Here is a 287,839-nt window from a genome sequence, read left to right on the forward strand (position 1 = left end):
AATGAGTGATTATGAAAATTCCGATTCAGATGATAGGTATCTAATTGTTAAGATAAAAAGACGTGATTTCAATCTATATTTTCTAGTTTTTTTTTTTTTTAATTTTATAGTAGATGTCTCCTTCACTAAATGTTCCACAAGTGACCCTGTTTATTTTAGTAGGTATTATACTACCTATTGCACATACTAGTCATACATATATTAATTTAAATAAGTTCATTGCTGGTATAAATTATAGGTTATGACTTATGAGGGTGCTAATTTCCGAATTGGGAGTGCTAAGATAAGGCATAGACTCAATTTTCAGAGAAATTGTGCCCATACGTAGTTATTGCCTAATGTCGCTATATATCTATATACCTACTACAGCAACACGATGCTTTTTAAACTATTATACTAAGTATAAAAAAGTATTTGCTCATACTTACAAAAATAATTACCTGGATATTTATTAGATATAATAACAGCCAAGAGTCAATGGTTAGTACAATAAAGTATTAAAGTATAAGTAATAGGTAGTATCTAACCTATAGGTAATAAAAGTGAATTATTTTTTAATCTCAACTATTTCACAAAATCATAACTTATTCAAAATTATTAAAATCGCTGAAATTTTAATTCAGTCTATTGTTTTAGTAATTTAACTAATTATAAATATTGCTTACATATTAATATATTATATTTTACATAATAATGTTAAACAGTTATTGTAGTTATATAAAAAAAATATACAAATAGCCAAAATAATTTTAAACAAAAACAATAACTATAGTCTATAATATAATATAATTTGAAATACATATATCCGATATAATATGTAATTTTATTGTTTACGTAATTTTATTTAACTATAGAACAATGATAAATAGACTACTAAATGTATTTTAATACATTGTATATTTGTATGGGCGAATTTACCTAAAATATGGTATATTCGGGCGAATAAATATATACCGTTTCACGTTTGGTCAAGGGTTTTTCAACTAAAAATACCGTTTGGGTGGTATGAAAATGCTTATGATAAACACTCAACAATTAATTATTTAAATTTTCGATAATCATCAAGTGCTATTACTGAATAGCTCATTCACTCAAGCCAACCTTGACCTATTATATATACATCCTTCCAACCTTCCATTTATTGTTCTTATTGTAAATATATTTTAAACAGATTGTACAAAAAAAAATAAATATGACTAAAAAAAAAAAATTCGATAATAGTGATTAATAATGATTAGCAATAATATCATTCGTATGTCACCAGGTTTTTACCTCGCATAGGTAAAAATAATTTCACTCGCCCAAACGGTACAAATAATAGTCGACCTAACAGACTATTATTTTTTTAGTCAAAATATATTATTACCTTCGCCCAAATGACCACCGCCTGTATGAAGAAGTACTATCTATATGCTATATCATTCAGTGACGGCGTGAACTTTTTTTCGTATGAAGCAACTATACCCACTACCCGAGATTGGTAAATTGGGTCCCGGAAAAAATGGTAGTAGGTAAGTTGAGTCTCGGAAAACAAAACATATTTAGTTTTTATAGTATTATATTCTAAATAAATAATATATGGTATAAATATTGTATAAATAATATAAATCAAAATATAATATGTGGTTTTTAAAATAGCATGTTCTAAATAGATAATATAAATAATAATGTTGTAAATAATTTAAAAATTGAGTCCTGTAAACAAATATTAGTACGCATAAATATCATCTTTTAGGTAAAAACGTAAATGATAAACATTTAAACAATTAAACAATTATAAACAATTTATAATCGAGTTATTATATTATTAGTATACCTATTTCGTCATTTGTTTCCTTAAGTGTTTTTCTTTCCTGAGCGTAATTTTATGTTTTTGTATTGTACTTAGTAATTTAATATGTGTCTTAGATTGTAAGTGTAATAGTTCCCCAACAAAACAAAATTATTCAAAAGTAAATTTTATAAATACTAAATAATAAAGTTTTTAATATTTTAGACCTAGTCACATATTTTTTCGAGGGGGGGGGGCTGATCTATTTCTGTAAAATACAATTTAAGATTTTTGTAACAATTTTCATAGACCATTAAAAATTAAAATAATTTTTAAATTTTCTTAATATTTTGGGGGTGGGACCCCTGCAGATGCAGACCCCTCAATCCTCCCCTGACTATGCCATTGAGCCAGGATTCAACTTCCTGAACTTCCATCTACCTCTTACGACTGTTTTATACTCGGAACTCGGTTTCTACCACTTTCAAAATGAACACAAATTATTGCGGATTCAATTTTTTCTCCCATTTTAAACAATTTCTCAATAATATAACGAAGCATACCTAATATTTACTTAGGTATAATAGATATGTCGTTAGGTGTAACTATGGGAGTGTAAAATATAAATTATAGAATAGTCTAGCCGTTTAGATTCTGGATATTGGAGTCACTGCCAAACCCAACTCCGTTTTTGCACGAGATGGCCGCCTTATAAAATAGCTATTCACGCAGCCACTAATATAGTAATATTATAAGGTTAACATTTGTCCATCTTCATCGCCTAAATGAAAAAAATAAATTATGTTAGTATATTACAGGCTGTAAAATAATTAATTTATATTTATCAAAATTAAATTATCAGGAACAGGTATAGCCGTATAGGTATAACAGAAACAAATTAAAATCGTGATCAAAACCACTTACTAATTAGTAATTACTACCTATTTAATCTTAAGTAACCGGGTACCTACTAGTTATTTACATTTACTATTTCGTATTTATCACGTTTGGTTCAATGGGCGTTAACATAGTTTCAAATGTAGTTATTAGTTAAGATAATAATATAGTACCAACTACCAATGTATTATAAAAATATAAATGTACACACCATATAAAAGTAATAAATCCATTAGCCCCTCAGTATTCAGTACTTATCCACCTGTGAAGTAAATCAGTGGTCGTAGTAATCCTATTAAAATGACGATTATCGAACAATTAAGTGATGTACGAACATATTTGTTAAAATTATTTGATAGAATTGCTTAGGTAATAAATATTTTAAAAAAACATTGGTGTTTTCTCTTATCCACGCGTTATACTATACTAATTTAGTTTACCAGAACCAATTTTAAATTTTTAGATTTAATATAAGAGTGAATTCACTTATTTTTTTATCAAACTTTAGGTTAAGATCTTTATATTTTTATATGTCGATTAATGGTATTTTTTTACAATATTTCAATTTTTCTGGGATAATATGATGTATAAAACCACTTTAAAATTGTAAAATTTTACCATAATACCTATACTCGTTACCTATCTCAGAACTTACATTAAAATTGAATATCGTATAAAAGCCAATTAACACAGATATGTTGTTGAATTTAAGTTTGATTATATGTCAATTCACTTTAACACACTAGGTAACATAGTAAGACTAAATCTAACTGTTTACATCACAAGGTCCTACTGATTTACACAATATTAAATTATTTTAGATTCGGAAGCAATTTATATCATTTGAATCTATTCCGGAACTATGGAAAAATCAGCCGACATACTTATTAGTCCAAATGTTATTTATTATGGGTGGAGCAGTAACACTTTTACACGGTAAGATTTTAAGTATTTCAGTGCTATTAAGTAGCATACTAGCATCACAACATTATATTTGTGTAAGATGTGTCGATGTCCTGTCATACTTAGTAAGTTGAATATTAAATGCCTCATGTAAGTTTTAATAAAACTAATATAAAAATTAATATAATTTAGAAGATAGCTATTTAATTACAATTATTATAACATTTTATATAAAAACATAATTTATAAAATTATTTATGAAAACTAAAACATTGTATCATTACCATTTTAGCACTTACTAACGGAGGAAGACGTCCTTTACTTTGGTTATGCATAATTTGTCATGGTTTGGTTGTTGAGTGTATATGTTATTTCATGGATGAAATAGACAATTTTTGGCACAGTCGTGCACCAATTATGTTTTTCCGACATAGGCTTCCGTTGTATGTTATAATCTTATGTAAGTATTGAATTTCTAGGAACCAATGTAAAGTTGTATGTTTTAGACATTTTTTTTAATTTTACAGATTCAGTTTTTTATTACACAGCAATTGAAATAGCTTATAGGACAAACAAAACAAAAATAGGTTTCATAGTTACAGTAGGATTAAATGTATTGTTAATTGATTTACCATATGATATTATGGGTATCAAATTTGTCCATTGGACCTGGCACGATACTGATCCAAACATAGGGGACCGAATGTATTGGGTACCATTGACTTCTTATTATTTTCATATGGTGTTTTCTGCAAGTTTTAGTTTTTGGTTTTTCATTAAAGGTGTTGATCTTGATCAAACGTATACATCTAGAACAGAGATTTCGACTTCTCTAAAAGCAATATTCCTTAGTACACCCTGCGGAATATTATGCTTTTCTGTACTCTATCATCCATTACATGATCTGTACAACGTTCCAACACAAATAATAATTATGTTTTTAATAGCATTATACATCATGTTGTCTATTTTAAAACGCAAACCTAGACAAATGTTTAACCGTCCATTAACTATAATTTTGTACCTTATCGTGTACTATGCAACATTTTTATGTTTTGCAATATGGGGAAAACCGGAAAATGAAATTTCAATTGGACCTCATGAAGAAATCGGTCCGTGTAATATTACAGTATCATCTTTTGGAACAGTAAGTATTTATCAAGATTTAGAACTATATACAAAAAATACCTGAACTAAAAGTATCAAAAGCAGTATAAAATATTTTCTTGTCATACAGTTTTTATGATGGTTATTTCTATTCGTGCTATATGAGTAATCCATTCCATTTTTCATGAAACTTATTATAAATAATTTTAATTAAAAAAACTACAGTTCATTTATTTATGAAAACCATAAAATTTAACACATTTTTAAAATCATTAAATTATTAGTATATCATGATAGAGTTGATATAATAGTATTAAAAGGATGTTATACCCACATGAAGTGTCATCTGTCATAGCATGATGGATATTATGCAGAATAAACCATTTTACTGTCATATTCAAAATTAGAATGAATCATTCTGCTATAAAATTTAAATGTAAAAATATTATTCAGATGATAAGGTACTATGAAAGCATTTTTTATTATAATTTCAAAGCAGGTTATAAGCATTTTAAATTTTATAATAATGAACTATTATTAAATACTCATAACTTGCTTCAAATAAAGATGAAAAATCTATGTAGTCTTCTAGATAAGTTTTATCATACAATTTGATAGTAGATAAATATACTCTCATAAAACAGAAAAACATGAATAGGTATAACATCCATTTAATAAAAGAACAAATATTAAATATTAATACCCCAAGTTTTTCAAAGCCTTAGCGTTAAAATATTTTAATTTTTTTAATAATATTTTAGGAATTAAAAAAACGTAAATATTTATGTATTGAAGACTATAATGAAGATTTTGATTTCCACTGTGTAAAAGATGTACCTGCTCAACATAGCCAAATTTATACAATATGTGGAACACCTTTTAATAATCGGATTGAATATATTATTTTAATAATCACAATAATTATAATAGCATTTACACATTTTAATGAATCATTTAAAATAATAAAACAAATTAAAAAATCTCATTGATTATATCAAAAGTTTATTAAGCTAGAGAAATATGAAAATAATAATAGTATGAATAAATTTGTTTACAAATAGTTTCACAGTAAATATTTTATCTATGTTCTATACACATCAAATTTATCTGTTTATTGTAGTTAATTCTTGAAATCATTTTAGTTGATTATAAATTTGTATTATTCATAACATTTTTGTTTTAATCTGGCCAGCTTTAGTGGAAAATAGAAAATATTTGGTATAGCGGTTTCAAAAACTAATGATATACATGAAAAGTGATTTATAAATAAAATATAAACTTATACATAAAATAATAAGTAGTTAATAGTAGTTAAAATAAAAGCAACCACCAGTCTGCTGTTGGTAGACTTCAATGGTATCGCCTTCTTCCATTTCAAGAGAAGAAGGAGTATCGGCTTCACTAATTGCTTGTCCGTCAAATCGAAATCTTACTGTTGCCATAGCTAAACCCTAAAATATTACAATTTTGAATGAATTAGATTAAAAATGTTAAACTAGCACATAGGTTTAGTTAATACTATAGCTGTATAGGTGTATAAAATATTTATAATAACATTTAAAATGTATATATATTTTTAAAACAATGATTCATCATTAACATCTTGCAGTTTTTACTGTTTTTGTACACCATACTTATATTGTTTGTCTTTATCTCATAAATATATCACTTAGCAAATGTATATTAAGCAATTCACATAAAAATTATTTAGTTTTAATATTAGTTAATTAATAAACTTAACTTTGATATATTAATTTTAAAGCAAGTTACAAGAGTATACAATATTAAAATAAATTTAAAATAATTAAAATTTGCATCAATTTTAAATTATAAAAAAAAAGAACTTCATTCAGACTTCAGAATGTTGTTACCTTCAATAATATATGATTCAACACTAATATTAAAAGTAAACCATATTCAACTTAAAATTGATGTGATTGCTTCACACCTGAATGTTGTTTCAGTTTTACTAATATATAGCATATTAAAAAATGTTTCAATTTTCACACTGAATGAAAACTGTATAATATAGTTTTATGTTGTTGCTTAGTAAATATTCTTTTTTAGTATGAAAATTTTGTTGCTAACTTGGATTACAACTGCCTAGTAGTGCATTCAATTTTGTAATAATGATACTTTTTTTCTGAAATAATGAGTAATCTATACAGTTTGAAATAAAAGTTTAGTGTTGTTTAATTAAAGACAAAACTAGAAAATCGACCTAAATAGTATTGTTTTAACTTAGTTATGATAAAAATAGTAGGGTTTCTATTTCTAGAATCTAGACAATATGGTAATTAAAATTTGTTATTTTTGAGTTAATAAAACATTACATTCATACAAGTATGATATTAAAAAAAACATGAAACTAAGTTGATTTTAATTGTTTTACAGCAAATCAATTAAGTAAATCTTATTTGTATAAAATGGATACAAAAATATTCTATAAAATAAGACTAATTGAATATAACCTAAAATATACAAGTATAATTTAAAAACTATATGTATATTTTATTTACCTCCACAATGTAAGACATACAAAAATAGTGTTAGCTAAATATTTAAATTAAACGAGTCAATATTATGAATTATTTATTATAATATATATATATTACATAATATTGAGTAAAATTATTATTTGGGGTGATTTATCTAAAACCTAACTATGTAATAAATTTAATAACACCAAGTTATATTTTTTAATATATACAAAAGTAAATGGTAGACACTAATGATGAAAATTACAAAGAAATTGAGTAAAATTCAGGTAATATAACATGGTTATCATTTGTCTTATCAATGTGATAGTAAATAACTACTAATATTGATTTTCGGTAATAATTTAAAATTATGCTAACCATCAAAAATGTAATCGGAAGAAATTTACCCAACTTATGTTTGTATAACTATACACAAATAAAATGATGACCGTAAGACTTTCCACTACTTATCAGTGTAATTTTACTTTTAAATAATTGATATGGTTAGTAAAATTCAAGTAAGCAACTACAGTTGCTAAACAACCATGGTTTTGTTCACTGACAATCAGTGAGTAAATTAGCACAATTAAAATCAATACTTAAACATATTCTTGATTGAATATATTCTAATTAAATAAAAATGCCTTATTAAGTCTAAAATTTAGTTACTATTACTAATTGCAATAAATTACTTCTTAATAGCTTATACTTACAGTTCTTTCACAATAAGCATTCATGAGCTTTTTTAAAGGAGTATGTTTCTTGATCTTGAATTGAACCACAGCATTATCTTGGCCAAGAACCTTAAGATTAATGTGTTCAGGGGCGTCCTAAAATACAATTTATTTTTTAACAATGATTAATGTTTAAAAACTAACAACATTAAAATTTGTAACTGACGTTAAAATCTCATAACATAATAATTCAATAACAAGCTAATATTATTGTATCAAATACTTTTAACACACAATGTAAAATTTATTTTTAATAACCACACAATTATGAACTTATAGTCAGAAGTCGACTTATCGTGCTAAATATAATCAATGTTAACGATAATAATTGTCAACAGTAATTGAGGTAAGTAAATGATGGTGGTAAATTACAGGTTCGAGGTAAATAAATTAACTTATAAATGATACATTTTATGGTACCGCCACTTCTGGGACTATCCACATAACGACCTTCAATATGACAAAATGGCATGGTTGATCAGTACACACTATGCAGCACTGTTGAAATGTTGATTTTTAGAAAATCTTGATTATTTAACGAGACGCGTATGAAACAAACAAGCGTGTGCGAGAATGAAACGTTAACAAACCGGATTGGGAACCAACGCTAAAAATACTATACATGTTAAGATAGAAAATGCGCGGGCACGACGCTGACTTGAGCACGAGGTGTCAACACGTCCGACGCGCACAAGCATACATCAAATCAAATGGGCAACAGACGCGATAGACCGTCGATTTTTTCGTCATCCGACGCCATTACAGAACACCAACTCGTGTGTTTTTATTTTGCGCGCGCTACGCGAACTTGTTAATACTTACTCCTTTGTCTACGGCCATTTTTGATGTGTGTAAATAAATTGATTAATAGACGAACGGTGTTGAAAAAACGCGTTTGCACTGTGGTAGTGAAAATGACTGAGATACAATTTTTCGATTAAAAAAAGCCGTCAACAATTTATATTCGAAACGAATAAGGTTCGTTGGTTTGGGTATACCGGCAAGATTGATGAACAGTGTTACTCACACGCCAGACACAGACGCCAGTCGCCACAGGCAAACAACAGACAACAATAAACAAAATACAAATGGAAGCGAAATGCGAATCACTGAATGCGGCGGTTAACCGTGGTAGTTATATGGTCAATAATCATTGTTGCCGCTCGATGTATCTTTTGTTAAGTTGGTACCACCGTCGATCTGCATTACGAATACTAATGGCTTAGGGTTGCAGTGTCTACCTCGAACATTAAAACTTAAATGTTACGACGTTCAACTACACCGAATTTATATTATAATGTAGTTACTCCGAAAGGCAGTTACTAGTTGCTACAAAGTATAGATAAAGAAATTTCACAAAAAAATTAATGTTAGGTACTTCGAATTAATAAAATAATTAAATTTAGGAACTATTACAGTATTACTTATTAGTTATTACCATGATACGTTAATACCACTATATAATTTTACTGCGTTTTTATTTCATAATTTCATAACCAATAAGACAAGTAATGACCATTTTCATTAAAAAGAAAAAGTGCATATTATTATAGTTGAAGACTTGAAGTATTAACTATTTAAAACCTCTATTTTATATTTTATAATACCCAAATCTACCCGTGTATACGTTTTATCTTAAGTTATTAAAATGTTTGTAGGTACTACAGATAATAGTCCTCAAAAATGGTTTTAAAAAACAAAATAGACGTAATTTTTGAACTATTAAGAAAACGTTTTAACAAATCATTAATGTTTATAGATTAATATTAATAACTAATAACTAAATATCTTTAAAACACCATATGTGCAGCCCCCAAATTATTATAAATCCATTGCCTTGGACCCGTAGGGCAAAAAGTTAAATAAATTAAAATTTTGATTCTGAAACGTTAATTTTTTCAGAAAAATTATCCACTGAATAATTTACAGCTTATTACAGAAAAAAATACTGTCTGAGCGAATAAATAAGAATAGTAGATTCATAGATAATTAATTTATATATTGTAATATTGTATAGACCAGCCATACTCAACCTTTTTTTTATTTGGGCCACATAAAATATTTTAAAATATTATGCGGGCCGCAAATCGAAATAAATGGTACAGAAATTAAAAAAATAAAATAAAAATAAATTTATATATTGTGTATATTGTATAACATTTGAAAGTAAATTATAAAAAAATTAAATTAAATATTTATTCTAAATTAGTGTGAATTTTCATATTGAGATAGTTATCCTTAAATCCATAATCATCCTTATCGCAAGTGCGTGCGACATACTTTGATTGTTTTGTTATATTTTATATTTATAATAATATTAGTTTTGAAATTTATATTTTTTTATCAATTCAATGAGTTCGGTTCGGGCCACATATAAATCGTAGGAGGGCCGTATGCGGCCCGCGGGCTGTAGGTTGAGTATCGCCGCTGGTATAGACATATAATGATTACTGATCAGTGTTTTATACTGTGAATTGAAAAAAAAACCACATAAATAATAAGTTATCAATAATTAACTCTTAACTTTAAAAATATATTTGTATGGTTATATTATAATATAGGTAGGTACCGACAACGGCGAGAACATTAATATACATTTTGTAATTAATAAAACAAATATTCATATACTATATGTATATATGCCATATATATTTTACATAATATATATAATTAATCATTAACCCCATTTTTAAAATCTACATTATTGTCACCAGGTTATTATTTTACACAGGTACAAATAATGTCACTCAACAAACTGACTATTAGTATTTTGGTAAAAATAATTAGTCTAGGGCAGAGGACTTGTAGCTCATAAAAAGCACTTGAGCACATAAAAAGTTAAAAACCCTACAATATGCATTTTTTTTAAATTTATTTATTTGATATTTACAATTTGTGTTTGACATCATAATAGGTAAGTTGGATAATTTATGTACATGTTTGACTTGAATAATATGAAGAGGCCAACCAGTGATGGAACCCAACGTGAATTTATTTTAGATTAACAAATCTCTCCAATATTTTCTTTTTAGCCTATGGATGGGATTTATGGGTTGAGTAGATAAGATTTGCGATACTAACTGGTTAGTATGGGAAGGTAGTTTGGAATAGAAAGATCTGTAATATTTGGTAGCTAATTGGTCAATTGACTTGATTTTTAGGTCAGAGTGTAGTGAAGAGTTGGAAACAAACCAAGGAGCAGACGTTATCATATGGAGGGTAATGGACTGGAATGCTTGTATTGTGCGAATTTGGGACGGCTTAGCACAGCCCAAATTTGAATTGCATATGCCCATATCGGACGCAAGAGAGATTTATACATAATAAGCTTGGTGTGCACTGGTAGTTTTGACTTTAAAATTTTTTTTGCACCGGCGCAAAAAATGTCTAAATGCACGATTTACCATTCTCACAACACGATTGAGCAAGGTTACGATCAAACGAATAACAATAGGAATCCCAAAAACCCCCCAAAACAACACGATTGAGCACGAAAATAGGCGCCACTTTGGTACTTTTTACCGTAGAATATAAAATACATTTTTATAAATAAACATTTTTTTTTTTTTTAGTTTGTAATAATATATTATTACATATTAAGACAGAGTTTACTGGATCATTTAGTTTAGTATATTATATTGCAATTTTTTTTTCATTTATTAAGTTTATTGTCTTAACAAAATCTTTGTTTTTATAAAAAATGTTAATACAATGTTATATTACAATCATTGGCGTAACTAGTGGAGGACCTAGTGCGAACTTAACCCCCTTGTATTTGTATTAAGCCCCCCTATAAGGTTTTACTTTTTAGTCTTAATTAACCTTCAAATTATTATTTTTAACATTGGTTTTCTAAGACTATATTTATAATTAAATTAGTGTATAAAATTAAATAATAAAAAGTTGAAAAATTAAAGTAAAAAAATAAATTTAGAGTACTCCTGATATAAGCCTTTTATTTTTTATTTGCCTTTATAGTGAAGCTAATTTTTTGATTTTTGATAATACTATTTTTTTTATTATGATTACTTGCTATAGATTGAATTTTTATACGATCAACCAGAATAAAATATGCAAATACATACAAATTCGCACTTTACCTATTAGTAATCTACACAACATACGTAGGTACTACTAAAAATTTGATAACGTTGTACAACTTGTTTGTATAAACTCAATATTTATATTTTTTTATCGTGCTCAATCGGGTAATATTGTTGTTATTAATACCACGGTTTTTCGTACCTTTTTTTATTTACAGTATAAAAGATAATTAACATATCGAAAATATGAAAAATATAAGTCGCGGGAGAATACGTGGACTGACAGATGTCAACTAAACCAGTATCAATTTTTTTTTTCGATCGAATTTATAAGTGAATAGTAACTAAAATAAGTGGTATAGTATACGCGTCATAGCCCATAGTCGTGTCTAGGCCTCATTCGCAGGTCGTTCACAACAGTGGCATATCCAAGAGGATGGGGTTACTGCACTAGAATTATAGTTATTATATACTAGATATTATAATTTTTATTTTTATAGTCGTATAAACAAGTCCACATGATGAAAATTAAAAAAAATGTATATGAAATCAGAAACTGAGAAAAAAATAAGATTATATTATACACCATAATTTATAATGTAAGTTAGATCAAATTTCGCAGGTCATGCTGCAGGACAGGGAAGACTCGTGATTTTGAGGGTCATCTAGAAAAAGCACGTGCTTGTAGGCAGTCAAAAACCATATTATATTAATATGTTATTATATAAGACAAACATTAAAAATAAATAAAGTTTGATCTAAACATATATTGTTTAAAATAAAAATGTCGATGACCGGTGTGGAAAATATCATAGTATTTTTTAAGGAGCAATATTTAGGCAGTTCATATTACATGCATATTTAAACGGTATCATTGTGTGAGTAGTGAATGTGTGTAATCCATTATCTGTATCATTATCGGGTTGTCGTACCATCAGCGACGGCGCCTACCTATCGGTTGCAATGGTATTCTATATCTATTATACTCAGAACTACGATGATAATATGTAATAATAAAAATAAATATATATTATTTTATCTCCGTGTATTTAATTTACATTTATTTACCCAACCGGTACATCGAACACTTATAATAAGTGGCTATAAATGATGTTTCAATATAATACTAATTATATATTTAAATATAAAAACACATCAGAAAAAAATAAGTATTTAAATGCACAGTACTAATTAATACGTCAATCACATTATTATTTCATAAAAAATATATCTCAAAATTATAAAATATATTAAATATTTAAATGGCATAATATACATATGTAAAATATGCCCTAAATCAAAAAGAACTCAAAATATACATTTAAATATAAAATTAAATTTCAAAACTATACCGTGAGTTCACATATTTAGGGAACACTGCATTTCTCAGCCGGATTATGATTGAATAAATCAAATTTTTAATCCTCTTGGTACGCGCTTGTGCAATACCTATAACTTATATTTTTTAAATGACAATTAATGTTTTTGATACTAAATTTGGATAGACTGTGATTTTATTAAGTCATTTTGACTTATTAACCATAGCACAAAAACCAAAATTGACCGAATAAGAGCCATTTTAATTTTAATAAATAGTACATTTTTACAATTCATTAAAATGCATAAAACCATTTAAAATTATTTATTATATTGGTTACTTTTTGAATATTTTTTACATATTTTGTTTTTAAAATATTAAAATATGAAATGAGTAATGACACTATGAACTTGTTTTTTTTTTAAATAACTTTTTTAATCTAGATTTTGAACAAACTACCATCTTACTTCATTGATCATTTTAAAGTAAATATAGCGATAATATTTAATTTTACATTTCATATTTCTTTAGGATTTGTATTTCTGTTAATTCATTTAAAGCTGAAATTGCCGTCGCTTAAAATTTTATAATACAAGTATAGTACCCACCGTTTTTTCTAAATCGTAATTCCCGAAAAAACTTTTTCTTGATTGGTATTTTATCCAAAAATCCAAAAACTTAAAACATTTTTCCCCGACGGTTATTACTTATTATTATACCGGAATAACATTTTTAAAATTTTGTTATAACTAGGAGCTATAGTGGCTAGGTGTGCATTATAATTTATCAATTTTAAAATGTTTAATGATAACACTATAACATTTATTATGTTATTGATTTTATAAACTAATTTTTATTTTTCATATACATTATAAATTATAATTTATCGTTTTTAATATCGATTCAGGAAAAAAGCGTTAGAGACAAAAGATTTCAGATTTTCGAATAAAATATACCGTTCGGGAAAAAGTTAATTAGGGAATTTTGATTTAAGAAAAATACCGGTAACCAATCCAAACGGCAAACATAACAGCAGATAACTTAAAGTTTTTTTTACATGAAAATGTTTAACCAAATTTGTTTCATTTTTATAAAATAGCTTTAGCATTACCAATTAGTTCCTTTACGTGGAGAGAATCTTCTCTGCTATGCGCCGGATAAAAACGTGGTTACAAACGTTTATGTCCCAAGATAAATTCAATAAAGTGTTTATCTTGTATATAGAAAAAAACGATACCAAAAATATTAATAAGGAGGCTAGGTATTCTTAAGAAATTTAAAAATTAATATAAATAATAAATACATTAATATAGAAAAAAATGTTATTAATACATAAATTAAAATATAGTTTTGTTAAATAAATAAATTTGAAGTATTTTTTATACATCTTCTAAAATAAATGTTACAATAAAATTATAAAATGTACATGTAGGGGGTACGGGGAGCGAAGCCCTCCGCGGGTCTGTTTTATGTTTATAATTTTAGCGCTCCCTTCTAACAAGCCAAATTTACACCTATGCCACGATTTAAAATATTTATATATTAAAACTTGATGAATCCAATTAACTATCAAGTTTTAAACTTAATGATATAAGCACAATTTATTGTCGCACGTAAATCTTAGAAACTAATACTAAGATTAAAGATTTAGGGCTGCATGTTACTTGCGTTCCAAATGTTCGGACGAAACTTACTTATCATATTTATTGACGGATTATTTGCGTTCCAAACGATAATTTCGTTTACAATATGATTGAGAACGTTAGAAATATAAAAATTAAGCGCAATAGTCAAAAATGTATCGGCGAATTTGACATCTATATAATTTAATAAATTAAGATAAATACCTTATACTACCTCCCATAGTGGAATGTATTTTAGAGATATACAAGTACACATAAATACGACTATATGAGTTTATTTATATACAGAGTGTTTCAAAAGTCTTCATCCGATTACAAATTTATATAGCTCGGCAATCGTTAGCCGCAAGTAAATTATCCATATATTAATCAAAAGATAACTTGAAATAAACTTAGTTATCTAATCTTTTCATAAGTATATGGGTCGTTTACTGGTGGCTAACGTTTGCCGAACTATATACATTTGTAATCGGATGAAGACTTTTGATACACTCTGTAGAGTTCTAAAATAGCGATTTTGTGAAATATTTCAAATTTTTTTTAATATAGGTAACAATTTACCATAGATAATAAAAGAATGGATAGGCCATCAGGCCTTATCGCACGGGCATGAATATTATTTTACTTTGAGGTTACAAGGGGTTTTATTGGGGTATCATTGTGAAATAAAATAGGTAAATGATAATACCCCTTACTATAGTGAGAGCACTATATAAAAGCAGGCTGTTTCTAGTGTCTCTCATCCACATTCCAGCACGCAAACCCCTATGTTGTTAATATAGGAATGGCCTATCCATTTTTTTATTATCTATGCAATTTATGTACCTATACCTATGTTTTTTTCTTATATAAGTATGCCAGATGCCTAACTGTAAAATTAAATCGTTACGAAATTATCATTCGAGATATGCGATTAACACATCAATAAATATAACAGTGAGAAAGAAACGCCACTGAGAATCGTTTATTCATATTCTCAATTATGCAATCTGATATAGAAAAATAAGCGTGAAATCTGAAACATTCGTTTCTTACAAAAACATGAAATATTTCGTAGAAAACACTTGATAATAAATAATAATGAAAAAATATACTTCAATTTAAGAAAATAATTATGGAATATTACCACGGATTTGTCAAATTAAAATTCGTTGAACAGTTTGATACGCACGCCCCACTTAGATATTTATTCAATTCATCTATATAATAATTTTCTATCTATTGGTTGCTACTAGATATATAAATTCAGTGCCGTAGACAGGAATTTTATATGAGGGGGGGTTTATTATAATAATAACATGCAATAGTAAATTAAGAAAAAATAACACATTATTTATATTTTTCTCTTTTTTTTGTTAGTTCGTCCAGTACTTCTTCCGGTGTTATTTCAATATGTCGACAGTAGCTCAAAAGCACTAATCCATTTAAACGATCCTATTTAGAGTAGTGTTTAATTAATAAAATAAAAATAAATATATATAATTATTCTAATTATATATTAATATAACATTATAACATTAATATAATTATATATTCTAATTTCTAATTATTCTTTCATGCTATTTCTGAGATAGGTCTTTACTTTTTTAAACTGGAAAAAGTTCTTTCTGGCGTGGCAGTAGATACTGGCAGTGTGCATAAAATTTTTAACAGTATAAATATATTTGGAAATATTACAGGATCACAATGCTTAATAGCATCTAATGTATTTGATTTAATCACTTCATCACTACCAACTGCTACACGCTTGCCTTTTGTTTCCAAATTTGTAGCTCACAGATTACCGTAGTCAAATCAATTTGTGGTAGATAAAAAGAAACTAGAGTCTCAAAATCTGTATGATCCGAATTAGTGTCATCAAACAAACACTGAAAACACGAAATATTGTTTTGATTGTTTAGAATTAAAATGTATAAGAAGTTAATCATTGATATAGTTTTCGATACTTATACCTTTGAAAATATTTTGGTGAGCTAAGAATCTTTCATTTAATTGATGTATAAAAGATTGAATGAAAGGGATACATATTCTGGATCATCACTTGATATTAAATAGTTAGAACGGTGTTTTCGACGGTTTATTAACCGTTTGACTGATATTTCAAAGTCTAACATCTCAGCCAATCTCTATTTCAAAATATAATTTTTAAAAAAATGTATAAAATATATTAGTAGTTTTAAATATTTGAAATAAATTTATATACTTTCTATGTTTTAAGGGGGGTTTGAACCCTCTAACCCCCTCGTGTTTACGGCCCTGTATACATTTACATCTTATTACAGGCATTTTCATGTATTTGTGGTAATGTAACTCCTACAGCATTAGGGCAGTTTTCTGTCACGCTGAATTGAACTAACTAAATAGGCAATAATTTGAATGCCTACTATTGATTAAACAATGTTACCCAATAGAGTAGGTATGTTAGACAGATGGCACACAATATTTACTGTTTAGTAGATATTTATTATTTACTAATAATAATTTGTCTTATCTTATGACACTAATTATAGGTACCTGGTATCTCATCTATCTCATTTTTGTAGATTTGTTAGTTAATAAGTCTATTAAATTAATTTACAGTTTACTGTGATATTATTTTAGTTTAATTTAATGATGGATAATAATAATTATAACTTTAAAAATATTGAAACATACTTTTACTGTAAAAGTTAAATTTTGTAATTTTCTTACACTATAATGAAAACCTAAATTGAATAATTAAAAAAAAAAAAAACCTAAAATGTTTGAATTAATATTGGTTTTATTGTTATATCGCTCAATATTAATTGTAGGAGCCATTAGTCACACAGTAATATTATAAATATATTATTATATTTACAATTCATGAAAAAATTAGTATTATTTTCATATAAAAAGTAGATATAAATATATTTAATTTTATTAGTAATTGTAGTCTTATCCTATACAATACCTTAATAAATATCACAATTTTTTATTTGTACCCTAAAATATTGACAAAATACAAATTAAATGAAGAAAAAAGTGAACACTTTACAACAAAATATTGTCTAGTAGCAACTAATTTATTTTTGGAACTATTATTGCGGAGTAAAAATAGTGAAATAAAAATATTGAAGAATTCAAATGTAAGCTAAAATAAAGTACAACTTACAAGTAGTTAATGGTTAACTAAACCTTTACTGAAAATAAAAACATTCAAAACTGTCCCCAAGCAATTAAAAAAACTCTATTAAATTGTATGTTGGGTTAATAGCCTTTAGTCTGCTTGAAAAATTTAAAAAATACAAATACACTTAACACAACTTAATATCTAAATAAAAAAACTAAAATATGTTATTAATTTGTATTTTTTAATTGTAGAATAAATTGTAATATTTAAGTCAAATTTTGTAGATAGAGATGTATTTATTATGTGATTACATATTTATTCCACCTCTTAATATCTTTACATCATCAACAGGTCTATCATTTTTATCAGTTTCCACCATACCCATTCTTTTGACAACATTCATACCAGAATGAACACGACCTAATAAAAAATACAAAAAAAAAAAATGATTGTATATTAATAAATATATAAATAATACTTAAAATGTGTTAGTGAATATTCCAAATATTGGATCATAAAGTTTTATCAATAAAAATAACTTTAGTATTGTGTAGAGATTACATTTTTACATCTCCTTTTAATTGTTTATGAGTATGTATTATGATCAAATGTCGAAGAGTATAATAGCGCTTATAAACAATTTACTACATCAAGTTGTAAGGAATCTATCTTTATACATTTGAAATAAGCTTTTATTATTTATAGTTTATTCTAAAGATTGACAATAAAGAATAATATGGTATAAAATATAAATGTATTTAAATATGAGGCATTAGTTCAAAAAGGAGTTACTGTACAAAAAACATCAGTTAATGCACAGATACTTTTGTATGGGATAGAACATAAATTATGTTAAGAATGTAAGAATATGTTTTAAAATTTATTATAGGAATATTAACTTAAACTGTTATTAGATGCATAATTTTTATGTATGATTAATATGTAACACTATAGCTCCATAATAACTATTTAGTTATTATTAAAAAGTAAATATATATATATATATTTTACAGTTTTTATTTAATTTAAAAATATTCTTTAATTATATTAGATTACATATTTACCAAATATTGTATGTTTTTTATCTAGCCACTGAGTTGGTGCTAATGTAATGAAAAATTGTGAACCATTTGTATTAGGTCCTGAATTAGCCATAGACAAAATACCTGCTCCTAAAATAGTATAATAATACATAAACATCAATACAACAATATAAAAATGTATAATAAACAACATTTTTTTAAATATAGAATAGAGTTTAAAAGATTTAACCTGTATGTCTAAGATCATCATGAATTTCATCGTCAAAATGAGTACCATAAATTGATGTACCTCCTCTACCAGTGCCAGTAGGATCACCACCTAAAATAAGCAAGTAATATTATAGTCGTATTTATACTCGGTTTAATAATTTAATATGAGAAAACCTCTTAGTAGAAATCAGTATTTATCAATGTTTATTAATTAGCTCTAAGTGGGATATCAATAACTAATAAATATAAATTTATATGCCATACTCAAAAGGTGGCCAACTGATTTACCAAAGTATAATAGGTTTTAATTGTTTGTTTACTATTATAGATATTTTCTTGAATTATTTGTTGAAATTATAAACTTTAATATATATATATATACTATAAATTATTAATTATTAAGCATATTATATTAGATCAGTAGTTTTCAACCTTTTTGAGTCCATGGTTTCTTTTGATTTTGAAATCAAATAAACAACTCCCAAACAAATAATGATAAAAAAATTTTTTTTACAATTTTGTTTTTAGTTTATACTACAGATAATAACCGACAATGACAAATATGAAATTTATAAATATTGTAGAATAAAAATGGATATTTAAATCTATATTATGCTATTTGCATACATTTATTTGACCTAATAAAGAGAAAAATATTAGAAAATAAACTGTCCTGTTCTATTTAAAATTTTAAAAGATATTTAACTCTTACCTTGAATCATAAAATTACGAATAATTCTATGAAATTTTGTATTATTATAATAACCACGTCTACAAAGTTCGGCAAAATTACGACAAGTCTCTGGAGCATGATCCCAGTATAGTTCAATTGTTATCTGACCCATTCTAAAGTTAACAATAGTAAGTAAAAGTTTATAAGTGTTTTTATCAATGAATTCTTACGAAGTTTCAATAATTCCAAATTGTGGTTTCCATGACTTGTCTGGGATTCCACCAGCTCCGTGGATCATAACTGAATCTTTCATTATATTATTATTACTTTAAATGTATATTAGTGAATAATTAATTTAATTTAGATTTATTCAATTATAATGTTTCTTGCTTGTCTGCTTAGTATACAGTTTTGAAGAGAAATTGTTTTTTCAGTTCCTACAAGAAAATTAAATATCTTATAAATATAGATAATAATTATTACTTTATTAGGTAACAAAGAAATAAGTGTAATAATTACTACGTTATAAGTTATCATAAAACAGTTTACATTTAAAACTATTTCACAACAGCTAGGATGAATATTATGATAATTAAAAAATAGTTATATACCTACCTATAATTTCTTTTGTATGCCTATTGCAGATTATAATAAATAATTATAAATCAACAAAAAACAATTTGCATCAATCTGTATTCTGTTTCTGCTGTCTGTACTTCTATATGTAATCTGTTATTATAAATTTATAATATATTGACTATTTATAATTTTATGTTTAGTCCAATGATAGATAGAATCATAGACTTTAAGACTTATAAGTTTTCTGGATGTCTAAGGATACTTACTGAATAATGGATAGAAAAAAAGAAAATGGAAATAATAGGATGGACTGGGAAGAAGATCCTCGTATCGTTTATGCTTTATCACTGTTTAGTGCCGCTTAGGAGTTACGGCAAATAATGTAGTATTTGGTTGTTGCATAGAATATCCGTGGTTATACGGCACGGAGGGAAAAATAGATCAAACAGTGACGCACGCCGTTCTCTTATCTTTTAATTACGATGTAGCTACAACTACGGTTTAAGTTAGAACTGTGACCACAACATAGAGCTATCATAATCACAGTATATTATAATCCTGCTTGCTCCGTGATTATCATAAATTGTGATAAATGATAATAGAATTGGATAAAATTTATTCGATGACCGATGAATAAATATTTAAAAATTAATTCATACTTCATAGTTCATAGCTTTAATTATTGATTTTGATTTGGTGTATCATGTCTATTAATTTTTACACAAATAACGTTTGTTTATTAGGCATTAAAAATATATTCAAGTTTCAATTACATTCAAAATGTATTCATAGGTCTGTTGTTGCTAGAAAAATCACACCTCAAGAAGTATTACTTTTTAATTTTAGAATACCTACTACTTATTACTTAAATTATTCATATAATTTTAGGTGACAGCGATTTTAAGCTCTAAAGAACATATTTATGAATTTGAACAGAATTTGGGATCTGTTAAAGCATATGAAACAAATCAACTGGAATCAAATGCTCCAATTGAAGATGCTCGTGCTGAAGCAAAATGTCTTTTAACATCTGGTTGGTGTGTTTGAATGTATTATTAATAAGTTTTGGTTATAGTTTTTCAAATCGGGTTTCAAGCTTTTGATTTTACAATTATTGTGTCAAAAACAAATTCTAGTGACTGGTTATAAATTATTTATGAACATTTTTAAAATCAGGTTTTAAGCTCTGAATTTATAACAACCAAATTATCTTATACTATCTTCTCATAAAATTATGATTATAATTTATATTAAGACTAATAGATAATGTCTATATTGGCGTTCATTATAGTTGATTTATATCTCATCAGAAATTTATAATTTATCAAAATTTTAAATTTAATTTAAAACTAATTTTTTATTGATTATACTGCAGTTGCACTTAGGTTATATCATGACTAAAATTATTTAGTCTTGGGTTATATATGAGCCAGGCGTGAATCCAGAATATATTTTTGGTGCGAGGGGATGACTGTTAAAAACTCTTCATTAAATGATAGTTTCTTTATCGTTTAAAAGCTTCTGCAAGAATTATAGTTTCTCTCTCTATCATGGTGGCCAAAAGTGTATATTTAGTAAAGATAGAAATACTATATCTATATGTTTAATGTCAAAGACTTAAATTATTATCTATTGTTTTCAATTTTTAGGTATGTTGTTTGGAGTTTTTGATGGACATGGTGGCGCAAGTTGTTCACATGTAATTACCAAACGTTTGTTTGATTACATTTGTGTAAGTCTGTTACCCAAGCCATTACTTTTAGAATATCTAGAATCTGGCAATCAGCTTGTTGAAATGCGTAATGAGACATTTGATTTAGTTGCTGAATTAAAAAGCTTATATGCCCAAAGTTTAAAATCATATGTACTTAAATTAATAAATGAACGCCAAGAACATCAGTTTAAAATGAAAGATGCATTAGAAAAAGCATTTTTGCAACTTGATGAAGATATTATGTCTGAAGCAAGATTAAATATCAATAGTGAAGTAGATAATTTAACATTAAATGTTGGATTGTCTGGATCTGTAGCATGTGTTGCTCATATTGACGGCCCTCATTTACATGTTGCTTCAACTGGAGATTGTTTGGCAGTAGTTGGAGTATATACTGACGATGATACATGGATAGCTAAGGTAGACTAATATTATTTATGCCCCACATTCCTTAGAATATAGTATATACTATAGTTGTGTGTTTACCTAGGTCATGGTTGAAGAACATAATACTGATAATTTAAACGAACTACATAGAGTGATTTCTGAACATCCTTCAAATGAAAAAGATACGGTTATAAAATATGAAAGGCTTCTTGGTCAGCTAGCGCCATTAAGAGCTTTTGGAGATTTAAGGTTGTTACATTTTAAGTAAATTATAAATGATATTATAAAATATCTTTCATTTTATATGTGAGTTGTATTATTATTTGTTTGATAATATTTAAAATATTAGATATAAATGGTCAAGAGAAATGTTATTAGAACACATTGTTCCTAAATTGGGTGAAAATGCAATACCACCTTTTTACTACACACCTCCGTATTTGACCGCTAAACCTCAAGTTGCTCATCATCATCTTCAACCTAGAGATAAATTTCTGATACTTGCTACAGATGGTTTATGGGATTTTATGTCTCCGTTACAAGTAATATAGAGTTTTGTTAATATCATTGTTTTACAATTTTTAGGATTACACCAAAAATAAGTTGTTCATTAAAATTTAAAAACTATTCAGTATTTGTTTTTTAAAAGTGAAAAGTGTAACTAAAGTAATAATTTAAAAATTTTAGGTTGTTCGTTTGGTCGGAGAACACATGAGTGGAAAAGTTACACTGACACCACTTAAGTTGCCAAGAAAAAATATGAAATTAAGTGAAATAAATAATTTACTTTTACAAAGACGAGACAGTTTAAAACGAAAACCAGTTGATGCAAATGCATGTACACATTTAATACGTAATGCATTAGGGGGTTCAGAGTATGGTGTTGAGCATGCTAAATTATCTCAATTACTAAATTTACCTAAAAATATTTCTAGATCATTTAGAGATGATATAACTATAACCATTGTTTATTTTAATACTGAATACTTAAGACATCCTCAAGCTTAAAATAGTTAATTTGTTTTCAAATTTAAAATGTATGTCTAATGATATAGTGTGATAAAAAAAAACTATCATTATCTATTACATTTAATTTCAGAAAAAAACTAAATAAATATTAAATGTGTAAAGAATTAAAAATGCTTATATTTATTTATTGTTAATTGTTGAATATAATTTAATCACAAACAAATGTAATTTTAAATAGTAGCATACACAAAATTTGTTTATGCTGAAAAAGGGAAGTAATATAAATATAATAAAAAAATTGCTCAGGTTATTCTTATTACATTAAATCTAGGCCCACAAGAGTATATCTAGACCTAATCATTGATTGTAACAAAAAGTACTGACAATTTTAATAGTTTCTAAGTTTAATCCTTTATATTTTGTGTGATAAAAAAATATTTTTAATGTTAGCAAAAATCATAACAATATATAAACAAAATAAATAGATTATATTAAACAGACTTAAAAAAAATAAATTATTTCATATTTATTTGAGATTATAAAACAAATGGAATTTTAACTATTAGTAAAATGAATATATAAATATATATATAATACATTTTATATTTTATTGTAAATTATAATATCCCCATTAACCATAATAAATTGTTAACAAACACATTATTTCCATTTATAACTAATTTATCAAATAAAATAAATTATCAAAATTAATTGCTACAATTTGCCTATTGCCTTGCAATTTTTAATACATAATGTATTAAAATAGTTTACGACAAAACAGTAATTATTTATTTATAAAGTAAAATTATTCAATGGGCACCATGTAATGACATATACAGTTAACATTGAAACAATTATAATATGAATGTTACAACATTTTAATTATACTAAACTATATCTCTAGGCTTAAATATTAATGATAATTTATTTTTTACTAAGTATTTCATAAGTTTTTTTGAGTACAAAGTAATAGATCATAGATGGCTGAGGCAAGTAAATACATACTTAATTAATTAGTATAAATAAAAAATCAGTATTAAAGAAATTTGTTTTAAATTATTGTCAGTTTTTGTTGTATGTCTCAACTAAAACTTTTGTAGTTAGGTTTATTATTTCTATTATACTGTTTGATATTTAGCATTTACCATACATTTTTATATACTTATCAGGTAAAGAGGAAAATTAAACCAGTTCATTTAATTGTTTAAAATTATACTTGATGTATCAATATTGAATTTATCTTTGAAATAGGGTTTAAGATCAGATAAACATTAAGTCAGGACAAATTTATTTAATTAATAAGCAAAAATTTTGGTTCGGATAATTTTCATGTTTATGTTTGAAAGATTTTTTAAAAATAATACCTCTATCCCTATTATTTATTAAAAATTATAAACTAAAGAGCTCTAGCCACCCACCTATTTAAAATTGCAGTCCTCATTGAGTCATCATTGTATCGTTATTGAATTTAGTGATGCAATGCAATTTCATAGCTTTTGTTAGGGAAAATAAAAATAATAATTTTTAGTATTGAACTAAATATTCAGTTCAGTGTTTTTAAGGTATTTAAATTTAAAAATATGAATTTTTACCATACAAAGTGAAGAGAATGGCAGAGAATTTGACAAAAAAAAAAAATACTTCTTTATAATTTTCCTTAGTAAATAAAATCTATTAATCATAAATATGTTTTTAAGAGGGAAAAACATTGAAGTATAAATAATTATTCTCACAGAGGATAATATATAAAGTAGTGTGCTGTTATTTTTGTTATGGAGTTATGTAATTGGTTAATTTTACAATTATTTTTTTAACAGTAATTTCTTGCAAGTAATCAAAATAACAAAAACATATGTAGCGTGTTGTGAAAATAAAACAATAAAGAATAAATTTATGTATAAAATGTCGCAAATACCATTTAATTTTCTTCTAAAAAGCAAACAATTTGCAACAAGTAAGTTTGTTGATAATGAAGTCACTTAATTATTAACTGACAATAATTTTAAAGGAAATATATTCTACTTTATTATGGATATTAGTTATATAAATACATAACATTATTAAGAAAATCTATTCATAAGAATTTCAATAAATATAATACCTTGTACTAGAAGTTCTCAAACTATGGGTCACCTAACCCATAAGTGGTTCTATTATTAGTGGGTGGCATTAAGCAGGGACGTTGCACCCGCATATAATTTCTCAGTCTTTTAAATGTAAAACAGCAAAAACTATTATGCGCGGGAAAAAAAAAGGAGGCTACCATTCATAACTAAGAAACAAAATGTTGACAACTTAAAAAGGAGAACTTAGGCTGAGAAATATAGTTTTTATTTTTTCAATATCAAAACGACAAAAAAAGTTATTTAAGTTCAAAAATAATGTATTTTGAAACAATAAAAATTGTTTTTAAGCCATATCAAAAAATAAAAATTATATTTCACAGAAAATGTTCTCAATTATTTTGTCTATATAGTAAGTGAATTTAGTCCTGACTAACTAATACAGCCTAAGTGGTTCTATTCCGCACAAAACTTACATATTTTGTAAGACGTAGATAACATATGTGGGTGTAGCATCCTCTTAAGTTTTAAAATATTTATACAATGTTTAATATTGGAATACCATAAAATATTTATATTATATATATAAAAATAAAAGATATATTTTATTGATAAATATGAATATATAATACAGTATTTTCCATGTAATAATATTGAAAAAATTGATGTTCAAATTTATCATTGATATTATGTATGACGATTACAAGTATATTATATACCAGTGATATATTACCATAACGCTACTAGATATATTATGTTGTGTGTTGACAAAATTAAAAATTTTTTAAAATGGGTTGTACCATGAAAGCATACTACATGCTTATTAAGCATGTTATAAAGAAATAGATTGATAAATTATTAAGTAGCTAAATTTTGTGGAAGACTAATAAAATATTTATGAAAATTGATTAAAAATTAAATGATTTATTATTATATAATATCTAGACAATATATGAAAAATAAAAGTATTATAAATAATATGTATAGTTGACGAGGATAACATAATAATTAGATACAAAGTTGGGGAAAATAATTTTATTTCTAAAAAAAAAAAAAATCATGTCTTGAACCACTGGAGAAACAGAACTGGTTAAAAATTGATTCATTTTCATCGCATTTATTTGAACATTTAGAGCTGACTCACCCTTCTTGACCAAAGTCCATAGTAAACTTATCCAATTTTTTCATATCATCATCATTCACTGTAGGTTTAGATGTAGCCAATGAACGTAACATATCACTCTATAAATAACAGTGTATGGTATAGTAGATATTTAAATAATTAAAAATATCAGTTATTTACCATAGAAACAGCAGGTTCAAGAAGTTTATCACTGGGGACATCCATAAATGACATTTCAATGGCACCAGGGCTACCTGGAGAACACGGTGTTAACAAATCATTCACAATTACATTTGGATCTGCTCGGCTAGGTCCAGATATTCGTTTAAAATGTGTAGCTGTTTGTACTTTACGTACTGGTTGCATTAATGCATCTCTTACAACTATACTGATATCTGCTCCTGAATAGCTAATTAAAATAATGCATTTTTTATTTTATAAATTTAATTTTATAAGAACATTTTAGTATAAATACCCTTCAGTTTTAGTTGCCAATGTCTTTAGGTCAGCTTCAGTTAGTAAATGATAAGTGTTGCCTAAATTTTGTTTTAACATTATTAACCGAGCATGTTCTTCTGGTAAAGGTATGTAAATACGCTTTTCAAAACGTCTACGTATAGCTGCATCAAGTACCCAAGGTATGTTTGTGGCTCCCAATACAAGAATACCTTCATTATCAGTACCAACACCTAAACAATAAAATATTTAATAATATGAAAACCAAACATAAACATAAAAAAATGTCATTATTACCTTGCATTTGAACTAAAAACTCAGTCTTTATTCGACGAGCTGATTCGGATTCATTATCTGAACGTGATGAACAAAGTGAATCTACCTCATCAATAAATATAATGCTGGGTTTATGTTGTCTAGCTAATTCAAAAAGATTTTTGACAAGTTTTTCAGATTCACCTAACCATTTAGATACAAGATCAGAAGATGAGACAGAAAAGAATGTAGAATTATTGGCTTCTGTTGCAACTGCTTTTGCTAGGTATGATTTACCAGTTCCTGGTGGCTAAGATAATAATTAAAATAAATTTTCATTTTTCATGAATGTAATCATTTTTGAAAATATTGAATATATATACCCCAAATAATAATATTCCTTTCCAAGGGATTCTTTTGCCAGTGAACAAGTGAGGGAATTTTATAGGAAGTATGACAGCTTCTTTAAGTGCTTCTTTTGCTCCTTCTAAGCCAGCAATGTCAGACCATTTTACACAAGGTTTCTCAACAACAATAGCCCCTTCTAATTTATTTTGTAGTTTTTTTGCTTCAGGGTCGTCTCCATCATCATCACTGTCATTTTTCTTGTCATCATTTCTTTAAATAATCATAATATGTCATTTTTATTTTCATATTCATATATTTTATAGAGAAACTTACTTAGAGTTTGACTCTCCAGCTTTAACTGGTTTCTTTTTATTTTTACCATTTTTCAAGTAATCTTTTAGTTTTTCAGCTCTTTCTAAATATTGTGTACAACGACCTCGTATGCTATCCTTAGCTTTTTCTCCTTGGGTTTCATCTGTATATTTGTAGAAAAAAACGCTTCAAAAAATATGTATTTATATTTTTATATATATTTATATTAAACTTACATTTTAGAGCATGTAAAAAATATTCAATCCCGCTTTCATATAATTTTAAAGCTTCTTCATAATTTTTATTACGGTCTTCTTCAGTTGCTTTGGTTACTAAATCAATTGCTTTCTAGTAAAAAATAATGTTAAAATAGATATAATTTTAATTTGGTTATAGGTAAATAATTTGTAGAAAATAAAAATGAAAATAAAGTGTTTAATTAAATTAAAAAATGTCTTGGTCAATTAAATTCTTTCTTAGATTTAAAATAATATAATTAGAACCACCTACCCCACTACCAAAGTTATAAATTTACAACTACAATATCCACTTAAGAATCAAACTTGTAGATTGTTGGATTTAAACTTTATATTCATCTTAATTTTGATAATTGCATATTATATAATATTATTAATTACCTGTAGAGTAGCAGATACGGCCATATTATAATTATAAACTAAATTAAGTATATGAATTATTAATATTTAGATATTCATTTAATTGATTAATAATTGTTCCAGTTGTTCGACTAAAAACTTTTATTTTTATGGAAAATAATAAATATCTAGAGAAAATCCACAATTGATAAGGATATGCGAGTGCAGTGTAACCAACGGCTATAACCTAGTGTGTCATCCGGACAACAGATGTCGTTATCCCGGGACAAACGCCGGAAAACGACAGCTATTGTCCTATCCAATTGTCTTGGAACAGTGTTTTTCCGTAAAATTCGCGTGAAAATTCATGCCGACCTTTGTCTCGAGCCCGGTAGCACCGGTGGACATCCGTGGTATTTTCAACGAAAACTGCTCATGTTGGATGACCTACTTTCTAAAAGAACCGTCGAGACGGCAAGCCTGCGTTCATCGTAAAGTGGACCTACGGTGTTATTATTATTTTTTTTTTTCATCCGCAAACCAAATTATTCATTTTCACTTTTTTTTATCTCTCCCCCTTGTGCGAAAAAAAAACAAAATAAGTAAATAAATCCGTCCGTCGCAACCCTTCGCGTTTCGCCGCCGTAGTCCGTTTCGTCGTCACGTCGTACAACAAGACATTAACGACGAAATCGTCATCCGCCGCCGACGTGTACGTAGATAATAGGTATTTGTAATATTTTATATTTTTCCGCCGCCGCCGTCGTCCCGGACGGTTGCCGTCCTGTGCTGTGTACCGTCGCGCCAGTGTTCATAACAATACCTATATTATTATACATATATCTATGCCAGACGACGTGAAAAACAAGTGCAAGTGAATGACGACGATGGCCTACCGACCTATATTGCCGCCGCGGTGGCCGTCCGTCGGAAGTATATCGGTACGAGCATGACGGCGCAACTGTCGGAGTACGCGACGTCGGGCCCGATGGCCGGCGACGAGAACGGCGGTGGCAGCAGCAGCAACGATAGCGGCGGCGGCGATGAATCCGCCGCCGAACGGCGGGTGGTGATGATAGCATTCAAAATGGAAAATGATTGCGATGGTGAAACGGCCGCTGGACCGTCGCAAGACGACTCGAACTCGGAACCGCACGCCATGATGCTGCAGCAGCAGCAGTCGCCGCCACCGTCGTTCTCGTCGGACGGCAATACAGCTGGTAAGACGGCGTACATATTTTTATCGTATTATAATGTTATGTATGTATATAATAACATGTTACGGTCCCGATCGAGGGAGTTTTCCTCTGTCGTGGAAAAACAACGTGTACGCGATGGACTCGGCGTCACCGGACGTCCGGGTCACGTATTTCCTGGACGGGGCGGGCGCGCGGAGCAACACTTTCTCTTTTCTATCTCCCTTTCCGCCGCCGCCGACGCTAGCTCGGTCCTCTCGCCCGCCATCGCCGCTGTCGCCCAGCGTCGTCCGTGTCGTATTCATTGTATGGTGCACCTTTCGGTGACGCTGTCGGCCGTCGTTTGAGTGGCGTGCGGAGTTAATAGATGCTTATCATCTCATTCGGCAGATAGATAACCGCTGCCGTTGCACTTCACCTGTTGTGGTTCGGGAGGGTGAGCGGGCGGGGTGACCTTTTACTGGTCAAGTTCATGCACGGGCACCGCGGAGCCTTGACTGTGGACACGGTGATTAGCTATTTTGGGTTCACGCGGTCGCCGGCAGTGCCTTGGTGGACGGTGTTGGAGGTGGTGGCGGTGGCCAGCTCGGTGGGAGTCCCGAAGACGTACACGTTTGCATAGAGCGTACCGTTTTCACCTGATGCGCAACACAATGGGTCAATGCGTAGACGTAACGGCGAAGGGTAGGCGCGCGTGCTGTGCCTGTGCAGTGGTTGTTTTTTCGTTACTCGTCCGACGTCCCGTGGTTGGCGGGAGGGCGTGCTCTGGCATTGTTATGCGACATCAGAGGCGTAACGCCGAAACACGTCTTTTGTCGGCGTTCGCCGGTAGCCGTTTTTCTTCCGATTTTTCCGTCCACGTTCTTCCGACTGTTTCAATCGAGGTGTAGGTCCTGCAATACGGTTTTAATCATGTTAAATTAATAAAAACGCGGACAACAGATAGGGGCTACTAGCCCTTTCTCATTCGCACGATTTACAATTATTAACTCGTTTTATTGTGAGAAGTACTATTGATCGTATTCGCATTTTGTAACTCGAAGTCACCGCCCGCTGGTCAGAAGCTATACCCATTGGGCATTATCTCATATCTTCTATGATCATTGATATGTAACATATTACGGATATGGAATTTCTGTCTTCACTAAATATACACTCTTAGGTTAACATAACAAAGAGAGAAACGATTACTCGAACAGAAACTTCTTAGTGATAAATAAATCAATAAATATTTAAACAAGAGAGAAAAGAGATGTAACGATGTTACAATGGTTTCAGTTGTGGTGTTGGCGTCCATACATCATTTACGAGTAATATCTATGTTTATTTTACCACACATAAACTGGTTTGAAATAACATTTTATTGCTAATAAACAATGATCATTGGGTGTTGTATATAGTTAGAAATTAGTAGTAGTCTGTAGACGATAGTGTTTTAGATGTAGTTAGGATCATAATGAATAAAATAATATATTTCGGACTATTTTAGAGGATACCAATTGCTGTTGAATACACTTGATTCTTTCTTCTTTATTGTCACTGATTTTGTCCGTTATTTTAAACAATCTTCTACGAAATAATTAATATCCATTCTTGCTTATGAGTTTTTATTAATTTATCGTAATAAATATAGTCGATGTTTAAGGATTTCACGGCTTTCTACAGTAACACGACTAATTTTGTTATTAAGGTTATTTTAAATGAAAAATACTTTTTGTTGATTATCAAATAAACGTCGAGATTGATTCAATACGTTCATTTAATGACATAGGTATTTAAAATTTTTAATAGGTAGATTTATTATTAAGTTACCATTGATACTAGGCAAATTCTACTAAGATTACTCATAGTCATTAACCCCATAGGCCATAATAAAAACTAAAAATATTTTTTTATACCTGGTTTAGTAATAAAAGCAAATTAAAATTAAAATTTTTAATAATACATTCTGCATATTTTTTTGATTTTAAATATATATACAATGCATTTCCGGTTATTACTACTTATCCATCTATATATTGTTAAATGAATCGTCATTATTTAAAAGGTAATGTACAATGATTCATGTTTAATAAACGTTCGTCAAATAGAAATTCTATTAACCGAATTAAAATATTAAAAACTAAACGAGTGTAGAATAATTGTTCTGACTCTTAATTAAATCGAATGTAGTAAGAAAAGTATGTTGATCAATGGTTTTTTTTTTAATAAAAGATTAAATTAAAAATATTTACAAAATAAATTAAATACTTATTTTTAACTTTTTAACTAGGTACCTACTCGTATATATTTGGTTATTTGGTAGGAATATTTAGTAATTGGTAGGTATTTAATATTTTAATGTTATCAATTATAAATAAATTTCAACAATCTGTACAGATATATCGTAAAGCCAAAAAACTAGGTATAGACAATATTTTGTGTTATAATATGTTTCAATATTGAATTCAAATAAAAACTTAATTTGTAAATTTAAAACACCTATTGAATTTTACTATACGATTATTTAAAATATTGAAAAATAAAAAAAAGTTATATTTTGATTCAATTTTAATCACTTCTTTTTATGTAGACGCGAGTTTAGACTTTTTAAGTATGTCTACGTTACAACGATAAAAACTAATTTATCGAACCTTTTCTGTAGCATATATGTCTTGAATTTGTGTGTTAATTTAATATAAGCTACTTATTTATTCAAAAAATTACTAACGTTTTTGAATTTATTTATTTTACATAATTTTAAGTCGTTACAAAAAACAGTTTAGGAAAAATTTTTTTTTTTTTATTATTTATTATTATTTTTTAAGTTTTCTATTCTTTTCAATGACTAATGACATACATTATCAATTTAATTTTCTAAGTTGAATATTATTTGAAGTAATGCGGTCTATAAAATTAAATATCATCAGACTAATAGTTTTATTAGTTAAAAGTATTTAAAGTTTAGATCAACGGAGTAGTGGACTATTTTTTATAACATATTCTTAGTGTAGTACTTCGGAGCAGTTCATCTGAATTTTAAATATTTAAAAATCATAAACGAATCCTCTAAAATTATATTTGTATACATCGAAGTTTAAAGAAAAAAAAATTCTGTTTTGAAAAACGTGACTTTCAACAACTTAAAATTAAGTAGGTAAAATAAAATATTTCCAAAAACGTTGTTAGGTTTTTGAAATAACGAATGTCTTACGTTATATTTATTGATCACCCGGTATACAAAAATAATAGTAGTTACTAGTTAGTCAGGTATGTTGTTTTATTTGTATAATTATGTTCTGTATGTTCTGATTACTTACATTATAAAGTACCTAATACTGTTCAATAATTACATTTTTGTAAATAAAGATTTCAATTTTAATCATGACATAGTGCCCAATGAATTATAATATAACGTTTGAATTGTTGACCCACAACAGTTAGTATGATTTCCCCTACTAATTCTATAGCAGGGAGGAAAGATTATTATTGGATGCATCCGGACTTAAATTGACCAAGTTATGCTTTGATATTAAAGGTTAAAATACATACTAATAGTTCATGGCCTAATCTTAACATATCCAATACTTCAGAATATATTAGTTGGTAAACTATATACGCACTAGTAAAATGTGTAAAAGCTAAATAAATATATCCTCATTTTTTTAATCGTCTGGTATGTAAATAAGGGTTTAGAATTGTTATTATAATAACATATTTTGAATTATAGCATTAGGAATCATATTTTTATTAAAATTAACGATTTTATCATTAAGTTTAAATTATTAAACACTGTAGACAGTTGTTACTGTTTCTAAATAATTAATGTATTTATTTATAATCATAAAAGTGATTATTTATTTTTTGTAATTTAAATTATAAAAACAATTAATATAATTGAAATAAAGTGGGCTTAGAAATGTTCAAATAAATATTTGATTACTTAAAAAATGTAATTTAGTTAAAAAAATATATTTGCAAGGCTTCGTTTTTAACATTTTTTTTGGTACCCACTGGTTGTTTGTTATTACTCTTCCAACGTTATTACTATTTTTATCTTACGACGTATCATTATATTAATATTTTAAATAATAGTCAATATTTGTATTTTTTTTTTTTTAACTAATTTGCTTGTATGACATACTAGTTGTATGAATTATTGTATTTTATTTAAATGTGTATTAATATCGACGCATTGAAGGTAAAACTGTACAAAAAGGTGTATACAAAATATTCAATGTTTTGGCTGTACATCTATTTATTGTTTATGAGTATTCTAGCGAATATTCTTTATAAGACATGCGCAATGCCGTGGGACATTTAAAATTATTCGCTAAAGCAAGCTTCCAACCAATTTAAATACTGTTTCACCTTCACTACAAGTCTGTCAACATTTTTCGTCAGCTTTTGTGGTTAAGTTGAACTTTTTTGTAGTGCGCGTCACGTGATTATTTTATTAAAGTTTTGCTTATCATTGTCGGACTAGACCATAGAAAAATGGTGACACGGAACAAAAGTGATAAGGCTCTCAAATTTTGTTTATTTGATTTATTTCCCGACTTCCCGTAAATATTTTTGATATAGATGATACGATGAGGTTTGTGAGTTGTGACTCTTGCGTATGCGCAATATTTTAAACTGTTCACATTGTAGTGCACCGTTCACTTATCTTGAATATTTGTGTGGTTTTTTTCTAAGTATAAAATTTTACTGTGAAATTATCGACAATGTTGAAATGTAATGGTCAAAATATTCTATATTATAGAGCTTAGTCATAATATCATATTAATACTCATTACATTATACTATAATATTAAAATTTTTTGATACAAAATCGGACTAAGTTATATTAGATTGTTAAGGTAATAGTAGAGGTTATAGTATATGTGCGACATTTTATTTCCATTACCTAGTTATTACAGCTGTTATTAAGTGTAATATTACATTGAGCTGATTGAAGTTAATTATGTTTTTAAGTGGACATTTTGCTGCATTATTAACATGTTAGTTATTATAATTTCATGATATAACTATATAATTTTCTAAATATGTTAGCAACTTATCAGTTATGCTGATTTGTTGGTGTCATTCGATTATTGATCTAAATTTATAATCAGAAGTCATAATAAATGATGTCTAATATAATATGTCTTAATAGCAATGTATAGAAATTTAATTTTAATTTTTTTTTTGTTTCAAGAAAATATGTCTAAAAGAAAAATTAAGATTTTATCAAAATATTTTAAAAAATTTTTAGTGGGCGGAAAGTATCTGTAGAATGATAATCGCAATGTACGTTCAAAGCGAGGTTCAAAGCAAGCAAAAATTAATTTAATTTACTTAGTGATTGACAAGAATAAACGACCAAAAATTTAAATGTTAAGTGGAAAAAATAAAAAGTTTAACATTAACCAATAAAAATCTATTTTATAAGATAAATTGTATGCAAAAAAAAAAAAAAAATTATAAATTTGTGTGCTTTAAAAATGAAAAATTATTTGTAAGAACAATCGATGACGCTAATGTCTCACTTATAAATGATGAAAATAGTTTTTAAAATTGTATTAATTAGATTGTTAATTTAATGAAGTACATTTTACTTTATATTTTATTTTATTTATTCGTTTTAAACATTCAAGCATTTCATAATACGTAGTATATATTATGCTCGCACTAACGTTTTTAAACTACGCAACTAATTATTTATGTTATTTCTCAGACTTTGTTTAATACAGAATATGATTATTTTACATTGTGCGGTAATATATTAAAATAAACGAACTATTTTTCATTAAAAATGATCAAAATATAATAGACATTTTAATGAAATAATTAAAAAAAAATTGTCATGACTTCATTTCTGTAATAAATTATTTCAAAATTACAACATATTAATAACTATTTTATAAAAATTAAAATTTAGAATGATGAAATAAATAGTTTGTTTAAAAGAAACTTGGGTACCTAGTATGTATTATGATTTATGAATAAATAGAAATATGATTTTATAAAAGCAGATATAGTAAAGGCAAGTGTAAATATTTCGAACAATTAACGTATACCTGTTGTACATGTCAGATTGCCATCAAATGATATATAGCAATTTTGGCTATCTTAAATAATATTTTATCAAATTGAAATAACTCAAACGGTGGATTGTGTATAATAAATGAATATATGAAAGTACCTAAATAGTATCGTAAATCGTGTACCTATGTGGTGTATAATATAAATAATACATAATTTATATATTGATACACGATTTTATAGTATTTTAGGATTTATACGGCACGTTTTTTAGAAGGAAATTTTCTCAATTATTTGTTAAAGCATAAAGATAAACAATAAAAACCATGATATTTTTGTAGAAGTTTTAATAAAATTGATACCTTCATAATATATAATTATGTCATTAAAAATGTAATAATATAAGAGACTCGGCTTCCTTTTTTAAAATGCGATGATTTATCATTAGATTCAAAATGTATAACTTTATAATTATAAGAAATAAATAATAATTAATAATATAATATTATTATCAATGTTTATCGTGTTCCGAAACATCCACGATTAGCCGAGTGATAAATACTAAAAGTACTAGTTTCTATATTTTATTCTGATTTTTCACTTAATTCTGACTCAATCTTAAATTTATTTTAAGTGAAAAATATTTTAAATATTATGTACACCTTATGCTTTTATAATACATTATCATTAAAACATAAAAACCAAATTAATGTTACGCCAAACATAATATTCTTATCTATTAATTTGGTATAAAATATATCTGTGGTATAAAATTAATTCTTATTATATTATTGACATGGAGCTAAATACGGAGCCTAGTAGTATTGGTTTATTAAAATATAAGATTGAATTTACGTAACTACCGTTATGATTACACTGATAGAAAAATAAATGTCGACTTCCTGATATATTAACAATAATAAGTTAATTAATAGACACCTAAACCTAAGTTTACATTTAACTTACAATATAATTTCATACATATAGAACACAGGTTTATACTCTGGGTGGTTAAAACTATTGCTATTATAGGCGTATAACTTGAATAAATACAAGTATCTACTACATTCTATGTTAGATTTGCGGTTCATTTGTGTGTACATATTTTGTATTATTATTATTATTATTATTATTAAAGTATGAATATGATTGTTGATGTTTTTAAGATTGTTGTTTCCTTATTATTGGAATAATGCAATGTTATTAAACGATAATATAGAAATTTTGTTAAAAATAAAAAGTTTTCACCAAAAAAGTAAATGTTTATTCTATATTGTAATTTAATTTACAGTTTATGAAATAATGAGTGGCAAAATGAGCGGATCATTTATTTACAATAATTTTAAAATATGAATATTATAACTAGCATAAATTATGACAAAAACAGGTAGATTTGCACGTTAATACGATGTTTCTCATTTTATTCACTTTTAAATTTATTAACAATTTCCACTTTTGATTTTCTTACAGCGGTAGTTTTTTTTATAATTTTACAGGATTTTTAATTTTAGGAGAAAGAGTTTTGCTGACTATATAGGGTGATTGACTAAGCATATTGCTTTCCCTCTTTTAAGTTTTTTCTTCATATAATACAGTTATTTAAAATCTTTTAGAATATTTAAATTTATCTAAAGACTAATTTTCAAATTGTTGAGATTTTTGTACTTTTTAAAAGTGTTCTGTGGAGAAAAAACTTCCGTTTTCCAGAGGAAAACTTCCCCTTTCTACTGTAAACTATTTGGTGGATAATTTTTTTTAAAAATTTTGAAGTAGGTACCAAAATCAAAATTTCAATGATTAGTTCTTGAGTTATTTTATTTTGTGTATCAAAATTAATTATAGGTTCAAGATATTGGTTTGGAAGATATGGGTTTTATGGTAGTTAATTTGAAAATGTTTGTAATTTTTATTTGTCTATCAATATTTATAATTTATAAAAATTGTCCAACCACTAATAAATACTAAATACGATATTGCATTATTTTATTTTTTGTAAAACTATTTTAAAGTTTATTATCCTTAATATAAATATTTTAATAATTAAAAAAATGTATATAAAAAAAATTAAAAAAAACATCATTGTAAAATCAAAACTATACGTTCAAATTATGAATTGATGCATCAGAATGTATAATAAAGTTGTCCACTACATATTTTATAGTTAATGGGAGTAGGGGGGTTCTTTTTTGAAAAACAGAAGTTTGTATTGCTGTAAGACACTATTTAAGTACTACTTAATAAGTTGGTAGTACAAACAATTTTAAGGATTAGAAAATAAAATCTTTAATAGTATATTTAAAAATTCTAAAATTTCAGAAATTAAAAAAATTCATTATTAAATGATAAAATGGGCGTGACTATCCTTGATAAATAACTGTATAATAATAACTAGTATATAATAATTTAGATTTTTAGATTTTGCTACTATTATATGTAGCATATAATGTCTTAACTAGATTTACATATATTATATAATAAAAGTGGATAAATATTTTTTTTCCAACAAAAAAATAACTTGTACAAAACAATCTTTATAGATCTTTATAGTTGTTATTTTATTAATAAAACAAAAAATTGACTATATTTTATATAATAATCAACGATTAATGATTATTAGTTAGGTTAGTACTTACATATTTTTCCCGTACCGATGACACAGAATCACATAAAATATGATCGGCACGGGACGAAATTGAAAATTAAATTCGCACAGGTCGACCTATTTTTTGTTCGCGAGGTCATGCGTTCCCGCCCACATTTTCACGCAATCGCATGCGTATCCTTTGGGACTCATTTCGCGTCCCGGGTTTTTCCTCCCTGGCTTACCACGGTCTCGGGGCGGCGGCCTAGTTTCGGTCTCATATTTTCATCCCTCTAACCGGGTCACTAGCAATAAAGGCCTTGTCGCAACTCTACTATCGTTACATTACATTATCTACACTAAGATTCAGGTATGTGTTAAATAGATTGTACATAATTACAATCATACATTATATAAAATGTGTTAAAGTATTTTAGTTTTTGACTCATGTTTAGAATATTAATAAATGATTTACAATTTGTAACTATTATAAATTTATAACTTAATTACCTAGCTCGTGAATTGTATAGTTAATTAAAAATTAGTTAAAATAGTTCAAATATATAGTTAATTATCGATTTATAAGAATATTTTGTATTTCTGTACAATTTGGTATAATACGTAGTGTAAAAAAATATATTTATATTATTTATGTTTTTGTGGAATAATATATTTTTTTAAAACTATAACAGTGTATATTTTATATTTAATTAATATTTAGAAATCATAATAAATGTATCTAACTAACATGAATTATACATGAATATTCTACATACCAAATAAAAAAAAAAAATTTACAGCTGAATGTAGATGAATGCATATTCATTAATCAATATCATTTTAGAAATTATATAATAATTTAGGTAATATAATATTAAACTGTAAATAATAAATTCTTTTTTTTTTATACAACTTTTAATATGCATTAAATAAATTAAATATGTACATATTTTTTTATTTGATGTTCAAATCTACTTAAAGCCATTGAAGTTCAATTTTTTAAAATTATATACCAAAGTTTATTCAAGAATTATTAATGAATAAAAAATATTTCATTAGCATTAAAATATTTCTTTAAGATAATGGTTAATTAAAAAATGATGTTAAGTAATAATTGTAATTACTAAATTTACCGTTAATATGATGATACATTTTTAGAAATTAAAAACAAGTTAAAATGTTTTTTAATTGTGTTAGGAATTGCTAAACAGTTAAAATAAATGAAAAAGTAGTAGGTATGCCAATAATAATTTATTAATTTTCTTGTTTCTTTGTATAATATTTAAGAAAATTTAAAAAAAATATTAAAAAAACGATCTCTTAAAGGCATCATACTAAATGTGATTTTTTATCTTAAAAGATAGTATTTTTTATCACCTAAAAAGTGTTTCTAAACTAATGTTATATTTTAAAATTATTCTAAATTCCTTATTTTGCTCATATTTTAATAATTTTTATAATTTTTTTGTTTTTAATTTAATACTTTTTAAATTGTTGGCATACATTTAATAATTTATCCTATTTTTATATATTTAACGATTAAACAGTATACATCTTTTTAATAATCTTAGAAAAAGTAATATTTTAAAACTTGGTAATTACTAATTAGGCTAATTTATTAACTGTCTTTGCAATGCTAATTATTTGATTTAAAATTAGGGTGTTATTAACAATACGCAGATTTTGAAAGTATTCCATCATTTCTAAAAGTAACTTAAATAAAATAATAATACTTATACAAAAAAATCATAATTTATTAATTGGTCTGTGTTTAAGTGCATAATATAGGAAAATGTGCGTATTGTATTGTAGATTTTACCTTGTCTGGTATTCCCTAGGTCATTACAACTTTCACACGCCCTTGATTATAGGGATAGGGTGAAAGTGTTTTTTAAGTCTATATTTAATGCAAATCTTCTTAAGTCAGATCATTTATATAAGTATATAATATGTATTCACATATTTTAAACGCAAATCGTTTAACATCATATATTGTTACAAAAGTTTAAACAATACTAAGAATGTTTTTTGTATAATATATTAATATACATAATATGATCAACACAATAGTATTTGGTATGGTGTGGTGTGACTCAATAGCCCGCAGTTTTTTCCTCTGCGTGCGCGCGTGAATAATAATGCGACGAAAATGAAAGTGAAATATATATATATATAAATATATACTTATATAGTATTATGTATGTATATATTTGTATCGCGTAATATTGTGTAGTGATCTTGTTAAGATTCGCGTTTGACCTACTGACATACATGGGGTATCTGACATTGGCCCACTTCTCGGACCGACATAATACTTATGTGAGCGTTTTTAAAAAAAATATATATAAATGTCTATTTATTTTCTATATTATCATTGATGTGGTGTATTATTCCGGCGTTATCTCATTGCTACCGACCTTGGAGGTAATCGTGAAGTCATTCCTGAATTGTGTTACCTTTCCCACCTATTTTTTATGACCCACTTAAATTGCAAATTGATCAAATTAACTTATTGCTATTTTGTGAATGATAGCCAATATTTGTTTTGTATAATATTTCTAGTCAATTTGCATTTAAGCAACATTGTTTTTACGATGAAAATAAATGTATTAATTGTAATACCTTCACCTCATACTTACAAGTTTAACCTTGGTAGATGTGTATTAAAGGACAAATCGTTATTATACTGAAAAAATTAGCACTGATTTTTGCGAAAAAACTAAATCTTTCTCCAGACTTCCGAAAGATTCTCTTTCAAGGTTAAAAGTATCAAATAATATAGTATTAATCAACAATTTGTTTTTAATATTTCATCATTCGCCTTGAATCAATGTTTATAATTACTTAACTGTTAATGTTAATAATATATAATACTATAACTATCAAATTAAGAATAATTAAGAATAAATTAGAAATTTCATTTTTAATATGTTAAATTTTAAATATAGCAATTTATGGATAAAAAGTAATGAAAAGCTGTTTTCGGGTCAAAAATCTATGTCTAAAAAAAATTAATGTTTTTTATTAGATTACGTAAAATTTTAAGTCGTGAACATATATAAGTCTTTAAATACCTATGATCGAGATCTGAGATCTTCTACCGTCTAAATTAACTCTTATGTCTTATAACTAAACTTCGGGTGTATCATAACGGTATAAATGTATAATACGTATAGACGTATAGTGGTTTCATTTCCATTTAAGTCACCAAGCGGCAAGCTATCATAAACGCAATCCATTATTATTATTATTAAATTGTATAGATTGTATAACTATAATAAACAATAAAAAAAATGAATTGAGTGAAATTATATTTTAATTTACAAATAAGATTTTTAATGGAAGGAATAATGTTGTATTCTTTTATAATAAAAAAATTGCTATTAATTTTGTTAATTAGTTTCTTTGAACATATTGTGACAATTTCATATTTTTTTCGTATACCTACCTTATATTAGATAAATATTTTATTTAAATTTTATAAATCCAATTTATAAATTCGTATGATTTTCTAAATTTTTTTTTATTAAAATAGGTAGGTACAGGTTTATTTATTATTTTATGTACTTTAAAAATATAATCGAATACCCCTTGAAAAATACCAATAATTTTAAATGCTTGTATTAAGCTATATTAGTTTATTTATGAAAAAATAAATGTTATGTACATCGTTTTAATTTGTGTTTTTTGATTTAATACAAAATACATATAAATAAATTATAAATTATAAATTATTTCTCTTATTTTAATTATTTTTAAGTATATCAAATACAATTTATAACTAATAGAACTTATATATTTTTTTCTCCGTAAATAAATTAATATGATGTGTAAAATAAGAATACATACCATTACATACCACCTGACTATAATGAACTAAGAAAGTAAGAACATTATTTAATTATTAAAGCCACAATAGTTACATAATATTGTGTACTTTTCTAGCACTATTAATAACATCAACATAGTTATTTTATACAATAAATGTTCTTACAATATTATAGACATAGGTTAAAAATAAATCCTCCAATAGTATCTCTAAGTCAATAATTTAATGAATGAGTATAGACAGGAAAAGGAGTTTTCTTATGAATTTAAATAAACATCTAGACTTTAAACTATGTCGATTATAATTTTTGACCCAAATCGTTGACCATTGACCCTTATCTTATCACACAGCCAGGCACTAATCTATTTATAAATTTGCTTAACAAAGTAATTGGAACAAAAAAAAAAAAAAAAAAAATTGGCAATTTAATATTGCGCACTTGGAGTACGTTCAAAAGAGTGTTGTGATATCGGAATTTTATAGACGGGCTTTGCAGCTGGTACCTAAAGCTATTCAAATATGTTTTTAACCACATGATTGATTTTTTTTTCTGGAAGCTATATTTGTATATCGAATATTAAACTGTACTTAAATATATATGTTTATAATGTATACCAGGTGATTATTTTTTGTTAAACAACTCATTATTTCTCGTAGAATTAATGTTTTTGAAAATATATTTTTTTACTTAATTGTAAATAATTTTTAAAATAATGTATGTTTATGTGTATAAATTTAATTTTGGACTATTGGTTTATAAACCAATGTAACTGTAAATATACTTCGCAAAATTTTGATCCACTACTCCACTCATGTAAGACTTATAAATTAGATACTCATCAGAAATTCGATTTATACATATAGATTGGTTTTTATAACACGATACTCATTTTATTGAAAACTAAATAATTTTGAAAATTTTGTTTTTTAGTTCATTAAAATTTTTATATTTTTTTTGTTATTTATTGGCAAATAAAATGGAGTGATATAGCAATGGTACTTCGCAAAATGTTGGTTCACTGCAGTTTATAAACATTTTAAATATTGATAAGTTATAACCAATTAGCTATATTTGTTTGAAATTCAATTTTTATGTACCGAAATGAATGCTATTATTAAAAAATTTAAAATTTAAAAATATTATAAAAATAAAAATTACATAAAAATATGTTTTCATAAAATGTTGTTTCAATAAACATTTCCCCCTTTTTTGTGAATAATAATATATGAAAATTAATTATTTTCTTAGTTAAAATTTAGTTGTTTTCTATAATTATTTTTGTTCGATTAGGTTACTATATTCATCATGATGTATTTCTACGTGTTATTAATTTTTTAATTATGACGATACTTATTTTTTTTTATAAAAAATAAATTTCTTTAACGTTTTAAAATTCTAATATTATCAATTGATTAAATGTATAGAAATATGTATTTTATATTAATTAATATGATTTTATGTTAATTGTGTGATTTCGTTGTATTCTTATATTATGTGTATTTCAATGTTCCATTACATTTTGAAAAATGTAAAGAATTTGTAATTTTTAATACTTAATTGGTATATATCTATATTATATCATTATATTTATATTTTTTAATTGACGATGCGTAAATTGAATATTTTCAGATCAAAAGTGCATGGAACTCAGTAATTTGAACGAAGATCAAACATTCATTGATGGTAATTTGCATATTTAATATAAATATATTTAATTAACAATTGTAATACAATGCGTTTTATTAGTTATTTTATTGTTACCGTTTTATTCGTTAAGCATTGCATAATTTTAATCGATTAAATCAATACTTTATAAAGATTATAAAGACAATTGGATGTAACAATTATATTTAACCGAGAATACAATTGTTAAAACAAAAACCATTACAGGTGCACTATCCTAAAAACAAAAACATAATTCTGACTATGACATTGACTTTAAACAATATGAGTTTATAATTTCTAGTTTCACTTTTTTTCAGATCCGAAGTGCATGGACTTGAGTCATTTGAGTGACGATGATCCCAATTTCATTGAAGGTAATAGTGTTGAAATAATTAATACAGTTTTAATTTAAACTTATATTTGTTATACCAAGAAATCATGTGTGCTGGGGCAGTTTGTATTTTCCCTTTGACCATACGTGTTTGAAATGATCGTAAATTATATTTGTTATGAAATCAGTTTTCGTTGTTTTAATTGATTGTTGTCCGTCTATTTATTATTATTCTAATCACAGACGGCGGATGAATGCGTGCAGTTATTAGCTCAAGGCTATAGCAGGGCCGCTAACATTGTGATTAGTGACCCACTTTTGAACGATTCGCCACGATGTGCTCAAGCAAGGACGGCAAGGGCCCTCTGCTCTCTCCTTCCCCCGCAAATATATAATAGTGTCACGGTCGCTCCGATTCACCTAATTCAGACCTATTTTTGGACAGCCCTAAGATACTTAAATTCTGGTATCATAATTTTAGAAACCACCAAAATAATTGCAAATATCGTGGGCAATAAAAATAAAATATCCACTATTACTGAATAATAAAAATAACAATGATACCTTTATAAATTATTGTACAAAATGTAATATAATGGTTAAGGGATTAAGTTGTTTTGTGATTATAATAACATCTATACATACTTCTATGGTAATTGTATTATTCATCTGACCGCTTTTATTGCTTGTTGAAATCTTCAATTTAAGTATTCTTTAGCACGTGCTACGAATACCTCTAAACCACTTGACGTAACAATAACAATTCAAATATTCGTTTTATAAATAGGTCTTTGGGTCAAACAGGGTCGTAAAAAGGGCCAAGCATTGTGTTCTGAAATTCGGCGTGTAATTCAGCTATAAATTATTTACATGTTAAAGGGTGAATAAAATCGAAATTTTTGGAACGACATACTCGGACAAGTTACGATTGGATAGAAAGCGAGCTAACCAAGGACGCCGCCTCAATAAAACAGTAAATCTTTACGCCCAGTTATTCGGACAACCGTAATAATGTCGTTAGGCGGCATCCCTTTAGTTGTGTTAGTTTTACAAAATGTTTTGTCAACAGTACCCTTGTAAATTTCTGGTTATCTTTTTGGGGATTTTTATGTTGACAAGTCTTGAACTAAATGGTCTTATTAAATGACAAGCGTTGGTAATAAATTGTGATGTGTATGTCAAACGATACTATGGTGAGGTGTACACAAATGGTATATTTCAAATAAAGCCATAACTTAGATTTATATTCTCAAAATATATAGCCTACAGCGTTTATAAAGTATATTTCAGTTTTATTTGGTTCATTTTCAGATAGTATAGATATATCTATATATTTTTTCATCTATAAAAATTCTCTATTATTGAAGTATTATTCAATCATAAAATTTAGTTTAATCCCAACGATTTTTAACATTTTATTAATTGTATCATTTACAATAAATAATATCTAATAGTTATTTTTATGTTGAATTTAATTGAAATAGGTAATTAATAATGTAATGGGTTACACATTTTTACACGTTTCTTTATTCAGTCTTCTTAATAAACATAATTTTGACTTAGGACAGTATAGTTTATTAGGTTTGTTTTAAAATTTTCATTTTTAAAACCACATTTGTTTAGGTATTGATTAAAAAAAAATTTTGATTTTGACTTTATTTGTTTTGAAACTTAATCGTATGTATTTTAATATAAAAATTATGTGTAATTATCATTTAAAAACTATCATAAAATAATTTATTTCTTAAAAGATGCATTATAAATTATAATGGTTATAAAATATTAATTAATTTTATCTAAATACATAAATGGGTTATACAAAACCCTTTAGCTAGATAACAAAATAATATGAGTACAAGTTTCACCTTAACTTAATAATAGTAGGTATAAATGTAAATTAATTTATATGTGTATAAATATGGTAATAAAAAATAATAGTATTGTATTCTCAAGTTGTTCAATAATATATTAGATTATTAGAAATATTATTTGTAAAGTAAATTATTGTTATAGTCCTTAATATTATAAAATATTATTGAAATTATGTACTAGTCTTTTTAATTTTGTTAGCCAGTATATAAATTAGTATTTAATTTATATTAAAGTAAATAGTCATAGCTAAGCTTTTACATCTTTAAGACATATTTAAATATTTTCATTGTTTTCTTTAAAATTCGTATACACTTTAAATGTTAAATTACTAGCGTTTTAAATATTTTTATATAAATACCTATTGATAGTATTATAACAAAAAAGAGCAGATTTTTAGGTGTTAGAATGTTTAAAATATTATTTTAATAATGTACTCTAAAAAAATCTTAAAATATTCTCCGAATAATCTTTAAAAAATATATGTTGAAAATCTACTTTATTTCTTCAAATAATTTAAAAATCTGTGTACAAGTTACAGTAAGAAACATCATTTAAAGTAATTGTTACACACCTTTTTTATAGTAAATTATTTAAATTCAGTCATATTTGAAACACTAATAAAATACAACTACAAAACAAAATAAATACAAAACAATAAATAATTATTGCACACCTTTCTTTGGTAAATTATAAACATTTAGTTGCATTTGAAATAATTGAACAATTTCTATCATTTTTTTTTATATCAATAAAAGATATGCCATCTTAAATATTTTAATTCGAAGTTATTTAAAATACCACTTAATGAACATAAACTTATTGTACATATATTTTTTTTATGATTTCTTAATATTCGAAAAATTAAATACTATTTACAGTAAATTAAGACTGCTCAGAATAGTTTATTGAATTTACTTATAATTTATAGTTTTAAAAAATAACAATATAACATTGGTTTATGTCATTGTAAGCAATGCGTGACGATCCACATTCAGTTACTGTTTTCTGACATCCTGTCCACATGATGGTTGTAAATAATATAAGTGATTATATCAGATAAATGTATACATATTTTAGATTCTGTGTGACGGATCGATGATTATATTATGGCATACAATGACTCAATTTTTTTTTTTTTAGTGTTTTTTAATAACTTTTTATATCATTAAAAAATGCATCCATTTTCCAACATTAAGGGTAGATACTAAATTAGATGTAATTGGTATTTTGAATAAAAAGACACAGTATATTTCAAAATAATCCGGGTAAATTGAAAAAAATTAAGAGAAACGGGAATAGATTCTATTTATTTGTTGTATATTATTAAAAACAATTTACATCTAATATCTATATGCTTATAATTTCCATAAAATATTAATTTAGTCATTTTTCAGATATTATATTATTTTCAAAATATTTTCTATCTATGTTTTTTTCTGTTAATAGACTTGAAATGTTTTTAGTATTTTTCGATAAACTAATAAAAATCCTTGAAAATTTAAGAAAAGCTTCCTTAAATTTGTTTTAATGTAAATTAAAAAAAAAGTTTATTATAAGCCACATTATTTTTTAAAAATTATTGAAAATCACATTTTGATAGCATTGCATATCAAAATTGCGTAAATTTGTCATCTTATTATTATTATAAAAATATTAACCGAAAAGAACTTGGAGCATTTCAATACTTAAATCATTTTTTTTTAAAGTCATTTTAAATTTAATAGTTTTCTCTCGATAATTGTTGATATAAAACATTATGCTATATTAAAAATCTTCTAAATATTAAACAAGATTTACTTTGTTTTACTAATTTTTATCGTTATAATCTAAGTTTTTCACTCTTTGAATGACAGTTTACATTTTTAATTCCATATTCCGAAGAATAATACTACTTGAAGTATTTCAATCTAGCAAGATTAAATTTTTGACTAGTAGTTTATTTTTATAACTGCAGTTATAAGTATTTAAAATTTAGTTAAACGGAGTAGTGGATCAACAATTTTGAGGGTACTCTTTATAACTATTTCGCTCTTCTGTAATCGTTCAAAATTCTTGGATAATATTTATAGATTGAGGTGCTTTAAAAAATATATCGCTTTGGAATGAGTAATTAAAAATGACAACAATAAAAAATAGTAAAAATATATTTAAAAATGTTAATAAATTTTAAAATAATGTGTGTATTACGTTAAATTAATCAATTGTTAAAAATAATATCAAAAATATATTTTTTTATACAAGTGTTTTGAAGTTGAGATGTTAACGAAATTTGTAAAACTCACAAAAATATGACAATATTTTATAGTTAAAAATGTATATTTTTAATATATTAAACAAGGCTTAAAAATTGAATGCATAGTTTCTCTAAAATTGATTTTACATAAACCTAAAAATCTCGTTACATATGGATGGTTTTTATACATTAATTTTAAGTGTACATTTTGATTTGCACTTCTGTTTTTATTATTTGTTATTTATTTTGTTGTATTTTAAAAATTATTATTTTTTTGGGCTTTAAACTTTTTACCATCATGTATACTATACACAATGTAATTGTTTCAAAATATTTAGATTAATTTTAAGCCATTTATACACACCGTTCTACGGTTGGTCTAAACGAATAGCAGCTAGAATAATTATAATTATAAATTATAATCATATATAATTTGGTTTTGGAAATATTAATTCATCCTACTCTATTACTAATTGATAATTGAATTAATAATATCATTATAAATATATAATAAAATATCCTTAAGAAGTATATGTTGACAATCTCTAATCAAATTATTTTTCATCGTGTACTATGATTTATTATGTATATCTAGTCAATGACGAGGTACGCTCTAAAAAAAACTTACTATACAACAAAGGGATTTCCAAAAAAAAAAAAGATTAAGTCAATTTATGTATATATTTTGCTGTTGTTCAAAATAAGACAGTATATTATAATTATACTTATATATAAGTGTTTTAATAGGTATTAAAATCTTAACGAAATCAATCAAATCTTGTATAGTTGTGTGGAACATGATAACTACTGATTTCAAATGATTTTATTATTCTATTATTTACTGACAAGTTTTGTTTTAAAATATTTTTTTATTTTTATTATCACTTTTTCCAATTTTGATGGTAAAAAAGGAGGCGTTGTTAAATCCAGTGTCATTAAACCTCATCTACAACCGCAGAGTCATTACTATTCCCAGTGGCAAGTCGACCATAATATTATAACGGCCGGTCGAATGGTGGATACACACGGATAATAATTACCCAAAGAATCCCCGGGGTTGGTTGACCCGTGTGAGAATGAAAGAAAGAAAGCACTTCGGCTTTCTGAGTGAACTCTAACAATGAAGACTGATGATGTCGACCGATAAAAGGGACACGAATAGAAGAGACGAAGGTAGGGAAAAAAGTACGTGTTCAATTTTTTCGGTCACGGGTAATAACCTTAGCCGTTGAAGACGATTGCTCCGGTTCAGGAATTCTATAAGTAGGGGTTCCCAAAAAATAAAAACAATAAGTATCTATATATAAAAGTAATAAAATCCATTAAAGAAGTAATCGTATTTAGAAGTCATTGGAATCCTATTAATATATACACTGGATTGTTTTAGACATTTTCTCATACATTTATTCTGTTTTAATTTTAATAAAATATCTTAATTGATGTTAATTTTATTGTTTTTTACTTATGTATTTGCGGTTAATATTTTGTATTTAATATAGATAAATAAGTAATTTGTTACTTTATTATCTAGTCAAATACGTTAATTTATGAAACTTTTTAATTTTATTATTTATAAAATGCGAATATATTAGTAAGAAAGTTTCCTTTTTACTTTTAATTAGTACTTGAATAGAACATATGTATTATTTTCAATCACTAATAGTGCTTTTGAATATTACGAAATTCATTTTTATGTACTTAGTGAATTAGCTAGCTATAGTAGTAGCTACACGTTAGCTACCTATTATATTGTCTTATAGGCGTTCCTCACGTCTACACTATGTAGGCTTACAACTATCATACTTTCACACGTGTACGTCCAAAAGGTTATTGCCTCCTAAACCAAAAAAAAAATCATAGACCGAAACTTTTCGACAGAGTTTGAATCTCATTGGCTGGTTCATGTTATATTTCTAGGTAAAATACTAATTGTCCAGGCAGCAATGTTCAGAATTCTTGTTCTTTGGTTCAACCAGATTCCATACTTATATATAATAGACTTTCACTTTTAAACAAGCTTCTTCTAGTTCATATTAATATATTTATTATGATTATTTTATTCACATTTATTTGATTACTTACAACTTATTGTGAACACTTTATAGCAATAAAGTAAAATAATTGCAATGTCTCCGGATAAAGGGGCAATGGTTATTTGCGAACTTGCTTCACGAATTGTAGTGCAAATTACTGTGCCTATACACAACGCCGTCTGTAAAAAATTAAAGTGTGGAACAACCATATTATACTATTCTCATTATATAATTATTGTATTTATTTCTCTAAAAATGTGTTATCATATTTATATTTTTATTAATATAATTAAGTCTTAAAATTTTAATGTGAATATTTTATAATAATTAGATATACCTACATACGTATTTTATAAATGCATAATTAAATATAACAGATTTTTGAATTGCATACAATGACGTTTAACACTGCAAGATTTAAAAAATTTTTCAATTTCATTATAAAATCGTAAATTATCATAAAAATTGGAAAATCGACATTTTAAATATCAGATTCAATAAAATTAATTTTATAAATTATCAAATTTACATTTATTATAATTATAATATAATTTTTTAAAAGGTGTTAAATATATAATTAATTTAAATCTATATTATGTATTTAGAGTTATCGATTAATATCATTTTTAAATACTATCAAATATACACATTTAAAAAAAGAAAAACTTAAAAATAGAAATTTAAAATAATACGTTTTATATAATTTGGACAGTATCATAATTGAATAATACAGCGAGGTACTTAAAAACGTCTGGGAGGTTTTTGTTTATACGTAATTAATATTATACGAGTAATGTTAAATATTGTGTGTATGATGAAAACCTACTGGTATCACTGGATACGCATAGAAGAGAGAGGGCTTGTATTTTTTTTTTAAAATCTATCCAACAGAACCGTGTCAAGGACAACTTAACGACACGGTCCATAGAGCTGTGATGAACCGGTTCCCCTCTACTGCAATGCAAACCATCGTTGATTCAAAATCTGATTGAAATCAAAAATTATTTTGTAAACGTATAGAATAAAACGTAGAAACTATAACACATCGGTCATATAACATCCATTAAGTGCCATTACTAATGTATATATTTTATAATATATGAATATATATACTGAAATATGTACATGTTCAGTAATAATATTGATTTCTCATATTTTATTTTAATTGTTTGTTCTAATTCATATATATTTTGTAAATATTTAGGTAAAATACTTTAATACATTAAAATTAAAACATAATTTAACATTATGAAACTCCAGTTGTATTTATTTATTAAAATGATTCACATTTTTATGCAAGTAATTAGTAGATCACAATAAAAAATGAAATGTAAAATATATTTATTATATTTAAAACGTTTTGACATCTTATATGATAACAAATAACCTGATATTGGCTACACTTTTAATCATATTTAAGCGTTAATAATTGTGAATTTCACCCTCTTTTGGAAACCTTGACCCAACTAACAAAAGAGCACGGTTGTTTCGAGAATCAACAGAAGATTCGTGTGGCTGTGTTTACATGTATATTATATATGTTATTATTACAATTCTTTGGGGATCACTATATGACCAAAAATAAAAACAAATTTGATACAATAGATATTTCACTATATACCTTCACCTATGGAACGTCCATAATGTCTCTGCAGGGATGTTGTTTTGTGTAAATACATTTTATAGCCAATTTCAAGCCCGTGAAAGGGAAAAATGACAAACAATTGAATTTAGGGTTTCAGCAAGGCCGTTGTCACACCCCCGACGGGCACTTATTGTTGCACGAAAAAGTGAAAATAACTTTCGGTTTTATTTATGTTTGTAATTTTTTTCTAGAATAAAATGCGTATGCCAATTCTTGAATAAATATTTGTATGTTTATTCGATATCGTTGTTCTACGCGAGATCTATATTGTAAAATTCATAGATAATCGGCAAAATAATTATCGTGTACTACAATCCGTGACGATTTTCTACGATTCTAGCATGTATAGAGCCATAGAGGGTGGGGAGTTATCTCAAGGACTACAACTTCTTGGCAGTTCTATTATTTTTCACTGAATTGAATGAAAACTTATTCAGCAATGTGTATGTGTGACCTAAAAAATAAAAATACAAAATAAACGTAGGTATAACAGCAATTTTATAAACTTTTAATTTAAATCAATTGACATCGATTATTATTATTAGTGATGAAAAAACCACATTAGAAAATAAAATCAATTAGATTTTCATAAGACAATCGATAAAACTCGTAAAATATTATGTCTTTAAGACTTAATTTGAGATATTGTGTAACAATATCTCTATACATATATACATATTACATGTCTATTACATAAATATGTATAGACTATAAAATCATTGTAATAATTAATTACTTTAAAAATAACAAAAGCTGAAAAGCCTATTTACATCTGAAATACATAATTTTTTAAACAACTACTATTTAGTTACTATAAGAACGTTATGATTTATTTGTTTTCATTTGTTTGGTCAATTTCTCTATGATATAAATAATATTCATAACCCTTATAAATTATCTACTGTATACGTTTTTAAATACGTAAACATTTAAGCTGATACAAAAAAACTAAATTTTATTTTATACAAATCACAATTAATGTAAATATTATTTTGCCTTCACTAAACCTTAAATATTATTTATTGTGAAATCATAATTTTGCAAATAATAAAAAAACGTGTGTCCGGGGTGCACTAAAATCGTAAATGATATTTCATAATAAATTTCTGAGTTATTTTTGTTCTCGGTATAATTTTCCGCTCAATGACTCGTAGCAAAACATAGGCGGGGACGTTATTTTGTCGGACTAAGTATTTCTCGCATTTGATAATGCGATAATACTGCAATATTATCTATATCTATAATTATAATTATCTCAGGAAAATGACTTATAGTAGCATACACTATATCATACTATTATCAATCGCACGGCATGGAAGTATTATTACAGTAGACAATAGTATAGGTGTTAATATATATAAATTATAATGTAATACGAGTAATACGACCACCAACAATATACCGGTCTCTTCGATATTTTCCATGTGCGACAATTGTTTTTTTTTTTTTTTTTACAAAACACATAGGTAATCCTTGAACCTACAGCGTGCGCGAGTTCTATTATGGTACCATAGGTATACTGTTTATTATTATTTACCATCGTTGTAAAATTATTGTTATTCCTATAGTACATACATATCAGAATAGGTGTATATTATATTTTATGCGATAGCGTTGTACTACGACGTCCGGAGACTTGAGAGTGACGCGTAATTTCTCATTGGGAATATTTTGGTATTAAAGTAAAGATATATATATAATCGTGTGTATATTATTCGTTTTCCCGATGTTTTTCTTTTTTTATCCACAACCGTTTTGTCCGGCGCATTTATTTATACGCGGGCGCGCTATTTATGTTCACGCGCGAAAATTTCGCGTTGAATGCGAGAGAAAATCCGCTACCGGGGGTGTCGGTGGGGCGGGGTGGGGTTGGCGGCTGCTGCTGTGGCGGCGGCGACGACGACGACGACGACGACGATGGTGGGATGGAGGTCGCCACTGACACAACCTGCCACCGTCACGGAGACGTAACTGGCTCAAGTGCAAGTGTTGCGATTACGTAAGTAGGTCGTATCGCGGTTTGGCGGCGGCGGCGCGCAGGCGCATCGCGCCGGTCGTTCCGTTCACGTGCCCAGCACAACTGCGTTAACGTTGCGGCCCATAACGTCTGCTATTATGTTTGTGTGTGTGTGTGTGTGTACATAATATTAATATTATGTACATAATAATGTACGAGCTTTATTACGATATACATCAATATTACTGTTGATTATCCCTGGCCAATATCTTGGGTTTTCGGCGGCGCCGGTCGGCGTATAGATTACGCGTATTATAATAAATACAATACACATCACTATTCACCAACACGCGTAATAAACGTACATGTCAGTGTGGTGCGTCTGTACATAATTATCCGCGCGTGTGTGTGTATGTGTACTAAATTATATTATGTGTGTACACTGTACAGCAGTAATATAATAATATAATATTATACAATGGGCTTAGGTCCCTCCGCCGCTCCACCCCGCTACGCACCACGCGCCGCACAAAGCCGCGTTCTGCCCAATCCCTTTGTCGTTCGCATACGTATTATGTAGAATCTATTATTGATATTATAATATTCTCGTACGAGTGTCTGTGTGTGTGTGTAATATACCTATACTCGCGACATGGTTATTATAATTTATTTGGGCCGGCGCGCGAGCGCACGACGCTATTTAAACATTTTAAACGCACAACAATTCAATTATTACGTTCAATTCCGAATTCGTTTGATTGTATGGTAATACGCGCCCGCGTGTCGTGTATACATATTGCATATTGTATATATTGTATATATATTATTATTATGTTTGACGCGATTTATAATTCCCTATTACCGCCCGAAATAGGCATATCTCTACTAATATAACATAATATTTCATATTTGCAGCAGAACACATTCGTTTATATATTATATGGCTCGAGTCTTATAGGTTTTTGAATAAAATTATCGAGTCTAATATAATATACTCTGAATATTAATCGATTACAAAGGTTTAGGGGTTTAAATGTCTCACGTGTAGTCAGTGCTATACGTCTAACGGATAGATCCCAATGCTATAACCATTGATATACTTAGATTGTATATAGACGCCTATATATTATTCTATATGTATATAGTATAAGTATACGGTATACCCTCTCGGGCCTCAGTCCTTACCCTCCTAACCAATTTACCGAATGGTCGCAGTGAGATACGAGAATGGAAAAAATTGTATTAAAATTTCGGTTGTACCCCGTAGACGCCTGCTACCGTGTAACTGCAGCTAATATAAATGTTGTTGCGTTGATGCCGGCTGGCCGATTTTTATATTTCGTATTTTATATTAAGGCCAAATCCCACGCGAACTTTGTTCTCTTCCAAACTTAAAATGCACTACGACGAATATGATATTGCGATCTAAAAAAAATATATATATATATAAATCTTGAAAACGGTACAATCGTACATTATATTATATTCCGTCTACACACGTAGTCGCGTATATTGTATAATAGTAATATATAATAGCTCGTATAATTTGTAGTATAATGTGTGCGAAACGCGTCTCAGAAACCTCAAATGTTATATTAAACGATTGCTGTGATCACTGTGTGTTAATGTTGTTGAGTGACCTTATGCGCTTGTACTATCTTATTAGGTTTCTATATCGATTATGACATTTGGTGGTTTATCATTTACGAAAAGAAACAACCCACGAGTGTTTCGTCGTTTATGTCAGCAAATAATAATTATTTAGAGACGTGACAAGTTCAAAAGTGTAGTAATTTTGTTTCATGATTTCGATTTGATTATGGTGTATATAATTTATATATATGTATAATATGTGTGTGTGTGTGTATACTTTATATATTTACTTAAATGTAATAATTATATACGATATTATTGTCAGTAACCTAGATACATAAATATGGTATTTTAAAGTATTCTGCAGTGTATGTGTTGAACTATGGACCTGCTTGTCCTAGCTCAAATAATAAAAAAAAGACGCGATAACAATCGATACGAGTGTCTGTTTTTACTTATATACGTTCTACTTTGACACATATGAATAATGAAATAGTATGCTTCGATTTGACATCAAATGCGAATTCATTTACACGATTTTTAAATATATAATAAACATATATTATTAACCTATCAATACACAATTCAATATGTTCAAATGTTTTTTGTGTTGAAAATAATTGTATTATTATACGTATAGAATAAGTAAAATATAAAAAAAAGTTTTAAAAACAATTTCCTTGTATCCATGTGTACTTTAAAAGTTAATTGTATTAAGAATTCATTTTGACGTCATAACATAAAATGCCGATTTCTTATCAACTATTTTATTGAATGTTTCAATATACAATAATATTATATTAGTCATCAATCATCATTATTAGCACCTATATAATAGGTACTGTTTTGGAGTGGTGAGATTATGAAATGCGTCTTGAGTTATTAAAAATTCAAATTTCAGACATTTTTAATGACAGTTTTAAATGAATGACACCATTATACCTAGTAACTAATAGAAGAAATTTTTTTTTATTTACATAAATTATTGTTGATTGACATTTTAATGGATTTAAATTTAATCACGCATTTATCACGCAGATAAATCGAGAACATAATATAGTTACATACACACATGAATTGTAAATAATAAATTTATTTGTTTTCATTATAACAATAATTAATTACTTCTGTGTTAAGCAATATGATATTATATTATCGACGTACGTTAACATACCTAAAAAATTATTATATCTAATAATGTTAGCTCATATTATAATATGTTTTGCCAATTATTCGTCATTTATTCGTTTAATTGATAACGTGTTCATAAAAAGGATTTTTATCGATTTTGTTCAAGTTGCGTGTGCGATAATATTTGTATGTATTTTGTTTTTCCCCTGACGACTGATAAGAAAACGAGAGCACACTCGATTATGTAGGTCAGTAGGACACCATATATACCATAATCCATATATCGTAAATATAATTGTACAGAAGCTGAATAGATCTACACTCGGCACTTGACATTTAGTTTTATATTTGTACAAAACGAAAACAATTGAACTTGCGTATTATGCGTGTAATTGTGTTTGCTCTTTATTTATGCTCGGTCGTCGTGTATACTCAACATACATAAATATAAATATATATTTGTATGAATATTTTTAGATTGGGTTCATACGGTTATTAAAAAACCCTAATTATAATATATTGGTTAGTTCTAAAGTTGTGTGGGAAATAGGTCACGTTTACATAATTATTTAAATATAAATTTTTTATTATTGTAAACCTTATGGTTGTTTAGGGAAAATGTTAAATATTGTTGAATAGATTTATTCTAATAACCCTTGCACCTGTCGACAGTATCAGGTGACTCCGCTGCGTGCGTTTATATATATATTTAGGGGCGTGTAAAAAATACTCGAAACGTTTATGAAAAGCAAAAAAAATCAGTAGGTATAATCTCCTGGTGTATAGAACAAATTAAAAAAATAAGGCGGACTTATTTTTTTGTATACATGCTGTATGTATAATCGTTAAGGGTCTGATGAGATGATTATATTTTCCCTTGGGAATTGGGTCAGTAGGGTGACAACGACAAGAAAAGCTTTAAAATATACGACGGAAGTGGGCATGACAATATTTTGATGATGTTTTAGTTACAATTAACACATTGAAATAATGATTAATAATATCACACCTGTTCCGTCTCGTTTTTTTTTATTTAATTGTATTTTGGTTATTATTAAATTAAATTTAATAATATGATTTGATATTTTCTATGTGTGTCGTTTAAAATATATCACTATAAATATTTTTTTATCCATTGATATTACTTGTATTTTAAGTATGTAATTTAATTTTCAAATATTTGTTATTACAATATTATTATTAATAATTATATTCTTATGACATAATAATATAGATTAAATTTACTTAACAAAAACGAGTTTTAAAATTATATCGACATGAAACGAATGTTATCAAAGTTTATAGGATAATCCTGTCTGTAATATTAATTAACCCTATTTTATTGAGTAACTTAATGATCGCACCTAGTTATTGTGTAGGTATTATATTTAGTGTGTACAGTGTATAATCTGCTTTCAATCTTTTTATTTCAATTTAGTATTTCAATCATAGGTTACCTATATTTTTATAACCAGTAAAATATAATTTGCTTATATAGACGCACCATTTAATGTTTTCACATTCTGGTCAATCAATTATATATAATAATTACAGTCTTCTAAAGTTTGAAGATACACTTGCCAAAATTATTATAATAATGAAACACGTTTCACGTCAGTTAAGTTTAACATAGAAAAGCTGTCCTCTTATAGGAAAATGATTCTCTGTAATATTCTAGTATACGCATAATTTGCATACAGTTTAATTAACAATTAAATTATTAGACAGTTGCCACATATTGGAATTTATATTGGCAAATTATGCATAATTTTTTATTATTAAACTAATACACTAAAATATTCGTATTTTATACGTACGTATGTACAAACCGATCAATAGATCAATAAAACATTTAAAGTTTAAAAACGTTTGAAACGATTGTGACGATGGAACAAAAAAAAAACACATTTTTCTTAAAACACCGTAATATATAGTCACCACTCACTATATTATAGTGTATAGTATACTATTATAGTATTAAAGTGTAGGTACTATGCTTATGAGGTTTAAACTGTTTAAAAAATTATACGATTTCAGTCTAACTTGAGGTTTTAACTGATCCAAGAATAATTTCGTATAGTTACACTGTATACCACCTATTATAATATGTAAAATTTGGGTATTAAATATATAATAAACCGCATGTTTATCAAAATCCTGCGATCGATACAATACGTATAAACATGACTAACTACCTACGATATTAAAATTTAAAAGTTATAAAATACCTAGAACTATTACGCGTGAATTACGGTTTTTTTTTATGATTATTACTTTAACTTAATATTTAACTCGTTTTTTTCCCTCCAAATATATAAATATATAATATAATAATATATTAGTTAATTATTTAAGCAACCTTGAGGAGAGACGCGCGCGTATCTTCGTTCACCACCCCTCTTGGCGCGCGTATTCCAACACACACACGCTCACATCACACACACTCACGCTCACATATACACGCGCACACAAACACACATACGCGCGCGCGCGCTAACCCGCCTTGCTCCGTGTATCGGACTCATTGTGGACACACACATACAGAATTGAAAGTAGGTCATTGAGATCCCCCCCATGCCGTCCCGCCTCCGACTATACGACCGCGCCGCCGCCGCCGCCGCCGCTACCATCGCCACCGCCGTCGCCGCCGCCACAGCCATTACGCGTTGCCCCCACCTCGGGCCGGCCCCGTCACTTTCACTTGTTTCAGCCGTTTCGTCGTGCCGTCCGTGTCAGTGTGTCTGTGTGTGTGGTATCCGATCTTACGGCCACGGCTAACCTGACTCTGCCGCGAAGTTTCGTACATGTGTTCGTCGAGCGCGCTTGATTCGTTGTAAAATAAAATACGTCCTCTCGCGGTACTTGTAAAAATTTTTTTTTTTCAAAAATCGTATCGTTTTATTTTATTCTTAAAATATTTTTTTATATTTATAAATCTCGAGTTAGTGTGTATATTATACGGATATAATATAATTCGGAAAAAAAAATCGTTTATTTAATTTTTATAATAATAATAATAAATAGCCGTTTATTTATTATTATAATAATTTTCGGAATTCGTGTTTGGTCACCGTTGTGTCGTCGCAGTCGTACAGTGTCCGCGCGCGCCAGTTGTGTGTCGGTCCCCCACCGGTCCCGGTGCGTGTAGCGTGTAGCGCGCGCTCGTGTGTTGTGTGTTCGTGTAGCGCGCGCGCGCCCGTGTGTGTGTGTGTGTGTGTGTGCGGCGAGCCGCGCAACGATTGCGTTTCGTCGTCGTCGTCGTCGTATAGTCGTCGTCGCCCGATTCAGTCTCAGTGACGAAATCGGGCCGGGCGCGTTGTTGTGCAAACGAGTCCCGCTAACCTGCAGTGCAATAGCCATAGACATGACGAAAGCCGACAGCTAGCCGCCCCCCGTGTCTTCACGCGGCCAGCAACTACAGCGACGACATTCCAGCGCAACGGCCGTCGTCATAACGTCAAACCCGTCACAGCGCTTTTTACGGGTGCTGTAGGGTCATTATCTCGCCCTACTACCCCTTACCGCCCCGCCAAAGAACCCAAATATATATATATATAGTACATTAGAAAAATATGCTCTCGAGCAGCCCTTATTCGTGACAAATAGTGCGATCCGCGTGTCTTGTGGGTGCCCCTCCGGGACGCCCCGTACGTACGTCATATGTTAGCAGCCGGCATGGATCACTCTGCCAGTTATCTGTCCCATTTCGGGCTCAGCCCGCCACAGGCGTCCGGCGACGATGGCGGTGACGATTCGCTGTACCAGCCGCCTGCCTCATCGCCGCCCCTGTACCAGTACATGCCGCCCCAGCACCAAACGCCCTCGTCCAGCGCGGCCGCCGCGTACTCGATGATGGGTGGCAGTAACCAGGGCTGTTATCAGCTGGGTAATGTGGATACAGCATATTTATTCGGTTCTGCAGGTGGAAACGGTGGCGGAGGAGGAGGTGGCGGTGTGTCCGGTTCCATGGACGGCCTCCAGCAGTACGTGGCCGTCGGCGGAAACGGCGGCGGTACGCCCGTGTCCGCGGCCGCGGCCGCCGTCAACCCGTCGGCCACCGGTTCCGAGCTTCCTGACACCAAGGAAGGCATCGAGGAACTGTGTCCCGTGTGCGGTGACAAGGTGTCCGGTTACCATTACGGTCTACTCACGTGCGAGTCGTGCAAAGGCTTTTTCAAACGGACCGTACAAAACAAAAAGGTGTACACGTGCGTGGCCGAGCGGTCGTGTCACATCGACAAAACCCAAAGGAAGCGGTGTCCGTTCTGCCGGTTCCAAAAATGTCTCGAAGTCGGCATGAAACTCGAAGGTTAGTGTCTTTTGATATTTATATTACTTTTTATTATTATCACTATATATATATATACCTATACTTCACCGGTCTGTTTTGAATGTTTCGAGTACCTCTATACATATATATATATAACTACATATACATGCGTTCGCGTAAAATCGTGCTTTTTAAAGTTGTTTACCAATATTTTAACGCCGAAAACTTATAAACGGCAGTCGCATAAATTCATATAGTAATTAAACTTCGAAAACATGTCATTTATCATGATTCGTTGGAAGCGCTTAATTATTATTATTTGGGTTGAAGTATTTTAATAAATTTTACGTTAGTACTAATAGACTAATATTATCAATAACCGCCACCACCTGCCGCCTGAAGCGATTAAAAATACGATCGAAAATCGCATTTGTCTGACATGTACACGTTAACGTACAAAAACAAAACGCCTCATGTTTAAATTCTCAAATTGCGCAGCGTGTATCACCTATTATTATGTAGTTGTAGTAATTTGTCGTGTATAGTCACCGGGCGATATGATATACGTAAAATAGCTCTAATAAATTTTACGAGGGATTTGTCCACGTTTGTCGAACGTATACAGCTAACAGCAGCGCAAGTGTACAATTTTGAATCATCCGCCCAATTATTTTAATTAAATGCTTCTCTCCCGAGTTCAAAAAACGTGTGTGTGTGTGACACAACACTCCTATGCTACTTTACTACCTTTATAATGTGTAGCGATAATAATATTGTTTGTAAAATACGATACCGTGTTCGCAATTTCTGTCCGATGAACTAGTTTGCGTTTGAGTATTGAATCGGAAAGCTTTTTTCTATTATCCCGGTGTGCAGATTAAATTAGAATTGATTAATTCGTTATTATTTCTATTTATTTTTTAAAAATGAATTAATTCAAGTATTTTCGTTTAATTATCGTGTTTTGAGGAAATGCGGGTCACGTAGTATTGTGAATTTCCAACCGCGCGTACAGGAAAAAAACAATCAAAAGTACAACTTTGATAACCCGTATTTTCGATTTTTTTGAACCCAGGTTATTGTATGTATTAATAATCATCAAAGTCAGTATTGCAATATATTATTAATAAGGTTCCAGAGAGTTTCGAGGTTGAACGTTTTGTTTTAATTTTCCAATGGGCCTACAATAAAATATACACACACAAATGAATTGTTATTTTATACAACTTTTGAGTCTTTGTTTATGCATGGTTATATTATTACCATAATAATATATTAGTGATATTGATTTTTATTGACGGTAACCCGTGGTGTTAACTTTGTCTACTATAAAAATCATTTTCCATTTATTGCGCAACAGGAGGGAACGATTCCCATCATACAGTTAGTATACACATATATTTTATGATATACACATAATGCGTAGAAATTGTAGAACTGTTGATCTTTTAGAAAAACATATATATTCTTATATACGATTTTCCGAAATAGTAATCACGCTGCAGTCGTCAAGTTTCTATTTAAATTTTCCTAGGTACGTTAAAAGTTCATTCCGATCTTTGGTCGCATAATACTGTCGTTATTTTAAAATTTCTAGTATCTTTACTATAGTCTCCGCATTTCACTTATTTACGTTATCCTAGTTCATCGCTTCAACGTAAACTTAAAATTATGTATTGCACGTTGGGAAAGAAATTTCAATTATAAAATATTTTCATCTGTGAGTCAATACACTAAAGTTAACGTATCGTGTATCATTTGTTGTGTAAAATAATTTGTATTTCAATAAACGATAACGGTAGTATAATAACTAGTGCAAGTAATAAGATGTATACATTATAATTGTCAGGAAACCGCATAATTTTGATATGATACCATGTTAGATAAATTCGGTAGTTTATAATTTTATATGATATAATGCATATTAAAAAGACAAATAAAATCGTGATATTCACATATGATAGGGTTAAGTAGTAATAACCTAACCTATGTACCTACATGCGCTGTAAGTGTTATAGGTTTGTAAATAATATTTAAAAAAAAACTTGCTCATAAGATTTTTGTAACAAGTTGTAAAAAACACATTTACTATTTTGTAACTCGTATTATGGGGAATATATACACATAGAGATAATAATGATAAAAAAAACTCGGGTTTTCTGTTCCACAGACCGAATCCGTGTCAAGATCGTCAAGATTTTCTCAGCGTCCCCCCTCCCACCATCTATATACATTGCTTTCCACCATTCTTCCATGACATCATACAGTTTATTATTATTACTATTATTATTATTTCTGCTATTCTATTACAAGGCGATTCGTCCCACCGGTAGAATATCAAATACATAATAGAAATACATATATAAAAACGACGATATATTGCATTTTGTATTTATAATCTATTCAGTCCTTCGGTTTTTTTAAGAATAAAAAAAAAGTTAAAATTGTATAACGTATTATGTTATTATTATTGTATATGTCCATATATATATAATATATTCGGTGTCCATGTATATGCTACGTATTAAAGTAATAATAATAATAATAATATTATTTAATTTTCGATGTCGTATAGGTACTACAGTATGTACTATACGTGTACCGGGCGGTTAAGTGGTGGAAGGGAGTAATGTGGGTTGACTATAGAATAATGATAAAAATTGTGGCGCATTTTTATGGTTTAGATATTATAAAATGATACACAACAGTTGTACATATATACGAGTAACTATATTTAATATATATAATATTATTATCAGTAATAATAATAATAATAATAATTGGTTTTGGCATGAAAATTAACCTAATTTCCCGCTATAGTGCACCAGAGTATAATATGTGTATATAGATAGACATCGAGGTGTATTCTGTACGACGTATGTTTGTGACGCTGTCGCGCGCTCGTGTGTGTGCGTTCAATCTGTTATTCTATTGAAATGTACACATCGAACTTCCGTTCTTTTAACCGCCGGGGCGCTATGTACTGCTGATAATCGCGTTCGGAAATCCTGTTCTGTGTGTAATGTGCATTGTCGATTGTTTTGTAGCGATTGTTGCGTGCAATCTGAAAATTGGCTCATCACAAATCGCATCGATTCGTACTAAACGCATTTCACGTTTTTTTTTTTTTTATTCCGTCGTCGTGGTACACGTAATAAAACACAATAAATATATATTATCACGCTGCGGCGGTGCAACATATACGGTCAAAAACATATCGGGCACGATGCTTGCGTATACGACATTTGCGTGCGTGCAGTGTGGGTGGTAAAATTCTCCCCAAAGACTATACCGTGTATAGGTAATAGCAATAACAATAAAACGATACGTATCGATTTCCCAACGATATTATGTTATTATAGGTACATAATATAATATAATAATATATCGTTCGTTTCGCGCGTGTCGCCTTTATATGCGTACCGTTTGTGTTTCGGACGGCGGCGATAAATTCTTCAGGTGTTGTACTATTATTGTGTTGAGTCGCATACACCCGATACACCGTACATTACATTGTTATGTCCCGCGGGGGTGTCGAGTGGCTGTGAGCATATAACACCGAAATAGGGCACGTATTTTATTTTTCGAGAGAAAAACGGTTACTGAAATACGCTCGCGCGGGCGGCCGGTGCGTTCGAGTTGTGCAAAAACCCCCCGCGCGCCGTAGACTCGTTAACGGACCATTAATAATCCGTCGTAACGTTACAGCGGCGGCGGTGGGAGAGAATATTTCAGTTACGGCGGCGGTTACCTAGTTTCTTGCGTTATCTGCCGCGCGAAAGCGAGTCTGGATATTATATTATATATATATATATTTACGAAAAACAAACGAATATTCAAACGAAAACGAAAATCGACTCGCGCGCTTGCACACACACACAGACACACACACACACCTGCAGGTACATGTGTGCGCGCGTAGGCTGTTGCACAATAGTTGTCATCATTCTTCTCACTCTCGACGGTGCGGTTTGATGTTTGCGTATGTGTGTGTGTGTGTTGTACGTGTGTGTGTGTTTGCGTTTTTTCTTTTGCTGTCGCGCGCGCACGCATACACAATACATTCAGAATGTAGATTAGCATATTATTATTCATTTACAGACGTGTGTGTATGTGTCTGCCTGGCGCGTACACGTGAACTACACACACACACACACACACACACACACACGCGTTTACACGCTTACCCGAGTATACTTGCGCATATATTCACACACACACACACACACACACATGAGCGCGGCGCGCGCGGCCTAGGCGTTTCGCAACGCGCTCCTTTAATTAGGGTCCCGGCGAGTAGGTCACACAATCTCCGCCCAACGTCACCCCCCCACCCCCGCTCGTCCCGTTGGCCCAGTTGCGCGCCGCGCCGCCGTCGCCCGCGTATATTATGCACACACACGCACGCACGCACGCTCACCGGGTGTACGCGGCGGCAAATTATTACGCGAGTTTTTTTCCCTCTCCGCCGCCTCAGCTGCACGCCGGCTGGCCCGCGCGGTGGCGTGCGATTTTCGAAACGTATTTTAAGACCGTTGGCCCGAGAGACGTTTGCCGCCTCCTTAAACGACACAGACGATTATTATTAATATTATAATGTTGAAAATTGCGCAATTTTCAATAATAACATTATGATTTTTTAAAATATGTCGTCTCGGGGGGGGGGGGAAGATGTCTCAGTGCGGACAAGACGCGTTAGTCCGTCGTCGAGAAAAGCTCTGATAGTACCTATATTTAGTGTCTGGCAAAAACGATAGTCAGTCGGTTTTTTTCCTCATACCATTTATTCATTTTCGTTACAATGCCCCCTATAAGTGCGCACCGGTGCGCCGCGTGCACGTCGTCGTCGCTTTTTATAATGAGACGCGCCTCCACCCCGCCGCCGCGGGGGGACCGGTTTTTCTGAGCGCGGCCGATCGGAATATTCTCTGTCGTTCGTGCGTGTGTATCGGTCATTGTACGGTGTAGACCGGTGTCGGCGATGGCGATGGTTACGCCGCCGCCGTCGCCGCCGCCGCCGCCACCGAATCGTCGTCGTTTTCTCTCTTACTCCGACCAGCTAGTTACATTATTGTAATATAATATTATCTTAACGATTATTATTAAATAATTTCTGTCCGTCGGGATAAATAGTAATAATAATACGAGAAATGAGAAGACCGCCCCAGAGACCCTGCGGATGCGCCGCCGTCGTTGTAGGTTTCTCTCGATGTGTATATACGACGAACGCGGTCGGCCAACACCCAACCGTCGCCGCCACCGCCGCATCCGCAGTCGTCACGTAACGACGATAAACGCGTTTTTTAATGCCTCTAACACTACATTATTATTTAATATTTATTTACAATAATAATGATAATATTATTATTATTAATTATCGCGATTTCGTTCTCTCGCGGTGTACACGGCGTCGTACGTATAAATCGATAATGATAAAATTAATCTAATTAAATTTTTCAACGTTCCCGAAAGCTTCGTTATAAGTTTGATTTGGCGCCGAAATGTGTGCGTGCTTCTCGTCGTTTTATCAGACAACCGTTTCGTTCGGTCGACTGACCTATTTTTTTTTTTTTTAATACTGTTTTTGTCTTTACACAACACCTACGTTTAGTTGCGTACAATGATAATATTTATATCATTGCACGTCTGTACCTAACACTGCTAGTTATCAGTGTTTACTGTTTCTGATGGTTTCACGTACAGCAAAATCCGTTGGAATTAAAATGCGCGGTGGCGATACATTAACGCGCGTCGTTGGTTTTTCGTGGTGTCCGTGTCGACACCAGTGAACGTGTGTGTTCTAACGGAAAAACGAATTTCGTGTTTTTAATTTTTAACAACCTGTAGGCCGGGCCGGGCCGCGGGGTAAAAATGCCTGTTGGTTCGCCATCCGTAAAACTATATATTGCTACCGTCGGTTATTTCAAAACGCCGGCCGAATCGAATCGATATTTTCCGTCCGTTTTCGCCCGCGTCTTGCGACATTCGTTTTGCTTTGCATCATAATAATTCTACCCAGGTGGCGGCCCCCGTCCGTATATGCTATTATTTTATATTAATAATATTATATCTGCGGCGATTTGAAAACTAAATGCAAATACTCGTACCTGTATTATATATCGTGTATTGTTATATGTCGTATGCGTGTAACCAGTACGCTCGCACGTACATTAATATTATCTCAATTCCCAGTAAAAAGTACGTTAACCGCGGTGTGTTTTGTGCGTGCATTTTTGCTTTCGAAAAAAACAGTACGGCAGACGTTTTCACTCGTATTTTTATTGCCTTTTTTTTTTGTCGTCTCGCTCCATACCGAAAAGATGTGGAAAAAATAACTTTGAATGACAATGTCCAGACAATTATTGTTGTATAGTTCGTACTTAATGTCGAAAGCGTCTGGGGTGCGGTTGCAACCGAAATATTATAATCTATGGTGTATATGTGTGTGTGAGTGTGTGTGTCCGGCTTTCACCGACGGAACGTCTGCTCGCAGAGAGCTAACACACGTGGGCGGTACGAAGCCGTGTCGTAAATGTCTCTACGCGTCGAGACCTATATTATGCATGTATTGTTTTTTTTATGCGCTCCGCGTCCGCTCGTGATGAAATTACGGACGGATGAACGCTGCAAAGAGCAATTGACTCTGTTGAGCCATGTTTTTATTAGTCGGATATTGTGCGCCGTACTGTTATATTATATTATTTCCATCCGCATATTAATATTATACATAACCCCAATACCAATGATTTATCGATTGAATGGACGACGTCGACTTAATAGTATTGTTATAGGATAGGAAATTAGGCAAAGGATAAAAAAGAAAAAATATGAAATATTGATTTCGTTATGAAACTATATTTAGTCGTCCCGTTTCACTGTCCGTCAGTTTTTCTGGACGTTTGATGATTGGTAATATCATAATGTCGAAATGGGCCACTGTCAATGTCTGCAGACGTGCCCGGAGCGAACGTTACGCAACGGTCGCCGTTCGGTTGCCTCAGCGCAGACGCGCGTCCCATATCTTTCTCGCCAACCCCTTCCACTTTCCCCTCTCCTGTGCCTACCACATAATGTATAATATATTATACCATACCATTATTATAATATATGTATAGTGTATACACATTATTGTACGCACGTTACATATCGTATTCTTCTTCTTCTTCTTCTTCTGTATAACATTATATATTATATTATAGATATGCGTGTACACGACATCGGGTTCACTTTCTCCAAACTCGGCCTCACCATTACGTACACAGCGCGCGCGTCCGCCCATCGTCTGTACCCACCACCTGTCGATGGTCACGTGCCCGAATTTTATTTAATTTTATTAGGTACAACCAGTTTCACAATCCGATACGACGACGACACACACACGCACACTGTTAAACAGTATAATATAATATTATTCAAACCGATCTTTGGTGAACTTAGTGGCGGTGGGCAACGACGGTAGCGGGACAAAGAGAAAACGGACGACGTTTTTTTTTGCCGCGCGGGACCGCCGCCTTGCCGCCGTGTTACGTAGAGTGTAGGCACTTTTGACGGCTTGTGATACGTCGATAATGATGATAATGAGTACTGGAGATGATTATGATTAACCGTCGGGTGCGGTTTGCACTTATTATCACGGCTGTGCCGTTTTCGGCCTTGAGAATATATAGCGCCACGCCAAGTTGTCAAGGTTAAGCACGATTCGCCGCCACCACTATTTAGATTTGATACTATGGGACAGCCCTCTTTAATTCTTACGTTTTCCTTTCCCCCAGGGTATAAATACATGCGACATGTATGTAATATATTCATATATATATATATATATAGAGAGAGAGAGAAGGGAAAAACAATTGCCATCAATGTGCCTTTATAAGGTTAGGTTCCTCCGTTGCGGCCGTCCGTTCGATCATGGTACAATATCGTATATTGTATTGTATTATATTATATATAGATTCGTGCTGCAGTTTTCTTCCCGAGGAAAAATAATAACGTTTCGATAATGACATATAGTCGCGCCATGGTGGCGGAATTGAAACTGTTGTACAAGTTTAAACAATAATATTAAACGAAACAATATTACGTGACCAAAATAAATATTTTTATTACGGTTTTTTTTTATATCAACGTATTTTGTTAGTCTACTCGTGTGTGCAGTAAAAATAATAAAATAAAATCTTATATATTATTATATCGAATTGTACACGTGATTTGACGTTTGAAAGCATTTTATCAAATCGTTTTTTTTTTTTGTAAAAATAAACAATCCTGATTTAAACCAACAGAATATTTTCCGATGCCACAAATTAAGTTTATTTAGTAAGATAATTTTTTTTCGTAACAGCTACTTGGATATGGCTTATTTATTAGCCGTTTAATGACAATTTTTCTTATTGAACTTTTAAGGCTTCGAATCATAATCTTCTTACAGCGTGTGTTGTAAAAAGTAGGACTTTCGTTCTCTATCAACGTATATAATATACAGTGACCCAAGGCGTTGGTTACTTAATTATGATTATTATTATTATTATTATCAATAACAATAAGAACAAAAATAATACCTAATCACAGCATAATAATAGACGCCTCAACAATATGCCCGTTGTAATGTAATGTAATATAATAATGTCATAATATAGATTAGTTTTAGAAAGTTATCGGTACGGTTTCGATTGAGCGCCCCTTGGGGTTGCCCCGTGAGGCTAATACGAACGAGGTGCAATATAATAGAGGAGGCAGGTAATATACGAGTAGCACACCTGTATAGCATAATGTACTGCAGGTGTATGTGAGTATACTGTGTACAGCAAAACAAAATCAAAATTGTTTTTTCCATTTCATTGCCTATTATCAGAGTTCCGAAACGTTTCTCCGTTAGGTACTTCAATGGTTTAATTTAACTTGATTTGTGTGCTTTTGTTTATAATAATTCAATTGGGCCTGCATTGTAGCGGTGTAGAGGTGGTGTATGTATTTCTCCTGTTGAAAATGGTATGCATTGTTGTGTCCATTCCGGGTTGTTGTTTACACCGCGGCGGCGTGTGGCGGTGTGATAATCAAGGTGAACCCGCCGTCGACGGCAGCGTCGCGGCGACGACAACTTCCTAGTAATATCTCTCCGTACAACCATTAGACCTTCAACTCCAGAGCATCTCTTCCTGGTGTTCAGACAAAAATAGATTCGCGAGAGAAAAAATAATCCGATAAATTTGTGTTTGTTTAGTAGAAGAAAAACGGAACAATTGATAATTTTCACGTGTAATATTCAAAAACTATGCGTTTCACTTGACAAGATGTACTATTATTGTGTATAACCTATTATACTGTACAATGAGTCGCATATATATACCTATATTTACAATATAAACGTGGGAATAGATAATTAATTAACTGACAACCAGGATTTATTCAAAAAATTAAACGTTTATACATAATATATGCACACTTAAATCATAAATGAAATTAATCGATTTTGATGAAAACGTGTACCGGTTATGGGTATTGAAACACAATGAGTTAGAATTCACCAACTTTAGAAACACGTAACTTTAAATAACGTAATATCTCTTCCAGTAACTCATCACTATTCATACAACGTCTTGGCTCTTTTTTATGTACACCTAGGAGATATATTATTTTAGGTAGGTGTCTATCTATAATATATGTATAATGCATTACCTATCTGTTACGTCTGTAATCACTTCACAACTCTCTCCTATACATCACCACCCATTCCTGTAGTTTTCTTATACTTCCTGTGGAATATCAATGATCTTTTTTTTATATATCATCTATTACTCACAGGTTTAACCCGTGAACTCAATTTTATTAATTCTCTTATTAGTTTAATATACCAATGTATATATTATACAACCGTGATATATAATACCGCGAGTATCCGACGCATAGCTCTGAGCAAAATTCAAAATTTGTCGTTTCATCAAATTACTATAATATATGTCGTTTTATCTTTGTCTACAGTTATCACGTTACACGAAACATTATTTGCAGTATAAATAACTCTACTGTTTTTCTCTAATGTTATCCTTCATGTTTACAGTGTATGTACAAAAACCAACACCGATTGTCGGCGTTGTTTCGTCTACCTACTGCATATCTGTAGGTACTGCGTTACTTATATATTATTTATTTACAATTTGTGCACCCTTTTCTCACAACATCATCTTATCTATATATCACGCAGACGTGCTCTTACTTGTCTTGTTATCTGGAATATACTCGCGGTAAAACATTTGTTCAGGCTGCATACCCTTATCGTATATGCGTTAAATCCTATACAGTTGTGTTCGAACGCGATTTAGTTGTTATAGGTATTTTTCACCGTGATATCAACCGTCAACCGCTGACCAAGTCACTATTACCGATGCGCGTATGATATCGCCGGTCGTAAACTCTCGAGTCTATATAGTCGCGGGAGTGCAGCTGCAAAGTTTTATTGACTGCAATTTCGTCGGATCCCGTTCACGGCGATGACGACGTATGCACTGGAGGAGAAGTGCATAAATTTTTCCCGATTACGACGATGCTATAATCCGGCAGCACGACCTTCGGTCTTCGGCAATATATCTATATTATGCGCGCGAAGAGCCGGCAAAACCGAAGAAAGTAAAAGCGGAACTCGGCGGCAGTTCTGCACGCGCTTTCTTTCGTATTATTATACAGCAGCTATTATATTATTATATATACATAACTCTCGCGGCGCACTCACTTTTCTCCGTCGCGACTGGGCCAAGGCGAATGGCCTTGACCGTAAATCGTGTGCATAATAATAATAATAATAATAATAAACTGCCGCCGCATTCGTATTCGCACTGGCGCGTACCCGCGGTCTTCGGCCACCACCGGCCACATCGTTGAGATCGCAAACGTACCAGCCTCTCTCTCTCTCTCTCTCTTCGAGTGGTAATCGATCAATCAGTGTTTGTATATATCGCAGCAGCTGTTATATATGCAACCATACAGAGTTGTCACTTTAAAATCAAATATCTCCACCCATATGATAATAATATATTTTAGTGTCGTACAATGTATACTACTAATAATAACATCATCATAATATACAAAATAATCGTCGGGTGATTTGAGGCGCGTTTTCACTCGGTTCCCTTCACCTCCATACTTCACCGTCCACTCGACTAATAACGCGCTACTGTTATTGTAATTTCGAGTTTTTTTCTTTTCTTTACGAATATATTCTCTCCTTGTACGTACATATCATTACACGTGACGGCGGCGGTGCGGCGTTCAAGTCTCCGAACACCGTGACCGGCCGGCGGCGGCGACGGCAACGGCAACGTCGCAACAACCGCGCGCTAGGCGAGTACATAATATGCACACAATCGTCGTCCGCCTCCCCGCTTAATGGAATAATATATTATTACATAGCCGCCGCGTCGCGCGCTTGCGCGTTGCCACAACGCTGCCGCTTAATTGCGTAAGCGGCGTGTATCTATCGTTCGTGGCGACTTCGGCGGTGGTGTTGTTCTCAAGGCCACACGCCTTCGAGATCGTGTTTGTGTATAATATACAACTGCAGCCGAGAAAATCGGTCACCTCCTTATCTCCCTCCATGTCTCGTCGCGCTCAACATCTGAGCGTACCGTCCATAACATTAAACTATTATGCTATATATATATATATATATGATAATATCGAATATTATAGAATAATATTGTGATATTCACAACGAGTTTGCAATAATTGTCTCATTCCGTCACCACACGCTCTTTACACACCTAAGCTCTTCGCCGCCAAAGACTCTGCTCATAGATATCGTATATACATATTATATATACTTGTGTCGTCTCGTGAATACGCTCGTAAACATTTCGAGGCGATCGGTTTTTAACGAGCTTCGCGATAACGTACGAGCGTGGAAATTCCGCAAAGAGCGCCGAGACACAATATGTTGACCGGCGGGACAATATCGACCGGTGTTGTAGTCGTAAGACGAGGAGGACGACGACGACGACGACAACTATAATATACGACGACGGGAGAATAATAATAATAACGATAACGATAACGATAACGGGTGCTCGGAGCGAATGGAAACGGAATCGAACGATATAGCACTACTGTAATTCCGGAACGGATTTCGATAGCGATCTGCAAAATAAAAGTCGAGTTTTAATCAAAATTTAAGACTTACTCGCAATCGGACGACGTCCGGACTTCACAATGTGTTGTATATACATAAATCCTTTGGCGACGATTCGTTTTCCTTTATGTAGTGTACGGCGTATATACCTTCGGTCCGCCGGTCAGGGTGTATAGAAAACGCTTTTTCCCCTAGTCAGTAATCGATTCCATCCGATTATGGATCGCGGCGGCGGCGGCGATGGTGGTGGTGACGACGACGACAACGTTATTTCGTAACTTACGCAATGCGCTTTGTAATTATTTTCGTTTTAACGCCCAATCTCGATATGTATCCACTAAAATTACGTTTTGAAATCGCGCGCATATCCTTACGCAATGGAGCCGTGGCGCAATGCTCACAAATTCACCACACGCACGGGCATGCGTATTATAACATTATTATTATTATTATTCGACGTGTGTATTATTGGCGGATCCGATCGGAAAAACGTTTTACTACGACTGACGTTATTATTATTATTATTGATTTCGATCCCACGGGAACAGAGTTGTGTTGGTTTTATATTTTCGTTTTGTAACCGTAAAACGTATTATTATATTATAATTATTGTTTGTTTTGATCAGCCGAACGAACTAATTCTATATATTTCCATGTTTACAATTATAATGAATGAAGTCGATTCTGCATGTAAAAAATATTAATATGAATATATTTAATCAATGATTTCGACGTTTCTTCTAAGTATATAATATATACGCTTCGGCGTGCTACAGATAAGCACAGATATTGGTCTCCGCCTTATCACGACCGTAATATAATCGACTGAGGACGACCATATGTTTTATTATCACTATCGGCGGTCGCGTATTATATATTAAATGATCCGCTGTATATATCTAATTTTTTTTTTGTTACTCATGCGTCATAACCTGCGCTATAACCGGTTTATGTTTACTAGCATTTGTTTTTTCTACCGAGATCTGTGCGACCGGTGCGTAATTATTAAATATACTATTATCATTATATTATTTTATATTAAAAAAAAAAAAAAAACGAAACGTATAGAGTATAATAGATATAGGTAGGTACACAATATAACAATAACAATATCAGCATCATCGTATATTATACTATAAAAATAATAATACAACGCGACGTGCGCTAGCTAGAATGCAATTTTATACCATCCGCAAAAATATTTATTTTTTCTTTCGTTCTTTTCTCGTTACGCAGCGTAATAATATTCGTCAACAACCAAAAGTCGTTTTAGTCCTCCCACCCTTTCCGTCAAAAATTTATGACTTGTACAGCACATTATGAATACGCACGAGCGCGTACACTACGAATTATTATTGTATATAGTATAAATTAATATATTGTAATATTTTAAAACCGAGTTCTGTTAGTGCATGTAAAACCGAAAAATATATATATCACGTCGTCACCGTCATCGTCGTCCAGCGGTGTCGGGTGGGTCCAGCGAGCGTGTGATATTATATAATTATTGTTTATTACTCATAAGGATCGCATGTACAACGGGATGTGTACAGACAGTTTATTTTCACTTATATTTGAAACCACTGACCAATTTTGATTTTGCGTCGTTAAGACGCTGTCGCGACGGTCAAATAACAGTCAACAACTATAATTTTATCAACCTATACTCTTATCACTTTATGAATTTTGTTTTTATTATTTTTATTTTTTTTTTCGAACCATTAATTGTAACAATAATGATAAATATTATTCAGTGTTCTTCGTACAAACGAGTGTGTATACGGTCAAAGTCTCAAAGCCATGGTACCTATACTCACACGACGACGACGATGATGATGATAATAACAATAATAATAATAATAAAATATTAAAAAATATATACCTATATAGTATAATATATAGGATGACTATGCAATACCGCCGCCGTCGCATTCGTCGTCGTTACGCCGTGCGGTGTCCCTCTTCTACGTCGTCGTCGTCGTCGTCGTATGTAACGTTCCGCGGTCGTCTCGCGTATAATAATAGTAATAATATAATATGTCGGTTTGGTAATAACTTTAATAATAGGAGGTATTTTTTTTTTCACTATCATTATTGTTCTCCTGTACTGACGTGGCGGGGAAACCTGTGCGATGAGAACCATTGTTGACTATAAACACACACTCGTAGGTACATGTACATGTATATACATATTATATTATAAAATATGTAGTCTACACACTTATCCTACTCGTACGTAAATTACCGAGTACGTATATTATTCGTATCGGCACGATCATTTTCTCGAATACTATGATCATGATCTTCGTTGGCGTATGATATTGTTCCCCATATTTTTTTTATTATTTTTGAGCTTTAGCGCCCAATTCAACAATTTTTTTCCCATTTAAATTTTATGCAACGCATAAACTATAATCCCCCTCGGATCAACAGTGATTTTAGTTTGAATTTCATATAATATAGTATATAATATTTAGTATTATTTATTAAATTTCGACTACGTAATTAACACACTTGGCCGGTTGCTGTTTTTTCACGGACGAGTTCGTAAATCTCCGGCACCGGCTGTCTGCCGGACAGGATTTCCGTCGTCCGTTTCACATTTGGCTCTATGCCGCCATCGTCGCCGCCGGTCGTGAGTGGCGTAATCGTGGTCCATTGTTTTTAGCGCTCTTACGACGTTGTGAAACAAATTATTTATTAATAATTATGATCGCACCTCGGAGACAACGATATAATATTATATATAGACAGCATCACAACAATGTGCATTTACCAATATTGAATATACAATATACCGCACTGCTATTACAATCGCTAAAAGCCTTCGCTACATTATATTATATAGATATAATGAAATTGGAGTGTTAAAACATTTTATGTTTAATAAATAATTTTATTTTGGGTCAAAGTAATAATATATTGATAAAATGTCAATGCAAATATTTTTAAAACGAGTAAATATAATTAACTGAAAATAAATTTTTCAATATAAGAATTCGAAATCCCATCCAAGATCAAATCAATTACTCGATGGTATATACATATATATAATGTATACATAGTGATAATATTAAATATCGTTTAGATCATGTTATTGTATAGATATAGTAGAACAATTTGACTAATTGTGTGTGGTTTTGTATTTTAGCCGTCCGAGCGGACAGGATGCGAGGAGGCCGGAACAAATTCGGACCTATGTATAAACGGGACAGGGCGAGAAAGTTGCAGATGATGCGTCAACGACAGATGGCCGTGCAGACGTTGCGCGGTGGCGTGGTCACGTCTGCCGGAGCCAACAGCCACCACCAATTCGCCATGTTGGCCGGCGACGCGGTCACGCTAGGCCAGTACCCCGGCTCCACCATCACGTCATCGGTGTCCAGTTTGCACATCAAACAAGAAATTCAAATTCCCCAGGTGAGACGTCGTTTGCCAGTTTTGTATTAAGAAAAAAATAACAAAAACAACAGCGGTGAATGTTTCTTGGGTGTCTCATATTTTAAATCACAACTAATCAACCATCAACCCCTACACAACGGGATACAAATTAAAATTGCAAATGAATTTGCGAAACTAAATTATATTTTTCACATGAAACTTACATTAAATATTATACCCTCTTAATTTAAACCATGTCTTCAGACTGTATCCCTGATGAGCCCAATCGAAGATTAGATAATATACTCTAAACTTGTGCGGGTTATTGCTTATAGTCACTTCCCATAAGTGTTTTGCGTTACGAATGTAATTTTATATCTTATTAATTTATTGTCGATGAGTGTATAGTTTTTCTTCTATTCAATAAAAAAATATCAATTTTTAAATGTACAGGAAGCGCTGCACATAATACGACGATACACACCGCCCCTATTTGAAATAACAACTGCTCGTTATTGATCAGTTTTATTTGTTTTATATCGTTTCCAATATTGCATCACTAGTCACCACGATCAATGTGCATCATTTCGTTATTCGACTTTTCCGTTTTAAAACCGTATCCGACAACGAGCTCATACAAAATAATTATATGTTATTGTCTCTGATTTTAATAATGGTGTGTGGTGAAGTGCATCGATATTATTTTTCTCATCGGACAAACGCACATCATCATATATCGATATTACATTGTACTTGCGTGGGTAACTTTTTGCGGTAATCAATTTCACATACAATAATAGTATAACGCGCTATCATCGTTGCAACGAACATGCTTGTGACGACCAATGTGGTGTGTCCTACGCGATCGCGTAGGCTCAGTAAAATGTGCGTAGTTGTTTAAACTGGTACGAAATGGATATTCCATACCCCTCCCACCCCAATTAACATTATCTTTAAACGTTTACCGTAAGCCCGTCTTGTAGGTTTCGATATTTCATCGACTTTCGCCGATAAGTGTCAGACGATTTTCGATAAAGAAAAATGTCATTGGCTTAATTTGTATTATTTATCTAACCTAAGCTTAACATAACAAATTTGCGTTCACTAGAATTGAGTCGTTATAAAACTTAATGTGTTCAGAACGTTATCTGTGTCTTACGGTGACATTTATGACGATATTTTAATTTTAAATCGATAAATGAGTATTTTTAAATTATGACATACTTTTAACTCGCGCAAAAAACAATAATAAGGTGTCATTATGCGACGCTAACGCGGAAAATTTTTGATCCAGTAATGCGGTATGTTATAATATGTCTGTTTGTTCTCGAACAGGTGTCTTCGTTGACGTCCTCACCCGACTCGTCACCCAGCCCGATCGCCGTGGCTCTGGGTCAGGCCGGACTTGGGTCTCTAGCCACGGGTGCAGGAGGCACCACGTGTGTGGTCAACCAACACTCGCAAATGACGCTGCAAATCGTGGCATCGGCCAACGGCAACAATAACAACAACACTAGCAGCAGCAACAACAACAACAACAGCACGGGCGTGACCAACATGACCGGTGCAAACAGCGGAGTGCCGCCGTCGCAACACCAGCAACATCACCAGCAGACACAGCAGCAACAACAACAACAACAACAACAACAGCAACAACAGCAACAGCAGTCGGCGGTCCCGGCCGCGTCCATGTTGTCCGTGAACAAAATGTGGTCGCCACCGTCGTCGCCCAAGAACTACCTGTTGTCCGCGCACCAGCAGCAACAGCAACAGCAGCAACACCACGTGCCGCAGCAGCAACAACAGCAGCAACAGCAACAGCAGATGGTGGACGGCGGCGGTAGCACGTCGACCGCTGCGGCTGCGACCGCCAACGGTGGCGGCGTCAAAGGCATGTCGCCCATGATCCGGGACTTTGTGCAGGGTCTGGACGACCGGGAGTGGCAGAGCTCGCTGTTCGGCCTGTTGCAGAACCAGACGTATAACCAGTGTGAGGTCGATCTGTTCGAACTCATGTGCAAGGTGCTCGACCAGAATCTATTCTCGCAGGTGGACTGGGCGCGGAATTCGGTGTTCTTCAAAGATTTGAAGGTAACGATGTTTTATATATTATTATATCGAGTACAATTGTAGTATACTTTACTGCTATTTATAACGGCAATGTGATATGAAAACGTTAGTCTATATATAGGTGATTTTTGTGGATTACGAGCCTACGGGCACAGTTTTTAAGTTTAAAAAAAAACCCGATTTTCCGCCAATTGATGGGTGAGCAGGCGATGCGTATACTCGCCACTGGTATGCGATGGGCGATACCCAAAACCTGTATGGATCGTTGTATTTTATTATATGATATAATATTATGTTAACATATTATGCGTATACGATCTCGTGCTTGTACTACGCGCGCGCGTGATCGGTCCATTATGAAAACAGCGGCAGACCGATCGTTTCGCGGTTCGGATTGGTTGCAAATATTGTTGCGAGTGGGTGGGGGGGGGAGAGTGGGTATATGAATAAAAAAATGAGGCCAAGTTCATCGCCGCCACACACGCGCAAGCATTCAGCAAGTCGTCGTTGTTGTGTACGCAACGCACTCGCACTCACAGTTTCGCGGCGCCAGCCCGCGCGGTTTTGCGCAACTCCGGCGCACAGAAAGCCCAACGGCTCGAAACCGATTGTGTGTGTGTGTGTGTGTGTGTGTGTGTGTGTGTGTGTGTGTGTGTGTGTGTGTGTGTGTGTGTGTGTGTGTGTGTGTGTGTGTGTGTGTGTGTGTGTGTGTAGAACAATGCCGTTGATGCCGTGCGTGCGATTTTTTTTGTATTTATTATTTAATTACGATCGAAATGATATATTATTATGGCCGCCGAAAAAAAAAAAAACGAGTTGGCCGCAGCAACGATTGTATTATTATTATTATTATCGTTATATCGTAAGAGGTGTATTATATTAATATCGCGTGGTGCGTGCGACGGGACAGCCCGCCCGGGAACACGCGCGACACGCGAAATCCCGTGGGATTTGCGTATTTGTCTGCTGTGAAATAATAATAGTAAAGAGTTACAGCAATCGGCATATGTATTTCAAGTACAATATAATATTTAAAAAAAAAAAAAAAACCGAAAAGAACAAACTGCAGCGCGTAGTATAGCGATAGAGTGTGTGCGATGTGCATCATAATAATAATATTTAATGTGATGTTATGCACACGCGTACCTATGCCATTTATCATAGCGTTCAACGACGTTCTTAATTGCGCGCGTCGTCGGTCGTTTAAAAATATACGAAAAAGAGGTATAAATACACAGTACGAGCACTGTGCAGCGAGTAAGCGCACGGCGCTCGGCTAGTCGGCTGCCGCTGGCCCGGCACAAAGACAACCGATGGTCGCGGCACCGGCCCCGTATCGTGTGGTAGTCGCGGCAATTGTCCCGGGGGCCCGATTTAGGGGGTCGGCGGCGCGGCGACGTCGTCCTCGACGGCGGTGGTGGTGGTGCTCGCCGTTCCCTCCTCTTCGCCGCCGTCGCCGCCTTTTGACGATGCTCATTATGTGTCGGCGTTGCCGTTCCGCTGACGTCGTCGTCGTTGATAAAATAATTTATTATTATTATTATTATTATTATTATTATATGTGTTCAATCGAGTAGGAACGACGATGTCGCCCTCCACCGTACTCGTATTATTATTATTTATTATGCACAATAATATACTGTGCAGGCGTGGGCGGGCGTATGACGGATGATGGTTATATGGGACTCGGCGGTGGACTATGAAAATCATTCGGCCCGGGAAAACCATTTTACCGGCCCTCAAATTAGTTTCGTCCTGGGTATATTTTTTGGGAATACGTCCTATCTTAAAGTTCTAATGAATATTGCTCTCAAATTAGTAATTACAAAATAAAATAACTTAAACGTTGTACTCCTCAGAATATAATAATAAATTAAAAACAATTTACATGGTGTTTTTTTTATCAAGTATTTATATCAATTTTAATTTTTAACTATGCCAATAATTTTTTTAACGTAAAATAATAATATTCAATATATTTTTATTTATAGCCATAAAACAAAAATGCTTCTAATTATTAATTATTAAAATAACAGCCGACCGCCCATTCCTAACCATCGAGAAAAGTCCCGAAACGATATACTTTACCTACGATTTTTACACATTTCTTAATATTGTTAACATTTTAAAATTTATATTTAAAATATTTAACCTCGTTTTACTCGCGGCACGACCGACAGTTGCAAATTTAGTTAAATATTTCATTTGTTCGTTGTCGGTATGTTTTATACTAATATCTCTTTAGTGTGTGTTTGTATTTTTTCTGGGTCATATTGATGGCGCGGTGGAAGTATTCGCGGGTAACGTATAGATGGCCGGAAAGGAGCGCCCCCGCACGAAAGTTCGACCGTTGGTATCACTCGATAAGCCCGCCAGTCCATTATTTCTCTAGTTTTTAAATATAGTTTTCATTTTTTTTATACTTTCGATTTCTATCACTACAATATGGGTTTCGATACTAACAATAGACTTCAGCCAAGTTCCGATTAAATATTAAAATATTTTCTCAAACTGCGTTATTTACACTAATATTTTTTGCGGTAGTACGAAGGAACACGATTTGATTACACGTTATACTTTATTGTCGAATAATTATGGAATGAACTTATTTTTTGCCGGTAATTTTCAATATGGTCTAGTTTAAAAAATATTAAGTCTAGATATTGTTGATTTGTTTTCAACAAATGGTTTTATCAAATACGACGTACTTATTAAAATAACTTATGATTACACAATATAGACATATTATGCATATTATGTACATAAATATCAATTAATTTTTATAAGAAAATTCTGAACGTTTTTAAAATAAATAAAATAATAATATAGCATTCAGCTCTATAGGTAATGTTCTTCAGAAAATATGTTTTCCGGGTACTTATTATTAATATTTCTAGTCTTGGTCTCTGCGTTTTATGCGTGGATTAAATAATAAACTTGAATAAACATAAAATGTGGACCGAACGGATACGTTATATACTCGCGTGTGCTCCGATATCATTGTACAACGGGCAACTCCCATTAGATATATGTATGTATTATAACATTACACGACTGTTGTACAGAGCACGTTAAACGACGAGGCGAAAAGTTTGCATTACGCCCGTGACACAAATATTTTGGAATATATTTATATTCATTGCTCGGTTTCAGTTTTTTTTTTTTGTTATATATAATACGCGCGTACGTACAAAATAAAACAATTTATATTATGCGCTTTGCGAAACGGTTAAAAATCCAAAACGTGTTTTAAGCACAATGTTTTATGCATAAACAATGTTTTATTTTAACTGAAAGAATGCCGAGAGAATAATATTATTGTTTACTTGACGGAAATTCATTTAGAATTTTGTTTTTGGAGAATTTCTAAAATAAAATAAAAATATATAAATGCATATTGTAAACAATGCCAGAACCAAGGTCAAGAGTCTTGCACATTGCGATTGAAAATTAAAAAACTTTCATTTCTGAAAATTTAAAATATGAATTTTAAACTGGTATTTTTACAACATATTAATATGAAATATATTGTAATATTATTATAGGAGCCTCGGAGGAATAATGTTTTTGAAACGAAATTAATTTACTGGTCAGATGATATTTCTTGTTTATATCTTACGTAACGGTTTATATAAATATACATATACGCAGTAAATTTTATGTAATTTTTATTTGGATGTCACACGTGTTAACAATAATATTTTTGTAACCACCGATAAAGTGTGACTGCATTTCTAAATCCATATAGTTTTTGATTTTTATAGATGTGCTGCAAACGTGATTTTAATTCTACACACTTATGTAAGAGTTTTTATATTTTTAGAAATCTCGACGGTATGGTTCAAATCATGTAGGTATAAAAAAGATAGTTTTTTAGTTTTATTTAGAGTATAGTCACTCATATTATACGTGTATAATACACGTCTTTAATATTTTAACCATGGTATAACAGTGATAATCGAGTATTATATTGCCGTGTCATTATGATATATATTATAATCGCGTTGTATATTAGAGTTGTATAATGAGTCGGTTATAAAACTTTTCCTGAATTTTTTCCAGCCAAAGGTCGGCTTTCCCTATTTGTGCATTGTATGTAGAAGGAGGGAGGGAGTAGCCGCCACTTGTCTCTAGGGAGTTTTCGCCATCAGAGCAGCAAAAATATAACACATTATGTACATAATATAAATATATATATATATATATATATATATATAGAACATCGAAATGTTCTACACGTATATAATATAATAATAACACGATGTCGTTTACGCTCTGCAGTCGAGGGGAGGAGGTCTAACATTATTAAGCTATCGCGTAGGCTACATCGGTGGGGTTAAACGTTCGTGGAGGGGTGCAGTTTGCAACTAGGTTAATTTGGTTGTGTACGGTAGGTCATGGTCAGGCCAGGGATCGATCTTCCTTGGGTGCGGGTTGGAAGGGATATACGTCATCGCGTATGTGCGCGTGCGCGAGTTCGCGAATGCGTGTGTCTGTGTCTGTAGGTCGCCCAAGACGCCTGTACTCCGCCATAATATCGTGTCCCATTTATTATGATACTATTATTATAAATGTTACGTTTTTTACTCGATAGGGTTTGTGTAATATTATTTGCCAGTTAGACACATTCCGGTCGATGAGTTTTTTATTTCCGTCGTTATAATATTATTGTTTTTTTTTTTTTTTTGTTTCGGTGAGAAAACCTTTAACCGTTTTGCTCCTCCTCTTCTTCTTTTTCTTCTCCTCCGTCTACGTGCTTATTTTTTCCGCAAAGGGCTTCGCTTATATTTGTCGTCGATTGTGTTTGTTAACGCGCCAAATGACGCGAAACGTATATAAATATAATATATATAATACGACACACCCCGCACACGCTATACCGATTATAACGCGAACAACGCCGCCGCCGCGTTGCTCCGATGACCTATTTTTTGGGGTTGCCAAAATAAAAACTAAAAACTTGACGGTCGGTCTCGCAAATACCCGCGGCCCGTCTATTATACGCCCGCCAATTAAATGTTATCGCCTATTATACATGTCGGGTGTTATAATATTACGTATTTGTCTTCTCGACGACGCCATCATGGCGTTTATTCTTTCAAATGTCGTCGTACTTCACGCGCCATATCATTATATTATACTTATAATAAGTTAAAATACATTGCCCGGGTTCATCGTGTTTTACGACGATCACGGGCTAAGAACACTTATGTGTGTGTGTATGTCTGTTGTATTTATACTTAAAAATAACAATAACAGAAAAATGCGTGTACACGCTGTTTTTAGTGTAAATATCGAGTGTCGTGAACCTAATGCCAATTTATGGTCACCTTGAAATGATGATGTTCTTCTGACTAAACGTTGGTGAACAATAAAAAGCGGGAAAATATCGCACACGCGCTCACACTGCACGCGGAAGTGTTGAAGAAAAAACTACCTATAACAACATGATATATAATATCAACATCTGCACGGTGGACACTGACTCCGTCGTTCCTTACATAGACAACTGCTACCATTGTAGTTTATTTTTTCCCAAGTTCATCGGCCCGAAATTTGTTTAGTAATTCATTAAACGCATGTTATTATTGTTATTATTGATATTATTACCGTGTAGTGTGTGCCCTTGTGTCGTCGCGTCTTGACATCCAATCAGATGACACGTGGGTTTTGGATACGTTCGTTTTTCCCACCCTTTGATATATTGTATTATATAATAATAATTATAATATTGCAAGCCCAATAAGTTGTTTTATATAAATCGCAGACGGTGACATGTTTACGCCATACACAATTAATATCCATACATATTCAATTCACGTGTTCCTTTCCATGATATTCATTTAAATATTATAAAACATAATATACTAATACGGCGAGACGGATTTTCTTTTCTTAGTCTTATCAAAATCTAGTGTCGCTTCTACCTCAATAAATTGTCCACACTTGTTGTAATATTCTCATAGTATACAGCGCACTACGCACACATCATGATGTTATACTTATTGCGATGCAATTCTGCTGATTGCAAATTTATCGTCTTAACAAATAATCAAAGATCATGATGCATATAGGGGGGTCATGCGTAGAATAATCATTGAGATGATTTCAAGTTTCTTGCACTATACTATTTGTCTGAATTCATGTAAAAAAGAAACGTTATTAACTATATTATGTTATTAAATAAATGTACGATATGTCTAATACACAGACAGTTTATTGCTATGTAACATTTATAAACATGTATAATCAAAATGGATTATACAATTTTAATTTTTTAATTTCTCAAATACCTACATAATATTATTTGTGTTGTGTAATAGTTGATCAAATCGATTGTTTCCTGATTTTATGGACTCAAATAGAAAGATCTTCAAATAATTATTGGAGAAACGTGTATAAATATATAATAAAATAAAATATTAAAATCCATAATATATTGAGATCACCCACCGGTAGGTTATGGTTGATGAGAGGGTAGAGGTGTCAATGCGAATCTCATCTCAACTTCATTTTTTATATTCAAATATATATTACAACCACGGTTTGAGAGTAAGCCTTGGGCAACGTGTTTTAATTTTTCCGTGACTGACTCATTAACAGAAGAATTAGCCTGTAAATATCACAATCATGTCTTGTTTTGTGCATCACGTCACGATCCCGCGTGGCAAGGTGTTGACACGTACATTTCTATATCGTCTAACCGGTTGTCCGATAAGTTTTTGTAATCATTATCAAACACTTTGACGTCCAGACGTGCACTTTTTTCCCGGTGCAGCTGCATTTAATGCATAAAGTTGTTATCGACGATGATGCTCAGAGATTATAGTTTGTATAGTATTTATAAAATAACATAATATATAGGTACAATGCAAACGGAGTTTTTTTGACGTCATTATAATATATATAAAAAAAAATTTTAATGATGTCATGCACGGAGTTTGCGTTCAGATCGTTTCGGTACATTTTATAACACTCATTACTCGGTACATATTATATGATAGCAAAATATTTTGACGACGACAACGATACACACGATGCAATATTCGTTCGTATGTGATATCGCAATTTCACTGATATTAAAAAAAAAAAAAACTATATTATTATGTATAACGCGCGTAGGTAACGATAATAAAACGCACTCCCATGTTACGTCGTCGTTGTTTAGTATTATTATTATTATTGTATATTTTTTTGGCGTGTATCCAGTACACCACATGTCAAATGTCCCATTTTTACGATTACAAGGTTCTTGTGGATTATTAAAATCAGCGGGAACGCGTTTTAACAATATATTATTGTGTATATATATATATAACAACATCTATAGAACGTATATATAATATTATTAAAAAGAGACATGGCGGCCAACCCTAAATAATGAAAAATAATGATGATGATGATGGCGATGATTAGGCACGCTGCACCGCATGTCTCTATGATAATATTACGCGTTGTACATTCCTGTCCTACCGAAGAAATACCACGCTTTACTGCCGTGGTACGATGGCGTTGTTTTTCTTACGGCGGCGTATCGGATTTTCCACGCGCGCGCGCGAGTGAAATCGTCGGCATTGGCCTTGAGCTTCAAGGTTTTATCCTGCGGTGAAAGCGGAAAACGCAGATGAGACGGAGTGTAAAAAAAAAATTAAGACTCACGTAATAACGCGTTACGCGCGTTACTATATTTAGTTATTCTTAAAATATTTTTTTTTTCTTTTCGGATTTTCCGCCGACCGCGACGAAGACTACAACTACTGACATAGAGTAAAACGGGTAGAATTATTTGTACCAAGACGACGTACTCGCATATTGTAGGATTAGTATAAATTAGCGGTTCTTAACCTTTTTATATCTGAGTTCCATCTACGCATTTTGAAATTTTTTAAATACATACCACTTAGTCTAATAACTTTATTCTTTGCTTAATAAAAAATGAATACGCTATTTTACACGCATGGAGTCTTTTATTGGGAGTTACATAAAAATTACAATATAAGCATTTAATGCACACAAGTAAAATTAAATATAGTATATCATAAATATATTATATATTATATTTTTTTATTAATATTTTGATATTATTATGGTTTAAATACTTAAATGAGACAATTTTTGTTGTTTTGAATGGACGAGGACGTTAATATCTTATTTAGTCTTAAATAATTTCCTACATCCAATTTATATCAATTTTTTTTTGTTTATAAGAAGTGAGAAAATTTATTTTTTTGCACAGATGTTTCGATGTACAAAAAGATTAGTATCCTTTAGAGTTTGTGTAGACAACAGCGATATTTAATGTAAATAATTCCAATTTTTTATATCAGTCAAGATTATCTTTGCAGAGTAAACCTCTGAGCTTTCCATGTATATCACAGGTTGAGAAACACTGGTATAGATGGTTGTTTTGTTATTGTTGTTGTCTTTGTTGTAGTGGTAATAGTAATAGTAGTAGTAGTAGTAGTAATGACTATATAGTATTAGGTTGTAGTAGTAATAGTAATCGTCGTCGTGTGTACGTCTCGGACTCTGACGAGAATATAAAAACGAAATTACCGTCCGACCAAAAACGAGTGCACGCAGTCGTTACGGATTGATATATATACCTTACCTGTATTATACCTATTATTATTATATCATTATTATTACTATTATTATACTGTGTAGATGTATGCATCTATGTATGTATATGTATATACACACACACATATATATATGTATCTATGTGTAATACACTTCTATATACGGCGCAACCACCGCCGTCACAGACTCTTCTTTCACTTTTCAAGGTCTTACGATTCGTTACGCGTAAATGCTGCAAGTAGGTCTGATCATAATATTATACGCTCCGATCGCGCGATGTGCCGTGAATATTACGTGTATATATATTTTTATATATTTTTATACCCGTGTAACGATATTGTTGTATATAGGTATGCGAAGAGAATTATCCGCAGCAGTGGACGGGGGCGACAGGAATTGATATAGGTTTAATCCTACGCTATGACCCGCCGTCGTAATCATGGTTATGCAACAAGACACGCATCCCTGATATAAACCCATCATCCCCCTGTATATTTAACCTCATCGGTAACGTTCCGCCGTTCTCCGCGAGAGGAGATACACTAAGGCCGCGATATAATTAATTCTAAAAATGCGGCGGCTATGTACATATCATATTTGGTATAACGCAATTATGCGCATATAATAAAACGTCATTATCATCACCCGAATGTGTGAACTTATGTGCGTATTACCATTGTTGATATACGAAATTATAATGTTATATATATATTATTCTTAGAGTACCTATAATATATTAATATCGTATTAAGTTTACCACCAATCTATATTCGCCGAAAGATGATATATTATACAACAATATTATTTCTTATCTGTTCGATGGATACATTATAAATTAATATATTACTATAATATTATTAGATTTTTTTACATTTTATAAACTATAGCGATTGTTTTAAATCCAATTTACTAAATATTTTTTTTCTTTGCATTGCCCAGGTGGACGACCAAATGAAATTGTTGCAGCACTCCTGGTCTGACATGCTGGTGCTGGATCACATCCATCATCACATGCATAACAACCTGGCCAACGAGATTATGTTGCACAATGGACAAAAGTTCGATCTGCTCGCACTCGGTCTGCTTGGCGTCACCACGATGGCCGACTGTTTCGCCCAGGTCATCGACAGGTTACAGGAGCTCAAGTTTGACGTCGGCGATTACATTTGCTTAAAGTTCCTGCTACTGTTGAACCCCGGTAAGTCTTTATTATTATATAGAAGACATACACCCCTCCCCCACCTACTCGTATACATGGCTTGTCTGGAGAATTTGAAGATTTTAACGAAACTAACAATAACAACAACAACAACAGTCAAATCATAGAGTAGGTCAAATCTCCCAGATTACGTCCTGTGTACCGTGAGGTATACCGCGGGAATGAAGGTTTTTAACGGATTTTGTTTTCTGCTTTAGACGTTAAAGGGATCGGTAACAGTAAACACGTTCATGAAGGCCACGAGCAAGTGTTGAAGGCTCTGTTGGACTATTGCATCACAGCTAACTCTCAAGTACAGGTAAACGAGATTGAAATATAGTCGAATAATATTTATTACTTTTATAAGTAACGATGCGATATTTAATGTCCCTCTCGTTGTTTTTATAGGACAAATTTACCAAGTTGTTGTCCGTGCTGCCCGAAATCCATCACATAGCCACCAGGGGCGAGGAGAGTCTGTACTTGAAGCACTGTAGCGGTGGTGCTCCCACGCAGACGTTGCTCATGGAGATGCTGCACGCCAAGCGAAAATAACACAAATCACACAATATACCTACACACACCACTCACCAACAAAATATTATATTTATTACAATAATAGCGTACCTACTGTTATTATTAATATATTAATGATAATATATTACTATTATTATATTTAAATATATATATTTGAACCACACACAACACAACACCACCCCGTACACACACTCACACACACATACACACACAACGTCAAATCGATACCATCTACAATGCGAAGAAGAGACACGCGCACGCACTCCTCGCACTCGTTCACACGTAAGAAACATCCATTAAATTATTAAGATTTTTATTATTTTTACAATCGCAGAAGTCATGTAATATATTATTATTATATTATGATGATGTGCAGCTCTATAGCTGTCCATTGGGCGGGCGGCTCGAGTTAACCCGTTTTCTTTTTATCGCTTGTTGGCCCCGCTACTGGTTTATACGCACGACGGTCTTATAGACGTGAGCGAGTGTTATTTATTTGATTTTTTATAATATGATAATAATTGATAACATTAATCCGCAACCCGTCCGCCGTCCGGTGTCAAGGGGGACTAGTCTCGACGACTCTCGATATCTCGCATCGTTACACAGTCGTCGTGTTTGTACTACGCCGCGTTCGCGTAATATTCTCGCGACCATCATATTATTAATAATATACGATATATACCGCCTACCTAATAATAATGTATTATACATGGCCAATTAGGCAGATGATGTTTTACCACATCGAGACATGGAGTGCTACAAGACTCCGAATCATGTCATTCATCGAAATCGCAACAGTCGTAGTGCTCCACCTACCTACCTACCTAATACGTGTTTATGGCACTGTTATTGTTTTTTATATTATTATTAATTTTTTTTTTTTTCATTGAAACGCTATTTTGCCATTAATTTCGGTACATAACTCCGGACGGATAACAAAGCGATTCCGTAACTTCCGATAATAGTCACCACTCGCCAGTCAATTTTTATTTTCCAACTTAACCGTCTATTGCTGTCCGTTTTCAAGTACTTAACCCTATTTATTTATTTTTTCAGGGCTGATCAAATATTTTAAAAGACAAATCCCATCATCGTCTATTTGAGCGACAGCCACGTTACCATGACAACTAAATACATTTTGAGTCATTACAGAGTTACCAACTGATCTCGTCGACAGCGTCATTACACACGTACGCGATGTTGGTCAAAACTACTCGTACACACCACGTACACTGATGTACACATACACCAATACACGATTACACACTCTTACACAAATACACACCACATAATTATTAATTATTTAAATTATGTATTTTTTTTTATTATAATATGTAAGAAAAGTAATCCTTCCGATGACTAATGAAATAAGAGTGCACAATGTGCGCCCAAAAAATCCGATTATTATTAACTATGTTATGTTTAATAGTGCATATTAGAGCATAATGCATATGTATACATATATTTTTATTATGAGCGATATAGTTTGTACATATATTATGATGATTTTAATGCTTAGCTTAGGTATTTAATGTTTGGTTACCAAATCTCAAAAGGCCAGTAAAAGGAGATGTGCTCAAGGTTAAAAAATGTTAAAAAAAGTTTATATTATTAACAATATAATGCAAGCCGTTCAGTTCCTACACACACTGTTCCAATTTTAAATAAGATATTAATCCGTTATATGTTCGATTTTCTTCTTCTTTTTATTAATTGCAGAAATTTTGTTCATGAAAAAGATATATAAGTGAGAAACATATACAAAGAGAGAATGATTTCAATGAATTATGTGTGACAATATTGTTGTTTACAGTATTCGTGTGTATTATTGTAAATTGTATCATTATTTTCAATATTATTAACTCAAAATTATAAAGATCTTAATGTTTTAACCAATTTACTATATTCGCACACTCATATTTTGTTTCTTTACGATGATTTGTGTAAAAAGTAATTGTACATATACATATTTATTTATGTATATAGTATTTTTAAATATCAATTGAATAAAAAAGATTAACTACCATTGCCTCCAAAACAAGAGTACAAAATATTTTTCTAAAACCAATTCGTTATCTTTGTTAACCCCATTAGCTTTAGTTTTATCTTTCAAATTTTTTTTTTTGTTTTTTTTTCTTTGGGATATTTGGGCATAAAATCACTGATTCGGCATTCGTCTTTTGGATCTTGTTTGAAAAAAGAAAAACATTCCGTCTAAATAAATTAAATTTAAAAACAAATACCTAAAAACGTTTATTTTATTTTTTTTTCCTTGTAGAAGGTGATGGACAAGTTAGCGTTCGCCTTATTTTATATTTTATTTCCTCTACAAGTATAATATTATTATAGTTATTATTATATAACATAGTTTCATAGTTGTTTAGACTTAGAGATTTATTTATTTATGCGTGTATACATAGATTTATGGCATATATTATTATTATTATATAATATACCTTTGTGGTTCATAATGTTAGGTGTTAAAAATATTTATTTTAAAACAAATATTGTCGTTAAAAAAAAAACAATTTTATAAAACACAAGAATGAATGTATGAAACTATGAGTTACCGTTAAATTTTTTTTGTAAGTAATATTACTATGTACTTGCTCATTGTTTTTCTTTTTCTTATCTTTTCTTTTTCCTTTTTTTTTTTTTTATTCGTCATTTATGCTTGTATTGTTCGTTTGGTTTGTCACAAGCGTGCGCACACGATATATTCAGACATCTCAATATTTGATTGTATAAATCTTCACACGAACTTACCGTTCGATGTGTGTATGTGTATGCGTTTGCGTTAACGCTTCCCAGCCTCTGTCTTCCTTTACATACGCGCCCGGGGCAGTGCGATAATATTGCAAGTCTGTCAGTTTTTTTTTTTTTTTAATATTGAGAGAAGAAAAGAAAAAAAAATGTTTGAATTTCGACCAAAGTTCTACAATGTTTCCAGACATATATATGTAACTAATTTTTTTTCTCAAAAACTAATAGTTTAAAAGAAAATTTAATCATAATTACTAAAAAAAAAAGCGTCCAGGGTTTTCGTATGAATTCGTGATCAAACATTGTGATTGAATATTTTTTAAATAAAATATATAATGTTATTAATAATAATACATATATAAATATATATTTTGGAAGTATATTTCTTAATCTATTTTAAAAGGAAAATACGTTTTATTTTTTGAGATAATGAAATATTTTAAGTTTTTATTATGGTTTTAACACTGTTGGTTCTTTTGTTCTCCATCATTATAATTATTATTATTATTATTATTATATTATTAATATTACTATTATATATTTGGCATCATTATTATTATTATTATCATTATTGTATAATTATATTTTGACCCTCCCTTAATGTTTTTTTTCAACTTTTAACCGCGCTTAGAATATAAGCTATGTATTTTTATTTTTTATCCCTTAGTTTCGTATTAGTTTTTAAATGAACATTTTATTATGTATATGTATATTATAGATAAGTTACGAGAACACGAAAAATAAAATATAGATTATGTTTCTCGTTGCTTCGGAATACAATTAAACACATATTTTTAAGAAATATGAAAAAAAAATCCTGTTACCTCAATAAATTCGTTGCGTTTGTACCATATAATATATATATATATATATTATATTATAAATAACATAATTTATACATAAATATAATTTAAGCTAATAATAATTATTATTAAATAAAAAAAAAATATTATAAATACCATGTTATTAAGTGTTTTGTGTTTGTATTATCTATTTTTGATGTAAATATAGATTTACGTTTAATTTTATTATTTATGCGATATTTTTTTTTCATTCAAAACACATTATTTGTCTCGTTAAGACGTTATTATTATTACTTTTTAACGAAATTAAAAATAATTTACACGGATAATTAATGGTACAAAATTGTGGTCGAGAATGTTTCTAAAACCTGTTACCAGCGTATTATTTTTATTCGTATTATGTGTATTGATCTTAAAATATAATGTTTATTGATTATACTTGAATTTTTTATTTTATTTTTTTTTTTTTTATTAATGATACATACTAAATGGCATCGAGGATAGTTTAGATGTATGCCCGCAATTAGGATAAGCGAAATATCGTTATTGTTGAGTGATATAAAGTGATATAGTTGGATTCGAAGAGAGAAGATTTTTAAGTACTAGCCGAGTGGGTGGGTGGGTGGGTGGGGGGAGAGATAAGGCAAGGACATTTTTCTCTCGTGTTAATAATATATTATATTTTTGTCGGTTAAGATTTTATTATTATGATAAATGTAATTTTAATTGTTATATATACCTATATAGTTTATATATGTGTGTATATAAAAGCTCGGTCCGTCCGTTTTCTTTCCGACATTCTTTTCAGAAACTTCTGTCAAACCGGCACCATAATAAAATGAATAAACGGGTACAATCGATGTTACTGTACATATAGGTGCACGTCATAATGATATGCATTATGCAGCAGTGCGCTTTACACGGCAATGTGATATTATTTTTGAGATATCGCACATCGATATGTTGCCGTTGTTATTGTCATTATGATATCGTTGGCGTGTGGGTGGTGGAAAAGATGAATTTGCGACCGTCGTGCGATGTTTTGATACGGATTCGAGACAGAAAGTCGTGTATATATAGTAATATATATTGTGAGTACCGCGAGTGTTTGAAGGAGTGTTGGAGAGGGTTTGGTAAACTGTTAATAGGTCGGATGTTTATTATTATTATTATTATTGTGCGATAGTATTGCGTGTGCATATATACACACATATATTTATAATAATATGACGAGTAGAGGACAAAATTGAGACGGGCGAGTGATGCAAGTGTATGTGAACGGAAGGACCGCTAATAATAAAACATATAATATTATATTATATAAGCATGCATAATATTATGTATTATGTCAGCTATACTTTACTTATGTCGCACGCGACACCACCGGCCGATATATTATATTATTACTATTATTATTATTATTATTGTTATTATTATTATTCTTATTATTATTATTATTATTATTATTATTGTACTTGTCGAGCAAAATTGTTATACTTTTGAAATTATTATAATCGTCGTTGTCTCGTCGCATATAGTTAGGTATCTAACTGTAAAATGTAATATATAATAACGTCCGTTTTTCGCACGTACGATTTGTTGTCGGTTGTGAACTTGTAAACAATTCAGTAAATGTACGCGATATAATATACGCCCACGTATATAAATGTATATATATATATACATAATATGTATTAAGAAAAACGGTTTTGTTCATATGTACTCGTATATACCTCTATACACACGTAATTATATGCATATAGGTACTAATATTATATATTTATATATATTATGCAGCGTATACGTGTTGCGCTAACCAATATATGTTGTAAGTTAACCGATTAAACGAAAATTAATTGACGTGTTCTGCGTGTAATTATTATTTTATTTTTTTATTATTTCCCATTTCATTTTTTTTTTTTTTGCATTCGTTATAAGTTTCGTCCATCGCTATTTATTATGTTATTTTATAATAGGTATGACTATTTATATATAGAGGTATTATTATGTACAGCGCTTGTACCGCATAAAACCCATACACTGCACACCTTTCACTTTATTGGTGCCTACCTATATAATATTAAAATGTATATGGTAACGAACGCGCGTCCATGACACGTTCGAAGGTCTTAGTATTTATTATTATTATATTATTCGCCGTCGTCCTCCTAAAAACGTCCATGTCCTAGTTTCGGGACGAGATTTTGTTTTTCAATAATTACCGTCTTTATTATCCTCACACACACACACACACACACGCACAAAAGGTCCCGCAATACCGTATTTCGCTTTTCGTGAGATTTTTTTCTATTATATTTCATTTATATTATTTTCCATCTCTCACATTTAAGTATAATATACGAAATACCGTCAGAACTTTGACGTTTCACCTTAATGGTTTTTGTCAATCAAACATTTTTGTCATAGTGATGACGTACCTATAAACATTTGGTATATAATAGGGTATGTGATACCAAATGGTCCTAATGTACAAGTCCCTTCATAATCACTGTTGTGTATCGTATACGAAACCCACGGCGTGGGTTTTTGTTTTGCTCAGAGCTAAGAAAAACGTCGACAATCGAGTTTTATTAATTGTGTATAATGTGTTATTCGTTTATCGTAATACATGACAATAGCGTAGCCAAGGGGTCAGCCATAAGGGGTCTGCCCACACCCAATCGGCGGAATATGACAGTGTAGTCAAAAAATATTAACTACTTTTATAAAAATAATCTATTAGAATGAAAGTTTTAAATTGGACATAGACATAATAATACTCGTAATATCATAAATCCATAAATTCATAAATATTACTTATGAAAAGATTTAATCTATTACAACTTACAACTAAATTAAAATAAAAAGTTATTAAAAATATTATTTATTCCGGTAGGATGTGTTTAAAATTATTTGTCTGCTCATAAGTTAAAAGTTCAAAATTTAATTTTTAAAATATTTTTTTTGCCATCTTCTTTTAGAAATCTTGGATACGCCCACTGATGTATGGGTTATATGGATGTACTGGTACCTATCTACCGATAATTATTGTAATAATCGCTGTATAAATGTTAAAATTATATATTTTTTCATCATTACAAACGTATGTCGTTGTTGTGCAGTTTATTTTGCTTTTCTCGAACACTTTGCAGACGCGCAGGTACCTACTAAGTTTTATGTAATTGTGGGACGGTTTAATATTATCCGATCACGATCAAGTTTACCTTGTGAAAAAAGGTTGAAACTCTGGGTTTACTACAACTATAGTTTTAGTGCCTTAATACACGTGCGTTTTTATATTGGTATACATAATATAATACTTATATGGGCATTGGCGGTGATTTGCACATGCTCCTACTGTAAACAATAAACGACGACGCGTGAGCCGAGCAGATTTTTAATAAACTATATAAATCTTTCCGGAAACTCCGATTTCTAATTGGACGGACAATGGTCTGCGAACAGTGTATACATATTTAATATGTCATGCGTATTACCGAATTGTCGTCGGAACTAAGTACCGAAGTAAGTTATCGAACAGAGGCCTGTCACGTTGTTAATTACCATCACAGTAATACATAATGTAAATAGCTGCACTGGTATATAAATATGCAGTGCTGGTCTACAGGTTCGACAGTACCTACATCAATATCTATATGTAATGACATTAATAATAATAATATTCAATAGTGTACGACTGCAGAAGAACGCTACATTGATTTGATTTCATTGTCTTAAACATAAAACAATACGGTCAATAATAATTAATAGTTATATAAATGTTATACATACGAATGAAACTCGGCGTTTACGTAAAAAAAAAAAAATACGTAATCTAGTCTGGCACTCCTGCAAAGTTAAGACTTTATGTACTTGTATTGTGATTTGCGGGTTCACACCTATCACTAATGAGTATAATAAAATAGAATAGGTACCTACTATAGTTGCATTGTGCATAACATAATTACCTAATAAGTAATGACAATATACCTATATACATGATATACCCGAATAATAAATATACACGAACACCAACGTGTTAGGATTCTATCTCGTTTAAATACTTTATTTAGATATATTATTATTCTGCAGTCTTCTGGTGATGTCCGCTGTGTTGTGGATGTCGGAGGGTATTACATTCAAATTCGAGTACAACATTTTCAGGCTAAAATTGAAAACTTGCGTGCAAGTCACTGAAACACCTTAGATTCGTTAATAGGGAATTATTCAAGTGTTCTAGTTCTCTAAAGATCCAGGACTATATGTGTTCGGTATCTCTTGGAATACCTATAAGAGACTGTCTGTAATCCATACATACCAACTAAAATTTAGTAACACATCAAACATTTTTGGAATTTGTCGCCTTTAGTATAATATACGTTGATTCAAACCGACAAAATCATCTGGTAGAGTTGTTACATTTTAGTTATTGTCTTGTCAGGGGCGGATCCAGAAATTCATCAAGGAGGGGGGGTAATTAAAATATATCCATCAGATACTATTCATACCTACTTAATAACATACTTATTAATATAAACATTAATTACTTATATTATTTACTTATTATAATATTCACCATTTAGAATTTATTCTTACAAACTGGTATTAATGACAACATTTTTATACTTTTATAAATTTATAAAATTTAAATATAATAAGCTCAAGGGAGGATGGGGGTATTTATCCTTTTACCCCTCCCTTGGATCCGCCACTGTGTCTTGCATAGGAGAAAACGAAGTAATTTAAAGTTTCCATTTAGACATATTAATGGAGAAGTTAATGATGTTTTTGTCCTGGTAATTTCTTTCTAGAATTTAATCTGGGGTCCCGCAGCTTTTAGTTTCCAAAACCTTTTTCCATTCCGTGTTCTATGTAACAATAATTGTAATTATTTGACTAATAGTTCTATTGTTATAATTATACAGATTCATGCCTGTGGGCTGTGGCTATGTCTCATATTTGAGATATTTTGACGGTAAACCAAATTGACCATCTTCGTTCCTCGGGGTTTTGCGTAGTTAATACAATTATTATGTAAATATTCATCGTATAGTCTTTAATCTTTATGTTAATCGATGTAATGAATATTGTAATGTAATTAATGTACATGAACATAATATACACATAATATCATATTATAATAATTTGACTCATTCCGAATTTAAACATAAGTAAATACCGCTTATTAATCGAAAAATAAACTACTTACTTTAATACTAGCCTAAACGATGAGTATATAGTCACTAGATTGATTTACCGCTAGGTACATTGAAAAAATGATATTATATGGTATATAATCTTAATTGTCATTACTACTTATTGGCGTGAGCTGTGAATCGCAATTTTATAAGCCGTCATAAGATTAAGGACTTTAATTCATAGTTTATATTAAAAATAAGATGAATATTGAATAATGATTGGCTAAAAAAATTGTTTAGAAAACACTTTTATTGTGATGTACCTAATAATGAAAATTGAGAATTTTACCATTTAAACGTTTTAAACATATTGTTGAAATTTGTTTCGATTTATATTTTTGTTGATAATGATAACATTTGGTGCTGCAAATAGAACAAACCGACGTTTTAAGTGTTAACGACAGTTTGTTACGATCAAAGAGAAAAAACAATCTACTAAACCCACGTGTGCAAGTAAATATCATAGGTAGACTATATCTACCTAATGCACGTGTGTGGTACCAGAAGCTATGTATTTATGATATATTATCGTATTAAAAAAAAACCGTCTATACGCGCAAGTCAAAATATATTTACTTTGAAATGTGATGCGCGCATCGGTTCCACAGCAAAATCGATTATATTATATTCGCGCGTCGATCGTAGCTTTTATATTCGGAAGGTCGCGGTAGATCATATTATTATTATATGGTATTGCGACGTCGAACGGTAGTCACCAATTATTGGTGTGACGAGTACTTATATAATAACTTATTAAAATATTGTCATTGTATCGGATCCTATACTATCATTATGCTGCGAGGTTGCAGCTTTTTACTAATTATTTATTACCTATGCGTATATAATATATAATACCTGTCTTATGCACGGCAAATATACGCCTTACCCTCAATTATACGTGTATAATTGACTATTATTATATCCGTCTGCGGAGAGCCGGTTGCGTGTGTGCGTCCGTTTGTATTATATTATCATCCCTGCGTAAAAAAACAATTGCCCCGACTCGTTGAAATTATTGCAATTATTATTCGTGGGTATACTTATTACTTATTAGGTTAGTTATGTTGATACGTTCGCAAGACGGAGACAACAGACAACGCACGCGGTGAGGGTGTGGCTTTAAAGGACGTCATACCCACGTGTGGAGTACAGGAGGGTGAGTGATATTTATTGCTGTTGGTTTTATATAAATAAATGTTGGCGCATAACCATTATTATTTTTGTGATTATATCACTACTATGCATATGCCATCACTGATCGATCGGACGTAACGGATATATTAACTTATTCAAACGTGTCTTATTGCTTGCTGAAATATGTTTAGCCTGTCAGAGAATAATGCATACATTTGCATGAGTGATTAGTTTATAAGTATTGGAATACCACACCCTAGACTCATGACGTCCATATAGGTAGTTTTATTACCGGAAACCTTTTTTTTTTATTTTTTATTGAAATTCTCAAAATAAATTTACATCGAAATTCTGTAAACTGTAATCAATAATTGGTTTTTGCGTTTGTAATGTAAAAACTTTCAATTGATAAAGTTAAAAAATTAAAAAAAAAACCTTGTCGAAGAAGCAATTATCGTAAGTAGAATTTTGTATGGATAATGGATGAGTATGTATACCAATATTATACATCATATCAAAAATTCAACATATAATACTTACTTGCTCACTATTTATTGCACCTATCACAATACTATCAAATATTATCATGTAAATTAGACACTGACCTAATCATCATGTATAACGTATTTTAAATACTCATACTGAAAATTGTTATTTTTATTATTATATCCTGTATAGTGATACAGGACTAGACATTGTTTACAGAAATTAGTTATAAGTGTGGGAAACAAAGGTACGGTACAGCGATGTTTATGATTATAACAATATTTTACCTATTTTTACCTTTTGTTTATATTTATGTGTTTCCTGGAAAATTGTTGTTTTGGCTTACGAACTATTGCATTCGCATTGACAACATATTTTATGTACGTGTGTATATTTACTATTTACAGTTGCTTGAAAATAATCGATTATAACAGAAAACCAAGTATCGGTGGTACGAGATGTATCGTGATTGATGTTATTATAAGGCACTCGATCGGACGAATTTCTGCTTTTGATTAAGTACTATGAGTAAAATAGTGAATACAATTCTATACATTATATTGGTTCGGGCAATCGGTCTCAATCGAGAATAACATATTGCACGGACGCGTGCTTACATAATATTTTGGAATCGATCTTTCAGTTATTCCGAAAATAAGTTGTTATAACCGAAAATCATCCGACATAGTTTTAATTTCTCCAGTAGCCTCGGAGCTTCGAATGGAGGATATCGTGCTACGAGTGGACGCACGACATGGTTTATCACGAATCTGACGATTCTGACGGACCTGTTCAACGGCGATGAGCTGATGACAAATGAGCCCTGACTTTCATTAAATTGTTTTCCTACTCTACACGTTTTTAATTTTTCTGGTGACACAATCGAATCTTCATAAGGATTATAATATCAATTATAGGATATTTCTGTATTCAAACTAAACTTTGTGTTGGCCATTGGACATATATCATTTCATTTCGGCTCAGGGTACTGCAGGGTAGTAATATGGTGTGTTACATAATTAAATCTGAAAGTATTGATAAATCATTGCATCAGAATTGCGATTCTGGTTAGAACTATATTATATTCTGAACTGCATTTGTGTACAGCCACACAATTGCTGAAGTTTATCCTAAAATGTTTCGTATCAGTAGTTTTTTTCTTAGAAAAAAACCCTCTTCAAGTAAGTACCGTCCAAATTAGATTTTAGATCTTTAAAACTGTTACATAAAACTTTTAGAGCACACGTCTTCCAAAAAAACTGTTCACAGAAAAGGGTACTAAAAAAACAACGTAATAAAATATTATTGTAAATAGTATAAGCTATACATTACTTATTCTTATCGTTCCGTATTCAGGATCTAGAAAATAATAAAATTTTAAATTTGTAATACTTAAATATTGAATTACAAGAGTATCTGTTTAAAACAAATAAATTATAATAATTATAAGTTTCAATACGACCTTGTAATAGGAATATTTTAAAAAGAAGTACACAAAATATATTATATGAATGAACTAATTCTATTATGAAGGATATTTAAATTAGAGAGTACGTATATATACTATAGTATATTTACTCGTAAAATAATATTAACTATTGAAAGGAACATTTATTTTATCCGGCGTTTTTGCGCTTTTGTAAATAATTGTAATTTTCAGATTATATAATTTATATTTAAGTATGTATATTATATTATATCGTATAATTTTGTAATTATATATGTTATTATGATTTAAGTTAGGTTTACACCTTTATTATTATGTAATCAGATATATGTTCAGAAAAGAGAAAAATTAAAAGCTTCACGGAATTTATCAAAATCTGGCCGGTTTTCTTATTTAACACTTAACCCGGTCTCGCAGTTATGTATGGATAAATTACAAAAAAAAAAAATAGAATGGGGTTTGTGTTAAATATTTTAATTTAATTTATTATTGTATAATATGATATAACTGGTAATTTAAATTAGTCATTTTAATTTCACCTCACCAACAGTGTTTGCAGATTCGCATTCAACGTTTATAATATTATGTTATATTATTATACAGCAAAAGGTGAAAATACTAATTTTAAACAATATTTTATAAGTAATTAAGGTAAATAATTTGTTTGTCCACAGATGTTTCTCATACATCAGTAAAATAATTAATGCTTTGCAAATTTCGAACCATGATATTATTTGCATTACAACATTTAATATTATTAATATTATAGGGGCGACTGACGTTAGAAGTATAATTTGGTTGTTTAGCACACTATAGAGATAGCTGGCAGCCGCTATAATCACACATTCGCGTGTCCTTGGCTAGGCAAAAACTGGAGCACAGTGTTTCGGCATAGCCGAAAGCAACGTTAAAAACTCGATTATGGATTTTAAAACCTCCAGTTTTTTTTTTTTTTTTAAACCTGATATATTACGTGGTTTTTATTTGTTGCTGCGATTTTTTCGACGTTGTTATCACGACACTATAATATATATTGTACATTATAAACGGATATTTTTTTCTTAAGTTTATTTCTCGTAAACTTGTCGTGCTATATGTATTATACGCGTTAAGCGAAATTTTTGTGTGTGTATGTGTGACAATGAGTGAGAGAAATAAAGAGAGAAAGATGGACCGAGAGGGAGGAACTCAAGTGTAGAATTCTTTTTTCGTAAACTTCAGATGTCGGTCTAATAGCCCCCTTGAGTCCAAAAGTGGTCTTTTAATGGGGGTCAAACACTGGCAAAAGTTTTATACTTTAAACGTGTACGAAAAATAAAAATTATCCCACGCAGCCCAAACTAGTGAATTTCGCACATATGGTTATTGTTTATATTCCATGAATTGTCGACGGTTTTTAACATAATTTAATATGATATTTAATAGTATACTGTATAGAATACATCGTCAAACCCTAATAAAACTATAAAAGATATATACATTTTTTTTAACATTGCGAATTCTTTGAAAAGTTCTATCAAGATTATATTGAATAATAGATAGATGAGCTTTTAATATACCAACATAACTTGATAACACATCAAAGTTTTTAATAATTTTCATATAAATATTTAAACTGAAAATTCAGCTTTTATACTTAACTGTGAAAGTAGAAGTATATATGAAGTATATGTACTCTATAAAATATTAAAAGCGGAATTAACTATTAACTGCTGCAATATTATAAAATGTGTAGATACAAAGTTCAAGGATAGAATTCAAGGCAATCAAGAATAAAAAGTATACATTTGTGTAATATCGTTGATCCTATTCGTACATAGTTATATGATGTGTATAATATTGCATGTATGTCACTATTACTATTGAAAAAATTCGTATTTAATAGTATCATGGAAATTGGTAACAAATATTCATATAATTATTCAGAAGACGTTTACCATAATATGCTTTCACATACGATCTTTGATATAAATTGAATACTAAATAAATACTTTTTAACTATTTGAAATTAAGTATATAATACATTTAATTGAAGTCAAGCAAATACATGTAATAATTGTTTGTAATCTTGTTGAACAAAGAAAACATTAAATGTTTATTTTTATACGAAGATTTATCCACAAAAAGATCAAACGATTAGAAATTGAGTAATTGATATACACACAAAAATTGTAAAGAGTATAGTTACATATTATTATAATATTACGATATTACTTGTATGTATGTAAATTATACCTGTAATAATAATATTATTAATATTATTGTTGAAGTTAAAATTATTGTGATTTGTATTTGTTGTTTAGTTTGATTATTTGATCATTTTATTTCAATTTAATATATATATATAATTAATATATTAATTGTGAGAAATACTATAAAAACAATTTTATCGTACAGATATTTTGACATTTTTTTAAATTATTTTTGTGTTAAAGTATTTTATTTTGTATCATATAATTCAGTTTATTTTTAAATTGTTTAAATTGAAAAAAGGTTGTATATTTTATTATATTAACAATAACGCTTCAAATGTCTTAAAAAAAAAAAAAACTAAATCCCTGTAATGTAAAATTAATTAGGTAGACATAATAGAAACGCGTCTACGATCTATACTCGGGGGAGAAAGTAATATTCTTACGCGAGAATAATATAAAATAAATTAGAAAACTATTGAGTAATAATTTAACTAATTACTTAGTCAAGTTTTGAGTTTAATAATTTGTTAACTACAACGGGTGCATAATTAGTAAAGAAAAGTTTTGTTGTTCAAAAAACATAAAGTTCGCGTTAACATTTTGTATAAACTTTAATTTGGACCTTGTTTGATTATATACAACAAAACAATGTGAATAGCGATCATTATAAACATTTTAAGTGTGACAATTAAACTAGAATTTATAAACCTGCAGGTTACACAAACATGTTGCACTTTTTTCAGACATTTTGTTTTTTTTTTCTTAATGCTACTATATGATGTCTTTACCTATACGAAAAACTGTAATATAATAATTATCATTTTATTGTAACCATTAATATTTTACACACATATGTGTTACGTCACTGTGGAATGATCATTGTTTAGTCATCGCTCGTTTTATATATTTCTTCTTATATCTATACGTCCGAACAAAGAAACGAGGTGCAGAAAATCCCATAGCGCTTGTAATGAGATGAAAATACATTTTCGTCTTACTTAATAATGGCTCGAAAAATGGGGATTTATATAGATAATATTTTATACACATATAACTCTTATATGCTATATTATTATCAAGTTCCAAAGTCAAATTTGCGAGTTTCGATTTAAATCTTCATTTTTACGTAACCTAACCAGCGGATTTGTTTTCGCAATGATTTCCGTTCTTATTTAAGACATTTATCATGAAAGATATGGTATATATCAATTTTGAAGGGTTGATAGATAACGAACGGTAGGTTTCTTAATCTTGCAAATTCGACTTGGTTCGTCTTGTTAAAACGCGGTGAAATATATAATAATATATCATCATGGTATCTATATCTATATGATAGTAAGAAATAGCATCGTTTCACGCGTTCTTGTGCAGTCAGCGTAATATCATATAGAAATTCCGTAAACAAAGAACACCGAACAACTAGTATAGGTACGTGCATGCGTGTTTCTAGTGTATATTATATAATAATATTGTCTTTATTTTTTTCTACTATCGCGTGTTTGCTCTTTCCACCACTCTTTAGTCTTTTGTCACAGTGTCGCGCGCATTTACATCTGTTTCGGAAGAACTGGAAATAGCAATGTGTACCGACCATTATAAAACTTTCTCTTCAAACGAACGATCGGGTAAAAATATAATATTCCATCATACGCGCGCAGTAAAATGTATTTCCTTTGTGTTCCCGTAATCTTTTCCTCCGTTTACATTCGTACATAATATCGTACACGTGTGTAAACTGTAGACAGTGTGCTCGCATCTTGTGTCTTACACACTCCATTGATCGTTTTCCAAATATAATATCTATATATATATTAAAATGGGGGAAAAAAAGTTGGGACAGCTAGGAGGATAAAAATGTGACGCCGCTATAATATTGAACGCTCGCGGTTCACAGTGTACATGGTGTACATAATATAACATGCCGATCAAAGCGCAACAGAACTACTGTCAAATAAATAAATGTACATGGTAAATAATGCAAAAACGAATTTACGGTAGGCGTTTATGCGTATATCCTTCATCGCGGGTCCTTTTTTATTTTGTCGATCTTTCCACGGGGGAAAGTTTATGGAAGCTTCCGCCGCCAATAATTACCTATCCTGCACTATAATAGCGTGTAGAATATACCTGTTCAAGTTCACGTCCAAGGGTTTTTTACATTAATAGAATAATGATTTTTTTGCTAATTATTTTAGACGCTTCGGTGGGCGAGCACTCTTCAACGGGTGAACTATATATATGACGGTATATTCGGCGAACACGTCATTATACGAGCGTATTATATACCTAAGTAAAGACTGGCAGACAGGCAGACAGGTATACAAAACAGACAGGCAGACAGATGTAACATAAATAATCCACTATTAAACAGAAATGATTATTTAGGATATAATCTATTTAATGCTGTTTTGTTTTGTAGCAGTTATTGTTTGAACCAAACAATACGGGGTGGTTTTGCGTTATGATTAAACGCTATGCTACTTGGTCGGAACTAATGTAAAAAATACATTAAACGCGCCAACCATCATCATCAAACACCGCAATATCATTCACACAAGATATCGCATAACACTTGTTTCGCGTGTAAATAACAACACTTTTGACGTAATTGTTTACATTTTTTTTGTGGTTTTTTCAAAAATTAAATTAGAAAGGTTTTTGGTTTTTATTATTTCTATATCAAACATACCCGTTGTATTTTTAATGTTTATCATCCGTACATAATGAATCTGTGTACCTATAATAGATTTAAATTGGCGTTTAATTAACCTCTATTATGATATATATGTTATAGCTCCATATTATTTTACGGGTATCTATCCGAAAAATATTTTGTCAGGTTTCTATCTGTATAGGAAAGTTGAAGTACCTAGGCGTGAATGACATTATAGACCACATTAAGATAGTATAAAAGTAGAGGAATGTCAAGTAAAACTAGATGCCAGTAATCAACCATGAAATTAGGAGGCACCCTTAAACACAGAAATAATTAATTAATAACACTAGAGAACGTCTAACATTAGAAGCTAATAAAAAATAAATATTATGATAACGACAATAAGAATTGTATTAGCCATAGTTAATCATTTACTAGTTTTATAAAGATAAGCTTCAAGTAGATTTGAATAAATCACTAAACAAAATGTCAAAACGTATACGGCCAATAACTATAGGCTATAATGATGTTGATGTATAAATATATTAAATTAAAAAGTGTAGATAACTCTGATGCAGCCTACGGTCTACGCCTTACAGGTGTTATAAATGTTAATAATATTTATTTGTTTTCGGGATTTCGATTAATGTAGATAAAAAAAAAATTGCTTAAACACGAACTGTATAATTAAGTTTTAAATAACGGCATGAAATATTAATGTATTCTTTTTTACATGACAAATAATGCTTAAAACAACCTTTTTAAAATTCGCATCACGAACACTGTTTCAACGTTTGAGACATAATCTATGTATGAGTATGGACTATAGACATACCATATAAACCCTGTCCCAGCACAATTTTATTGTATTAATGTAATTCAAAAAATATATGTTTATTTATAATCATCATTTTTAACACATGATGTCAATTCTGATCATTATACGTTGGTTATACACGCGGTCGTAGGTTTGTACATATTTTATAGTTCGTTGATTCACGCAATATCTTCTTTCGCGTTTATTAATTCGCGTGTCGTAATTAGCCCGAAGGAAATATTGGCACACTGGATCGATGTACTATATTTCTATCACACTATTTTATAGTTTATACTTTAATTTTTTACCGATGTACATATATATAAATATTATACTCATTTTTCGTTTGATTTAAATAGTTATATACTTATATAGATAGCTAAGTAAAGACGTGTATAAACTATTTTTGTACACAAATAATATTATTATATAACTACCCGAAAAGAAGTGATCTGATGAAGCTTCACTTCATGTTCACATATTATATAATTGTTTCCTATATAGAATCAATGTAATAACAATTCCCAAAATCTCCCCCTCCCCCAATTATTTTATCGATTTTAACTGGTCAGTTTATTTATGCCATATGATATATTTTAATACATTATGGATTTATTTGTATTGAAGTATAATTATTCTGTTAATTAAATTATTTTATTCGATCTCCATACTCGTCGTTGTCCATAAACATGCGTATTGTAAAATTAATAAAGTTTAATAAACGTTTAGTGGACTAGTGGACGCGCGATGAAGTGGTGTTTGTATATAATACAATTAATAACTACATTGTAACCAGTAGAGTTTTTTTTTTTTTTTTTAAATATAATTTATAGTTTATACAAGCATTGTTGGCTAATCATTATTATACAAAAACTAGTAAACTACTAAACCGTTGTTGGAATAACATAACATAATTTTGAATATTTCCTAATAAATATTAACTATGATGTCACTAAAATAAGTGTATAAACGATTGCCTAACTGACTAAGTTTCGATGGTTCAAATTTTAACATTCCAATCGACCGTATGTATTACATTATTCTAATTAAAAACGTGTATTGAGCCTCCCAAAAATGCGTAATGCTTTCAACTGACAATTTATATATATTATCCATTAAATAAATATTAATAAAAATTATAATAAATAAATAAAATCGCTTTCGAAAATACTATGGTGACAATAGAGTTAAATTACTCAAAATCAAATTTTTATTTAAAAAAATTGAATACACAATGATGTGAACTTAATATTTCATAATGACCTTGAATAAATAAAGAATTGACCTTTATATTTTTCTTAATAAAATTGGTGACCGCAATAACAAGTTTTGGTTTTTAAACTCTGACCTAAATTTATAATTCTAATGCAGAAGCAAAAATATACTTGTCTAAAAATGTGAACCTACTTGTATATCTATTATTGCAAAATACAGTATTTTTTTTTTAAAGTATTTAAATAAATATATTAATATTTATGTATTATATTTAAATAAAGTATTTTAATTAAAGCATTTAAAGTTGAGATGTGCTGAGTACTGACCACAATATTTTTCGGTGCACTTTACTCATCCTCAAATGCTTTAAATGTTTCAAATAAATTTAATAATATTTACCAGTATAGTTTTTTTCGTTTATTTGGAAACATTTTATAAGCTATAAATAAATAAAACTTTTCTTACTATATATTTTCATATCTATTTATAAATCAACTTTAATAAGATATTCTGCTTCGTAGTATGAAACTAAAACTATAGATTATTGTTAAAAAACCAAAAGTTTATTATGTGTTCAACATACTATGAGGGTGAAAATAATCAGGCACCCAATATAAAATGTTAGGGTATTGCATAACGCGTTTTTTTTTCTAACGGGTTAGGTTATCAACCAGTAAAGTGTATTATAAATTATAATGCAGTTTACATTACAATATATAATATATGAATGTACCTATATAGTAGGTATGATTTCAATAATATACAACATTAAATATCATTGTGAGAACTATTATTATAATTGGTAGTTATATAATATATACAATACGTCAAGTACATATATTATAAAATGCACATAAAAAATACAATTAAAAAAGAGTACTCGTCAAAAAACGTCCTAATATACCTTATTATAAATACCAGTTTTAGGTACATATACTATTTTCGAGTGAAATATCGACAAGTACGCCATAATAAAAATACTATATTATAATATATTACAGACAACCATTGCCCCAGCACCCACACCAAGGCACTTTTTCCGTACCCTCACGACCGGTAATGCTCAGCTTTCGTCGACAAATCGTACTTGTATCGCTGTCCGCATCCTCGCCCCCATCAGTCCGGGACATGGACCCGCCACGGTGCTTGATTATGGTGTCCCGCCGGAATCCCATAAGAGACGTTCTCCGCCGACCCCTGAGCGGCGATTCGGACGGGCCCGAAGCAGCCGTTGGTGGACCACTGTCACGATCGTTTGTCGGCACTGCTTTCAATTTCTTAGGTGACCCAGCCGCCTTGGAGTTAGTTGACGACGACGTCATTGCCGCTGTTCCTGCCGTTGCAGTCTTGGGTTCCACTATTGGTTGACTGGTGATTGCTGTAGTTTTTGAATCCGACAACGGAAATCTATATAAAATATTAATAAATGCGCATTAACTAAATGATTAAACTATCAAGCATATCATGATCACCCCCATTTTATTCTTTTAACAGTGAATTTATTTAATTTCTGATTTCTAATTTTGGAATTTTTTTTTCTGAGTTAACTTAAGTCTAAAACATAATATTTCCATGTTTAAAATATATATTTTTGCACCGTTTGAGTTATGTGATCATAACATTTTTTTATTAATGAAAACCATACTTTTTATTTACCGTAAATTGCGAAGTGGATGATTTTTAAAAAATGTTTATGTACCTAAATCAAAAATCTAATTCGTAGTTCCTGAGTGATTCGAATCAATAATACACTATGGATAATAATCTTTGAACATGGTTTTACAAAACTATAAAATATATATAATATTTAATCTAGCGTTTATTATGCTTAGATAATTTTAACAAAATATGTTAATGTTGATAGATAATTATAAATTTCTAAAATTTGGCGCCAGTTAGTTCAATAGTTTCAAAGCTAACCGGAAATTAAAAAACAAATAATAGTTTTTATATAACATCTATATAAATATTAAAATATATACAAAGAAAATATTATATTTTATACAAAGAAAATATTATATTTTATTGAACTTTTTTATAAATTAATAAATTATATTTTGTGGAGGAAGTGGTTAAATCTCTAATCTTATGAAAAATTGTCGACTATAATATTATGTAGATATGTTTGTAAGAACTGACTCAACAACAAATGTGGCTTCTTGTTAAGGTTAGTATTACCGATAAATCTTATATGGTATACTGAGTAGTTTGGATAATGTATATAATTACTATCAGTATTTCAATATAGTAGTGATTATTGAATTTCACAAGTAAGAGTGAAACGGATAGGCATCTAAATGGATTTATTGTCTGTAGATTTGAAATTTAATTAACAAGACTCAGTAGAAATTGTAATTTAATAACACTCTAGTTATCGTTTGTACGACGTTAGATGCTGTAGAAATGGTTAATAATATATTAATATATATATATATATATATAAGATTCAAATATTCAATTAAAGATCGAATAATAATTGTTATCGGTGTAAATTATAATAACTACTTTTTCAAAATTCAATTGTTATGTATTGTGTTACTCCAAAACAATATTTTGCTTTGGAAAAAAGAAACCAGAAATTCATTTTATTATTTAAAAAAAAGTAAAAAGTGTAAAAAATAATAACGATGAAAATAGTTAAAAATATATTTTTTAAATGACGCGAAAAAATATTTTGAAAAACGTTAGTCCTTCTGTGTTAGATGAATGATGGATCAACCACTTTCTATATAATATGAAGTACCTATATAAATTAATCAACATTTGATATTTTTTTTAAAGTATATTATCATATAGTTTCAGGTTATGAAATTAAAAATATAGATTGCTTTATAAATTAAAAATCGATAATGTTTTAACTATTCCTTGGTAAAAAACAAAGAAGAATTCTAATATACTGTAAAATGTTAGATTTTTCGGTTTCTTTGTGTTATCATCCTCCCTTATCTGTTTTCTCTCTTATTTCCTAAAATCAATAATTAACTGTAGAAATAAAGCTCTATGTTAATATTTTAATAATAAAAAACATAGGATTGCATACTATTAGGTTATAATATACTTTAGAAGTACAGTCTGTATTGTGTAATATCTTAAATTTTTCAAAAAAATAAAACTGTAGATTTTCAAATAATGGATGATCGCAGTTAAAAAAAATAATCGCCCTATTGAGATGTATATAATCATGTTATGACGTACAGTATTATATAGGTTATAATATATTATAATGTACTTGAATCCATTCCGAACAGATACCGCGGTCATCGCGGTCGTAGTGTTGGACCCGACGTCGACGCCGTCGCCACTACCGCGGCGGGGCTCATCGCCGACTTCGCCAGCGCCACCACTGTCCGCGCCGCCACCGCCGTTTTTGTCATCACAACCGTGGTCACTGGACGACGCCGACGCATCGGCCATTTTCAAGTTCAACTTTATCTGAGATCTGAACGACTTTCGCCGGGCGATGCTGTTCATCGTGCCCGTTTCGTGCTCGGTTAGCTGCCTGACGATGACTTTGTCCGACCCGAACCACAAGTACCTGGGCGCACCAAGCGTCGGCCGGACGCGCACGTAACGCTCGCCGCCGGCCGTCCCACACCTGGCAGTCTTCCTCTCCACTCCGCCTGTCGAGCGAATAATACAATAATAGGTACGCATTATCGCAAGCCAACGAGCTATTTATAAAACGCCGACAAAACCGTTATAATAATATTATTATACATGTTCACACATATTATATATATATATATGTAACAGGGTAATTCATCAAGCACGCAATTTTCGAATAGCCCCCATATTTTCCAGATCTACTCATCTCTTGATCTATGGACCTATTATCCTTAGTACAAAATGTTATATAATTTAAGAACTACTTGTTGTAAGTTCGATTTTTATACACAAACATTTCGTTTTATACGATAATTTATTGGCAATTAATTTACAGTAAAAAAGAGGGTACTCACTTTAAAAACATAAGTTTCTATCCTAAAAGATACTTCTTATTATAAGAAGAACAAAAATATCTTAAAATTTAAAAATTTATGGTCTTTAAGTATGTTTAAAAATTCTTGCAAACATCGTATTGTTTGATAATTGTATCATTGGAAAAAAGAAGGGTGCAGACCATGCTTGATAAATTACTTTGTATACATTATATGTAAATAAAAACATATAAAAATATATTAGTCTGTATTACATCATATTTACACGATACCTTTAGATAATATTGTAGCTTTTAAAATAGGTATCATAATAGCCAATAGGTATACGTTATAGGTTATTACAAATCACATAACAATTCCTATAAGGGTGGGTACTAACTCGCGTCAGTCGTAGATATTATTTATTTAAATTATAGTCGACGACTAAAACATTGCGTAGGATTTTATCGTTGGAATCTGAATTTAAATAAAATAACATTTTATGAGTTTTTAAGTGAGTATAATATTTAATTGTTGTTTCATGATGTTAAATGTCGTTTCTTGGGGGTCATAAAATAATATTTAATATTTTAAAATAACACATCAAAGAAATTTTAATTAGAAAACGAAAAAAATGTTCCTAGGAAGTAATAATTTATGTCGAATAAGGCATTTTTCAATATAGATGTGTTTACTGTTTAATATAAATAATAACAATAATAATAATAATAATTCAAAAAATGTATAATTAACGCAGTTATAAAATACAGAATATTTCACAAAGGATAAAAATAAAAGAATTGAGAATAAATTTATAACTTTATTTATATATAAAAAATTTAAGATTTTTTTTCGGATCACATAGATAAACTTGAAGTACTATTGTAAAGCCTATTATAAATAGGCTTGAAGTACTTAATGGGTATGACTGATCTAGTTATCTAGACGGATAATATACGGTCCCATCATTATGTCGTTAGAATAATGATACTAATGTAATATTTATAATGGATATAATTTTTAGATATGATCTTGTAGTGATATAAATTATCAAACGAGAAAATAATGCTAATAGTTTGTATATTTTGTAAACACCAAACTTAGCTCAAAGAATTATTTCCACCGCTGTTTTCAACTTGGCGGCCAACTGTATATTATACTCGTGTCCCTTTTATTTCAATCATCGATAACTTAAATAATATATATACGAAACGAAACTGTTGGACGATATTTGATACAAAATAGTGTTCGTGCGTTAACAAACTTATAAATAGATGTAGCAGGTTTATCGTTCAATACGAATTATAACAAAATGCCGGAAAGGGACATATGTAAGCTAAACACGTATGAGAAAATCAGTCGAACGAATTATAAATAATTGCGTTAAACATATACTATAATATATTACATGTTATGTCCGTTTTATGCGGAAGTTCGTCGAAACAAAACAAAACAACTTTTTTTTTATCGCTTACGTAGTTATTGTTGACAGACGTAAATATTAAAACGCATTTAATATTATTATTAAACGTGTACTGTATTATACTGATTACAACCATAAATCGAAATCGCAAATCTAAAAACCACGGTTGTGATGATAATATTATTTTAACTAAAGTGCTTGTCATATTCCAAGTGGTTTCTTCTAAAGACGACATTATTTAATAACGCAACGCTCATTCGACAGAAAATTAATATGCGTATGGACATTGGACATAGAAGATAATCGAGGTAGCCGGGAGGGACTTAAAGTCTTAGCTTTTTGTCAGTTAACGTGATGTTATCCAAAAGGGTACGTCGAAATCAATTATAAATTACGTTACAAGAAGTTACCGAAACTTTATAGTGTCTTCAGCTAAATATAAGTTTTAGGGAGACAGTAATATTAATAATATTAATGTATCATGTCTGTTCATATAGAAACTCGACCGCTTTAAAGGCTAAGTAAAGTATGCAAATATAGTTGATATACATAGACAATATACTTTTATAGGTATTGTCACGATATCATAATAATAAATCGATTTCCGCCGATCGTACGTCGCAGATCCGCTCATAAAATATATTATAGCTGTATTATTATTATTATTATTATTATTGGCTAATTCATCTCATTACCGATGATCGTGCCGTATTTCTTGAGACATTTCAGGACGTCTTTGTCGGCTACAGTGTCCGGCACGCCCGTCAGCGACAGGATTACAGCACCCGCGCCAGTGTCCATCAACAGCACTGGCACGTCACGGATTCCGAATGACGTGTGCAGCGCCCGTTCCAAGCACTCGGCGTTTGCGAACGTCATGTAACATCTGTCGTCTGTCAAGCACACCGTTCGCAACTTGTCTCTGAGCTCAACGTCCTGTATGGCGTCGATCACTTCGTCCACCTGTGTATATTATACATAAAATAAGATTATAATATAATATCGTAGTAATTCTGCAACATGGACGCAATTCTGACCCCCTCATCCCCGCGTAGGCATAACTTTAAATCTCGGTGACCCCAAACCGGCAAACTTTTCTCTCGTCTGTCACGAATAATTTATTTTTTTCCATTGGTACGCTATATAATCTTTTAAGTAGCCCGAATATTGTTTACGTCGTCGTAAACATTGAAAACGTAGGTATAAGTACATATCTATGGGTATATAAATACTGCGACTGTGTATTTGCTATAATATATCTAATGGTTAGAATTTAAGTATTTCAAAATTGTTTTAATGGTAGCTTAAAGTGACACGAATAATAATAACGCAAATACAGTTTTCATTATCTATCATAACAAACGTTTTACGACTCAAAATAGGATAAAAATTGTCATAACTATACAATTTACTCGTAAATATTTTGAAGAATTTTATTATATAAAAATAAAGTATTAATTTTAATTTTGTTTTCCATTGTACAATAGGTATAGAAATGGCTTGACTTATGATCACTTACAACAGTATAATATTGTATAATAATATATGTCTATTGTATTCCCAAGGTTTAGGTTAGTCGTTGGTTGCATAGTCAAAAATTTGGTTTGAACTAATCTTATATACAATACGTTGTATAAAAAAACAGCGAAAGATACTTATTTGAAAAAACAGCATAAAAATCTTAGTACTATTCCAAAATAAGAAGTGTATATACTATATAAGTGTAACTAAAAATTTCAAAAAAAAATTCAAATAAAGGTACCTGTTAAAATAATTTACCGCTCTTAGAAGCTATACTAATTTAAATTAACTAATTAAATATAATTTTATATTAATAATCATTTAAAAAGTTAACCATTCATTTTGATCAGGACTTTAATTTCAAACATTTGTAAAATAATTAAATTCATAATTTTATATCACTATAATGCAGTCGCATTCAATATCTTCTAATTTATAATATAAGTTATAAAGACGTATGCAATTATTATATTATACAGACGACGATTGGTGCTAGCATTTGTTTATATTTTCCGCATTCACATTTACAATAATAAACTATAAATAAATATTGACTGTAAGTTTAATGGTGTGTTTGTTTTCCAAGTAGTTTTCATATTTTATGGCGTAAATATAGGCAGTAACACCATGTAGAATAAAACGTGTGCAGTTTTAAATAAATATAACTAATAGGTACGACGTAAGCCGTACAGAGGTCTATATTATTATGATAATATTTACTCAACACTCAAATATACCAAAAACAATAATTGCCAATATTTTTTTTTTTAATTCACTAGTAGTTTTTATTTCAGTTTTTAAGTTTTCACTGTCCGGTGTTATTGGAGCAATATAACTATGTGGAGAACCGTGTTCTGTTTGTGTACTGGGTAGGGGTTAGAGGATTTTTCGATTCGAATAAGATAAGTGTACTATAACCTAACCACTGTCGTCGACTTTCCGTTTAATTTACTATACCTACATTAAATAAATATTATATACATGTAATATATTGTGTATCATAATTCATAATAGTTGCTTAATTTTTGCTAGCCAATTCTCTATTATTTTATTTTGATATACATTTATACGCGATAATGTGCTACATTTGTGTATTTGATATATAAATTTATTAAACATAAGTTAAACAAGTGATATAATTTTTAAATTAATTAAATAAGTACTTGCAATATATATTTATGTCTAGAAATAAAAAATTGCGAATTTGTAATTTTATTATTTTGAAATATAAAATAAAATATACATTTTTGTGGTTCTGACATTTATAAAAGAATAATTATTTTTTATGTATAATTTATTAAAGAGGAAGTATTTTTTCTATAAAAAAAATGGCGCGATGGAAAATTTAAATTAAACAAAGTAGTTATAAATTAAACGGAAATTGGTTTAATGTTGTATTAGAAAAAAACAATAAAAAACGGTATAATGAGCAGTTATATTTTCTTTGCTCAAAATAGTTCGTTTAACCATTTAAATATTAAGAAAGTAATTTTAGGTTTTGTCTAACCACGTTCACATAACAAAAACAATACTAATACGTAAAACTAATTTTTTGAACATTAAATAAAATAAGTATGGACAATACTTTAAATACCAATACAGTGTACAAAGATAAGTAAGCTTTTCGTGTATTATATATATAAATATATATAATCTAATTATTATTTATCATACATAATATTTATTATATTGACAGAAAAAAATTATACTTAATGTTAAAATTGTTTTTTTGACAATAAATAATATTAAACCTATCTGTATTTAATTAATCAATTAGATACCTACCGCAGATGTTTGCACTTCAATTTTAATCGCTTAATGAATAATCATATTTCTTTAATATTTATAATAATTAATATTCATTATGCTCCGTGGATAAAATTGACGTTTAATTGCAATGTTATTTACAATATAAAAAAAAATATATTTTTTAAATTAATTTATTAATCATATTAATTATTTATAGAATATGCAAAAGTATGGTGATGAAAATTAAATTTTTAAGTTCGAAATCAATCAAAAACTGTTATCTTCAATCCGTATTTAATATAACTTATAATGTATTATTATCAAGAAAAATTTAAAATTCTATTTTCAGTTGTAAATTTAAATAAGCAATATTATACAATATTCAAACCAATCATAAGTTATCTAAAACTCTGCTGAAAATTTATTTGCATTTTGCAATATTTAAATAAATAATATATATAATAAAATAAAATGTATACAATGTAATATTAGTTAGATATTCATATAATATTTAACGTTGTTTTTTCTTTTGATACTATTGCGATCATAAAAATAATTAAATTTTAGTCAGACTACTATATTATACCAAATCATTTCAATTGCTATATAGTAAAGTATAATCTATTAATATTATCAAAGTAAACTATGATTAAAACAAAAAAGGGTTTTAATATATTCGTCTAGGCAATTGAATTTTTAATTAACAAAAAAGTATTAACATTTTTACAAATAACGGCAAACAAAATTGCTTAAGCATTTTTTAAATAAAAATGAATTATTTTTATAATATATGCTAATTATTACGACAAATATATAATACATTAATTAATTTTATAGTAACTAGAACGTATTTATCATAATATGTATTCTAATCATTTTGAGATTATATTGTTATTTAGTATTACGAAGTAATAATCTCTACGAACTAATTTTATTAACGGTAAACGCCTAATATTAATATTTCGTCATATAATTTATGCTTTATCTTTTCTAAACTCAAACACATATGTATTTATATATTGTCTGTATTTTAACTTCAACTTATAGTTTTCGTGTTGTTCGAGGACAGTCGATGATAAGTTTTGTGTTTTAAAATAATACTGTGTTTTTTTTTTCTAGCAGTTGAACACTTTTTAATAGACTATCAAAACTTTAAAAAGTTTTTTGCAGCTCCATTAAAAATTGAGAATTGAACACAGATTGTGCTTTATATATAATAGTGGTAACTTTTCAAAGTTCCTGAGAAAATCGATACAGGAATAGAAGCAATAGAAACCGTGTCTAAAAAAATATTGACCATATTTGGGGTTGTAAATCTAGGTTTGATTGTCAAGCCATTTTTTGTACGTAGGTTTCTATGAAATATCATTGGTTTCAAATTTAAAAACAATCGTATTCGGGGTTATGACTTTCAGTGGTTTGAAAATACCCATTCTCACATCACATCAACTATCATATCTCACCTTTTTTTTTTAGATTGGACAACGGTTTGTCAAAAGTGCAGTTTTGGTATCTAAAATGTTATTATTAATTTTTCAAAGTGCATAATAAAATAATAGAGAAAGATAAAATATATTTACTGATGGCTATTTATTGAATTGTATCAAATTATATACACCTATAGGGAGGGTTCTGGACGAGTATATTATAAGTTATAGGCTACTACATTGTTACACTAAATATACAGTGTAACAATAAACAGTTTATATCAAATTACTATAATTTAAAATGAATAAATAACTATTTAATTTACGAATATAATTTTTATAAGTCCATTAAAAAAATGAATTAAATTGTTATACCATTTTATACTTTCATTGAAAATAAAATTTCCATAAAAATAAGGAAGCACTAGAGTAAATAAAATGTAAAACAAAGTAAATACATGTATATTCTTTATTACTTAAATACATAGTAATTTTCTTTCAATTTAGGATAAAAAAAATATTATTTCAATATAATTGTTCTTTACATAATATATAAAAGACTTAAATCATTAATTAAATTAGCTTCAGTTTTATAATTGCACGATTATTATATATGAATATGAATATGTTGTCTGTGTTGATTTATTTAATACGGAAAAACAATTTCATAAAATTATAACGTTTATGCAATTTTATATATTTTTTTAAATGTTTGCTAAGTGTTAATTATAAATATCACGTTATTTAGACGAATAATATTATAATATAAAAAATATATACTACATCTGCAATAGAGTCGTGACTCAATGAAACGATAATATTACAAGATATACGGTATTTTCTTTTATATGATTTTAATTTATAAGTAGTTTCACTTGTTTGATGTAGTAATAATTAATATTAGTTTTTAATTATATCGTTATGTGATAGCAGACACCACATAAATAAATAGTTTAATATTATATCTTAAAAGTTATTTTTTCTTTTTGAACTACAGATCGAAAATAATGAATAGGTACAATATTTTATATAATAAATATTATATACCTACGCAATACATTAGTCTTCTTACTTCAAAGATTGTAATTTATTCGATTCCCATGTAGCGTCCTATTTTAACTACTATAATAAAATACAAATTGTAAAAATGTGCATTTATTTTATAACATTAAAACGAGCTTGTTATAAAATAGTACTTAGTAAGTTGGATATTTGTTATCACTCCGCCACCAGGCGTACATCGTTCTCGGACATTTTTTATCTATCATAACTAAACTTTAAAATATCATTAAACAACAATAATAATAATATACTGATTATTATTAATTGGAGTACATTTGATAATAAATATTTCATAATTAAACTTGAACAAACAAAAAATAAGACGAAATCCTAATGGTCCTATAATCTTAATTTCTTTTACATTGTCACGTTTTTAATTTGTTTTATCAATATGTTTTTGTTGTACGATTTGAATGAAATATTACAGTGAATAACTTAATATAATTAATTTTTAACAATATTTTTCGGGTGTTTGTAAGTTTGTAAGACAGGTTTTTCTTTTAACACAACAGCGATAAATCTACCTCGTACTAACACTACTAACATCGCAATTGTATAATAAAATACAATTAAACGTTTTAATTGAGAAGTATTTTACCCTTTTACTCTAAATATTTCACGTATTACACTTACCTAGATGTTAGATATTCAGATACAGGGAAATTTCGATCATAAACTTTGAATTTTGGGATTAAAGGTTGCCGGCGAACTCTCTTGTATTGGGCCAATAAATTGTAGTGTATGCGATATGGTGGAGAGGGAGAGGATGATTACAAACAAGTATATGCTCAACGTCGGGCAACGATCTATATATTACGAAAAATACGAAAATATAAACCGTTTTGGCTAAATCTACATAAATATATGGTAATGTATGTAAAAGTTGATTTCTTATTTAAATTAGTGTAATATGCTTCTGAGGATCAAAAAACTGCATATGTGTAGACGTAAGGTATTGGGACCTGTATTATATTATGTTTTACGGGTTTAGTTTTATTTTTATTTTTTATCTCTTACTAATCCTCGTTACAACTTATCGTAAAAATTATGTACTGTGGCAGCGTACACTTGGTTTAACAATTACAAGCTGTGTGTAGGTTCGGGAAACACTTTACGCAAATGGGAGGACAAACGCACGGCGATGCGTACATAATTTTCAGTAAACAATTTTAGTCGCTCTGTATTAGACACAACTTAATATTTATTTCAAAATGATGTTATTTTAATAATACTCGTCCGTGGGTCGACTTGCAATATTTTATACGGAACACATAACAATAACCACGATAAAAAGTGTGCGGGACAGGAACCGACGAACCGTCGTCTTGTGCATTATTTATTTAACCCTCGTATACAATATTTTATACATATATAATATGATACGTTCATATATTCACAGCGGACAAGTAAGTTTCGCCGTACACGCATATTATACGAGTTTCGTCGTATACGTATACGCATATAGTTAAAAGGACATCCGAAGAAAATCGGTTCACCCAGAGTGCACAACGTATCTGAACTTTCCTCCGAAAGGGCAGTAAGGTTTAAATTATTAATATCACTCAAAAATAATATTTTTTATATTCGAATTGTATCAAATATCAATATATCAATTAATTGTTTAATATGTATTATAACGTCTTCGTTCAAAATCAATCGAATTAAATTTATATGCTTAAAACGGGTCTCTTCTATGGAATAGTTGTTATATAGTGCAACATTCTAACCCTCTACTTCCGAGCTTGTAGATGGAGTATAGATATATTTTTTATATACGCGTTTATTTTTTAACTCAACACCGAAAATGTACACTGTATAGTCATAAAATCGTTTTTGTTTTTAGTTTTCCCCAGACGGTTTTTTCTGGACTGTTTGTACAGCGTATATTTTGTACAAAACGCGTGTCGCGATACATAAAAACGGACTGTATTGAGTATATTGAGTCGTAAACGCTCGCGGCCGGAAACATGGGCGTCTGTGACGGGTACAGACTGCTAGAGAAACGAGCGTAAGTCGAATGAAAACACGCCGACCGATACAAAAAACAACCGACGAATTTAACCTGCAAATGCCAAAACACGTACGTCAAAATAAACTGTATAATTAATTATATAAACTCAATTATAAATATTTATGCAAACGTGCGCGGTGGCGATGAACTTCCGTATATTTACGGTGGCACGTGGACTGGAGAGCGGCGAGCGAAATTTCTGCGAGGACATTATTTGCTTGACGTCTATTTTATAGATGAAGTCTCTATTATAGCTTTATACGGTTTACCGTGATGTATTATATTTGATATGCATAGGCGCAAATAGCGTTTGAGATTTAGATAGATTTTAGATTTCATAACAAGGTATGAAATAATTGGTCCGTTCGTTTGATATTAATTAGTAGCTAGGTCTTACTTACCATTTTGTCAATATTCACTATATTCTCGTTCATATTATAATAGCTTATAAGGTTATAGGTCGAATCTAATTTAGTGATTTCCATTTAATATTAGTATTCATAATTCGAAACAAAAAAACTAGGAATAAATTTAACTAAAGTTGTATTAATATAAATATTTTAATACTACAGTTGAATAAATACATAATTTTAAAATGGTTATATTCAAAGCAAATTCATATTATATTATATCTATTATTGAAAAATATCAAAATTTTAGTATTTAATATCTGTTTATAATAACTAATATTAAAAAATAAGTGCCAAAATATTATAATATAAAAATTACCAAATTATTTTTAAACTCTACGTGGAGTTGAAGTTTATTGTACTGCATTAAAATGTGTTCAGAAACTGAGGAAACATGCTAGTAGAGTAAACGTTTTTCACTTATTTTCTTTTAAAAAAACATAATATATTTATTTAAATATAAAATATGAATAGACGTTATAAAAGTGTATACATATAATTGAGTTAATATTATACCATTTATACCTATCCTTATAGTAATTGATATTTCACTACTAAGGATATTTATAGTAATGCAATATATTTCTATTATTATATTATTGTACATTCAAAGTACGTTTATTTTGTGAGTTCCATTGTGCATTTGTCAGATCAATATTGGAATACGTACTTGTTCTTTGGGACTCTAGCGCAGCGATGACTTCTTGTGAACTTGAAAGAGTTCAATGTAATCTTTTGAGGATTGTCAACTATATGTATTTAAAATTGTTTTCTTTCCTCTCAGTATTATATTCTACTGTGTACTCGTTTAATTTTTGTAACCAATCGTGAGCAAAAAGCTAATTTAGCTTTTTTTTTAATTTAGTTAATAGCCAAAACCTTTCTCCTATGTGTATAATAATCTTAAATTAATTTAAAGGATTTTCTCGCATATCTTACATCGTTCTATTTTATTCCTATTCATCCTTGTATATGTTATGATACTACTGCAAATTGATCACTCGGGGGTTACAAATTACAAGTTAATTCGGAACTATCCTTCAATTTTTTTTTTTTAAATATTATAACTGTTTTCAATTTAATTATTAATTGGTATTTAATGTATATATTTTTACTTCAACTTAAAATTGTATCATTGTTTTTTATACTATTGTTGTAATAAAAAAATAATTAAACTTGAAAAAAATGCTGTAAAGGCCCGAAGTTTGACCGGTAGTGCATAATATTTCTGTACTCTTTCTAAAAATACCATTCCCTTCCCTCCGCCTATACTTCCGTCATATTTACTTCATATCATTTATATGTAAACACGCACACACACAATATAGGTACTTACCGTCAGATCGTGCAGTTGACGGTTACTCCCGGTGTCAAAACACGCGGTGTGCGGCTGCAGCACCGCCGCGTCCAGTTGCGATGAAAAGGGTTGTTCGCCGCGCTGCACCGGGTCCTCCTCTCGTTGCGGCTGCGGCTGTCGGGTGCGACCACCGTCCTGGTGGTCGGGGTCACCGCCGTCGCACCCGACACCGCCGCCGGTCGCCGGTGAGTCGGCCGTCACTGCAGCGGCGCGTCCCTCCCGGCCGTCAGCGGTCGCCGTCGTCGTGCAGTCGGTGTCGGTGACAGCGTCCCGTAGAGGGTTCGCCGCCGCACCGCTGACGGTGACATGACGGCGTTCGTTAATGATATGATTATTAATCTCGTGCCGGTCGTCGACACCCTGAAACATGCAATCATTGAACGTATATATAATTTTCGTGGTCTGTACGGCGGTGCAACAAACAGTGTCATTTAAAAGGTTGTGAGTTGAGAGAAGGTAAAAATATATTATATAAACCGTGACATAGTGCTTGTAATTATATATATATATGGTGATTCGCCAAGCATGGTTACTCCCATTTTTTCTCAATAATGGATTTAATCGAATTCTAAATTTTGGAATTTTCAAGCAATATTTTAAGGAACCCGCTTACTTTCAGTCTTGAGATTTTTTGTATTTGAAGGGTATATTGTGAATGTACAATATTTTGTTTTTAAAGTGAGAACCTTCTTTTTCTACTGTAAACTATTTAGCAGAAACCTGTAAAGTGTTTTGAGATATTTAACTTTAGGGTTATAGATCCATCATAATGGGTTGGAAGTATAGGGTTAAATATTTTTATAATTAATATTAATCTATCAACTCTTAAAATCTGTAAAAATGGTTCAAGTATAATACACATTATAGACCTAATATTAAAGATTACCTATTTTAGGTTTTGTAAAACCATTTTTAAATACTATAATTATCCTAAATATAATATTTGGAAAAATAAATGTATTCACATGCGTATCTTAAGTATTTTGAATTATTGTACTTTAGTCAAATATATTTATAAAAGAAATACAGTACATAACACAAAGTAACTTTTCCGAACACTGAGTGATTAAACGTGTAGGGTATGTCAAAAGTAATTTTCACGGCTCCGAACTATACGCAACATGTCATACATGACTATATGTTTGGCAGTATCATAGTCTAAAAGCGTTCAAGGAAAATTAAATTATTACAAAAACAAGTAGTTTTCTCGAAAAATACTTAAATAAAACTAAACGAGGATTACGTTCAGAGCGTCGAGATTAAAAACATATTATTATAAATTATTTTTTTGCTAGCAATACACAGAAATGTAATAACTACTTTCATTGTTATTATTATATACCCTCTAGTCGGATGTCAACCGTAAAAAAAAAAAAAACGTGTTTATGTGAACATTTACATTTTACAAACCATCCACATTTCCGGTATAAATACTACTTGTCTGTTGCTATTCTACAGACTATTGATATTCATCATAATAATTCAAATTACTATTCATGCAGTGGTGACATTTGAATTAACAAATAAAAACGTTTATACTTAAGGCGTATAATTTAAACATCGTATTCACCTATACGTATTTACATATTGTGCAGTCACGAATTCCGTCAACAATCGGAGGTTGGTACAACATTCGAGTTCGAGTACATCACTGACGACTTCAAGTGAATGACTTTTGAGATTTTCGAAGACATGTACGTCGGAAAAATGCCACTTCTGTACGCGTACTTATGGTAGCAGTGACATGATATAAATAATAATTTATTTCCGTATGACACAATGTCGCTGCGCGTAAATTCAATCATTCCGGTCGGGATTTTTATTTGTTTAGTTTTTTCTTTATATTTGTTTTTGGGTGTGTATACACATTAGGGACTTAGGGTAAAGGTAAGTGCGTACAGTAATTGTTCGAAATTTAAGTACGTGCCGCAACAGCGTACTGCCGACTTGATAATATAGTTTTAAATTCTGTATAGAGAATGGAGCGTTGGTCTTTTGTTTGTTTAAAAAACGCATTTTGGGTAAAAAAATGTTAAACAAAATTACACGGCACACATTTTTTTTACAATTGGTCGAGTTCTATACATATACAAAATACATTGTTTATCAAACACCAAAAATTATATTTTAAACAGATAAAAAACGAAAAATTAAAACAAAATCTAAAAAAAAATGAAAACAATGGTCATTTAGTTAATATTTTTAACTATTTTAAAAGTTCAGGAACGAGTTATTCATAGATTTTAAATTTCAAATTATCTCAAGCGTATATAGTTAAATACAGCTTATTTAATTTCTATATATCCTTTTTAATTAATTGGATATTATATATAGTGATGATGTAAAAGAATGTCGACGTTAGGCTATTTTTATTTAAAAAGTATGTTCGTCGATTATTTTGATTTTTGATGTACCAACATTTTTGATCACTTGTTAACGGCTGTATAGTAGTATAGTACGGAATTTATGAGTATTTAAGACGCTAATCGCTGCAGATGGCAAAAAATCCATTAAACTGTCATTTCCGGGAAAAACGAAACAATAAATATTTTATGTTGTCACACTGTTCGTGTTCTTGTTCAGACGTAAATTAAAATTTATTGTACATCGTATAGAAGCTTATACAGACGTTTTGTACTGGGAAACTTTTAGTAATAATTTTCGAAATAACTATAAAATCATTTCTCGTTTATTTCGGTACCGAAAACGCTCGAAATTAACAATGCATAGTAGTGTTATTCATATCAATGATGCTTACCAGGAAAGTTTTTATATTTTTTACAATTATTTAAAGAATATTAAATTACATACTATCATGCTATATTATGCATATGTAATATACGGGTTGATTTACCGAGAATGCTCACCCCCTTTTTTCCAGTATTGCAGTTATTCAAAGTCTGATTTTTAGGACTTTTAAATATAATTTATATATTTAAAAAATATATCAATTTAATAATTCGCAGTAAAACTTCTTTGAAAAGCGAGAACTGTCTTAGTTTGTAATCAGAAGTTTTTACCATCACATAATACTGCTTGCAGTATTACAGGAATCTCTAAAATTTGAAATTATAGTCCATAAGTATTTTTGAAAATTTCAAAAACCAACATTTAAATAAATTCATTATGAAATGGAAAAATGGGGTGATCATGTTTAGTGAATCACTCGGTATATACTTGTCCCAAACTCCTGTAACGGGTGTATTTTGAATTATTTATATTTTAGAGACGTTCAAGTCAAAATATTTTAACGATTGCGTGTAAAAGAATAAACAAAGTGGTAAAACGCGATAACAGTATAGTCGAATATTGTAATATCGATCGAGTGAATTCGCATTTGGCTGGTCGTTGTAGCTGCGTGGGTATTATTATTATTATTATTTTGTTTTTCCTACAGTGTTGCGTAGGTATATTCCGTCAACATGATATCGAAAAGCAGGTACATACTACTGTTTAGTGTATATATTATTACAAAATCAGAATCACAACACGAACGTATGAATAATAAAAACGAGTCGAATTTCGTATTTCCGTAACAAGCGTGAACGGATTGAAATCAGGATCATATTATTATAGGTTGTTTTATATTATGAAATCAATATCGCGATACCTACACATGTAATCGTGAAATATATAATAAGTTGCCAATAATATGAGTGAAGATGCGGAACAAATACTATTGTGTAGGTATATACATACACACATATATATATATATAAACACTAAATGTACGCTCCAGTTGTATATATTTATATAGCCACGTGATATTGTATTTACAAGAGTTCCACTCTAAAACTACCCTATATAATAAAATATAATATTATCGTTACTGTAAAAATATGTTATGTAATTTCAATCCGATACAAGTAGCACTGAATATTTTCCGTTTGTTCGACACGCAAAGTTAAATAAAAGTCTCGTTCTGTAGTATTGTGTTTCATATTTTATATTATAAAAAGGTTCGAAACAAATGTAAGTATAGGCATAAACACCGACTGAACGCGATTCTATATATTTTAATATCACCCGTTATTCCAGGTGAGTGCTACTACTTGAATCATTTCTAAATGAAATTCGTGTGCATAATTCAATGTACATATATAATATGTACATAATGTAAACGACGTAGAATAAAGTGGTGTCGTTTAATAAACCGTTTATGGGTACGAATGTGTGCGATAAATCTAGATTTTTAATTAAAATCCGTTTGCTAATCAAATATGTACCGTGTCAAAGACGTGGACGATATATTATTTTATACTTAGAAAGAATGATTAATCTGTGTTATTCGCCAGAAGACGATAGTCTTATATTATTTTATATTAAACTTTCCGAGACGGCGAATTCCTCGCTATCAATCTAAAACCCACGACGACGCACGAGTAAAGGGGAAAACCTCATTTTTTTTCCAACCGACACCAATAATTATCATCCACACTACGACCGAGATTCGCAATCCCTGTAATTTAGATCGTGACATTTTCTAAATGTCGAACCCACATATATATATATATACGTTTACAGGTTACCCCGTCCATGTATAACGATCGGTTTGAAAAATAAAAATACTCGTAAGTCATAATCGATTGTATAGGTAACGTTAACAGTCGGTGGTCATTACTGGTTGATTAAGGTCGGAAACAAGGGGAAAAAACGAGATTGATTCTCCGACAAATCCTAAACACACAATAAGTATTAAACGATTCAAGCGTAAAGCTTTAACGATGCTGTATGTACGTCTTTTTATTACAGTGTACTAAGAATAAACTCCGTTTTACTTATTATATAAATATACCTACACGATTAGAGTTTATTATAATATCGAAAATACGATAGGCGTACACTGTAATAGTTTTATAAACCACTGCTTAATTGTTTATGGGAGGCAACTATTGTGAACATTTTTTGTACCGACTCGTATATAATTATGAACTACCTGATCACCGGACGCAATTAGTGTATATTATACCTTTTTTATTTACGTTAAAGATGGGAGGAAATTTGTATATTTTGGAATGCAACAGACACATGTATCAAAAAATACTTAAATTATAGGACGTAAGTAACATAACATAATAAATACCTGTATATTATTTAAATATAATTTCTGTAAAAAATGATTCTTTTAAAGTTATAAACACTGATTTTATCGACAATTTTTAACGTTTTTGAACATATATTTTTACATAATTTTAAATCATTATAAAACGATATTTTTAAAAATTATCATATTTTTTAGGTTTTTACTTTTTGAAAGAAAATAACACGCATTTTTGATTTCACATTCCTAAGGAAAATATTTTTTCTGAAAATTTCAATATCGATGCAAGAATTGACTAGACGATTTTACCTGTAAAGCTATTGGAGTTTGTGATATTAATTATTTAGATAAAATGAAAATACTTTTCAGTAATAAGTAATATCGTATCGTATATTATTAGTTTCTGTAATGAATGTTATAAAACAATTTCTCTATAATAGTAAGTTCATAGTAATTTCGTTACATTTTCAAACAATAAGATATTTAAAAAAAATATTTAAATATTTGTTGGTAATTTCCTAGTAAGTTCTGTATGTCTTATTTTAACTAGTTTGAAAATTTGAATGAATACAAACAAAAATATTATTTCACATCATCAGTCCTCTAAATAAATAAATAAACTTTGATATGCATTATACTATATTTACGTGAATTCAATAGTGCTTGTAGCCTTGTAGGTAGAAAAAATGACGAAATAGTTATTAAAGTAGGTAGTTAGGTACGTATATTTTTTAACACCCAACATTCATTTTTACTTTAAAATAACCATGATACAACGGTTTTTAAATAGAGCTTATTTCAATCTCCTGAGTTCCATTAATGGACAGGATTATAATAATGGATATTATTATCCACTTATCACATCACATACGAATGAATGCTGTATAATATAAATTATATACATCACGTTTCGTACTAATTAATTAATACTATTTGTTTTATGTATATAAATAACAATTTACATAATGTTTTTTTGATCCGTAAAAATTTCTATAAATTGTATGTCCAAAATATACATAATATAACACAATATAATGTTCAGATAGCAGTAAGCACGCCTGTTATAACTTTTAAAGAAACATTTTGTTTGGATAGTCTATAGAACAAAGGACGATTTATTATTTAATAATATAAAGGGACAGGGAAATTAATACGTTTGTTTACGATTGTTTGATCTGCTATTTAATAATATCTTTAATTGTATTTTGTATCTAACGGAGAACTTGTAAAACATGTTTGAATAAGAATATAATTATCAAACATTATGGTACATTGTCTTTTTTAGATTTTGACGTAAAATATTGACACAATATAGTTAATAAATTAAAATATGAAAGGAATCAAATTCAAACCTCTCGCGGTGACCGGTACTAAATTATATAAAAAGTTCAAGATTTAAATGCTTATTGGTTTGTAAATAAAAATGTCGCGTGTTCCAACATAAATATAAAACGATAAATTTGCTTGTTTGTTCTGCACTTTGTCACGATTTTCGAAGAAGGACAAAAATGTTATATGTCTCTGTATAATAAAGCAGCTGCTAGTCGTTCCCAATATCTTTCTACGTGTATTCATTATATGGACGTCTTGTGCAGAACGCAATGCCACTCAGGATTTTCAATAGGGCACCTGATTGGTTCGTTGAATGCGAGACGTAACGAAAAATATATCGGTCGAAATGACACATAAATAATATAATATGTAACGCATACACGAAAACATAAATAATAATATTCGTCATAACCATAATATGATACAAGATCATACAGAATCACAGATATTGGATTTTATATATTATATGTACGACGGCGACGTACGTACTCGTAGATTGTATTTATATATACAAACATACAGTACTGCACTGCACTGCAAAACGTATTATTTTCGTAATATTCGAATCACATATAATAATCATTACGCAAAATTTATTTATAGAAAGTAAATTTAACAAGAAAAATAACTAGTACTGTGAGTTTGTAGGACTTGCAACTTTCTTAAGTACAAAATTTGTCGTAAAAATTATTATATCATAATGAAATATTTACATTTTAATAAAAAAAATTATTATTATTATTTATTGATTCCTATATAACAAGTTTAAGCATTGAATAGTATTGTAATTACTTTTTATTATGTAATGGAGACGATAGTATAAAAAAAATTGTTGATGAATTGCGTTATTTGTTCATAATTGATTTGTTATATTATACTAAAAAAACATTACTATCAATATTTAAATCTAATATTAATTTAAAAAAGAAGCATTTCAATTACAAGCTTTGGGAGAATGATAAATTGCTTTAGGTAAATAATGAAGGGCTGGAAATGAGCTATTCCTGACGAGGGTGACATTTTTGTAAACAGCTCTCACTGTATTTCACCCTCGGATGAAAATTGCCTCAAACCATTATCACACATATTAAACTTTTGGTAGATAATTTCTTTCAATTGATGCAAGTTATTGACGCGAAAACATTATTATGAACGTACACATCAATCTAGTTTATCAGTGAATATTCAGTCCAGATTTGTAACGGTTCAAAAACTAATTTTCCAGCCAGCATTAGAGCTACAAGATTATTTTCCACTACTTCACACAGCACCAAAAATTAAACTTATAGTGCAGGTGTGATAATATTATATAGTTTGTATGTAGTTGGTGATGGTTCCCGAGTAATGCAAATGTATCCTTCCCCATATTATCGAAATTCTATTTTTTTGCGATACCCTCTCCCCCCACCCAATCGTAAAAAAAATGAGAAAACGTTCGTCCAAGATATTACGTCTAAACTTACGATATTTTATTATTTAAAAACAGCTGCATCAGTGCAAAAATTAATCATATTATGGAGGTAAGATACAAACTTCTATTTATGGTTGCCAGATATAAATTACTCCATATATCTACTTAAAATAGACGATATACCTATACCTAAAAATACATTAGTTAATTTGACAGAACATTAAATATAATGCCTATGCACAAGAATAGTGATACAACTCAAAAATATTATATAAATATATAAATAATAATTAATATAGAAATAATATATTTCTATTTAACAACAAAAATTAACTCTATGAAATGTACCTATACTTTTATACAGAATAAAGAAGCAAGTCAAATAATTTATAGTTTCACCAGAACGCAGTAGTGTCACTTTTCCACTATTATTTAATTGGTATACTATTTTGTAGAACAATGATATCTTGTGATTTATGACCCTGTTGTTATCGATATCACAAAGTGTTTATGAAGAAAAATGACGTTTTTTGAGTTGCTACACGCCATTGCCAATGCCATGTTATGTATAATTTCATGAAAATGGCATAAGTCGAAATATTTTTTTATTTTGTTTATTTTTAAATATAAAAATTGTGAATAAAAGAGAAACAAAATAAAATTGTAATTATATGTACAACATTAAAACAATGTCTTAAAAATCCATACATTATTTTCTAAAAATAAGACGAATAAATTAAAACAAAGTTTTTTCAAATTTTCAATAGGCTCTACTGAAAAATCCATGATTTTGAGTTGTGTCACTATTCTAGTGCATAGGCGTGTACATATGTCTTGTAAAACACAGTTAAAATATTTTCTAACAATAATTCCCAAAACCTATATAATATATATTAAATACAATGACAAAAATGCTCACTTATAATAATTTATATAGTGTATTAAAAAAAAGTACTTTCAGGTGTTAAGGATTCACCATTGTCGCCACTACTCAGAAATTTGAATTCCCAGTAGAATCGATGTCAAACCAATTCAAATTACGTTCTAAATAGTTCAATAATTGCAATATACGTGAAGTTAAAGAAAACGGTCGGCAGAGCAACAAGACTATTGAGTTATAATACTTAAATCGATTTACCATGAAATATTTCGTGTTATTTATTTCCGTTTATATTATTGGACATTGTATCCCGCGGCCCGCGATTCCTCTCACGAAGACTGTTGATTATTCATGTTATACATTACAATTGTCAATTCATAATATTATATCGATCAGTCGGGTATCGAAATCACAGTTGAAAATGTCGATGACAAATTGGTGGCGTGCGATATGAATACCCATTATAAGTTCCTATACCTAACCTCGGTCGGACCGACGACATTATCATAGCACTCGGCATTTTGCCTATTGCAGGTACATCTGATATCGCGGGACAATATAACGCACTGTAAAGGGTATAATCGGAGAACGAAAAAAAAAAAAAAAATGAGATCTGCCGCGCCGGCGCCAGTGTGATCGTCGGCAGCCAAAAAAACAAGTCAAAGCCGTATAATAATAACAGTAATAGTAATAATAATACACAGACACGCAGGACACTCGTTGACACGCCAAAGTATGTAACGTACATACGACGACAGGAGGAATTCCGGCAGTATCGCGCCGTTCGTATTACACAACATACATGTATAAAATAATATAATATATATTATAATGTACGAGTATGTGACGGTCGGTCGCAACGAGCGTTGAGAGATTTACACCGCACACACACACACACACACACACACACTGACAATCTTACCGTACGGATCGTTTGCTGCAGCGACAGGGCCGTGTCGTGTAAATGGTAATCTCGTGTTCGACGCGTATGACGTGTGATACGATTTAATATGAAATGGTATCCGCGAAAAACGATTTATTTACATAATTTTCTTCTCGTCCTCTCTGCGTTGGCGCTCTCGGCAGCTGCTCCTCTCTAGTTGCAGATATCCCGACGGTCCGCGACGAGCACAACACGTATATATATATATATATAATATTATTATATTATGTTAAAATATTATCGTTGTTATTGTATATATATATATATTTATATTACGTGTTATACGAAGCGGTAACGCGCAGACGACGGCGATGCTGATATTATAATATTATAAAAAAAAATATGATATTGCACCGGCCGCTTGCGCCACTGCGGCGGCGCGACGCGCGCGTCATAAACGGCGGTTGTCGGCCGGACGTGCGTTCCGACCGATGACGCCGCCTCCTCGGTCGGCCGCCGAGTTCTAATCTTAGACCGCCACCGTCCGGGCACCGTCGTACCAGACTTAGCCGCATGTCGTCATCTCACGTACGAAATGATGTTGTATTCACACGGCGGTGTATTGATGGGTGTACGGAGGGAGGGGGAGGGGTATTCGGTGTTCAGTGACGAAAGCAAAATTATTTGTCATTTCTAAATTCTCAAATGGTAATTTTAATGGTTATCGAGTGATTATCGAGTAAATCAATCATCATTACAGCTTTTGCAATGGTGTGTTTTTTATCACTGAGTACATTTTCTAGCAGAAAAAATTTTCAGATCATCAACTTAGATCGGTTATTTTATTAACAGCTAAAGTTATATAATGTCTAGGCATCACGTTATGATTAATAATTTGGTTTGTGCAACTATTTTAGCACAAAAATACAAATGAATAATATGAATTTAGAAATGACAACATTAAAATTTCGCAACAAGTGTATAGCGTCAACAGATTATTTATCCTGGCCAATATATACCCATTATAGTCAGCCATTGAAAAGAAAAAGTTTACGGTGAAAACTTTGTTCTTACAAATAGTAATAGTGACTACAGGAATACTGGCCGAAACTTGGGATTTCGCGTATTACATTTTTTATGATTATATCTATATACTTACTTTTTAAACAAAGTAAAACAAATCGTATAGAGCTCTTTGTTTTGTTAGATTTCATAAATATAGAAATGTGCATTATCACTATGACACCATTTCCTTTTTTGTATTAGTTATTAAATGGTATACATAATATACTATTAACATTTAGCAGGTATAAATAGTCAAATAGGTATGTGTTAAAAAATGTATAGCTCATAATATCACATATTATTGTTATAGTACAGAGGTGGCGAACCCGTGACACACGTGCCAAAGCTGGAACGTTGGCCAAATCTTAACGGCACGGTGAAAATATCTTATTTGATCGTTCAATCTTGCATAATTCAATTTAATGAAAATATATACACATTATTATACAATCATATTCACGTCAATATTTTTCTAAATTTTTTATACAAAAATGAGTAAAATATTTTTTACAATGTACAGTTTTAAAAAATTTGAAGTTAAAGGTTAATGTCATATTTTTCTTCTTGGCAGACCACGTATAATGAATTGTAGTCATCCGTAGTCATAACTGAACACCGCAGTATCACACATTCATACTTCACCCACAACTCATACACGGACAATGACAGGAACATATCACGAACAGATCACCTACGCTCGCCATGTATAACACTAAAGATATCATGTATCAAAATTCAAAACATTTTGTCCTAAATAATGTATTATAAATATGTTAGCTAACATACATGTTCTGAGTTGCGACTCTTTGGGTTTTAGCACGTTTTTTCTATGTTCGCCTGAACGTGCTCAGAAACCTAAACAGATTCGGTCACCGCCGTCTTCGTCTCCGACGGGGGCGACTATAAATACACACGAGCTAAAAAGAAAACGACGGTGCTCGTAAAACAGAATCAGCCGGAAAGGATAACGGCATAAACATTCTTCACCGATACGACCCCCTCATTCCGAGCATTCCGGATTCGGTGTATCCACTCCTGTCGAAAATTGTGGGAAGCATTTGGCTTTTCGACAAATATATGTATGTTTGGTTTTATGATGTCTATATGCTAGTAAAAAAGTAATTCGTTTACGTTTTGATAAAAAAAAAAATACCAATCGACGAATCCTAATAATAATAATAATACTTTATTACAACCGATTTTCTATTTACGAATACACTATACAATATTATAACTATTCCTAAATGCTCATAAAATTTAAATTGAAACGAAAGACATTCAAATATTATTATAATACTTAACGACTATTTTTTTTTTTAGAATCTGAGTGAAATGAGTAAATATTTCTCATTAATTTTGTTTTTTGTAATTATTTATAACAATTGAATTTAGATTAATATCAAATAACATTTAAAATTTGGCTTTTGTTTCAGTCAACAAACATTTCGCTTATCTCGTTTGAAATGAATCCCTGAAAACGAGCAAAACATTTTACGAGAAACAGTGCCAATAAATTGACTATTTGAAGCTTACAAGGAAATCTAAAATATTCCCAACTCTGCCGAGTTCATTTCATCAAATTGCAGTCATTTAAAAACACATTAAACTGCTGGCTACAGACACTTTAATAATTATTTATATTTAAATATTATTTTAAATGTCTGTTTATTATTATTTTAATGTTCGCGAGCATAAAAATAATTCATTGAAATAATCTGTTATAAGTTTTTATAACTTACAATTATAAATTATGCAGCGATTTTTTAATATGCATTATTTATTGGCTGATGTTTCTATAGGAAATATTTAATTTTTTTTACCACATTCATTACCCTTGTTATTATTTAATGTGAACAAATTGAAAAGATTAGGTAATAACTTGTCTTTTCGTAAGAAGAAATATACATATACTTATTCATGTATGTATATATTCGTAATATTTTCTTCTCGAAATATTGTAATAAAATAATTTTATTATAAAAATGATATTAGTTTTATTATAACATTAATTTATAAGTAAATGGTAATTTTATTATGTCTGGTTGGCAGGGAAGTTGTATAGTTGAAGCATTAAACGGTACAAAATTGTGTAAGCTATTACACATATTTTTCATTATTTTAATGCAAATATTAATAACATGTTTATTTTATAATGTACTTTGACAGACCGTTATTTTATTTTCATAAAAAGTTGCGAGTTTAATATATTTTTTATGTTATAATAACTCAACCATAAAAAAAAACAAAATTTTTAGTATTCCCTGAATAATTTTTTTTTTAAACAAAAGTTAATTTAAGTATTTAATTTTTAGTGAATAATTTGTCAAGAATATATTATAGTATGTACTATAGATATTAATTATTCTTTCGTTTGGACAATTTATAATTGCAGAACAATCTACATATTATTGTATTCATTATTAACTAACAAGATTCTAAGGCAGTCAACATATACATGAAAACGATACCCTTATTCTGTAAACGACAATAAAAAGAAATGTGGCTGATTTGTGACTGTAGTGGTATTGGTAATTACCAATAATTACTTATTAGAATATACTCTAAAGTCTATTGGTTTAGCTAAATGAATTGATTTTAGAAATAATATGTACTGTACCTAAACTATAATAATATATTATTATATATTAATTCATTTATATACTTATATTTTTATATTAATTATATATATAAATATATGTATATGTTATACATTGTTGAATTCAGTAGACATAAATATATCTCATATCATATACATACGAGATATGTTTATGTATATAAAATATATTTACTCCTTGGATACACATCTTGAATTGAACATTGACGGAGGATAATTGGTACATTTCAGTCAGCTAATGAATACAAAATTTTCTTAACTTAAATGTGTAGTATGATAGTTCTCGTCACTGTTGGTTTCAACAACAGTTTTAGTCTCCTATTAAGGTTGGCCTAAAGTCTAGAAATTATCCTTTACACGTGGAGAGTAGGCCAATTTCCGTGGGTATAGTGGGTACACCACAATAAAAAAACGTGGCGGGTGCAATACCTGCAATGTTACATTAAATACAATATGGATTGGACACACGATTGTCGTTTCGGTGATGAGTAAACTTCCAATAATTTATTGGAATATACCAATTTAGCGAATATATATTAGTATAAATCATGGCAAAAAATGTTTATGATTTTTAGTAGGAAGTGAATACTGAATAATGTTATAAAGTCTACATAATATTCGCAATATTATAATGATTTATGTAACAAACATTTTTGTGATATATTTACGTGAGCCCAGTAAAATTATTCGTTTTAAATTATTTTTACTCACTCACGCCCGACATCGACATACTATAATTTTAAGCGGTTCTATTGCTTTGCCTCACTATATAGTACCATTAGTACCTACGTAATCGGCGCCACTATAATAGCAGGACGATAATGACACTACATTTTTCCTTTTTATTTATATACACAATATATTGATAAATTTCTTATATAATGTATTATATTATTATAGTGATGCGGCTGTCCAATGTCGTATAAGCATATTTATAATCCTAGCTCACGCATCGGCTATATTTTACATAGCATATCCATATTATCTGTGAACAATCTTGGCATAATATTTTTCACATGATTTGATTTTCCATATTCATATCGAATACAGTGTTGTAGTTAAATCCTAAAAGTCGTAAGATTTTATTAAACGCTACTTTTCTGTATTTGGTGACCACAAATCGTGTACAGTAAGGTCTATTTTGGAGTATGGTTCCAATATTTAAAGCCATTTCTCTAATTTATTTAGAATGCGTGTCGGTTGAATGAGTGCTGAACCGCACAGTTTTTATACTAAATTTTCTTTTGGAACTCTACGACTACGGTTCAGTTCGCACACGCAGTTGGACTCGCCCATTCGTCGTAAAGCGGCACATATACAATTTATATATCATCGTTATCAATGACTATATTGAGTGAATCAATATATATGTATATAATCATATATTTGTTACATTATATCCAGTTTAAAATCACCATACATTCATACATCACTATTGCTTTTCTACGTTCCTTCTCATAATTCTAATTCCCTAAAAAGTCCAACACTATCTAAAGCTATACGCGATAATTATTCTGACTTTGATTTCTCTGTTTTTTTTTCCATACACCAAGCACATTTTTCTTTTATACGTCTATTTTATTTTGTTTATTAACCGGTAAGATTTAATCTAAATATATCATCTATTATTATAAATTTATAAACGGGGATTCTTGTTTTTTCCCTATCAAATTTAAATTGTATTATTAAACAATTTTATATAATCACTTTTTGACCCAACTTTAAAACGTTAATAGGTATTTATAAATTACTTGATGAAAATTATAGTAATTTAACTTTTGAAGTATTTATATAAATACTATAGGTATTAATTAGCCGATTTTAATAATTAATAAAAATGCAAAACCGCTAAAACATAACTATTTAATTAAAAAAAGTTATCAGCGGAGAACAGTCTTGGTGAAACGAGCAAGCCATACCATCCGGAAATGTATAGTAAATTTGCGTATTAAAGTATATAATTTAGGTTGCTGTTAAATGCAATTCTGTAAACGTATAATATGATATCCTACCGAAGAGTTTGGATTCTGTGGTTTGATGTTTTCGCTGTCACCGGCTACGAATTCGTGACCTTCGAATTGCTGGTTAAGTTCCTGATCACCGTCATCGTCTTCTTCGACCACAGTCTCCAACACAACCACTGCGGTGGTCGTATCAGTTGCAACTTCCGTTGGTTCTACCGTGGTCACTACTTCAACGTCATCGTTATCGTCGTTGTCGTTGTCATCGTCCTCCTCCTCTTCATATTCCTGTAACATCCATTCATACATACCATTATTATAACTTAACCATATTTTTGGTTTATCAGAATTAATTTCATTATTATAATTTAATACACGAGTCTTAATTTTTCTGTGGTTACACTTCCTACTCGGTACTAATAATTTTAATTTTTAATCATTATTTGATATTAATAATAAAAACATAAAAGTAATATTACTATAAATTTATATTATTTATTAAAATATATTATTTGTTTACAAGATAACAATTTTCACAGTAAAATAAAGACTACTTCTATATACATCAAGAGGCCCAGGTTTCTAACTACAGATCTATAAAAGTTCATAAATCACTATAGTTTACAACTCCTGGTATTTAATAATAATTTTAAAAATATAATTATTATTTATTGTAAGATCCATTCAGTTGAAAATTATTTCATGGTTTTTTTTTCATTTTTTTTTATGACAATAGTAATAGGGTACGAAAGATACGATCAAATAAAACGGTTGCCCTAAACGTCCCTTCCGTCCAACCGATATTTAAGTATACTTGCGCCTATGGTTTGAATACAAATCAAATTATATATATTGCATTATTATAATATATGATTGATAAATTAAAACTATATTATACTATAACACTTTCTAGCTAGTATATTATATTATATTATATTATTACATGCAATTTATATTTCGAAGTGGCCAGTTCTCGTTAGTCCAATGCACGCGCTGTTCGTTATCTGGCGTAATGGCGTATAAACCATAAACTAGTGCGAGTACGTTTATGGGTTCGTTGTTCATATATTATGTAGAAATCTCTGTGGTTATACTAAATCGATATAACGTAAACGTAACCGTGTAAACATTAAAATAGAAGTGATCACAAGTCACAGTATGTACTACCGTGATAATATGCGAAGCACGCGCGAGACTGCATCTCTCGCGAACATCAGACTGACATAATAAAACGCAGTTCGTCTTAATATTATTGTTACAGTGTTTATTATATTATATAGACGAACCGGAGGGGACGTCGTTTTGAGTGGATTTTGTATATTATTACTTAAACGTTTCCAACAGCATGCAGCAGACTTATTTTGTACATACCAGTGTTATACTTTAGATGTATATAATATACGAGAGCAGTGTTTGACGTGCAAAGCCTGCTGCAGTGCTTTAACGACTTTAAAACATTTTACACATATATACGCACATACAGGGTGATTCACCAAGCCCGTTCATTCCCGTTTGGTTTTTGAAATTTTCAAATATTTTTAAAGACCATATTTTCAAATTCTACTATTTTTAATAATATTAAAAATTACTAAAAGAATGTTTAGTGATGTTACAAACTTTTGTTTTTCAGATGAGAATCACTGATCTGTACTGCATATTATTAAGTAGATAGTTTTCTAAAAATGTTTATGTACTTAACTCTAAATTTAAACGTGTAGTTTTTCAGTTATTAAAATATTTATATTAAAAATAATAGTTTTTAAAAACGGTTTTGTAAAAATATAAAATGGATTTAATGCTGGGTCTTGTATTTATTATACTTGGAATATTTTAGAACTATAACCGTTTATAGATTAAATATAAATTATTAAAATTTTAAAATTACCATAGCCGTTATATCTTCTCAACCTATTATCTTTACGGATCTGATCTTTATTAGGTACACAAAGATGATTAACTCAAAAACTCTTATTTGAATTGTGACTTTGATACGTCAACATTTTCAGATAAATTATCGGATAAATAACTTAAAGTAGAAATGAGTTCTCATTAAAAAAATATATATATATATATATCTCCATAGGTAGCTCTTTAGTCCTTAAGTAGTATAAGAATTTCAAGAAATTGAAACTATAGTATTTACAAATATTTAAAAATTCTAAAAAAACTCAGATTTTAAATAACTGCATTATTGAAGAAAAAAGGTGAATATGCTTGGTGAATACATCCTGTGTATAAGATGTCGTAACGATTTTTATTTCGTTATTTCTTTAGAAATAGAAGATAGATGATCATCACTAATTTTCACAAAAATAAGATAAACTGCGTGTTTTTTTTTTACTTCGGGTGTGTATACAAATTCCGCATCAACTCGAAAATATTATTTGTATTATATTGTTATTGTAGAAAAAATTAATTTACCTACTCGAACCGTTAGATAGCGCATGTATACCTGTATATTATTACATTACTAAAATCCGGAAAATTTAGAATGTGAAAAAATATAATTTAAAGATCGATGCATGTACTAGTGTTATATTTTTTATCTTATATGTATTTGTAATGATTCAATGTCCACCAAAAAAAAAAAATATTTGCTATCTACATATAGATATCGAATTGACAAAACGCAATACTCTAGTCTCTAATATACTATACTATAATCGATAAACTGCTATAATATTGTTTTAACAAAGTCAATACTTAGAAAACAAAACTGAAACCGGTGCCATATGATATTATATCTATATAATAATTAATATTAGGTTAAACTGCGTTTTGGCATTTGGCAGTTAAGGAAAGAATCAAAACGTAACGTTAACACCAAGTTAAAAAAAAATGTCAATATTTGTCAAATGAAAAAAAAAACTCGATTTTAACTAAACCACTTTTTTGATTACAACTATTTAATGTTAAAAGTATAGGTTTGCACCTAAACAACACAATAATAGGGGACGGATAATATAGGTAGTTATAGTCAACTAAATTATAATTATTTTATATAATAATACTAATTTAAAAAGTATATAAAGTATTGATATGAATTTTAACATTATTATTATTGTTATAAAATAAAATCCAAAATTGATATAACCTAATAATTAAAAATTAACTCAATTTAACATTATTCATCAAGTGGTCAGAATTGTATGACTAATTGTAAATAAATCAAACGATTTTTAATTAAATTAATAATATTATAAAATATTTTTAAATTTATTATAAAATGTTTAAGTTCATATATTTTTATCACAATCGACAATTATATTAAGTGAATTTTAGTTTTATCCGTCTAATAAATATAGTATATTCTATAATATAATAACTAAAATAGTTGGTATTGACCCATATCTATATTTGAAACTATGAATCAATAGCTTTATTTATACAATTTCATAGTTTTTTTTTTGTTTAATTGTATGGAAGGTATATATATTTGTATGTATAAACAAATATATAGGATTTTTGCCAATTAACATAAATCATAATGATCTAAAGCAAATATTGTTTAGAATTTATTATTCATTTTTATAACATTAAAGTAACCATCGTACCTAATAGACGATCGACGAGGATATTGTACCTATCTAGATACCTAACTATTGTCATTCACCAACATCAAACAGTATAAGTGATTAATTCTCAGTTAATGTTTTGATAAACTATACCTAATTATTCATTAGTCGATCGCGCAAATTGTGAAATTAATATTATAATTACAAGTAAAATATTATTCATGAGGTTAAAAAAAAACTATTTTTAATGTGTAATTTTTATATTGATAGTATATATTATGAATATATTTCATTTTAACGTTAAATTATTTATTTGTTTTGTACCTATTGTATACGCTTTTTAGTATGATATTTTTAAATTATTTTATATTATTATACAATATACCTACTTATTTTGAATTCAAAAGTATAAAAACTATTGAACAGTTACTATTATAGTATATTTCAATAATGAATTGTAAATTGAACCTCACTATTCATTTTTTAAAAGACATTATGACTTCACCGTATATATTTTAGTACTCGTATAAGAAGATAATGGTAGCATAAATCAACTTTGTGTAACCAACAGAAATATAGCTTTTGAGCTTGAAATAAGATCTATTAACTAAAACGAATATAATGATAAAAAGCTCTCACGAGAATTCCAAAGGTTATCTTTTTGTAAGAAAATATAAAAGAATTTTATGTAATTTCATCATTATTAATGTATACTTTCTTATACTTAATACAAACATAAGGCATAATTACGCTATTGTACACTATAGTGCAGGAGTATATATTATAATTAATACATTTTATTTTATCTATTGTAGTTTAATATTATTATACACGTAGCTACATAGGTACATAAACAAAATATAGAAAATAAAAAAACTGAAGAATTTTGAAAAACAAAACTGTTGCACTAATGACTAATTAGATACACTCATAGCCAAGATAGAAATTATTATTTACAGACCACAGAGACTGTCATCATCAGGCATCAGCCAATATTACTAAGAGTATTTCATGTTTTACACAAAGGTTATGTATAATGATCTGAATAACTGCGTAATTGTTTTATTAAATATTAAATAATTATATCCAACTACAAAACACTTTGAAAAGTGGAATAATTGTAAAATGAGATTGATTCAATAAAAATTTTTTTTTTTTATTGTTCATTAAATCACTAAAAGGACATAATTTAATTATTTTATTCTACTTTCTAGATTCAATACATTAAGTATTTTATTCGTAAATTTATAACGTCACCTCTTCGTTTTCTGATTGTTCCCGGCTTTTTACGTAATTTTCCAATCGTTCGTATTCTTCTCTTAAATTCCATATCTCCCTTTTCAGTTGTTCGTTTTCCCGACGTAACTTTTTTATGTAATTTTGGCCTGCAAAAAAATGATTTATAAGCACAATTTTATATTTTTTTGTAAAATAAATTGTATACTTGAAAGCTTTAAATAATAATTAACACGTATCGTGTGCAGAACAGAAATATTTTATATTATTTATTGAATATTAATATATTTATTGATACACAAAAACATTAAAAACATATTTCTTGTATAATATATTGTACAATAAAACCCATGTTTATATCATTTGCAATGCAGCTGAGTTGAGTTAAATCAATTTTATATTTGTTCATGTAAACTTTATTTTACAGATTTACTTTTTCAATAAAAATAAGTTTTTTTTAGTCAAATAATGTCCCACCAAATGTTAAAAGCAATATCGTCCACCAAAACAGCTGCTATATTATGTTTTCAGCTCATTCAAATAACAACCCACACGAGAAATCCTGTTTTTTTTTTTTACAGTCGATTGGTTTTATTTTTAAAGTTCTTGCATATAATATATATTTTCAATTTTTTTTTATATAAAATGTGTTATTTCAACGATACAACGTACTATATACAAGCATAAATAATAATATTTCCTTAGTCCGCGATGTTTTCAGAAAGCTAAGTTTTTTGACGTACAAAAATAAATATTATAATATCAACATTTATTTGTTATCCTTTACGTCAATACTTAAGTAGTAAGTATAGTTATATTGTACTAGTTATTATATGTATAGTTCTATAAAAGTAAGTTCTCAATAATTTATAAAATATTTTTATATCAAATACGTTCAATAAAAATAATAATAATTAAAATACTATAAGAAACAGTAATAAATACATCATCAGCACACAAAATATTATTAATTACTAGATATTTAATCAAATTGTGGTACCTAATATAAACAATATACATGTATTGATAATATTATAATATTACTTGATAATCATATTGATACTACTTATGAACTTCATATCAAAGATTGTAATTATTTTACTCGCTGGTGAATAAACCGAATAGGCATTATATCCATATAATCATCAAAGCACTATACGTATATATATTATATTATATACATTTTCATGGTAATTTAATATTATAGTAAATATTAATATATTATATATTTTTTTATTAATATTCTTGTTTCTTGAGCGATATACATTTAATAACAGCACTGTTTACATTTATTATTTGGTTTGACCTAGTGGCCCCGTAATATATTATGTATGTATATTGTATAGTGTATAGGAAAGATTTATGGACGAAGCAAATAATATAGCAGAATCACATAAACCACTCACCCAACATTCAGAGGTTTCTTTGAATTTTTTTTTTTATTATTTAAATCGTCAAAAGTCTGTATTACGTGTGATGTTACATATTTTTTTTGAAGAACTAAACTACGCAGAATGCTCATCACACAAACACTATACAGTCTACAAGTGTTGGCACCAATAGTTAAACCTTAACTTTCCCCGTTGTAGAACTTGTAAAAGTTAAATAAAGTCTATACAATTATAGAGGATACCATCACCAGCGGTTTTTTTAAAATAATTATAAATTAAATAAATTAGGTCAAGTTAACCTTATAATAATATATTTCGTATCATATGTTATTATATCCTATGGATATGTAATTTTGATGGGATGAGACTCACCCCAGTATTTTATTCTGGTGAAAGGTAAATGAATGAAGAATAATTGGCAATGTTAATATAATTTTAGTTGAAAATATTTTTATAATCAGAACGATATTGATGGAGTATAATAGTATACTATAGTATATGTATATATATATATATAATAAGCAATAGTTTACACGATGTTTGGAATAACATAACTATAATTTTTAGCTTCTGTGTGGTATTGATTAAACTATATTTATTGTTTTAAAAAGTTGAATGTATATTTTTTTAATTTATTCGAATTTAATAAGTGCGGATGTGCGCAAAAACATGTCAACACATTGGTTTACAGTTTTAATGAATACTATTAATAGTCTGCAGTTTCAATGTGATATTCAATATCATCATGTTTGTGTTGATATATGATATTATTTAAACTGTGTGCTGTAGCATGTGTGGGGCTAATGTGCGCATCGCGTATACGTATATAATGGCATATGGAAAATATAACAATGTTGTGGCGTTTCGCTGTACAACCGAAAACAAAATATCGAGTGTTTGATTAAATTGCGCAAGTGTTGTTTTGCTTATAAATTCGAATGCTTATATTTTATCATATGTAGCCATGCAGGTACCATCAGGTACAAGTATTAAGCACGAATCTGCTGATTAGTTAAGTCGTTAAATAATGTAATTTTGCAGGAAGTCTCTGAAGTATCGAATGTTATTTATGGAAAAATTATGAAAAACCTTTATTTAGAAATTGTAACTTTTTTTTTTGATAATACCGAATTAATATATTATTTATTTATTCATATTATAAACAATAAACTCAAGTCAAAAATTGTAAATAATGTTATTTTGTTTTGCTTGCATATCTAATATAAAAGTAAACCATCGTTTTTGAAGCATTATAATATATAATAATAATAATATATATATATATCTTATATGTATTTTAATAATTATTAAAATAAATATAGATGTCACATATTAAAAGATATTCCATAAAACAAGATTTCACTGTTCTTAATAATTGGGAAAAGTGGAATTCTTACAGTTATCTATTTTTTTTATTATTATTTCACTGTACCTACTAACATTAGTGCATAGATCTATATAAGAGGGCTATCTGGCTTACCCCCTACCCTAAATATTCGATTACCATTTTTTCATGGATAAGGTTGAATTGCTTTTATTTTTTTCGAATTACATTTGGGACAGAAAAAGATAATATTCAAATAATACCTACTAAAAAAAAAAGGTAACATCCATCAAGTTGGCATTGTCTTCCCTTCCCTGTCTAAATCCATGTACTATAATTATAATAATATGATCATGACTCATGAGTAAAGACTCGCAATTAGTACTGAAAAAAAAGCTTTTATTTTTTACAACGCAATTTGACGTTCGGATGAATATTTAAATTATTTATTTTTTCTGTCGTGTATTTTTACTTGGCTTATGGATTAATTGTATGTAAAGTAAACATAATATAATATACACAATAGGTATTTTCGTTGTTATTATTATTACTATAAATGGTGTGTTTTTATTATTATTATTATTATTATAAATGTATAGATACTTACTACTTATATATTTTTATAATTTCACATTAACTACATATTATTGCTTATATCATTTTTAACTTTTACATATTAAGTATGTTTAACTTTTTTTTTTAGTATCTAAATTGATGTAATAATATATTTTTAATCAATGGGAAAAGATAAAAAAATTACTGTTGAACAAAATTCGATTTATTTATGAGGGCTGGTTACGATATTTCCTTTTTTTAAGAAAGCTGATATTACATCACTGACTGAGGGAGTCTTATCCCTCGCCGTAACGTCCCTCGAAATCATTTTTTTACGAGGATTTAATATTCGTATAGGGATTTGATCGGCGTTACGGGTATGCGTATGACACATTTTTTAAATTATGTTTTTATATTTTTTTGTCACGCCTTCGCCGAAAGTTCTTGTTTTGATATCGTGGTTGAAGCATTGGAAAATTGCTTTTTTTCACCCGCTATAACGGATAGTCAACGATCGGAAATGTATGGTCCTAATCAGATAAATGTACATGAAAGTATCGATATGTTTTGTATGACATATCAAGTACTAGCTGGTAAGTAGGTTTCTACATTTTAGTCTTCTATTCTAATGACTAATTTATACAGAGTTTTACAAAAAGCAAATGAAATAACTTTTGTTATAATCATATTTTTTTTTTTAATACGAAAAATAATAAAATTAAAATTTGATTACATTCTTTGGGAAACGATTTAAAATATCCATTTTTTTTAATCTAATTTTTAGAAAAATTTGAATGTAGCATCGTTTATTTAAGTCAGGTAGTTTATTTTTTATAGTTTTTCAAAAAATTAATTATCTTTTGGTGTAAAATTATTTGAAATATTTTTTTAAAATAATTTTTATTTACAATCTATATTTAATAATACAATAAGTTAATTTGATAATGAGAATTTTTGGCATGAGTTCACATGGTTAAAGAAAATATCCACTGATATTACTCTATAATTTGAAACATAATAACTTTTTTCAAAATATTATTTTTGGGAATATTTAGATATGATTAAATCTTCATTTTTTTACTAACCATAAAATCTTCATTATTTTTTCATATGTTTAACTTGTATTCATTTTTCATTTTTATTTATCAGGTTTTCCTATTACACCTGTAGATAATGAGTACCATAAGAAATAGAGGATAAATTAAATTGCTCTAAAATTAAAAAAATTCTTTAAAAAAAAAGCGATTTAATGCACTTATAACAGAAATTTTTTTAAAAAGTGCTTTTAAAATTATTTTGAACATGAAAAAATTTGTTAAATTATATAAATTTTTATTCTTAGGTATCAATTATTCGTATCATTTTCATCATTTTCTAGTTCTCCTATCTTCTTTTTAATTTAAAAAATATTTCCAAAAAATAAATATACAATTTTGATAGATATACATTCGTAATACTTTTACCTTGTGTTTCATAATAACACTGTATAATCAGGTACTGCTTAATTTTTATCAAATTTTATCAATTTCAATATAAAAATGATTTAAAAACATAAAAAATGCACTAAGAATATCAAAAAATGCAAAATAAAAGTTACATTTTTTAATTCCTTAGTATATAAAATAACTTTGTGCTTGAAAAGTAATATTTTCGAACATTCCAAAAAAAATTCAGTTTGCTTTTTAATCCGTTCCCTAGTAAGAATATTTCATTATGGATTGTCGTATCGATAGAGGTGCTATCTAAAGCATTAGAGGCGTAACAAAAAATATTATTCTTGGCTCGTTTGGAAAGGCAATTATTTAAGTCCGGGAGATACCCGGTGGTCTAGCTTATTGGCATCATGCGCACACTATTAATCGGGACGACTGAATGGCTGGCGTCTATTGTTTAAATATATATACAATATTTGGTGTTAATTTTCTAAAGATTAACTAAAAAATATATATATAAAAAAAAAAAATAGTAAATTAAATAACTAGTAATTACTTAAGTAGTCTAATAATACGCCCATACTCTATATTCAGGGTTTTAATTGTCAAAGCTTACGTAACAATTAAATGCTAATTGCTATATATATAAAACTATATAGGTGCTATTGATAGATATAGGTCATACAAATCATACAATTATTATTCTAAGCTACTCAACTTTAATTCAACCCTCCCCTCCCCTTTTGCAGAAGGGTAACTTGAAGATATTGGCCATAAACGTGTCCCCGACGAACAGCATTTTCCGGTATTAAATTGTCTTGCTTGGCCATCGACTGCGGATCGTGCCGCACACGTCGCAGACAGCTGAAATAGCTCCCTCGCTGCCACCGGCACACAATTGACTATTTTTTATACGACGTCGCGCGTTAATTATTTTAATTTTCGACGACGGTGGTATTTACTGTCGTGTCACCGTCGACGATTACTCGTAAGAGGCGGGGGACATGAAAATGTCATTGCTCGAGACACATGCTGCAGGAGCGCGCGATGAGCATTTTGGCATACGATCACACGATTTTTCGCGGTGCTCACACGAATATAATAATATATTATGTGTACATTCGCAGCGCTCGCGACCAATCGACCGAACGCCATGCCGCCGTGTCCCCGCAAACGTCGCATGACGCGAATTCGCACATAATAATAAATTATAGTCTCACCGCTGTGACATGTTACCACAAAACACACTAGTCGTCACACGTCCGGAACTATAATAGCGCACCTGTAATAATAATATTAATTGCGATCGGAGTATGCGTATTATTCGCGACGACCGCGACCGTGGTTCCGGTAAACAACCGCGGTTTATATTAATAGAATATTATACTATCATAATATATTATGTTTTGATGACCGTAGCACATAAATTATTCGCAAGCACTATGCGGTTCAAAGTGTTAGTGGCCGTCGACGAGCGATCCGCGGTCTATACGACCGGTTAAATACCAGCAACAATAATATTGTGAAATACCGTCGTTATGTACGATATTAATATTATTACCATATTATAATAATATATAGCGCGCACTTCGAGTACTTGGATTATTTCATATTCATTGGTATATTTATTATTCTTTTCATTTTTTTTATTTTTTTTTTCAATAGGTAGTCATCGCGTTTTATGAATTCACGATTTTAAATATATTTAAATCCAGTATGACTTTCTAATGCATAAAAAAATCATTTCATCTTTTATTATTCATCCTGTTATTTGCATTATTTTTTTTTTTATTTATATTTAATCATAATAGTATTATACTGTGTGTTACAATCGATATTCTTATAATATTGCTATTTTTTGTCGATTCTATTTTGATAATCCCAAATATATTTTACAACATGATTGCTGGTATCTTCTCAAAATTATTTCAACTACCTCCTTCTACATAATAATATCTATTATTGTCTAGTATTTTTGTAACCACTCAAACTCAAATATCAGTTCAGTCAGTCGATTATTTATGCCTCGTATTTTTCATTGTTTTTCACATATTATACTAAATATATATATACATATACACATCATCGTATACATAATGTAGTTTCACAATACGAAAGTTAAACTTCAAGTAACATACACGATGTACCATAGCTGTGACTTACACTATGCAGTTACTTTTACTCAGAGGCTACCATACTGTTTCTACTGCAACTAGTGTTTAATCCAGGAATACTCCAGGGGAGGTCAAATGCAAATAATAAATTTCACCCCCACCCATGACAAATATAACTGTCAACAAAATATACAATATTATTTAATTGTGAAATCTACAGTTATTATTATCAAGACATAATATATAGGTACTTATCGTTCGCACATTTTACATCAAAATACTTGGAATTTATCATATAATTATGCTCAATAAAATATAATTGTTATCGATTTTATTATTATTGTAAATGTTATGTCTAATATAGCTGTAGTCGATAGATGCCACGGAAAGGTTTAAAAAAATATATATAATTAATTTTTATCAATGTTTCAATAACGTAAGTGTATGTAACTACTATGTTTTTACCAAATTCGGGACAAAACACATTGAGATATCGTATCAAAATAAGTATCGAAGGTGAAGGAAACCCACCTCAACAGTTCATCAAAGAGACAATGGATTTGTATGCGAGGTACAAACTTCGCATTAAATTGATTTAAAAAATAATAAAATTTGATTAATATTAAAATATTTATTTATGGTATGTCTAATGTCTCAAATGCGGTCGAATGTACTGGATTAAATAACAATAATAATGTAAATTAAATTGAAAGTGAATTCCTCCACCTTCCCTCCCCCAGAAAAATTGTCTGGATTCGGCGGCGCTACAACAGTACTGCCGCTGTAATACGCGGACTACTTCTATACACATATACACTGCTATTAGGCATCACTTAAACTACTAAACAACACTACGGGCTCGGCCGATAAATAATTATATATATACCTTTTTCGACTTCGGCGTTGATGTTGATCGTGCGCAACCGGAGCTCCTCGTTCTCGTAAAGCATTCCCCGAGACGCGCTCCTGTCCAACGTCCGGTTTGGCTTGAGGGTGGCGTCGCGGCGCCGGGACCGCAACATGGACGACGTGCCTGCAGGCGGAGCCATACCGCCGCCCAGCAAGCCGAATACCACATCGGCTAACCTCACACTACTGCACAACTCGGCCGGCCGTCAAACTGCAGCTGCGGCAGCCCGCACTCCTGCGAGACGCGACACGCCGTATATCGTACAGTTACTATAATAACGTGTATTATTTGATGTTATTACGCGTCGTCGAACACGTGCGTGATGATTTTTGGTGCGGTGCGAACCGTTCGCGAGCGCGGTACATCGGCAACGGCGATTTTGTGTAATGTTGTCGCTGCGACGATTAAAACATATTATTTTACAGAGTGAATAGCTCGCCGATCTGTTTTTCCGTTACCTGTAGAAAAAAAAATGATTTTATAATTGTATTATTTTTATACAACGGAACGTGCTACATTTTTGAGAAAAAAATCTGGTCGTGTACGATTCACTGCGATATTTTTTACTATGAGTTCTTTATAAACTAAATTAGGATCAACACAATTATTATAAAATACATTGTATAATTGTTATCAAACAAATTAAACAGTAGTGGACTACACATTTTGCGAGGTACCCCTTGACCTATCTACTCTTTAATTTATATTTCTCCAGAATCTAGATTGTTAATATTTATGCGTCAAAATATTCGTACAAATATTCATTACAGTTGTGTTGTATACGCCACACACTCGATTCGTAAAACAAGCATTTTAGCATTGTGATTTAATTTTGCATTTACTTGAAATGTGCGTTTTCGTAATTGGGTACGGTAGAACCGTGCATTGCGTATATTATCAATTAATATACATAATATACATATACATAATGCTTTAGATGATGAAATAAAAATGCAGTCTACCACTATTTTCATTAATAAGCAAATAAAAAAATTACCATTGTAAAAATTATATTTTATTTTCAAAAAAAATTGTGTATAGCTTATAAAATTATAATTAGTGTAATTAAATTTTTGATTTAACACTAAAATCGCCTGACACAATCACGAGTGATAATTAATCACAACTGAAGCGTAAATACATTGCATATACATAGAGTTCCGGAACGGACGTAATGGTATTCCAAAATAAATTGTCGATTTCCGATTGATTGCAACAAATATTGAGATAAAATACGATTATGAATGCACGACGAAATTCGTTTACGCGTTAAACCGTACACAAACTGCGTATTCATGCAAGTGCTCTAACACATTCAGTATTTACTATTATTTATTTTATTGCGTATATATATACTCGAACGACAATGACAGAAGCGGTTCTAGAACTAAAATGTCGTATATATTTATATGTAAGCCATTAGTGCAATTTTGAATCCTAAATCTCTATTTTTTTTTATTTTTGCCTTACAACACAAACAACAAAAATAAAGATTTTTTTTATTATCCAACTACAATTTATATCTTAATATACTTTATGTTGAATATAATATTATGATATAATTGTACTAATATTATCAAACTACAATTTCGTAAGATTAAAATATTACAAAAAATAAAGTCAGTGATGTGTATGTATTAGTAGATAACTGATGAATTTGAAAATAAAATAAAATTCTAACAACGTATAAACTAAATGATAAAAATAAAACTAATGAGATATTTTTTTTCTTTCAATTGATAAACATCCTTTACTTTATTTATAGCAATGGGTGACACGATGTTAAACACCAAAAAATTTGATACAGACAGCTGCCCACTCTGTCGTGTATACTAGAACCGTCACTGGATGACGAACGTCAGCGAAAAGCGGCTGATTGCCATGGACGTCGCGGCAAAACTCGCGTTCGCGACGAGGCGAATTCGCGTACGCGGCGCACGACGCTAGTCGATCGCTTGACATAAAATAATGTAATGGTAGTTCATTATATTGCATGGGCACCTACGACCACAACTACGATAATAAAATGTATGCACTACACATTGTAATAATAGTTATGTCATAACTAATAAGTATAACAACGAACTTAACAATAATATATAAGTAAATAACTACAAAATTTTACTTAATAATGATAGGTAGTGATAACTTGTCTAACAGAGGAAATTGTATAAATCCATCTCTGCAGTATGCATCTCGTCGGCGAACAACCTTAGCGTTAACAATTCATTAACAGTGTACTTTGATTAATTTTTAACAGCTTATCGAAATTTAACAATAATATGATACCCAATTTAAAACTTAGTATTGCTAATGTAAACTATAATTTTTCGAATGTTATCCCTTGACCCTTATGATCGACGCTAACAGGATAATGTTGAACAAGTATTAAAATAAATGTACGTATTATTTTTTTAAAAAATAAATCAACTAAAACTATTATTGGTAAATATTTGTACCGGAACATATATTGGTGTATTAATACTTCGATAATAGATAATGTAGTAATGCAGTGATAATAAACTAGATACAATATTAGATTAAATTTAAATTCAATAATAACCCCTCTACATAGGTTCACTTGTTGAGGGAGGAAATACCTTTCATAAATTGATGCTCAAGTGGAAGATACAAAGGCTCTACCTCAATTATTATACACTATATCTCTAATCGATTAACATATACGTCATAAACTCATAGTTATAACAGTCTATAGTTCTATACATATAACATCATATCGTAGTATAAATTGAAAATAATTTACGTGTTTGTTACTATATAACAACTTAAAATTATCTATATTGTCAACACTTGAGTGTTCACCACAGTGAACCTAAAAACATTACTTACCTAAAAGAATCATTATTGAATCTATGCCCTTTACAGACTACCAGAAATTCACGATTACTCGAATATATTTTTTAAAGTTTCGATGAAATCGGTTTATTAGTTTAAAAAAGATAATTTTAATAATCTAAAGTTTGAATGGATGATAGAAGTGAGTGACCACTGTCGCTTGACTCCAATTATTTAGATTACCGTGTGTGTATAATATATATGTTATTGTGAATGTCCGCAATTGGTGAGTGCTGACAATCACCTAGTCCTAGTGAATGTCGACATATTCCTACTAAATTGGCGAATGTTGAAAAATTAAAATAATATAGACATGTACTAGTGGATGTTGACATTTACATTAGGATTTTGATCAATGTTGACATACACAACACGGTTTTGGTTAATGTTGACATAGGTTACGTATTCGCACATAATATTACAGTATAGTACTATAGAGTATAAACAATAATATAAAATAAAAATGATATGTTTAGTTATAAATATTGACAATATTACTTTTATTAATTATTATTATTATTATTATTATTGAACGATATTATATCTGTATTATTAATTTAAATTATGATTATTTTGCCATACAAAAATTATTATTTTAAAACAACGGTGAAAATTGTTCTATTTATTGCAACATGACAAACTGTCATGACATTTTGAACTGCGTAAAATGCCAACATTTCTACCTCACTTTTTTGTGGTGCACTTTGTTTTGCAATTACATCTTGTATAGGTAGGTAATAGAATTTGGGATAAGATCAGATCAAATAATACCGGCATTACCAACATTCACCAATATCGTTACATAAATGTCAACATTCGCTAGTAAATGTTTACAAACAGTACTAATTTAATCAACATGCAAACATTCACCAATGACTTTGATGTATGAAGACATTAACCGGTAACTGTTAGTACTCACCAATTGCGGACATTTTCAGTAACACACATATATATAACATTATTAATTATTATATATGCTTAACAATAAACACATAATCAAAAATGAGTTATTTCAAATCAGATGCAGCCATTTTTACTAGCTCATTTTTTCATAATATATAAAAACGACTCACAAAACCATTTAGTCATAATTTAAACCTTATATTAATTGTAAAATAAATATTACATTTTATAATACAATTATTATGATGTATTATTAATCTTGGATACATATTATTAATTTAATATTGTAATTCATTACTATGGATATTAAACATACACAGGCACTCAGGCCCTGATTTACTAATTAATCGGTTCAATGCAATTTCAAATTATATCATAATTTTGAGTATTAATCGTTCACATTCTACCTCTATTAACTTCAATACTACCTTTATTATATATAATTTATGCACAAAATAATTATTTAGTATTTATTATGTAAATATTATTATGGATAGTTGATCATAAAATAAAATATTGTTTATTTTGTCTAATTTAATTATTAAAATATTATACGTATACACATATTTTATCTATAGGGAAGGTAGCCTTAGTCTGCATTGATCGGCCCTATATCATTGATTAAGTATTCTTAACCAATGTCTATACTCTGGCTTGAACGGCTCTTCCGACCAGGGGCAGTAATTACATACTTTGCTGCACCTTTATGTGCATTTCACACGCCTAATATACCTATATGTTTAGACGTATAGTACACGATGGCATAACATTATCTGCCGATATAACTGATATAAGACGTATCGCACATATAATACCTCTTAAGCAAAAAGTATTTTTATAATGTTGTTTTTCAAAGGAATGTTTATACAATGGTTTTTAACGTGTCGATAATAATAATAATAACAAAAATACAATTAAATAGTAATTTGTTTTTTATTTATTTATAAAATAAATTTACAATCTGTATAATGTATACACAATTAAATGAGAAAATTATTTAACATTTATATAAGACTTAAAAATATGAGATAAGTAAGCTTCCATCGACAATACTTCCAATATTGTATATTTAGGTATTCTAAAACGTTATAACTTCCCGATATTGCAAATTTATATTTACAGCCAGAACTATGGCTTAACAAACCAAATATTTTATAAACGTTTTTATTTTTTTAGAAGGAGTGGGTCACTCGGCACAAAACACAATTTTATACGTCGACATAAATGTCATTTATACGAATTATCGACGAACGATTATTTGTTATAAGCTGCATATTACACAAAAACGAAAATTACTCAGAATTGAATTTTCATCAATTTTATATTCATGCGCAGTACTACAGGACTCGGTATTAAAAAAACGTTTTCGAAAAACTCTATTTTAAAGATTATTTCAAGTAAAATGCTATAATGCTTAACAGTTCCGTTATATTTAATGTATGACTTTTAATCGCTTTCAGATACGTTTTAATGTTACATACTCGTGTATATTACATTATATGATATAACAATCCCGTTCGAGTGGATTTTCCGAACCCCAAGGGTGTGTATATACATATACATGTATATAAAGAACACCCCTATACGTGCAATTTAATTGTGTATATATATATATATATTTATATATTGCATTTATTTAATCTTATACTCTCGACCTTAATATTGAGCTGACCCTCGTCTTGTTTCTCTCGACATAATAACATACCATAGACAACGTTGAAAATCGAAACCGTCATTCGTTTTTGCAAACCACGATTGTATATATAATACATTTTATACTTTTATTTATAAATGTATATAAAACGTCAGCCGTTATTATTTCAAACTTTCAGAATGTTATTACAAGAGAGCACTCTTCCCGAGGTTGGAAATCGAACGAAAGTCGCACACTTATTACATTTTATTTTCTATTAGTATTGCTTCCCGTTAAATCTGACAGGAAATTTAAAAAAAAACCGATCAAACAAATCGTACCGAGAGAGGGAAATTTGAAAGCGTTAGTATTATCAGTGAGTTGGAATAATAATACGCATTTATTTTAGAACAAACGTTGAGTTATCGTTTACACATCGCAGTCTCTGAAAACACATACTTGCATAATAAGTTTATGGTATTAGTGAATTAGGTACGTGTTTGATGCCTTTGACATATTATTTTGGTCTTTGTTTATTGACTTAAAGTCATTTAATGAGTGAAAATGCGTAGATGCGTGTGTGCATAAGTTCTTTTTAAAAGCAAAAAAAAACAACACGTTAACGAGTTTTAAACGACAATATTAAAACTAGCTGTTGTTGTTCTACGCAATGCGCTATATTCAACAGAAATCACACCGAGTTAGGGACTAATTGATTAAGAGTATAACACGAGTAGAGACGACCTTATTTAAATATTTATGTTTATTTCAATTTAAATGTGTTTACAGTATGTGTACCTATTACATTTTATAATTAAATTGTGTAACTTCTACCAATTTCTTTTTAAATTAATAAATGACGTGCTTATAAATCTATGATATCTTGATATTCACGTGTAAATTTAAATAAAATATTGCCTTGTATGCCATTAAATTTTTTTTAATTAAAATGTTAAATATAATCAGATTCTGTAAAGAATAATTCGATTTATTACAATGATAACTGATCAGTTGTCAAAGTATGCCTGTATTATTATAATAAAATTATTGTCTTACACTACAACAATCAGTCATTTAAAATAATACAATTTTATATTAAATAATAAACGATATATTTATAACGTAATATATAACGTAAGTGCATATGATTGTGATTCTTAGAGAAAATCATGAATTTTGAGTTATAAACCAAATTCATTACCTAGTTTTAAATATTTTCAAATTTTTTTTAAGTCTATATTTTTTTCCACGATATAAATAATATTTAAAATACTTTTTTAATATTTTATAGTTACTTTTCAAGTATTGTACATAATTATTGTAAAATTATATTTTATTAAATTTGTTTTGCATAATTTCGATTTTTTTGCCTATTTCCTTGTTTTTTAGTGCACAATTGCATTAATATTTCATGATTGTTTAGTGCATTAAATTCACAGCCCTGTAATAACTATTGGAGCATATTATACGAATGGAAATGCATTGTACCATATTATTTATTAATATGGTGTATAAATTGTACAGCACCGTGAAAATACTATATACATACAGTATATAGCATATTATTATATTATTTATAAAGTTCTATTTGAAAATACACCCTCTAAAAAAATAATAATTATTATATACCATACGTTAGGTTTTTATATTTAATAACCAAAAAATGCTCCTAATTATTTTAGGTATATATATATTTTTATATTATTCTTATATGCGTGCAAAACAATGACTACACACATATGGATACATACATAATACTACGATATTCCACCTGGCAAGAGCATATTAAATAATGTACGCATTGTATATTATGAAAACTGAGTTACGACATCATAAAAAGTGGTCATTGAATAAAACTTGGGTCTACGGAACAGCTCTAATTATCTCGTTCTACCTAATGACACGTTTTCGTGTCTGTCTATAATTATTTCTGCAATCACACGCGAAAAGCATTATATGGCAAATACTGCACCCTTATAAAATTATCCAATGAAAACCAAATACGAATACGACCGTTAATGATTGTTGGTTGGGCTAGTGTGTATACGTTTGCTGTTATGGTATTAACTTCTACGCGATTATATTAATTTTTATTATGATTATTATTTTTTCGGATTGTGGAATTTCACAAAAGTTTAATTTTTAAATAGACTAATAAATATAAAATAGAAATAAAAAGTATATTTTTAGTGTTAATAATATTCTCATTATTCCTATATAATACTGAAAAATGTCTCATTAATATGTTTGAAAACTAACTTAAATTTTATTATTTTTCGATACATAAAAGATTGGCAAATTTAGGCTAATATATTTTTTATAGGTACTGATATGGCTAGTTATGATTTATGGAAAACGAATTATTTATACTTTTTTACTCATGATATAATATATTACAATATACTTATGCAACTATACGTTTTAGAAGTTCTCCATTTTACATAGTACGACATAATTTCAATAAAAACATATTATTTATTAGGTGTGTAATATATTGTATGTTTATCAATAATAACCAATACATCGTATGTATTATCAATAAAATATATTTATAGATGCCAAATTATCTTTTGTAAAAGAATATTTTTGCCTCGTTATTCGTTAAGCCCGGGATTACACAAGTCACTAACTATATTTAAATAAAAAGTTCGAATCGATATACTAATATGTTATTTTAAGTCATAACATTTTTTAATTTTTAATTTAAACATGTTTTCTGAACTCAATCATCATATTACATATTATAGTAACAATCTAAAAACAAAGCTGCAGTGTTTCCGTCGTTGGCAAGGAATTTGTTTTTGAATGGAAATGTTTTGAAATAAGAAATGTCAGACTGGAAGATAAAAAAAAAGTTTGCTAATAAAATCAGGCGCGGAAATATGACATCATATCGTACATTTGTACACATTTTATATAGAAAAATAGGGGATCGCAGAATTGTTGAAATAAGATTTTTTTTATTTCCATTTTGTACCACTCCACCACTGTCGTATTTATATTAGATATTGTCGACTTTTGAGATTTCTGAATAATCTGAAATTGGTTACGGTACATTTCACGAACATATTATAGTATTATATCATACGCGTGTACTACAAATCTACGTCGAAACATTCTTACTATCATTTCATTTAGGTAAGCCAACAATATCGTGAAAAAACAAAATATATAATATTATATGACAGTGTGTTATATTGTATTAAAAACGAGTAGCCCATTATTTATACAAGTATAAGAGTTGGCGGCAACAATGGCAGATTTATATAGAAAAAAGCACGAGACCGTATTACTATCGTAAATATAATATAATATAATCTATTATGTACGAAGAAAGACTATGCATTAGTAAAGAAAAATCGTATAGTATAAAATGGTGGATCTCGTGGTCTTCGTATATAGGTTGTAGGTACCCTGCTGCAAAGATAGACCATAGGCCGAGGCCAAATATAAGGAATATGTACCATGAAAATTGGTTCTATATATACTCATGGATGGAGTATATGTATGTATAATATTTATATATATATAAATATATGAAATCAGCCGTAATAGGATTTGCGAAAAATAATCTCGACATTCATGCATACATACATACATACATATATATTATATACATATATTCGAACGTAAAATTATAGTACACGTTATTATGTATAGTAATATGTACGTAAAGACCGTATAATAGGATAATAATTCTGCACACGCGTTACGATATCCTGGCGCGATGGATTATAAATTTAAAAAAAAAAAAATCAAAACTTATGACGGTTAGTTATTGAGCAATAATTCCGTTTGAATGGGTTTAATCTTCTATAGATCTATACTTATATGTTTTTATTTAGTATTCATCATGCACGTTTATAACAAAATATAATTCACGTGTTATCTGCTCATGCGGATTATGTTACATTATGTTATGTACATATATTTTACTTGAAATATGAAAACAAATAGCTTCGTAAGTGTTGGTACCTATCAAGTAAAATACGCTATAAATTCGTGATGATTAAATTTAGTCTACACTATATTGCGTTTCAAAAATATTTTTGTTCAATCACATATAAGCTTATTCTACAATCATGTGTTGTCGGTTATTACTTATTAGTGTTATAACTTATAACTACAGATTAACTTTATCTTTTAAATAATGAAAAACATATTTTATAATATATATTTTTTTCAATACTACCACTACTGTAAATATTACAATAAACATTTTAAAAAAAAAAAAATCAGTTATCCTTTACAAAATTTAACTCTAAAGTAGGTGCACATAAAGAAAAATGTTTAATATACATTTAACATATATTTTTACAAAAATGTTTACGTACCGTACACAAACTAATGTAGTAATGTCAAAGTTTTTTTCAAATACTGGTGTCTCTATAAGACCTTGTCCTATTTTTTATACAGCATATGCGTTTCGATATTTTCATAAACAAGAATTTTAATTAATTAACTATAATTTATATTATTTTATTAAAATAAACCTTAAATAAAATGTATAATCTTCAACTCACTTCATAATTTAATTTCCAAATTCGATATGTAATTTACGCGGAGGAAATAAATTACGATGAACAATGGAAAAATATGAAGTGTTACATTTCAATAACAAAAGATGTTATAGATAATAATAGAACAATTCGTTAAGAGCGTTGTCATATCTATCTGTCATATTTTTTGGCTAGTAAGTATGCTTGTCTACATAGATTTCATATTTTTGTATACAATTATACAAATTAATGATCTTAAAATTATTTATAGAATAATTGTTTAAAAATGTTTTTATTAAAATTAATAGTAAATATTGTAACTTTATTTGTTATGTATACGAGTAGGCTATTAATTACATTATTATCTCAATGAAAGATAATAAAATACGCGTTCGCTGTTTTGTACTGCATATTATGCTGCATTATGTAAGAAATATAATTACTGAACTCGATTAAAAATCATATTTCAATATTATTATCTTTAAGATAATAAAATAATATTATTATTTTTATTAAAAATGATTAAATAAAGTTAAATTAAATGTCTACTAATATTCTTTAATATTATAGAAAATACGTATGAATTAAATGTACTTTTTATACTATACTCTGGACACACCTATGAGATAGGTATGTAAAGTGTTATTATATTTTTATTAGTTAAGATTTAGGTATTATGTATGTATGTATTATTATTAAAGTCAAACTATTTATGCACCAAATTTTTAATTTATTTAAAGACACAAAGATTATTTTCATTCTTTACTGATACGAAAATAAAATAAAATATAAAACACCTTGAATCGTTAAGTTTAGTAAGTAGATCTAGCATTATATATTATTCAAAGTTTTGTTATTACCTAGTTAAATATGAATGTAATATTAATTATCACATCATTTGTATTAATAATCATCAAAATTCAAAACTATGATAAATAATAAAAACAAAATACTACATGTTACAAATATTATGCAATACAATCGATAAACAATTAAATAAAAAGGTCAGTTGTATTTATTTAAACAGGAAATTGTTGTCATAATAATTATTATTTATTAATAACAAAGAAAATATTTTTTCTCGCCATATTATCATAACTTGACAATTTCACCGAGTCGAATACACACACACATATATATATATATATATATATACAGACATATAGTAGGTGCACATGTTTGTTTTAGATAAATTTATGATATTATGTTTTCAGCCCACCTTTTTTTCTCATTACTGTGTCACATGTCGAGACGCGAGTTCCTATACTAACATAGTCAGATAATATAGGTATTTTGTCGTGATCCCGATTTATAACAGTAGGTATATGGTAGGTAATCGAAACGTCATCAGTAGTTAATGTTTGAGTCGAATTATTTCTTTTGCACGCGCTCACATTCTAAAACGAAAATAAATTAATCGCACATCGTGTCGGTTATTGTCTTCTTACGGATCGTGTCATTACGGTATCTATATGCAGGTACTCTCGTATAGTGAATAATACATTTATATTATGATAAATCTCGGCGAAACGCGTAATAGTATAAAGATGATGACGATATAATACGCGTGTATTATGATATGCTAAAATCTATAGACACGTCCGAAGTTATCCATTTCAAATGGTCGTTCGCACGTTACTAGCGAAACGAAGATGCCCATTGATGAAGCCCGCGTTCCCCCCACCACCGATTTGGCAACCGCTCTCCTCTCTATTTTTGCAGCCAATGCACATCTCTTCCCTAACTAGCGGCGACATCATTATTGTTATTAATATGCAAAGTGTTTATCGACTGTGAACAGTTGACGAACACTTGGCAGCATCGTCCGATTTTTGTTTTTATCACTTTATTATATTTTTACGAATACATGTGATGTGTACATAATATATATATGTACACACATATCCGTATATTATATATATACATAATATTATACATGCATACGGATCAGCTGCGATTTAATAGGGCCAAGGCGATTATTTCCGTGACGCGAATTATTATACTATATGCGTTTATATCTATTAATGGACGCAAAAATTATTATTGGTTCATTTTTTATATTCTCGCTCGTAAACCAGCGCGAACTAAAAGTCTGAGCATTTTCTCAGGCTTTCCTTGCGCGATTTATGCATAATTCATGTGATGTAAAGGGAAAGGTTGTCCAAAATTACAAGTATTCCCTTTTTGTTTTTCCTCGGAAATTAATGTTAACGAATTCAAAACAGAAATGGAATGCGGCGACGGAGAAAAAATTATTGTTGTTTAACTTTATTGAAAAATTATATTTTGGTATAAAACTTATACAGTTTTGCATAATAGCCGTGTTATAAAGTGTGTAGTCAGATGGAGCGGAAATTAATTTATTTTTTACTTACATAAAATAAATACGAGTTATATGAATAACAAATACAATTATTTTTGAAACTATTTGTTGTTTTATCAAAGTCAGAAAGTTAAATTAAATCAAAAAATATACATGCATAACAATATGCGCATCTTAAATTTCGTAATTTATTTAGTCTGTTTACTGATTTTAATATTATAAATACCTATTTATACAATATCTTTATACTGGAGATGTATGATCTCATTTCACAACTTTGTTGCAATAATTTTCACATCGACAATAAAATATAATATGTATAATATCATTATTATAATTATTATTATTTTTATTTCGAATTAATTCATTTACGTATATGACGTAACTACCTATATATACTAATTATTGTTATTTTATTAATATTAATTGGACGGAGTTTGCGAAAAACTGGGCAAACCCATTTTCGATTTATATACACAAGTTTTTAAAAAAAGTTTCGGTCACGTTGACTGGTGACACAAGAGTACAAGACCAAATGTCTACATGAATCGTATGTATAGAAGATAATATATGTATAATTTATCGTTTCTACGTCGTACATATCATGAACTAAGATATAATAAGATGCAAAGATATTTTAGTCCGTGATGCACATAAATGTATTGGTTATCATTGTATTTGAATTTAAAAATACAAGCTCGTGATGAAAGACTAAGGTTCAAACTTCAAAGTAAGTTTTGTTTTCTTGAAAAATAGCAAATTTTAAAATGAATATTTTCTCACAAACGCCGTCCAATTCCATTACATAATTTTATTCACGCGAAGTATTTTATCGATCAACAATCGTGATACTATTATGACTATCCTAATAAATTACCACAAAATATGTTTTAAAGTAACGAACGGATAAAAAAGCGAAGAGGATGTATATCATAGTTATTTATTTATACATTTTTAATTTTTAGTTCAAATGAAAATCTTATCTTTCTAGCTGCTATCTTGGATTAACCGAAGAAAAAACACATGTCGGTTATCAAATAAAAGACATGTCATTAATTTTTTTTTTTTTTTTTGGATCTCGTTCAATTCCCAACACGACGAAATACGACAAATTTAATGTGTTTCTGTCTCTCGAACTGTTTTAAAAATCACCATCCTTGATGTTTCGATAACGTTCATCAAACAAACGTCTAACTCGTTTAAAACGTGTAACATTTTAACGGCCGTATTTGACGATTTACTGTCATATTTGTGTTCAGATGTCCATCAAAATAAATCGAAATCCCAATAAAAATATATGATTTTAAAACACTTAAAAAATAATAATAGGTAAGTATAATTCCACCTTCGTATACTCGTAGTATTGGACTTTTCAATTTTCTACTGGGTAGCGCTGAGAAGACGTACGTGAACATTATATTTCAAAAAGGTTTCCCTATTTTTTAATATTAATGAAGTAAGTAACCGCTCTGTTGTATGTAGATATCAATTGTAAGTCGTTATATAATGGTATTGTTCGCGATATAAAAAGGCAATAGCACAAAATTAATTGAAATATTTTTAAAAATATGCCGTTGTGTACCTATATAAAATATATAAAATATAATAATAAAATAATAAATCGAGGATTTTTATGTTTATGCTTTTAAAAAGCTAAGTTAATAACTTATGAGGAATCTTATAATACATTTCAAAACTAATTCTTTAGAAAAAAACTAAAAACAACCAATATAAAAAATATCTATAATTACCAAGTTCAAAAATAGTAAACCATTTTTGAAAATTATACCACATATTTACTTATAGAAAATGCAAATATTTGTACCATTATTTTTTATATCATTATAATAGTATAACAAATACAAATCAAATTTGTCAAAAACTGCAGGGTTTGCGTGAGGATTCCCATTATTTCATATTTTTTTTGTTTTTCTAATCATTAAGAAAATTACTTTGAATTTTTTAGTATTTTTTAGTATCCTTCCAAAGTCCCAACTAGATTCACTTTCCAACCGGAAAAAATATTGAAGTTGAAAATTTGAGAATTTACTGTTCGAAAAAGTTATGATAGACACAAAATACAAAATATACATAAATGCAAAATCAATACATTCTCGCTCCGCTCAGTATCAAAGACATGAAAATAGGTATGATAATATTATTATCTGTATGAATATTATAATGTAAAATATTTCTATATTATTATGTCCGAATTACAAAACTATCATTTGTTTTGGTTTCCGATTTTTCCCCACATTTAAAAAAAAAACAAAATTCTATTATAAATACCAATATATAGTATTTCGATTAAATAACTAACTTACCTTCAATGTTATAATTCAATGTTATAAATTTATTATTATAACCTAAAAGTAAATAATAAGTTATACTAACGACCTACTGCATCAACCTTTAAATATTGCTATCACGCCAATTTTCTCTGCTATTTACACTGATGTTAAGGTCTTAATATCTTGTAAATCTCAGGCTAAAATCTAAGAGCTATTAATGTGTCATATAAAGATAATAATTATACAAAGAAGGATATCTGGGTTCAAAATTAGAACCAGGAGTCTGCTAAAACTATTTTAAAAACTATATGAAGTTCACTTAACGTCACATAATTTTAAGCTACTTTATTTATTAATTCACAGTGACTGCTTTATGAAACAAATATCATCAGATTTAAATAATAAAGCGTAAGATTTCTTTGAAGTTATGTTTGCTCGGTAAACTTATATTTTATCAACTTTATTTTATTACATCTAAATTATCACATAAATAAAAAGCATTCATTGATCATAATTCATAAATAATAATTTAAATGAAAACTAAAACGATCAAGACACCTTCTGAATAACTAATTTAGTTCAACGTGTATAAACTTTTGGTAAAGAAATCAGTCCGTTACAATTATTTAATCTTTCGAAACCGATTAATTAAAATCTTTTAATAATAACATACACAGAATATATACAAAACAATTACTATCTTGTGCATTAAAACTATGTAAATAGGTCAAATAGTGCAAAATCAGTGCGCTATGTAAGAATAGGAGAATAATTTTACGTTTATCTTTATCTATATAGTTTCTACGTCACTTAAACTTAAAGTTCGCAATATTATACTAAAAATACGGGAAACGACGACTACACTTTACGTTAATTAAAACATTTAATGTTTAGAATTAAAAGCTTCGAATGCAAACCAAGCGCATATAATGAACTTTCCAACTTATAATAGCAATTTGAAAATACACACGTTAAACTATCTTGCCATCTCGGTGTAAAAGTTTTATTAATTTGCATACTATATTTTCCAAAAAGCAAACCATATGTCATTTTAAATATTCATAATTACAATTTGTATAATATCTTGTTACGGTGTATAAAAGGTGTTGGAATATGATAATTTATTAAAAATTAAAATTATATAAATGATTAATAACGCATAATATAAGACATAATAATAAGATTAAGTGTTGTAACTCGTATTTACGATTAAATTACAATAAATTTAAATTAGGCACCTAAGAATATTTTACAGTTTAATTAATTTTACAAGAACGCTTATTATAATTTCAACAGTCAACATTGAGTAAACATCATTTTTATAAATTGTATAGACATATTGAACATTCGATGACTTTTTTGAGTGCACATTTTTCTGACACATTTTATACTCGTGTGACATTTTACTATTTTAGTATTGTAAATTATAATACGTCATGTACCTACCCAAATACCTAATCACTATAATAAATATTAATAATACACTATAGGCATACCAACTTACTTGTGCGTGTTTACTTTTTATCATTAAAACAATCTACTCATTGATATACCCCAAATCTAGTGGCAAGCACTATCGTACTACAATAGCACTAGTTGTAAAAATATAATAGAAATTATTATTTTTTTTTTATTAAAAAAATAAAATGAGCAAAATTAGACGGCATTATTTAGGAAATTTGTCTTTGAACAATAATCTAGATCGAATATAGTATATTAGTATAATAAGTTAATTTGTCTTGATCGGAACAGCTAAAATAGATGTATATATACATAAATATACATATAAATTCCATAATAATTAATACAATATTAAGTATGAAGTATGCATATTACCACAACAATAATGTTTACCATATAATCAGTAATTATTAATTATGTATACAGAATCTAGTAGTGGTTGATTTAAGTACCTACTGACAAGTCTGACTACATAAATTATGGTAAATTATGGCTATACAACACATCAACACATACAATAATCGGATTACTCAAACACTTCATTATATTTCACACAAGCACTAAGCATCAATTTAGAATTAATTAAACCGATTATGAAATAGCATAGATTTCAAAAATTTTGATAAGGTTCTAATAATGGTTATCTTATAATTAACCATTATTATGTATTTGCGTATAATCATTGAGCAATGTATATAATATGAAAGGTATGTACGCTTAAATATTATATAACATAGAGTAGAGACTATTTAATAGAATATATGTTATTGAATTATATTTGATTTTTAAAAATAATACTAACAAAGTAACAAGAACAGCTTTTATTTTTAATTCCTCAAGTTCATAAAAATTACTATACATTATGATAATACACAAATATCATTATATTATGGTATTAGTGATAATTTATATCATTTTATTGTTGCGTGTACTCGTAGTTTATGGCTGCATAAATTCTACAGTCCTACAAAATAATAATAAATATTTTATTGTTTTCGAGTTTTTTTAGTATCAATTTTAAATTTAGTACACGCATATTTTTACGTGACTTATGGTGACATAAAAACTTTTTTTTTATAAAATTTATTATTTAATGCAAAAACGGAATTCTGTAAAATGTATATTATTTACATAACATTTAATTATATAATTAATTTATTTGTAAACTGTAATAGTTAATTTGTAACAATAATATAAATAAACCAATTGATTGACTTCTCAGCGCTTCGATATTTAAATTGTGTAAGTACTCAAAAAGCATAAATTTAAATTTGAAATTAATTTTTTCTTGGATGACTGTTTTAGGAAGTATAATATATTGAGTTTATAATTTTGAATTATTTGGAACAGTATGTACTTTATAAATTAATTTATAGAATTTTCAATTATTAGATTATTATAAAGAAAAAAGAAAAACTTTAAATTTCCTAATATCAGTGAAGACATATAAAATAATATTATCTGTAAATTAGCCTATAGACTTATGTCAAACCTGGTAGTAGAAATTGAATTCATACTAGCTGTGTCAACAAAGTTCAAAATCCCAATTAAATCACGTGCACTAACCTAACGTGCAACAAACGATAGTAAATAGCTATTTAAAAATAATGTAAATTTAAACGTCTCATGTAAATATATATATATATATATATATATACCTCTATATTATAGTGATACGTTTTATTAAACTTAATCTTTCTTTTTTTAAGCGCCTCTGCAGGAAAGTTTCCTTTAAACCAATTTGTCCCACAAATTGTGTCTACAAGTATAACAATAAATGTCTGCTGAATGAATGATAAATATAACTTATTAAATCCGGTTAAACATAATAGCTACCAACAATTTTTCCATCAAGCTGGATTTCGTTATTGTGATTTGTTTTATGATATTTGTTTTCAATCGTTAAGAAGAAAACCATACTCAAGTGTAAATAAAAGTATGTGATTAAATAAATTTGAATTCTTTCCAAACCATATTGTTGTAAAAAGTTTGCACAACTATTTTATTTCAGGTGCCTATAGTTGTGAAATTTAATTTAACGTGCATTTTAGTTGTATACATATATTACGGAACAAATAATATTCAATGTTTATTGAGTGGAAATTGTTTAAAACTTTTGATACTTGATATTAAGAAGTCTTAAATAAGTTTGAAACAGTATGTCAGTATGTAAGTTATTAAGTCAACATTTAACAAATTATAATTAAACATAATATTTATGTTTAAAAATTATTATTACATTACCTATATTATATAAAATGTTTAGTTATATTGTATAAACATTATACACAATATTCAATAGTATACCTACCTAATGAACATTACTTACAACTTTCATGTTATACTCTTATAATTTTATGTACAATAAGATTCTAGTTTAAAATTTTAATAACTTTATAATAAAATCTTGAAGTTTAAATTTGTCAACATTAAAACATGAAGTTATAAATAAATAAGTTAAAATTATAAGTCTTAAAATGTAATTTATTTTAGCTGGTATCCAATGAATAACCAGGAAAAATAATCCAAAATAAAAACTCATAACCATCCAATATTCATCAATATTCTAGTATAAAATTGTTGGATAAAGGCTTTCTAGCGATAGAAGTTTTCTCATTCCAGTAAACAAGCGCATAAATAAATTATTTTAAATAGGTATAGGACACATAGGTATTTAATCGACTCGTTTGAACTTTAAATTGACTATACGGTTGAATCCGTAAAAACGAAAAACCAATTTGGTTTTTAAATTCAATTCAGGTATATAGTAAAAAAAATATATTTTTAGTGTGAAATACATTTGTGTTTTATTTGTATGTTAGTAAGTAGTTTTAATAATTACATTTAAAAATGATATTATATATTATTATATATGATGTATATAGTGTATTCTTGTCAATGACGGTCGAAAGTAAGAATTAATCATCGATCATTGAAAAAGAATTTCGAATTTCGACGTAACTCTGCTATTTTTTTTAAAATTAGCCATAAATTCAAAATTTCATCTTATTTTTAGAATTCGCGTGAACGTTTATTGCTTGCATTTCTCTGCTATGACTATATTTGTTCGGTAATTCATTTATCGAATAATCATCATAGAGTTGTAATAACATAACTTTAAAAAAAAATACAACTCTGCATTGCTGTTGTTATATGTATTGTATGTATTGTTCAACGGTCGATTTTTCGGGTGGTTAAAACGGTTACGAGAACGCAATAACGCTTTTCGTGAACGCCCGGGTGTCGCACTTTTGTACAATATATATTTTATTACGTTACCGCCCTTCCCTATCAAACTGCAACAGAGTTTATGGCCTTTGGCTGCGATTTTTACGGCGGCCCGCACGCCGTTTTTCCCCAACTTGCTCGTCGATAAAAATGTCCATGTATGAACGTTGTATATATATAACTATGTATATAATAATGTGCACACTTATACTTGCAGGCAGATACTTCACCATATATATATAATACTACTACAACTCATACTGCTACAACTATACAGTATAGTACTACTACTACTACTCATACACTACTATTACTGATTGCGTAACCGACCTGTCGTGGGTTCCAGGGCTGGATCGCATCCGATCGCGTGCAGGCAATTGGATTTTATGTCGGGGCCCGATGTCATTTCTAGATTGCCACATTGCGTGGCTGCTAATGGTTGTCGTGACTCTGCACGAGGTGGACAAATCTCAAAAGACTCAAACGACGAGCATCCCCATTACCCGACTACGAAGGTTGAGGAAAAACGTCCGCGAACAATGATAAGAGTTATACGATTCTATTATGCGGTGATTTTTAATATCATATAGTAAGTATAAAGATATCTATAATAACTAATACTTCAAAATAAAAAAAATTTATAGTTTGATTCTTCAAAATGTACTACGGTGAAGACTTGATTTCTATCACGTTATATAACGGTATTACTTTCTACAGAACCACATAGAAAATATAAATATATGTTAATTAATATAATCAATAATATTATTATACAATATTAGCCAATAGGTACTATTGATATATTATTAGGTTTTTTTCTAAAATCAAAACTTAACGTATACTTATACTTATCTGCATTATTTTATGAAACGTTTGTGTTCTAAACACTTTAGAATCCGTCAAGATATTGTTGTCCAACTATATAAGATTCGGTTCCGATAAAATCTGACGCGTCGTTTCCGATCCGATTCGAGACTTAGTTTAAATTTTAAAATTATGTTATCGGATTATTCCTATAATTCGATCTGACCAAATGTGCGAATAACTGGACTTCAATGCAAGTTTTGATTTCACGATTTTTAAAAAACTACACCAATGGTTCTAATATAAATTATTTTATATTGTACCACTAAAAATTCTAAAATGCAGTGAAGTACAGTGTAGTGTGTACATTGTATACTTGAACTACGTGTTTTCCGACGATGTTGGGGAGTATTTATGTTTACCCTCGTTGCTCACACTTCAAAATAACATGTATATAACAGGTATATACACAAATGCATTATTATATAATATACGAATTGAACAATTATAAAATTAATTAATATAATATCAAAATATTTAATGCACATAATTGATATTAATTGTCACCATCAGAGAATCAGACAAACACTGACAGAGTTAAGTCCAATACTCTTATAAACGAGCGAGCGTATACAACAGGATTTGAAGGATTTGGCGCTTAAACGATTGACGTCGTCGTTTTTGTACGTTTGATAATAATAATAACTATAATAATATTATGTTAGCGCCGTAAATCGGAACCTCGCTTTATTATTATATAAGAACGGCATAGAAAATCATGTTTGAAATACCGCTCATATTTAATTCAATTCCCGCGTAAGTATACACAGCGGCTGTTACAGCATAATCTATAATGTTTTGTTGATATTATTTTGTACACAATAACATAAGCAAGGGATTGGAAGACAGTTTCGATAAAATATGTCATTACGAGAGCCAAGAAAAGCCGTGCAACGTGAAATTTTTAAGCTCGACATAAATAATATAGATAAATAATTCCTAATGCCACGCGACCAAGAACAATTTTAATAAAAATTGTGTGCATTTAAACAACAATTTGAAAAAAATATTTATATTTTAAATGTTGAACATCTCGATAAAAAAATATATGCTAATAGATCCTAAATAAATGATTGAGGTAACCAACGGGTGGACTTAAAATTGAATTTGAAAACTTACTCAAAGAATCCCTAATCAATTATTCAAAATATTTAATTTTTATAACCGAATGTTTGATCAAACATTGTTTGACACTAATCTGATAAAAACATTTTTCCTGATTTCAAAAGAAATTTAAGTTTTAACTCATAAAATATAACTGTAAGACCAATTTTCAAAAAAACGTATGCGATCTTTTTTCATCCGAGTTATTTTAAAGGTCTATGAATAATAAAAGAACTGTAATTTAATGAAAACAATAATTTGTTTTTAAACATTATTGCATCCATGTATAGAGATTTTATTATAATATACTTAATAAAAAGTAACAAAAATTAATATGTACGTAAATTAATATATGAAATAGGTGAGTAAAAAAATATACCACATAATTAGTTGGATAGTATGTAGACATAACATATAATTTATATATTTGTATATACTAGAAAATAATACAATATATAAAGTACAGTAAAAATATACATGGGAGTTAGTGCGGTGATAATTAGTGCAACACAACATGTTATGTTTTATATACGTAACAACACGTAACATTATTACATATTTTTCCGTGTGTTCTGTGGTATTGCAACGGACAGACCGTGATTACCACTGCAGGTACCAAGATCCCAGAATCTAATTTTTTGTCCAACTTCGCGCTCGTTTTTAACTCGGGAGGAAAGAAATAATATTATTCACAGATTTTAATGGAATAATAATCGGCCGAGGTCATTCGTCGTGTAGGTGTTTCGAATTAAATACATTGAACTACATTGCGTACGTATATTTGTCGTGTCATATGGTTTATTTGCAAATTTGCAATGTCGTGTTTAGTGAAAACGTTAGTGTTGTGCACCTTGTGCAATAAAAATGTATTTTTTTTAATCTAAATAAACTACAGAGGAAGATATAAAGCGATCGACAATACCAGGGTCCTATACAGTGTACGACGAATTTCTACTGTTGTGCGTTTTGTTATTTTATTTTTAATTCGAATTAACCTACCGGCTAGTGAAATTTGAAATAATTATAATATTATTATATAAAATAAAAATATTTTTTTGACGATAACGTTATCGTCGTACACCATATATTATAAAATTAATGTATAGCATATTAATTGACATTAAATTATAAGATAATGGCCAAAATGTATTACTTTTATACACATATATTTTATTTAATCTCTGTAATTGTATATTATATTATATGTTTTGTGCCGTTTGAACATTGCATTGTATATATACGACCAAGGACCTATGTTATAAGCTCGTATTCGAGCAGTAAATGTGAAAACGTAAAACAACATATGGCTGTAAGTATTAAAAAATAGTACGTACCTATTATTGCTGCGTATAAAAATTACTTGCATTTTCTTAGCTGACAAAAATAATAAATAAAAACTATTGCGAATACATTTATGTGTATCTTTATTTTTTAAACCAACATACACGGTTAAAATTTAAATTATTAAATTGAATCTCCGACCTCGTAAATCATGAATACAATCAATTTCTCTTCTTCTAATCGATTTAATTTCAACGCTTATTTACTTACTATACTATGAATTTGATCGATTTTATTCAAAAATCAATTAAAAAATCGCGTTTTTTATTATTATTTCAGACTCATTGCCTAGTGTTTAGGTTATTATTATTAAATATTAACTAATTATTGACTATTTACTGTTTTAAAAATGTTTTGTTGAGTTTGTCTCATTAAGACAAGTTTGTCTAAAACAAGTGTATGCGTATTACATCGTTTATTATATTATATTGTACTATAATAATATAATGCATACGAAAACAGTTAATAATGTACCAACAATTTATTTTACTCACAGCTGCACCTCTATTTTAGAAATAAGTAGTACACATTTAATGGTTTTGTTTGTGTAGAGTGAACTGTTCAATAAGAAAATACTTTCAATATTTGATTGAATAAGATACAATTTCATTTTTAAGCACATTTAATTTAACCTATGTCCTATATATTTAGGCTTTTTTTTTTATTAATCAGTATAACTTACAAGATGAACAGAGATTGTTTATGTTCAATTATATAGATGTACTTATCTTGATGCTCAAATGTCTAATGGAGTGAACGCAATTAATATTATATGTTGTTCAAACGTTAGTTTTGCAGAATTTAATAAGAGTAGAAAATGCATGATTAATGCGGATAGCTTTATAAAGTCGTATGTATATTGTACCTATTTAAAGTATCAATTTATTATTCCAACAAAAAGTCTTTACGATTTGTCATTGTTGCCTATACAATTGTTTGTGTATTATAATTTATAATATGCCAATACTCTAGACTAATTCTTGCTAAATTACAATATAAATTACGTAATTTTGCTTATAGGCAGGGTTACTTGAAAGCTAAATACATATCTATAATATTTCTATTATAAAATTTTTTTTTTTTTGAAAGCACAACTATCTTAAAATTCATTTTAACAAATACCAGTGGTGTAAAATAAATCGATTCAATATCATAGCGAGGACGTGACGTGTGTACTCAGTGAAGGAGAGCTATGAAGATGTATTAATAAATTAAGACAATTAAGCTTTAACTTATTTTAAAAATTTCATCGCTTTTAAATTAAAACTTCAAAACGATCAATAACAAAATTCCGTGAATTTCCAAAAATTCTTGTGCCCATTCATCAAATCATCTCCGTGAATGCACACGTAATATAATAACATTAATAACCGTTGTTGAATTGAATTATGAATATTATATCATTCAACTATGTTTACTATTGTTTGAAGTGAAAATATTAAACATGCGAAAATTAATCACGAGGAATAGTACTATGTTAGAAACGCGAACATATAATATTATAGAACCCTGATCTATACAATGATAATTTTGTTGTATTGCGCAAGTAGTAGACGTCAGACCAAACGAGTAAATTATAAGTATGTTATAGCGACAGTACTGATCGTAATAATATTTACAAGGATTCAGTCACAGGCAATACTAAGTACACGAATGGCATGTTGGTAATCTATTTATACGGAAAGAAAAATAAATAATTGTATAATAATATGCAACATATTACAGTTTAAATCCATAACTGATAAGGATGAAAATATAATTTTTTTTAAATTACCAACAACAAATATCTATCAATTTTTTCAATAGTTTAACTTCATACATCAAAATACTGTAGTTGAAAGTTTACTTTTTAAATAATATAAAAGACCACTTGGATTCGTTTAGTATTTTGTCAACTTTTTGAAGTTAAATTATTTCCAAAATGTATGGTTTTAATTAATGTGCATTTTTTTTTTAATCAAAGTAAATATCGTAGTGTATAAATAATGAATCTGTAAGAAACCATAATATATATGCAATATAATAACTTCTTTTAGTCACATTATTAAACATTAAACGTACTTAATAATGCACGTGTTGTCTTTTGATATATGATAATATTGAATAATATAAATACTGAATGTGATAGTACATAATTGATCATAGTAAGTGGATAAAGTTAAAAATAAATAAGTGTTATGGTTGTTTAACGTTCCTTTGAAATATTTCGTGTTCTTGTAGCAGAAATGATTTACAATTTAAAGCTAACTCTAACTATTTCCGCAAACTTGTTATTGAATAATTAGTCTACAGCTATAGTGAACTTCTCTGGTCGAGTAGTTTCTGCACTTGTATTTGTCAAGATAAAACGGAGTAATATTTTATACTCATGCGTTTCCATGATAAGCGTTTAAAACAAATATGGTTTTGAATTATTTATTCATAATAAGTTGTTTCGACTCGTTCAACACTGTCAACTACATATGTGAACTACAAAGCACATGAAATAAAGTCAACATTATGAAAAACCAATCTTTAAAATAAGCATATGGTACTTACTATTATAATTATTTATAACGTATATATATTTATATACCATGTATTTTGTTGTGTTTTCGCCATATATACTTGTTATTAATATTTTCTGGACATAATAAAACATTTAAAATATTTTGGATCTTTTTAAGCTATATTTATATACATTTGAAATTATATAAGTATTTTTTTTTTAGTCAAACAATTTGAAAATGTAATATAAAGTTTCTAATAAGTGATTCTTAAAGTTGTTTTAAAATATTTAAAAAACATATTATGCACAATGTTTTTATGAATAGTAAATTATATTTAGAAGAAATTGAATATTTAAACGATAAATAACAAGTTTCAAAGTAATTTTGCTGTTTAGCATATCTTAAAGGTATTTTATTATTTTCTGAACATAATTAAATTTTTAGCACATTTAAATTGCATATTAATAATTTGAGTCCATTTATACCATAAACCTCTACATACCGTCTTACGACACAACAGTATGTTGATTGAAAATCAATATAACAATAATATAATATTATAATAATTGCACATGCATTACAACGGTATAAATCTGTAAACTCAATTACGAGGTAGCCGGTAGGTACACTCTAAACCTTACATAGATCAGAGTATCTTCCTCAGTTCATCAGTTGACAATTATATTTATTTGTTATTTATCAAGCTGTTGATGGCGTTGATCCTATCTAGGTTATTCGCCAACATTATGTTTAACATTAAATTATACAACTCAGTTTTTAAACAAAAGTGATTTTCTTTTTTACATCCAATTGCTTTGTATTGGTTTCTGGAGTATAATATATAAAATTGTCACAAAAATGAAAAAATATGTAAAGTTCACCTGACCTTTTCGATTCCACATCACAATCGTACGTGTATCGTCTAGGGACGAATAATAGCCATTAAGATAGCCAAGACAGGTAAAAATATAATGTAAGTAAATATTATATAATACAATTATTTTGTCAAAGTTCTAAAATGTCAACTAATTTTATAAAAAAAGCGAATTATGGCTAGTTGATGCGGATAATTAGTAGGGACTGAAATAAGTATAAGAGTATACATTCATGTTTTCTTTCATCATCGTAAGATCCTGTCATGCTCGAATTTACTTTTTTTGGCCTTTCCATTCCCCTTTAGACGCTATAATTTACACGTTTTAATATCATTTTCTTTTTTGACGTTTATTATAGATGGATGTCTTTCAAACGTATTATTATATTTCAAGTATTTAAGCGTATTATGTTATCTTATTAAAAGAAAATAGTGTAAATACAATATTAGTGAAATAAACAAACATATACATTATTTCACAAAATATGTACAATATTTGATTTTAACCTAATTGATGATAACATAACGGTGTTATAGATAATAATAGTTATTATTATTGCACGTGTATTATATGACTTACAAATATTTTAAGACTGTTTCACCATTTATTTCGTCACGCATATCTATACATTATAACATATGCACGTTTTCATTAAATCCACAGCAGCACCGTTTAACAGATGACCGCATTATGGTATGCACGTATCTCATCATTTAAGTTAATATATTTTTCATACGCGTCACATGAAAACGCGTGTATCACACGTTGAACTATGGAACTACGGTTGAGTGAGTTGGTTGACGGGTCCTATTGTTATGTTAATAAATACTCTGAGCTAAAATATGAAAATCATCACGTATATGATATATCATTACCGTTAGTTTTTCGAAATTGAAAACAAAGTTCAATCATATTAAACAACAACGTATATTAAAAAAAAACATGTAACGGCCATTCGTTTAATGATTTATCATCGATACAAGATTCATTTTAAAAATGAAATTCGAATTTTTTTTAAATAGTTAATACAAAAATAACTTATAATTTACTAGTATATTCGTCAAATTTAGTAAATAAAAAGCTTACATACGTAATCTACTTATAATTACGAGGGGTTTATCCAACAAAAACATTAAGGAAGGGTTACTCTTAATTATTAAAATTAGTTTCCGTCTAATCAAACTTAATGTGGCACATATTGTATACCAGTCACATATTAAACAAACCCTAGCTATGAAATGTAAGCCCCACTTCTTCGTTAATTATTGCTATCTAAACCTAATGTGCACATATTATTTTAATGGGAGATTATAAAGAAATTACTATAATTATTTAAACGTACATATATTTTATTTTTATATTAAAAGCTAATGAAACGAAACAAATTAGATACTTATAAAATTATAATATTCGGAAAGTGGCGCGTAGAGTATTAAAAAGGCGCTGAACTGTACATGTCGTTTAGTCGGGGAAACAAACGTACAGCATAGTAAATCTTCGTTCAGAAGGACCAATTTTTTGTTGTAGTTTTTAATTAGAGTAAATTTAAAGGTAATAATATTTTCTAAAGCGACTTGTTGGATTTTATTAATAATTAAATTTCAAAGCATTAATTGTAAATATGCAAAAATGTAATAATTTACATAGTTAAAATGTACCTTACTTTAAAATTAAAATATCAATAAAGCCAACGAAGTGCACAATAGACCTAAAAGCACCTTACCTAAGTCAATTTACTATAATACTAAAGTTACACAAATATAAAAATCATTCTGCTTAACGCAAATTTGCTAAGTTGTACACATTTTAAGGCGGATATAAATATGCGGGTTAGGCATCTCTAAGAAGAAATGATTATTATCATTATTAATGCTTTCTAATTCTGAGAAGACTATTACTTCTTATTTTATAATATGATTGTTTATAAATTCAAAAAAACGTTTAATAACAGTAGGATCCATAATACAAGTATGAGTTGGGCGAGAAACGGGTCTAAGGGTGTCATTTAATTTTAAAGCAAGTAATAAATTGTCGCTTTTAAAGAGCTGACATTTCTAAAAATTGTCAATGTTTTGTGAAAAATATAATATCTTATATATAAATGTATATATGTATGTATAATTTATAATAGTATAATATAGTTATCTTTCTCATGTTTTCGCGATAATTTAAGAACTGGTGCAAATACTATTTGCATTCACTTTTAAAACTACACGGCGCTGCATAAAACTTTTGAAGCAGTTTTATTATCTCAAAAAGAAAAATAATTCAAACATTATCACTGTAAACCCAATATAGCTTTCTCGCTTCGCTTCGAATCTAAAAGTGTACAATAGAGCGAGAATTGCCCATTCCACGTCCAATGTATTTTAACAAACTATAAATTATCCCCCTCATTTTGTTATATTGTTTATTCTTCGGAAATTCACTGTCAACTACCGCAGAATACACTTTTATTTTCACACAAACACAGCGGGTAACACGAGTTTGTACTTAGTTGATTAATTTAATCAGTTTTTAATATATTCAGATTATGAATACCTGAATTATCTGACTCGTCATAAAATAAAATGTAAAGCGCAGTAGTCTAATAATATGAAAATATAATAGTATAAATTATATTCATAGTAATATATATAATATATTACCTAAATTGTGGTGTGGGGTGAAATAAATGTATGAAAATATTTTATAGTTTGAAAATAAATAAACATATTTGTTTTCATTTTAATGTCTGTACCCAACTTTTTGATTAAACTATAGATATGTTATTCCGTTTTATTTAAAGTAAATAACAATTAAATATTTATGTACACAATATCCCATAAATGTTATAGTAAGTTGTACATATACGTGCGAGTCGTATGACTAATATTATATGATGTGTAATATTTTCAAATTTAAATAAAAATTTATACTATAGTCTATAATGTAAATTATTCCTAAGATCAATATTATATCAATTGTTTCTTGAGATGTTTATAAAAAACATACAGAAGATGATTAATTAAAAATTAAAAATATCATTTTAAGTTTTCATATTTATATAAAAAGTACATTATTAATATATTTTTAGAATATTGAATTGAATTGTTTTAAAAAATACATAAACTTAATAATTTGATAATTTGAATAAGTTACGTATATTTTTTATATTTATAATACATTTACAGGAATCGACAAAAAGTTCTTGAACTTATTAAATTTTTTATTTTCAACATTTTGCATAATATTAATCTAGGCAAGCTTAAATGTTATACCTTATACTTCATATTTTTGTATTCGAAGTTTTCATTTCCGCGATAGCATGATCCATCATCTTCTCATATTTAAACTACACGTTCAACGTTTTCATAAAACATAATATTATATTGTAGATAAATTCCCTAACATATTATTTCATTTTTTTATTTTGTACAAAATATATTATTATATAATAATATTCTCGTATAATAAGGTTTTGAATAATAATAGGTGTTGTATGACATTTAGCAGATCAACTATGAAAAGCTTTTAGCTTACTACAGTTACTGAGTACGCCATTGTCAACGTTTATTGATTCATGCTGTTCCAGACGTGTTAATGCGTCTTTTAACAAACTGTCAATGTCGTTTTATCTGAACACGTAAATATTTTAATAAAAAAAAAAAAAATTAAAGATAGAATATGGAGAAATGTGTTTGAGTGAAATTAGAACTAATAATGTAAAATTAAGGCGTACAATGCTATTATAATATAATTCATATGTACATTTTATTTAGTATTTTATTATTATTATATTATACGAACAAAAAATGAATACAAATTATTTAATAATTGAATTTATATAATGTAAGCATAAACGTCATTTTTATTAAAGACGTTTAACCCCCTCAAATCTATTTCGCTGTCAGAATATTTAAACCACTATTTTTTTTTACAATGAATGATTCCATATTCCATTATGTTTTATCGTCAAATATTGTACAATTTACATCCAAAGTCTTACGACATTTTTTGTTCAGTATAACAATTTGATTGTGTCTCTATTTTACATATTTACATTCAATCAAAATCAGAATGCATAATATGCCGTTATCGCACATTTATTATTATTATTACTACCATGCGTCTAAACACTCTAAACTGTGGGTTGTATATTATATTATATTTTCTCATTTCCAATAATTCGAGTAGACGACGTGGTCTTATAAAACCTCTAAATTGGTTTAAACTTTATAGATTTTACTCGCGAAAATAATGTTTATCTCTTTTATATAGATTTGTTGAGTATACAAAACTCGTTAGAACATAATTTTATATATTAAACTATATAGGACTATTAAAAGTTTGAACCGTCGTCAATTACTCAGCCATCCGAAATGACTTTTATAGAAAAGTAAAGTGTAAAAATGAAAAATTTGTTCTTATAGATGACATAACAATATAACATAGGAAGTGTAGACATTAAAATTTGAAACCCGAATTTGGGCTTTTTTTGTCGAAAGATTAATTGGAAATTTGAAACTATTGCACCGAAACAATACCTGTACGGCTGAACAGAATATACATTTTTAGATTCGTGTTCTGAGACAATACCGTCTTGGATTTGAGGATTATGGCAAATTTATAATTATATATATATATATATATATATATATATATATATATATTATAAAATATGCTAATCATTTTATGATAAACCAGCATATAGAGGGAGGTGCTGACCGAGCCCCCCCTCCCACCGAAATAATTTGTTTGTGTACGTACCAATTTAATAGTAGGTATCTACTTAATTGAAGTTTAATTTATCATGAATATTATTTTTTAAAGCTATATGTATACATTATAATATATAATTATATAACAATAACTTAGTACAAGTACCTATTAAAGAATAATTTTAAATATTTTTTCAATTTTTTTTTTTAAAGAAATTATATTTTCTTGAAGAGTTATTTAATAGTTTGTATGTTGTATTGGTTAAGGTGAGTGTTTGTAGAAATTTACATTTTTATTAAAAATTCCTTTATAACATTTGACAGCTGTGGTTTCATTTTTTCCGAAAATTAGATTTTATACCAACCTATTGGCTATTACTTATTATATCTATAGACAAAAATATATGTTAAAGTATTGTGAGGACATCAATAAATAATAAAAATACTTGAAATCATAATATTATATTAAATAATTAAATTAAAATTATATATATATATACATATTTTAAGTAATTTCAATTTAAACCGAGTAGGTTTGTGTACACAATTTCACAAAAATAAATTTTTACATAACATAATATAATATTGTCTTTTAAAAATATCTATTCAAATATTTCATAAATAATAAATTTTCAATTATACGTCCAGTGAATAGTCAATACTTTATTTAGGGCTCAATTAAATATAGGATGGCTATTGTGCTATTCCAAAGTATATTCATTATACACTGAACAATTCAATTTACAATTATTTCGACTCCAATTCTTTTTAATTGTGAAAATTCAAATATTTTAATAATTAACAACCAAGTCCGATCATAAATTCTCATTTGACTTAATTTAAAAAAATATATTTAATTATATTATATTTGTTCACAATACTTATTGTGATGTTAAAAAATTTGAGTTGAATGAACTACTATCACTGTTCATCGTAAACATAAAATAAAACTAAGGATTTATGGAGAATACGTTTTTTTTTTTTTAAATTAAACGCCTGTACTATATAGTTCGTGGCTATTATTATAGCTTACTTTTATTAATATATTTACCAATTTACATTTTATGCTACATCAGGTTCAGATAACCAATATAAAGGGACTTTTTTTTTACTAAAAAGGATCTAATTAGCATATATAAACTTTTCTCCGGTCAGAATAAAATCATGAACACGAATAGGTATCCTCTTATTATTATATAATTTTATATATTATTTCTATCTTCAAATCCAAAACGCTGTTACTTTATAAAATTATACTGACCAATGCATTATAGTGATCTAATGAAATGCTTAAAAATTATAACTGCGATTTTGTAAATATACATTTTAACGTTTGAAAAAAATGTATATTTAAAATATATAATGAATAAATATAATATAATATTGCATGTTATTAATGTATTTTAATTTGTATATGTACCATGTTACTCGGTGATCTCATATTAAATATAAATAAACAAATTATATGATAATTAACTTATATCAGTGAGCATTTATATAAACAAAATATTTTTACTAATCAGAAGACTGCAAAGACCTGAGTCAAATGTTTTAGTCCGTATAGATTATATATATATAGTCTTATACATATTACTACGTATCATTAAAATACATAATTAATGTATTATATTTTCGTATTTATAAATAATACATCTCATTTATTTAAGTTCGTTTAATTCTGTAATGATACGATTTACCTATCTTGAACTTTGGTTAACCTAACTGATAATAATATAACACCGTATGCAAAATTGTAAAAAAGAATAAACATTAAGTGGAAATAACGCTCTTAATGATTTTAATATTTTACATCATTTATATCATTTATTTATTTTGTTGTTTACTAATATTTATCACTCGCACATAGTTGTATCATTTGATTTAAAGATCTTAAATAAAATAAATTGTGTCCAATCGTGGAAGTCCTTTAGTTGTTTCCTAAATATATTCAAGTATTCAAGAGAACATCAGCGTACAGTTTATGGTATATATAACATATTTATTTATTTTAATAAACGCCCATAGGCCCAAGTTGAATACAATGTATAATAATTAACACTGAATGAACAACGAATATTAATAAAAAATTACAAATTAAAAATAGAAAGAAAAAAAAATTGGAATATATAACACATAAGTATAAGAAATTGGTTACAATTGACTCAAATAGTGTTTAATGAGTTGGGTACACAGTGCATACAAATATCTTTATACAAACAAATCAAAATTGATCAGAATATATTGCTGTTGTCTCTATTAAAAATCACACAAGCAACTTTTAGGTACCTAAATTTAAAGAATACGCTGCATCTGACGTATATACTGATTATTGTATTAATATACAAAAACCTATTATACGGACATATTATTATAAATTATAATAAAAATGCATAATTAAATCTATTTTTCTATTCAAATATTGTTTGCGTAGATTCATTATAATATTTCCATCTTAAAATGTTAAACATTTACCCATGGATGTACGCACGAATAATATTATATTGACAGATCACAAATGAGTACACCAATTTCCAATTTTTATTGCAACATATTACGCATCAATTTAAGTGTAAATGAAAACGTATTGATTTTATCCTACATTACATTTTAAAAATGCACAATATTTTTTCCTTTTTATACTCAATATCTAAAATATTAATACCATAATATTATAATAATCTGTATAATTAAAAAGAGCTAGTATAATTATTTTTTCTTAGTTATTTAATAAAATAAAATTGTATGTATTAAATTATTTAAGATAAATAATATTATGAGAATGTATAGTAGTATTCTAATAATAGCTTATTTTGTAAATTACATATATTTTTAAACATAGTAAACAGAAGAATTTTATGAATTAATGTTGCTTAAACAAATTTAAATTCCAAAATTTATAATAACTAATTTTTGATTTTATATTTAATATAAATTATGAATGTATATAATTATTTCATCATAAGTGTATAAAGACATAATACTATAATACATTTAATTATAATTTGGAGAAAGTTGTATTATATATTATAATTTTGTAATAGATATAAATCATTATTGATATTATTTTGTACTATTATGTGTTTATTCTAAAACTAAAAAAAAATATTATATATTCACATAGTTTTTAAATTTAAAATTTATTATTTCCAAAAAATTAACGATTTCGTTTTATTAAAATATTTTATAATAATTATATTATAATTGACATAATTAAGGTTAGTATAATTTAGTAACATTTAATTTTGACATGGAAATATCGATATCTCAACAATATTTATAAACAATATTTTATGGAAAATGATATTAAATGGAAAATAACGTTATTTACCGGTTATTAACGTTGTTTACCTATATAAATGTGGGAATTTGCTATTTTCTAATAAATAACCTTATTAACTAAAAATTATGTAAATATTTTTCAAATGAGCAACAATGTATTATTATAAATGGAATAATATTATTATTTATTTATTTTTTTAAACTGTACTTCCGTGACATTTACTGTTACATAACTTTTTGGCTCTGCGACATAGCTTATGGAAGAATGTGTTTCGTGAAGTATATCAAACAATTATTAATATTAATATTATTAATATCTAAAAATACGACAATTTTTTTGTCGACTGATCTTATAAGGCATTATTTCTCGTTTATTTTTATTAGAATACTATACTTATACGTACTACACGATGGTCCTTCATTGTTTTCATTTTACTGAAAGTTTTTAAATACATTTTTGATTCTTTAAGTTTTTCAATAAGATCACTATAATCTTTAGTAAACAAAGAAGAGTCATTATCATCTCATAAATTTATACGGATATATTTTATTTTTTCGTTATAAGTTGTACGAACAGTGTCACTGTGAAGTGTGTATATTAATAATCACTTTAAATCGATAATCTTTAACGATGTCAGTTGTACAAATACTAACGTATTATCAGCTATATAAGTTTTTTTTAAGGTATGCTATTTTTAAATATGACCTAACCAATGTTAGGCCACCACCATGTATATGAATTAGGTATACAAGATAGTAGATACCTTATCTGTACCCGATTAAGTTTTATAATAGTTTACCTACGAATTATATATTTACGACAATTCACCTTATCATTACTCGTTGGACATCTATTTTATAATTAACATTTCTTATTCCATACGGTTATTCACTAAAAAATAATGATAATTACCACATTTTTAAGTAAATAACTTTATTTTTCGATATAGCGTCATTTACTCATTTACCGTAACATATATATATTTTTAAATACCAATTCAATTTTATAACATTTCTAAGCTTATACGATTATATCAGTATAAAAATGTTATTTTCATCTCAAAATTGTCGAGAAAGTTAAATTTGGTATTTACCATGAAAGTTTCGAGCTATTGAGAACCTATAATATAGTATAGGCTAATTAACCAGGCTTAAAATATTATGTTTAGTGGACACTAAATTACATGGTGCGTGGTGGGATGTCTACCTAATGGGATTTCTGTTATCCTCATTCCCCATAATTGTGTGCTATATACACATTCAAATTAATTGTATTATAACTAACGTTTTACTGTTTCGTTGAAAGTATTGACTATCGCATGAATACAAGTTAACTGGCGAGTAACAAATGCTGTAATTAACAGTAATACAGATAAAATTATATCGGTTTCTTTTATCCCAGAAATGCTGTAACGTCTTGTGGTTATTCGTAATTCGTATCGTATTATTTGCCGAAAACGGTGTACGATAGGAATGGTCAATCGGCCGTGGCTCACGTGCCAAAGGTGGTTAAAAATTAAAATATGTACTCTCATCAAACAAATTAATAAATACTAAGATAATGTTTAGTATTTTCCTGTTATATGAGACTACGGCTATTATCGTGACTACCATCCAATAGTACCTCCGTTATCCAAGTCGGATTTTATTGTATTTATTTACTGAATAAAAAAAAATAAAAAAATCAGCAAATTGTGTTATATGCTGTAAGAAAAAGTTTCCATCCCTGATCTGTGATATGGCATTAAATAAATACTATCGTACAACACACTTCAACACTTGTGGTATAAACAGTGGTGTAGCCAGGATGTTTTAAGAGTTTAAACACTCCTATTGGTAGTATTTATAGAGTGTCTATACTTACTATAATATAATATACTTCAGAATTTCAGATTTCTACAATTTATGTTGCCATATAATTCTATAAGTTCTATTTCATATTTGATTTAATTGTTGATGGCCAACAATTATTATATAGAGGGTGTATAAAAGTTGTATTTAAATAAAAATTGCATTTCCCGCTTCACCTTAAAAATATTCAGGCATTACATTCATCTGGGTTAAAATAAATGCATAAAAAAATCCGGTAACCGCAAAAACTTCATAACATATATAATGCACGCCACACGTCATATTATGTACCACAAGAAAACAAAACATCAAGATGTGTATATTACCCTACTCTGACTGCCGTGTGTTTAGTTAGTTGTGTACGTCGTGTGTCATTCGTGTTGTCTCTCGCGTTCTGTTATAAGTATACATATAATATATAGCACTCGGCGGGCGAATAGTAGAAAAAGCTCTAATGCTCTAAGGTTGTTTATTAGCTGATTTAAATATACGCTGCACACACATTTATATACAAACGTGTATAAGAAATACACATATAATTTTATTATTATTATTTATTTATTTCTCGAGTCCAGACGCGGACGGTCAAACTCACAAATCACATTCCAGCTCGTAAATCTATCGTCCGGGACAAGCGATAAAAATGACAACGGAATAATAACGATAATAATCATGTGACGTTACTACATTATGAACCCGCGACCGAGGGTCGTCCATGTAAGAAAAAACAAATCAAAACGTTAGATCTCGACATTTCGAGCATATACAAATATATATATATATATATATATATAGGTGCCTACACGATGCATGCACGTCATTTACTTATTGCGACGGACAAAAACGGTAGGACGTCCAAAGAAAGGGGAAAAAGACAAAACCCGAAACCACCGGACTCTGCGGCGCAAACACATTAGTCACGGGCACAATAACGTAATGATAAATGTTATTATAATAATGTGAGTAAATATTGTATTTTATAATAATTTATTCCAGATAGGACGTGTACCACCTATAATTTTATACCATAATATTGTAGTACTCGTATAGTAAGTATATTTTAAGGACGAGTATTTCCTTGCTGTGTCACGTGCGTGTGTACTGTATATATGTCGTGTTTTTAGGTGTATGATATATTATAGATATTGAAAAACGAGTAGTAGCCGCGCGCTGGGGGGGAGGTTTTACGTAGTGACGATGTTGGTGGGGGGCGCGACGGGGCGACCCTTCGTAGTTCGTCCGTCGCGACGTGCGACCGCCGCCGCCTCAGTCGTAATCGCGCACGGCATGGTTGCGCTCGTACGTTGTATGTTCCGCGTCGGTTCGCGTGACGTCTCGTCCGGTTGTTCCGCAATCTCTCGCAGTTATTTCGCTAATATCTGATATCGGTTACGTTTTAATATCTCGCGCTTATTTTCGAGAGCGCTATTGTACGCGATATTACCGCGATACACTACCAAACGGCTAATAATAATAATAACGACAACAGTATTTTGCTGTTGACTATTAGACAAGACTCGCGGGTGCGATTTACGCGCGACAATGTTTCGCAGCAGGTGGACAGCGTCAATGCTGTTGGTGACTGCCGTTTTTCTGTCGTCTGACAGTCAATTGTGGACTCCGGTAACGGGATCCAACACGTTCATAGACGAAAACACCAATTTAGCTGAAGACTGTGAGTTGTGATATTTTTTTCTCGTATAATCTGTATGTCATTCTTAAAAGCTAACCCCAATGTAAAAGGGCTCTTACGAATACTATTTAATATATATATATATTATAAATATAGTAAACACGATCGTGTACATTTTGTACGTGGTGGTTATCGGGAGTTTATGTAAACAGAACGTATAATTGAGATAACCACTGTACGTATGTACGATAATATTTAAATTTACGTGTATTAACTATTGTTATATGTGTAATTTTATGCTCATGTGAAACGACGGATTAAACGATCTTCTAGGATATTTTATCATAATAATTGGTACCAGTGGCGAATCCAGAGAGGGGCGATCGCCCCCCCCCCGTTCTCTCTCAAAAAAAATAGTTTAAGTCCCTGATTTTAGTTAGACGTAATTAATTATACTTCAAGGGTAACAAAATTATAGTAATATTTTTTTTTATTACTATTATCTACTATAAAAAATATTTTTTTTGTTCTGTACGAGACTGTGGAAAGTAACATATGTATGTACCTAAATAAATACTTTATCAAAATTAATGTGTGCCCTTTAAAAATTGCCCCCCCCCTGTTATCTTGGTCTGGATCCGTCTCTGATTGGTACCTATATGATTGGTTATACCGCCAGTTCAGTAGAAAATAATATGAACATATGGTGTTCGTTATATATTATATGTGTGTTGTAATAATTCTTGAACTTAAAACGGTTAAAATGATATCGAAATTCAAAAAATAGATTTGGATATGTCATGTCAACAACAATAATCCTCGCCTGGCAGGCTAAGATTTTCATAGAATCGCAAAATTGAAATCTTAGCATATTATAATATATTATATAATACTATAAATATTTATTAGTTTTTAGAATTTTCTATGAAATGACACTTGTAGTTTTCTCTAAGAATTTAAACCTGATATAGATAAAATTATACTATCGCTGTAGATTGAATAAATCAAGAATCGAGATTAATATAAATCTGTTTTTGCAATAATTTTGTATTATTATCATTATTATTTGTCATATACTTTTTAATTATTACTTAAAACTGATAAAAAGATCACAAAACCAAATAAATAAACTATATAAATGTGTACGTATTACATTTTTGAATTCCTACATAATTAATACATTCTAATAATGTTTAGAAAATAATTTTGTTCAGATTTCCAAAAGAAACGAGTTCAATTTTTTTTTTTAATATTGATATATTAAATAACAGTAGTTTCAACTGCATGACGTAGTCAATAATCTATATAATATGTTCTATTAACATAATTTATTCCAGTTTTAAATATAATACTTATATGGTATATGTATATTATGGGTTCGTAAAATATCGTCATAATATCTTTTATATTTAATTATAATCTAAAGTTGTAATACTATAAATTTCGTTTAATTTAGCAAAAAGCATTATAAAAATAAGTTTTTGAATACAATTTACCTTAAATTGGTCTTTTTTATGGGAAATAAAATATTTGAATATACATATATATTAATATCTTATAACATTATTTTGTCATGTATTTGTTTGTATAGCGAATAATAAGGTAGTGCCAATGAAAGTATAATATAATGCTATAACAATATACGTAGGTATTATACTAAAAATCAATTTATTATACTCGTATTATATCAATAGAAAAAAATCCTTTAGAAATATAAATAATAGTCAGGCTTATATATAGTTTTAAATTAAACATTAGTGATCTGATTTTAACGTACAAAAATATATTTAACTGTTACATTAACACCATACCATTAATTTTTTTATTTTTGAAAAATGTTCTAAATTTTTAAATTTTTGTGCAATTTTAATATTTTATGCGATGAATTGAATGTGTTTTTTAATGCAACAACTGCATTGGCGCTTTACTATAAGTTTCTAAAGTAGGTATTTAATTCATATTGTTTTAACTGCTTATTGTGGTTAAACAATATGTTCCAAAATTGTTTTAGTTAATAGTTAATTATTATATTATGTAAAATATTATACAAGATTACGAGTTAAAAGTAGAAAAGCAATATTCAAAGACTGTTGTTATAAATTGAGTTGCAATAGGAACCTGGAACATGATGAGAAATGAAAAAGTTGAAAGACGAAATCCGATACTGACATCTGACATAATGCAAATAAACAAAAAAAGGTAATTAATGTATGTTGATGAAAGTGACTGATGAAATGATACTGGGATTATTCATATAGTCATGCCTCATGAATATATACAATAATAATTCATTATAGGATCCTTTGTAACCTAATCAACCAATGTATAATGCCATATTTTTTGGGAGTCTATTATTAATTTTAAAAATCGTATAATATTTTATGTATACATCTAAATGTATACAGTATTATACATTTTAGTTTGAAGTATACTATTTTATTTTAATTTAAATGTAAAAATTATGAACTAATTTACAATTTCTTTTTTTTATATATACCAATTAAACTATTTTATAAATGAGTTGCTAAAATAATATGAGTAGATATGATGTAAAATTATTCCATTTATATAAACTAATTAAAATTCAATATCATTTAAATTATCTATACATCAAAAATACCAGTGTTCAGTAGGTAATAGAAAATAATGCATATTAGGATTCAGGAAGATAAGTATGAATAATAAATTTCATGCTATTTTTATTTCAACTATTGTGAACCTAAATAATTAAATGAATGCATTTGTTTGCTATTTAACTTTACCAAACGATGTACGACTAGGGATTTTGTTTTATCAATTTAATAATAATTATTAGTGGCCAACATATAATCTGCGCTGTTCGTCCATTAAGGTCCGTTGAATTTAATTTAATTTCATGATTCCAAAGAACAGCTGAATAACGGGATTTGACTGGATGGGGGACACTATAGGCTCTGCGCGTTATTGGTTTACGGATAATATAAAGACGTCCCGGCGGATGCGACGAGAGGACTGAAAACGACGGTGGAAATTATTGCTTTTGACGTCGGTCTAGGGTACTGGATGAATTTTTCCAGTACACAACAACGTCGGTCTTGTCATTCGCAGACGGCTCTTATATTATAACGTTTATTTTTTTATTTTATAAACGTTATGATAAATCCTACTACAAAAGTATTTCATGGCTCATAAAAAAATACGTAAAAATGCAATACCCTTGCATGTACTATAAATATTGACTAGCGGTGCACGTTAATAATGACGTGGTTGCTTATAATTTTTTACAATTGCTCTGTTCGCAAAACAGTGTACATACAAATTATAAAATAAGTTTTAATATATTCCGTCATAACATTATCCTCGTTTTAGCTCTCTATTTTTACCCCAAACGTTAAAACAACCAACAATACGTGGCTACAGTCAATTTTTTTGTTTTCAAAATAAAAAAGGAACCCTATATTTGGTCCCTTCTCGTATACTCAATAAAATATGTCAAGTCATTGGCATCATTAACAGGGATCTTTATGGGGATTTGATAGTTTACGACATATCGTTAGTCGTATATTGTGTAATGTGTATATACACTATTATACGGCTAACTGGTACTCCGCGGGGGAGCCACGTTAAGACAATATTATGAATTCCAAAACATTTAGTATGTATGGTACCCATTACAGAAACTGTTACAATACAGTAGGTACATATGTAAAACTAAGTAAACAATTTGTCCTGTAAATTATAGAGCCGTCATGTAACAGCGATTTTGTTTATAAGTGTAATGTGTATACATTAGCAATAATTAAACTTTTTTTTTATACATCTCTGTATGGTACCAATTATTAAATATTTTTTTTTCATTTAAACAATATCCAAAAAATGACAGCTTAATAAAAAAATTATCAAGTATTATACTAAGGTATTTTATTTATATTAACTATAAGGTATTATACCTTATAGTTAATATAAATAATATTACCTGTTCTAAAAATATTTAAAATATTGCTTTATTAAGAATATTGTTATTATACTTTTATAATATTAAATTGATTCAAAATATTTATTAGTTTTTTATTTTAAATAAATCGAGGTTTTAATTTCTATAAAATTAAAATATTTATGTTAATTATTCATAGCTAGAGAGTAGAGGCTTAAAAATTCCAAATTAGTTTATAAACTAATTAAAAATACTTTACTTAATATTTTTTCTTCGCCAACAATCTTTTTAAAGAAAACATATTTTTATGTAAACATTTAATATTATATTTAATTATAAATTATGTAATATATTTCCATCACAAATAAGTGATTTTAATATATTACATAATTATGTATATGTTGTATATTGTATACATACATTTTGACTCTGGGTTCGGCTGTTTTTATATATTTAAGACTACTTCAAAATTAATTTTTACGTCAATATAGAATCAGTCAATTAACTACAGATTTCTGATTTAAAAACTAATATATTTAAGAAAACTTTTTATACTTTAATAAAGCAGTATATCCGGTAGTTAAGTAGTATATTTGGTAGTATATTAAAGGGAAACTTTTATATTTTGTGCAAAACTTGTTTAACTTAAACTACATTTCTTACTTTAAATTTGGCATCTAATATCTATTGTTTGTGTTAAAAAAATAAGAAAGTAATTTATAATGATTTTCTATTATAACATTGTCATGTTGGTTGAATTATATCATACACTTTAATGAGAAAGAATGATTATTGATTATTGCCATCTATATCTTAAATTTATTAAGTAGTTTATTCAATTAATATTTTAAAGTAAACGGTTTGTTAGTTTGATTAATAATTAAATATTATTTTATTGTTAAATTTTATGATTTTTTTTTTACTTTATACTTTTACAATAATACGTCTTAGGATGATATTGTCTTACAGCATTTATAAAGTGACTACTTAATTGCGATTATTTCATGTCAAAAAAACTAGAAATAACCATGAGTTGATATTTTGTAAGGTTGTAAAAGCTCGTTAGATCGCGAAGTATCCCGTTAAATGTCACTTTAAATTTTGTGTACGTAAACACTGAGTTCTAAACGTAAACCATATGGCCACTTATTGAAAAAATAAGATTAATGATCCAAGTAATTTTTACAACATAGAAAAAACTAATTTTTGGTCAACCACCTTTTGATAAATAATTTCTTTTACTAAGTACAAGATTTTTTTAGTTTATTATTCATAATGACCATTGACTATAGAGATAAAACAATATTTATTTATTTCATTTTTTTTAAGCTTAATATAATGCCGACTTCAGTAATATTTATATTATTTCAACAATGCTCTACATTTTTAACAAACAAGTCCATTGTTACTAAAATAACAACGAAATAATTTAAACTTATTATATGATTGAATATTTAATACGTCATATAATAGTTTGTTATCAATGTGTTAAATCGCTATTATTATATATTTGCCATATACGTTATACACTTGTATTTTATTTGCGATGAAAACACTTCTACATACTTGACCACCGAAAAAAAATATAAAATGATTGTCAACTACTATAGATCCCTTTGATATCTATACGATATATTAAAAAATGGTCGATGAGTTCTTCATACTTTATAGTTTATTCTGTATACAGTTTTTACTATACTACAATTTATATTCTCCAATTCAAGGTTTTTCAGTTGGCCGAGCTGCAGAATGATTGATGGAGTTTTAATTCGGCGTAAACGCACTTGTTGCCCCGTTACGGCCAACAGCCCTCTCCGTATGTGCGTTAACGTTATATTATAACATTATATACAGTATACACCCCTTTTTGTGTAGCATATAAACCGAACACACGCGTGTTATTGGGACTGCAGGGGTTTCCAAAACTGTGTGAATGTAGGGTGGTTGCGTGCGCTGCGTATATTTAAATAATGAATGGCTCGTCACTTATATAACAAAAAAAAAAAAATTAATAAAACCGTCGCAACAATTAGTACGTATACAGAAAAATTAAAGGGTAGAAATTCGAATATATTATAATATATATATATATGTTTCATTGTTTTTTACAACGTCGGCGTGATCTTGTGAAATAAAAATCGTTCCGTTGGAGGTGTTTTAGAGAAGGGTCGATTGTTCTAATTTTCAAACTGTTCAAGATTTCGATGCACACTTAACATTTAATAAAGCACCACAAGCCATTATGTTCCGACTTCTTTGTAGATCACTTTTAATAGAAATCTACTTCGTTGTTTGTTCAACTCTGTATACGCATATATAATAGATATCTCTCATATATAACGTGTATTATGGTGTATAAAATCTGTACCGTCTTTCCTCTACGCACTATAATATATACGTCTCGTGTTTTGCTGTATAGTATATGTACTTACTTATATCGCTACTTCGTGTAGACGTGTAGATATAATTATTATATATATATATATACATATATAGATACACTACTGTACAGTATATTCGAAGTAATTGTTGAATTAAGTTTAACTAAAGTTTACGTGTCGAATTCTCGTGCAGTACACACGTTTATATCTAATTTATCAGAATATATTTTTATACATATTATTATTTAAGTTTGTTAAATAATATTATTATAATATATACTATTGTCACGCACTCACGCAAATACGTCAATCTCATGTCATATAATAAACGAAATCAAACGTCACAATTAAATTCATTTTTAAATTATATGTACCATTATATATATATATATAATTATGATAATATTATATAATACGTCCCGATTTAACGATAGTTTTATTTATTCGATAAGTCTGTGCTGAGAAATACATTTTGGTTTTAAATTCAATAAAAAAACTGTAGAAATGTTGACGTAAACACTTTTGTATTTTTATAAAATAACATGTGTACTGCAATGTACGTTCAATAAAGTAATGATTTGACATAATCGCCGCGTGTATAGAATTACAAACAATCACTTTTGAGTCTTGAGTTTTAGGTTGACTTCGTTTCAAAAAATACGAAATAAGCTTATAACCTAAGCTGTTGTCGTTGACTATAATATAGTTAAAATTTGGAATTCAAATGCGTTGTACATTTCGGGAGAGGTATATTCACGGTCTATATTTTATGCTTATTCGAGGTAACGCATCTCATTGTACTTATATATATATATACGTGGTATGTGTATCACTAATCGAATACACAACCCTTGCGTTTAACCTTTGACACTGTTTCAGCACACGGGTCATAATTGCACATAGTGACGATCTATCATAGCAGAAGTCGTGTTCTTGTACCTATATACAGTAAATAACGTATACGAGTAAAAGGATTACTCTACGCGCCCAATATGACCGTATATAAACTGTAACGAAATTCGTCTCGTAATCCTTTTATAAGTCCCCTAGGCAGTGGTAGTTGGTAGAGCGGGGTGAAGAACTTTCGCACCGCGCGCGTCACATCGGTGCAGTGCGTGGAGTGTATCGCGTGTCAGACGAATCTCGTTACCGGCCGTAATTGCCGTTCGCCTTGGGTTTGGGTTTTAGGTAACTTCTTCACGCTGCACCGTATAATAAAATCGATTCCGACAGTGCGCTGGCGGGGGATAGGGTGCGACGGTGGTCTCGGGCCGCCGATCCTCGTGCTTTCGAGGGGGTAAGGAATCGCGGTGGGTAGGGCTATCGATCATATTCCCGCACCCCCATCCTCTCCTCCTCCTCCAGAAAAGCTTTTCGAGTAGGGAACCGCCAGACATTGATGGATCGTGTTGACGGACAAACGGCGGCGGTGGTGTGCGTTAGACTTTTCTTGTCCAAAACTCAACAAGAGGGACGGATGCCGAGCGAAGAGCAATATCCCTGTCGCGTTTGACCGGGAATCGATCAATCTTGCGGTCGAGTAGAAGGAGAATTAATCAAGAACTGTGTCCCGTGGGTTTTTGCTGCGTAGGTACAATTAGTAGCAAGCAGTCGGACAATGGAGCGTAAAAATAGAACAGTTGACAACGCACGGCTATCAAAAGAAAAAAAAACGGAAAAAGAAAAATAGATAAATAATTTAAACGTGGACGCGGTTGTCCCGAAAAAAAAAATAAAAAGACCTGTTAAATATAGGTATTGACTATTGTTAGTGACATTCGATTTCTACCGCACAGTTTAGTAAATGTAATCAATATACCTATACATAATATATTATATGTGTATATATATATATGCGTTCATACTAGACATTTTAGGTTGAATTTAATATTTCTACATAACTCGTACCTAGAGATTTTACACATAAGTTAACACGTGTTATTTTAGAACTGTATTATACCATAGAATATCAGCTAACAAAAAATTCTCATGTTGAATATAATTTTCTTATATGGAGTCGACTATCGAGTATTAGTATATAGAAACCATCAAACTTGAGTTAGGTACTTAGGAAATTATACAAAACTATTAAACTCCTTAATCGTTTTATTTAGGTATAGTATAATAGTAATATGATAAAGATTTATACATAGAAGAATTTTTACATGCATTATTAAATATTTAAAACGTTACAAGTATGGTCATTTCTTGTTCAAAAATTTCAAAATATACACAAATACGTGTATGTTTATATATATATATATATATATATATATATATATGTACATGTAACATGTTCGCAAATAATCACTACGATTATAGGTTCGATAATATAACAAGTAAAATTGTCTGCCCACAAACCGTATTTCAATCGTGTATTACTTATTAAAATATGTATTGAATAATGAATATTAACAAATAACGCAACCGGTTCTTCTCGGGTTTTTATGTAGAACATTTCGAATTAATTTACTCACAATATAAAACTGTCTGAAGTTTAAATTCTAGGAACTTGTTTTGAATTTCGTACTAAAATTATTTAACCTTTTTCTCTTTTATAATTTATTTTATTTTCAATATATATTTTATAAACAACGGTCAACGAGCCTTAAAAATCATGGGTATATAATATATTATTGTTATTTAATTATGTTGAATTTATAAATACAATATATTATATATTTTATCGCTTCTTTTATTGTAGTAAAAATAATAAACATTGCTGTAGAAGAATAAAAAAATCGTAGTAGCAGCCTTCTTTCTTTCCATTGATTTCAAACAAAAATAATGTAAAGGTTATTTTGTTTACGACGTTTGGGTTTTCGACCCTGCAATAAGAGACGTCGGCAATCATAGATTGCTCAACACGGCCATTACGGCTGTCAGAAAAAAGGCAAAACACGTTTCGGATTTGTTTTTTTCGTGACACGTCCGGACAAGAACGTCGTTGGACCGATTTATCGGTCCGATGGCCCTGACAACGGATAGGCGGGCGGGTAGTATCAGGGATGTGTAACGTGTTACAATATATATATTCATCCCCTCGCAAGGCGCAAACACCCGAACGTGACATATTTCCTTGTACTGTTTTCGTGTGGCCCGCACGGAAGGGGACAAAATAAAAATGGGGGAACGGAATAATTTCAGAAATAGAATCGACCCTCGTGCGTTTCAGCTGTCAAACACTCGTCACTCGGCAATACCCTCCCACCACCGCACCCACACCTCGTTGCCACAGTTCTCGTGCATGACGTGTTCTATCGTGCTAACATTACCATCGTAGGGACCATGTACAATTCCCTCGACAACGAATTTTAATTCGAATTCCGCCGTAAAAAAAACTTATAACGAAATTGACTCATTTGACGAAAAATTTAATTAAGGACCATTCAACCGGCAGTTGTCTAAACAATATGATTTTCGCACGTTGTGTATGCGCAACGACAGACGAGGGATGCAGGAGATAATCGCTCTGTAATTATAATTTGCACACTTCTCGTATCGTGGTCCTCGACCAGAAGTAGTGTGCAGCGAACCCTCGAAACGGCTGATGAAGGCTCTGAACGCGCGGATCTCGAATGATTTTCCAGTAGCGCACTTCAAAAAGCAATTACGAACCCAACAGAAGAGGCAGGGAGAAAATAACATTTCACACGATCAAATATCTTTGTTTACAATTGTCCGAGGGATTTATATATATATTTAGAGACGCTAAAAAACCGATTCCGACATAATAGGTAGAACGTATTTATGTGCTGCAGTCTCCCTTCGTCATTATATATATATATATATATATAAAGGTACATTTATACACACTTCAAGTTCACTCAAGAGCCCCGTAACAACTTGTTGTTGAAGAGTTAATACAATCTTGGAATCCAGTTGAACAATAATCCAGCACGCGATTTGTTAGGAAATCATGAGACACATATTTTTATCAATCGTTTTCTATATTTTATATTAAATTACAGTTACCTATCATACGTAAAATATAGTGTCAATGAAAACATAGAATTGAAAAGTTTTACTGGAAATTAAAAAATTTACTACAGCATCTCAAGTAATTGTCAGTCAACAATAATACATATCTAGTTATATATCTAATAATGTCTATATGTGATGTATTTTTACATTTTATACGCGAAAAATAGGTATAAGGACGTTTATAGGAATATATATATACAAGTATAAATTAACAATGCGAAGTAGCTGCAGAGAAGATATGAAACTACGTTGGTTGGCGGTATAGGGATAAAAACGGTATTTTGTGCAAATAAGCCGGATTTTAACTCGTATGCTATCCGTCACGTGGTATAGCGGACGAACGTATATAATAACGGAGACGGCGAAAGGCTCAGCTATACTAGAGGGCTAAAAGTGACAGTCATCCGTTCGCACTGCACGCGTCCCTCGGATCAATAAAACCCTTTTTATACTTCTATATACTTTTATATTATTATTATATATATTATATAGCTTTACCAAACCCTGTTCGGTTGCATGCGCTATACACATACATACACCGCACACACACACACGCACGCACGAATTGGCGTAAAAACGAATACTTTCCGTATAAGTAGTGGATAGAATGAAGAAGGGTGTAGTGGTCTGTCGGCGGTAACGTTGAATGACGGTTGGTGTGTGTGTGTTTGGTGTAGATAAAGTTCAGTTAAAGTTTTATATTTTCTGTACTCGCGCGTTGCTTTTAAGTCTTCGGCGACGCCAATGATATAGGTACCTATTCACTCACACACACACACACACACACACACACACACACACATATATAATAAGTTATCGGTGTACGGTGTTTTATTTATAACGTCCCTCGAGGAGTGAGGCACTGCGGCTGCACCGATATTACGTATTTCCATGGCTTTCCTGCATAGCGCCTTCAGCGTTTCTCGTCCGGTCCCAAGTAGATTCCTTTGATGTTTTTTTCCGGTCTGGATAACACAACTGCCGCCGTGATCTTATATACTTTACAACACATAATCTGTCGTCTCGCACCCCAACTCCGTTTCGATACAGACGTTACGTTACTATTATGAAAAATCGTATAAAATCTGTGCCCTTTGACAATATTTTATGGCAGTATTTTCAATCATTGCGTTTCATTTCAGGAGCGCATTTCTGCCGTTTATATATACGTTACGTAGTTTGCTAGGGCTTCGACGTGTAATTTCGGTGGTAAAACGTAAACCGAAGAAACCTCTTGTTATTAAATCAAACGACATTATATTATTGCCTATAAATAAAGGTTATCTTACTTGATATTGTTGAATAGCGTTTGCCTCGAAAGAGCTTGTGCATAATAATAATAATTATATTCCTTTTGAAATTCTGGCAGTAGCGACGTTTCTAATGTTTCTATATATAACATGTACATATAAATTATAATGAATGGAGAAATTGCCAATTATTTTATTCTCTAATGATCGCGAAAGGGGAGGGGAGTACCAAAGAAGAGATTATTTTATTTTTAATGTCGCGTACCAGTTGATTTAAGTGGCTAATGGTGTACCTTTTTATACCGTTGTAATCGATTGGCAATAGCTATATATTTAATAATATCTCATTATATTACACAACATCTCAACTTTGCGTTTTATTGAGAAAAAATAAAAATAGTTTCATTTTCCAATCAATAATCGTATAATCGTCTGGTATTTATCGTAATATAAATACCGGAATAAATATTAAATACCAAATCGACGAACCGTTCTATTCTTTTGACTCATCAGTCATGGGACTGTGTACCTAAATAGTACGTATCTAAAACAATATTATTTTTATTATTGTTAATTAGATTCGCTATTGAAGGACATGGCTAACATCATTTCTGTCAACGGAGCGTATTATTATATGCAATATATAAATTACATTATATAGTAATAGACGTGAGCAAATTTAATATATTTATTCTCCCGTTGATTATTATAATCGAAACCGTTGTCGGTCGTTGCAAATAAACCGATAAACTCGTTTTCGGTCTGATGCACGCATGTTTACAACGCAATTCCGCTGGTGGTGCATTATTATTATTGAGCGTGTTCACTGCTAACTCTTATTCACCTCAATAAATCCGTTTATCGTATTATTATTATTTTTTATTTCTCTGTACATTGGTATTACCGTTAACGTGGTTATTATTCAAAAAATACGAATAAAATTCCGACCGTTGGTCGAAATTGGTTCGTTCTTTACCGTGATTGAGTACCTATATATTATAATGTCAATCGTATATTCGTTCATAAACACATTTTAGACATACCAATATATTATAACGTCTATGTCGTCTACGTCGTGTGTGGTAATTAGTAATATACGCGTTCTTGAAGAAAACATATTTTTTTTATTTTAATGTTATTTTTGCCTGTTTATAGAAGATGATAGATAAGTTCCTTACAAATACGTTTTTGTATATTTTTAACTATAACACTATTATATGTTTGAATGTTTATTGGTTATCATTTTAATCAGACGTTTCTCTCTTAAAGCCCTGTTATAGCTTTCCCGGATATGTAAACGACTTTCGACTACCTTAAATAGTGTGTAGTTTCAGTGTTTTTGTACAGTATAATAGGTATATAAAGTTGCGTCATAACGTATAACTTGATATGATATTATACATTATATTATTGCCTATATTATACATTATTGACTTGTGTATAGTAGCTCTGCAATGTCTCCTAGTCTTCTTATTTGTATTACTCCTGTGGCAATACAACGCAGAGGACGCTGCTCGAATATAAATCTCCTCTTACGCTATACAGAGATACAATTGCGAAAACCAGCAGCTTATAATATCACTAGACGTGCGTATTTTCACTCCGGCGTATACAAATATACGCACATTTTCCGTCGTTCAAAGTTATCATCGTCTCGGGAAGTAATAAGTAAATATATATATTTAGCCGTCAAACCGCTCTCAGAAAAATAATATAAACACGCGTGTATTTTTTTTAATTACGAGTTTATAGGTTTTTTATTATTATTATTATTATTTACACTCGTACTGTGCTGCAGTCGACGTGCAGTGTGTATAATGGAATCGATTTCGTTTCCGTACTAGTGTTATTTTTTTCTTAATACTAAAACAAACGTCTGGTTCATGTCATTTTGTTCTCTTTTATATTTTTTACGAGCAACATAAAAATGTGTTTTACATACACCACGAGGTTGCGGGACCTACATAAATAGCTTGAGTGCGGTACCCCTGATAAACGCTGGTTAAGACGTATTTTTGCCCGTTTATCCGAGGGCGATTGTATTACGCAAAAACCACGGAAGATGTGTATGTGTGTGTGCATGTGTTCAATCGTAAAACAAACGACTGTATATGCAGTGTGATGGTTGGCGTAAACCCAAGCAAAACGTATGCCCCCAAACGAAGTATATGTATGTTGACAAAAGTGAATTATGCGCAAATGCCCGTTTACGTGTGAAAGCACCTGGAGCTAAATATTTATCGCTCAATACTATTTAAAACAAATATGTTACATGTATATCACGTTCTCCGGGTGTTTGAAACGAAATCGATTTTGAGGTACCTATGTATATTATTTGTATATTATATATAGTTATAGCCATATAGGTATAGTACTCGTAGTATGTAGCTACCTAAATAGTATATATATATATCAGTTCAATTGTTTATACACGACGCCCTGAACAAATTATGTACATAATATATAATATTATATAGGTATATATTATATATATATCCTATGCATTGAGTTTCAGTTAAACACCGATGATTACAGATTTAATAGAAACGTATTTATATATACTCGTTCAGTATTTCGTAACATGTAATGCGTACACATCGACATTTACAAACAAACTACTTTAAACCAAAAACAGTGTCGAAAATGAGTACAGTTTATAATCTATACCCAACCCAACAGTACCTATATTTATCTTTGTACATATTATACTATTTCGTTATGCACATTACGTTTCCACAATTTATTATTATCGGTAGTTTAAAATAGAGATAGACACCTCTATATAAAATGTATATTGTTTACTATGTATACCAAAGCGAGTGCATCGTATAAATTTATCAAGTCTTCTTGTATACTGTTGTATATATAGTTTAATAATAAATACTGTAAAGTACTAGGTATGGTATAAGTATATTATGTACCTTTATACTAAGTAGTACCTGCATTGTATATTTGTATGTCTATATAGTACATTGTATGTATACACTAAACAGTAATGTGATGTTCGGATAGAATATATAATATGATATAATAACTAAATAACACGTAGCTTCGACTTGATAATTGCAGCATAAAAACAGAATTTTTTTCCAAACATCAATAAAATAATTCATAATTATTTATTCACCCCATATATATGTATAGGTACACAGTAGTCTGCATTGATGATCGATGAACACTTAGTGAGATGCTGCGCAGATTTTAATTCAATTAGTATTTGAATGAAAATACGCTTTGAAGTATAGTGTAGGAGCTTTTATTGTTGAGTACTTTCGTTAAACTACGTTCATAATAGCGAATAATAATATTATAATATATCTCGTCCACCATCATAGTAAATATATTTAACACAGGTTAATTTAATTAACATTAAACATTCGTTGTCTCAAAAAGTATCAACGTTTTTGGAAAATATATTATTATTTAATTTTAATTTTAATAAAAAAAAAAAAAACTATTTTCTATTACTTATTTAGTATTCTAATATATATATTTTAAATTCATACTTTTTTTAAATGACAACATAGATTTAAAATCGCATATTCTTAAGCAAGCTATTTTTTCAAAATTTTATTCCATACAAATTGAATTTTGAACAAATAATTAATATTGTAGTTATAACACCTAAGTTTTTCAACTTGTGAGCGGTGGTACTAGGATTTAGAAAAATGTTGATCTAGTTTATACTATCAAAATTCTTGGAAAAATATTGTGCTTCAGTCAGTATATTAAATTAAAAATTTAAGAAGCAATTAAAAAAGTAAAAACTATATTAATAAAAAATATTATTTTAATATTTCTCGGGATATAATATTTGAGTACCTACAGTGAGTGTTTACTCAGTTTACTGTTAGAAAAATCACTCAGTATATTTATAACTTCTAATACCTGTGGTTTCTGTCACTTATATTATACTTAGTATCTACATTATAATATATATAAATATATATTTATATATTTACCTCACGACATATAGAATATAATATACATTTATTATTTTGATCGCATATTATGTATCGCTCCCAGTTTAAATTCACATTTTTAATTGGATACGCGTATAGATATATGTATATTGTATATATATATAATATAGTATATTGGTATATTATACGTGTATAATGTGATGTATTATGATTTATGAAAAGTGATTGAATTAAAAAACTCAACTCAATAATCATATTCAAATATACTTGAAAGCATTTTTATGTATACATTAAACAATATAATGATGCATAATTACGTACGAGTGTGATGTAGGTATGTATGATTAACAACAGCATAAATTATTATATAGTTATAACAACTTAAAATACGTCATGTACCGTTTGTAGGGACGTCAAATAAAAACGAATATGCCACGCGACGATATGTTTTGATATTATAATAAATGATACTGTTTCGTTTGATCACACGTACTTTACTCGCTATAAATTTATTTACAGTAAAAAAGATATGTGCTCGTCGGCGAAACATCATTTTCGATTTTCCGGTATGTATACCCCTGCAGACCGCAGTATAATATAATTTATATGTATACAAATCACCAACTCTCCCCCATCCCCAACAACCTAGTTACCTAGTATAGTATATATATATATACACATGCACATGCGTTATACCTATATAAATGATTGTGTATATTATATGTACATTGTTTTGACCGTATAACGATGCGGTCGGCAGCAGTAGTGGTGGAATACATAAATAATAACAATATGCGATGTGCATCACGACTATATACTACGAGTTGACGGGGACAAACGCGTCATATATGTATACATTTTCCGGTCTGTTAAATGAAAATCAACGTGTTCGTCGCCATCGCATCTGTGCGTATAATACATATAGGTAGACATATTATACATGTATAGTATATGTGTATAATAATTATATCAGATAGCATTTACGTGATATATTGATATTATTATTATTAATAAAGTGTCGACCGGCCAGAGCACACACGGTATGGTCGCTGCTGAGTGCTGTTGATGGCAGTAGCACCAACATCATCGGGTAAACCGATAAAATTCATGGCGTGCGGTCGTTGGTCGGTTTTCGGTAAATCGGCGTAACTAATGAATAGGACGTGTGCCTTTATTATTGCTTTGCGCGAAATGATTCAGAGAAGAATGAAAACAAAATTAATGTGTGTCTAGTTATACGTAATATACGGTCCCCGTATGGCTGTATGTATTAGTATATTATTTTAATAAGGTATTTAGACCGCAACGTAAACAACAAAAATGGATCATAGATGAACAATAACATCCAGTATTTAGCTTAATATAACATGTCTATACTTATTAAAGCTACCTAATACAAGATATATTATCATACTTACGCGTACTGTATTTAAAATGTTTAATTGTGTTCTTAGATGCACTCCTGTTCGATCAAAGTCTGATTACTAGTTGCAAGAGTGTAATGTTTAATATTAATGTAAGGATGAAGGATCTGAAACTAGCCAGTCAAAAATCTTTTGGTTTATAATTTATATAATAAACCGTTCATAAAAATAAAAATAGTAGATACCGTTTGAAAAATTGAAAATGCAAGACCGTGTAAAAATGAATAAAAATGATTGAACTCGGTTACCGGAATTTACTGTATATGATTTAATACTAGCCAAAATACGTAGGTGTATCCGATTAAACTTGGTCTATCTTTCGTTTTTCATTTAGCTATTAATAAATAATAAAAACCAAGAAAATGATTTTCTAGTTCTTAATTATGGACGTATTTTTGAGGTAAATATACAAAAATATTGGAGACATAATGCTGACTTATTTCCAATATCGTTTTTATTCATATTTGTATTAATAATATATTTAATTAAAAATTATGTACCGAATCAATAACTTGCAAATCATTAGTAATCATTTTAATAATCATATTTATAAGTTGATTTTTTTTAAATATTTGTAAAAATTATAATATATGCCATATTTTTACTAATAATATTTTAATATTAATGTAATGTATATCCAATAGTAACTATTTAATTAAACAAAGAATACTTTACTTTCGTGAACCAAAACTTAATTATTTATGTGTTAGCCACTCTTTATAAACCTATAAAGGTTAAGAAAAATAAGCTTAAACACCCTCAAAGTCTCGAAGAATTTATTAATGTACTCGTAACTTGAATTAAAACGGTACATTAGTTTATGAGATTAAAGTGTTTAAAAACTCAAACTCTTCAACTTTATATAATACTAGCTGTCCCCGTGCACTTCGTTGCCCGTAAAGAATGCTTCAGTATTAAATTTGGTTGTCTAATGCGTAACCTAAGTGAATAAACAATATTATAGTTTCAGATGGATTTTAATAAGTTCAATGGACTAATGATGAGTAATGACAACATCGCCGTATCGTAATCGTAGTTATTATAGAAATTAAATTTCGTTTTCTTGAGTTCGATTCTATTCTTGATCAACTGTTGTAACTTGTAAGCGCTTAGCTTCTCGTCGTGTGTCTTGCTGTTTGGGTGTTTCAGCATCTTTTGAAGTAGATCCAGTTAGTTTCCATCAGGCTCTTTAAATGTTTCATCAGATTTAATGGCTGATAGTTGCCGTGCATGTCGGGTTGATGTTTGATTTTTTTTTTTTGTGGCATCACTTCAAATAATTTCCATTACTTAATATTTGTCGACAGATGAGGCGTCCAAAGATAATATATAGTTGTATATATTTGTGTGTGACACAAATCTCATCTATATTTCCGTAAATATATTTCACTTAAATATTAATTTCTAATAATTATTAATAACTATTATTTTTTATCCACATTACCAAACTCACAAAAAAAAAAAAAATATTTTATTTAATAATATAAATAAAATATATATAACTAAGGTGGTAATAGGGCTATCGAAGGATAATATAATTACTTAAGTAACCTTATCTCTAGAACGTAAACTATTGTGCAAAACATTTTTTTTTAATTGGTCCTGTACAGTTTTTAATTTTATTAATCTTGGATACACCAACATCCATTTGTATATATTATATAAATATAATATACAGTATTAATATTAGTATAGATTATACAAACTATAATAACGGGTATAATAGTATTAGTTATTGTTCTTAAATATTCATTAAATTATATCGGCGTGCGAAGCGCCTCGGTTTTTGTACTCTACGGACACCATAGTTCGAAGCCATTAATCCGTCGATGATTAACATAATGATTACAGAAGACCGTGTTCCTTCACAGTATATATAGCTGTGTGGGTAACGCTGCAGTACACACACAGGGTACCTAAATATAGTGTCTTTCCGGATCGTTAAGAAAATATTACGTTCATAATTAAAATATTTTTTTATTTTTACAAACACTCATATAATAAATAATATGTATACCACCGGATAGAGTTCTATTTACATGTTCACACGACTTGAAGTCTTTTGATTAAATAATAAAAAAGAAGAAAAACAAAAAAGGACTTCTTCTCCTGCATTTTATGTGGGTACTTAACATATCATGTCGCTTGTATTCGAACAGGTGTTAATGTATTTATTTTTAATGGGATTGAATAAATTATAGACGACAATGACAAGATAATATATAAGGTATACGCTTCCGTATCAGCAACAGCACGCTATATCCCGCAATGAATTTAATAATCGTGCGAGTATTTGTCACGAATAATATCCTTTGTACATAATATAGGCCGAAATATCCACGGCTTAATGGGCATTTCGAATAACGAGATAAAATTGTATTTCAATCGTCGTTTGACTTGTCACCGTTAAATGTACATATATATTATTATAATGTTATGGTTTATACAGTTTTTTAATGAATTATTTTTCTAATGTTCCATCAATTTCGATAAAGTATAAATATTAAATACAATTGTTATTTTTTTTTTAACCGGTGTTTCAATAGTCACGCACGCTACAAGTTGTAGCTATTTTTTTTTTTTTTTGTTTACACGGACAACAACGTACATAAACAATTCTGCTCCCGTTTTCTGTTTATACCTATTTATACACGAGAATCGGTATTTTATTACCTCCAGTCCAGCTATACGGGTACGTATTATGTACGCCCGTCTTACGTCGTCTACGCCGGAACCGCGAGAGGAGCGAAAAAAAAGAAACGTATATATTAAATACGCATAAATAAAACATATCGAGAAATGAAACTGTTTGGTTTTCTTCCGACCACGTTGCCGCCGGTGGTGTTGACGTAGAATGATCATACATGAACGCCGCAGCGGAAGACTGCAGGCTGTACTATACGGCTAACGTTTAAGATCCGGACCGTCCGTGTACAGTGCACACGCGTTTCATTACTATAAACGTTTATAATGAAGAAAGATCGTCAAAATATTAATATATAATATTATTTATCTCAGAGTCCGCCCGCCGCCTCCGGTCTTTCTTAATTGATTTTCGCTAATCGTGTTTACCGAAGACGTTCGCGGCGCATCACGGATCGTCGATAAAATATAATAAATAACGATAGTATTAATATGATTTTCATCTTACGGGAAGCGTAGTAGTGTATAAAAGATATTACCGTTAATTATGTAAAATATATATGTATATATACTTATAATATTGTGTTCAATATATATTTTAAAACGCGGGGCGAGGCAAACGCGTTATTTAAAAACAAAGAAAAGAAAAGAAAAATATACACGTTTAAATGTTTGTATACACAATAAATCTATAATAACCATCTCGTCGTTTATTTTAATAATAATTATTATTATCACTATTATGTGCTCGTACACGTACCTATTACAGACGGTACATAATATACGCGAGTAATAGCAGAGGAGGAGCGCCACTGCGCGACCGTCGCATAATATAATAGTATAAATAGTTGCTGTTGCTGCCGTAGCAGTCGATCTCGCGTTGGATTATTTCCTATTCAGACCCAACGCGTATCTGTGTGTTTATTATAGATATTATAATCATATATTATATTGTGTAGTGGTCATAATCAAGAATTTTAAAAATATATTTGTCCTCTCGTTCGCGGTGGGAGAAAAGATGCATATTAAATTTCAACCGAAGAGAAAAGAAAAAATTAATTCCTTGATAACGTTTGTCCGAGTAAATAAAAATAAAACACCTGCTGCGGCGATTTTTTTCACTTTATTTACGACCGTAACGCTTAAGAATATTGGGTTACAACCACACGATTATACGCGTTGCACTATACTATCGCCCTTGGTATACTTTTTTCTTATTTTTTTATTATGGTGTCGGTGGCAATTTTTTAAATAAAATATAAAAACCTAGAACTTTTTTTCTTGTTTGGTTATATGTACCATATTAAATTACAAACTAGAAATGTCCAGATAATCTCTCATACGATATATATAATATATATATTACATATTAATGATGTATTATACTATATAATATACACCTACATTGCTGTAGTTATATTATATACTGAAAATTTAAATTTAAAATACCAAAACATCCAATTCTGGTGTAGTGTTACTATACGTGTACCTACTTTACATTAAATGTATAATTGAAAAGAATGATCATCCTGAAACGTGGTTGTATTTATTTTTTAGTTAAATTATAGTCATTTTAACTATACAAATTAAATTTGTCCGGTTAAAGAGCACAACGGCCAACCTCCTTTAAAATTAAAAATGATAAGTACTTAAAGTAGTGGCTTAATACGTGATTTTGCTTGGATGGCATGACAAATTATAAGTATAATTCAATTGTATTTTTATTTGCAGTATACAAAAGTGTAGATCAGTATACAGGTATATTTACAAATTCTATTATACGACGAGTACACTTTCCGCCCATAGTGTAAATGTGAATATGACATGTAATCAAAGTATATATACGACACCAAACAAGTATTATTTTTCTTCATAAAACACATAATTCTTTCATAATGAATAAGTATACAATATAATATTAAATTATATGGAACGGTGTCCTCGGAGCTGAAGCAACGTGCTGGTACACACAATAACGCGCCATCAATAATTTATATCGTATTATATTATTCCGTTATATTATAATACATTAATACCCATGCATACGGTGACGAGACCGCCCGAATTGGATCATAACTAGTAGGTATAGTATCTATACATAATATTACAATGAGCCGCGAAGAAGAGATGACGGCGATGACCAATATAATATACGGTTTGCAGCATATGGGCGCACGCGACATGAATAGAACGTACATATACCTGTCTAGTGCTTATACCTCCGTATACACCAACTTTATTATATAGTCGTATTATAATATATGTAATGTATGCGTTCTATATATACATAGTTATCGTGTAGATTAAAACGCGACCCAGACGTAATAATAATCGAAAACTCAAGGTCCTAAATACCCGTGTACAACACACACGCATTCGCTGACAACAGGCATATAAGTGACAAAGAAACCGGTGTAAAATTGAATATTCATGACGCCTGGATCGCAGCACCACCAGCAGCAACGGTACGACTCACAATCGAGTTCATGTGCCAAACCGCCTTCTATACAGTCGGCATATAAGAGAGCGAGAGAGAGAGAGATATGGTGTGAAAAGAAAAGCATAATATATGCATGCATCTAAATACATGGGGTGCGTGTTATAATTTTGATCGGAGCAACCGATGCGAGAGAGAAGAAAAATAAATTGTGATTTATATATATATATATATGTGTGTGTGTGTGTGTGCAACGATATGTATTTATTATATACACCAATGCACTGTCTTAATAAACACGCAACGGGATAAATCAAACACGTCTAATTAAAATGAGAAAAAAATAAGAGAAAAACGTACGACGACTACGATAATAATCAGTGGGGAATGTGTCGTGATGATATTTTCCTATTCGGCAGTACACTGCCGGGTCGCACATGGGTGGCGTACGCGCCGAACAGACGTCGTCCTATAAATTATCGTGCGCCAACCGAGCGTGTGTGTGTGCGCGCGTGTAATGTGTAAATATAAATCTGCTTTGAAGAGCACCAAGGTACACCACCATAAGCGGCGATGGGACGAGAAGACCGCGCAGAAAGAAAGAATAAGCAATAGGAAAAAAATATATAAAAAAACGTACTCGACGGATCGGAGTAGGCTCTCAACTTCGGCGGAGGTCGTGCGTATGTCCACGGTGGAACTGTGTTTGGCGTATTTGTATAGGTAGCGACCATACTTCATACACACACACGATTGTGATGTATACACAATATTGGGCTGTATACGTGTTGTTATTATCAACACTTTGTGTAATGATATACATACGAAGGTTTAACCGGTGAAAAATTATTGACGACGTTATAGCCGACAATGACACCCGGCCCGTAATTGACTCGTCATCGGAAATCGTTTAAAATTCATTTGTATGTCGTTTCGAATGGCTGATTACAGACTTTCCGACGCATCTTGTCTATCCGACGACTACAGCAGGTGAGACAGGTTTTTAAACGCATACTTTTCTCATCTGTAGAGCTGAGAAGAAAATCAAGATACACATCAGATAGACAGTGACCCAAAACAGATTCAGTGTTCAAGTTACAATAATTAACAAAGAAAGAGCGAATTATCAATATTGATATTATCTATAGCTAAAGGCGTATGCAGCTATAAAATATATATATATATTATTTATTAGTTATTTTTTAGTTTTATTTTTATTAATTAGGAGAGAACGCTTTATCTCTATGATTTGTTTCCAACTTTAATTTTATAATAAGACTCCGTGACTACTAAACTCCAATAACGCCCACGAACTTAACATAATATAGTTATAGTCATAAACTCATGACTTACGAACGGGACATCTCGACAAATTTAAATCCATGTCAAATCGTTTTGCGGATCGACGGCTTAACATATTATTACATTATATTGTAGTTGTACACATGGGGTAATGAATGGCCCTTAGCTGTTTCGTTTGGTTTTGTATTTACTGTTTTTCCCGGTTGTACTTTATTCCTGTGTACACTTTTACAGTATAATATTATAATATAGGTACATTATATACACGTGTAAATCGGTACTGTGCGTGTAATAATATATGTTATTCAATATCTATATTGTGGCAAGTTATGTGTTTTAAATATTAATAAACGTTTTAAATGTGAAACCCGAAAACAGGTCTGCGTTAAGTCTTGTTTTTCAAAAAACAATCGATAATTTATCATTTTTTTTTGAGAATCAGAAGGTGCGTGACAAAATTTAAATTTTAGTCGTAACCTATACTGTCCGTGGAATTATCATGCATATATCATAGAGAGATACATATTATTATGTGTATATTATACAGGTTTCGGATGATCAAAGAATGTTATTTCCGAACCGTTTTCGTCTCCATGAAATTTATAAATTACTAAAAACAATTTCTTTATTTTATTGATTACGTGGTTTTCAAGCACCGGCTACGCGCCGCGTCTGTTTCGCATTAATTTTTTAAGTGAGATTATAATTATTGTATTAAGGATACAAGAATCTACAGCGGTCGGACTTCATTATTTGAAGCGATTCATTCAAGTTTCAAGTCGTTCTTGTTTGGACGTGTCTGTCAGTTTTAATATAAAATATGTTTTTGTTAAAAAAAAACTTATGTCATGGTAATTTTGAAGGGTCATTCTTTGTATCATTACAAGTTACTTCTTTGGTCTTTGAAATATAGTTAAAAAATAAAATATAAAGAATAATGTGGTTTATTTTTTCCCCGAAGAATCATTAGAATATATTTTTTAATGATTTAAACCATGAAGTTGAGTCAAAGAATATTTGCCAAAATGCCAACTATAATTATAGGTAGATATAACATTATTATTTTTTAATAATAATGTAATACATTATGCGTGTGTGTGTTTGTGTGTGCATATTATCAGTAAAAAAGCTGAGTTTAAAATTATAAAAAATTTTCAAACATATAAGCATTAAAAAATATACAAAACGAGTATATACAATCGCGTAATATTGTATAGTTATCAATTTATCTTAAAATTATTGACAAATACTCATTGATATTCAAGAGTCTATAGAAAATGTTTTCTATATGGATAATATATTTATGGAATACGGGTTTCCGATACATTTATTTTTATCATACTCTTATCTTATATTGAGTAGTTTCTATGTTTTGACGTTTGAGGTCCATATTATAGTCAAAATATGTGTAAAAAAATATTTTCCACTACCGAAAAATCCTTTTCCAGAAAAATGCGTTTAAAGCTTACAAAAACTCGGAGGAACAACTTTATTATGGCTTTTGGCTGAACTGAACGTAATATTAATAACAATTAATAATAATATTAGATCACGTTGAAATTCACTTTTTAGATAAAATTTCTAGTAAAAATTATGATTATTTTTTACAGGGTTTTATTTTATTAAATGACATATTCTCGTCTAGTGTATACTGTGTACATCATAATGTGCTAAAAAATATTTTATTTTTTTTTTCACTTTCTTAATCATTGGTTTTATTTTGTATCTCAACTGTATAAACCAAATAATTTATTTACACATTTTATTTTTTGATATTGACTATTCAATTGAACATTTTAATCGGTTATATTTCTCTGAATTTTGTACCGCAATCGCATTTTCAATTTTAACGCCAAATTATTTATACATACATATTTTCAAATATTTTTTTGATTTTGTAATAACATAGGTACCAAAAAAGTAATTTTCCTCTATACCGTGTTATTTGTTAGGTATCACTATTATTTTCTGGTAGGCTTATAAGCAAGAAAGAATAAGGGCAAACAATTAAGTTTATTTCTCGACATGTAATTTATCACACTTCCGGCGTACACAGGTCCTGTGTCGATTTTGTACTATATACAGTGACATTTTCAATTAATATCACCCGGACCCGTTTCTGCTTCTAAAATGTCAGCTTACCCTCCGAACCAACTAATTAAAGGGACTTTTGTTTATACACGCGAGACACCCCCTGGATGTTAATTATAGATCGCATCATCTTATCCGAAATCCCTATAGTGTCAGGCATTTGCTACTGATCATTTTAATGATATTATATGGGAAATGTGTCAACTGGAAATACATATACAGTATACACTATACATCTATACAGTGCGGATGTTTTGAAAATAATAGACCGAAAACGTCTATTTTAATCGCTTGAACTCAATGTAAATGTTAATAATATCAGAATATAATATTGTTTGGAGTTGTATGCTTTTTGACGAATCAATAAAACTGTTACTATTATAACGTTGAAAAATTAAAAATTAAATGTTCAATTGTCGCTTACATCGGTGTTTCGTATAATTTTATTCACGTTGTGAGTTGACATTATATTCACTGTTCATTTATTGCATTGTCCATTATAATGTCTCTGGGCTCTGAGTAACGCTTTTAATTTAAATCGGAATTCCAAAAATACAGACGAGCGTATAACAAAACGAAGAAACTGCCACACTGTAGGCATTTTCACAGTCCTTGTAAAATGTTCAAAAGTCTGACATTTTTGTTTTAACAAACTGTAATATAGCATTTTTTTCAATTAAATTCAAATAGAAGAAAAAGAGAAGTAAGCTGGTCTGCTTTACATTATAGATATAAAGTATACCTTAGTAGTTTATGAGTTACACAAATATTTAATGTTTAGGTAAGCAGAATAGTAGACCAATAATTTGAGAGATATTCTCGTACATCTCCACTCGGCTCACCGAAACTTTAAATACATATAACTCATTAACTACTTGTCCGAATTTCGACTTTTATGTATCAAAATACTCAAAAAAATATTTTGCTTCAGAATATGAAATTAAAAATGTGTATTTTAGGTTAGGTAAAATAAAAGAATTAAAAAAATATTTTTAAAAACATTTATATATTTTCATATTATAATAAGTGTTGTTCGATAAAATAATAGTCCTGTTTACATTTTATACAGCTGTATCTCAAAATCATACAATTTATTTCATTATTCACTTTCTGGTGGCAAGTCTTAAGTCGGTATATAGATAATGTGGAATACAATATTAACGAAATGGCTTATAAAAAAACGTACCTAAATATTTTTTGAGGAAACATCTCGATAAACCGATAAAGTTATAAATGTACGAGTATTATTATTGTTATTAATTTTATTTTATGTTTCTCTGTGATTCTCGCAAAACCGACTCAATTCTATTTGACGATTAATATATTGTGCAGCTGCAGTGGTATAGATGTTTATATTGATGTTCAGTTTAAAATTTAACCATTAGCGCCTACGCGTTTAATATCATTATAATAATTAGTTCCCTCGAAAATTTCCCTATCCCCTGCGTCTTTGACAAATATTTTTAACAAGTTCTTTGTTCGCGTTCAACTACACTCGGTGGTGACATCTACATTTCAACGACTCGGTTGTTTCAACCCTAAAGCTGTTTTATATATATATATATACATATCATATATATTGTATACACAATTTGCGAGTGATATAAATATATATTGATCAGCGTTTTCGTCCGCTGAACATAATAATATCGCGATAATGGCGCAATAGTCTCGTTAGCTATATTTTTTGCAATATATAATTAATGAATATTGTGCATATCGAGATGAATGGGAGCAACGACGCAAAAACCTAAGGATAAAAGTCATTAAAAATGGTTTAGAAAAAATATATAATAGATATAAATATGTAATATTAGATCTAGTATTTGTTATATACTTATTTGACCATTTAGCTGTCATATCTTCTAAATCCATTATCATGGATCTATATTATTCTTAGACCTTAATACACAAAGTTAAATAACTCAAAAGCTATTCATTTGAGTTATGATTTTGATATGACAATATTTTTAGAACAATTTTCCGCTCAATAATTTATAGCTGAAAAGAAAGATTTTATTTTGAATAGTGGGTGTATGTATTTTCACATGGCACTCTTTCAAGTAGTACTAAATATCTTAAGTATTTGAAAATACGATTTTAAATTATATACTTAAAAATTCCAAAGATCAGATCGGTTTTTAATAACTGCAATATAGAAGGAAATAAGGAGGTGAGCGTGTTATGAGAATAATTCTATATAATGTATATTATATATAGCAGTCCGACGAGTGGTTGAGAGAGCTTTCAAGACTTGGCCTCGGCTATAATATATAACGTACGGTGCGGCGAAACGAAATACCGCCGCGATATGGACCCGCCTGTCGTCTCACACTGACAGTTTCACTTTGAAACAATTCCCGTCGGTCTCCGGGGATCGCAATGTATACATTATACCCGGTCCGATTTCCTCAGCAGCGCGTCATATCAACAATATAATATTATACATATATTGCGCGCACCGCCCGAATTCTATAACTCTTGTTCTCGGGCCGTCAGCCTCGTGTATGATGCGATTATATAATATCATTAAAATATACAAACTTCGCGGGGACCGACGACCCCAGGCCGTTCGTCAACAACTTACTGTGACCGATATGTATGATAAAATACACGTGTAAGTGTAATGCCTACTATAGGCGGGTTAGCAGCCAATACCTATACATAGTGGTCAATAAATTAGACGACGTTTCATATTATATCTATATTATCTATATACACTCATGATGATAGTGTTGTTTTATACGCTGTGACCATTGCAACGTCGGCAATGTAATACGTCCATCGTGTTTATTGGACGTTATTATATAATAATAATAATAATAATACATCCGACAAATCTATTAGCCGACATGTGTGATAATATGATAATAGATTGTAATAATGACGTAGTCCTCCCGTGTAATGGGCGCGCGTCGAGATACGGGCCAGTGATCTCACCCTGTCGACCAACACCCGGGCGTGCGCGCGCGCGTGACGAGTGACCGGACCAGTTCTCTCGCCCAGCTGTCAATTATTAAAAATCCCTCCTCGAACGCATTCGAGTCGTGTCTTATAAGCGTGTACCTTATAAAATATGTGTTTAACACTGCATCCGCAGCTGCCATTTACATAATATTTCATAACGCGTACAATATTATAGCGTCGGGAGACTTGCATATACATATAGGTACTGTTTTTTTTTATGTATCCACCTCCAAAGTCCCGCCGCCGCCCGACATGACACGCAATTAAGTTGCCGTGACGGGAATATAATAATAATAATATTATGTTGTTCGTCTTGCAAGTTCAATTCGTGTATTATAATTCCCATCGGGGACCGAGTACTGTCCCGATATAGATATGCCCACCCACGCATAACACGCGTGGCCTACCGAAACCGTCGTGCGGTATACTTTGTGTGTTCATATGTGTGTGTGTGTGTGTGTGTGTGTGTGTGTGTGTGTGTGTGTGTGTGTGTGTCGGCGTTTCAGAGACAATTTAAAATTGAGGTCAAAAACTTCTGTATAATGACTCTTGTGTAAATTGTACGTGTGTGCGTACAATAATATTATACAATAAGTGCACACCACATCGAGTATAATACGAAGGCAACTGCAATATTCCTGCAGCTCTCTTGTAACCGTACTTAACTAGGTATAGAAATAACCGTACACAATCTATCGTTGAATGGCTTATAACTATAAATAAAAGAAAATCTTTACACAGACATTGAAGTTTCGGTCATCTACGCATGGGTAACTAATATTTCTGAAACAAATTCATCCTATATGTACCTACTGTATATATGTGTGCATACACGGATTTTAAATTTTTTTTATAAAGAATGGCGTTTTATTGATTTATTTCACAATCTATACATAATGTACAATAAGTCAATTTGATGAATTTATTATATTACATTTTTAATTAGTAGGTTAGACGGAATATATAACTTAGATGGCACTGTTGAATTTCATTCAAAACATTAATACGTTATACTTAATAATTCTACATGTACATCGCTCGATAGATTTACTCAGTATTTATACAATAATAAAAAATATAATATAATATTATGCAGTGGATGTTTCAGTGTTTTTGTATCTTATATAATATAATAATTGAGGTATAATAGTCTTTATTATTACGTCGAGTATATTATATTTTTAACATGTTTTCGTATTTTCTCTTAATTTTATATCAAACTGTTCGTGTACAAGCGTATTGTTTACGAGCACGCACCTAATTGTGTTGCTAAAAAATTCATTTTAGATCGTTATCGGAAAACACAACCACTTGCAATGCAATTATACCCATTATGGTATATAGGTATAATAATATGTTTACCTACTTCTTGTGAATTCAAAGCGCTTATACATTTATATACGAGTATATATCATTATGTGTATACAACTTTTCCCGTGTACGGTATATATACGCTACATGTTATACATATATAATAACATATACACATACACAATACATTTATGTGTAGCCATGTCGGTATTATATTTAATTCACAGAGATTTTCTACTCACACCCGTTTTGAATCTCATCTCCTGCTGCAACGGGTTCGCATATCGTCATCGTCGTCGTCGCGGTCGTCGCCGTCATCGCCGCCGTCACCATCACGACATCTATAATATACGTATTATTCACGTTCAGCGAGTCAAACGCATATATAATTATACACATACGTATACAATAACACATATATGTGTATATATGACACGTGTATATATACATATATAGTAAGTGTACGGCCCATTGTTTCCCGATACAATGGTGTCTTTGCAGCCATCATCGGTAGCTCAATGGAAGAAACGCGTTCTACGAAGAAGAATATTTGTAAAATATCAAACGAAATTATCATCGAAAACCATATTATGATGATACCCACTGCATTTATAGCGCGTATCATCTGTTCTATAAATTATGATAATATAGTACATCAGCATACACTGTAGATACAGGGATAAGTGTTTATATACTTATATAGGGAGAAATAGAAATCCATAATTCATGTATTCTCTGCGTAGCACATCACAAACCACGGCTGCCGGGCTGGTATATAAATTATAAATTATAAATATATAATATGTATACTGTATACAATATGTAATAATTCTTGTATTTATTCTACATTATGTGTTATATAATATTTATTATGTATACATACTAATATATATATATATATAACCCATTATGGCATTATGTAATCTATAATACGGGACAATGGGGAAATAAATTCGCCGTTGTGTGTTTAACGACGAACTATACGACCAAATAAATTCGAAACATACGATTTCGGTGGAATACTTATATATATTGGACGGCTATGTGAATGAATCGCCATATTTGAACAAAACGTCACCGCTGTCCGGTTTTCATTCGCAAAACCCGCCGTACACACCAAGACGAGTATATAATTCCTAGTTGCAGCGAATAGGTCAATATTTACAATTGGACATCGTTATGTAACCTCCACGAATATATTATAATAATCGGTACGGCATGTTAATAAATGCAGTGACGTCGTAACCAAGAACTACCAGAGGGTACGGTTGTTAATAGAGGACCCGATGTGCACAATGTTCTTCTACCTATTAATTATATACACTAATATACTATGTTTTTAATGATTCAAAACACACTTGGACCTAATTTTAATTATATCAACCTGTATTGTCTACATTTTATTGATTATAGTTATGCATATTATATTATATATAATATACCCTATACGAATGCGCGTATAATATGTTATGTTATCAACGACATTTCCATGTGAATATTTCAGCGATATGACTAATGATTACTGGTAATTCAAAATGTTTACGTAGAACTTGAAAGTGTTTATGCGTGTTTTGCAAATAGAATTAAAGGGAGACAAAATCCGTGAGTTATGTGACAGTTTTACTCAAAATACTGCTTATACTGTGTAGAGAATGTCTTGTGTCTAGTGTATATTCGCCCTTGGTCTTCACGAAACGATGAATTATTTAATTTAATAAAATATGAAATAATATTTAAGAAATGTATAAATGTATAAGACAATGTACTCCGCTTTGATCTCCTAGATCTTTGTTAAGATGGTGGAGTCTTAACCTTGTTAAAATGAGTTATTGAAGATTTCACTCTCGGTCCAAATTTCGAAGTAATGCTACGGACCAAATGGCCATCGACAAAATCTCACATTATATTATTTATTATTATACACGCGCATTTTAGTAAAACAATATCATAAAGATTAAAGGTATTGGCGTTTCTCCTTATGTACGTGAAACGTCGAGCATAACAGCAACACTACATATAAAAAAATACACACGAATTTTAAAACTTCGTGAATACTCGTTCCCAAAAAATACAGAGTTAACATTAAAGATAAATAACCTTTATATAATCTCGACGCCACATATATATTTTACAAGTAAACAAAATAATGTACAATATGTGGTATCTTGGGAGGAGGGGCAACCGTATTTGGATAGAAAGGCTCATGAAAATTGCACATACGAATTCAGAAAAACGAGATGTTATATATGTATAAACATTTTGTACAGTGGAATTGCGATTAAATATGAATAAAAAACAACTGAAAATACACTGAAATAATAAAAAAATATATATTTTTGTACACAAAAATTTATTGTCTACGCCATACTGTCAGACTTTTTATACATTATACGTTGTATATTATGTATAATGTCGCGAACTGTTCTTATACATAATAGGTATAAGTTATAAGTTTTGTGTAGTATGGACATTGAATAATTTTGTACATAGTTAAATATTTAGCGAATAAAATCATCGTTAACGTTACCAAAAGCTTGTGCGAATGATAAATTGCTATAATTTAAGTTAGCTACGCACAATCCCTGTGTCAAGTCACGACTAAGAAGAAATACGTGAAGCTAATCCCGAATTTAAAATTGTATGCTTTAATAGGTTGCAGATTTCCATTTTTTTTTTTTTTTTTGAGACATTATCGGATTTAGCTGCCAAAAAGTCGCTCTAAATATTGACATAGTTTTATTATATTTTGTTTACACAACAAGGCCTGCAATGTAAAATGAACTTCATACATGTGACCTTAACATGGCGGACAAAATATACAATCATATTCACATAATCTAATAACTGTGAAAGCCTACAATAATTTTACTTTTTGAGAAATGTTGTACATACATTATATATGATATATATTATGAAGGGTCGTTTCTTGTAGAGTAATAGCAGTGCATATATATATATATAAATATTATTCCTATTTCGTGTGACTTTTCCATTATATCGTTCGAGTACCGTGCATTAATTGGACGTGTATAAGTGCAGGTTTTGTAGTTTATACACATCACGACACACATCATTGAAGAATAAAATGCTATATTTTCAATTATATTTTTGATGATTTTCGCCTTTCGGTTACCACGGCAACTCGCCGCAAACAACTAACTCCGTGATATTATTATTATTATTATTATTATTTCCTTCGTCATCGGGGGTTCAGCTTCGCAGCAATAGTATATATATATATTATATAAAATAGTATATATAATATAAGGTTTGTATATAGTAATAATAAAATAGAAGTTTTGGGCTACGGTATTTCCGCGCTGTGGCAGTGAAAAGGGTCGTCCTTCTCTCGCATCAAACATAATACTCCCTATATATATATGCACTTTGTACATATAGGGGAGTAGCTCTCGGCTTTTAATCAATCATCGTCAAATGGCGCGTTGGTCCTAACTACCACCACCGTCGATTTAGCAACATCTGACTTCCGCCTTTAAAGGTTCTTTCACACTGTATGTGTTTACCTTATACTCCTCCGCGCGAGTGTAATATAACAACAAACCTTCGGTGCGAATAATTAACTCTCACGTGATTTTCGTCGTATATATAATACTATATATGTATACGCATATATTATTATGCGTATCATAATATACACACGCGCGCCTTAGAAAAAAATAATATTATAATATAATATAGAAGCGCTCGTTCTCGTCGTATATAATAATCGGTTGTGACTCGTGATGTCCTATCAATCACAGCGGTTATTGATATCGATAAAATAACAACAACAATAATAGTAATGATAATAGAACAATGGTCGGCGGCAGCAAGTCCATTTGTTACAATAATATTATATATATATAAATATATAAATATATATATATATAATATATTATACCTTCGTCGATTTTATCTACCGGTATACACACGACGGGATACGTAAAAAGCCGCTCTATTACAATACAGTATATTATGTATAGCGGATATGGTATATATGAAAATATATATATGTGTGTGTGTTTGTGTATATATATTATAATATATTATACGTACCTCTGTAATATTAAAAATTAAAATTTAATAATTCCTCAATGATCAACCGTGCAGTATACACGCGTGCGAGATGACAAAGAATTACATTTAATACTAAAAAATAATATTATTGTTATTATTATTATATCACTGTATATTATAATGCAAGTGTATATATGTAATACAGTAGCTATTTTTTTCTTTGTTTTTTTGTTATATTATTTCGTTTGTCGAATTCCATTTTGATTTTAAATGTACCGAAGAGAGCTTTCATAGTCCGACAAACTGCCACGGCGGAAGTCTGTCACCTCTTTACCACGAACGGTGCGAAGGGAACAGGATGGGTTGTTAATGGAAACCAACAGACCGGAAATATCTAAGGAAATGGAAACGTGAAACTCAATAAACAGCCTGTAAATCGGGTGAGGAAATAAAAAAACCAATGTGAGAGATGGCAATTTTTTTTTTATTTATTTATCGCCCGAGGACCCCAAAGGTCTCTTGCAAAACGAATTACCTTCAAAAACATATTAATTTTTTTAAACTAATCGTTAAAGTCCTAGCATTTTTTCCATGCTACGATTTTGATTTCCCTCGAGGATTTTTTTGACCATGGGTCATTTGAGGTTTCTCGAAAAAATACTAATAATAATAAAATGTACAATTATTATTATTATTAAAAAAAAAGATGATGACTTTGATATGGAAAAAACTTAATTGGTTCAGACTGTTATTAGTATTCCTGTTTAGGTATGTCGAGGTTGTTGATAAATAAAAAAAGATTAATGGTAAAAATATTTTAATGTACCTAGTGGTAGAACCTACGCGTTTTTTTTTTTTTTTTGTATTTTAGGGTGGTTGGAATCCGGAACTACAGGTCCGTTAACCCTCTGTATTAATTTTATTCACGGCCGGAACCAATACCATTAATTTTATTTTATACTTAAATCCGGTATAGAAATGTATATCATCTATACCTACTACTTATAATAAAAGCCTTTTAAAAAAAAAAATTAAGAAAGTGTTGCATTTGTAAAACTTAAGAGGAGACTGAAGACTATTGAAAAATAAATTATAATCTGTTTATCAGGTTTATCGATACCTATTATGCATTTTATCTAGGTTTCTGCAGTATATGGTTTAGCTGCTATGTATAATTTTTATTTACAAAAAAATAAACAGAAACTGTTAAATACAATTTGTGAATCTTAACTTGCATATACCTAATATTAAACTACTTAAAATTCCATTACATTATTATTAAAACATAAACTAAAATTTTATTAAATTTAGAAATAGGTACAATATATTATATCTTTTCAATAATATAAAATTACAAACAAATGTTCAAATTTTTATTATTTAAAACGATGCAATACTAATTTTGATAAATGATGGTTCTTCAAACGAGTTCTCTAAAAATGTTTCTATAAAAAACAATTTTAGATAATATATTAAAATATAATTCTTGTAGTTGTTAAGGTATCTATTTGAATTGTATTATGACGTTTGACTCTTGTTTAAATTATATAATGACACCATAACAATAAATTCTATAAAACACGTTATTATATGGTATGCAAATAAATACAATTTAAATTAAATTTATTGGGATAATCCTTGAGTTATACGCAGTTTTATAAAATATAATAAGCAAAAGTAACGTTATCTCTAACATGTCTGTATATTAATATATTATACTTAATTTAATTTTAACAGTAAATACTCTAGAAATTATACTATTTCGATTATATATTATTGGACGTATCTTGCCGTACTGCAATTTCATTATAACTTAAAAGTAATTATAGTTATAGTAAAATTTTATACATCTTTTTAAAATTGGACATTATTTTAAAAATATTATTTATGACGAAATAATAAGTATTAACTTAACATCTTTAGTTAATTTGTATTCAATAAAAATAACTTTTTTAGTATTTTATGTATATATTATATAATTTTTTAATCATTTTAGTAGATCGCGTACGTTACAGCTATAATAATTATTTGACATTTGTAGTTTATTAGTTTATATAACTAAATGAAAAAAACAATGTTTTTGTATAATAACAATAATAGTCGCATATGTCATAATATTTACTTATCACTGATAAGTAATTATACCTATTAAAATAAGAAAATTATTTTGTTCTTAGTTGTGTTTTATAATATTCTAATTTGATAACTCTAATACTATAATAGATATAAATTAATTCATTCAATGCATTAAACGATGAGTGGGGGACAATCATTGGATCGCTCCACATGACCTGCAAGGTTGCAGGCTTTTTATTTTACTTCTATCCCAAACGACAGAATCTCATAATCTTTATGGTAGTTTTATTTTATCGCATTAAACTAAATACCCAATAAAAAAAGATGATTGTTTGTTTAAAATTGATACTATACTGATAGCTGTAACTTTAAGAATGTATAATTTTCTCATTATATATGTGAGTTATTTTAAATAACCTACTATTACATAAAAATAACGAGGAAAATAGTATAAACGTCTCCCATTTAAATTTAATGAGTAGAACGATCGTTTATTATAATATACAGTAAAGAACACGAAGATTTTGTGTGCCTATTATACACGCACATTGTACAATAAACATCTCAATATATTAATATATACTATATATACACAGAATACGATTCACTGATTCACTTCACCAAGTATGATTATCTCAAATTTATTTAAAAATATTGCCATAAGGCTTATAGTATATATAAACTTTCTAAAAATTTTAATAAATACATATGTAGATATTATTAAAGGATAAAAGTGGGTAAGCATGTTCGGTGAATTTTCGTGTATATTTAAGTACTAGATTCGTTCTTATGCCGAAGATATTTCATATGATGCGATTGCCTATTGTTTGCACGTGTAACAAGCCGGATGATATATCAAAAAAACTTTAATCGTCAATTAGGTAAGAACATAATATATAATTATGTACCCCGATGGACAATTTTCTGAACTCTATTAGTGAGCGTTACTTGTTATGTATATAATTTACTATTATGTGCTATGTGCTGCAGTATAATATAATATTTGTATACTTACTGTCAAATAAATTACAAAAGAAACTGTATCGCAAGTAAATATTGAAGAGTTCAGTCTTACTATACGTGATTATATAATCTATGGATAGTACTTTAAATAGTGGCGACTATATATCAATGTGAAAATTGAAATCTTTGTCACGCATGTTTTCAGAAACTATTCATCCAATTATCTTTATTTTTTTAAAACATGAAAGAGTACACGGCATAGTAAGTTTAAAGCCTACTTCTGTTTCTATAAGTTGATGAAGACGAGTTTATAATTTTTCAAATAATCGACAAATACGCACATAAAGATATTTTTTTTTTCATTCGTGTTATCAGTTATTATTGATTATTAGAAATTAGTATTTTAGTGAATAGTTGAAGTATGACAGTAAAAAATGTTTTGATCGTTTTTGGTTTACATTTGAAACTTGAGTCGTTGGTTTATGGTTGATGATGAAAAAAAATCAAATTTGAGTCGTTCAACAAAAAAATAAATAATTTAAAAAATGCTACTGTTAAATGGTCATAAAAAATCAACGGAACAGCTACGCAAATTGATATGTTGGAAATATCATCAACACACCAAATGAGAAACCTTAAATATTATTTATCTACACGCGCTACGCTAAATATTAGTATTAGGTAATCAAATTAAACACGGATGTATTTTGTATGAGTAACGAAGTGTGCGGAGACAGCTTGTATATTAATATATATATATTATATACATATGCGATTGACCGAATATATTTTGATCTTCGCCTATTAGCTATATCTAAGATAGCGTTTTGTCCACGAGTGATTAAACAATATAATATGTATCATTTAATGTACCTATGCATTTGCGACTAACAATAATTTATTTTTTTCCGTAACTGCACACGCATAACAATATATCATATAGTAGCCGTACACTCGTACTCTGCAGATAGATATTGTATAAAATTATTATTATTTCGCGAATAACGTCGCAGGCTTATTTGACGGAATTGATTGAGAAATTAATCACGTATGTAGAGGTACCTATACGCACCGATGATCCGGTCTGACGCAAAAACCTGCCCTCCGAGTACTATATATAGGTACCTCTACATGGCTTTATACTGTATACATACTATATACAGTATTATATATTATGTAGTACGCGTTGGTCTCGTTCGTCTGTTTTTTCGATCCGCTTTCGTTCCTTGAGATGTATATATATATTTATACGCCATACCTATATTATAAATTCAAATCGATTCCGCGTAATCCACCGCCGCCGTTGGTATTGCTGCTACTGATTGTCATCGTCGCACTTAAACTTTTATATATATAATATGATTTTATACTCTGCTGCCGTTCGCATAAGGACCACGACCCGTTTAAGGGCAGGTTTGTCGCGCCGCGATGACCCATTACGCGCTCACGATTTTAATTGTAGCCGTTAGTAAATTAAATATAACATTATACACGTATTATATTATACATTCGAAGTATTTACACGCATACGCATTTCCCGTGCAGCAAACGACAGTGTACCTATACCTAAATGTTCTAACTGCGTGGTCTTTACAGGACCACTTCTTCAATCGTTCTAAAATAAAATATAAACTAAAAATACTTATTATAATGCGGGGGCGGATGACGTGTATGTGGTGTTATTTTTTAAACATATTTTTTTATTTCCGTTCGTTTTCCACACAGTGTAGTTCCAGGGATATAGTTTTTAAAAAAAATGTCCTCGCGGGCCTAGTCTGTAAAATGTGCGAACAGATTTTTTTTTAAATGTTAACCAAATTTACCGAATGCCGCCGACTGCCGACGGTAGCTCGTAGAGCAACATAATACGTCGAGTTTTTCGAAATTCTCGGTCAGTGTCGACGGCGGGGCTACGAGAACGAGTGTACGGAAACGAAAATTCAATTTGTTCGTCCGGTTCATGCAACACAATGAGACGCAAAATTGCAGCGCGCAATCATCGCGACCATTGACGAGCACCGGCAACAGAAAATACGAGAATTCCGAAAATCTAATTACACGAAAGGTCGCGGTGCGCGGGCTCTGCCGAGATATAATATAATAATACTGTTATTGTCGCAGAACACAAGCGTATTATCGTTTGGCATTATTCGTCGACCTTTTAATATACTCGTAGACTAGCCGCGCCAAATTACCAACATTCTGCAACGTAAGCGTCGTGGACCGATGTATAGGCCGCGATTGAACACTGAACGAGTGACCGATGTATACGCACGCAGTTAAATAATAAATATATTTTTTATGTTAAATTAAAAGAGGCGTTTTCATTGATTTCAATTTCTAGTTTCCACTTTCTTAAGATTGACATGTACATTTAGTGTGTAAGGACTTTCAAAAATATTAATCTGTGATCCATAATGGCCTGGTCCGTTATTTATTTTTTTTTTTCATTTTAGTCGACATCGTCGCGGTGATACCTACGTGAGCCGGGCGCTAGATTTTCGCGCGTATTTTATTTCCGCCGTCCGAATTTATATTATCGTCCACCACCCACCCCACTCTACAAACTTGTTCTCGATTTAAACATCGTTAATATTAATGGGCACGATAATATTACGTCGAGAAACGGCTGTCGAGTCTCGGGCGCCGCGTGCGCGCGTGCGTGCGTGCATCAGCGTCTGGCCGGGTACATGTTGTTTTTGTTACGATATTATATTATTATATGTGTGTTATTGTGTACATGTATTCAAACATACACACACACACACATGTGTATAATAATATTATGTGGACCCCGATGTGTGTGTGTGTGTGTATATATATATATATATATTATTACGACGACGTCCGCGGCGCTGCAGTGTGTGCATGTAAATATATTCGGCCGGTATCCCGCATGGGCACACATCGTTAAAAATGAAAAATTGCCCGTGACCCGAACTGCTGTCTGGCCGTCGGTATCGTATGTTTTGTGTTCGTTTCTAAATTGGTAAAAAAATATACATAATGTGTGTGTGTGTGTGTGCTTGTGTGTTACCGTCGTATATAAAGGTAAAACTGAGATTCGAGTGTATATATTATATTATATAGTGTATGTGAGTATAATATAATAAAACATATAGTTTATAGACGACGATTACTGTGACCGTATGTATGTAAGTGTGTGTGTGTGTATTTGTGAGCAACTATGTTTTATTTTATTATTTTTTTTCTCTCTTCTTAAACCCTTCGATAAATTTTGAGGAAAGGATAATATTGTTAATACAAAGAAAACCTGATGTAACGTTACTATTTTACCTTTTTTTTCTTCTCCTTGTCCCTTATCTGTCTAGTGTGTCGCGCGCTCGACGACGCCCTCGCACACGTCTAATTCAATTATCGTGATTTTTTCCCCTTTCCTCGGACAGTTTTTAACAATAGACCACAAAGTGTATTTATGTTATTGAATTTCTCTCTTTTTTTCCCCTCGACTCTTTCTTCCCCTCCTTTCGACCATCGTTTCTTTTCTATATCCCAATGTTGGCCACCAGAGCACTTACCCCATTTTCATGAGAATATAAGTACTCGACGTCGTTGGAGGCGGCGCGCAGCTGAACAAATAGTCATCACACGCACTACACTCCGTGCGCTGCACTCGTCGGCATCGTGTGCACACATCATCATATTATAAATAATATCATTTAGTACTTTGAAAAGAGTTTTTGGGGGCGGCTCGGAAATCGACGTTAAACACGTATTGTAAATTTCGGAACTGCGTGACGAATATGACAAAAAGCATATTTAAACAACGATGGGAATTCGAGGCATGTGTCGCGAGCGAATGGCGCTACTGCACTCTGAACGTATATAATATATGATTTATAAAGAGCTCAGGAATCATGCTTTCCCAGTTTTCTTAATCTTGTGATGGGTTTATATATTCATTGAAAAATAACGAAATCGTTTTTATTTTATATTAATATCCAATGATAGAACAATAATAATATAATATAATATAATCTTCGTATTTTAATTTCATATCCGTCGCGGCTGACCAAAATTATAATGTATAATGTTTAGACCTAACCACGGTTCAGATGTGATAAAATTATCGAGTATAAAACTGTGAATCGTGAATGATTTATGTATACAATATTTTTAATCAAATGTATCTCATTCTACGTTTTATATTTTATGATGGATTTCACTTGAAATTATAAGCAAATAACTTGCGTGTAATTTTGAACCATGTTTATTGTTACGGTCGGGTATATCATTATTTGTTTACTTTTTCTTCGAAGGGAGTCTGTTATTAACGGTCAGCGGGGCCAGTCGTCGCTAAAATGTTTCCGAGTTGAGTGCATTATTTAAACACGCAGCGACGAAGACAATACGCGCACGAAAGGGTGAAAAAAGGATTCGTCATGTCCGTGTATACCTACCTACCGCGCGCGCGCCGTCCGTCAAAATAAATAATTGTTTACTATTCCTGCAGGGGTGTTCTGAAAATATTATTAAAGCGTATAGCGTTTTAAACAGTGAGTACTTCAGAAAAATATCGAACAGTTCCATGTACATTGAACGGCACTATAGAAAAATAACGCGCTCGCTATCCACGTAACGAATAATAATTATTATTTATTGTAATTGTTCTGGGCTAGACATGTGTAGGTACTAGCACGAATATCTGTAACCTCGGCAACAGTTCTAGGTTTCTCATTTTCTACCCGCTTAAGTCAGTTATTATACTTACTATAGATATGTTGATATATAATATATACCGCACAATTATATTGTGATTTTTATAGTTTAGATTGTGAATTCGTTTTATTAAATCATCATAAGCAATCATCACGACCTGCTTTAACCTATGCGTTTAATTTAATCCATATAGTTTATAGTATATATAGTAAAATACTGTATTATACAAACAAAGTTTTTACGCGTTTAGTACGGATTGATTAATCATGAAAACGACCGTTGAATTAATTAGATTAATTTAAATATAATGTGCATAATAATGCATAATTTATAATATTATTATGTTTGTATGTTCTATATTATAATATCCGTGACTGTCTTTCAACACATCGAATTTGCAAGCGTGGCGATACATAATTTACGGTAGATAATAGATAAATTATATTAATATTATTCGTATATCGACATCTGGTGTGTGGGTTTCTGTGCGCAAACCACAGATATAAATATCAGTGTATCCGCCTGACAAATAATTGCGTAAATGTAACTTATATATTATTCAAAAATTCAGTGTCAAAGACGATGATTACTTTCCTTATTCGTTATAAGCATTAACTGCTGCTGTAGTAATATTATACTGTACGATATACAATCCCTAAAAACTTTAAGGGAGGAGTTAAAAAAATAATCAATATTTTTATACCTATATATACATCACACTCTTACATATCTATATTATTTCATATTATATACTACAGAGAGTGGCTCCAAATTCAGTCTTGTTTTTCTTTGGAAGCTGACAAACTTTATCGAAAGGGTGACGACACTAGTGAAAGTTGCTCGCGCGTCATCGAATCCATTATATGTATAGCAACCGCGTGTTATACAATATACCCACTCGTGCGTATTTCCAAACAAAAATCAAATCGAAAAATAATATTTAAACTGCAAAAGTTAAATACCAATTTTAAGTTGTTCAAATATCGTTGTCGTGCAGTCGAATACAAAACATTATGAGCGGTTTTAAGTAGTTTTGGCTTTCCGAAATTCTCATATATGTAAATATTACGTCATATATTATATATCTATTATCTATATTATAATCCAATGTATATATAAATTTTGAATTTAAAAGAATTAAGTGCTCTTGTGTTATTAAAAAAATATTAAACGGGAACTGTATATAGGGGAAAAACATTATGTAGCTTTTAAATTTCACTAAAACCTAATTTGGGAGGACTAAAAGCTGAATACCCCTGCAGAAGGATTACAATGGCATTAAATTTGGTTGTTCTGGGGGGGTGAATGAAATATTAAAGGATCACGTCATGTAACTCAATTTAATGCACAGGTGGTCCAAGCGGGATATACGTTTTGACAAATACGTTTCTGCGCGGTACCTAATTATCCATTTAATGGTAAGTGTATTCTGAACAGCGATGGTAGCTGGCAGGACCGCACAAGTATCTTAAATTGGCTAAATCATATAATAATATAATTAATTTTATTTCGCACTGTAGAAACACATTTTTAGTATCATTATTATACACAATATATAAGTATTTACCGTACACCTATTCATAAATACTCGTATGTGTAAAGTCGTGTAATGGTTACTCCAAAATCATGATTATTATGTATTTTACATTATAAAAACTAAATCATGGCCCAGTTTATAATATAAACATTAAAATGAAGAACTAATTTTTTTTTCAACGACCACACTTTCGCTATTTGTTCAATAATTTTTTTCTCTATCCATATAATTATACGCCAGATTTAAAACACGTAGGTTTTATCTCGTAAATTGATACTATTTTAACACGATCGTGTACTATTTATCGGTATATAACAAGATCTTTAACCGTCTTAATTTTTGCTGTGAGGGCGATGAGGTGTAATTATTAAGTGGACGTGCACGTGTTGCGCCGTTAGTGGAATGACGCGGAGGGGTGTGGCGGACTACTATATATTATTTATTATTCTAGTTAAATAGTGTTGACGGATGGTATAGGTATTTTACATTTTTACTGTAATATTGTATTACAATAATCCACTTTTTTCATTTCTATTACAGAAATTAATATTTACATACATATTCATCGTTACACGACGTTATAACATATTATATACTACTTAAATGATTTACGGCTATAGAGATAACAATTATGTCCACCTATCACAATTTGTTGATATTAAGAGCTCCACGGTGTGCCCATCATTACTTTTTTTTTAATACACAACGTGGAGGCCCTACTACATAAATCTTGCAAGTGTTGGTTTATCTCTCCGCTCTATGTTTATTTTCAATTTAAACTATCTCGTGTGTTACACGGTCGCGTTCGTATACACGCGATTATACCGAAACCCGTCTACTAACTCATCCAATCATCCAATAGATTACGTATTAATAGTATAACATTAATATATAATATATACACAGAGGTATATATATATATACGTATTATTTATTTTTTTCACTTTAAAAAGATAGTCCTCCCCAAGGCCTCCCCTATAATTTATATTTTTATGTTTGATATCCTTGTCGTGGACTGTATATAGCTACTACTGACTAAAAATAATTACACTGTATTATACACATTATAAGTATTCTCAAATGGATATCACGCGTATAATACGAAACGTTAGGTATATTTTAGTTTTTTTCTTCAATTTCACGGTTGTTACAAAACGTGAAGCCTTGTTAAACTCACTTGTTAGTTACAATATATAAGTACATACCTACTACCTACATACAACATCGCAGTGGTCGGCAATTAATATAATATAATATAATATATATATGTATATCAGGCATGTGCACAAAAATAAATTTCGAAGGGGGTTTACAAAATTTAGCAATACAAATTATGCCGCACCATAATAAATCAATTTTTTTTCTCATTAATCGAAAATATTTCGGAGGGGGGAGTTGACCCCCCTCCTGTATACGTGCCTGATGTATATATAAATATGTAATATACTTACATTGCACAATATACATAATATGTTATTGATGATGCTTCAAAATAACGATAATATACTGTATAAGTATTATTCAGTATTATTATCATCACGGTTATCGATAAAAATCGATTTGTCGTAAAAGCCGTTATTTTATATGCGTCCCCTCCAAATGCAGTGCTTGTAAGTTATTATAATATTTTTTAAGAGAGAAATTTATACGAAGAAAATGCAAACTTAAGAGTCTGTGCACCGAGGTAATAACATCTGGTGCTGCAAGTTTATTTTTATTTTTGGTTTCCAACAATTTTGTTTTTTTAAAAAAAGAAAAAGTTAGTTACTATAGTTCAATCGAGTTATTGTTTTATATATTCGACTTCAATATTATCTCTTGGATTTTGAAATTAAAAGTTTATTGTCATAGAATAATAACAAATAATAATAAGTCATCATCAGAGATAAATTTCAATTTCAAGATTAGCAATATGTTCTAAATAACAGAAATGTAATTTTTATAACGTTACGGTTTTCAGAATATACCTATAAAAAAAACTACAGCCAAGATAATAACTGAGTTGCACGGTTTCAATTTTATACAGAAAATTCAATTGATAGAAATGTACACAGGAACTCAAAACGAGTAAACTGAATTTAGAATGCCTGCGACCATATTATAAAATAATTCTGTATATTCGATAAAAATCGTTCAACATAAAATATTCCACGATCGATTTTAATAACTGTAATAATAATGTAAAACAACATAGATATATAATATAATATTATATTTTTCGAAAATTCGAAATTACGAATAACTAAAAACAGATACAAGCCACACACCGGCGCGGTGTTCTGGTTAAAAAAGACATTATATTTTACAGCAAGGTATATAATAATATTGTATTAAAAATCGGATAAACCCGTTTTGCGGCGGTTAACATTCTGTACACTATAGGTAATATACGAAATATAAATTACTCTTATCTAATCGCACGATATTGCACCGTTGTTGTCGACGGGCTCGTGACATATTACTGGATATTAGTATTATTATAATATACACTGCACGTGTGCGCCCAGTATAGGTTATATTGTTGCACTTTCGCTGTACTTTGTACACCCTCTAGCACGGGTCCTGCGTATGTATCCCCTATATAGTTAGCCGCACGTGGAAGGTCGAGGGAGCATTGTCGTACTGGAGAGATATCTCGTTTCTGGGGATATTAACACGTTATATGCACATAATAATATCTCGTGTTGCATACATTATATATAAATATACGTTTACGTATAAAGGTATATCATATGTATCGTTGCGTATATATTATTATGGTGTGTGTGATAAGCATCTGTCCGAGACAAATATTTTACAGATTTCGTCCTCAATATATATATATATATATTTAGGCATATACGTGCTCGTTTATTGGGATTATCCTCGAACAAAATATTTATTATGGTGCGAACCTAGATAGACAGCGAGTGAACCTTAAAACCTATATATATATATATATATATATATATATATATATATATATATATATACAACAACGTGTATACGGAAGAGGGGGTAGTTTTTTTCTTTGAAAAGGGATGTAAACGTGTGGCGATGCCAACCGTTTGATAATGTCAATCATATATATATATATACAGATTACAGACACACGTACACACCCGGCCTTCGGGATTTGAGTGAGTGAGTTGCACACTGTGTGCGGCGATGGTGACACATCATCGTCGTCCATGTCGTTGGCAGGAGGCGTCCTATCGGCGGAGACCGGGCTCTACACCCAGACCCTTCACGGAGGACAAGCAGAATGTGTGTGTGTGTGTGTTGTAAATATAAATATTGTCACTTTACAAACACAATGAATTTCAAATCTAAATGAGAATTAAAAAAAAACGTTTAAAGATGCGTTATCAACAACTCGGTGTTTTATTTTTTTGCTTGTATTCATGCATTCGTTATTTATATACAAAATTATAGTGTGAGAAGAATTTCGAATCAAACATAAAATGAGTATTGTGGTTAATATTTCAATACTAACTATATAATCCCTAAACCTATTCTTCCTTCTACCGTATATGTAGACACTAGCACACGCAATATTATATATTTTAATAATGAACATAATATATAATTCATATCATAATATTTTTAGCTAACATGGGTAATAGCCCAGAGCCCTTAATGTAGGGCGATTGTAAACTCCGTCAGAATACCGGTTAAGATATTATTATAAATAATAATAATATAATATTTATCTATGAATTTTTATTTGATTGTATAATTGATACAAAAGAAATACTGGTACTCACTGAGAATTTTTGTGTAAGCATTAAGTATTATAATTGTGTACGTTACAAATATGCCTATAATCGTATGCTTAAAATACATAGATATAATGCATAAAATAAGCCGTTTATTAAATTTTTTTAAATATTTGTAAAAGAAAATTAAATTAGTCCTACATCATAAGATTCACTATTTTTGTTCCTAGAGACACATATTGATTACGTCCCAAGAGTTCCTTGTATGGATTATATGAAATGCTTGTAATAAAATGTATTGATGATTCTCCTCTTGCTGTTGTATTATTAATAGTTAATACTATTACTGCTGCTACTTCTATAATAGTACTACTATTAGTCTACTGGTCTAATGCACGTCTGCGCGTTAATGTCACACTTATGATCATATATCTAAATCTAATATATCAGTATATGCATATATAATGTATATGATACGTGCATCACTGTAGTATTTATGGACAGTGAGATAAATTCGATTGACAATATTATACACGATATGTTTATTTATTTATATCGGAAAAAAAATCGATTTATTTTCCGATCATCGCACGAAATTTTTGAACCACGCGCACGTTTGATATTAATCCCACGGGAAAATGCTGTTTTTTATTTTGTATTTTTTTTAAATTTGTCCCCGTGGCTAAATCTAACATCGCGCTTCGTTACATTTTTTTTTTTTTGATTTTATTTCGTTTATAGTTGCAATTTTGCATTTTTACAAACACCAAGATTTATAATATTTAGCAAAATGAACAAAATATACTTTAAAAAAAATGTTTGTTAACAAATCATTCATTTACAAGTAGTCCTGTACACACAATTTAATGATATTGTTTTATTATGATTATTATTATTATTTTTGTTTGCTATTCTTATGAAAATATTGAGATTTTATTTCAAGTTTTTATATTACCATTTATTTAAATTTTAAACACTACTATTATTCAGTTATAGTCAGTGGCGTATTTATGTTATAATACTTATTAAACTTTTTATTTTCATTCTCTATCTACACACATTAGCTAGGATTTCAGAAATGAACAAATATGGATACTTAAAAATATAATAAATGTTATTTTTATAATATTACATTAATTATATTACACTTGAGAGTATATTACTTTTTAATCAATTATCATATAACATCTTATTACACGAATTAATTTAATAAATATAATATTAAACATCCTCAATTTTTTATACAAAGTTTTTTAATTAAAACCTCTTTAGGAATAAAAAAAATATTTAAACATAATATGGTCGGTACTATTGTTAAAAAAAATACCTTTTTGTCAAAAAATATTTTTTTTTTAGAAATGTTTACTCAACTCAAAGGTTTATTATCATTTATCGTGTATTATAAGCTGTGCAGGTCACTCGAGAACAATTGAAATTTTCATTCACCTAGACCGCTGAGTAAAACTGCCAAACGCAGAATTTTAAATCAGAATAAAGGACTACATGCGTATAAAGGTCACATAATTTACGGTCCAGTAACTTTACCTTAAAGCTATATATATGAAAGAAAGTGCTTTAGAATTAATAACTTGAAAGTAAACCAGTAAAACATTTCGAAGGGCTTTTTTTTTTTGCAACCCTTGTAAAATAATATGATTTGTTTAAATAATATAAATATGAATAAAAAAAATGAGAAAGTGATATCGTTAAATGTACAAGAAATAACTTATTTTTAATTAATTAATTTTTTAATAGAAATAAGCTATGTTAATAATTTAATTTAAACTTAGACATTATGGTATAAATGTATTTTTATAATATTTAATACAATTATATATAAAGTATAAATACAATATTAATATGGTGAATATAATGGAGATGACATAAGATAGAAAACGATGCATCTGTTTAGCATGAGGCTGTTGATGGATACTGTATAGTTAGGATAAAGTTTATTATAATGATAAATAATGTATATATTATATAAGTATTATATAGATCCCTAGCTATACATCGACCGGCAGTTCCTTTGAGGTGTCGGTTGAATTAACCAAGATTTATTTAGCAACGGTTTCGGTGATACGAGGATTTTTGTGATTAAGTCAAACTCTTTGAAGGTTTTTCTTTTGAATTGATAAAATAAGTTCGTTGAATGTTGGAATGCAAGGGTCTTTATCGAATGATTGGTTAGTGACTCGTATGAGAGTCCAGCGAGCCATTCCAATAGGTTGTGGACACGTATTACACGGAGTATTTAGAGATTGATATATATTTCGATTAAGATTTTTATCAAAGGCTGGTTACAAAAAAACCTTGATTAGTTTGGATTAAAATTTTACAAAATAGGACTCCTAAAATTTCTATAAATGGAGGCAAGTTGCATAACCCCGAACCACAATATAAAAGCCATAATTGACAGATACGCCCTTACAGAAGTATTTCTATCCGAAACTAATATGAATATTAATTTATTTATTGTTCTGAATCTATTACTTTCAAATATTCTACATCGTTTTATAATATTAATATGATACATCGACATTCGACAATGGGCATAATAGTACGGCTATATATAATATATTGTATACTGTTCGAAAAAGTTAACAATACGATATAATATTATTAATTATAATGACATAATAGTAAGCGTGAACATCATAATATTACATTATCAATAATAGTTCGGCGTGTCAATCTATAACACATTTACACGTTTAAGTCCCGTGTCACTTTATTATACGTCACTCGTTATTCATTTTTATTATTATTATTATTATTATTATATTTTCTACGTTCTATTTCGAAACTACAAAAGTAAATCGTTACAATCTCACCACCATCTAAATTTTTTCCAACACGTTCCTATCTACTACGATTTGGGTGCGATCTATAAGGGCCCGTGAAACGCATTGTCCTCGTTTTATTCATGGGAACACATCCGATTAAAAACACAACAGTACAAAACACACACACACACACACACACGAAAATACGGTATACACAAAAATACACAATAATTCTAATACTTACTATATTATAAGTCTTATGTAGCAGTATATTATATTTGTATGTACGCATTGCAGCCCGTATTGTTGTTAACTCTTCGTGTCCATCACCGTATATTATGTTGTTATTATTATTTCACTAAATAACAACGCTGCGTGTAGTCGTTTCGAAAGAGTATTTGTGCTATACGCACATCGACTTTTGTCCCGTTGACAGATGTCCAATAAAATACTGCAGATGGAGTGGATAGGTATAGTACTGGCTGTGGCACCTGGTTGCTTAAGGGCACGTCAATATTATAGACTGGTACCATCCATTATTGTTATACGCGCGCGCTAGGACGTGGCTCCGCTTTTGTGGTGTTGGGTTTTTTTTAAAAATAATTCTTTTAAACGGTATACAATAAACTTATACATATGACCCATATAAGTCAGGTACCTACTAAACAGTATTACTTACTGATATATTATTTATAGTGGTACACTTTATTATAGTGTACTTCGCCAGTACCTACCTATCTGACATCTGTATTCTGTATAGCTGGTAACAATCTATTCTAAAAATACGTACGTATAATACGGTATATTGTATTATACTTAAACCGGAAATTCTAACGCCATTGTTTACCTTTTGGTTTAAAACTGAAATGGTTATAGTTTTCGTTTGTAATCCATTTTTACTTACAATGTTTTTCATATCCATCAAATATTTAACTTCATTATATAATTAATAATTTGGTATACGAGGGTTTAAACGCTATATAATGTGCAAAATTCGTGGTTTATAACTTGTTTGTTATCTTTCTACAAAAGAAAAATGTTCTAAAATTTAATTAAAATAATATTTTTAAAACAAATAAATTCCCAAACTATTCGCGGTCATTGACGAGTTATTGAAAAAAAGATAATATTTTAGTTTTATTACACCATTGTTTAAACTTTGGTGTACCTACATATATAAAATATATTTTTTGAAAACGGTGGATATGGGTATACACTGCAAAATATATTTAAACTTTTAAATTGATTTTTACGTGAAATTCCGATGTGATATTACTGATATTTCTCGTCAAGAAATAAACTCAAAGTTTTTATATATATAATAACGTCATACAATTATATTTGTATATTGCAAAAGGCAAAGTATTTCAATTAAAAATGTTTTTCAACTTTTCACTTTCTGAGCTTTCAAATACTTTGAACTAGGAAAAATGCACGATCTGTGTTAATTATAAACTGCAATTTGGTAACAAAAAAAATACAAAGTCTATACAACACGTATCGTGTTACATGTTTATTATAACACATACGATATATACATACGTATTTCTATATTGTGCGCATGCTGTATAGTATAGTGTAATTATTCACTGACTCGCTGTATAATATTATCATTTTTATCTCTGCGTTGTGCAGTACATATACACAACCTCTCGCATTCCCTAGTTGGTCCGCGAGGATCTACGGATGAGCATATTATTTTTTTCAACCTAAAATAAACCCAACTGCAATAAAATCGACTCTATCATCACACTATATAGTATACATATTGTATTGACTTAATATTATGGCTTTACATTTTTATTGCAATTGCAGTTAAATGTCATTGTAAGAAACACGATTTAATTTAACAATACATAAATAATTTATATTATATTGCAAACGTTTTTACATCTATCTAAATTCTATGGTGATTTTTTTTATTTTTACAGTTTTTCCGGACGAAGGAGAACCGGCACCAAACATCGAAGAATACAGTAGCATTTCCAATTACGACGACTATGACACTGAGACAAATTCTTCTACTGCTTATGAGTAATGAAATAATAACATTGTAAAGAAATTACATTTATTTTATTAATAATTAATTTTCATTTTATTTAGAACTGACAACACTGATGTCCTTTTACCAAAAGGGAACAAATCGAGTAATTATAAATTATATATTAATTTATTTATTTTTCACATTAAATTAATGATTTATTTGAAATAATTCACCTCTCGCATAGTTTTAAAGCGAGCTTCTCTACAAATATATTCTTGAAATTTAGAATTAATATTAAAAGCTTATTTTAAAATACGGTTTATAAATGCATGTTTAAACGTAAATATATTATAAAGTACAATTTGCATTTCCCCGAACGCATCATATACAACTTTTTAACTCAATATTGTTAAGTTCAATCGAATCAATAAATTTTATTAACTTCTAGAATTTTATAATACATTTTAATATATGCGTATAACATAAAATTATTCAATTTCTTCCATCTATTGTGTATTACAAACAGTATACGAGGAACGTGAGTAAATCACTAAAATTGTTAAAGCCTGCAGTATAATAAATAGCATCTGATGTATAAATAATATAATATATATAGTAACAATAAAAAATAACCTTTTTTTGTCATTTCAACCTTGATCATTGCTGACTGATGAGTATAATTATTTTTATCGTCTCTGTATTTGTATACGTCTCTATAATATACGAATATATAAATCTCTATACATGATATTATGTAAATTTATCTTTATTGTTACTAATAAATATATTCAAATAATATACTTCGTTAAAAATTTTCTGAAACATAAAAATATATTATAATAGTACCCGTATTTGGTGATGATACGATCTATACAATGCACGTTCCTACGCTATAACTGTAACCTTCACCGGATTAAGATAGTTTACGAAGAGTTTCTGATCAATTTTTGACGTTTTAATTAGTGTAGCTGGACCAGTAGGTATTTCGTTTTGTACTTGAATGTTACTATAACCAATAATTAAAGATCACGCAATTTAATTAACTCAAAAATAATTTTTAAATTAATCTCTGTAAAACCTCACTTAATGGAATATACAAAAATGCATATTATATTATATTACATATTTTTTTAATATAATAAAATCAAAGAAAAACTATTGAATTTTACTTTTATAATTTAAATTTTATAGCGCCTTTTTATAATCACAATAATAATAAATTATAATATTTGTAATAATACATGTATTTTATTTATTATATTATTATATAATTATATAAATTCATTAAATGTTTTTTTCACAATTTTTATACATACTATAAATAATACTACATTAATGACTAATGTTGTATCTGAAAATAATGTAACAATAAACAATAATATAAAAATGGCGAGTCGTCGAGACGACATGACACACCCATTTTTTTTTCAAGGAGTTTTATATAGGCAATTTCAATGAAAAATAATGATTACGATACCTACATTTTTTTATAAAGGTGAATGAATAAAAAATATAATGTTGCATTTATTTTTATTGGCAAAATACAAACATCTTTGCTTTTTAATGCATATACAATTATTATATTGTATCCCGTGTGAAAATTTGACACTTCGAATATTCGAGTACTTATACTTGTCTATATATACATTATTTTTGTAGTTATTTCCCTTATGAAATATTTTTTCTGTATATTTTTATATTTAAGAAACAATACCATTAATAGTACTTTTACACTACCTACTTATACGGTTGTTAAATAACCAAAATATTTAAAAATGTTGAATTATTGCATTTTTATTTTCTTTAAATATTTTCTTAAAATTGCCTATTAAATTGCTTACCTATTACCTATTCATTGTATAAACTCGTGGTACTAGTTAAACATGCTTGTCTTATAAGTCAAGACTTATTAATCATGCGTTTTCTATTATTTTTTCCATTTTTAAGATTTTAACTGATTTTAGTGTTTACAAGCCATTTTTAAATTTTTGTCCGTCCCAAACAGGCGTCATGCATTTCGTTCGGCAACTGAATAATATTACAAGAGACTCAGGCAAGTCAGTTAAGCTCAATTGCGAAGTAACCGGTGAGCCACCACCACTGAGGATCCAATGGTACATGAACGAGGTGCCTGTCGGAGGATCAGACGGTGTTGGGGGCGGTGGTGGCAGTGACGGCGGGAGTGGTGAGAAAAAATCTAAGCCCCGACTAACGGTCAAACGATTCCAGTCTAGGCATAAGAACGGACTCGGGTCTCGGCTACGGATCAACAAGCTGGAAGTGCACGACAAAGGATTTTTCACGTGCGAGGCCACAAACGGCATTGAAAAAATACAGTCCACCGCAATACTCATTGTCAAAGTCAACCGTTTCAGTGAGTTCCAAAATGTTGTATTAAATACTCTAGATATGTATATTCTTTTAATTATACAAGTAGAGGATGACAAAAATTCTAAAGAGGGGCCGGTAACACAATTTTTAAGTTGGATGATATAAATATTATGTATAATAACTATCTATAAAAATCAATTTTTATTTTAGTTAAGATGACATTTTAAATCATTTTGGGCGTGGATATACTGAGTATAGTGATTATGTAAATTTGTGTTTTATCTCTACTTATTTTATAAATATTGTATGCCTCACTAATTTTCGTAAACTTCAAAGCTCCCATTCGATGGAATTGCTCGCATTTCTCACGACACTCATGGAATAGTGCTATATATATTATACGAACATGCATATATAGGGAGAGGGAGATTTGTACTTTCAACCTTCTACTCCGCTTCTCTTCAAAAATAAAAGTTGTTAAATTAAAACATATAATTTACTTATTAATATTATTTTATAAAATCAATATAGATTATAATTTATAACATCCTACGATTTTATTTCTTATATATACGTGTTAAATAAAATATTGGTATATATTTCAGTTCACACAATTGCATTGATAAAGATTATAAAATCAACCAAATTTATTGATTTATAGTACTATTTTCAAGTATGTCTGCGGTTAGCCGTTATGTATATAAAATCAGACGAGTAGATCTGCGATAAATTATCTGGTCTAACAAGCGCGCATCATATGATAACTTAAAAGGATTATAAATAAGCATAACGTCGTATACCTATAATATATTCAGCCTTTCAGCTGTTTTTTTTTCTAGAATTGTTAAAGTATAATATTATAATAGTATAGTAAAATCGTTAATGATTTAAATAAATGTTAAACAATTGAATAATCGTAGAAAAGCTGATGATACCCTCTATAGCATCTTCCCAGTATAACCGTTTAGGAAAATATTATTCTGTTCTATTCCTTAGAAATTGTGCTAATTTTAAATTGAACGTTCAGTTTGAGTAGATGAAACTTTTTGGTACCCATTGCAGTTTATGCATAAATGAACATTGAACAACCATATCTCATATTGATATTTAATATTATGTTCTGTTATATTATTGCCACTATTTATAGTATATTCATGCCGCTTGGGCGTAGAGGCGTAGCCAGGATTTTTTTTTATAGGGAGGGGGGCTAAATACTTTTAACTCGAGTTATTTAAAATCAAAAATAACAAAAAAACAAATATATTGATAACATATTAACGTTGATTCGCCGTATTGCTCGTATTTACTATTTTAAATAACTAAAATTTGTAAGACAATTTCCATATTTACATTTAAATATTTCAAAACAATATAAAAATTACGGCCAATGGGAGAGGGCTATAGCCCCTTTAGCCCTTTCCCCCTGGCTACGCCACTGCTTGGGCGCATAATAATTATATTATTTATATTTTTATTATGTTTTGTACAACGTATGGAATCGTTTTTACAATACCTTTTACATGTACAAATAATGCAACGTACCATTTTCTAAACTCGAGTAACTCAAAAGTTATGCTATGTATACATTTCGCAAAAGCATAGTTATACAATTATACCATACCGAATACCGATTAATGAATGAATTTAAGTTGTTATGCGGAATAATCACATGAGTGAACTTGCGCAAGAGTAGTATAGTTTTCGGAACTTTGGTCCGTGGAAACATTTACTATATAGTTGTTAGTTGTATTTACTCGAAAAATTACGTAATATATTATTTACAATTTATAACAACTACCTAGAAACCACAATAATATCTATATGTTCTATATAAAATAAAATAAATAAAAACGAACAAATAAAAAATAAGAAGTTAAAAATACATTTCTCACTGCAGCTATTCTAATGTATATAGCTTCATTTTTATTTTCTTGTAATTAAAATTTATATAATATTATGCAATACCAAGGTTCCCAACATTTTGTGACTCTGAGTCACTATGAATCGTGACCCTGTAAGATATCGCCTACTTCCAAGCTTCGTTTTTTAACAGTAAATGTATTTTAATTAATAATTATATATAATAATTAAGAGACTTCTGTAGTACCTATATGTATCGTATTGATATCAATACTAAACTAATATTATAAATTATTATAGTGACATTTTTAGACTTTTAGTTGTAGGTAAATATTTTATAGACAAAATACATTTTACCAAAGCAATAATAATAGTATTTAACTCTAGTTTTTCTTAAAAATTTTGAAAAATATGATGATTGCTTTGTATTTTAAATAATAACCTAACCTAACCTAACCTTTCACCTCTCAATTTTTTAAATTCAAGACACCCAAATCTGGAACTTCTGCAGAATATATGATGGAGTTAAATTCAAAACATTCATACATTTGTATTATTTTAATATTTTTAAGCTATTTTTGTAAAAAATATGTTGGAAAAATACCCCCTTAATAATATATATGAAAGATTGTAACGAAGCATTCAGTATAATTTCGACTGAGATAAATAACTACCCACTAACCGTAATCCTAAGTAAAGCCTGTGCCCTGTTGACTCATTTGTAGTTTTAAGGAATAATAAGGATTGCACACCTATAATCATGTGTCAGTTGGTTGTAGATTTAAACGATGGTATAATAACATTGTCGTTTTAACTGCTTCCCTATTATAGAATTTTGAAATTATGTATACTCTATATAAAACGATGTTATTTCGAAAACCCGTAATCACATTATAAAGAATATACGAGCTTAATAATATACGCATGATGCATTAATGGTTATACGATTTGCTTTATTATGTAATAGAAGATGTAGACGACGCAATCGTATAAAATTATCAACTAGGCCCTTGAAATATTTATTTAAAAATTGTATTTTACATAATCGTTTTCAATTTTACCTACCTATTCATAATCTGCTGACATACCTAATTTGTAACAAAAAAGAAATAACGATATCTCAGTAATCAGTACTGAGTATAATTTGCACCTATAGTAAAGTTGTAATTTTTGCACGGTGTTATCGGGCACATCAAAACAAGGCAAACTCGATAAACAAAAATTCAAGCTCAATGTTATAACTTATGTGTTTCTTAATTATTACCAATGCATTTTATTTTCTTAGTAAATTTCGGTTATTCGGTAACCCGACTCGACCGCGAATATAACTAATTATTATCTTCACTAATTGCAGATATGATCATTAATAGAAACACCTTATGCAAGCTGTGTCCATACACTTATACGTTCTAACATTACAGGGTTAAGGATGAAACTAGACCGCATCGAAATTATACACGTATAATATACATAAATAACTCTCCACCATAGGCAGTAATTAATGACTGAAATATTTATATATTTATGTGTTTTAATGTACCTATAATTTGGTATCATGTTAGAGGACTATGATATAGAGGAGAGTGCCGCATACCTTATTATATAACTGTAGTCTGCTGTGAAATCAATAAATTATAATATATTGGGTATTTATGAACTTAAGTGATAATTTCATACAACAATTTCGTTAATTTAATATAATATTAATCCTCTTTTCCAAATTTAACATATATCTTTTAGGTTGAGTACTTACGCCACTTATAAGTGTAATAGCTGATTAGGGTATAAGTGATAATAGTTTAGGCATATCTTAGCCTCGTGCAGCAATGTTTATAAATTATTTCTGGTTATACAAGCCCTCCATATTATTTAATATATTATATATTTGTTGAGATATTTTTAAAACGTATATAATAATATTGATTAATATTTAGTAGGAACATACATATTTTACGTATTATTGTGATTTGCGACTATGTATAAGTATTATCTATGTACGTAAATAAAATCCATTTTATTTTATAGGCCATGATGAATCCAGTATAGACATACCTCATTTTGGATTTTCAAACCAGTATCCGATAGTACTAGAAGGGTAAGTGATTTTATGATATCTATGTGATACTACCTATATTATCTAAGCTAACTATAGGTCTAATGGTCCAAATGATGACTCTTGTATCGTTGTATCTCATTAGAAAAGTAAATAGTTTTTCCACTTTGAGGAAAAACTAGTTGCATAATCAGAGGTTAAGGACTTAAGGTTTTTAACATGTATATAAATTTAAAAAGTGCTAAACAGTAGCAAATAAATAAATATCAATTACAATACGTATACTTATTATACTATATTATATACAATTATTAAACGGTTGCAGCTATATCATTATATTTTATAAAAGTAGTCGAATGTCGAATTTGATTTAGATTTGTATAAACAAACATGAGCATATCCAAATGCACTGTGTCCGTATCTAACACCATTTTATTTTTTTACCAACATTAATGATCTTTACCTAATTTAGTTGCTTAATAATATGTTTAATTACAGGTACTTTATTTATTATTGTTCCGTCAGCTATAATAATATTATTAATATTAATAATAATAATAAACAGTATAATATGGGTAAAAGTAATTAATTTTTATAAGTAAAAAAATAAGTATTTAGGTAATAATAAAAATGTAATAAACGCATGCAGAGACAAAACGTCTCTTTAAAATTATACACATAAAATTAGTCTATTTATTATTCGCTTTACTACCATATAAATTTCACCATGTATGCTAGTTTTAAAAATCTATTTATTGACATTTTTGTTGCCTATTTGGCTAAACATTCACTCCATATTTTGTGTGTAAACCCCTGTCACTGAGCCCTGAGCAAGGCCGTAACTGAAAAAAAATTTCGGGGGGGGAGAGGGTCCGGACCCCTGGACCATCCCCCAAGTTACGGCCTTGGCCCTGAGTCAAGATTTACCGAATTGTGTTAATAATTAACTTTATATTGAAATACCTGTTGTTTCAAATAATCAGGACACGCTTTCAAGCTATGTATGAAAAAACAGTTAAATTATAAGATACCTAAGTTTTTTATGAATGTTATATAACAACCTATTATTATTTAGATTACCTATATACACGGATAGCTAGACGATACGACGCACCCTAGTGATGGTGATAAAAACCCCAAACCGTTTAGTTAAAGTATTATTTTATTTATTAAGAACGTAGCTATATACTTATATAGTTTGGATTGATAAATGTGGGTACATGGTTTATTATCACTTATCAGTGAGCGTGCGTGGAAGGGTAGACTTAAATCCATCTTAAAAACTGTCGCCAAATAATTTTAGATTATTGGTACTGCTGCTGTAAATCATTAGATTTTTTTTACGGCGTGAACGAATGTTTTTTCAATCGGAATTTTAAATAATGTAATGCATACTGCTTCAGCCACCATTTTAAATTTGAATTTACCGCCGTTCGGTCTGATAAAATCATACCAAAGACGTTATAAACACATACGTGACCATTATGGAACGGGACAGGTATTATCATTCTAGACCAACGATTATAATAATATATACCTGCGCATGCGCGCCAAGTTGTACACAAAAATCATTGGTAGTATCAACTTTGAGGCTTTGAGCTTAAAATGCAAGCATTTTCAGTGGATCATTGAATTACAGAAATAATATAATTTTATCAAAAGACCAAAACTTACTTTATACTTATTTACTGTAGTCTGTGAACAGTAGTGATTTTATCTATATTATTAATATTCATTATGTAACGATTATTAATATAAATATTATTAAAATTTTCATTATCTGATGATTATGTTTAGACATATTTAAATATTTTCTGCTAATCGTCATTCGCCTAAATTTGGTTATATTATACTGACCATTTTGAAAATGTTTAACTTGATTTTTCTACTTATAACAACTATTTTAGCATGTTGTGCTGAAAACTATACCAAAAAGTATTTACACATTATTGACTAAACACTTGCAATTATTTATGGTTTGATTGAAATTATTGTTTTTAGGGAAACCAAAATCAATTCGCACATTGGAATTAATGAACAGCAAAGTCCACTCGATACTATTCCAGAGCTCAGTCAAGTTTTAACTTATCCAATATGTCAAGTAAGTATTTATTATTTCATATATTTGACTGTAGATGTTGCTTTATCATGTAACTGTTGATATTTGTTTAAAGATATATTTATGGTATATTATGAATATCCTTTAATAATACCTATAGTTCAGGTATTTATGTCAACTTACATTGATTGACGATTGTATTTACATATAGATACTTATATAGTTATATAATAACATTATGTTATAGTATATAATATTTAAATACAGAATAATTAACAAATTAACTTAAATTAAATAATAACTAGCATTATTAGACTATTACTATGATAGAATTCTCATAAAATCCACTGTTTTGTTACTTTAGCCATTTATTTGAGGCTATTTTCAAATTTCTAAGTTTTTTTTGTATTGAAGTACAGTATTTGCCTCTTGGGCTTAGGCCTTTGGCTGTAAGTTATTGATTGATACTAACACGTTCAATTAACATTTATGCCAAATGAACTGGCGTTGTCAACCTTATTATTATATGCTCTACAATTTAGTCAACATTACAATTTACCTATTGATTTTTTGTTATTGTTTCCTGCTAGTATTATTTTATCATATATGTACGTTCAAACTATTCATTGATATTTTTTTTCCCAATTTTTTTAGCATTTCTAAAAAATATACTCAAATTTGATACCCAACTAATGTGTTAAAATTAATAAATATACAAGATCATGTATTATTTTAAAACAATTTATTCTAACCACAATAAGTTTGATAGTGATTTATAAAATTTTGTCAGTATTTCAGTAATTTATATTCTACAATACTAAAATAATTTTGATGTAAATTTTGCATATTTTAAACTTCAGCTACTTTTATATATTTGTAATTTTGTTAAGAACAAGTTCATTTGGTTCTATAAAAATTCTTTTATAAAATATTCAAATTAAATTACTAAAGTTTATAAAAAAATAAATTAAATATACAAATTAGTTATGTAAAATTACAAATTTAATTGATATTGCATTAATGTTTTTTTTTTTTATGAGTGGTAAATTATAAGATCTTAGTTTAAAAAAATGTTAAATAAATTATTATATTTTAAAATACCTCTTGAAAATGTGCATCTAATCTTTATTATTGACGCCTCACTGAGACAAACTAATTTGGTGGTTTGATAATTTTTCATTAACAGTTAAATCTTTTTGCATTTATTCAAACTACTCAAGTTTTATAGTTACCTATATAACTAAAACAATATCCTTGTAAGTTCTTTAATATTCATTAAAAGAAACACTATCATTTCTATTAGTCTGCACCAAAAATTAAAATCTTAAAATAGTAATTTTGTTTTTAAAAATTATGAACATAAATTTAATATTAAAATAAAATATTTTTAAGGGTGATTAAAACATAATAAATTTATAATCTATTAATTGTTCATATAAGTAAAGTGATATTTTTCATTGATATATATAAAACACTTTTTAAGAATGATTATATAATTATATTTTTAATAATATGCTTTTTCCAGAGTAAATTTAAAAATCTTATACATTTATAAATCTTGAATATTAAGTAAAAAATATATTTTATTTGACCCTACATAAGTAAGAAATCAACTTTTAAGCTCTCTTCTATTTATCAAAAACAATATTTATAAATCTATTTTAATATCTAAATTAACTAAACATAATTTAGTTTTAAGATGTATTCAAATAATACGTACTAAATGTTTTATAGATAATAGATTTATTATTTTACGCTCATAATGAAAATAATAAAGAATTTATGTTTATTAATGTAAAAATTATAACTGAAAAAATGTATATATTATAATTAATTGAATAAAATCATGTATTTAATTCAAGATTTTATAAAATGTTTTTTTTTATGAATATTCACTCAAACCATATTTAAAAAAAATATATGTTAAAGAACATAGATTATGTAAAAAAAAGAGTATACATCCTACCATAATTTAATACAATTGTTTTTTTCATATCTATTTTATCTTTGAGTTTTATAGAAAAACAAGTGTTTAGTTACCTAAAATTTATGCCATTTAATGAAACAAATGTTCAAAATTTTACATAATTTATTAAAACAAAAATGTTATGGAAAAAAACACAAAATTAAAAATTAAAAAAAAAAACATTATGTAAATTATTATTAAATTAAATGAATCCATTATGCTCTTTGTAAAAACACCTGAATAAGTTTAAACATTTGTTTTTCTTCTTTCTAATTACTAATTTTTGCAAATTATAAATAACAATTATTAAATCTACATTATAAAATAGATATATTTTTTCTGTCTTGGTATAGTATATTTTTGGATTTGTTTCTAAATTTGTTCAAAATGTTGAAAGTAAGTTCAGTGTATATTTTATTATTACACTTGCATTTTACTACTTATGTTTTTTGCAACCTGGTGGATGATAATCAATCAAAAAGTAATTCCCCATTTTGGATTAATCCATGTGGCTACAACACAAATAATTCCGAAGACTACGATGATTCTGATGCTGGTATCATGGATCGTATTTTAACAATAGCAAAACAATGTCAAAAAAATATTAATCAGTTTAAACATGAGTACATTCAACGAACATTCAGTTCTGATTATGATGCACATTATGATAGGTGGACGAATGAAAATAATAATTGGATGACTCCCCGACTTTTAAATAAAGCTGAAGATAATATGTCACAATCATCATTGGATTCACGTTCATTTCCCAGTGAATTAAAATACAGTCATGAAATATTACAACGAGTTTCTGTTGGTTTTGAAATGTTGCTTGATGATGCAAGTAATAATGATTCTTTGGAATATCAATGTCATGATAATTTTACCACCTGTAAGAATGATTTGCAGCAGCTTTTATGTGAGATCAGTGATGACATTGAAGTTACACATCAAGAAAAACCAAAAGATATTACTAGAGACGAAATTCCTAAAGAAGTTCGACAAGAAACAAGTACTGCTAAGAGAAATCTCACAAATTCTATTATTTTTCGTGATTATATGATTGCTATTAAGTATGTAAAAAATACCTATGAATATTTAAAAAGCAAAAGCAATAGTACTTCTGCATTGAAAACATGGTTTAAAACAAAACGCTATCGTATTTATTAATATTTATTTTAATTGTTTTTGTTTACTTTTTCATTATGTAATAAAAAAAAAGTACATATTTGGTTTTGTTTAATCTATAATATTATAACCTTGATGCCTTTTTTATTATTAATTCATTATAATAGCTTATTATATTAATAATATTAAAAATAAAATATAATTTTAAGAAAGATTGTATATATATTGTATTTAATCATCTTAGTAGATAGGGGTTAATAAATCTATATTCTAATGTTCAATGTGTACATTTATATAGTATTCATAAATATTAACCAGAAATATTTTCATTAGATAATTCATCAACTATTAATAATTTGACTTTAAGTTTTGGAAAAATTTGTTGTACTTATTTTATTTGTGTTTAATGGTAATATAAATTTAAATTTAAATAAAATAAATTATAGAAACAATAATAAACAAGACATTTATTCTCTAATCAAAACCTAATTATAATATTTGACAAAATTATTACCCAAATATTATTAGGTAGTCACTGACCTTATTGAATATAAATATAAGTAAAATATGTACCTAAATATCAGTATTAGTCAGAGTTCAAGAATTTAGAGTGCAAGTTATCATTTTAATATGAATTGTTATTATTAGCTATTACATTATATGTTAAGTTTGTCTTTTAACCTAAAAAATACATCTGAATTATAATATAAATTTAGGAATTCTAAATACCTAGTTAATAATTAAATATATTTTAATTTTAGATGTACCAAGGTTCACATTGTTCAAAATACCTACAAGGTCAAAATGTGTATATACCCGCAAATTCTTCTCAGGCTCTTATTGAAGGAAACCTAAATTCAGCTTTTAAAGTAATTACACGATCTACTGATATGACAGCTGGTTGTGCAAAATATGCTGTACCCTCCATTTGTCATACTGCTTATCCGTTATGTAGAAAGGATAAGACTATACCTAAGCCGTTGCTTGTGTGCCAAGAGGTTTGTTTCCCTATTTCAATAATAGCTTTCTATATTATTTATACAATTTTTTTATAGGACTGTGAACTATTGGAAAACGACATTTGTAGTCAAGAGCATGCAATTGCCAAAAAACATCATTTACTTGGACGTTTTGTGAATTTACCTAATTGTTCTTCTTTACCAAAAACTGATTGTTTTGAACTCGGTATTGAGAAACCTGAAGTGAATGATGGTAAAATAGCAAATACACTGTAAATTATTATCAATTGGCACATTATAAAAATTGATTTTTTTTCCAGATGAAAAGTGTTATTGGGGATTAGGAGTTTCATATCGGGGTACAACATCATCATATCAAAATCTATCATGTGTACGTTGGAGTCAACAGTTAATTGTAAAAACATCTGATTATAAGGAATTACAAGGAGGTCATCGTTTCTGTCGCAATCCAGGATCTGAAGAAAATGAACCTTGGTGTGTTGTTGAAATGCCAGACACAGGTCAAATGAAAAAAGTGATTTGTGATGTTCCACATTGCAGTGAGTTATTTTATAAAAGAAAATAGTTAAGAGTCTTATTTAAAAATTGTCATGTTATGTTCAGTGAGAACTCTACAATTACCAATCTTCATTGTAAGCACAGTCAGTATTTCTTTATTTATTGTGCTGGTGGTAATGGTAATTTGCTGTATTCGAAGAAAAAGTAAGCGGCAGAATTCAGCAATACGTCGTAGGCTGCCTCCTTATACAAATCAAAAAGTAATTGAATATAATAAAATATATTCATACTAGCATAATAACATATTTTAATATTTGTTTACAGCAAGACATTGTAAAAGGTAAAACTAATGGCCTAGAATTATCATCATTAATACCAGGCTCAAGTGCTTCAAGTCAAAAATCAGATAAATACTGTAAAGTTAGACAATATGCGTTGGGTGAAATCACATTCTTACAAGAAATTGGAGAAGGTGCTTTTGGTATGTATTTTCATCAAAAATATGTACTCTTAATGATTAAATATGAATTGAAATTTATAAAATATTTGAATAGGCAAAGTTTTCAAAGGTCAAGTGCCTAACGATATGGGTACCATAATTATGGTAGCCATCAAGACATTGAAAGAAGGTGCAAGTGCTAAGACAGCAGCAGACTTTAAACGTGAAACTGATTTAATGGGAGAATTACGACATCCAAATGTGGTTTGCTTGGTAGGCATGTGTGCACGTCCAGCATGTTTATTGTTTGAATACATGGTTGGTGGTGACTTACATGAATTTCTAATGGCGCGTTCTCCACATTCACCAAATTCCCCAATAGCACCACCACTTAACCAGGCAGACTTTATGTATATTGCTACCCAGATAGCTTCAGGTTAGTGGTATTATTTAATATTTATAATATCTATTATTATCGCTATACTGTATCCAGAAAGAAAACACGCTGCATCCTAATGAAAATCAATTCTTCTGTGCATCTCTACACAATATCATGCCATTGAGATCGATTTTACAGTCCATAATAAACCAATTTTCTCTATTATATGGTAAAAGCTACAGACAATTACAGGGATTGTATATCGCTAAGCAAAAAAACACGGTTGAGTGATCAGTATATTCTTTTTTGAAATGGACTGTACTATAGCAGGATGTTGTATAGAGATGCATAGAGTTTGCGAGTTATTTAACAAATTAGAGTATAATACCATTTGGTGAATTAATTGAATTAATATATTAACACTGTAAATAGGTATGGAATATTTATGCAGCCATCATTATGTGCACAGAGATTTAGCTGCTAGAAATTGTTTAGTTGCTGAAAATCTTACAGTAAAAATATCAGATTTTGGTCTTTCAAGGGATATTTACTCATCTGATTATTACAGGTTTGATATTTTATATATTTATAAGTTTTATTTATTATACATAGTTTTTATTTTACATTACAGACTTTTTACTTTTTATTTTATATTCAATTATTCTATTCCATATATTTAATGGATAAATTTCAAATAAAGCTACATTATTCTTTAATTGAATTAAAATGTTTTTCATTTATTAGCCATAAACACAAATTACAAATAGTCATTTTCTTCTTCATGATTAACCATATTAATGTAGGTATTCAAAATATGTATGAACTTTGTGATAACTGATAAAGTGATAAGTATTAATAATTTATATATCTTCAGAATATAAATTTATTAAATGCATTTTTTGGAATTCAAGAATACCAGTTTCATCTATTTAATTTTAAATAAACTAAATACTTATAATAGTCACTAAAATAATATTTGATTTCAAATAATTATTTTATTTTTTATTTTACAATTACAGAGTACAATCAAAATCGTTGTTACCTGTGAGATGGATGCCACCCGAATCCATTCTATATGGCAAATTTACAACCGAATCTGATGTTTGGAGTTTTGGTGTTGTATTATGGGAAGTTTATAGCTATGGTTTACAAGTAAATACTGTCATCTTTATTAAAAATAATTACTGTTATTAACACCATGATGTAATTATGTTCTTTAGCCATATTATGGATATAGCAATCAGGAAGTGATTGAAATGATTCGCTCGCGTCAACTCCTTCCGTGCCCTCAAGAATGTCCATCAAGAATGTACTCGTTAATGATGGAGTGTTGGCATGAGGCACCTGTCCGGCGACCGAATTTCACAGAAATTCACTCTCGGCTCAGACAATGGGCAGCTATGTCTGTATCAACAGCACCCACCATGACATACTCTATGGTGCGCCCTGGAAGTCAATCTGATCGCACAGGTTCGTCAAATGTGTCATCCACTTGTAGGCCAGTCAATATATAAGTCACTAATATTAATTTCTATGTAGAAATCCCCTTATGTACATAAATAACAAATGCTTATAACTAGTTGACTATCATCTTAAGTGCATTTCTCACAACATACATATACATAAATTTTAATAATATTTGTTTCATATTTAATCTTAATCCTTAAACAACAGAATTTCGTAATCATCAAATAAATTTTATCTAAATACAGAATAAATTTTGTTTGTTATATAATTATGTATTCATTATATATTATTGTTCATAAATAATTTTATGTTTTCTTTTTTTTTTTCATCAAATTTCACTTAATGCTGAATTAATTTAAATATGATTGATATGATATTAGAGAAGATGTTTGCTTTATAAATTACACTTAACTATTAGCATATTTTGTAAAAATTAAATTTATTATTATTATTTATAAGCTTATAGAAAATGTACTTACTTACTTTTTCAACAAAAGTGTGAAGTCAAAATTAAGTACCATGTGTTTTAATGATTATTAACAACAATTAAACATTTAAATATTAACATTATCATTTATCATTGTAAGAGTAATATTCATAACACTGTTTATGGAAGCATGAACAACAAACGTATTTCTATAGCTCAAGCTTCAAATACCAATTCCAATGTGACAAAATGATTGCCTTAAACTATTTATAAGACATTTAATTAAAAATTACATTTAAATATCGAAAGTGCACTGTATTAACTATGGCATTCGCTTACGTTACAGGTGTTGCTCGTGTTCAATATTAAAACAATTATTTGATCATATTCTTCTGTGACATCACAAGAATTCATAATTAACCGTCTTCCACATGCAAAATTTTATTTGTGCCATACATTTAACATTTGTTCAAACTAAATTTTCTTGTGCATACTTCATCTGCCGTGTTCAAATTCATTCATGTATGGAAATAGGAAACATTACGCTTTTAAGTCATGGGTGATGAAAGCACCAGTGTATGATTGAATTCTTTAAAACCATAATATAGTTATTTGGTTGTGTTGATTTTGTTAGAGTTGTGACGTCAAGATAGTAGTTTTGTCTTGTACTTATTAATAACCTACTACTACTACTTTAATTATTATTACTTGTCAGGTGTACATATGTGTTTTTATTGTACATACACAAATAATGTATTATATAATTTATTATTTATTAATTATTACCTATGTATTATTTTGTATATTTCAACTAATAATAATTAGTATATAATATTGTTTACTTGGTAATATTATAATCCTTTAAGGATTAATTACATTTTTCTATTATAATATGTATTATGTATAACTATTTTTACTTAAAATCAAATGTTAAAAGAGTAATGTATAAATTGTTTTTTTGATTTTTTTATACTCATATTGTAACAGCACACTCTAGTCTACTTAATGTTTTAGTTTATAAACATAACTTAAAATGTAAAGACTGTTGAAAATGTTTTTAAAGAAGCCGCCATTGTACTTGTATTTTCATTTATATATTATATAATAATATACATCCAAATAAAAGTGTTTTGATTATTAAGAACATATTACTATAATATTAGTTTATTACCTAAATTATATTCCGTGTCTCGCAAAAAGAAACTAATTCTAAAATCTTCCAGAAATTACGAATTACAACTGACTATTTAGTATTTATTTATCATTTAATAAATTCAACAAGCTACTTTATATAAGTATACAGTTTTAATTTGGTTATCTATTTTTTTTTTTTGTATCATATATAATATTTTTTTTCACTTAAAACTTGTGCATTTTTAGTTTCTATATTTGTTTCAAACGTATTTAAATATTATGGTTAAAAAGAACAATGAAAAATACGTTTAAACAAAGTAAAAAATTCTGACAAATTATAAGATATTTGCAATACGTACTATGACATAAATTTATTTATATTTACAAATGTTTTACTTCAATTCATAATATACCGTAAGAATAGACTCTTCTATTTTTTAAAATATAGAATTTCTTCATAATCAGATTAAAAAAAAATTGTTGAAATGAATTTTTATATTTCACTATTAAAAGGAAATCATATATTATATGGAAATACAGATAATTTATAAGGATTTTTATATAGTGTTAGGGACTTTTACATCTCTTTATAGAAATATGAAGGACTTTTATGGATTATTACGGATTTATCATAGAAATATACAGGATTTATAACAGTTATACAGCAATTTATGCAAATACAGAAGACTTATGAATTTTTAAAGAATTTTATAGATTTTGACTGATTTATCGTGGAAATATTCAGGATTTTTATAGGTTTTATTGGTTTTTATGGAAACACGGATGATTTTTTAGGACTTTTCAAGAGTATTTGGGTTTTTAAGGATTTATCATAGAAATATAGAGTATTTATAATGGTTTTACGCCTTTTTATTGAAATACGGAAGACTCTTATGGATTTTAATGGATTTATCATGGAAATAAAAGGGAATTTTTACGGTTTTACTGCTTTTAATGGAAATAGGGATGACTTTTAAGGATTTTTAAAGAATGATATGGACTTTTACAGCTAATTATGCAAATTTGGAGGAGTTTTATGGATTATTACGGATTAATCATGGTAATATAAGTGATTTATAATGGTTTTAACGACTTTTTATTGAAATACGGAAGACTTATGTTTATTGATGGCTTTTTTTGGAATTACGGAAGATTTTTAAGGATAATTACGGATTAATCATGGAATTATAGAGGATTTATAACAGTTTTAAGGCTTCTTATGGATCTATGGAAGACTCTTATGGATAATTAAGGATTTATCATGGAAATATAGAATATTTATAATGGTTTTACGCCATTTTATATTGAAATAAGAAGGACTTTTATGGATTTATCATAGAAATACCGAAGATTAACAACCATGATAACAGTTCTACGTGTTTTTATGGAAATACGGAGGATTTTTAAGGATTTTTCAAGAATGTTATGGACTTTTACAGCTAATTATGCAAGTTTGGAGGAGTTTTATGGGTTATTACGGATTTATCATGGAAATATGGTGAATTTATATCTGTTTTATGGCTTCTTATGGAACTATGGAAGACTCTTGTGGATAATTAAGGATTAATCATGGAAATATAAAGGATAACAGTTCTAAGGCTTTTATGGAAATACGAATGATTTTTAAGGACTTTTCCAGAGTATATGGGTTTTTACGGATTAATCATGGAAATATAGAGTATTTATAATAGTTTTACGCCATTTTATATTAAAATAAGGAGGACTTTTATGGATTTTGATGGATTTATCATGGAAACATAAAGGGTGTTTAACAGTTTTACTGCTTTTAATGGAATTACGGAAGACTTAAATGGATTTTCTGGGATTTATCATGCAAATATAGAGGATATATAACCATGAAAACAGTTTAATAGCTAATTTTTGAAAATAAGGATAATAAATAAGGATTTTTAAAGAATGTTATGGACTTTTACAGCTCATTATGCAATTTTGGAGGATTATTAATGACAATTAGGGATTTATCATGGAAATATGGTGGATTTATATCAGTTTTACGCCTTTTTAGGTATATATGGAGGAACGTTAAGGTTTTTAATTGAATTTTATTGATTTTAACGTTTTTGTTATGGGAATATGGAATAGTTTAAACGGTATTACGGCTTTTTATAGAATTATAAAGAAATTTTTGACTATTTAACGGCTTTTAAAGGAAATATGGAAGAATGTTAATTGTTTTCATTGCATTTTAGGGAATTGAACATTTTTATTATGGGAATATGGAAGAATTCGAACGGTATTACGGCTTTTTATGGAAATATGGAGGAATTTATAATAGTTAAACGGCTTTTTGGGATATATGAAGGAATTTTAATGTTTCTAATTAAATTTAATGGATTATAACCTTTTTTTTTTATGGGAATATGGGATAGTTATAAAGGTATTACGTCTTTTTAGGGATAAATGGAAGAATGTTAATTGTTTTCATTGGATTTTATGGAATTGAACCTTTTTATTATGGGAATATGGAAGAGTTCTAACAGTATTACGGCTTTTAATGGAAATATAGAGGAATTTATAATAGTTTATCGGATTTTTGGGATATATGGAGGAATTTTAATGTTTCTAATTAAATTTAATGGATTATAACCTTTTTTTTTATGGGAATATGGAATAGTTTTAACGGTATTACGGCATTTTATAGAATTTTAAAGGAATTTTTGATTATTTAACCGCTTTTAAAGGAAATATGTAAGAATATTAATTATTTTCATTGGATTTTATGGAATTGAACCTTTTTTTTATGGGAATATGGAAGAATTCGAACGGTATTACGGCTTTTTATGGAAATATGGAGGAATATATAATAGTTTAACAGCTTTTTGGGATATATAAAGGAATTTTAATGTTTCTAATTAGATTTAATGAATTATAACCTTTTTTTTTATGGGAATATGGAATAGTTTTAACATTATTACGGCTTTTTATAGAATTATAAAGGAATTTTTGATTATTTAACGGCTTTTAAAGGAAATATGGTAGAATGTTAATTGTTTTCATTGGATTTTAGGGAATTGAACCTTTTATTATGGGAATATGGAATAGTTTAAACGGTATTACGGCTTTTTATAGAATTATAAAGAAATTTTTGACTATTTAACGGCTTTTAAAGGAAATATGGAAGAATGTTAATTGTTTTCATTGCATTTTAGGGAATTGAACATTTTTATTATGGGAATATGGAAGAATTCGAACGGTATTACGGCTTTTTATGGAAATATGGAGGAATTTATAATAGTTAAACGGCTTTTTGGGATATATGAAGGAATTTTAATGTTTCTAATTAAATTTAATGGATTATAACCTTTTTTTTTTATGGGAATATGGGATAGTTATAAAGGTATTACGTCTTTTTAGGGATAAATGGAAGAATGTTAATTGTTTTCATTGGATTTTATGGAATTGAACCTTTTTATTATGGGAATATGGAAGAGTTCTAACAGTATTACGGCTTTTAATGGAAATATAGAGGAATTTATAATAGTTTATCGGATTTTTGGGATATATGGAGGAATTTTAATGTTTCTAATTAAATTTAATGGATTATAACCTTTTTTTTTATGGGAATATGGAATAGTTTTAACGGTATTACGGCATTTTATAGAATTTTAAAGGAATTTTTGATTATTTAACCGCTTTTAAAGGAAATATGGAAGAATGTTAATTGTTTTCATTGGATTTTAGGGAATTGAACCTTTTTATTATGGGAATATGGAAGAGTTCTAACAGTATTACGGCTTTTTATAGAAATATGGAGGAACTTATATTAGTTTATCGGCTTTTTGGGATATATGGAGGAATTTTAATGTTTCTAATTTGATTTAATGGATTATAACCTTTTTTTTATGGGAATATGGAATATTTTTAAAGGTATTACGTCTTTATAGGGATATATGGAGGAATTTTAATGTGTCTAATTAGCTATAATGAATTATAACCTTTTTTTTTATGGGAATATGGAAGAGTTCTAACAGTATTACGGCTTTTTATGGAAATATGGAGGAATTTATAATAGTTTAACAGCTATTTGGGATACATAAAGGAATTTTAATGTTTCTAATTAGATTTAATGAATTATAACCTTTTTTTTTATGGGAATATGGAATAGTTTTAACATTATTACGGCTTTTTATAGAATTATAAAGGAATTTTTGACTATTTAACGGCTTTTAAAGGAAATATGGAAGAATGTTAATTGTTTTCATTGGATTTTATGGAATGGAACCTTTTTATTATGGGAATATGGAAGAGTTCTAACGGTATTACGTCTTTTTAGGGATTTATGGAGCAATTTTAATGTTTTTAATTAGATTTAATGGATTATAACCTTTTTTTTTATGGGAATATGGAATAGTTTTAACATTATTACGGCTTTTTATAGAATTATAAAGGAATTTTTGACTATTTAACGGCTTTTAAAGGAAATATGGAAGAATGTTAATTGTTTTCGTTGGATTTTATGGAATGGAACCTTTTTATTATGGGAATATGGAAGAGTTCTAACGGTATTACGTCTTTTTAGGGATTTATGGAGCAATTTTAATGTTTTTAATTAGATTTAATGGATTATAACCTTTTTTTTATGGGAATATGGAAGAGTTCTAACAGTATTACGGCTTTTTATGGAAATATGGAGGAATTTATATTAGTTTAACAGCTTTTTGGGATATATGGAGGAATTTATAATGTTTTTAATTAGATTTAATGGATTATAACCCTTTTTTTTATGGGAATATATAATAGTCTTAATAGTATTACGGCTTTTTATAGAATTTTAAAGGAATTTTTGATTATATAACCGCTTTTAAAGGAAATATGGAAGAATATTAATTATTTTCATTGGATTTTATGGAAATTAACCTTTTTTTTATGGGAATATGGAATAGTCTTAACGGTATTACGGCTTTTTATAGAATTATAAAGAAATTTTTGACTATTTAACGGCTTTTAAAGGAAATATGGAAGAATGTTAATTGTTTTCATTGCATTTTAGGGAATTGAACATTTTTATTATGGGAATATGGAAGAATTCGAACGGTATTACGGCTTTTTATGGAAATATGGAGGAATTTATAATAGTTAAACGGCTTTTTGGGATATATGAAGGAATTTTAATGTTTCTAATTAAATTTAATGGATTATAACCTTTTTTTTTTATGGGAATATGGGATAGTTATAAAGGTATTACGTCTTTTTAGGGATAAATGGAAGAATGTTAATTGTTTTCATTGGATTTTATGGAATTGAACCTTTTTATTATGGGAATATGGAAGAGTTCTAACAGTATTACGGCTTTTAATGGAAATATAGAGGAATTTATAATAGTTTATCGGATTTTTGGGATATATGGAGGAATTTTAATGTTTCTAATTAAATTTAATGGATTATAACCTTTTTTTTTATGGGAATATGGAATAGTTTTAACGGTATTACGGCATTTTATAGAATTTTAAAGGAATTTTTGATTATTTAACCGCTTTTAAAGGAAATATGTAAGAATATTAATTATTTTCATTGGATTTTATGGAATTGAACCTTTTTTTTATGGGAATATGGAAGAATTCGAACGGTATTACGGCTTTTTATGGAAATATGGAGGAATATATAATAGTTTAACAGCTTTTTGGGATATATAAAGGAATTTTAATGTTTCTAATTAGATTTAATGAATTATAACCTTTTTTTTTATGGGAATATGGAATAGTTTTAACATTATTACGGCTTTTTATAGAATTATAAAGGAATTTTTGATTATTTAACGGCTTTTAAAGGAAATATGGTAGAATGTTAATTGTTTTCATTGGATTTTAGGGAATTGAACCTTTTTATTATGGGAATATGGAATAGTTTAAACGGTATTACGGCTTTTTATAGAATTATAAAGAAATTTTTGACTATTTAACGGCTTTTAAAGGAAATATGGAAGAATGTTAATTGTTTTCATTGCATTTTAGGGAATTGAACATTTTTATTATGGGAATATGGAAGAATTCGAACGGTATTACGGCTTTTTATGGAAATATGGAGGAATTTATAATAGTTAAACGGCTTTTTGGGATATATGAAGGAATTTTAATGTTTCTAATTAAATTTAATGGATTATAACCTTTTTTTTTTATGGGAATATGGGATAGTTATAAAGGTATTACGTCTTTTTAGGGATAAATGGAAGAATGTTAATTGTTTTCATTGGATTTTATGGAATTGAACCTTTTTATTATGGGAATATGGAAGAGTTCTAACAGTATTACGGCTTTTAATGGAAATATAGAGGAATTTATAATAGTTTATCGGATTTTTGGGATATATGGAGGAATTTTAATGTTTCTAATTAAATTTAATGGATTATAACCTTTTTTTTTATGGGAATATGGAATAGTTTTAACGGTATTACGGCATTTTATAGAATTTTAAAGGAATTTTTGATTATTTAACCGCTTTTAAAGGAAATATGGAAGAATGTTAATTGTTTTCATTGGATTTTAGGGAATTGAACCTTTTTATTATGGGAATATGGAAGAGTTCTAACAGTATTACGGCTTTTTATAGAAATATGGAGGAACTTATATTAGTTTATCGGCTTTTTGGGATATATGGAGGAATTTTAATGTTTCTAATTTGATTTAATGGATTATAACCTTTTTTTTATGGGAATATGGAATATTTTTAAAGGTATTACGTCTTTATAGGGATATATGGAGGAATTTTAATGTGTCTAATTAGCTATAATGAATTATAACCTTTTTTTTTATGGGAATATGGAAGAGTTCTAACAGTATTACGGCTTTTTATGGAAATATGGAGGAATTTATAATAGTTTAACAGCTATTTGGGATACATAAAGGAATTTTAATGTTTCTAATTAGATTTAATGAATTATAACCTTTTTTTTTATGGGAATATGGAATAGTTTTAACATTATTACGGCTTTTTATAGAATTATAAAGGAATTTTTGACTATTTAACGGCTTTTAAAGGAAATATGGAAGAATGTTAATTGTTTTCATTGGATTTTATGGAATGGAACCTTTTTATTATGGGAATATGGAAGAGTTCTAACGGTATTACGTCTTTTTAGGGATTTATGGAGCAATTTTAATGTTTTTAATTAGATTTAATGGATTATAACCTTTTTTTTTATGGGAATATGGAATAGTTTTAACATTATTACGGCTTTTTATAGAATTATAAAGGAATTTTTGACTATTTAACGGCTTTTAAAGGAAATATGGAAGAATGTTAATTGTTTTCGTTGGATTTTATGGAATGGAACCTTTTTATTATGGGAATATGGAAGAGTTCTAACGGTATTACGTCTTTTTAGGGATTTATGGAGCAATTTTAATGTTTTTAATTAGATTTAATGGATTATAACCTTTTTTTTATGGGAATATGGAAGAGTTCTAACAGTATTACGGCTTTTTATGGAAATATGGAGGAATTTATATTAGTTTAACAGCTTTTTGGGATATATGGAGGAATTTATAATGTTTTTAATTAGATTTAATGGATTATAACCCTTTTTTTTATGGGAATATATAATAGTCTTAATAGTATTACGGCTTTTTATAGAATTTTAAAGGAATTTTTGATTATATAACCGCTTTTAAAGGAAATATGGAAGAATATTAATTATTTTCATTGGATTTTATGGAAATTAACCTTTTTTTTATGGGAATATGGAATAGTCTTAACGGTATTACGGCTTTTTATAGAATTATAAAGGAATTTTTGACTATTTAACGGATTTTAAAGGAAATATGGAAGAATGTTAATTGTTTTCATTGGATTTTATGGAATTGAACCTTTTTTTTATGGGAATATGGAAGAATTCGAACGGTATTACGGGTTTTTATGGAAATATGGAGGAATATATAATAGTTTAACAGCTTTTTGGGATATATGGGGGAATTTGAATGTTTTTAATTAGATTTAATGGATTATAACCTTTTTTTTTTATGGGAATATGGGATAGTTATAAAGGTATTACGTCTTTTTAGGGATATATGGAAGAATGTTAATTATTTTCATTGGATTTTATGGAAATGAACCTTTTTTTTATGGGAATATGGAATAGTCTTAACGGTACTACGGCTTTTTATAGAATTATAAAGGAATTTTTGACTATTTAACGGCTTTTAAAGGAAATATGGAAGAATGTTAATTGTTTTAGTTGGATTTTATGGAATTAAACCTTTTTTTTATGGGAATATGGAAGAGTTCTAACAGTATTACGGCTTTTTATGGAAATATGGAGGAATTTATAATAGTTTAACAGCTATTTGGGATACATAAAGGAATTTTAATGTTTCTAATTAGATTTAATGAATTATAACCTTTTTTTTTATGGGAATATGGAATAGTTTTAACATTATTACGGCTTTTTATAGAATTATAAAGAAATTTTTGACTATTTAACGGCTTTTAAAGGAAATATGGAAGAATGTTAATTGTTTTCATTGCATTTTAGGGAATTGAACATTTTTATTATGGGAATATGGAAGAATTCGAACGGTATTACGGCTTTTTATGGAAATATGGAGGAATTTATAATAGTTAAACGGCTTTTTGGGATATATGAAGGAATTTTAATGTTTCTAATTAAATTTAATGGATTATAACCTTTTTTTTTTATGGGAATATGGGATAGTTATAAAGGTATTACGTCTTTTTAGGGATAAATGGAAGAATGTTAATTGTTTTCATTGGATTTTATGGAATTGAACCTTTTTATTATGGGAATATGGAAGAGTTCTAACAGTATTACGGCTTTTAATGGAAATATAGAGGAATTTATAATAGTTTATCGGATTTTTGGGATATATGGAGGAATTTTAATGTTTCTAATTAAATTTAATGGATTATAACCTTTTTTTTTATGGGAATATGGAATAGTTTTAACGGTATTACGGCATTTTATAGAATTTTAAAGGAATTTTTGATTATTTAACCGCTTTTAAAGGAAATATGGAAGAATGTTAATTGTTTTCATTGGATTTTAGGGAATTGAACCTTTTTATTATGGGAATATGGAAGAGTTCTAACAGTATTACGGCTTTTTATAGAAATATGGAGGAACTTATATTAGTTTATCGGCTTTTTGGGATATATGGAGGAATTTTAATGTTTCTAATTTGATTTAATGGATTATAACCTTTTTTTTATGGGAATATGGAATATTTTTAAAGGTATTACGTCTTTATAGGGATATATGGAGGAATTTTAATGTGTCTAATTAGCTATAATGAATTATAACCTTTTTTTTTATGGGAATATGGAAGAGTTCTAACAGTATTACGGCTTTTTATGGAAATATGGAGGAATTTATAATAGTTTAACAGCTATTTGGGATACATAAAGGAATTTTAATGTTTCTAATTAGATTTAATGAATTATAACCTTTTTTTTTATGGGAATATGGAATAGTTTTAACATTATTACGGCTTTTTATAGAATTATAAAGGAATTTTTGACTATTTAACGGCTTTTAAAGGAAATATGGAAGAATGTTAATTGTTTTCATTGGATTTTATGGAATGGAACCTTTTTATTATGGGAATATGGAAGAGTTCTAACGGTATTACGTCTTTTTAGGGATTTATGGAGCAATTTTAATGTTTTTAATTAGATTTAATGGATTATAACCTTTTTTTTTATGGGAATATGGAATAGTTTTAACATTATTACGGCTTTTTATAGAATTATAAAGGAATTTTTGACTATTTAACGGCTTTTAAAGGAAATATGGAAGAATGTTAATTGTTTTCGTTGGATTTTATGGAATGGAACCTTTTTATTATGGGAATATGGAAGAGTTCTAACGGTATTACGTCTTTTTAGGGATTTATGGAGCAATTTTAATGTTTTTAATTAGATTTAATGGATTATAACCTTTTTTTTATGGGAATATGGAAGAGTTCTAACAGTATTACGGCTTTTTATGGAAATATGGAGGAATTTATATTAGTTTAACAGCTTTTTGGGATATATGGAGGAATTTATAATGTTTTTAATTAGATTTAATGGATTATAACCCTTTTTTTTATGGGAATATATAATAGTCTTAATAGTATTACGGCTTTTTATAGAATTTTAAAGGAATTTTTGATTATATAACCGCTTTTAAAGGAAATATGGAAGAATATTAATTATTTTCATTGGATTTTATGGAAATTAACCTTTTTTTTATGGGAATATGGAATAGTCTTAACGGTATTACGGCTTTTTATAGAATTATAAAGGAATTTTTGACTATTTAACGGATTTTAAAGGAAATATGGAAGAATGTTAATTGTTTTCATTGGATTTTATGGAATTGAACCTTTTTTTTATGGGAATATGGAAGAATTCGAACGGTATTACGGGTTTTTATGGAAATATGGAGGAATATATAATAGTTTAACAGCTTTTTGGGATATATGGGGGAATTTGAATGTTTTTAATTAGATTTAATGGATTATAACCTTTTTTTTTTATGGGAATATGGGATAGTTATAAAGGTATTACGTCTTTTTAGGGATATATGGAAGAATGTTAATTATTTTCATTGGATTTTATGGAAATGAACCTTTTTTTTATGGGAATATGGAATAGTCTTAACGGTACTACGGCTTTTTATAGAATTATAAAGGAATTTTTGACTATTTAACGGCTTTTAAAGGAAATATGGAAGAATGTTAATTGTTTTAGTTGGATTTTATGGAATTAAACCTTTTTTTTATGGGAATATGGAAGAGTTCTAACAGTATTACGGCTTTTTATGGAAATATGGAGGAATTTATATTAGTTTAACAGCTTTTTGGGATATATGGAGGAATTTTTTATGTTTTAAATTAGATTTAATAGATTATAACCTTTTTTTATGGAAATATGGAACAGTTCTAACGATATTACGGCTTTTTATGGAATTATGGAGGAATTTATAATAGTTTAACTGCTTTTTAGGATAAATGGAGGAATTTTAATGTTTCTAATAAGATTTAATGGATTATAACCTTTTTTTTTATGGGAATATGGAATAGTCTTAACGGTACTACGGCTTTTTATAGAAATATGGAGGAATTTATAATACTTTAATGGCTTTTTAGGATAAATGGAGGAATTTTAATGTTTCTAATAAGATTTAATGGATTATAACCTTTTTTTTATGGGAATATGGAATAGTCTTAACGGTACTACGGCTTTTTATAGAATTATAAAGGAAATTTTGACTATTTAACGGCTTTTAAAGGAAATATGGAAGAATGTTAATTGTTTTCATTGGATTTTATGTAATTGAACCTTTTTTTTTATGGGAATATGGAATTGTTATATGGGTATTACGAAATAATAAGGAAATATGGAGTAATTTATAACAGTTTATCGGCTTTTAAAGGAAATATGGATGAATGTTAATTGTTTTCATTGGATTTTATGGAATTGAACCTTTTTTTTATGGGAATATGGAAGAGTTCTAACGGTATTACGGCATTTTATAGAGTTTTGAATGCATTTATAACAGTTTAACGCCTTTTTAGGTACATATGGAGGATGGTTAAGGGTTTTCGATGGATTTAATGGATTTTAATGTTTTTTTATGGAAATATGGAATTGTTATATGGTTATTACGAAATAATAAGGAAATATGGAGTAATTTATAACATTTTAACGGCTTTTAAAGGAAATATGGAGGAATTTTAATGTTTCTAATTAGATTTAATGGATTATAACCTTTTTTTATGGGAATATGAAACAGTTCTAACGATATTACGGCTTTTTATGGAAATATGGAGGAATTTATAATAGTTTAACGGCTTTTTAGGATATATGGAGGAATTTTAATGTTTTTAATTAGATTTAATGGATTATAACCTTTTTTTTATGGGAATATGGAATAGTCTTAACGGTATTACGTTTTTTTATAGAATTTTATAGGAATTTTTGATTATATAACTGCTTTTAAAGGAAATATGGAAGAATATTAATTATTTTCATTGGATTTTATTGAATTGAACCTTTTTTTTATGGTAATATGGAATTGTTATATGGGTATTACGAAATATTAAGGAAATATGGAGTAATTTATAACAGTTTAACGGCTTTTAATGGAAATATGGATGAATGTTAACTGTTTTCATTGGATTTTATGGAATTGAACCTTTTTTTTATGGGAATATGGAAGAATTCTAACTGTATTATGGCTTTTTATGGAAATATGGAGGTACTTATAATAGTTTAACGGCTTTTTTGATATATGGAGGAATTTTAATGTTTCTAATTAAATTTAATGTATTATAACCTTTTTTTTTATGGGAATATGGAAGAGTTCTATCGGTATTACGGCTTTCTAATGAAATATGGAGTAATTTATAACAATTTAACGGCTTTTAAAAGAAATATGGATGATTGTTAATTGTTTTCATTGAATTTTAAGGTTTTTTATGGGATTATAGAATATGTTTAACGGTATTACGGCTTTTTATGGAAATATGGAGTATTTTAAACGGTTTAATCTTTTTTTAGGTATATATGGAAAAATATTAATTATTTTCATTGGATTTTATGGATTTGAACCTTTTTTTTATGGGAATATGGAATTGTTATATGGGTATTACGAAATAATAAGGAAATATGGAGTAATTTATAACAGTTTAACGGCTTTTAAAAGAAATATGGAGTATTTTAAACGGTTTTACGACATTTAATGGAAATACGTAAGATTTTTAAGAAATGAACGCTATTGTGTTTAACAGTTTTAGTATTCTTATAAAGAAGAATTTTAAGGATTATTAAAGATTTTTATGGATTTTGACGAATTTATCATCGAAATATATGTTATTATTATAAGGACTTTTTAATATGATTTTACGGCTTTTTTATGGATTTATATAGAAATGTATGGATTTTTATCAAATTTTAATGATTTTTACGGCATATTATGGAAATATAAAAAATATAAAGTATTTTATTTAATAATTTTTACGGATTTTCTGTAGAAATATAGTGGTTATAGGTATGATTATGAAATTTATGGATTTTTAAGGATTATTACTGCTTTTTAGGAATTATAAGGAATTTTATGGATGTTTATGGATAATTATCAATATACAAAGTACCCCACGGATACATCGTCCGGGGAGCAGATTGTTCATATACATAAATAACTAAAAATAACTTACGTAATCTTCGTCTATTCCCGGGAAACCGCGTTACGTAGTGGTGCACCGCCACCGAAGAAACTGCAAATTTTCTTCATCGTGATTCTAAATGAAAATAAAAATTCGTTTTAGAAGAATTAGTTGTTTTAATTTTTGGGATAAATAATTAATGCTCAATAAGTCGTAAAATATTGAAATTCAGTCATAAAAAATAATATGACTGTCCAGTAAACCTTTTATATTTGTTAAAGGTAAAAAAAACTAATGAGATATAATATATTAAATTTTTAAATAAAAAGACAATATTATATGAATATCTGATGAAAAAATAATTTGAAATTTGTATAGATTTAGATAAAATTTGTCAACATTTTAATTTAAAACGTTTATACAAACATATCGATACAATAAATTTTTGATTACATTAATTTAGTAAACGAATAAATGACTGATGAGGAAACCTGTATTAAATTTTAAATCATATTTGCTTGGTTGTTGCTTGGTAAACTTTCTCACCAAAAAATAAGACTACCCTTGACCAGCATAATTATTTTGTTGTTATACAATGTCGTTATAGTGACATACTTAACCTAGTCTACATGTAGTTACCTACTATACAGCAAACAGATGACTTACTTGAAGGCTTAATTTTTATTTTTCTATTCGGTTACGGTTTGGCTGAACTAAATGATTAATAATTTTAAAAATGTTGAAAATTTTAATATTTAATATTTGATAATTGAATACAATATTCCTCAATAATTCATATTATAGAAACATTCATAACCTACAAAAATCTAATAATCGCTAATTTTTTCTACAGACATCATAGTTCAAAATTTGAAATTAAATATTTAAATGAAAAGTTTAGGAAAGACAATATCCACAACAAACATGAAATTAAAAATATAAATGCGTATGCAATTATTTTTTATATGTGTAATATGTTATAGTATAAGTGTGGTCTGTAGTTTTAATTGATTGTGATAGGTAAAACCATACAATTTCAATAATAAATAATTATTAAAAAATATTCTAGATATCGGGCTAAAATTTAAATACATAGTACCTTTATAACAATGTTTTGTCTAGTTTAATAAATGAGCAAAAAATATTTAATAAAAAATATTAGAATTTCTGATGAACAAACAGAAAAAATACAGATTAAAATAAAAAATAAATTAATAATTAAATAAGTAGAATTAGAAGTTGAAGAATAATAAAAAAGGAATTTGTTTAAAAAGAATATTATATCAAAAAATATTTGATATGTTCTAATATAATAAAGTCGGTTATTTTATATTATTACTAATAATATAAAATATCTGATTTCACTAATAATTTACTAGTATCTAAAAATTTTTTATAAGGCACTGTTTGATTAATATATGTTATACTTATACAAATTGAAATAAAATATAATCAATGTTTTAATAAAATGTTCTAATGCCTATTCTGATGTATTAACTTGATAATTTAGTAACTATTTAATTACCTATTGAATGATTATGTCATCATTTATTTATTTATTTATTTTAATAATTTACAGGCATTTATACCAATTACAGCATGTATTTTTAAGATTAAACATTCAGAAAAATTAAAAATTAAAAATATGCATATATTATAATAGAAAAACACTTTTATGGTAATATAAAAATAACCATAATAATTAGCAGATGAAAGAATTACTATCAAAACTAATAACTAAATTATTTTGAATATATTACAAATAAATAGGAAGAATATGTTTCCTACAGACAAATTTATATAAATATATAAAAAAAATGACTATAGTTAAAAATTTAGGGATTACTATATTTTTTTAAATTCGCAAATTTTGACAAGGTTTTATAAATAATTTCTTATATCGCAATGTATTAAATTTTCAATTTTAATACCTAATATTTGTTAGTTGTATACAGTATTCTTCAATAATTCATATTATAGAAACATTCATAATCTACAAAAATCTAATATTCGCTAATTTTTTCTACTAACAGTTCAAATTTTGAAATTAAATATTTAAATGAAAAGTTTAGGAGTAAAGACAATGTCCACAACAAACATATTGTGTAATTAAAAATATAAATGCATATGCAATTATTTTTTATATGTATAATATGTTATATGTGTATATAAATAATATATGTTGATAATAAAAAATATTAGAATTATTGATGAACAAACAGAAAAAATACAGATTAAAATAAAAATAAATTACTAAGTAAATAAGTAGAATTAAAAGTTGGAGAATACAGTCTATTGCGATTACTCAAAAATGTATTACTTATAATGATTTCACCAATGAAAGAAAAATAAGTTACATTATACAAACTTATAGAATTTGATCTATTTTATAAATATACTATTTGAAATAAAAAATTGAGAACATTTGTCATGTATCTGTACTGTACAACATCAATCGCCACTTTTTATAAACCTCACACTTTTTTTATTAACATACGTATGACAGAGAATTTAAAAAAATATATTATATATTTGGTATAAACTGGTGACTGGAATCTAATCTAATTTAAAACCCTATACACTTTGAGGCTTTAATCTAATTTGCAAATTCTTAAACATAAAAAGGTTGGCAAGTTGGTAGCGCTCTGTGCATTTAGTGTCGAGTGGATAACAGTTATTTTATATAGGTGTGTTAAATAATGAATTTTAATTCAATAATAAAATATAAAATTTGATACGAAAAACGATTCTTAACGGAGACTGTCTGCCGGCATTTAGCATTATGTATATTTGATAATATATATTTTTATATAGCTATTAAAATCATTTATTATAATTTTTCAGTAAGTTCATATAATGTTTTCGAAAAAAATTGCATTTATTTGTTATTTTTATTTAATTATTGTGATGATATGTATTTTTTACCATTTACATTTGAACTTATAAAATTAAATTTAACATGATCATAATATAAATGAAAGTAATATCATTATAATATATTAAAACCATAATTATTGCATTGAATATAGTACAGTTATGTAAAAGTCTTAAGTTCTCGCGAATATGTTAAACATTTAAAATTTTAACAAAATAATTAACATCGATAAATTAGGTAATAGATATTAAGTATCGATATTTATTGTTTAAATACATAATTTCGATTTATAATAATTTTAAATATACCATTAAACTTATAGGGGGTCTTGTTTAAAATTTTTGAGATTTTGACCCAGTGAATATTTTTTTATTGACACTTATAGAAAACAAATCATTGAAAAAAATTGTATGCATATAAATAACTAAAAAAATAATTAGTGTTTAGAAAATAATATCATGTACAGAAAATTATTATATAAAATTTGGTAACATGTTTAAGTATATACGATTTTTCATTATTGAATTACAACAATAAGTAAAAATCGTTTAAAAGATTGTTTTTTTTTTTTTAACTGAGAATTGACTTTTTATTAGGAACCGTGAAATACATTTACAAGTATTTTTTCAAATTAAATATACATACTTTTTATCGACATTTATTAAGAAAAAAAAAATACCAAATATAAATTGAAACTGTATTTTGCCTATAAATATTTAAAAACAGTTAAAATACTAGAAAAATTATATTATTATATATAAAATATTGAAATGCTAATTTAATAATTTATTGATAATTTCAAGTTTTTATGGTTATTCGTTTTTGAGTCACATTGAAAAAACAAAATTAATTATGCTGAAAATTCGCTTTTTAAAAAAAAATACAGTTTTTCCTTAAATGTTTACTTATCTTTATCAATAATTTTGCGAAATACATTTTGCAATTGATCTTCCTAAAATACAAAATAATTTTGCTTTCGATGTATTTTAACTATTTTTTTATAAGGATTTTTAATAATTATAGTTTTGTATAATTAAAAAAAAAAAAAAATACATTACGAATGATTTAAATTATGTATTTTAATATATATTTGAATTAAAACGATAGAATTATTTATTAATGCTAGAAATAAATATACAACGTACTCATACGGACACAACCGTGTACAATTTTACAGAGAATAACCGTTAAATCAGGGTACAGCATATATTAATAGATGCCTATAGGCTATAATACTCTATTCTAATATAATATAATCGCAAATAATACGAATACATCGTTGTTATCTCTCACAATTTTTGTCTACTATACCTAATGTGTAAAATAAGCAGGCATTGTGTACTATTTTTTAATTGGATCCAGTAGAATAAAATATGTGTTTACGTCGATTATATCGCCCGGGTAGCGGATTGTTCATATAAATGAATATTTTTTCTTTTAAGTCTAAAATGTAAATTTAATCTCAAAAAAGAATAAGAAAAAAACTTACGTGGTCGTCGACTATTCCCGGGTAACCGTGAGTTGTGTCAATCTACAGTCTTTACGTAATTGTGCACCACCGCCGAAGAAACTGCAATTTTTCTTCATATCGATCTTCATCGTGATTCTAAATGAGAATAAAAATACATTTTATGAAAATAAACTGCACGAAATGAAAATGAGAGTACTTGTCATGTACTGAAGACTGTTGTTTAACGACTGTTCATTAAGACTATTATAGAATTTATAATCGTCTTCGACGAATGTCATCGATTGTCGTATGCCACAGATGACGAATATTTTAATATGATAAATCTATGGTTTTTTTTTATAGAACTCTTTGTGATATTATACGTTCTATTTTTCTATTTTAGCTGTGACATATTAACATAAAATTGAAACATATAAACTAGACCAAATCTTTATAGATATTGTAAATTATTTAATTCAATCTATAAAAATAGTGAACCAAATAAAAATAATTATATTACTATATATATATTTAAAAAAAAAGAATTATGATTAATATCGTTGTGTTTCTGAGTTATTATTTCTGCATTATTTTGATTCTAATCACGCAGTGCTTTAACTTAATCTTACATATTCTTACATTTCCTTTATTATGGTTTCATGTAACAAATAGTACCTAGTCAGTACACTGGGGAATTCAATTTTCAGTATCATTTTACAAAATAATAAAAAATTACATTAAATTAAAGGTAAAGAAGTGATTACAGCTGCTTTATACATTAAATGTATTACTGTAATTAGAGTATTAAATTTGAATTTGAAGGAGACAGTCAGTCAACCTTCATTAATAAGTATAATTTTGATGTATTATGAATTATAATATTATACGTTGATTGATATTGCTAAATAATTTTTTTTTTTTTTTGTAAAGTTTGACAGGCTACATTTTTTCCGAAAACATTGCGTTTATCATAATAATTATTATAATATTGTATAAATAATAAATAAAATTTATACTGTATTATATTCTTGTTATATACTTTTGAGTCAATAGGTACAACTATTTCGTAAAACAATTTGAATAAATAATATCTTAAGATTAATTTACGTATGTCAAAAATATCATTGTGTATAGTATAACATGTACAAAAATCTTTTATGTCCCTACAAATAATGTTTTAAACAAAAACAAAATATATAATATCGTAAATATACATAATTTCAAAATATTTTGTAAAGATACTATATGTAAGAAGTACTCTCATAAGAATTTAATTAAAGTTTTAAGTATCTAAGATTATTCGTTTTTGAACTATAACAAAATATAAAAATTATTTGAGAAAAAATATTTATTTTTAGGGTGAGTTTATAATTAACATTTAATAAGTTATAGGTATAATACTGAACTTCGTATAGTCATAAAAAATAATGTGACTTTCCAGTAAACATATTATTTTTGTTTTAGGTTAAAAAAAACTAATGAGAATTCCTTTATAATATTTTTAAATTGTAGATGTAAAAATAAAATATTTATATGAAAATCTAACGAAAAAATTAATTTAAACATTTTATAAATTTAGCTCGCGAATTCAATCAAAATTTTAATTTTAAATGATTATAAAATATACCACGACTATACATTTTTTATTACAGTAAATTAGTGAGCGTTTAAAGAAGAAGCCTGTATTAAATTTTAAATCATATTCGCATATCTATAATATTTTTCGGCTAAATAAAAAAAAAAATTTAATTGTTTTAAATAATGAAAATGCGTTTAAAATTATACAATTTACCTATAGAGAAATCATAATGTAGATAAATGGTAAATTTTTCAATATTTAATAATTAATATTTTTTAATTAAAATTAAATTATTAAATTAATTTTGTCAATATTATACAAATATATAGGATTATAATACATTTATTTTTTTGTGTTTTCGATATTATGACAAGATTCGAATTTTTTTATTTTATTTTACTATTAACCACCCGAAAGTACTATGTAAATCATATTTGCTACAAGAATTTATGACAAAAAAGAAACAACACAATTGTCAAATCAGTATACATTCATTGCTAAGTCCAGGATCCAAAGTATACTTGACGACTTAATTTTATTCTTGGCTATTTTTTACATTGTACCAGTGATTGGTAACCTTTTTGGACTCTCTGGCCACATTCACAAATTAAAAACTTTTTCGGGCCAGAAAAAATAAAAAATTTTATATTCTTAAATTATTTACTATGCAAAAAAATATTCCACAGAACTTTAAAATGAAAAATTTTTTTAAAAAAATACGTCGTTTTAGAATTTAAAGCGGGCCGTAGTCAATAGTTCACTGATTGCCGACTATTGCATTGAACGATCGGAAATAAAATATAAGTCTGTCATCCAAGTATAGCAGCTTGTACACGTCAATAAATAATTATGTTAAGTATAAAAGATAAATTTAATATTCTATAATTATGGGAAAATTAACTTACGTAAGTATTCTTCGACGTTGTTCGGAGAAATCGAGCTGAATCACATTTACAGTTCAAACGTGCACCACTGCCGAAGAAACAGCTAGCTCTTATTTCTTTTTGTTCGTCTTCTTTGCTCTTCAAAATGGAATTATTAAGAAACTCTATAAAAACGAGAGCACTTGTCATATACTAAAGGCTGTTGTTTAACGACTGTTCAATAAAACTATTAGAATTATTAACAATCTTTTACGAATGACGACGATTGTCGTTTGCCACGGATGTTAAATATTGTAATAATGTGATAGATCATATGTTTTTTTTTATATTACTCTTTGTGATATTATAGGATTTATTATTATATCTCAGCTGCCTTGCATACGAAACTTTTGGTATTTAATTAATTTCATACGTAAAATCATAATAATAATAATAATAATTGTATATCCTGAATTTTTTTTTTATTATAATTTTATTATTTCAATAGTTTTTTGATAAAATTTTTCACCAAAAAATAAAACCATATAAATATGGTAATATTTCCAGCTTTTTTGTGTTTCCGATATCATGACGAGATCTGAATTTTTTTATTTTATTTTACTATTTACCAATCAAAGTACCAAATAGATCATATAATTTGCTACAAGAATTCATGGCAAACAGAAAATAAACTATATAATTGTAATATCATTATACATTTTTCGTTACATATCCAGGATCTAAGGTGTACTTATAACGACTTTATTTTATTCTTGGCAATTTCATCATTAATGCATGATCGGTAACCTTTTTGGACTCTCGGGCCATATTCACAAATTAAAAACTTTTTCGGGCCAGAAAAAATAAAAATTTTATATTCTTAAATTATTTACTATGCAAAAAAATATTGTTTAGAACTTTAAAATAAAAAAAATTCGTCGTTTTAGAATTTAAAGCGGGCCGTAGACAATAGCTCACTGGTTGCCGACCATTGCATTGGACGATTGGAAATAAAATATAAGTCTGTCATCCGAGTATAGCAGCTTGTACACGTCAATAAATATTTATTTTAAGTATAAAAGATACATTTAATATTCCATAGTTATGGGAAAATTAACTTACGTAAGTATTCTTTGACGTTGTTAGGAACCAAATTTACAGTTCAAACGTGCACCACTGCCGAAGAAACAGCTAGCTCTTATTTCTTCATTCGTCTTCTTTGCTCTTCAAAATGGAATTATTAAAAAACTTTATAAAAATGAGAGCACTTGTCATATACTAAAGGCTGTTGTTTAACGAATGTTCAATAAAACTATTAGAATTATTAACAGTCTTCTACGAATGACGACGATTGTCGTTTGCCACGGATGATAAATATTGTAATAATGTGATAGATCATATGTTTTTTTTTTTTATAGAACTCTTTGTAATATTATAGGATTTATTTTTATATTTCAGCTGTCTTGCATACGAAACTTTTGGTATCTAATTAATTTCACACGTAAAATCATAATAATTGTATATCCTGATTTTTTTTTTTTAATTTTAATTTTATTATTTCAATAGTTAATTGGTAAAATTTTTCACAAAAAAATAACACCATATAAATATGGTACTATTTTCAGTTTTTTTGTTTTTCTGATATTATGGCGAGATCTGAATTTATTTATTTTATGTTACTATTTACCAACCAAAGTACCAAATAGATCATATTTGCTACAAGAATTTATGGCAAATAGAAAATAAACTATATAATTGTAAAATCATTATACATTTTTCACTACGTCCAGGATCTAAGGTGTACTTATAACGACTTTATTTTATTCTTATCAATTTTATGTATTGGATCAATGGTCGGTAACCTTTTTGAACTCTCGGTCCCCATTCACAAATTATTTACTATTTACTATTTGCCTGAGAAATATCGTTTTTATTTTTTCGATATCAAAACCCTAAAAATATATGTAAATACTTGTACCTATAATATAAAAACAAAATTTAAAAAATTATTTTATAAACATCAAACAACTATATTTAAAATGTTTTAAAACAGTATTCAACACTTATATACCAGTTAATCACTTTAATAAACAATGAACTTAACTAACTATATGATTGTAATTACATCTTAAAATCAAAACATTTAGATTTACAATAAAACTAAAATTAAGTTGAGCTACAACATTAAGATTCAGACTATGTGTTACAATAAATATAAGATAACAATAAATAATATGGATAATATGAGAAAAATAAATAATTTTACAAAAACTTAGTTTGAAATCTAAAATCCATATAATATATATATATATATTATTATATTCATTCAAAAATATAGTTTAAGTTAATATTAAAATGTATAAATTTATAATAAACTTCATATATATGTATATATATGTAAGATGTATGAACAATTTATTAAACATGTAAAGAAATATGTAATATATAAAATTTAAAATTTAAAATAAGGAGAAGAGAGGCTCAAGATCAATATCCACTACCCTTGGATCTGTGCCTGGTACTTATTAAATTTATAAACTATAAACACTGCTTAAAATTCTTGGGGTTTTTATATCATTTATAATTATTGTTTGATATATTTGTTATAATTTAATTAAAATCACTGATACAGTCAATATAATTATTCAAAGAGCATTCTAGAAGATTTATTTCATTAATCAAAAATAAAATGTTCACAACAATTAAATTGAATTAGACAAATTAAAGCTATTTTTAATTTTTTTTACTTTATAAATAAAATAATTTAATCCATCAAAAATCAAAATAGTTAATACAAAAATATATAAATATTATTTAATTATACTTTTAAGTGGTTTAGTGATTTAATACCACTTAACAATTAGTAGATCAACTACTCCAGTAAAAGCCTCAAATAATTACTGACAACAAATCAATTAAATATATTTAAAAAAATCCATTAACATTAATCAATGATATAATCTTATAATCACATACCAACATGGTTGAATGGCAATAGGTTGGATTTTACTAAAACCATTTTTACCACTAATTGTAATTGTAAATTTAAGGAATTCCCTCATTTAAAAAAAATATATCTTAAAAGTTATTATTAAGTAAATATGAAAAATATAATAACCATAATTAAATAGATTGTACAAAAAATAGTAAGAATGCAAGGCAAAACTATTGCAAGTTTATATATAACATATTAGTAATTCTTAATTACTATTAAATTCTAATTAGTATACATTAATTATAATTTAAAGGCACCAGTTATAAATAAGTCTCAAATAATATTACTAATTAGTAATTTTAGATAGGATTACAATAATAGTAATTATAAAATAATTTTGTAGTTGTAGTTATTAAGAATTATATAAGTAAAAAAAAAATGTATGACCACTTCTTTGCCGACTAAATTTACCATTAAAACAAGTTACTGTTCCACTGCTATAAATAAAGGTTGGGCTACGATTTCCATAACTTCATGTTCACCAATTGTTTGCAAATCAGATACAACAGTTACACAGTTCAACTAAAAATTAAAAATAATGATATGTTATTTTCTAAGGGTGATAAGTAAATCGTGAATAATATATGGAACTTACCTGTTTTTTTTTCATTTTTCTGTGACCTGGACAACCTTTACTTGACCTCCATGGCAACTCCTTACCACCACAATTATTTTCCAAATAATCAAGAACTATTTGAATATTGTAAATGTCAGAAATTAATTTATCAAAGTTTTTATTTTGATTATTCTTGTTATTTTTTTCGTTTTCGTATAACTAAAACATGTAATAACATAAATACATTTAGGTTAAGAATATTCAAAAATATTCAGCTGTGAATTATAGTCTGTCTAGCGAGAGAATGCACCGATTCTGCGCAATCTCCCACGTCACCATGCTATCAAAACTGGTTTGCTTATGGATGGGTATCATTGGGGAATGTACAGAAAAACTGATTTTGGTCAATTTGCAGCGCATTCTCTCACTGGACAGAGAATAGTTTCAGACAATATTAAAACAAAAATTATATATTTGTTTAATGTTAAAAATAACATTAAATACCTTAAAAGCTTCTTTTTGGGCATTCTTGAGATTCAAAACTGTACGATTGTATGATCTACCATATGATAATCCAGTTTTCATTAAATCTAAAAATAAATTAATGTCATCCAAATTGATCAACAATCAAATAAGTTTAATATTCACTAAAATAAGAACATACAAATATTTTTTTGATTGACTAATTGTTCGAGGCGGTTGTTTAAAAAATGTAATTCTGATAAACGTTTGCTGGTCTTTCCATTTTCACAACTAAATTCATCCTCTCTACATCTCCTTTGAATGTTAATTTGATTTTGAATGCTACCAAAATAAAGAATTAAAATATTAATAGATATTTTTAAATGATTATATTATTTGAGTACAAACCTTTTAATTTTTGATAGTATTTTCATAAGTTCTAATGTGTTTTTCAATAACAAACTCTCTTCATTTGATAAAAATCCTGACTTCAAGATTCTTTCTACATGACCTTTAATAGATTTATTTTTGGTTCTTTTTATGGTACTTCTGGAATGAATCTGCATGGTCCTTTCTATACTTCTCATATCATCAATTTGGCTACTATATATCTACAACAAACATAATCAAATTAAAAATTTGTATTACTAATTGAATTGGAAATTCAAATTACCTCATTAACTACACAAATGGAACTATCATAAGAATTATCATCAGATAATTTATCGATTGGTTTAGTATTCAAATTGCTCTATACAACAAAAATAAAATTGATTAAATATTTAAATTGTAAATATATTTATTTCAATATATATAAGAAATCTTATTAAATTGTACCTTATCAAAAGATGAATCATTTTTAAAAGTGTTATTGTAATGAATATCCTCTTCTGAAATGAATTCAGTCAGGTTACAGCTACATGATTTAATCAAAGTTGAACATTTCTTCACTGTTTCATCAACATCATCCGCATCAGCTTTCATATGTAATCCATCATCACCCAACGACCTGCTACCAGCATCAACACAAAACGCCATTCAGCTCCCTGTACACGTCAACTCGAATTTTTAAATAAACCAAAATTCCCAGACTACTCATTACCTTGTTGCCCCATTCGATGGAAGTACTATATTCAAAATAATATGTATAGCAACCATTCAATTTAAACATAACTTACCGAAATGAATTCTTCTTATTACATAGATTATTTTTATGAAAATCATTATCATTTTGATTGGTATTTGATTTGATTTCCAAAGAATTTTTATTGAACATATTATTATATTTTTCATTATTCATTTTTGCTTCCCTATACAAAAATTAAATTGCAAAATTATTTATCTATTTATGTAAAATTATTTAATTGCTGAACAACCACAATAGATAATGATATTATTAATTAAAAATAATGAATGTACAAATTAAATATTTCACAATTCTTGATACATCTAAGAAATACATTCTTTATAATAACTGAACAATAAAAATTAATTAATATTTATTCTATAATTATTATGATGATAATAAAGATACACTTAATCAGTAATGGGTTATTTTTTGGAAGTGGTGTACTAATAATCTCCCTTTATAACCATCCTGATACTTTTATATTTATTTTTATTGATTTTATATAATAGAATAGATATACAAGATTCATTATAACAATACAGTATATAAGGTGTAACAAGACTATTTGACAAACTTCCATTACAAATGTTATTATATTTATTAAATAGTCCTATTACACCCTATATACCTTTCTCTATCAAACTTCTATTTTAATAATTATAATCTCTCAGACAACTCTTCTCGTCATCTCAAAGGACAATGGTGCCATATATTAATTTAAATTAAATAAAATCAAGTATTAAAGAGTTCTATTAATGAATAATCTTCATCAAATTAATTTAATTACATATAGATGTGTATATCTTTATATTTAATTATTGTATTATATAAATACAGATTGTAAGTTTCAGTGGCGGTTTATCCCAAATATGGGCTTGTGTGCAAAACTAAAAAAGGTCCCCTCCTACATTTTTTTATTTTAAATAATATAGATATACATAAATTTATATTTTATAACAATGATATACTGATATCAGATTGAGAAAATGAGAACTATTTGAAATTGAAAACAATTTTTTTACTTTTTCGTACATAATTGTAATTATTTAATTTTTTTTTTTTTTTTTGTGGAATTGGGCATATTATTGATTCATTGGAAGCACCACTTCATACATCAAGTATTCATTTAAATTATTTGTTATAATATTATGGTCATACTTATCAATGAAATAAATCAGTGATGTACCATTTGCAACCATTTTAGATCCATGACTCTCCCAAATTATTTTTTTATTTTAAGGAGACCTCTCACTAAATATTGTAATAACAGTTAATATGAGACTAATTTTTATTTTGGTAATAATATTTTTGTAATCAACCATTAAAATTGTATATACTTCAGATTGAGCACCACTGATCTATTCAAATATATCTGTAGTATTACAATCACTTTGAACCTTGTATTTAATTGCAAATTATACTTGATCTTAATCAAATAGCAAGGTAACACTATTATTTAATTTAACTTGAGTAATTGTGATTTTTTTTAATCTGTAGAGTACACGCCAGTGTGTTATATATTACATCACTTAATTCAGGTAAATCAACCTTATTTTATTAGAAATTAAAATAAAATTTTTCTGTTTAATTGTATGCTTATATAAATAAAACTTACATCAAAACAATCTTTAAATTGTTTAAGAACTGTGATGAATTATTTCGACTAATAATATCAGCATGTTTGGTTAAAAGCAGTGTAAAAAGATTTCCAAGTTTTTCCTTATATGACGGGTGTTGCTTCTCATAAGAATCTACAATGTTCATTATTCCTTGTAAAGTTAGTCTGTTTAAATTGTTCATGGAACTCATTATTTCACTTTTCTTTTTATTGACATTAAGATCTATTAACATAGAACAATTATATGGATTTTATTATATTATATTTATGCTATTAATTGTCATTTGTCACAATATACTATTTAGCAATATAAAACAATAGTTTTATTTGCCATTAATACAATGGTAAGCACCCGCTTAGGATGGTGCTTACATGAAAACCTAATTCATTTAGTATGTCATCTACATTTTTAAAGACAAGGCTATTAATTTTCTAAAAACATAGAACCAACAAATTTGTTTCTTCGTGGTCAGATTCATACTCTAAAAATAATAATGTTAATTTAAATTATGGCTAGTAAGTTCAAGGACCATCAATATTTGGTTTATATTTTTGAAATAGTAATATTCTACAGAACTAATTTTGAATTTGAATTGTTGAAAAGATTATAATCAATATAATATATATATATGTATATCAACATTAAAATATATACATATATTTATTGAAATATTTAAACATTTATTTTGCTTTATTTTACACAATAATAAAAAAATTAATTATTTCACTTGGACACATTTTTTTTTAATATAGAAGGGATATCCAAATATGTAGCAAAATATGTTTAATATGATGTTATACTATCAAGCAAATTTGAATTAATATAAATAACTAAAATAGAAAAGATATTTTGATTTTGATTTAAATTAATTTATATTTATATAGTATCCTTAATTCTTAACTACTGAATGTGATGTAAGTAGCATATTAAACATGATCCTTATAATAAAAAATGTAAATAAATATATTACCACAAATCATTGAAAATTGTTTTGAAGATATCAATGGTTCTGGTAAGTAGTATAGCCACATAACCAATACTGATGCAACATCTACTGCATCAAAATCCATTATTGTTTTACAGCTTTTTCTTGAACCACTTACTAATTCATAAGCACTAATAATATTGGCTTTACGTCCATTAACAGAATATGTTTCATCAAATAGGTATTCTTCATATAACCCTAAAAATAAATATATATTAACAAATTTTCTAAAATTAAACAATTTATTATTTAAATTTAATTTGTGATAGTTATTAATCCATATAAATACCATTATCAATTATATAATCATTTATATTTTCTACAATAAGTGGTAATCCGTCACAATTCAATGGCAATTTTTCTAATGGCATACCAATCAAAATCAATTTTTCTGAATTATATTCTTCTAATAACATCTCAAACTTTGTTTCAACCTGTATTTAATAGGATTTAGTAAAATAACTTATTCAAAATTAAAGTTTCAATCCAATATATACAGCTTAAAATACAAATTATAGTAATTAATAATAATAACCAAATATAACTAAAATTGTACTTAAACAAGATTTTTCTAATTAAAAATACATAGGTATCTTTAATTATATATTACATCAAAATTTAAAATTATTGAATAAGCATAATAAATTAATTATATTGTCCTTAAAAATGTTAAAACAATATTTTTTTTAAACTTGTAGACCACATATTTTACTAAAAACAAATCACCATTAATCATATAAATGAAGTAGTCTGTACATGGAAGATTGCCCAAGGTTACAAGTTATTGTCAGTAGATAAAAAAGAAACTACATAATTCAATAATTATGTTATTTGCTGTAATATTAAATAATATGAACAATAGAAATATTTTACCTGCTTACTAAGCATATGTGTATCATTACAACACAAAGTTAGTTTCATTTTCATGCAATTCAAACTCTGGGTAATTCCCTGAAAATAAAAATGTATATTACTACAATTAATACACAACTATACGAAATACAAATTAATGGAGATCACAACTACTTACTGCAAACCACTGCAGTAATTTCAACAGCTTGACACAGTTTTATAACTCAAATGTATACAATTTAAATAACCATATCCCAATCACGGCACATTTTAATACTTTATGGTTGTTTTAGGAAATGTGTTGATACAAGACGTAATTTTAACATATAAAGATGTAAAAGTTAATATTCATATTAATGACTGAAGTATTTCAAAAACAAAACAATCAATCTGTAAAAAATAATAATAATAATTATTATTATTATTATTATAACAACTGTTACAATATTGACAAAATCCAAGTATTGTAAAAATACAATTTTATTGTTGAGTAACTAAACACATATTATTCATTTCTTAAACAAATAGATATGATAGGCATTATGAATTTATTGCATGTTAAATTACAAAAAATATTAATAAAATACAGTTTTACATTACAACTATATACTTATAATAATATTTTAAATAAATGGAAGGCTCAATTTCTACCAATTATTTGTCTTTTGACACATCATTTCATAGTAAAATGTTTTTTACACTTTACTTCTTATTAATTGAGTATTTAACACAAACTTTACTTTTATAAAATAGGTAGTATAGCTAATTGTCACATTACTATTGTCCATTTAAACCTATTTACTTTTATAGTTGTTAATTTTTTAATGGGTAAATAAATTGTGAATATATATATATATATATATAATATTAATAAAACAATTTAGAAGTAAGAAAGTTATGTTTGGGTAAAGATAAATAAATAATAAACAAAAAAACTAATGAATAATAATAAAATAATTAGTTATTTGAGTCAAAATCATGGAATTTGTTATTAAGCAAAACTACATAGAATAGATAATTCAAATAATTACATGAAGTTTAATAATATTGATTAATTTAAAATTATTGTCAACATACCTACATAATATTATAGATTAATAATGTATACCTATTTAGCATTAAGTACTTTGTTTAATTATATGTAAAATATAATCTACACTGGCCTACGTAATTATCACTAATTTTATACTAACTGGTGTCTATAAATACATAAATCAAACCTCGTTAGGTCGGGAAAGTATACTTAAAAAATAAATTTATAAATTTATCTAATATTGTAATGGTTTAGGTTTTATAAATAATTTTAATCTACTTACCTATGAGATTTAACTATATAAAATAATTATAATTCTGATATCATTGTTTTACATAATTTGCATTTGTTCACAGATTAAGTCAGAAATACCAAGTTGGTGTAAAGTAAAACCAACACAGATAACAAACAGTAGATTAGGTTACATACTTAGATAATGGCTAATATAGAGTTACAAAATAATCTCAAAAAACTTAATTGGAATGTCAAGATCAAGATCATGAATAAAAAATCATTATATTAATTCATAATTGATATTATGGTATTAATTATTACTCATAAGAAACTATCGTATTATGGATATATCAAGATGGATAACTATAGTATGAGAAAAATAAAAATCTCTTATAAAGGTATAAAACGAATATAAATTACAATAGACTTAAGGAATTAATATTGTAGGATTAGTGCAGAAAGTAGACAACTATAGTTGTTAGATGAAACGAGAAGATAACGGTACGAGTTTCCCAAATTGGCTATTCAAAAATTCTTCTGTTATAGAGGAATAATTCTTGTAATAATTAATACATAATATCAAACCGGGATAAATACCCCCCCCCCCAAAAAAAAAAATTATATAATTATAAATAATTTGAATTTTGAAAATAAAACACTTGATGCTTTTTAAATTAATTTTGATGTTTAAAATTATTATCAGTGTAATGATAAATTAATACGATGATACAAATATTTGATTATTTGATTACATCATTCAGCAAGCTAAAAAAAATTGCCTTAATCGGATTTACTCGAGTTACCTGCCTATAATCATTAATTACTTATGAAAACAAAAATATATTTAGTATGGACAGTTTTTTTTTAGTTTTCATGTTGAAACTTCTAAACTTTTCTAAAAAAAATTGACACGGGTACTTCAATAATCTTAATCCGGGTTTGCGTAATATACTTACCCACCTGTAATTTAATATAACATAGACCAACTCAATAATAATAGCATTCACTTGATGGTGGCTGGGTCAGGGTGATAATTGATAACTTACCTCTCACGATGTCGAAACCGGGAACACGATTGGATGGTGATCCAGAATCACTGAATGACAATGAGAATTGGTGATCGGAGGACCGCGCAGGACGGACATCTACTGATCTCAGTGAAGCTCGCTAGTGATTTATAACTTTGAATTCGTGATCGGCATCGACAGATTATGGTAAGGACAATCACTGTGACTGACCGAAGTAGTGAACACTGAACACTGTCACGCTGAAACTGAACACCTGCGAGTACAGCGCCACAAGGACTATTGTTGTTTTGTGCTATTAGCCGATCGGCGTCAATTTGCGTCAAATTGTTGGGGAAGGGAGTGTTATTGTTGGTTACAAAATTTGTTGTCTGAGCGACCGAGCCATGGGAGATGCACCGATAACCGAGTAGAGGGTGGTGGGTTGTGATTATTGTGATAGCAGTGTATGAAAATGGAAGGGCTAAGAACCAGCCGTACCAACACGACCACCGAGCAGACGTCGCGCCGTCTGCGCTCCAAGTTCAACATTGGTTTTTTGAAAGTACACAGGTCCAAGGGCGTTCGCGGGGGCAAGGGGGCAAGTAATGGCATCTGCCCCCTTGGCTTTTCCTGGATCAATTATCATAATCATTGTGTAATATTAAATATTACTAAATAAATATTTTTTAAATTAAAACATTTTTTTCACTGTGTGATTTTTATTACACTCAATTATGAACGTTATTGCTTTTTAGCTTTTATAAATTTATGGCATTTAGTGGTAGGGTCAAGTGCAGTATCAACCAAGCTTTTACTTTTTTGTTAAAAATAATTAATAGTAATATAATATATAGATTGCATAGGCAGGTACAAGAGTTATATTTTTAATTATACACTTTAATCAAGGTTGTTTACTATAACATATTATAATACAAGTTTGTTTTTAATTTAAAAAAAAAAGGTGGGCAAGTAGATATTGCTCTGCTGTATAGTGGAAATGGAAATGAGTAGGTTACTGTAATGGATGTGTACAATTTGAATGCAATGGCAGCTATCATTATTCATTGTATATGAAACGCGATTCTGAACGGAGATGATTTGTCAGTCTAGGATAATTAGTTAGATATATTATTACCTATATTTAAATTGTAATATATCGTTATTTTACTCGATTTCAAAAAATAAATTTCAACACACATAATTTTTTTTCTATGTTGACGCTGGAGTTTTTCTTTTACAGTTAATTTAAGAAAAAGTTATGGAGAACCTTGTGTTGGGTTTTTTAACCTTAGATATAAATCACAAAAATTTTATGAATTTCCAACTTCAAAATTAGTTGCAAATTTTCGCGATTTTGACATATTTTCAATTTTGTAAGCATTTAAACTTTAAATGCTTATAATCAAAAATTTTGACTAACAATCTTTGATTTTTTTTTACTACAATAAGAACAACTT

The 287,839-nt window shown here is 28.9% G+C and overlaps 10 protein-coding genes, 1 long non-coding RNA gene and 1 pseudogene across 17 annotated transcripts; 5 read left to right on the forward strand and 7 right to left on the reverse strand.

The window, feature by feature from the left end:
* Window positions 1–913: 913 nt before the first annotated feature.
* Window positions 914–4,391, reverse strand: LOC113551451. The gene is made up of 3 exons (XR_003405130.2): window positions 4,204–4,391; window positions 3,871–4,046; window positions 914–2,552 (listed from the first exon to the last, which is right to left on the reverse strand). It is a non-coding gene; the product is annotated as an uncharacterized LOC113551451 (long non-coding RNA).
* Window positions 2,636–5,701, forward strand: LOC113551425. Of its 3 annotated transcripts, none has more exons than XM_026953683.2 (5): window positions 2,636–3,037; window positions 3,490–3,604; window positions 3,864–4,031; window positions 4,099–4,718; window positions 5,440–5,701. In XM_026953683.2, the coding sequence occupies exons 2-5, from the start codon at window positions 3,565–3,567 to the stop codon at window positions 5,665–5,667; spliced, it is 1,056 nt and encodes a 351-aa protein (XP_026809484.1). In that variant the 5' UTR covers window positions 2,636–3,037; window positions 3,490–3,564; the 3' UTR covers window positions 5,668–5,701. The 3 variants fall into 3 exon arrangements, with proteins under 3 accessions (XP_026809484.1, XP_026809468.1, XP_026809477.1); XM_026953667.2 differs by having other exon boundaries at window positions 2,636–2,995; XM_026953676.2 differs by lacking the exon at window positions 2,636–3,037 and adding an exon at window positions 3,165–3,414.
* LOC113551442 (small ubiquitin-related modifier 3) lies at window positions 5,659–8,981 on the reverse strand. The gene is made up of 3 exons (XM_026953692.1): window positions 8,715–8,981; window positions 7,872–7,988; window positions 5,659–6,129 (listed from the first exon to the last, which is right to left on the reverse strand). The coding sequence occupies exons 1-3, from the start codon at window positions 8,730–8,732 to the stop codon at window positions 5,980–5,982; spliced, it is 285 nt and encodes a 94-aa protein (XP_026809493.1). The 5' UTR covers window positions 8,733–8,981; the 3' UTR covers window positions 5,659–5,979.
* A 7,256-nt stretch (window positions 8,982–16,237) lies between these two features.
* On the reverse strand, window positions 16,238–17,182 carry LOC113550174 (annotated as a pseudogene).
* Window positions 17,183–18,207: 1,025 nt separating this feature from the next.
* Window positions 18,208–20,989, reverse strand: LOC113553793 (peptidyl-prolyl cis-trans isomerase-like 1). 2 transcript variants are annotated; one of them, XM_026957335.2, is made up of 7 exons: window positions 20,759–20,989; window positions 20,529–20,642; window positions 20,144–20,350; window positions 19,953–20,086; window positions 19,260–19,349; window positions 19,052–19,159; window positions 18,208–18,407 (listed from the first exon to the last, which is right to left on the reverse strand). In XM_026957335.2, the coding sequence occupies exons 3-7, from the start codon at window positions 20,224–20,226 to the stop codon at window positions 18,295–18,297; spliced, it is 528 nt and encodes a 175-aa protein (XP_026813136.1). In that variant the 5' UTR covers window positions 20,227–20,350; window positions 20,529–20,642; window positions 20,759–20,989; the 3' UTR covers window positions 18,208–18,294. The 2 variants fall into 2 exon arrangements, with proteins under 2 accessions (XP_026813136.1, XP_026813128.1); XM_026957327.2 differs by having other exon boundaries at window positions 20,529–20,989.
* A 142-nt stretch (window positions 20,990–21,131) lies between these two features.
* On the forward strand, window positions 21,132–23,655 carry LOC113553785 (pyruvate dehydrogenase [acetyl-transferring]-phosphatase 1, mitochondrial). Its single transcript, XM_026957314.2, has 6 exons — window positions 21,132–21,318; window positions 21,381–21,525; window positions 22,142–22,626; window positions 22,697–22,842; window positions 22,943–23,135; window positions 23,281–23,655. Exons 1-6 carry the CDS (start codon window positions 21,196–21,198, stop codon window positions 23,599–23,601), a joined length of 1,413 nt encoding a protein of 470 aa, XP_026813115.1. The 5' UTR covers window positions 21,132–21,195; the 3' UTR covers window positions 23,602–23,655.
* A 2,990-nt stretch (window positions 23,656–26,645) lies between these two features.
* Window positions 26,646–28,815, reverse strand: LOC113548092 (vacuolar protein sorting-associated protein 4B-like). The gene is made up of 8 exons (XM_026948762.1): window positions 28,758–28,815; window positions 28,356–28,467; window positions 28,141–28,282; window positions 27,843–28,077; window positions 27,502–27,769; window positions 27,224–27,437; window positions 26,929–27,157; window positions 26,646–26,867 (listed from the first exon to the last, which is right to left on the reverse strand). The coding sequence occupies exons 1-8, from the start codon at window positions 28,779–28,781 to the stop codon at window positions 26,766–26,768; spliced, it is 1,326 nt and encodes a 441-aa protein (XP_026804563.1). The 5' UTR covers window positions 28,782–28,815; the 3' UTR covers window positions 26,646–26,765.
* Window positions 28,816–28,936: 121 nt separating this feature from the next.
* Window positions 28,937–90,688, forward strand: LOC113548091 (nuclear hormone receptor FTZ-F1). Its single transcript, XM_026948761.1, has 10 exons — window positions 28,937–29,935; window positions 43,958–44,011; window positions 44,311–44,367; window positions 60,711–61,097; window positions 76,328–76,596; window positions 77,893–78,648; window positions 88,150–88,408; window positions 88,627–88,727; window positions 88,817–89,227; window positions 90,005–90,688. Exons 1-9 carry the CDS (start codon window positions 29,665–29,667, stop codon window positions 88,961–88,963), a joined length of 2,301 nt encoding a protein of 766 aa, XP_026804562.1. The 5' UTR covers window positions 28,937–29,664; the 3' UTR covers window positions 88,964–89,227; window positions 90,005–90,688.
* Window positions 90,689–108,472: 17,784 nt separating this feature from the next.
* Window positions 108,473–161,711, reverse strand: LOC113549731. Of its 2 annotated transcripts, none has more exons than XM_026951179.1 (9): window positions 161,559–161,711; window positions 161,315–161,492; window positions 150,181–150,662; window positions 142,499–142,626; window positions 137,778–138,014; window positions 122,519–122,899; window positions 113,698–113,965; window positions 110,892–111,282; window positions 108,473–109,069 (listed from the first exon to the last, which is right to left on the reverse strand). In XM_026951179.1, the coding sequence occupies exons 3-9, from the start codon at window positions 150,341–150,343 to the stop codon at window positions 108,658–108,660; spliced, it is 1,980 nt and encodes a 659-aa protein (XP_026806980.1). In that variant the 5' UTR covers window positions 150,344–150,662; window positions 161,315–161,492; window positions 161,559–161,711; the 3' UTR covers window positions 108,473–108,657. The 2 variants fall into 2 exon arrangements, with proteins under 2 accessions (XP_026806980.1, XP_026806979.1); XM_026951178.1 differs by having other exon boundaries at window positions 150,181–150,438; window positions 150,506–150,662; window positions 161,315–161,711.
* A 25,473-nt stretch (window positions 161,712–187,184) lies between these two features.
* On the forward strand, window positions 187,185–255,269 carry LOC113560530 (tyrosine-protein kinase transmembrane receptor Ror-like). 2 transcript variants are annotated; one of them, XM_026966458.1, is made up of 16 exons: window positions 187,185–187,576; window positions 238,849–238,951; window positions 239,021–239,064; window positions 240,907–241,275; window positions 245,118–245,187; window positions 247,147–247,246; window positions 251,057–251,293; window positions 251,351–251,507; window positions 251,575–251,814; window positions 251,879–252,033; window positions 252,098–252,254; window positions 252,328–252,648; window positions 253,024–253,159; window positions 253,611–253,743; window positions 253,812–254,061; window positions 254,832–255,269. In XM_026966458.1, exons 1-16 carry the CDS (start codon window positions 187,444–187,446, stop codon window positions 254,852–254,854), a joined length of 2,628 nt encoding a protein of 875 aa, XP_026822259.1. In that variant the 5' UTR covers window positions 187,185–187,443; the 3' UTR covers window positions 254,855–255,269. The 2 variants fall into 2 exon arrangements, with proteins under 2 accessions (XP_026822259.1, XP_026822258.1); XM_026966457.1 differs by lacking the exon at window positions 254,832–255,269 and having other exon boundaries at window positions 253,812–254,285.
* On the forward strand, window positions 249,506–250,426 carry LOC113560531. Its single transcript, XM_026966460.1, has one exon. The coding sequence runs from the start codon at window positions 249,558–249,560 to the stop codon at window positions 250,335–250,337; it is 780 nt and encodes a 259-aa protein (XP_026822261.1). The 5' UTR covers window positions 249,506–249,557; the 3' UTR covers window positions 250,338–250,426.
* Window positions 255,270–278,259: 22,990 nt separating the features above from the next.
* On the reverse strand, window positions 278,260–286,829 carry LOC113560375 (putative uncharacterized protein DDB_G0282133). 2 transcript variants are annotated; one of them, XM_026966209.2, is made up of 14 exons: window positions 286,422–286,829; window positions 284,287–284,498; window positions 284,130–284,207; window positions 283,546–283,690; window positions 283,242–283,454; window positions 282,268–282,493; window positions 280,702–280,833; window positions 280,361–280,532; window positions 280,197–280,274; window positions 279,932–280,134; window positions 279,726–279,865; window positions 279,566–279,651; window positions 279,101–279,280; window positions 278,260–279,027 (listed from the first exon to the last, which is right to left on the reverse strand). In XM_026966209.2, the coding sequence occupies exons 3-14, from the start codon at window positions 284,181–284,183 to the stop codon at window positions 278,929–278,931; spliced, it is 1,728 nt and encodes a 575-aa protein (XP_026822010.1). In that variant the 5' UTR covers window positions 284,184–284,207; window positions 284,287–284,498; window positions 286,422–286,829; the 3' UTR covers window positions 278,260–278,928. The 2 variants fall into 2 exon arrangements, with proteins under 2 accessions (XP_026822010.1, XP_026822009.1); XM_026966208.2 differs by having other exon boundaries at window positions 280,361–280,535; window positions 286,422–286,827.
* Window positions 286,830–287,839: the final 1,010 nt, after the last annotated feature.

The sequence above is a fragment of the Rhopalosiphum maidis genome, chromosome 1 (assembly GCF_003676215.2).
Source record: "Rhopalosiphum maidis isolate BTI-1 chromosome 1, ASM367621v3, whole genome shotgun sequence".
NCBI classification, from domain to species: domain Eukaryota; kingdom Metazoa; phylum Arthropoda; class Insecta; order Hemiptera; family Aphididae; genus Rhopalosiphum; species Rhopalosiphum maidis.

Coding starts and splice junctions, on each gene's coding strand:
- LOC113551425 (XM_026953667.2), top strand. CDS start 2,969: ATGACGATTATCGAACAATTAAGTGAT. Junction 3,605..3,863: donor AGCAGTAACACTTTTACACG/GTAAGATTTTAA, acceptor TTACCATTTTAG/CACTTACTAACGGAGGAAGA. Junction 4,032..4,098: donor GTTGTATGTTATAATCTTAT/GTAAGTATTGAA, acceptor TTAATTTTACAG/ATTCAGTTTTTTATTACACA.
- LOC113548092 (XM_026948762.1), bottom strand. CDS start 28,781: ATGGCCGTATCTGCTACTCTACAG. Junction 27,770..27,842: donor AAGGAATATTATTATTTGGG/GTATATATATTC, acceptor TTATTATCTTAG/CCACCAGGAACTGGTAAATC. Junction 26,868..26,928: donor TTGAACCTGCTGTTTCTATG/GTAAATAACTGA, acceptor TGTTATTTATAG/AGTGATATGTTACGTTCATT.
- LOC113551442 (XM_026953692.1), bottom strand. Junction 6,130..7,871: donor ATGCTTATTGTGAAAGAACT/GTAAGTATAAGC, acceptor GTAATATTTTAG/GGTTTAGCTATGGCAACAGT.
- LOC113553785 (XM_026957314.2), top strand. CDS start 21,196: ATGTCTATTAATTTTTACACAAATAACGTTTGTTTATTAGGCATTAAA. Junction 22,627..22,696: donor ATGATACATGGATAGCTAAG/GTAGACTAATAT, acceptor GTGTTTACCTAG/GTCATGGTTGAAGAACATAA. Junction 23,136..23,280: donor ATTTTATGTCTCCGTTACAA/GTAATATAGAGT, acceptor TAAAAATTTTAG/GTTGTTCGTTTGGTCGGAGA.
- LOC113549731 (XM_026951179.1), bottom strand. CDS start 150,343: ATGGCTCCGCCTGCAGGCACGTCGTCCATGTTGCGGTCCCGGCGCCGC. Junction 142,627..150,180: donor CAACGCCGAAGTCGAAAAAG/GTATATATATAA, acceptor ATTTTTTTGCAG/GCCAAAATTACATAAAAAAG. Junction 111,283..113,697: donor GAAATACGGCACGATCATCG/GTAATGAGATGA, acceptor TTCGCTCGACAG/GCGGAGTGGAGAGGAAGACT.
- LOC113560531 (XM_026966460.1), top strand. CDS start 249,558: ATGTTGAAAGTAAGTTCAGTGTATATTTTATTATTACACTTGCATTTT.
- LOC113548091 (XM_026948761.1), top strand. CDS start 29,665: ATGACGGCGCAACTGTCGGAGTACGCGACGTCGGGCCCGATGGCCGGC. Junction 88,409..88,626: donor CCTGCTACTGTTGAACCCCG/GTAAGTCTTTAT, acceptor TTTCTGCTTTAG/ACGTTAAAGGGATCGGTAAC. Junction 88,728..88,816: donor CAGCTAACTCTCAAGTACAG/GTAAACGAGATT, acceptor TTGTTTTTATAG/GACAAATTTACCAAGTTGTT.
- LOC113560375 (XM_026966208.2), bottom strand. CDS start 284,183: ATGAAAATGAAACTAACTTTGTGTTGTAATGATACACATATGCTTAGT. Junction 283,691..284,129: donor CACATATGCTTAGTAAGCAG/GTAAAATATTTC, acceptor TATTAAATACAG/GTTGAAACAAAGTTTGAGAT. Junction 280,135..280,196: donor CCATTTGTGTAGTTAATGAG/GTAATTTGAATT, acceptor TGTTTGTTGTAG/ATATATAGTAGCCAAATTGA.
- LOC113560530 (XM_026966457.1), top strand. CDS start 187,444: ATGTTTCGCAGCAGGTGGACAGCGTCAATGCTGTTGGTGACTGCCGTT. Junction 251,815..251,878: donor TTGTGATGTTCCACATTGCA/GTGAGTTATTTT, acceptor TGTTATGTTCAG/TGAGAACTCTACAATTACCA. Junction 252,255..252,327: donor AATTGGAGAAGGTGCTTTTG/GTATGTATTTTC, acceptor ATATTTGAATAG/GCAAAGTTTTCAAAGGTCAA.
- LOC113553793 (XM_026957335.2), bottom strand. CDS start 20,226: ATGAAAGATTCAGTTATGATCCACGGAGCTGGTGGAATCCCAGACAAG. Junction 20,087..20,143: donor TTTGGAATTATTGAAACTTC/GTAAGAATTCAT, acceptor TGTTAACTTTAG/AATGGGTCAGATAACAATTG. Junction 18,408..19,051: donor TAAAAAACATACAATATTTG/GTAAATATGTAA, acceptor ATTTTTTATTAG/GTCGTGTTCATTCTGGTATG.